Here is a 256,492-nt window from a genome sequence, read left to right on the forward strand (position 1 = left end):
AATTTTTGTGATCTTTGTTAACAATTAATGGTTAATGACGGTGGGGAGTTTTTATTGGCCATTAAAGAGTTTGTTTCCACTTTCTCCAATAGAATTCAAGCAAGAATTCTATAAATTGAAGCCTTTGTTTTCATTTTTTCTGTCAAATTATTTTTAGCTTAGTTTTGTTGTAGTTTTGTTATTTTAGGCGTAAACGGCATCAATGTTTGTCGCCGATTAAACATAATGATATTACGCTTGCATGTTTTTTTATCGCGGCGATTGAGATCATTATGTTAATTGGCGGAGGACTTTTTGAGGCCTTTTAGGATCATTATGATTAATCGGAAGGGATCCAACCCCTTCATTCTCTTTCACTCTTACCTCAAAATGGGGAGGAGGTGGTGGTTATGGCGGATTCATCCACCTTAGGTTTGTAGTTGGGGAGGTGTTATAACTTATAACCCTCCCCAAGTTTGATCATTATGATTAATCGGTTTTTTTTTATTATTTCTTTCAAATGTAATGTTATAATAGGAATGTAATGATTTTTTTTTGCTTAATTAGTAAAATGGTCCCTTAAAGATATTTTTGGTTTCACATTGGTCCCTTAAAGAAAAAAAGTCTAAATATGTCCCTTAAAGAAGAAGAAAAAAAATCTGAATAGGTCTCTTAAACACATATCCGTTAATCAGTTCGGTCCTATTCGAACCTTTTTTTTTTAGGGATCAAACTGATTAACGGAGATTCTTTAAGGAATCTATTCGGACCTTTTTTCTTTAAGTGACCTATTCAGACATTTTTTTCTTTAAGGGACCAATCTGAAACCAAAAATGTCTTTAAGGGACCATTTTACTAATTAAGATTTTTTTTTTTTTACAAAAGGAATGTAATGAATTGTAATGTAGTAATAATATTATGTTTTGGTGTTGTAATGAAAATTTCTTGCAAATCTCTGTCATTTCTGTTATATATAACTAGTAATAGACCCGTGCTATCGCACGGGTCGTAACGTTACGCTGCATTTTTTTTCAGATCGACTTTTCATAAGTCCACATATGTAAATTAACATTAATATAACTGAATTAGAAATGAAACACGTAAAATCAAACATCAAACATCAAAGTAACAGAATTACAATTTCTTGTCAATGTCTATTACAATTTGAAGGAAAACTTGAAACAAAAAATTAAACATTTAGGTAGGTTACATATGGATCTCACATATATGTGTCCAATTAGGTTGTAACCTTAAAAACTTTGCCAACATTTGGATACATGTTTGAATTCAATTCGAAGCCTATCACCGAATTGTATTCCATTGTCAAAGCAAAAAATTTTCCATCCTCCAACAATTTGGACATTTTCAGAAGGATTGGTTGGATACCTTAAATGTACCTTTGAACTGTTTGTTCCTGGTACTTCAAGAATTAGGGTTTGCAAATTTAAATCACGAACATATGTTGAGAATTCGTTGGGCAAAGTCTATAAAACAAAATTTGAAGAATTAAACCAATATAAATAATAGATAATAAATATCATAGACATTTAAAAAAACTAACTTCATATGTGAAAAATGAAATGAAAAGATAAAAACTTACAATTTGTGTTTTGCTGAAATGGTTAAGAGTGAATTCAAAGGTATGCACATCGGGAATTTCATGATCTGCAAATCCCAATGGAATAAAACTGACTGCGTAAGTGTTAGGTGCATTTTGAACACCAGCATCTGTGTTGTTATGTCTGGAATTTTCCAATCTATCATAATAATCTTCACCATATTTGTTAAGGAATTCAGCGTAATCCGGATCAATTTCTCCATAATTTTCACGGTTAAATTGTCTAAAAGAAAGAAAACAAATTAAATGTAATGTACTATGTCATAGGTGATTAATAATGATTGTATGATAATTATAAAGTAAATGCTGCTGAATTTTTTTCTGTCTTGACATTGTTAACTTAGATGTTCCTTTTGCTACTGTGTTAATTGCAAACTAAACACTTTTGTTGATAAGTATCAATCTAATAACAGATACACCTATTGTTTTTATTAAAGCATTTAATAATAGAAAGCATGAAAGTATAAATCACCTATTGTTTGCGACTATAGCTGATATGATTGAATAATGACGTAACTTTTTTAATATAATATAATCAATAAATATAATTGTTTATATATTTAAAACTTTAACTGAAAACCAAAAAACAACATTAGACAACAATACAAAGCATTGTTTAAATCAAAGATCTAAGTTAATAACATAATCAACTACAACACATTAGTCATGATAAGTTCATTTAACATAATACAATTACTGTTGTTGATCCATGACAACAACATTCAAGACTTGAGTGGGATCTGCTAAAGTGAAACGACATCTTGAGCCAGCTTGTATATTAGCAAGATTAAAATACAATTTTAGGTAACATAAGCAATTTAAACTTATAGCAAGAATATTAAAAAACAAACTATATTCTTACCAAGACGGTTCTCTGATTTGCATGATGTTGACTGATGTTCATCTCCCAAGACCTATCGGGTTCAACGCCTTCTTGTTGAATCATAATCATCTGGTATACAATATGGGAGACATATACTTATTCTATGATATTCATAATATGAAAATGTATGGTGTTCAAAAGTATTGTGAAATTTCCGTAAACAATATGCTCAGTGTTATAACCTACAAATACTCATAAAACACTCCAATTAAGTATTTTCTAAGCATGGTGATATAATCTAAAGAGTTATACACTTAATTCAGCAGTCATTATGCTTAAATAATGACATAAGTTTTTTTAAATATAACAATTAGACAAATGTTATAAAAAAATTATATTGTTACCAAGATATTTCTCCCATTTTACATGACCATCAGTAATGTGTATCTCCAAAAATCTTTCGGTCTAAACATCTTCTTCAAGAATAAAATTCATCTGGTACAAAATATGGGATAAATATACCAATTATATGATAGAATATTGGGTGTCAAGCTACAATGTTATAGTATATTGATGTTTATAGTACTTGATGTTAAGCTACATTATTTTTGGGTTTTTAGTCATCGAATAACTGAAGTACTGAAAACACGGTTATGGTAAGCTCCCGCGTTTTTGGGAGACGGATTGAGAAATTATCCTAAACATATTGTGCAAAACAAAATAAATTTGTAGAGTAATGTAGAAAGTACAATGAACTTATTAACAAAAAGGTAAAGTAGAAAAAAAAAACACCAGATAAAAAAAAATCCAAAATAAGATTCAAAAGTCAAAATCGTACAGCCTCTCGTGTGTATAATAAAGGTTACATAAAATCGTATAGCCCTGCCGAGCCCCCCGCGTGTTTTTTAGAGATATAAAATTTGGAATTTATTGATGCTAAAACTTAAATTATATTACTCTGTTGTATTATGAAGTTAGAATTTCTAAGTGAAAATTAATGTAATTAGATGAGATATCACTTGGAGTTAGAAAATAAAAAATCACCTAATAAAAAAAAACCCAAAATAAGATTCAAAAGTCAAAATCGTACAGCCTCTCGTGTGTATAATGAAAGCTACATAAAATCGTACAGCCCTGCCGAGCCACCCGCGTGTTTTTTAGAGATATAAAATTTGGAATTTATTGATGCTAAAACTTAAATTATAATACTCTGTTGTATTATGAAGTTAGAATTTCTAAGTGAAAATTAATGTAATTAGATGAGATATCACCTGGAGTTAGAAAATAAAAAATCACCTGATAAAAAAAAACCCAAAATAAGATTCAAAAGTCAAAATCACACAACCTCTCGTGTGTATAATAAAAGCTACATAAATTCGTATAGCCCTATCGAGCCCCCCGCGTATTTTTTAGAGATATAAAATTTGGAATTTATTGATGCTAAAACTTAAATTATATTACTCTGTTGTATTATGAGGTTAGAATTTCTAAGTGAAAAATTAATGTAATTAGATGAGATATCACCTGGAGTTAGAAAATAAAAAACCACCTGATAAAAAAAAAACCCAAAATAAGATTCAAAAGTCAAAATTATACAGTCTCTTGTGTGTATAATAAAATCTACATAAAATCGTATAGCCCTGCCGAACCCCCTGCATGTTTATTATAGATATAAAATTTGGAATTTATCGATGCTAAAACTTAAATTATATTACTCCGTTGTATTAAGAAGTTAGAATTTCTAAGTGAAAATTAATGTAATTAGATGAGATATCACATGAAGTTAGAAAATAAAAAACCACCTGATAAAAAAACCCCAAAATAAGATTCAAAAGTCAAAATTGTATAGCCTCTCGTGTGTCTAATAAAGTCTAGATAAAATCGTATAGCCCTGCCGAGCCCCCCGCGCGTTTTTTAGAGATATAAAATTTTGAATTTATTGATGCTAAAACTAAAATTATATTACTCTGTTGTACTATGAAGTTAGAATTTCTAAGTGAAAATTAATGTAATTAGATGATATTGAACCATTTTATCATTAAAATTGGAATTCTTAAGTCGCAATTAATCTAATTAGATAAGAATGAATGAATAATACATAGAAGTTAGAATTACTAAATAGAAGTGAGAAATATTACTCCATTTACTTGTAACATGAAATTCATGCTCTAATATTCTTGGAAAATATAAAACTAAAATAAATTTCATTGAAGACTAATTCATCAAAACAATACATTAGATAAAAACTTAAAATAAATTTCATTGAAGACCAATTCATCAAATTAATGTATTAGTAAAAAAAATCTATGCGTAAAGATTTCAAGCCTATTGAATAGGCATAATTATAAAAAAGGAAATTTCATTGACCTCCTTGAGTTAGGTTAAAATGTCACTCACCCCCTCTATTTTTTAACATTACACTAACCTACCCTATTTAATATTTCACTTACTCTTGAATATCTAATTGTTCCACAACTTCATATGTAGTTGCTCTTAAGATTTAAAAGAAGTATGTAGTACAAATAACTATATTCAATTGTAGATATTCTTGTGTGGTCATGAGACTAAAAAATTCTATTTGATCACACACAAGAAAAAGTGAATGTAGAAAAAATTATATTATATGTTGTATTTTGTGTGTGCGACCAAATAAAATTTTTTCGTCTCATGACCACCCAAAAATATCTCATTCAATCAAATGACAAAAAATATTTTTTAAAAATATTTCTTAGTTAAAAATTACTTTAGAGGCATATTTCTAATGACAAAATAATATTTTTTTACTTTCTTCTCCTCAATTAAGATGACATATTTCTTAGTGTAATTTACATACGTATTACAATGTGCAAGTACTTTGTTTTAAAGTATACTTTATATCATTGAAACATGTTTAGATTTACATAATCATTAACTACTTTAGTTATGCTACAAAACATATATAAAAAAATTAGAAGTAGATCACATCGTAACGTTACCCGTATTTTTTTTTTAAGTTACACTTTGTTAAGTCCACATTCCAAAAGTAATCAAATTATATATTCATTAGCAATATTAAGTAGTATGATTATTTCAAAAATGATTAACAATTAATAGTAATTTAACATTGAATACCAATTACAAAATAGACACAAATCATGGTTAATACAAAGAGTTTAGTACAAATAAGTTAATATATCGATACATATCAAGTTCAAATTTCAAACATACGTTTTGTTACATAACCTAAAGTACGTATCAAAACAAAGTAACATGCGCAAATTGTGGATAAAAAGTCATTGTCAACCACTCGATTAGAACTTATACCTCACTAAATTAGTTAATTAAAATTTTTCATCACCAACAATTCGTTCCCGTATAAATTAGTGTAGTATACTTTATAGAAAGTCATATATCGCACGAGTCGTAACGTTACGCCTCTATTTTTAGAAGTTATACTTTGCTAATTAAAATTAAAAAAAAAACTGAATTTATTTAATTAGTACTATGAATCAATAATATATTTTGTCTCATGCATGATATAATTAATATATTAATATAATAGTTATTTTGAAATTAAAAGTTTTGAGCAACAACTTGTACTTGGTGTATAATATTTTGTTAAAAATTTTCATCAGGAATAATTTGTTTTCCGTATATAATAGTTAATTTAATTTTTTTATGAACAACAACTTGTTCCTCGAATCATTTAAAATTTTCATGAGCAATAATTTGTTCCCCGTATATAATAGTTTAATTAAAAAAATTCATCAACAATAACATGTTGTTTGTATATGGAAGAGGAGGAGGACAAAAAAAGAGAGAACATAGTGTCAATTTGGGCTTAATATGGCCCAACCCATAAAATAAATAAAAACCTAACAACACCCAAACATATATCCAACTCAGTTTTTTCTAACCCTAGCCGCCGCTCAACATTTCTCTGTCTCTGCGTTTTTTCCTCTTCTCACCAAATTCTCCATTCTCCTTCATCAAACCCTAGCCGCCACCAAATGACTACTCCACAACGCCATCTTAAGCCTTTCTTCTTCCTTTACAGTCCTATTTTTACATGATTTTAAAACTTTACAACCATCAACTTCTCAGTTAGATCTTGGCCACCACAAATATTTTTTCAAAAAAACTATTACAATAGAAATATACTATCTTGTATCCAAAAACTATTACCTTCATCTGCTTCTCTGTAAATGGTAAGGAGATCTGCACGAATGCAACAACAAAGTTAGAGCAATTAAAAGAAAGAATCATATTTTGTTGAATCTCATTTGTTTGATATGTTTCTATTTGTAAATCAACAATAGGTAGGAGGTAAGTATATTTACATTTTTTGGATTTGGATCTAAATAATTTTGTAAAAGAATTCATTTATTTTCACTAAAAGTCACTTCTTTATCATGCTTCTGATATTCGTTTTTTTTCTCCTTTCTCAAAAATTCATTTTTATCTTCCACTGGATTAAACAATAGTTCTATTTTCTTTATTTTTTTAGATCCATGAATTTTTCCTTTTAGATTTTAAATCCTACAAAAGTTTTTGAAATAAGATCTATTTTCTTGTTAATGATTCATGTTCTTCTTCCTCTTATTTATTATTAATTGATCTTTTTTAAAAATATTTTTTTTTCTTTTTAGTAATTTTTTTAAATCCATTTGAGATAATTATAGAATAAATATTTTATCTATTATTCTTCTGCACATTCCTTAGTAAATAAAATTAATATTTTCATGAGTTTTTGCATAAATAATTAATTGTCTTATTTTAATGAGTTTTTGCATAAATAATTCATTGTCTTATTACTACCATACCTGACTAATCACATCAAATATACAATATTAAATTAAAACAGAGTAGTTACAGCAGCTGTATACTCTTATTTACCCACAAAATGAAAAGTTCATTACATCACCTATACTACATCAATGTGGCCAATATGTCTCTTTCTCCCTCTCTCTCTGTATCCTTATCTACTTCTTTTTTTTTTTTTATCAATCTAATAAAATTAGAAAAATGATGATTTTTCCATGTATATGTTTTCTATCTTTCAAGAATGTTTACTTAAAGAATGACACAAATCTTTCAAGAATGACTTTGGTGATTATGGATTTTATCTTTCAAGAATGAGACAAATTTTTTAGTCTACTTAAAGAATGTTTAAAATCAAATTGTTTTTAGTTTTATTGTGTAAAACATCACTTTTTTTTAGAATAATAAAAGTAGAGAATATTTTTATGAGTTGAGAGAATATAGAACAAAGATTTTAACAAAGAATGAAAAAGAATCAAGTTAAAAAAAATGGAAGATAACGAAACTGAGTTTGATTTTCATATCTTCTTACATGAGTTTCATCTACATACCTGAGTTCCAAGAATGAATGAAGAAAAATGAGTTTCATTTACATACCCGCTTTGTTGTTGTCATTAGACGAACTTATTTGACTGTAATGAAGTTCAAGGAAAAAAATCATAAAAATTTGTTTTTTCAATTTCTCAAATTTAATCAAGTATATCAAATTAAAATTTTTATTATTTACTTACCCCTGTCCTTCTTTGTAGTTTGTTGTAGAGATAAGGACATCAATATTGTTCCTGCGAAACCAAGTTTAATGGTTTGAAAGTTGAAGTTAAGATGAGAAGATAATGAAAAGTTACCAAAATGAATTTCTTCCTCTTATTTCTTTATATTTTATTTATCCGCGCTGCTGTTATTGTTAAAATTTCCTGAAAGAAAAAAAGCATCTGATTAGACAAAGAAGATGAAGATGAAATTTATTAAATAATGTATATTAGGAAAAAATGGAGAGCGGTAGTGCAGAAATAAGTCAGAGAAAGAAGAGGAAAATAAATGAAATGTGAAATGAAAAATGTGTTAAGATGATATAGAATTTTGAAAAAATGAAAGAGGGGGAAAAATTTTTGAATTTTGAATTTGGTTAACATTGGAATCTGATGAAAGTTTGATAGAGAGAGTGAAAGTGTTTTGAGGAAAAAGCTATTTTTGTCCTTTGTTTGAAAAAATGCATGATTTGACATAAAGTTGGTGATTGGTTTTCAATTGGTTTGGTTCAATTCAAACCATGGCTATTGATTTGGTTACTTTTTGTCTCACAACCCTCAAATATGGCTTAGTTAGTGAGCCATATGGCTTAGTTAGCCCTTCATCTGGTTCAATTAAATAATTTTTGGACTGCTTTTGCCCTTACAATGGACACTTGGCAATATATGAAGCAAGGGCAAAACTGATTTTTCCATAGTAATGAAATTTCTTATATTAGAATAGATGTTCTGTGTTTTTGTTATTTTTACTGACAAGTGTTCCTTTGTTTATATTTTACATGAGGTGATATAGAGTAGTAGCTATGTTGTAATTTCTTTGTGGACTTTTGTATAGAGTGGAACCACCAAAATAAAAATCGGTCAAGCTGTGATGATATTAGTGGCTATACTTTTGCGTAGCAGTAAGAACTATTTGTTCATATTTTATTTATTTGATTTTTATAACAACATACGATAAACTAGAACATCGACCCGTGCTGTGCACAGGTCTGATTAGCTGTAAGATATATAATGATTAAATAAGATATGATAATTTCAATAATGTAAGGTATATGAAAAAAGTTGAGTAACATTAAACGATAGTTGAACAATAATTTTGGATAAATATTCATACAAAGAAAATTATGTTATATTACGAAAGACTTCCTTGTAGACCACATTCGAAGTCTTAGTCGTATCTTCACCGTCGTCATCGATGATCAATGTTTTTAATCCTTTTCTAGAAGTAACTCTTGAAATTGCAACATACAACTGACCATGTGAAAACACTGACGACGGAAGATATATCCCAACATGCTTTAAAGATTGTCCCTGACTCTTATTAATAGGTCGCAAATGAAATCATTATAGGAAATTGTCTCCGTTGAAATTTAAAAGGAATTCTCACGTCAGATGGTGTCAGAGAAAATCTAGGTATGAAAACCTGATCACCAATATTACTTCCTGAAATAATTTTTTCTTCAAGAGCACGTTTTCTCAATCTCGTAATAATAAGTCTTGTTCCATTACAGAATCCTAATTTTTTATTCAAATTCCTTAATAGCATAACTCGAACTCCAACTTTAAGTCTCAACTTGTGATTTGGAAGTCCCGACGTAGAAATCGTGTTCAAAAATTCGGGAGTATGAACATCATCCACTGTTTGACCGTCTACATTTTGTGTGAGTGGAGTATCATAACTCAAATATGTTTTTTCTTCACCGGGAATTAAATCCAACATATAATCATTTATTGTGTCGACTATTGAATTTTTAGGAGATAGTATAACTCTATTTTGGAAATACGTTATATCGTTCATGTGTTTGTAAAATATGATGGAAGCAAGAGGATCACCTGAATTTGGAATCAATAAATCTGATGGAATGTCAAGTTCTAAATCATCGTCGTTGTCATCTCCAATTTCTCCATCGCCAACACCCAAAACCCATTCAGAAAACAATCTTCTTTGTTCAACGTCTACACTCGAAGCACCACCGAGAAACCTCATGTTTTTACTCAATGTTAAAACTTCACAAAAATTCCAAAGAACCGAAGAATTTAGCATGAACAGGCCTTGTACCTTTGGGTATTACTGGTAGAATTTGTCTAAAATCTCCGTCAAAAATAACAACTTTTCCACCGAAGGGAATGTGTTTATTTTTTTCATCAACAGACTTAAGAATATCTTTTAAAGTTCGATCAACAGCTTCGAAACAGTGTTTGTGCATCATTGGTGCTTCATCCCATATAATGAGCTTTGCTTTTTGTATTAATGGCGCCAAAGGGCTTTTAGGAACTATAGTACATGTTGAAAACTCGTCAACATTTAGATGAATAGAAAAGCTTGAATGTGCTGTTCTACCGCCAGGTATAAGCAATGCAGCGTTCCCACTTGAGGCAACTGTTAAAACTATCTCACCTTTTGAGCGTAATGCGGATGACATGGCCCTCAAGATAAATGTCTTCCCTGTACCGCCATAACCATAAAGAAAAAACACACCAGGTTTGTTTTCGTTAACTCTTGTCAGTATTGTGTCATATACTTTACGTTGCTCTGAGGTCATAGTTGACATCAATCTAACATGTTCCTCAGCTAATGATTGTTTGTTATAATTCAATTTGTCGTGTATTAAACTATTTTGTATATCAGGAACTAATGATGTGGCTGCTCTATGCATTGGAGGATAATCTTTTAAACTCTTCCCACAACTACGTAACATCATCTCAATATCTGCTAGTGCATATTGTATCAATTGATCATCGGTTAATATTAAATCTGCAATGTTAAAATCAAAATAATGAATGTGATTAATGACATGACTATGGTTGTGTTTGGTTGTATTGAAAAAAAATTGTTTTAACATAATTGAGTTTGATAATAACTTTCCAAATCACATGTGATAATAACTTTTCAAATCTCACATGATAATTATTCTCTAAATTTATGATCCGGTAGAAAAAAAATCATTGATCAGGAAAGACATAAAAATATTTCGTGATGAATAATATAGTCAACAATAATTTTTATATGATATACTTTTAAAACTGATGGTGCTTATCAATTATTGCGCATAATTTTAATCACAATTGGTATACTTGCCATAGTGGTTGGAAATATTGCTTTGCACTAAAGGGTTGCGGGTTCAAATCTTTGTCAAGACAAAATTGTATTATTTTTTAATAAAAATTGCAAGATAAAATGGAGGGAAAACATGCTAAACAAATTAGGGTTTAGAATTTGCTTGTGTATACAAGCTTATAATATAAAAGATTAGTGGGCTTTGAGGACAAGTGATTTTTATAACAACATATAGATAAACTCTTTAGAGGGAAACGAATTGTTCAACGAGCAGAATAGATAGAGTACCTGTGATGTGATAGATAAGTTGTTCTTGCTGAAGTCTGAGGGAAGAAGATAGAGAACTCCAAGAGCAAATTCAAGAGAGTAAAAAAAGAAAATATGAGATAGTGATAAGTGAAATGGTAAAAATGAGTAAAGAGAACAAGTTTGTATTTATAGAGTTGGTTCTGGAAAAAAGAGTCTGGGTAAAATTATGATTGTAGAGAAAAAAGAAGGGCGAAAGTACAATTATGTGACAAAACTAAACGATTGATGTGACAAGACTAGATGCATCAACAGGTGAAACTCCTGGTGGATTGTGGACTAATATGGGTCGACTTGATGAACAAACAAACATCTATGCTTGACAGGTTTGACGCTTGATGCACTGTTGACTGATATAGGTCAACCTGATGAAGAAACAAACGCATACGCCTTAACAAAGCTTGACATTTGATGGAATGTGGACTCACACAAGAGATCATACCATATTTACTCTATAAATTGTTGACAATACATGTCACCATGAACTCCATCTTCAACGCAACCCAATTCTTTTGTATTTTTTCATTCTTCACCATAGATGACTTCTCTATTGTAGAAATTCTCAAAATGACTTTCAAAATAAAATATTTTTAAATACTTTATTCTATGTGTCGAAAAAAAAAATACTTTATTCTAAATAGTTTTTCTACTGTAGTATAATATCAAACTTAAATATCAAGAAAAATTCAACGGACATTTTTTAAAATATTTTATTTTATATAAATTTTAACATTAATATAATGATAAAATTAAATATCCAATAAAAATCGATAGATCCATGCTCCAGTCTCAAAAGTAGTTTTATATAATCTTAAAAAATAATTATTTTAGTAAAAATAAAAAATTTATTAATCCCCCAATTTTTTCTTATCAAATCAAATTAATAATAATAACCCCGTAAATTTATTTATTTTTCATCATCATAAACAAAAAGATTGGAATTTTGGCGCAGAATCCAGAAACCCAGATCAAAACTGATCCGAAAACCCATCAAATCAATACTAACAAAACAAAACTCAGATTTTCTGTTTTCCACACAACACAATCATAGAAGCTCCACAATTAACGTTTATTATAACATTCCAAAGTTTTTCGTGTTCCTAATAGCTAACGTTGTATTGTATTGTTACAACCATGAAGCTGTCACTGTACCAGAATTGAATATCTTAATCCCAAAACCAAATAAAATGCGGAGGGTACTTGGGAAGATTACTGGGTTGTTCACCAATCGAACTGTTGCTGGAGTGGACAAAGTTGGGAACAAATATTTCACCAAAAATGAACAAATTGATGGCATCAGTAAGTGCTTTTTCATCTTTCCTGTTTCTTTTTTATTAATATATATATTGTGTTATATTTATTCAATTAATGGGTTGTATTTGTGGTTTAAGATTTTGGGTTTATGTATATGTATATGCTGCATAGTTTGAGACTGTTGAGAAAGGTAGGATTTTGTGTGGTTAATCGATAGTTGTGGTTTGATATCTATATTCTATATTCACTCTTAGGCATAGAATTTGGTGATACTTTGCAAAAGGGTTTGTGTTAGGACTCAGGTACATGAGGAGAGCTCAACCCAAAAAATTAGTATATTATATGGGAGAGCTTCATGGCTTATGCACCACATTGAGGGCATTTATCTACTCAATGTGGGACTTCTAACAATGTCACACCCTTTAAGACGAGACTTTCATTCTATTGGCACTGACTAGATAGTAGTCATTTCCTCTTTGGCGGCTTCACTCACCTATCAGTATATTTGGTGGAGTACCTTAATCCAGCCTATAGATAGCCTTTAAGTGGCCCAACTCTCATTGAAGGTATCATTTGTTAGGATTAAGTACATGAGGAGAGTCCAATCCAAAACACTAGGCCATTAGGTGGGAGAGCTTCATGGCTTAAGTACAACATTGAGCACTTTTATATACTCAATGTGGGACTCCTAATATTTTGGTAGCTAAACTTTTTTAGGGTAAGGGGACAGTGTCCTAGTCTGTCTTAGTGAACAAAGAGCATTTACATAGAAATTATACTCACCTCACTCTAAGGAGATAGTAGAGATTCAAACTTAAAAGATGCAGGTGTCATGCTCTACTTGGCCAACCCTGTTGAAATTAAACTCTTGAAAAGGGTGAGATTAACCTGAACTTAGAAAAATAAGAAGAAAAAAATTTGGCAGCTAATCTCTGTTGCTAGATTGGTTCACTCATGATATCATTTGGTGTAATAGTGGGAATTTAAAATTTCAAAACCGTAGTTCTTCTTACTTATTTTCCTGTTGTTGTTTATTTTATTTTTTTTGCACTGTAGCTCGCTTTACATAGAATCTATCTGATTATGCTTTTGGGTTTTGGTTTACTAGTGAAAGAGAAAAGATGGGTGGTGTTTAAGGGAGAGCATGATCCTACCTCCATTCCAGGTATATATTTTATGGCAGCTATCATTCAATTGTTAAAGTTATTGGCTTGTTGTCCATGTCGATTAATAAGTGTGATTCCGGGATGATCCAATTATGATATATGTTGAATTTATTCAGGAAAACGTCTATGATTATTTATCCTATTTCCTATTGTTGATGGATAGTTGATGTTTAATTGTTTTAGTTGAATGGATATGTTGGCTCAATGGGCAGCGTAAAAGGGCTCCAACTCCAGAGGTAAATTGAAATGCATCTATATTTATCCCTTTGCTAGTCTTATGAGGTTATCTAAAGTTGTTGACGTTTCTTTGTATCGCTATAGCATAGGTTATCTAAAGTTGTTGACGTTTCATGCCATAACCAGCATTTTTAAATAGCAGCTATAACGGCAGTGTATGGCTATAGCATAGGGGAATTTGAACAAATCGCTATGGTTCGGCAATACACCATTACAAAATGTTCTCAAATAGCAACTAAAGTGGTGCTATAGCACTATTGTGTCACGGAATTTGAACAAACTGCTATTTCCCGCAATCCGTGTCTGACAATACTGGTCATAGTCATAGCTAAACTAGATGACATGATATACAATTATTTTTTTATGAAAGTTTTGTGTGTATTAATTTGTGTCTCTCTTAATATTACTTAGAGGTATAAGAGGGCAGTGGTCAACTGAACTCATAAGGTATTCTCCCAGATTAAGGAAACAAGGAATGCAGTAGGTTATCGTAAATCGCAATCCTTTTGCAAATAAGACAGTGCAACACTCTTGAAACATTCTGTTCTAATATCCACATGTTCGGTGCAATTATGGTCATTGCTTATGAAATTGATTCTGTGATAATATATTTGGAGTAGATCAAGGACAAATTAGATAATGAGAAAGAAGCTTTAGAATTCAATGCTTTGGGGATGTTTGGAATTTCAAGCAATATTCTTTCAGAAGTCAAAACAATGAGATTAAAAGGGAGACTTGAAGTGTTGATTCACAGCAGAGTTAGTCACAAAAGAAAGTGTTAAGGTTTGATGATACAGTTAGAGGGAATGATATTACTTTAAATGTATATATAAGTTGGATCTTGGAGGTGTGGATGTGATTTTAGGGGTAATATGGTTGGTTGGAGCCATTAGGTAGGTGTTTAGTGAGTTGGAAGCAAAAACATGTGGCCTTTAATCATCGGAATCAATATTATGTGATGAACTTTGTCCTGTTTGCTGTGAATTTGGTATTCCTTATTTCCTTTAAAGGGATGATAACTAAAAAAGAGGCTGAGTTTTTCTTGAATTCTGCTATGCAAAATTTATTCATGAATTGATCACCTTTATTTTGTAACTGGGTAGCAAACTAAGAAACTAACCTTTAGAATGTTTTATGAATGTTTTCAGCTAAGTGAAATTATTGAAGTATTACTTTAAATTGTTTTTTTATTCATTTTCAGGAACAAATAGAATTGGAAGCAAGACGTGAACAAGTTAGACAGAATGTTGCTCGTATGTCTCACTTATACTTCAACTTATTTAATCAATATGTTTGAATAATTCACTCTGAGATAGTTGGCATTATAGATTCCTCACGCAAGTTTGTTGTTGGCATTACACAAGATAGTTCTTCTCATTATCATAGAAAATAATTCTTCTTGGCAAAGTTCTGTTCTACACAGCGATCTTAACACAAACTGTTTTTTTTTTTTCTTTCCACAAAGTTCTTAAGAAAGAAGAAGAGGAAAGGAAAGCCAACGAAGGAAATAGAGTCAGACGTGTTGTCAGCACTGGTCAGATGATTAAACTATGATTGTTATTGCAATATTTTTATTTACTTACGCTTCGGAATTATAACTACTTTATATTTTCTCACAGGAGTTGTTAGTGGTCCAGACTTAAACAGTTTTATGCGGCAGTTTCCAGTTGCTTCCGAAGGTAGGTCATCTTACTGTTGTTTTCTTTCTTTGACAGAAATATTGAGTTCTTTCTTTATTTTTTTTCCTTTTTTGAAAAGGAAAATTATTTGGACAAATTTGAATTAAACATATACTAGAGCTTAATTTTAATTTTGAATAAAGCTTTTGACACATTTTCTCCAATATAGGTAACGGGGTTGAAGAATCATCTGGCACAAAGGATGACTTGAGGTTGGTATTTTGAAATTGATAGTTTGATGCATAAACATCTTGTTTGAAATGCATCTTTGTATGTACACCCTCACCTCAAATGCACACGCGCACAAAAGCTCTTTGTGGCACTTTTGGCTAGCATTAACAACTTTTATTCCTTATGTTTTATTTTTTCCCCCTTAATTTAATTGATTTTCATTTTATTCTTCCCGACTTTTTGTTTAAATATTTTCATGAAGTTGTTAGGCAATCTTTTCTATATTCCTGTTACAATATTTTGGTTTAACTTTCCTAAGAAGTAGAATCTAATTACTAATAATAAATTAGATTTCTAGTATGAACTGTCAAGGATGCACAATATGAATCAATGATATATGTTTCTGACTGTGATCCTCAATGCTGTTGTCTTGAAATTCACATCTGTTTCTTCATTCTATTTTAGATGCTCGTTGAACTTTAATTGCTATAAGTGTCTTCTATTCTTCGCTGTGAAGTCGTGTTTTTCCTTAGGAGTAACAATTCAACATAAAGTAATCATTTGATCTTTCTGCAGGAATTTTCAAGATAACATAGATAAGAATGCAAAAGATGAGCTTGAGTAAGTCCAAGTGTTTATATAAACCCGTTTATTACATAATATAAAAAAAGTGATTATCGCATTCAATATTATATAGATTATTTTTTAGAGATTTTGAAGAAAAGCACAAGTTATTTTGTTTATTTACCATAACGAAAATTACTTTCGTAAAAAAAAGTATCTATTGAAAAAACAAAATAATACATGCATGTCAAAAATAATAAATGGGCTTTATCAGAGATATTTCCCTTAAACCTCATATTTCATATCATTACTTTATTAATTTTCATCTTTTGGTAAAATTTTGTTTCAGTTCTTCAGAACCAACTGGGTCAGGTGCAAGTTATAGACCTGGAACATGGCAACCTCCAACTTGAACTTTCATAAATCATCACAATTAAGGAAGGGTCTTGCTGACACAACATTTGTTGATTTTACCTCATGCCCTATTTCGAAAAGCCGTGCATGATGTTTTATTTATTGCCCTGGAATTTTGGTATAACTTATGTGTTTGTGTGCTAATTTCTCGGAATTGTAATTCATTGATTTGCAGTGCGTTTTGCCCTGCTGAGTAACCTAGTTCTTTCCAAATAATCTTTGTTTTGATGCATTGTGATGTCTCAAATCTAACATTAAGAAAGGCAGGATGTTAATGTAAATGTGTACTTTCGGGCGACCTTGCAAGTAAGGACTCTTGCCTGAGTCTGATCTGTAAACCTGTAATGCCACAGAATTCCAATCTAAGGTGCTGTCTTAGCTATTTGTCTATGAAAATATGGAAGGTAGTGTTAGATTGTTACCATAATCTTATCTTTATCAGTTGCTTCATCTCTGCATATTGAAATTAACTCTACCAATTGCACACTTGGTGCATGCAATTTACTCATCTCCTTGAGGTCAATAAACTTCTTGGCCATGTTATGGGAACCACGGAATGTCCTCCACCGAAAATTGGCTTTGGTGATGTTGTTGTCTCTCATTTGAAGCGCGACAAAACCATTGTCTTTCGAACACTTTTAGCATCATAGGGCTTTGAAGTTCAAATTATAATCGTCTCTCTTGATTTTTTAAGTCGGTTTTCCATATAAACTTTTACTAGGTAAACTTCTTTCGATGGATAATTTGCCTAATTTTCTTTCTATTGGTGGCTAAAACTCCTAGTTTCGTCTTCCTAATCTTTGCTTGGAGTAGTTTTTCTTTTCTACAACTTCTTGAATCAATATCAAAATATAAAGAAATACATGCCAAAGAAAACATTTTTTTTTTTTTGAAGACATGCCAAAGAAAACATGATGGTATAAAAGCTCTACCTAAAAATGTCATATGGTATTACTATTTATTTATTGGGGAGGGATCAAATTACACACTTTTTTTCAAAGTGTTCACGTAAAAAAAAAATTAGAAAAATTTTACATATCTGAATACTTTTTTCCAAAGTGTCTAGGTAACAAAATAAGTTTGGAAAAATTTTACATACCTACACACTTTTTTTCAAAGTGTTCAGGTAACAAAAAAAAATTAGAAAAATTTTACATACCTGAACACTTTTCTTTAAAGTGCGTAGGTAACAAAATAAATTTGGAAAAATTTTACATACCTACACACTTTTTTTCAAAGTGTTCAGGTAAAAAAAAAATTGAAAATTTTTATATACCTGAACACTTTTTTCCAAAGTGTTCCGGTAACAAAAAAAAATTTACATAGCAGAACACTTTTTTTCAAAGTGTTCCAGTAACCAAATTTTTTTCTTTAGGGTTTTAGTTTATATATGAGGGTAAATTCGTCAATTCAAAATTAATGTCGGGGTAGATTGACAATTGTTGGGGGTAGAAAAAAAACATTCCATTTAAACGGGTCAAGCCCAGCCCATCCAAGTATCCAACGCTGGAAATCGTTGCTCCAAAAAACGAGGATCCTTTGTGTCCAAATCGTTTCAGTTATTTCTTCTTCGTTCGTAATTTGCTGAAGCAACCGATTTTGATTAACACTGCTAAAACCCTAAACAATGTCTACGCTAGAAATCGAAGCTCGAGAGTGAGTATTTCAATTACTAAACCCTAAACCTATTACTGTTATCAATTAACCCTATTCAATTCATTTCTAGCATTATTATATTATTCCTTATTTGTTTCAATTTGGTTGTTTTCAGTGTGATTAAAACTGTGCTTCAGTTCTGCAAAGAAAATTCGTTGCATCAAACTTTTCAGACATTGCAGAATGAGTGTCAAGTTTCTTTGAATACTGTTGATAGCATTGAAACTTTTGTCGCTGATATTAATAGTGGACGATGGGATGCAATTTTGCCTCAAGTTTCTCAACTTAAGCTTCCTAGGAATAAATTGGAGGATTTGTATGAGCAGGTATCAGCAATTGAGTTATTGGGCTTGTTTGGATTGGTTTATTTGAGCTTATTTAGAAGCAGTTTGTTATAGTTTTTTTGAAAAAAAATTGTTTTTTTTTTTAATTTTAAATAATCACTTTTAAAAGTATTGCATATGTTTGTTACAACTTTTTTAAAAAATCACTTCAAATGAGAAGCTGAAAAGAGTAGCTTCTCGAAAAAAAATAATTTTTTTAGGGGGGAGAGAAAATAAGTGTGATAGGTGGAGGATTTGTATGAGCAGGTATCAGCATTTGAGTTATTGGGCCTGTTTGGAATTGGTTTTATTTGAGCTTATTTACTCCTATAATCACTTTTTAGTTAGAATGTTTTGGAAGAACTTTTGGAAACAGCTTATGGCATGTTAATAAGCTGTTTTTTCAGCATATGTTTGCAAGCTCTCCAAGATAGCTTATTAGTATGTTTGGTTTGGTGTTCATGGGTTCTTTCTCACGTTTCAAGACAAATCCAATTCCAATGTGAAAATATAGAAGTTAAGCTAAGCTACAAGTTGTAGCTTCAAGGTGGACATGCATTGAGTTGGTATCCAGTGCCAAAACGAACATATAGGATATGAAAACAGTTTATAGTTCATGCGAAAATAATTTAACTTTATTGAATCTTTTGTATCACGATAAAGGTTTATGCTATAAGCTGCAAATTAAGTTGTTTATTCAAACAAGGCCGTTATATATGTATTGCTGCCTAACTTGAGATTATCTATTGATAATGATATGGTTATGTTTGCAGATTGTATTAGAAATGATTGAACTTAGAGAACTTGATACTGCACGAGCTATTTTAAGGCAAACACAGGTGATGGGTGTCATGAAACAAGAGCAACCTGAAAGATATTTGCGTCTTGAGCATCTTCTAGTTAGAACGTATTTTGACCCAAATGAGGTAGGACACTTTCTATTTATTTATCTTTTTAAAATTTAAGTTTTCCAAATCAAACAACTCTTTGCTTATTTCAGTTCTTGCTATTTTGTTTTGGTACTCTGCTAAAATTGTGTCACCATTTAGCTGTAATTCCGTATATAAAATAATTGCTGCGTCTTTGTATGCATTTGTGTAAGTACCAATTCAATTTTCGAGATGTATGGCATTTTTTGTTGCTTTCTTGTTGTGGTTGTAATGCTTCAATTATAAATGATACTTTGCTAAAACCTTTTAACTCTCTATAGGAACAGGGTAATCGATGCATTAGAAATGACACATTTGGCATTTTGAATGTGTTTTTTTATACTTTGTTTAATTAATGAGGTACTTCATGAGATATAGGATAGCTCAGCTATTGTAAAACTAGTTTAGGCTTAATCTAGATGATTCAGAAGGTAGTTATCTTAGCTGTCAAAGAAACTGACATGTGTCAGTACATAATAGATGTAACCTGCTACTGCAGGTAAACACCCTGCTCCTATAAATGCAGGTGTTTCTTTCTCTTGTAACTAACTTGAATAGAAATGAAAACAGAATTTGAGATCAAACAGAATCTCTCTCTATGAATTTTATTCAAAGGATTGCATAACTTTTGCAGCAGGTTTCTTTTATTCTATTCAAAGGATTGTCATTTTCATAGATATTTGACTGAATGAAAAATCAAGAGTTTGTTTGGTTTTAGAATATGATTTCTATTGTTATTTCATAGACATTTATTACAATTTTCAAAACTGTGATTTGTTTTCACCTCATTTTTTGTTTGAGCATGACATCTGAGCAACATAAGGGTTTGATATAATATTCTTGAGTGCTCTTTGAAAAATGAGTATTACAGATTGAACAAGTTTTAAAGCTTTATTACTAGTCATGAACTAGGGGGTCAGTATTTGTTAAACTTCTTGTGATTGTTTCAACAGACAAGGGTTTGTGACATGTGTTTTATGTGATAGGCCTATCAAGAATCAACAAAAGAGAAGCGACGTGCGCAAATTGCCCAAGGTACTTAATTGTTGGACTTATATGATATGTTTTCTGATTCTCGTTTTTGAATAATAGGACTTCTCTCTGTTTGTGTTTTCAGCTATTGCAGCAGAAGTGACTGTAGTGCCACCTTCCCGATTAATGGCTTTAATTGGTCAGGCTTTGAAGTGGCAGCAGCATCAAGGTAATTACCTGGTAATACTATTTGTAGTTTATTTTTTATTATTCTATTGGCTTAAGTACCTGAGCAACGTGGACATTTGTTCATATTTGCAACTTATTGATGGCTAAGAATGAAGTCAGTTTTTAAAAATTTCAGTTATAGCGATGCATCTTTCACTTCACTAATGATAAGTAAGCAAGCAGAGAAGATATTTATTTTTATGTTTTAGGATGACTAAATTTACCATTAATGGAAATGATAAAATGCTTGGTTGCCACCTATGAAGCACGGATACATGGTTTTTAACCCCATATCCGTATTTGGTATGCATCCGATGCGAATACACTTTGACATGGGTACATATCAGAGTATGCCATTGATGTGCCATTGATACACTGTAAAATGCTTTGTCGATACACATGCCGTGATTTTTCACCTTGTTTTGCGATGTTTCTCCATTTTTTTGCTTTGAAAATTGAAATTCCCAATTAATTGCAATTTAGGTCACTGCTTCAGTGTTCAACTTAGCCTCTTTCTTTACATACCCACGGCGATTAGCATACTTTTACTTACCCACCCACAATTTTAGCTTCACCATAATTTCTTTATCAAGCCAGCTTTCACATGAAATCGCATATCGAAAATCATTGGGGTCCCTTTATTTAACCATTTACATTTATAGAATATTTGTTTCTTAACAATAATGTGTATTTTTTAATTTAAGAAATCGCATATTGCTGTATCATGTCTGTGCGTGCATCATAGGATTTTCACCGTGCTACCTAGAGGATAATTTATAACTTGACAGGGATGCTTTCCTTTGGGATCTTGCAGGTTTACTTCCTCCTGGAACACAGTTTGATTTGTTTCGTGGAACTGCTGCTATGAAACAAGATGTGGATGACATGTATCCGACAAATCTTTCTCACACTATAAAGGTATGCTTGTTGTATCCTTCAAGGCATTGTTTATGTTAAGTTTTAATCAGTAATGACATGTGAACAGTACTTTTACGAGAAAACCAAAAAAAAAGTGCAGAGCCAGATATAGTTATGCAGAGTCTTTTTTATTTGAAGAATGAACTTTCTGCCATCGAATTATTTATTGCTTTCATTATAGTGTTCTGATTTTAAACCAAGACATTGGTCAAGCTTTACTTACCACGGCCGAACTCCGGATTACTAGGGCCCCTTTCCTCTAGGAACCGGAGGGTTAACACCAAAAAATAAAAAAATTTCCTTTAAAGTTGAGTCGCTATTGATTTATGGTATTCTTCTCTGTGATTCTTTTGCTTCAATGGAACATGTTTTCTTCATTGATCTATTTCCCCTCTGCTTGCTTTATCGATTTTTGGTACATGTTGTGGTATCTTGTTTGCATTTCACATGAGAAAAAGGATATTTCTTTGAGTACATTTTGTTTGCTTCAGTCTTTGAAATTGTTTTAGCAGCATGTTGTCTATCATTAATGTGTATAACTAGGTTATTTGTAGTTTTACTGTTACGGTTGGCCATTGTTTCATTTTTCTTACTTGCTTGTTCTCTGTTATTTTGAAATTAGATTATTAGAAAACGGATGGTTGATGTTTGTCTCTTTTAGTTGGCTGTGCATATTTTCTTTAGGATTTTTGATTTACTTTTGGCGGGATCATCAAAGAGTGTGACAAAATTAAGAGAATGAAACATTATAGGACGTAGGGCGAATATTTGGTTCAATCAACGGATTATATATTTTAAACTTTGGAGGGCTGTGTTTTTTCCTTCCTTTACGGTGGCATAAGGATATTATTTTGGGACAAGGATCATTTGACATGATTATATAGACATTGAAAAGGCAATGGCTTGCAGTGATCATAGTTAGTAGATTATCTCTGGGACCATTCTTTGAGTTGCAACCTGGTTATTGACCTGGTATTTTTGTGTTCTAGATTGCATTGGTATGTGATAGTGATTGCAGAAAGTGATATACTATGGTCATATCATACTGGGTCATTAGTTATCAGTTGAACAATCAAGTTATTTTGCCTTCGTATATATGTTACTTTGTAGATATTTTCTTATTCTATCCCTTTATATTTCTCTGCTATTCTTTTCTATGAAATTTGTTATTCATCATTGGTTACCTTTTTAACATGAAAAATGGGTAGCCTGACCCTTTTCTCTTGTCTGCCTATGTGGTTCTAGTTTGGGGCAAAAAGTCATGCAGAATGTGCTCGCTTTTCACCAGATGGGCAATTTCTTGTATCGTGTTCAGTTGATGGGTTTGTTGAGGTATGCATAGTTGGATTTAAAACTTTTACCATCAGCTGTTTTTTTTTTTCCTCCTGATCTGTGGTCATATTTCTAGGTCTGGGATTACATAAGTGGAAAATTGAAGAAAGATCTCCAGTACCAGGCAGATGTGAGTTAATTTTTTTTTTTTGGTGATATATGTTAGTTAATTTTTATTTGAACTTTGTATCAATAATCAATGTCTTGTATGTGATGATGAACTTCCCGGGAAAATTATCTTAGCTTGTTGGTCTTCAAAACACTTAGTTTTTCCCAGCATCTTTACATTAATATGTGCATCCAAAGCCATCGAAAGGAAACTTAATGCTACCAGATCTCTGTTGCCAATTTGTGACCAGATTAAACTTGATCAGAAAATGTATTTTTTTCTGTAACATGAATATGATTTGTGGTTCACATGTTATTTATAAGAATATGAATCTATATGCTGATTACATCTTTTACTTGTGAGATAGTCTCTTATTTAATGACCTGATATCCATGTTCTCATGATCTCTCTTGTATTTTCTGGGCTAGTATTATGACCATATTATCTGCTTGATTTCTATTGTCTAAGAGATTTAAAAATATCAAAGTGAACATGGTTTCACTGGGAGAAAGCTAGTTGTTCATTAGTTTATCTTTTCCTTTATAAAAGGAAGTATCTTAAAATTTACCATTAGCCTTCTCAGTTTTTTCTGTAGACATTTTTTGATTGTAAGAACTTGCAGGAAGCATTCATGATGCATGATGATGCTGTGCTATGTGTAGACTTTAGCAGAGATTCAGAGATGATTGCGTCTGGGTCACAAGATGGAAAGATTAAAGTGAGTAGTATTATATAATTTTCTCTGTTGATTGAGCAGAAGTTCTTGTCAATGTTGCAGTTGTAAAATGTTTCTATTTTCACCTGAAATTGTTTGTGTAAAATTTTAAATGGTATAATTCACATTTCCCTTTAGGTTTGGCGTACTAGGACTGGTCAATGCTTGCGGCGTCTTGAGCGTGCTCATTCCCAAGGTGTCACAAGTCTTTCCTTCTCTCGCGATGGAAGCCAGTTATTAAGTACTTCATTTGACAGCACTGCAAGGTTCTGTTATGTTCATTTTACTTGGTTTATGTCGTTGCTTGAAATAACCATTTGATGGACCTCAATCCTTCACCCAAAACTTCAAATTTATACTGAAAGTGTTATGTAACATGTTAACATGCATTAATAAATGAATGAGTAGAAGGTAGTGTCATTAATTATAGTTGGTGGTAAGACAAACATCCAACTTGTGATGTTTTTATTAATTATTGATGGAAGTAGTTCACCACTGTTACTAACACTAGATAAGTGAACAAGCTTAACCTAAAATAATATCATATTATGAGTTGACTGTTAAAAGGTCTAGAATAAGTCTAAGTGTCTAACTAATTCTGAAATCTAACATTTTTTCTGAAATCTAACATTTATTTAGATCAACAAGTATTGAACTGTAGACCAAACAAATGGTGAATGCTCTAATATACCATATTATGAGTTGACTATTAAAAACTCTAGAGAGATTGCAAGTGAAATTATTTATTTCTGTGCAATGCTTTATGTACAACACAATTTCTTGTTTTAATTTTTTTTAATCAAACTTCTTGTTGTTTTAATTATAACACTTTAGAGTGGCTTTGAGTTTATGTTTTAACCTTACAAGTTTAATCAAATGTTTAGCAACTGCTGAGTGCAATGGTTCTTTATGTAATATAGAATTCATGGCCTCAAATCTGGAAAGATGTTGAAAGAGTTTCGTGGCCATACATCTTATGTGAATGATGCAACTTTCACCAACGATGGGAGTCGTGTTATTACTGCATCCAGTGATTGTACAGTCAAGGTCAGTTACTGTGAATGTATAAGGAATATAGGCAATTACAAGTATTTTACAGCATACATCTGCCAAGTGTTTTGTCTTATGTTTGTGAGGCATGTATTTTTTCCTCCTTACTGCAGGTCTGGGATTTGAAGACTACAGACTGCATACAAACATTTAAGCCGCCTCCTCCTTTAAGGGTATGACTTTAAAATAATTCCATTTTTTTTCCATTCAGTTTTGTGATATTATTTCTCCTAATTTTGTTTTGCCTAATTCCTGGTTCCTTTTGACTGATAGGGAGGGGATGCTTCTGTTAACTCGGTTTACATTTTCCCCAAGAATACTGAACATATTGTTGTTTGCAACAAAACCTCATCAATATACATCATGACACTTCAAGGACAGGTAAACTTCAAAGAGTTGATGACTTGGAGTCATTTTATTTATATGTAGTTCTACTGTGTCTCAATATTAGTGTTAATTGTTAAGGCTGTTTGCATTGTTTTCCTTAATGAATAATGAATGTTCTGATATCTGACAAGGATAAGTATAGCTAATTCTGTATATTCACACTTGTTATATATGGAGATTTACTTTGAGACAGCCACACGGGGTACACTATTTTTAGCGAATTTTGTGGCGAATTTCGACGTACCAGTTCGCTAAAGTACCGGGAACCGGTACTCCCATACCAATTCGCGGTTCCCTGTGTACTAGCATGCGACTCTGGTAATTATGACTAATTGTCAAGAACTTAGAGCAAAGCAAACAATGTTGTTTCACTCTAAGAGAGACTAAACTTTGTTTTTAGTGTTTCTTTATTATATGGCTACAGTATAGGGTGGCCCTACCATTAAAAACCAAAATGATAGCAGACATTGAGATTAGTGTCTTGTATCTACTATCTTAATTGTGGATCTAGTTTTTGACTTTCGTATGAAGATCAAAATTGGATACATATTTGGTTCTTTCTTTTTAGCAGTATGTTCTATTATTTGGATGGAAAGGACAATTCTTATAAAGTTTCATCAAATTGCACTAAGTATGTGTCTAAGGTATAATTGAAAGTATCATCACAATTTGAGCCTGCTTTTATCTTTGAATTGGTGTAGGTTGTAAAGAGTTTCTCATCTGGTAAAAGAGAGGGCGGAGACTTCGTTGCAGCCTGTGTTTCACCTAAGGGGGAATGGATTTATTGTGTTGGTGAAGACAGGTATCATAATTTTACAGCACTTTTACAGAGTTTCACAATTTTTCCAAATCCGCCTTTTTTTTCTTCAAAAAAAAAAAAACGACTCATTCAATCCTCCCAGATTATAATTTGAATTTGTCATATTCTTTGTTCATAATGGGATCTACAAATTAAATGCAGGAATATGTACTGCTTCAGCTATCAATCTGGCAAATTGGAGCATCTGATGAAGGTATGTTGATTTAGCGTGAGATCAGATCTATAAATTTCTCTCAATCTGGTTTTTGTTTATGAGATCACATCAATATAATCTAAACTAGTGAATTTTTTTTAGATTCTTGGATATACTGCCTATATCTTTGAATTGAATGTAGTGTTAAAGAGGATATTTGTGTAAAATTTGTAAAAAGTGAACTAGAAATGGAATCGACACACCTCCCAATGTGTCATTTTATTCAGCAAAATTTCAAACTCTTCTAGATAAACACTTTATTGAGTGTTCATTCAATTATCTATTTTATATAAGGAGTTTAATGAAACACTTGTTCATAAAATATTGAGAAAATTTTATTGACATAAGTGTTTCATTATGTAAAATGGTTTCTTAAAGACATTTTTGGTTTCACATTGGTCCCTTAAAGGAAAAAAGTTTGAATAGGTCCCTTAAAGAAAAAAATGTCTGAATAGGTCCCTTAAAGACCTCTCCGTTAATCAGTTTGGTCCTATTCGGACCTTTTTTTCTTTAAGGGACTTATTCGGACCTTTTTTTCTTTAAGGGACCAATCTGAAACCAAAAATGTCTTTAAGGGACCATTTTACTAATTAAGCCAAATTTATATTAGTGTATTCAAACACCAATGCTAGTGTTTTATGTCCTGAGATAAGGCTAAACAGACTCTGGTAGTAATGGTCTCAATTGATGTTATACATTCTGCATTTATCAATCTTTGAATGCTGTTAGTTAAATTGCCATGAAGTTCCATTTTATTTTGGATTCTATTTTCTTGTATTGACAAAGTTTAATTTTTGCAGGTCCATGAAAAGGAAATTATCGGTGTTACTCATCATCCCCATAGGAATCTTGTTGCAACTTATAGTGAAGACGGCACAATGAAGTTGTGGAAACCTTGATTTTTTTTTCTTCTGTATTTCTGTCATGATCATAAATGAACACCTATGTAATTTGAGTAATGTATATTCTGGAGCATAATCTAGTGCACTGCTAGGAAATTACTATTTCAGCATCAGGTCACCCACAATTCAACTGATGTTCAGAGAAACAACACCAAGATTGTTCTTCACTAGATCTTTATGTGTAACTACTCAATTTAAGAGTGATGAACAGAGATTCAATATGATTCTGACAAATAGAATTAGAGCAAAATTAAGTGGTTAAGTAATTAATCTAAAATAATTAACTATATTTTGGAGTAATCAACTATATACGACAATATACTCATCAAATTCAGTTCATTAGAGTTCTTAATTTGTATTTAATCTAGAAGCGTCAACAAATCCATCACTGCAACCTTGTGAATTTGAATGTCAAAAGCAAGAAATCTAGGGTGTGTTTGCTAACACAAATAAGCTAACTTATAGCTTATTATATAAGCTTATAAGTTTGTTTCAAAAAATTAGAGGTGTTTGGTAACGAGTTTTTTTTACTAGCTTATAGATTTTTTTTTTCCAGATGCTATTTTAAGTAGTGTTTGAGCATATAACTTATAGTTTTTTTTACAGTTTATTCCATTTTTACCCTTTATTTTAATAACTTCCCACTTTAAAAAAGAAACTACCCACCATTAATTATGTCATTTTATATTTATTAACCACTTTACAAGTTAATTTTACCAAACACTTTAATTTTAATTAACTAACTTTTAAGCTATCAGCTATAAGCTATCAGTTAGCTTATCAGCTATTAACTAACTTATAGCTTATTTTTACGAAACAGACCCCTAATGGTTTTGGAGGGTATTGATGAGCATCCCGGTTGCCATTGATGATTGCAACCAAACTTTACATGTCTTTACAAGTTCAAGCTCAATCTAGTGTATTAGTAGTAGATTGCAAAGTTGTTGTCTCCATTCCAACACACTCTCCTTGGAAGTGGCAAAACCATTATATCTTTACAACACTTTTGTCTTCATGTGAATTTGAAGGTCAAAGGATAATCACCTTGACTGATTCATTTGGACTAGATCTGCTACTATAGTAGATACACATAGTTTCATGTTGTACTTGATCATTGTCGTTGGTTTGAGATTGGACGGTTGACAACAACAACTATGTGACGCATCTATTGCATCAATTCTAATTTTGATTCATTCATAGTTGTTTGTCACATTTTGAAAGATAGAAACCTAATGTTTGGGATGGCATTGCTGAGCAGCATCGTTGTCGTCGTAGATTGCAGCGTTGCAACCTAACTTTGCTTGATGACCCTATATACATATCTTTACAAGTTTAGACTTTGATCTCGTGCAATAATAGTAGTAGACATGAACTTTTAGTCTCCATTCCAATACACTCTCCTCCTTAGAAGTGAGAAGACTAAATCTTTTTGTCACTTTTATCTTTATGTGAATTTGAAGGTCAACTTCATGTCTTTCCTATGTAATCAAATGGATGAAGGATGATGACCATATAAAAAACATTAGTTTGGAGATTGATTCATGGATCCCTTATATATTAGTGTCATAATTTGGGAATGTTAGAATCTACTAAATGAAATGCTAATATTGTCATTCATTGCTTAGGTAAAACAGTCATATCACACATTAGTTCTCTATCATTCCAAAGAGTTTTTGTTTTTAAATAAATAAATAAATTAAAATAAAATTTGACCAAATAATAAAATAAAATAAAAAATAAAGTTCATATGTTTATGTTTTTAACTTTTTATAAAAAAAAATAAAAAAATTCATATGTTTATTTATTTATTTATTTTTTTTAAGGAAGAAAAAATTCATATGTTTATGACATGGAGAATTTATATGATCAAATTGAATACAGTAATAAAAAAGAGAGAAAGCACTAAATACAGTGTCACAGTGTTCAAGACAATTCATTCATCTCCTCACCAATCCATAACATAACATGCCCTCAGCTCAGGATCCATTCTACGTTGTCAAATCCGAGATTCAAGAATCTGTATGTGTTTTTTTTTTTTTCAAATAACCTAGGGTTCACTTTCTATCTAATTCGATTACGTAATTTCAGTTTTTCTTCATAATACTTCATATATAATTCTTATAAATGCTGCGAATTTCAGCGAATAATTGTTATCATGTGTTTTTATATTCAATTTTATTTATTCCAATTTGATTTAATGGTCTTGTAAGTATTTTAGATTTTTCCCTAAATTCTTAGGTTATTAATCTGATTACGCTTTTTGGTGCATAAATTTTGGATTTTGAGCAGAACCCAATTGTGATCTGTGACTTTGAAGTGTGGACACTGCATGATTTGTTATACAAGTATAGTATTAGCATGAATGACTGAAAAGAAATACAATGTGAAAATTTAGGGTTTTGAATTAAAATTGAAGTGGGATGTGAAATTGAAGCATGAGATATTGCTAAAGAAAATGTTAAATGTTGAAATTGATAAAGATTTGTTTTTGGTGGAATGAGTTTGTTATTGTTGTAGGATATGTGTTTGATAATTGTCTGATTTTTTTGTTGTTGTTAATTTCAGATTGATACTCTGCAATCTACTTTTGAGCAATGGAAACGTACTTCTGATGCTGAAGAGCGAGGACGTGTTACAAAGGAGGTTATTGCTGGATGTGAAAGCATAGAGTGGCAGGTAGATTCATTGGATGCATATGCAGAATTGTTGGAAAAATAGCTTGTTTTTAAATCTATGTTGTTAATCTCAGATAGTGGCGCGTGTAATGGATAGCGGGATAACCGCTATTGTGAAAACTACAAATCCATAAAAATAAATCCCAACAGGGCTAAATACTATTGTTGGAATATAATTTTAAACTTATAATAATTTAATATGATCGATTATTAATAACTTTGTAAAAATTTGTTATAATTAATTCAGTATTTTCATTTAACTTCCCCTTTTTTTCTTCTTTTTCCCCTTTGTCTATTTAACACATCTAAGTCTAACTCACGGATAGGAAAATCATTGTCTATATTCTTACTCTACGTTCATTAGTACACATAAAACAGGGCTAATGTCTGCATTGATTCCTTTCTTTGTCCTACATGGTCTTTAATTCTGTGACTTAATCTATAAACAAATGCTGAAGTATTTTGTTTTGATAGAAAGGTGGATGAATTGGAAAAAGCAATTGCTGTTGCTTCTAGAGAACCTTCTTGGTATGGCATTGATGACGTGGAGATTGAAAATCGGAGGAGATGGACAAGCAGTGCTCGTACTCAGGTATCCAAATTGTATTCCCAATTTTAGTTAGTTGGGAAGTTGCAATCTATTTTTTTTTTCCAACTCATTGTATATTTATTTTTACTTTTGTACTTGTCTTGTGCGTAAAGATTAAAGATTGATTTCTTGGTTATTTAGGTTGGCACAGTGAAGAAAACAGTCGATGCTGGAAAGAGCTTAAGTACAACAAGCATTAATGGGATGCATCGAGAACTATTGAGGCTACCGGATTCCTATCAACCTTATACATCCAACCAGAATGCTGCCAATGATAATGATGATTTCATACAATCAGAATCAGATAGACAGATGCTTCTTATAAAGTAATTCTTTGCCCTTTCTCTCTCTCTAATTCATTTGGAACTGGATTTTACATTTGTCTTGTTTTCCAAGTTGGCATAACATTCCAAATTTAAAGTGACTTTTGCTCATCTTCATGTGATTAAACTCTAATCATGCCCACTTTCTATTTATGAGGTGGAGAACAATGTTTTGATTATTTGGTTGATCTCTCAAATGGATTAAATTATAGTTCAATCCTTCTGATTTTTCAAGAAGAAAATAAGATCTTGTTTTTTTTTTTTTTGACAAAAAATAAGATCTTTTCTATGTGCATACAAATTGAATTGATTACGTTGTGTCTGTATGTATGGGTCTCTGCATACAAATTTTCTACTGTTATAATTATATTAATATTAATTTTATAATTTTATCATGTTACAAAAAAAATCTCATTAGCATTATCGTTAATATTTGATTTATGTTTGGATCTATTCTCATTATTTATTAAGGCTCATAAATTACACTGCTCAATAGTAATAAAAATTGTCCGGGCATGCTTATGATTACTGGAAATACAATTAGTCTTTGGTTGCAATTTTCGCTTTGATTTATTCTATATCTATTTGGGATGATAGGCAACAGGACGAGGAGTTAGATGAACTTAGTTTAAGCGTGCAAAGAATCGGAGGCGTTGGACTCACGATACACGAAGAACTCCTTGCACAGGTAATGGTTTGAAGTTGAGAGCTTTTACATTCCACGATTCTTACTATTTTGCAAACTTGTGTTTTCTTTAATTTTCTTAGGCAAAAATATTGTTCCTATGCCTTTGCAACTGTCTGTCAGAATTTTGCATTCTAAAATTGTCAAAATTTTATTGCTTCAGGAAAAGATTATAGATGAACTGGGTAACGAGATGGACAGTACATCAAATCGTCTAGATTTTGTCCAAGTGAGTTTCTCCATCTAGTTTTTATTTTCTCATTGAAGTTGAAATGTTGTGATTCTTATTTGTAATAAATTTGAGAGATAAAATTTTCATATGTTGCTCTTTTGTTGTGCTTGTAGAAAAAAGTTGCAATGGTTATGAAGAAAGCTAGCGCGAAAGGCCAGATCATGATGATATTAGCCTTGTTGGCTCTATTCATTTTCCTATTTTTCTTAGTCTTCTTAACCTAGTCAGTGTTACTATGCTGTTTGTATATGGAAAAATATCTCATTTTTTTATGGGGAGATGCATAACTAATGGAAATACAGTCTTCAATGGAAGCCTTCTTGTTCATGGTTTCTGATAGACATTAGAAAATTCTTTTGTGATGTACTTCATGGTTTCTGATTAGACAGTAGAAGAGTGTAATGTACTTCAAGGTTTATAATAGGATTTTGGATTCTGGACAAGTTGGTTTGGATAAATGATGTCATGATGTTCCTCTTTTTAAACCATTTTATGGTGTTTGTGATGTTTATTTTTTTTGTTTGTCATTGCTTTTTAAATAAATATTGGCATATCCACTAACATAATAGATGAACAGTCTTCTAAAAGTAATGATCCCAAACACTATATTTGTTGAAAACACATTTTTTTTACTGAAAAAAGCAGAAATTTTAGTGGCACCTATCTGCAAATTACAAACTTGTTGTTGTCAAAATATAATTTGGTATGTATTCCATAAAATAGTGTGATATGACGGAATTGGTACCTATCAGGCTATTCCTTATTCATGAGAATGGTATGAATGAGATAAGGAGAGGGAAAACAATGAGTAATCAGTCAATTTAGTTCCTAAACTATCACTCTCTCACCAATTTAGTCCCTAAACTATTAAAACCAACTAAAAGGTCCCTAAACTATTTTTCATCCATCAATTAGGTCCCTAAACTATTTTCCATCCATCAATTTAGTCCTCCGTTATCTTTTCCGTTAACTGTTCTTTAAAACCCTAAAATCCAAAAGCTACTTTTACGCTTATATATCTCTTTTGATGGATAATGGATTTGTTGACTTATGTAATGAATTTGATGGATTATGGTTTAGTTGATTTATGTAATGAAGATTATGGTTTATGGTTTGAGAGAATGTAGCAAATAGGGAGTGAGTGATTGGTTAGGCTGTACTGAGGAACATTTTCTTTTTTTATCAGGCTACTGGCCTTACCTTGCTTTCCTAATTGTTATCGTTTAAGGAGCTTGCTTCATTTCGTTTGCCTTATTTTTTCTGTTTCGTGAAATTTCTTCTATAAGAATGTAACAGAGAATCGATCCTCTGGTTGTATTTTCCTCTTTTGGCTTATAGCTTGGGGCTAAAGAGGATTTGTCCTTGACTGGGCGCATTGCTTTTTTCATTTATCTATTGATCTAGCTCCTTTCAGTAATACAATTTCTTCTTCTAGATAAGAACTAGTAGTAGAATCATGAGACATAAATATTTCAAATGTTTGTGTCTGCTCTTATGTGTTACAGTTGCTTTTTCAGTGTTGTTTAGCAGTAATGAATTATGTTAAAAATGAATTTGATTTAACAGTATGGTTTAGAGACTATTTGTTTTAGCAGTAATTTGATTTAGCAGTATGATTTAGCAGTAATGAATTAGCAGTGTTGTTACTATTTTGTTGTTTTTTAAGATAGTTTAGGGACTAAATTGAAGTATTTTTTATAGTTTAGGGACTACTAACAGTCACTTAACGGAAAAGTTAACCGAGGGATTAAATTGAAGGATGTGAATATAGTTTAGGGACCTTTTAGTTGGTTTTAATAGTTTAGGGACTAAATTGAAGGATGTGAATATAGTTTAGGGACCTTTTAGTTGGTTTTAATAGTTTAGGGACTAAGTTGGTGAGAGAGTGATAGTTTAAGGACTAAATTGACTAATTACTCGAAAACAATCCTACCCTCATCAAAACACTAGTTATGATGTATAATAACATGCACCATTTTTCAATTTATAGTATTTTACTATTTTTTTTTTTGAATAATAACTTTTGTAACCATTTAAATATATAATTGTGTTTGTACCAAAAAAAATAATATAATTGTGTATTTTTTATAGGTGGAGTGTTTGTGGTTTGAATCCCGACTTTTGTATATATAATATAGTGTTTCTACTAATTGAGTTAAATTCACAACGACTATAATCATGTGTTTGCTATTATTTTGTATTGTGGATCTTTGTTCCAATGTTTTCAAAACTTTAAGATAAGTTTCGTTAAAGGACAAATAAATAATGTCGCTTTTCTCTACCTAAAAAATACTAATGTCGCTTTTGTTAGCAAGGACGTCAATGTTATATACGTTAACCCCAAATTTATGATTATATCACATTCTCTATTGAATCAATTATTTTAGATAAAATGAGTTGAGTTTGTTGTTGGAAAAAAAATTAACATCTCTTTTTTATTTGACAAATAAAATGAATATTTAAGAAAATTCTAACATAAATCACTTGTAAATCTACAAATGGTCCATCGTTGATTAATATTTAATGAATTACATTAAAAATACGGCGAGTGATATGGTGGACCATTTTCATAAATGGTCTGCCACAAATCAGTGCTTAAAATTAAAAAAAAAAATCAACAACCGTCGACAATATTTAAAAAAATTAAAAATCATTTTCTTATATATAATATAATGACATAGTTTTTTTTTTTTTTTTACGAAAATATAATGACATAGTTGTCATCTGTTTAATACAAGTTAAATATTTATTTTTCATTATTTTAATTAAATTAATATAAAAATAAATTATTATTTCAAGTTTTTTTTTTCCAAATAAAACAAAAGGGAGGGAATTTCCCTTTCAAAAACAAAAAAATCTTAATTTTTTAAAAATTTTATGATTGCTTAGTCTGATTTTTTTATTAGAATTAAGTTCCTGAAACTTCAACTTCAATTCTCTCGTTCTTCTTCTCCATCTTCAACTTACCACCCCCACACTCAAAACGACACCGTTTTCTTCAATGGTTAAGGGTTTGCACAGCCAAAACCTTCCCGCCGATGTAGCACAGGTCGTTGATCAGCTTGAGCGCCACTGCTTGGCTCCTGATGGATCTCTCATTTCCAAACCTCTCTATAACGATCTGCAACTTGTACTTCACTCTCTCTAAATTATGGTTTTCTATGTGTTTTGTTGAATTTGCTTACAAAATTGGAAAATGGGTGTTTCATTTTTTCATTCAAAATTCAAACTTTCTTTGACCCATTTTGTTAAATGTTTGAAAAATGGAATTAAATTTAGTTGGGTATTGAAATTTGATGTTTGACTTTGATTTGCAGGCTAGAGAGGAAATGTGTAGGGAAAGACTTCGTTACTTAGAAGCCATGGTATGTATATAAGTATATGTATACATTGTACACTGTCAGTTTAAACCAATTTTATACAATTTTACACTGACATTCGATGAAAATATTTTTTTGCCACAATATTTCACTTTTGTAAGTGTATTTTAGAAGTGATAATATAGAAACCAAAATTGAAAGACTTGCGTTGAATGCCAGTCTAAAATGTATGCACATTAAACTCTTATGGTATGTTTGGATAGAGGGTTTTTGAGGTTTAAGTCTATATCTTGGTATATATTTGAGTTTTCAAAAAAATTTGAAAGAATAACATGATAAACGATCATATAACATTTTAATCTTACTTAATTTAGTTTTGGAAACATTTTATTGCTTCCTTAATTTATAAAAAGAAAAATAAGCCCTCCCCTCCGAAATTCTTTATCCAAACATACCCTTAAGGATTATAATATGGTGTTAAATATTTTGTTTTTGGTATTGGTGGTATGAATTTGGTTAAGTGTAGTGTGTGTGTGTGTGTGATGTGATTCTTATTTTAGTGATTTATATTTTTGATGAGGTGGATTTGGTTGCAGGCTATATATTCCGAGGCTATTGCAATGGTAGAAGAGTATCATCAAGCCATTTCTGTGTCTAGCATTGGAGGAATTAGAGATACTGGAGGTCTTTATCCGCAGTTCGGTTTGAGGAACTCTCCTCAGGTTTTGAAATATTATTTCTTAAATGTTTATTTGATTTAGAAACCAACATGAGAGCGCTCCGAGAATGTTGTTTGTTTTGGTACTTGTTTGAGTCATCAATATGGAGAGAACATTATAGTCTTTACGAAATGCTATTTGTGGGAATGGTGTATTATATGGATCATCTATTTTCACTTAAATCATATGCTATTTGTGAGAACATTATACCTTAAATCATAGGTTACATGGAGGGAAGTGATATTTGTATTTTGGACAGCGTAATAATGAAGATATTGATTTTTGACAGCAGAACAGCATACATCACAGCTTACCTGTGTGAGAATGATGTTTGATTGTTCGTACTAAAATTTTTGAGTCATGTACATGGAGAGAGCTATTATACTCTTTACGAAATGTTCTTTGTGGGAATGACTTATGTTAGGCTAGTTAGTTTAATCAGTTAGAACTTAGATTGAATAGAAAGAGCACTTTTATTAAGAAGATAGGAAAAATAGGCGACAAAAACTCTCCTCCAAGAGCTTCCCCTTTACAGTTGAGCTACTTCTCTATTTGCCAAAAGTTACAATACTCGATGATTCTCTCTACCCATATATCTTCTATTTATGCACGATACTCTCAAACTCTAACTAACAAACTAACTAACAACTCTTAACTACTATACATGATACCTCTAACTAACTGACCAGATATTCCCATATATTCTATATCCTAACAGATTAGCTACCTGAGTACTCTATTGGGTCTTAAAAGTCAAAAGTTGGTGTGAACATGGAACCTTAGTTTCTCTAGACAATTGTGAATTAACTTGGTTTGTTTCAAATATGCTGACTAGGTTATATCCCACCCAACATTGAAAGGAATGGGTCTGTCCTGTTTACAGAAACTATTCATTGTTTTTATGAGAGGTTTTAACTAAATAAATTAAGGAAGGTTTCATGGAGGTTTGTCACTCGGTATTGCAAAATAACTGTGTCCTAGGTAGTTAGTTACCTTAGAGAGGACTGTGAATGTATTTCTTATAAATTACATATATCATTTTCTGTATATTTTGTCAGAATATTTTCTGTTATTTTATTTTACCTTTTCAATTCTTGATATTTTATGCTTTCATGTCTATGCATTGTGCATTGTGTGCTTAAATGCAATTTTTGGGCACTGGTTTTCATTGATTTGCATTAACATGTCTATTTATTGTCAGGTTTATCAAACATTAGAACATCAAATGGTTGTCGCTGAAGCGGCTCAACGATTGAGACTACCTCTTATTTCCAAAGATGGAGAAGTTCGTGATGAAGAAATTGAAAAGCTAAGTGTAGTGTCTCGAAGCTCCCTTGACAGTACTAACACCAGTGGCGTGATCAACTCAAGCATGAATTCTTCTAATTATACCACTCCAAGCAGCTCTATTAGTGGGGTTAATTATTCTCTTTCTTCTATGGATCCAACGGAACCTGGAGTTGGCGGTGTTCCGAATCGTTTTCTTGGAATTACACCTGCTTATCTGTGGCAAACCCAGCATCAACAAACACCATTATCTGTGGTATAATATGTTAATCAGTATATGAAAGTCAGCTTTTTTCATTTTATCTATGATAGATTTTATTTTTAAGTGATTAGTTTGGTTATGTTTTTCGTTATTGACATAAACAATATCTTTAGGATATGACAGAATATCGCATGTCTCTCTCGCGTGAAGTAGATGCTCGCTTGAAAATGAAATGCGATAAGTTATCAAATGCCTTTATATTGGATGACAATGGTAAGTGTGAATTGCATATTTATGATATAATATGGGGATGTAATGGTGAATTAGTGATTTATAATTTGGTTCAGCTAGCTGATAATATTTTGTTTCTTGTTTCAGATTCATCATCATCTGGAAGTCAAAGTTCAACTTCACGGCTTCCTGAAAGGTTTGGGCTTATTGATGTTTTCTAATTCTTGTGATATTTAGAAAATTCTTTTGTTTTGGACATACTGTTTAGGAAATTCTTATTCACTTGTACTTCGTAACATAAAGAATTCTCTTTTTTTCTTCTTTCTTCCATTGGATAGAGGATTCCCTTTGTTGTGAATTGAACAATTTAGCTCTCATGTTATACATAAAAAAACTCTTTTTTTTTTACGAGCCGTACCTTAATTTTTCCCCCTCTTAAACTGACATTTCTAGCACCCATACTCATACCCGGTACGGTACCTATACATATGCATCCCTGCTTCCTAGCCTAACACCCTGCAACTCAGCAAGTGTAGTCCATTCCCTCCCTCCAATCAATTCTGTTTCATGTAGGTTTCCCATGCTTTGAGCCCAATAACTGACTTATCCATGACCCAGGTTCTATCAGCATGCACTCTTGAGCTTCTAAGATGAGAATTGCAAATGTTTAAGGCTTTACATTTGCCATTGCTTCTGTCTTATGCTTCTTTTATAAAATAGCAGAGCACTAATAATGTGTAATGTGCATGTTTTGGTACTTGTATGTTTATGAATTTGTAAATATATCTGTATACTAAATTTTCTTCATATATATGTTATTTTACCAGGGTGAAGTTGTTGATTGAGGAGATTGAAAGAGAAGAAACAGCACTGAGGGATGACCTTTATTCTGCAGATAGAAAATTTGCTGAATATTATAATGTATGTGTCACTGATCCTGCGCGTGTGATAGAGAAATTGCATGTGAAGTTTGTCATACTTATGCATTATATTTCTTTTCTTGATCTCGTGTTTTGGAAAAAACCCTAGTCCGATATTGAATAAAGATAAGGCCTGAAATAAGTTTATAATGAGTGACACTCCTCACCTTGCAATCTGGTTTTGTAAGGATTTTTCCCCAATATAAAAATATAATATCTTGTTCATGGTGATATAATGTAGATAGTTAATGTCATTACTCTTAATCAGGTATTGGAGCAGATACTTGGGGTGCTCATTAAACTTGTCAAAGATTTGAAGTTGGATCATCAACATAAATATGTGAGTATTTGTTTTTCACTAACTTCCACTACTTCGATAGTTAAGGACACAACTTGAATTGACCTCCCAATGTATTTATAGGATGAGTTGCAGAAAACATGGCTTTGTAAAAGATGTGAGACCATGAGTGCAAAATTGAGGTTTGTTTGTTATCTGTTACCTTTGGGCCTGTTTAATTCCTTAAATGCATTTTCAAATACTTCCGTAATGCCTTCTCTAATGTTTATTTTATCAGTGGAAACAGGAAACTTCCTTATATTTATTTTCATCGATGAGAAATCCCAAAACGGATTAGATAATTTTGCTTTTATTTTTTCATACGTTGTGTTTGAAATTCAAAAATCGATGTGGTTCTACTTAATTATAACTATAACATCGGAAAATTGATTTTGGTTCCAATATTTATAAAATGTATCTTAGTTTGGATTTTATCCACACATTGGTAGGTAATAGATTTTGAGCAGATTTCATGTATAATGGAACATTAGCACAAGACTTGTCTGTGCGTTTGATTCGTAAAACAGCAAGAACTGGACAGAACAGTAGAGGACAGAACAAGATAATACAGGACAGGACAAAACTGTACCGAAGAGATATAAGACGATAATATTTTTATATTCGAAAATAAAATGGGTATTTTCATATTTTTTATAGTTGTACTGTGGACAAAAAGTTGTACTGTGGTTCAGAAAGTTGTCCTGTCCCTTGCTACCTAATTTGTCCAGTCCCATAACCAGTTTCAAATCAAACAGTGTACAACAAAAGTTGTCCAGTTCAGTCCCCTGTTTTTTAGCAGATCAAACACACGTTTAAGTTGTTAAACCAATAATTGAAACATTTTATAATTTTTACTTTTATTTGAAACGTAACATGGTTCAAGCTTTTTGTCAACTTTGGTCAAACTGCATACTTTAAAAGCAACATGGATTGTAGAATTTGTAGTATTATGGTTTTAGTATTTCTGTTTCATCCATGGATAACACTAAAACTTTGCTGGATTTATGTTTTGAAAGCATGATTATTGGTTTGTGTAACATTGGCCAAAATGTTTGTTCTATCACTAGTATGGATATTTTCTGGTTTACATCGTACACAGTTACATAACTTATGTATTTCCATTATATTATCAGCAATTTCACAATTCATTAGTTTTGCTAGGTTCTAGTATTATCTAATAATTTTGATATCTGCAATTTCATGTCAGGGTTCTAGAAAATGTTCTCCTCCTCGGAACGTACACAAAGGAGTCTATACCTGCCCTTCATAAGATTAGGTATGAACGATGAAACCTCGGTAACTGTATGCAGTTCCTGATTTAATTTTAATCAGTTGTTTCCTTTTAATTTTAGGAAGTATCTCGTTGAGGCCACTGAAGAGGCTTCTATTGCATATAACAAAGCGGTATGTTTCCATTTTCTTTTCTAGATGTTCGTCCTTGATAGATATGGATGATGGATTGATTCTTATATGTTTAATCTAATAATATTAATGCTGTTTTATTTATTTATCTATGGTATGATGGTTTTTTCTTCATAAAATTTGTGATATGACGGAGTTGAGAGTATTTAGATGGATATTGCAACAACAGAAGAGATTTGGAAATAAAAATGAGTGAATCGTCAATTTAGTCCTTGAAATTATAGAATACTGTCAATTTAATCACTAAATTTATTAATATTTCAAAATAGTCCCGAAATTTAAATTTTTTTCTAACATATTAGTCCTTTTGGATCAGTAAATGTACTCCCAGAAATTGTCTGACACTAACTAACTTGATTGAAAATTTTCATATTCAAGGATCATTTTGAAATTTCACTTCCAAAGACCAAATTGAGTATGGCTTAGGGAGTAGGGACTAATTTTTGCGAATATGGATTCGGTTATAGTTGTTACATTTATGTTGTCCTAAATTTATGGCTGATATCATAATGATCATATTTTCGTCCATTATAGTGATCATTCATCATGTATGTGTTGGTTATATATAATGATATTAACTCTTGTACCAGGTTACTCGTCTGCGTGAGTACCAAGGTGTCGATCCTCACTTTGACGACATTGCAAGACAGTACCATGACATTGTAAAGGTGACAATAGTTTAGCAAATGCGCACTTCATTCATAACAAAGTTTATCTCAAGTATTTTTGTTATAAAAAAATTTCTAACATTGATTAAATTGTGCAGAAATTGGAGAACATGCAATGGACAATCGACCAAGTTGAAATGGATTTGAAGCGTATGTCGGATAGTGCTACGACATAGAAGTTTTATGTTGTGTTCATTTTAACACAGTTTGGTTGTGTATATGTGAATGAATGGTGTGCAAGGAATGATCTCTCTCTCTCTCTTAACCCTGCATTTGTTTTGTTACTAATTATGATAGAAATTTGAAACTTCATTCTATATAGTGGTGTATTCGGAAGAGTTACTCAAGTATTATTTGATGATCATACAATATTAATATGATTTGTTGTTAAGTGTTCAATGTACTTGTGATTTTATGCTTATGTCAATTATGGTTTGAATACCCTATTAGGATTAAAAATTTTGGTGACAGAACCCGATTGGTGCATTGGTATTGGCTTGAGACTTGAGAGTATGCTCCTCTTGAGGTCTGAGGTTCAATTCTCTCTGGTGCCAATTTGAGTGGGCTAATTTAGCTTCTTAAAAAAATAAATTTTGGTGACATATCTTATGCTAATTATAATATGAAATTCTCTTTTAAAGACATCATAATATATTTTTTTTTATCATTAATTTCCAGTTTTCAATTAGTTATTACTACTATGAAATCCTTAAATTTTCACGATGAAAACCAGTGATTACAAGTGTAAGCTTTTAAGGTGAAGCTTTGAATTGAGATGCCAATTTTGGATCGGTGTAATTTACAACATAGTTTTTTATTTATTTGAAACTGAGTGAGAGAAATGAAAAACAGTGTGTTTCGTTGAATTTCGTTGAAGAGAATTTCGTCTTATATAGTTTTTTCATCTTATATAGTTAAAATATAGACTTGCATTTTTTTCCCCTTATGTTTATTATAGATTTTAATTTGGTGTCCTACGTTTAAAACATATTAATTTGGTCTCTTACATTTTTACAGTTTGCATTAGTTAATCTTTTCCTTAGTTTCATCACATTTGACAACCATTTTGCATATGTTGACAGACATGCGGACATTTGGACACACTGACACGTAGTGTTAGTGATAAAATTAACGAAAATGACTAAATTTAGATTTAATGAAAACACAAAGGATCAAATTGATACGATTTAAACATAACAGACCAAATTAAAATCTAAAATAAACGTAACACATCAAATATATAATTAAGCCTCATATTGAGTCGGTGTTCTGTTACCATAACTACATGTGGCTAAACAAGATCTTATATTTTGTGCTAACTACTACGTATAACGTATACTATTACTAACTATATGTGGCTAAAAATGATCTTGTACTGTACCATAAAAATAGTAAAATAAACATGATTTTATAAATGTATCTAGGAATTTGAAAATGAGTTTATATTTGAAGGACAAATTTTATTTTTAAAACGATGCTTGTATTTAAAGCAAATGTTTAATTACACTTTTGGTCTCTTATCTTTATTTTAGGTTTTAAGTTACTCCCTTATCTTTTAAAAGTTTCATGTTGGTCCCTTATTTTTTCTTCCGTTGTATTAGTTAGTCTTCCCGTCAAATTTTAGGTTTCAAGTTGATCTCTTATATATATTTTAGGTTTCAAGTTGGCCAACAAAATTGGACTCGTTGCTTTTCTATCAAGGTGTGCGAGGTGCAACACACTCTGCGCGAGGCGCATGCAACGTTGTTGGGAATCTTCCAATTTTCTTCAAAAATTTTCATATGATTAGTCTGAAATACTTGTTCTCTGAGTTATGCATCCAAATATTCAACTTCTTGATGCACTAAAACCATATTTAAATGACTCAATTTGACTCAAACTAATTTAAAACGACATTAATTAAAATGATCCTAAACACATGTGATGATGAATGGTTTAAACGCATGATTCCAACTCTCCAAGGTATGAAAAATTGGACCTACATTGAATTGGTTTGTGGTTGTATAGTTGTAGTTGAAACTCATTTTTCATGAGATCCAAAAATAGCCACCACTCATCATCACCACCAATAACATGTGTTATTGTACCATGTTATGTTTTCAGATAGACATAGTACGTGTGGTAGTAGTACTATGCTTTTTAAATTTGATGTTTTTGGAATCCTAGATTACTATTGAAGTACGGTTGAGGAGCTAGGAGAAAAACCGATTTATAGTAAAATAAAAATGAAGTAAGATAAAAAAATGTGGTCCTTGTAAATAACTTTTTTTTTTAATAATGTAAATAATTTTTTTTGTTGTATATTATATAGTCCCTATATAAAATTAAGTTGCTTTTTAGTACTTGTAAATATAAATTTATAAAGTTTTTTCAATTTTATTTTTGATCAAGTGACATTAGCCCATGTCTAGTTCTTGAGTTTTATCAATATTTTTTTTATCAGATAATTTAGTAGTTAGAATTTCATCATTTAAAAATGAATAAATGGAAATACCACCAATTTTTACGATAATTTATATTGTTTCTGCCGATTGCCTTATGTTCACATGAACATATTTATTGATATATGGTAGTAAACTTTTAATGATATGCTTAATTTGTGATATACTTCATGTTGTGTGCTTGATTGTATATTGTTGCAATATCTTTGCTAATACGGCGTGAATTGATTTTTCATCCATACAAACATCCACATGTAATAATGGATGATGTCATAGATGACATGGAGTTACTTGAATTCCAGTTATAATTAGATTTTGTCAACAATTAATAATTTTAAGGATAAGCTGTGTCTCAATGAGTGTGTTTAATTTGTTTCCATAAAAAGAAAAGAAAAAAAAAATGAGTGTGTGTTTGTTCGTAAGGCTCTCATTCTCTTTAAACACTGTACTCTCTCTAGATTTATTTATAAACAAAAGTTTAAAATTTCAAACATATTAAAATAATAGAAAATGCTAAGGTCTAGGTAGCACTAATTAAAAAAAAAAAAAAATTAAAAATAGAAAATTTATTTCAAAATTTCTGTAGTTAATATTTTTAAAATATAAATAAAGTTGTTTTCAATATAAAATATTCCATTTTTGTTTCCTTAACTAGTGCATGATCCTTAAAAAATAACACGATGAATTGATTCAATTAATAAAATTTTGGTCTTCTTAAGCACGTTGTTAGAAGTTCGGTTTCTAATTTATGCGTATAAAAAATTTTGATTGAAAAGGAAGAACTCAACTTGACTCGACATATAGAAAGGAGGAAGTAACATATTTTTCTTTTTGGTAGGAGAAGACGAAGCAGCATATTTTTTTTTTTTGGTACAAGAGGAAGTAACATTTTTAATTGTAAATAAACATGAACCACGTGATTTATAAAAATTAAAACAATATAAAAATTGGAACAACGTAATATTAATTAAACTATAAATAGCATCACACATCATTATACTCATCAGCTTCCTTGAGTAAAACCACAACACAAGTTACAAATCTCTAATATGGTAAGTGTGGGAATTCAAAAATTATAAATTTAAACAAATTTTCAAATATCTATAATTTTTATTTATTTATTTCAATGTTCTAACCATTTTTTTTTACATTTTCGATCAGGATGTAATCTATGTCAAACAAGCTTTGAAATTTAATCAAGTTTCTAAGAAACTTGTTACTTGTGAAGATCCAATGGAGAGTTTTTATTTAATTGATATTATCCAAAGGCTTGGAATTGAACACTACTTTGCTGAGGAGATCAAAGTTGCCCTTGAAAAGCAACATTTGATATTAAGCAGTAATTCCAATGATTTTGTTAGTAGCCATACACTCTATGAAGTTGCACTCACATTTCGCTTGTTGCGACAAGGTGGCTATCACGTCAATTCAGGTTAGTTTAACTCACAATGTCAATATTATTTTACCGCTGACAGTTTTGGTAAATAATTTTTAATTTAAAGATCAAATATATCAGTACATTTGAAATTTTAAATATATAGTAGAAATTCCCATAATTTGCAGATTTATTTGACAACTTGAAGTGTACCCAAAATACATTTAGAGTAAAATATGGTGAAGATGTGAAAGGTCTCATTAATTTGTACGAAGCATCCCAGCTAAGTATTGAAGGAGAAGATGATCTCAAATATTTAGGGTACCTTTGCCTTGAGCTTCTTCAAGAATGGCTCTTAAGACATCATGATCATGAGGAAGCTAGATATGTTGCAAATACTCTTCAATGCCCAATTCACTATGGCTTGTCAAGATTTATGGATAAAAGCATATTTGTCAATGATTTGAAGGCTAAGAATGAATGGAACTGTTTAGATGAACTTGCTAAAATCAATTCCAGCATAGTTAAGCTCATGAACCAGAATGAGATCATTGAAGTTTCTAAGTATGTTTTCTAACTAACCAAACACCAATTTTTTCTTGTACTTGCGAGTTGCGACACCTAATTAATCACATTAAAATTTATGGTTAATTCAATTAGGTGTTAAAGATTCCTCCACATTGGATGAGTGATAGTCTGAAGTTTAAAAATATGTTTATAGGTAAAGGAAATTTTTGTAGAGTTGGGTTAGATCCAACTCAAATTCTAATATCAGAGTTTATCCAAGATCCATAGGATCACATGCAAATAAGATTTCTTCTATATCGAACCCCATCCTATGGTTAAGTCAATTTTGTGGAGTTTAGTTGTGCCAACCCAAATTCTATGATAGTATATGTCCCCATCCTATGATTAAACTGGTTTTATGGAATTTAGTTGGACACAGAGATGTCAATGGGGCAAAGAATGAGCGAGGAGTACTTTACCACACAATTTTATACTATTTAAAACGATCCCCATTCCCTATCCATTCCCCACTTCGCAGAGTATTCTTCCTTCATTGTCATCCCTGCAGATCACCACAATTGTTACTTAGATCCATCAACATTAAAAATTATCAAATTCTTCGTCCTCAAACCTCCTTTGGGGGGACTTTTTCTTCCATCTCCACTGATTAGTATTTTAAGGGCACTAGTTAAGAAAATTTAAAAAGGTAAATTTTATATTGAAAAGAATATTTTCTATACTTCAAAAACATGAATTACACAAATTCTAAAAACATTATACTATATTAAGCTCCTTGATTAACGCCCGAGTGACACTAGTTAACCTTTTTCTAATATATTTATTTCCTAAATTGATAGATGGTGGAAAGACCTTGGACTAGTCAAGGATGTGAAGTTTGAAGGGTATCAACCTCTGAAATGGTACAAGTGGCCCATGGCATGTTTTACAGATCCAAGCTTTTCTAACCAAAGAGTTGAGCTCACAAAACCTATTTCTTTAGTTTATGTTATTGATGACATTTTTGATCTTCACGGAACATTGGATCAACTTACTCTATTTACACAAGCTGTTAACAGGTATTCATTTTTTTTTAAATAAATCTATACATTTTATTTGCTAATATATAGGTATACAAATAAGTACTACATTCGTTTACGTGGATTTAATTCAGTTGGTATAAGAATTGGTTGTGGTAAAATGTTGACGCATTCACGAAGTTGATATTCTGTAGTCGTTGAATTAAAATTGAATTGTCTAAATTTTAAATTGAGAATATTTTATTTAATTTTTTTTTAAATATTGAGATATAAATCATCCACTTTTGATCGAACAACCACGGATATCTTGAAAGCATGAATCTTATAGATATTTTACTGTCAAAAATCTAATTTTAGTAATATCGTACTTAACTCTAATACTTACTATGAAATGATCTTTCGATCCAGATGGGAAATGACTGGTACAACGAATCTTCCCAACTTTATGAAAATTACTTTGAGTGCACTCTACAAAGTTACCAATGATTTCTCTGAAATGATCTACAAAAAGCATGGATTCAACCCGATAGATACACTAAAAAAATCGGTAAACCAATTAACTGTCTTTTTATTTTCATCACAGTAAAATTTTTTGGTGAACACGGTTAAGAAGTCCTACATCGGTTGCGAAATGGCCCGAATAAGTGTTTATATACTAGAGGCAATCCTCACCTTACAAGTCGGTTTTGTAAGGATGAGTTAGGCCCAATTCTAAGATGGTATCAGAACCTCTCCACGATCCGTGGGGCCACCTGTTATCAGGTTTCCGCTATCGGGCCACCTACCGTTTATATCCACGCACCAAGCCCAATAGTGCTGGGCGTGAGAGGGTGTGTTAAGAAGTCTCACATCAGTTGCGAGATGGTCTGAATAAGTGTTTATATACTAGAGGCAATCCTCACATCAGTTGCGAGATGGTCTGAATAAGTGTTTATATACTAGAGGCAATCCTCACATCAATTGCGAGATGACCTGAATAAGTGTTTATATACTAGAGGCAATCTTCACCTTACAAGCCAGTTTTGTAAGCATGAGTTAGGCCAAATTCTAAGAAACACTTTGATATCCTTAAATTTTATTGGATACGCACCTATCATATACTTATTTAATATCATATCATATTCAAGTATATTCAACAAAACTTCATGATATCAAAGAATTTTTTCAAAATTATTTGTAGAAACCAATTAATTAGTACTATATATATATCTAAGAAATTTTGAATGAAACAGTGGGTGCGGTTATTAAATGCTTTCTTGAAAGAGGCTATTTGGTTGAATTGTGGTCACTTGGCAAGAGCAGATGAGTACTTGAATAATGGAATTGTGAGCACAGGAGTGCATGTTGTACTTATCCATGCATTCTTCCTCTTTGATCATGTTCAAGGTATTTCAAAGGAAACTATTGCTATCTTGGATGATGAATTTCCAAATATCATATATTCTGTGGCAAAAATTCTTCGTCTCTCTGATGATTTAGAAGGAACTAAGGTAAGATATATGTTTATGTTTTAAATATGTATTTACAACATTTGATGAATTATATACGAAACACATCTCGGCTTTCTCGATTTTTTGAATCATTAATGTATCTGATCTATAATATAGATTAAATACATTAATTATTCAATTAAATCTAAAAAGATGAAATGTCTTTTATAAAAAGAACCAGATGAAATATTTTTTATATTTTTGAAAAATAGATTATACAACTAACTATAGTGTTAAATGCATGTTCTAATCTAATGGTATGCAATATTTCATTGCATGAATACAGAGTGGAGATGAAAATGGTCTTGATGGATCATATCTTGATTGTTACATGAGTGAACACCAAGATATTTCATATGAAGATGCACAAAGTCATGTTGTTGAGATGATTTCAAATGAATGGAAATGTCTCAATCAAGAACTTCTAGTCTCATATCCATTTCCATCATCATTTACCAATTTCTGTCTTAATGTTGCTAGAATGGTTCCTTTTATGTATCATTACCGGAACAACCCAAGCCTCTCTACTCTACAAGAACATGTCAAGTCATTAGTTAATTGATTGCATTTGGTGTAAGAGAAATATCCAAACTATAAATTTGAAAGTTTGTAATGGTTAAATAAATTTAAATTGTATGTAATGTAATTTAGTGGTTTATTCTAATTTTGTAATGTTCTTGTGTTGCAAGTTCGAATTAGTGAAGGATGTGAGTTTCTTTAGAAATATTTCTAAATATTTTTTTTTGGTATATAACAGAGTAATTGAAGAAACTTGATTATGTAAAATATCACCGATCAATATGCTTAATGTGAGTATAAAATTCATGCCAAATTTTTTAAAGTATTTAATGGAAATTTATCAATTTACTCATTTATATATGGTTTATATAAAATAGCTGAGACTAATAAAACCTAAAACATAATATCTACACACTTTGATGTCTATCTTTTTAGGTTCTATTGCAAAAAGATTTTATAGAATGGACTTATTGAAGAAAGTATACTATTTATAGACCCCAATTGGACTAGTTCACCTTGACTACAAAGTATACTATTATATTATTATTAGCTAAATGAACAATGAAGCATACAACTTGTTAATTAGTAGTTGTTTATATAGCATCCGTTTAATTTAACATTTTTTGGTTATATTATACATTTAATCATTTAAGTTTATTTTAGGTTTCATTTTAGTCAACTTCTAATCTCATTCTTATAAAGACACTCATCAACTTCCATACTACCATAGAGACATTAACCCGACCTATAAAAACACCATTAGACACTAACTCGCGATCTCGAATAAAAAATTATTGGTCCATCATAATCCAAAAAGTAGTTCCGTGAGGCAGAAGTAAATTGGACAACGGTAGAGTGAGAAACTAGGTAAATAAAGACACTTCCTTCTTAAAGGAGGCTAACACACTTTATTTAGACAAGCAGAGTGAATTTCACAATGAATATAGCAACTTGCATCAATCACCTATTCATTTTTTATTAACCTTAAGTTTGTGACCTAGGGAGTTTTTATTAACACACAATCACAAGTATGATCAATGCACTTCGAAACCTCAGGAAGATCACATGGCACTTGAACTTCACAATCTTTGTCCCGATGGCAAGGAGTTCTACCTATAATGTCAAATAGTAAATAAAATAAATATTGTTACTATCGTTTATATTGTTAAAGAGAATTTTTTTATAATGGTGTGAAGAAATGACTTACTAATTTCCATTTCCATACCAATTTGGCAAGAAATATAGGTTACAAGAAGAAACATAGAAAGAAGTATTATTAAAGCATAAGTAAACTTTTGAATTTGAGCCATATCTTTCTTTCTTTGCATTTAGTAAATTGAATAATTGTTTGTTCACTTTATAAGTAAAATTTTTATGGTTTCATAACTATAATTAAATAGATTTTAGCACTTTGGAGTTGCAAGAAGGCTATCTTAATATTATATTTTTTCTTAAATGTCTCTACGATATATTAAAGTGTCATGTTAATCTAGCAAACGATTGAACGTTAACAAATTTCTCACATAAAAATCTTGGTGATGATCAATGTTTACTTTTTTTTTAATATAATTTAATTAAATTTTTTTATCTCTCTTTTATCCTTTCATGATATACATGAAAGGAACCCCAAATAATAAATAATTCTTATAAATTTTGAAAAGACTAAATTGGACAATTGGTCCCTTGACTTATTTATTGATTTCATATTGGTCATTTAATTAATTACTGTTACAAGTTGATCCCTTAAGACACACTTTGTGTTGAGGAGACTGTTTTGTTAATATATCTCATTTTAGCTTCTTCAAAAAAAAAAAATTAATCCTTAACTTTAATTATGTTTGTTTTATTGGTCATTTCCAATAGTTTTTCTAAAAAAAAAACGTTAATATCCAAAATCCACACTTCTATGAGTCAAAATCATGCCAAGTTATTTCTAAATATTTTTTTGGTATACGAGAGTAAACTTTATTATGTAAAATATCCCCGATTAATATGCTTACGTGAGTATAAAATTGATGCCAAAATTTTCAAAGTATTTAAAGGAAATTTATCATTTACTCATTTATATATGGTTTATACAAAATTGCAAAAACTAATAAAACCTAAAACTAATATCACCGTTAGCGCTTTTTAACAATAGATGGGACATGGTCATTTTATAGTAGCAAAGACAACATGATTTCACAGTTTTGGTATGTGTCTAAGAGATGAAAATGGTCATTTTATAACAGCGAAGGCAGCATGGTTTCACGGTTTAGCACAACCTCAAGAAGCGGAAGCAAGGGGGCACAAAGAGGCCATACTTTGGCTTGGTAACCGAGGTTTAGCGGAAGTGTCGATAGAACTTGATTGTAAGCAACTAGTTGACGACATTTCCAACAACATTTCTCCCCCCCTTCTCTCTACCACAACCCACCAACACTTCCGGCGCCCAGCCATAAATCCAAAGTTTCTCCTTCAAGATGTAGCATCAGTGGGTGGTGGTGCCTAGCCCCTCACGGTCGCACCACTGTCGTTCCACACCCTCCTCTTTCCGGTGACCGCCGATGTTTTCCTTCTTTTGCCGTTGTTTCTTTTGGATCTCGTCGTTTTAGGGACATGGTGGGTGGTGGTGTTTCCACTTTTTGGCCGGTTGCTACGGATTTGGGTTTTTGCAGATTCGTTTTAGGAAACTGGTGGGTGGTGGTTCGTTTGTGCTGTTTCTACAAGGTTGAACATGGTGGGTGGTGGTTGAATTTGCTGGTATCTGCAGATTCGTTTTTAATAAATAAGAACCTTCTAATAAAATAAAATAGATAAATATTTGATGTCAAAATAATATTTTAATATTTGGTGTCAATAGAATTTTAAAAATCATAGAAAAAAAATGAAATTTTGAATACATTATAAAAGTACTAACATTATGACGTATAAATAAAATTATACGCAATTAAAATTACAATATAAAGGAACCTCCTTCTTAAAGGAGGCTAAGGCTAACACTTTATTTAGAAAAGTAGAGTCACTTTCACAATGAAATAGAGCAACTTGCATCAATCACCTATTCATTTTTTATTAACCTTAAGTTTGTGACCTTAGAAATCAAGGACACAATAATACGATCCTATAGAATAGATCATGTTCAAGATCGTAGTTTGTGACCTAGGGTAACAAACACTCACAATTATGATTAATGCACTTCGATATAAGAGGAAGATCACATGGCAAGTGAACTTCACAATCATCGTCCCAATGGCAAGGAATGTCATTATCTACAATGTCAAATAAATAAAAAATATTGTTACCATTAGGATTTGATATAAAGGAAATATCGTTTATATGATATAGAGAAAAATTTGATAATGGTGTGAAGATATTACTTACTCAATTGCGATTCTATTTCTAGATTCATTTGGCCACCACTATAGGTTACAAGAAGAAACATACAAAGAAATATTATTAAAGCATAAATAAACTTTTGAATTTGAGCCATATTTTTCTTTCTTTGGATTTAGTAAATTGAAAAATTATTGTTTGTTCACTTTATAAGTAAAAATTTTATGGTTTCATAACTATAATTAAATAGATTTTAGCACTTTGGAGTTGCAAGAAGGCTATCTCAATATTTTATTTTTTTCTTAAATGTCTCTACGATATATTAAAGTGTCATGTAATCTAGCAAACAATTGAACCTTAATAAATTTCTCACATAAAAATATTGGTGATGATCAATGTTTACTATTTTTTTATATTATAATTTAATTATATATATTTTTTATCTCTCTTTGAGTCTTTCATGAGGTTTACTATTTTATTCTTTGGTTATAATTTAATTATATTTTTTATCTCTCTTTTATCCTTTCATATATGATATACATGAAAAAACCCCAAATAATAAATAATTCTGATAAATTTTGAGATGCTAAATTGGACAATTGGTCCCTTAACTTATTTATGTTGTAAATGTTGGACCTAATCACAATAATAAACCACATATTTATATAAGTAATCAAATAAAAAGTAACATAAAAATATATATCATAGAAACTTATCTTTATAATTGTAGCAATTGATGTCGGCAACCGCGAATGATTGCATTGTCCTTAAATATTTATTCGCCTCATAAGCGCAAATCCCCATGATTCAACAGGTTCTTCCCGAATATAAATTATATCAAAAGTAACAGAACTTGCAAAAAATGATTAAACACCGGTGATGTAATTCAGAAAGATAATTCAATTATAAGGAAAGAGGAAGAACTTTGTAAGAGTGTGGCTCTAATCCTTATTTTACTCACATCTCATTCTCCTTATTTTTCCTCTCACGTCCCATGTATATGCAAGGAATGACTCCAAATTAATCTTCTCCTTACTAACCATAAAGCCTAGTAATAATTAGGATTGATAGCCATGAGAAAGTAACGGCATATTTTGACCAATTAGTTAAAACATGTTTAACAATTAATTAATAATAATAATAATAACATTAATTCTTTTAAAACTATATTTGGGAGCCCCTAATATAGACCCCAAATTAAAAGGACCATTGGTGGACCTCAACAAATGACCTGTTCTAGCCCGTCACTGTTTTTTTGAGAAAAAAAACTTCCTTTTATCTTCTTTAATCTATAAATTTTCAAAAAAAATAAAATTACACTTTAATCTACAAACCCATCTTTCAATTCCTACAACCGTGATCTATCTTCCATTCCTCTCCACTGAAAAGGTTGCACCTTTTCACTTCCACTTGCCTCTCTTTTCCTGAAAACACCCTTTGTACTTTGGTTAGTTTTTGAAACAAAAGATTTCTCTTTGATATCCACAGCATCATTTTTGTCTTCCCAGTTCCACCATTGTTGCTCAATAATTTTGAGTTCAAGTTTCCATTGACTCTTTATTTTTTTCGGAAACAAAATAGCTTTAATAAAACCAACCAATATTGTAGAAAGAATTAAGATGAGATTTTTTTCATATGGTTGTTCAAGATCTGCTCTAATGGCTGTTAAAGTTATAATCTCAATACACTAGATTTACGACTAAAAACTTGATTTTGATCAATGAATTTACAATGGTCCATTTTGAAAATGGTATTTGGAGAAAAAACAAAATAAAATACTCAAATACTAAAAATCTAAAATAATCCTTATCAAAATAAAATGGCATAATACTGTTCATTGAGAGAGAGAGAGAGAAAAAAAAAACAAGAAATAGCAATAGAAAAGCATATGTAAAAGTGACTTAAAATAATTATTAAAAGAAATAACCAGCTATTATAGGTAACTTTGAAAGGTCCATGCTTGGACCCCTTTTTAAGAGGGTGCATATTATAGGGGGACCCATATAAAATTATTTTAAATAACTTTAAAATAAATTATAAGATCAAAATATCCAACAATTTATTGGTTTCATATCGATAATTTAACTAATTAACGTTATAAATTGATCTCTTAACTTTAATTATATTTGTCATATTGATCATTTGCACTAGTTTTTCTAAAAAATGTTAACTTTTCTTATGTGGCTACCGATGTGGCCGCGTTACACACTGAAATGAGTGGTACGTCGAAAAAGAAAACCCGTTAGTAGTCATTTTCTACATGAACACTTCTTTTTTTAACAGGATGATAATGTATTTATCCCCTGTATGAGAAAAATGTCTTAACTCATAATCATATTCATTAGAACACCTAACGATAGTACTCATAAATAAATCATTTATGCGTGCATATAACGAATAACAAAAAGCAAAGTTAACATTTTTGAAAAAAAAAACTAATGAAAAGGAAAAACAAAATTAAAGTTAAGGGACCAATATGAAACCAATAAATAAAATAAGAGATCAATTGTCCAATTTAGCCTTTTAAAAACAATTAGCTGTGGAAATAGTGTGCTGAACTATAGTGATTTGAAGAACTAGCTAGATATCTTCAACCGTCTGATGCACGAGTCTTATGAGCTGTAATATCTAATAGTAAAAATAAATTGCACAAAAAATATGATGATGAATAAATGTTGGTGGTATTCTAGAGGTGGTATATTATAAACTATATTGTTGCAGAATATAGAGTAAGAAAATATTGTTTTTGGGGCTGAATATTCATGTATTTTTCTTATATGCCATGTGTTGTTCTTCACAATTGCATCTATATCTTCACGACCTCCTGTTGGCTTCATTACAAAAGTATCTTTCAAGTTTCGGCTCAGAGTGCTATCAACGTGGGGGAGATGACTTATTGGGTCCAGGGTCACTAGGCGTGGGAGTTAAGGTGGAGACAAGATCTCCTCGTCTAGCCACTTGATCTCTTGGAAAGCCTTCCCGTTTCTTTGAATGGCCCATCAATCTCATCAGCAGTCGATTCTTGATTTTGGAAGCACGACCAAAATGGTTCTTCGCGTATCTCAGTGGACGGGGAGATCTCTACAGAAGAAGCAAGATTGTTGCCAAAATTGTGAAAAACATGGGCTTTCAAAATTGGAAGTCTTTTCAAGGCAATAATAGGTTCTCGACTCGTCAAACTCTCTATAATCTAGACATCAATGGGGATGTTGGTAACTCTACATGTGTGTTATGTGGTATCGGATCTAAATCGACTGAACATCTATTCGTTTCTTGTAGTCAAACTTCATGGATTTGGTATGGTATTTTAAGGTGGTTGGGTGTTGACTTGGTGTCTCATCATGGAATTCTTGAGCATTTGGAAAGTTGTTTTGGTAAGAAAAATAGATTAGGGTGGTTGTTACTCTGACATGCTATTGTGTGGATCTGGAACTCCTGAAATGGTGTAATCTTTTTGGAGGGAACCTTTTATGTCGAGTATCTGATGGATAGGTGAAAATTTCATCTTGAAAATAGTTTCTAGGTAAAAATCTTGACACCCCTTCTTCCTTCTATGAGTGGGGGATGCACCCCATTTTGTGCTGAAACCGGTTGTTTATCGCGGTGTGGAGCTGGGTTTGGTGTCTCGGGTTGGGTTGAGGTCCTCTCGATGTGTGCCTTGCCTCATTGGTTCATCCATTTTTTTCTCTTCGAGAGGAGTCTGACATTCTCGTGGGTGTTGCAGTGTTCTTTTGTTTTGACGTCGATTTTTTTGTTTCGTTTTGCTAGTGTAGTTTTGATGTGATAGTCTTTGTATGCCTTTTTTTTTTTTTTTCCTTTGCATTTTATTCAGGTGGTAGGTAGTTGTGTGTACTTCTACTTGCTTGTACTTTTTTTTGAATTAAATAACATCAAACTCGCTTTGTCAAAAAAAAAAAATAGCATCAAACTCGCATTTGACTTATACTTATGTGATGTGATCTTAAAATAACCTCACATTTGACTCACATTTTTCAAACCATAAGTACATCATTCTTCAACCATTTCACGAATGTTTTGCAACAGTGACTTCCTTACAGTTGCTTGTATTTTTCCATCCTTCAAAATTTAAAAAGAACACTGATATGTTATTATTTATATTTATATATGTTCGAATACGAAAATATGTTAAACTTACAAATTTAAAAAACTGTCTAAAACAAATATATGTTCTTCAACCTGAAAATTGATAATAGGTACTGAATGTGAGTAATGGATAATTGAAAAGGTCGCTAATATACGTGGGAAAAATTAACAGTCAAGTATAAAAAGGTCACATTTGTATCCCAGCGTATCAGAGACGTGTCGATGTCGATATGGTGTATCGCAACATGCTGTCGTTGTATTGAATTTTATTTTATTTTTTACTTAAAAATTAAATTTGGATACTCCTTTGATATGTATCAACAACGTATGAGAGCATATCGATGTATCGGTATGATTCAAAAGCTATTTTAACGTATCAGTGAACTCATAATTTTAGCGTATCAGTGCTTGAGAGCTGAGATCTCATAAGTAATATTGATGTATTAGCACTGAATATATATATATTATATATATATATATATATATATATATATATATATATATATATATATATATATATATATATATATATATGTTTAAGAGAATTGTGATGAATGGCTAAAATTTCTACGACACTTATAAAGAGAGAGAAAATAAAAGTGTATGAAAAACTAAAATTTTTAGTTTTACAACATGACCGACGTAAAAGAAAATAGAGAGGATTCAAATCCTTGATACCCAAGCTTCTGACTTCGAAATTACCACGTAATGGTGTTGGGAAAGGCAAATACTATAGCTTTGAAGTCAAGTCCTGTTGTGCTAAGTCACTGATCTTTGATCTAAAATATTAACGTCTTTTATTTTATTTTATTTTATTTTATTTTATTTTATTTTATTATTACACTATATTTTTTTTAATTACAAAGTTAATTACCATTATCATTTTATTAAAGATTCAAATTTTTTTTATAGAGAATATTAAAGATGCAAATTTTTTTTTCTGATAGAGAAAGATGCAAAATATTTAATTATTAGAAAATATAGGTGAATAATATTCTTCATTGGTTGTGATAAAAAAGAAAAGATGGTTATTAAAGCCTTGTTCTTGCATAGCGGTGACATTAAACCGAGCCGATTCGATCAAAGTTTGAAACTCGATTAGACAATTGATTCGCCAAATTTGATTTATATGAATCAAATTGAGTTGGACTTAAGCTGAAAATTATATTCATTAACTAAATAAATCGAATTTAAACTATATAAAATTCGATACGTTTGGTCATGAACGGATTCGATTAACGGTATCCAATAAAAATATAAATAATCGAGTCACTAAAGAGATATGTTTTCACTATCTTTTACGAGCGAACAAGTGTAACGTTACAATATTTTTATAATATTACAAGACACTATAAATGAAAAGTATTAGCAATATAATTTCTTTGGGTTTGTCAAAGAAATTTAAAGATCATAGAAACATAAATAAAATTGTGGGGGACATTATAAAGTTCCAACACCGTGACGTATAAACAAAATTGAGATTAATTGCTATACATCAACAACGTCGGTGTAACACTTTTGTACACGTACATTCAATTAAGTCACACTATAGTACCACTTTTATATATTAGTTCCTAAAATTTCTCAGCAAAAATGTACTTGGCGTGATTTAATTGAATGCATGTGTAAAAAAAAATACACTGTCTTATACACACTCACAATTATAATAAAGGCACCTTAGTTTTAAAGGATAGTGACATGCTTTGTTTACACAATCAGCCTGACTATAGCAAGGGAATGGAGCAACTGAAATGTCAAATTGCAACATCATTATAAAAGACAATATGATAATGGTGTGAAGAAATGGCATACAATAGGCTACAGAAAGAAATTTAGAGAGAAATTTGAGAATTTGAGCCATGTTCTTTTTTGCAAACGTTTAACAAATTGAAAATTGTTTGATAATTTTATAGGTAAAACTTCTATAGTTTCTTAATTATAGTTAAATAGATCTTAGCATTTTGGAGTTGCAAGAAGCAATTCTTAAAATTTTAAATTTTGTTAAATGTCTCTATGATATATCAAAGTGTCATGTTAATCTTGTAAGCTCTCTAAGTCACACAATTAAACCTTAGTAAAGTTGTCAGATAAGAATCTTAGTGATGATCAATGTTCACTATTTTTTTTATATGATTTAATTATATATTTTTATTCGCTTAGCCTTTCGTGATAGACAAAGAAAATATTTGTTACCGATTTTTATGTGTAAGTTGGTCTTTATGAATTTAACTTGGAGTTTCACATCGGAAAGTCATGAATCCAGTATGAGAGTTTATATAGAATTGGACAACCCGCACGGCCGCACCTTTGAACCATGATTTTGAGGTGGAGTTAGGTTTCATTCGTATCAATTGGTATCGGAGCAGGTACGATCCATGGGTGCCAGTTCCAAACCGGAAGAATGAACCCTAGAAAAAACGTAAAGAAGTAACCGTTCGAACGCCGGTTGTTCAGGGCGAATTTGTTACCGATTTTCATGTGCAAATTGGGCTTCATGAAAAAAAACCCCACATCGAAAGTCATAAATCCAGCATAAAAGTTTATATAGGATTCAACAATCTCTTAGGTTCAATTTGTATCGAAATTGCAAAAACAAGCTTAAACTAATCAGATGATTTTCCAATTTAAAATTCCAATCGGATGCTCTTTGTAAGTTACATCCAAAAGAAAAAAAATAAAAAAACTATTTTTCAAAGGAAACATTGTTTCCACTTCTAGATCCCTGGAATTTTTATGTATTGTTTGGCTCAATTAACCCTGTTTGTGTTAATGGTAAAAGTATATACAATATAATAGTCTAATATCTCTTATTTTCGATCTTTGTTAACTTTTACTAAGGCTCTGTTTGGTAAAAATAAGTTATAAGCTAGCTGATAGCTGATAAGCTAGCTTATAGCTGAAAAGCTAGCTTATAGCTGATAGCTGATGACTGGTAGCTTATAGCTGAAAAACTAGTAAAATAAAATTAAAGTGTTTGACAAATTTATCTGTTGTAAGTACAAAATGACATAAAAATACATGGTTAGTGGATAGTTTTTTTTTTGTAAGTGTTAGTGGGTAGTTATTATAATTTTAAAAAATAAATAAATAAAATTAATGAGGGTAAATATGGAATAAAATGAAAAAAGCTATAAGCTATAAACTCGTACGCTACTTGAAATAGCATATCAAAAAACGCTATAAGCTAGTTAGAGAAGCTCGTTACCAAACACTTCACATTTTTTTCAAACAAGCTTATAAGCTAGTTCAATAAGCTATAAACTAGCTTATTGAACTTACCAAACGGTGCCTAGCTCTAAATCTCTAATTCATCCCTACTTTTCTCTTAATTAGCGTGAGATTCAATTTTTCTCCTATTTTCGATATGTATTTTTAGGTTTTTTTTTCTTTCTTTCCAGTATTTTGTTAAGTGTTACTAACCCTGATCCAATCGTATTTCCCTTCTAAAGTGTAGACCCCAATTTTTCTCTTATTTTCATTTTTTGATTTAATGTCTTATTTTCAATCATTGTTAAGACCTACTCCCTCCGAGCACAAATATAAACAAAAATGCACTTTTTAGATTCATTGAATAACAGATATATTTAGTCTGTATTATAGTCCAGATACATCTATTATTCAATAAATCTAAAAAGTGTACTTATTCTTATATTTGTGTCCGGAGTGACTACTAACCATAATCCAACCTTATTTCCATTTGAAAGTGTGGGCCCAATTTTTTTTCTTGTAAAAGTTTTCCTCCCACCCCAACAATTATTCTTCTACCCCTACAAATCAATTTGTTTTCCAATTTTACCCTTTATTTTTTTTGTTAGAATAATTTTACTCTTTATTATTTGAGTTTAAAAGAAATTAATTTGACTTATAGTTACAGACAAACATGTAACTAAAAGGAAAAAAATATGTAAATAGATATCGTTTTCACCTTTACCGGAACATCTTTAGAATTTTCGGTATACTTATTTAAATACAAGAAATTTGTTTTTTTACTTTTTTTTATTCTTTAGTAAAAGACAAAAGAATAGTTCGATATAGGGTTATCACACGGCTCCATATTTTTCTACTTTTTTTTTAAATGGAATATATATATATATATATATACATATATAAGAAGGTGTGTGTTAGCAAGTTATAACTAAAAAGTAGTTAAATACACCTTAAGGTGCATGTTGCTAATGCGCACCTTCTAAAAAATAAGTGGGTGTACGTTAGCAACTCCTATAGGCATTTGCTATAATACACCTATTTAATTTTTAGAAGGTGTGTGTTAGCAAATGATAACTAAAAAGTAGTAACATACACCTTAAGGTGTATGTTGCTAATGCACACCTTCATAAAAAACAGTGTGTACATTAGCAAATCTCACACACACACACACACACACACACATATATATATATATATATATATATATATATATATATATATATATATATATATATATATAGAGTCAGGATCCGTTGACACCAACTAGTTTGACACCAAATGTTACACCTCTCAATAACGTTTTAACCGATATAAATTTTATAAAATCCACCGTTGGATTGAAAGTTTACATCATATAGATCATTTGTGTAAAATTTCAGACAAATCCAAAATCATTTGATATGCTATTGAGACACATAAAGATTAACGGCATTTAAAAAAATACAAAAACCGTTAATTTTGATATATCTCAATAACATATCAAATGATTTTGGATTTATTTGAAATTTTACACAAATGATCTATATGATGTAAACTTTCAATCCAACGGTGGATTTTATAAAATTTATATCGGTTAAAACGTTATTGAGAGGTGTAACATTTGGTGTCAAACTAGTTGGTGTCAACGGATCCTGACTCATATATATATATATATATATATATATATATATATATATATATATATATATATATATATATATATATATATATATAGGGGGCTGCTAATTTACTCCCACCTAAAAACATGTGTGGTGGCTATCGGTCTAGTTAAAGACAGTCCCTTAAATATTATTTTTTAAGTTTTTGACGATTTGTTTCACTTATTGGGGGTTTAGGTCGCCAAAAACTTACAGAACCGCCAATAAATTCCGTCGGTAAATTGATGTTTTCTTGTAGTGTAATAGTCATTATGTAAATGCAGTCTTGCAGGTTTTTTTTTTTATAAGTGGTTAGAGATTCCACCTTAAAGGTGAATAAAGTGAATGTCCGAGATTTGAGCTCCAGCTCCCGCATCACATATGCGATGTCCCAATTGAGCTAAGCTCATAGGGACGAGCAGTATTGTAGTTAATATATGAATATTAAGTGCATGAAAAATTATAATACAAAAAAGCCACTGTATATTAAAATAAAACCTGGTCCAAAACGAAATCAAGAGCTTTAAAGAAACTACAGGACATACAGTCAAGAAATAGAATGCAAAGCACTCTATTCTAGTTTTCCATTCTTTTCTAAGTTCTAAGAGTAGACTTGATGTTCATCATTCAAATTTCATTCAACACAATCAATAATAATATCACAAGTTTCGGTTACAACTTACAACAAATGAATTACCAGAAGGTCATTCTGTTAAGTGACAACAAGCAACACATCTCAAACTAAGTTTTGGGTAATCAAACAGAAGTCTGCATCATTTTCTTCCTCGTGGATCTCGACTAAGCCCGTGTTTCTTTGATGTAGGTTTCTAAAGACATGTTGGTATTTAATATTTCCAACGACTTCTCTATGTATTGGTTTGCAACCTAAACATGTGTTTGTTCCGACTAAAGTGTGGGCCCAATTTTTCAAAGTAATCTGGTTCATTAATTCTTTTCGGAACACTTTCTTTAAAATTTCCTTGATACTTATTTTTTTTGTTTACAATAAGCTGAGGATCGAACCCATGACCTATAACGTATTACCCAAACCCCTCACCACTGGACCAAACCTAGTGGCTTTACTTATTTAAATACAAGAAATTTGACTTATAGTGACAGGCGTATACTGTCACTAAATGTCTGATACAGGTTTCAAATGTTAGTTTACTATACAGGTTTGCAAATTACTCTACTCAAGTCAAGTCTGATACAAGTCAAGACGCAAGCCAAAATTGCAAGCAAGTCCATTCACACAGGAGCCTAACCCTTCTACTACGAGAAGCAAAACTAACGATTACAACAGAGCAGAAACAACTGAACTGAAAAACCCTAAGATACCCAAACTAAAGGCTAGTAAGCACATTACAACGCGAAGACAAAAAGTTCATAGAGCAGCTTGAAAATCCAATGAAGAAAATACCACACTCTGCCTCTACGCAACAGATAACAGCAATAACAGCACCCGTCCCATATAATTACTTCTTGGGATCTCGCGTCATGCCACTGATATGCTCGGACAAAACAGAAATCAACCTGTGACTGTCACGAGACAAACGGGCAATGACCTTATAAGAGTCTACCAAGACCCTACTATAACAAGACAACTGTGCATTTAACTCTACTCCACTGCCTATCTCAAGACCTGCAAATCAACCAGAAAAATAACAGCAGAAAAACACAAACTAACAAATGCCATCAAGAGAAAAATTCCTTCCACTTCCACCAAAATCAAAGCTATCACAAGGCTATCCTCGGTCAGCTCCAAGGCAGGCTAAAGGGTTCAAACATGTGTATCTTCTACTTCCCCCTCTTACTGCTAGAACTTAGAAGGATTAATGCTTTTTTTTTTTTGGTTACAAATATGACTATTTTTTTTGCCTGAGTATATATATTCATTATGAGTTTTTTTTTATTTATTTTTTGACAAGGAAGTTTTTTTTATTAAGGGGTCTACTTTTAAATTTCAAATTCCTGACACCACTTAGTTAATATTTGGTCAAAATTAAAGTGGAGGCTATAAAATCATAAAGGAGGAACAAAATCATTTATTTGAAATTAAGAGGTTAAAATCACATAATTGAAAAATTAAATAATTTAAGGCTTAATTAGTAAAATAGTCCCTTAAAGATATTTTTGGTTTTAAATTGGTCCCTTAAAAAAAAAAGTCCGAATAAATCCCTTAAAAAAAAAGGTATGAATAGGTCCCTTAAAGACATCTCCGTTAATCAGTTTGGTCCTTTTCGTCCATTTTTTCAATGACTTAACTGATTAACGGAGATGTATTTAAGGGACCAAACTGATTAACGGAGATGTCTTTAAGGGACCTATTCGAACATTTTTTTTTCTTTAAGGGACCTATTCTTCGGTCTTTTTTTCTTTAAGGGACCAATATGAAACCAAAAATGTCTTTAAGGGACCATTTTACTAATTAAACCTTTAAATTATAATTAAGGCTTTGGCTAATATGAACAAGTTGATCAAGTGGTGCATGGTGCACCACTTGTTAATAATCCTATGACAAATACAAATTTTACAAAATTCACTGTTGGATTGAAAGTTTATATCATAAAGATCATTCATATAAATTTTAAAAAAAATTGAAAATCATTTTATGTGTTATTGAGACCCATCAAAATTTAAAAAAGTTGTAAAAATTTAAATATATTTGTTTTGATTTCCCGTCTTGGTACAGTGTTTGGTTTTGCTCAGATTCCCAGGTTTGTTTCGATCCAAATTCAGGACAGATTCAATGACTTTAACGCCATCAACATTGTAGATCTGAATGCAATCGTAGGCTTGTCATGCACATTAGACCGTTTTATGCTAAACTCAGATGTTGTTCGTCTGTTCGTAGAATTATCCTTATTAGTTTTTAGCAAAATTGAATATGTAATGATTTCGATTGATGTATTTCCTATGAATTTGAATAAATGAACATTGTTATTTTTAAGTAAAAAAAAAAACTTTAAAGATTAGAGAAACATAAATAAATTACATGCTTTGAATAAGTACCAACAATTATGTTGTTGTATACAATAAATTACATGCTTTGAATTAACATAAAAGTATAAAACTATCTAACACACACACGTACAAAAGAAAGAATTGCACCCTGAAATTAAAGGTTTGTGACAATGGTGGGTTTTTTTTTTTTTTTTGACAGTGACAATGGTGGGTTCTTATTCACACGTCATATTCAGAATATAATTACTAAGCAATTGTCACCCCATTGCACTTGTCCAAAAATGTTATGTTATTTACTTAAGCATTAATTTTGTGAAATCACAAATAACAAAATTATTCATACTATTTTTCTCCCTAGTTTGCTATTTTCATGTCACGTCACGCTTTGGGTACCGAAAAAAACTATGAACAATTGAATTTAGAGAAAAAAATAAATAAGTCAGAAGAAAGATTATAATTTATTTTTTCATACAAGAATCTAAAAATTTGTAGTTCTCATAAAAAAAAAAAATGGTGCCTTATTATTGGTAATGGGATCGGTTTCTACTTCTAGCTTTTTTGTTGAAACAATGGGTTTCCAAATGGACCCTATAAGCAAAGGTTTGATCATTGATCAATTAGATGCTTACTGGCACACACTTACAAAGGGAAGAAATACAGTCCGGAATTAAAGGTATGTGACACGCCATTTTTCTACAATCAAGCTTTTCATTGCATGGGAATGGATAAACTACAATGTCAAATAAAAATTAAGGTTTCTTGCTAATAGTTGATTTAATATTGTGTATATGATAGTATAAAAGATAATTTGAAAATGGTGTGAAGAAATGACTTAGGATTAGGCTTTCTGCCACTGCCTGAACCGCCGCCATTGGTTACAACAAGAAACATACAAAGATATGTTATCAAAGAATAAACAAACTTGAAAATTTGAGCCATATTATTTGGCATTTGCAAGGCATAAATCGGAAATTGTTTGAACACTTCATACATAAAAAATTTATAGTTTCTTAACTATAATTAAATAGATCTTAGGACTTTCGAGTTGCAATAAGCCAATTATAAAATTATTATTTTTGTTAAATGTCTCTAAAGATATATCAAAGTGCTAGTAAGATTATTGAGTTGAACATACCTTAGAAAAAACTCGAATAAAATCTTGGTGACGACCAACGTTGACTATTTTTTTGTACACAATTTCATTATATCTTTTTTATTTATTTGTTAATTAGCCTTTCATGATAGGCCAGGGACGGAGCCACGTTGGTCACAATGGGGACACATGCCTACACTATTGTTTAGAAACAAATTTTTTTAGTAGTATACTACTACTATTTCATATTGCACATCCAAGAGAAATAATATATGTTGCTCCATTGTGTAAAAAAAAAAATAATATAAGTTGCTCCGTTAATCCACTTACATATTCAAAAATAATCAATTTAGTCATCGAATTTGATTTTTATTTATCAGTTTAATCCATAAAATTATTAATACACTTCAAGAAAAATTGAAGATATGGACAGGCCTTTTGAGGCACTATAGCAAGTGAAACGCCGCCACTCATGTCAATACTGACATTTATTGCGGCGTTCATTCAACCGCCGTTGGTGTGTGTAAATCTCGGTGGTTCTAGTGGTAAAGCAGTGTCCGTTTTATTGTGTACTGCGACGGCTAGATTAGTATGAGAAATGAAAATTTCACTCCTCCTCTCTCTTATTCTCTAGCACGAAAATTTCACAACCCAGTTTTAGGTATCGTTTGGCCTGACTTTTTTTCCTCTTATTTAGAGCTTATACAAACAACTTATGCAATTTTTATATATTATTATAAGTTTGTCAATGTAGTTTATGACAAAATATCTTATAAAATTACAATTTTCACTTGTGTGAACTTACAAAATAACATAAAACTTAATTTATATTGCATAAGCTAAAAAAATGCTAGGCCAAAAGTGTGTATCGTATGACCCCTTGTTTTTAAAAAAAAAAGAATGGTTTTCAAGCTTCAGTACTTCTCTACTCTGCTTGCTCGACCCCTTGTTTTCAATTTCAGGTGGTGGTTTTCAATTTCAGGTGATGAAACTTGTCCCTTAAAGAGAAAAAATGTCCGGATTGGTCACTTAAAGAAAAAAAAGTTCGGATTGGTCCCTTAAAGACATATATGTTTGTCATATTGATCCTTTTCGTTAAATTTTAACTTCAAATATAACAAATAATTTCAATGGTTAAAATTTTAAAAATTAATAAGGTTTTTGGTGGATCACTTACACTTAATGACATCCACAATTGAGTCAACTAAAACTAACGTTTTTTTGTAAAAACTTGATGGAAATGACCAATGTGAGAAACGGACGTGTCTTTAAGGGGACCAATCCGAATTTTTTTTTCTTTAAGAGACGAAACCTAAAATGTCTTCAAGGGACCAATAAACTAATTAACCCTTAAAATTTTTATTTCTAAAGCCAATACTTTTCCAATTCATACTACCCATGTTGTTATGGCTATTTCTCAAAATCAATGGTAAAACTTTGGCCACTGATTGTATAACGATGTGACCGTTAAAGCATTTGAATCTTGTAGATTATAGAAGATGTAAAAATCAAGATTGAAAATTAATTTTTGAAAATCAATTATAGAAGAACAAGTACTTGAGAATATTGTCAGATTGCCAATGATGCAAACTATATCACTAAAAACGAAATCCAATCGTAAATGAATGAATTAAATCGCTTACTCAAGAATAAGAAAATTTGAGATCTCCTTAGGTGGCGATGGCCTCCGATTTTCCATCTCTGCAAAACAGTGAAAAGACGCCCTTATTTTCCCCCCCTCTCTCTTATTTTCGATAAATGTGTGAGAACTTTTGTTGAGGTCTGCTGCAAATACTCGAACAAGAAAATGATGAAGACGAAAATGACGATGGTGCACATAAATTTCAATACGTGTGTGGATATATTAAGTTTTAGGTTCGATTCGCCCTCACCAGTTTATGCAAACTAGATGCAAATGGGTTCACCGGCGAATCCCCTTTAGGATACTTTGGAAACTTTGACATGAATTGCACATTCACATCAAGCATATCGATCAATAGTAGTTTACAGAACAAAGTTTTCTCAATGACTCTTGTGCACTAGAGAAATTAAGAAATAACTTAGAAATATTTTATATAGAAGTTAGACTATCTGATTCTGTTTTTCTGTCTCATGAGTATCTCTATTTATAGAGAAACTCATATCACTTGATGAATGGAAGCAATCCTTGAAAGATATCATGCAATGTTACATGAAACAATGCTATAATTCACTCTTGTTCTCAAAAGGTTCTAAGACTAAACCAAAAGACATTTTATTTCAAACAAACCATTATATCCTTTCAAGTATATTTTGGAAATTCTCTCACAAAATGTTATGGAGGTGTGCCCAAGGGAAACAGGGATGAACTGAAAAGATCACGTGTAGTTGTAAAATTTAATGAGCATTGTAAAGATTAATCCGAGGGCTGTAATTTAACCCTCTCACTCTCTCATTTTAAAATCACTCTCATTTGAAAGTTCCCCTATATATATATTAGTGGCCAGACCGTGCCCGTCTGTGTGGCCCAATTTTATGAAAATAAAATGTGTTAAAAAATGTAAATGATTTGATGAAAATAAAAAAGTATAGAAGTTACTTTTTGTTTGAGAGAAGAAATTATTAAAATAGAAGTTAAAAAAATGTGGAAGTTAAGAAGAAATTAAAAATAAAAAAAAAAACTGTTATGAGTATTATGGGAATTAGAAAAAAAGACTACACCAAAATTTGAGTATTCCCTTTATTATTAGTATATATATATATATATATATATAGGGGCGTCTCCAACTTTTTGGAGACCCCGTGCGATTATTAAAAATAGGCCCTAATAAAAGAAAAAATTCAAAAAAATTGTCAACGATTTAAATTAAAAATTTGAGTTTCATATATATATTTATATATATATATATATATATATATATATATATATATAGTAAAGGTAAATTGCATTGAAGTAAATTGAGTTTCATACACAAAATCGAGATTTACAGCCATGTACGAAGTTATCCTTATGTGTTTTGTGTATTAACGTGCAGACGTATTTATTTTCTCTCTTGAAAACGAACTCCCTAAAACAGCCTAAAATTCTTCTTTTTATAAAAGAATTTGTAAATTTGAGTAACTTTCTTCAATCTTAATTTGCATGTATGCCACATGTAGGACAATTGACTTTCAAAAATTGTTCCCTACAATTTTCATATGTTGTTTGAATTTGAATTTTGGTGGAAACACACCTACTTTGACGCACTTGTCTTGTGTCTTTCGAATCCTTTGATGCATTTTGAACTCGTGTTATTAAGTTATTTACAATTCGAATATATCCAGCTGATTTTCAAATTTACCTATTAAATTTTACATAAATATAATATTAATTATTTATTTTATTCTTAAGCATCTAATTAATATTGGTTATTGTAATTATTTAATCAATTTAGAAGTTTTAAAAATTTATTTCATCAGTTTTAAAAACAAGAGTTGACAAGTCAATGTTGTCATGCAATACCTCATTCTCTTACACTCATGTGATCTCCAAACTTTGTTTCGGCAAGAGATTAAGATTTCCAAGAGGTATCAATGTAGTCGATTTTTTTTTTTTTTTTTTTTTTTTTTTTTTAATGTCATTAGGCTTTGTTTTACATTAAAGCAATCATTCTCTTTGGACCAGAAAAAAAAGAAGAAGCGATCATTCTCTTACACTCACGGTTATGTTTCTCACTTATGCTCCTAAACCAATGTGCTAATTCCATATATTGAATTTCCATCATGTCCTAAATATTAGTAAATCTTGAAATGCCATATTTTTCCCTAACATAAAACCCTTCCTTGATAGCATACATGCTGTATTGCATTCTTCTTCAATGGCAAGAGTCAAAATTGATCAAAATAAAACTATGATAATTCTATTTCCTTTGCTGGTCTCATACTTGCTAAATTATTCCTTCTTTTAATTTCCTTTATTCAAATGGTAATCATAATGCCCCACACTTCGCTTCTAAGTTCACATTTCTCATACAACCAAAAAGAGTAAAACAACATCAACAAATGTACACAACCTGTTACGATATGTTATGATTATCTCATTATAATAATTTATATTGTAATTATGTTATAATCATTAGTCTTTATGATTCTCTTCATTACTCAGCTACATCCCCATTGATTCTTAGAGCCTACTCTGATGCTGATTGGGCCGGTGATCCTAGTGATCGTCGTTCCACCACTGATTTTTGTATTTTTCTTGAAGATTCTCTTATATCTTGGCGTAGCAAGAAACAAACTTTGACAGCCCGCTCTAGCACTGAAGCTGAATATCGTGCTCTTGCTGATACTACTTCTGAGATATTATGGCTTCGTTGGCTTCTTGTAGATTTAGAGACATTTCAACCTTCATCGACAGATCTTTATTGTGATAATCGAAGTGCCATTCAAATTGCTCACAATGATGTTTTCCATGAGCGAACAAAACATATTGAAATTGATTGTCACTTCATCCGCCAACATCTTCTCCGTGGTGAACTTCATCTTATATCTATCGGCACTCTAGATCAACCTGCTGATTTGTTCACAAAACCTCATTCTCCAGGTCGCTTCCGCACTTTATTGTCCAAACTCAAGTTGTTTACAGCTCCACCCACTTGAGTTTGAGGGGGGATGTTACGATATGTTATGATTCTCTCATTATAATAATTTACATTGTAATTATGTTATAATCATTAGTCTTTATGTATATTTATTTTCTTTGTTTCTTTGTCTCCAATCCTATAATATAAATAGGAGTTTTTACTTGTACTTGAAATATACAATGAATACACAACTATTATTCATATTTTCCTGTGTTTCTACACAACCCTTGTTCCTTTGATGCATTCATCATAGAAGTCTTGTGCAGCGAAATAAAGTGCCTAAGATAAGACTTATATTCTTGCGTCAAAAAAAAGGAAAAAAAAGATGAGACTTATATTCTGGTCATGGAATTCATACTAGTAGATTTATTATCTAATGAAAGATAAAAACTTTAGTACAAATAAAAAGAGAGAAAGTAATTTTTATAGCATTTCATGTGATGTGGTTAAGGTCTCATATTTTGTGGCATGGCATGATTTTGTGTTTACTCATTGGTTATGAAATATGGTGTTTTGATAGATATGGTGTGTAACAGATATTTGATGAAAGTTGTGACAATTTAAAATAATCTGAGTTCAATTTTTTATGAAAATAATTTTTAGTCATGCTTTATTTATCTCACGGTCGAACTTTGGTCCCCATTCTCGAAAACCAGGAAATTAATATAAAAAAAATGTACTTAACATGCATAGCATGACGTGTCAAATGAGGCAATTAAATATATTAAGGCCAATTTAGTCAATATATATATATATATTAAGGCCAATTGGTCTGATATAAAAATCATAGTCTAATTCAATCTCATGGTTGCATCATCATGTGTATTAAGTTCTAATTTTTATCGATTTTATTCGTACACGGCTTTTGCCTTTTAGGTGGATAGTGTTTTGTTATATTCTTCTTATTTTGTGTTTTTATCTATATAATATTATTTTGTGGTTTAGGAATATTAATCCTTGCACACCATAAAAAAGTATATGCTTTGAAGTAACATAAAACTGAAAAATATTTATAAGGTAATAATTTTTTGGACACAGTATTTTTTTTGGGTAAGTGACACGGTGTTTAATCACACATTCATTGAAATATATGTCAGTTAATTATTTAATAAAAAATATACATTATTTAATTCTTTTATCTTTCTACATTTTTTCACACACACAAGTTGTACCGCTTCCTTCAAAAGAAAAAATAAGTTGTGCCGCTAACCTTTTTTGGACAGCAAAATCAATCATTTTAAATACTACATCTAGAAAAAAAAAAACTTCGGAAAAAAAGTTATGAAATTTTTATACAAGAAAAAAAAAACGGAATGAGAAAAGAAAAATTCGTTAGACATAATCCTCTAAGTGGTCGGGCTTCTTAACGAGTCTTTTGGGCTTGAAAGCAATTGGGCCATTGGTGTGAGTCTCGTTACTAACAACTTCATTATCTCCACATATATTTTCTCTTTAGGCTTCTCATAGTTCTTTTTCCTTCCTGAATTTTACTTTTTTGCCCTTCAATAAAAACTTTAGTTGCTACGAACCAAATTTTTTTGTCTTTCGGTTTATGTTAATCGAATTTTTCCTGAATTTAAACTAGAAAAAATTTCGGTTTTTACGAACCGAAGTTTTTAACAATGACAAAATTAGAATATTCGGGGTATAAAACATCATCTCCCCACACACTCACAGTAAAAAGAAATACACTTCGCAATTAAAGGATAGGGACACGGCTTCTTCACACAATTAAAGTCACTTTTGCAAGGGAATGGAGAAACTACAATATTAAAAAATAAAAAATAAATAAAAAAAAGATGGTTATTAATAGGTAATCAAATATTAAGTATATGATTTTATATTAAAAAAAATGAAAATGGTTGAAGAAATGACTTACGAATTGGCGTTCTACCACCGTCAGGGCCACCGCCATCGGTTATAACAAGAAACATTGAAAAAAAAATTATCAAAACATAAATAAACATCAAGTTATGAGCCATATTTTTTCTCCTTTGTATGCAAAAAATTGAAAATTGTTTGATTACTTTATAAGTAAAAATCCTATAGTTTGTAACTATTAATTAAGCAGATCTTAGCACTTTGAAGTTGCAATAAGCCAATCATAAAATTGTAATTTATGTTAAATAATTGTAATTATGTTAAAGTCTCTTAAGATATACTCAAAGTGTCATGTTTATTGGTAAGCTCATTATGTTAAATATTTTGTATTTATAATATCATTATATTATTTTATTTCTCTTTTGGTCTTTCGTGACAGGCAACAGAAAAATCTCTTAAGATAAATAATTGTGATAAATTATGAAGAAAAAAATAATTGTATAATTATTACATCGAAGATAGTCATTGGCATATGATTTGAGTCCATAGTGTTGTGGTTGAACTTTAATGTAAGCAAGGTACACCAAATATTACTCCCCCCGTTTTAAATTACTTGTCGTTGTAGAAAAAAAAAATTAAGAAAGCATATTTCAGTAACTAATTTTTCTATTATACTTTTTTTTTTATTTACAATGAGTTAGGGATCGAACTCAGGACCTATAACGTACTATCCAAACCCTCACCACTTGACCAAACCTAGTGACTTTATTATACTCTTATTTTAGTTCACCAATAAATTTCTTTTTGTTTTTTTTTTTCAGACAGTTTCTCTTTCCAATAAATTTAATATATTATGTACAATAAAAAATTAATATGTTATGTACCAAAAAAAAAACTTTAGTTTTCCAAATATATATTAAGGGCTCGTTTGGTCCAGCTTTTTTTAGAGCTTATCCAAACAACTTATTCAATTTTTATATATTATTATAAGTTTGTCGAGGTAGTTTATGATAAAATAGCTTATAAAATTATAATTTTCACTTGTGTGAACTTATAAAATAGCATAAAACTTAATTTATAATGTATAAGCTCTAAAAAAAGCTGGGCCAAACGAGCCCTAAATCTTTTACGGTTTCAACAACAATTCCTAAATATTTGGAATTTATATTAGGGTATAATAGACAAAATATAACTTTAAATTATCAAAATGACAAGTAAATTAATTTTTTTTTCTAAAACGACAAGTAATTTGAAACGGAGAAAGTAGTATTTAATGATTTGGTTTTAAAAGCATTACTACAATTTTGGCTTATTATAGCACTAATCTATTAGTACTTTTACACAATGCTATTAAATATCCCACTCAAATACGTATAATAGCGCTTTAGTACCAGAAGTGCTATTGTAGGTAGCCATTTTTTTTGCTGCAGGCGCTATAATAAGCGTACTTAAGATCAAACTCACTTGGGGTTGGTTTAGTGATGTTGGCTTGAGTCCTTGGAGTATGTTTCTCTCAAGATCTTTGGTTCGATTCCCACTTATGCCAATTTCGATGGGATAAGTTCATACAGAGCAAGAAACTCTGGTTTTAAATGGGGCTCCCGCAAGTAAGCGGTGGGATTGGTTCCCTTGAATTAGTCGGTCCTAAAGCTGGATACAAAATTTTCAAAAAAAAAAAGAGAAAAAAGTGTACTTAAGATAGCACTTTTTGGTACCTTAGATAATACTTCTTTAGAAGTGCTATTATTAGGCTTTCTAGTGAAAGAAAAAAAAAAAACAGTGAAAATTTTGTTTTGGTGCTGGAACGAAAATTTCATTTTGCGTCCTCACTTTTTCACTTTTCACTCTAATTTTCTTTTTTGAAGTAACTTTTCACTCTAATTTTCACTTCTCACTCTAATTTTTCACCAGATCCAAACAACTGTCGAACTGCTCACTACCACCGCCGACCTAGATACCACCGACCCAGATACCATCTTCTCACTACCACCGTAGACGAACTCAGAACTCGACAAACCCATCGTTCCTCTTCTCATTTCATTGTTCCGACGAATTCGTTGTCTCCATCGTTCCTCTCTTCAGTTACTCTTCATCATTGTTCAATCTTCACACCATCTTTCCGACGAACCTTCCATTGTTAAACCCTAAATCCCAAATAGAAGGATTGTTACTGTTGTTGAAGGCTTGAAGGAGGTAAAAATTTTCCCTCTCTTTATTTATCTTCTTTTTAATTTTTCAGGGACTTCTTGAAAACATGAAAGATGCTTGCTTGGTTGGGCAATTGGCAGAGATATTGTTTAGGTTAATTAGTTTCTCTTGTTATAATTAGTGTCATGAACATCATCTAGAGGGTTAGGATGATTAGTTTGTTTTTGTCTTGGACACCAGATTGTCTTGCTTCTTTGTTTGTTTTGTGAAGGATGGGAGACTCATGTAATTTGATGGTACTTATTGGCCTTCTTTAAGCCTTTTTATATTGAAACTGAAACCTATGGTAGCGCTTTCGTAAAAAGCGTTACGAATAGGGGTATACTATAGCGCTTTAGTGTAAAAGTGCTATTAAAGATTGGTGATACAATAATGCTTTTTTTTTTTTTTTGAGAAAACAATAGCACTTTTAAAAATGCTATAATAATAGACACAAACTTTTAATAGCACTAGCTTCTATAGAAAAAAAAAGTACTAATGATTTTTTGTTTATAAATAGTAGACTTTTTCTGTTGTAGTCAAGATAATGATTTTTTTTTTATTATTTTTTTTTTGGTAGAATTTTTTTTTTTTTTATTGTGAGCTTATTACTTAATCTAATGACCTGGATTTTAGATACAATTTTAGCTAATCTCCGTAGAAAGGATATAGCTGAAAACTCATATATAAGTCTTTGTGGATCAATATTTTTTTTTGGGTAAATGATCATTTACCCCCCTGCAAAATAAGGAAATTTTCGTTTACCCCCCTACACAGATTTTTTTTTCTGTTTACCCCCTTGCAAAAAATAGATTCTCTCATTTCGCCCCCTGGGTGTACAGCAGGACAAGTGACTGTGCAAATTTGCTGACGTGGCTTGTACACATAGAAAAAAATCATTTATATTTATTTTTAAATTCCACGTCAGATAATATTTTTTTCAAAAAAAAAAATTTAAAAAAATTTTTCCTACAAAATTTAAAAAACGAATTTTGTTTTTTTTTTCTTTCAAAATTTTTTAAAAAATTTCCCAGAAATAACTTTTTTTTTCGTACAAAATTATTGAGTATTTTTTTCCTAAAATAAAATAAAAAACGAATTTTCTTATTTTACTCCCAAAATAAAGATTTATTTTCAAATCTTTTTGAATTAAAAAAAACAAAATCTTCGCCGTAATCGTTTGCTTTCACCGTCATGATTGTATTTGTCGTCGTCTTCTTCAATCGCCGAAATCATCTTCTACATCATTATATTGTCTTCTGCTTCTTTATAATTTTCTAGTTTTAGGGCAAATGGTTTTGATAGAAGAGGAAAACACCAATAAAACTTGTTTTTCTATTTTATATTTTTTTTGAAAATCTTTTTCTATTTTTTTTAATTCAAAGAGAATAACAAAAAATAAAGTTTTGTTTTTAAAAAATAAAGATTATGTTTTTTTTTAATTCAAAAAGTTTGAAATTAAATCTTTAAAATTTTTATTTCGGAAATAAACTTTATTTCGGAGTAAATATTTATTTTGGGAGAAAAATAAGAAAATTCATTTTTTTTTTTAATTTTGGGAGGAAATTTTTTTTTGTTGGAAAGTTTTTTAAAATCATTTGTATGAAAAAAAAATTAATTTTTTTTGTAGGAATTTTTTAAAAAAATTTTGGGGAAAAAAAACAGATTTTTTTTTATTTTGTTGGAAAAAAATTATTATTTTTTTAAAAAAAAATATTATCTGACGTGGAATTTAAAAAATAAATATAAATGATTTTTTCCACATGTACAAGCCACGTCAACAGGTTTGCATAGTCACTTGTCCTGCTGTACACCCAGGGGGCGAAATGAGGGAATCTATTTTTTGCAAGTGGGTAAACAGAAAAAAAATCTGTGGAGGGGGGTAAATGAAAATTTGCTTATTTTGCAGGGGGATAAATGATCATTTACTTTTTGTTACGATCAATATATTTATTACTATGATAGAAATGTGCACTTATAACATTTTCTATTACCATCGTATATTCATTTTTTAACACCTTCAAGTGAAGGGCATACGTCACACACATAACCTTATAAATGCAAATGGAATAAATTAATAAAAAGTTCAATCTACTAATCAAATATTGGATGAGAAGAAAGAAAGTCAATATAAAATAATACTTCTTTCGTCTCAAAATAATTGTTACAATTTGACCGTGTGCACTATTCATGTAAGCTACGTTGACCATATTTTTTAACTAATGTATAAAAATAAATATTAACATACGAGATCTTGTTAGATTCGTCTCGATTAGTACTATCAAAATATCAATTTTTTATAATTTTTAATAATTTACAACAAAAGATATTCATAATCAAAATTGTGCGTCGACAATTATGCAATGGTAGCGTAAAATAAAAGGTGCAATGGTAAAATGTGACAATTATATTGAGACGGAGAGAGTATAAAAGATAAAGAGAGAGTAAAAATACGAGAGATAGACACCAAGCTATCCATAGTTTTGTATTGACGATGTTGTTTTCACTGTCTTCTACAATCGAACAAATGTAAGAGTGTATGTAAGAGTGTACTTTTATTAATATAATTAATGCATCATATGTTAACTAAAACCCCTAAGATATCGATCAAAATAAATAACTTTATATTGAAAAGACCATATTTATATTTTTATGATGTTGATACAAAATTTAAAATAATTTTACTTTTTTTAATTTCTTAACTACTATCTTAGAGGCATCGGTTAACATTTTCTAATATAATAGGTTACTTTTGAGCTTGTCAAAGATATTGAATCGTAGAAACATAATTGAAATTGTGCGGCATATTATAAAAGTGTTAAAATTATGACGTACAAATAAAATAAAGGTCTTTTGTAAAAAAATTAAAAAATAAAATTAAGGTCATATTATATGTGTCTTTAAGGCACATAATAAACTATCCAAATTTTTTTTTAAAAAAAAAAAACTTCACATTAAATAATATAAAAAATTGGGAAAATTACACTCACCTCCCCCGAGATATATTAAAATGACAATGACAGCCCCTCTAATTTTAAAACTTACATTAACCTCCCTTAAGTTCATATCAAATACACAAACTTCTTCCCCTTATTAACTAGCATCGTTAACTTTCCGTTAATTTTTTTTTTTTCTAGTAGCAGCCCTAACATATCTAGTTACACCCAGAATGACCAAAATGGCCCTATTCTAAAATTAAATTTTCAATATCAAACCTAAGTTGAAAAACTGAAATTTCAAAGCAACCTTGATACGAAGAAGAAGCAACGACGGATACCAAACATTAACTATATACTCCTAGAAGTCTAGAAAGACTCTTAAGATACGAAACTATTGCTCGTGTTGAATTTTATTGGGCAAAACTGTGAACATAAAAAACAAATACGTATGATTCCTAGAAGTCTAGAACGCATCAAAAAATTGAAAACACATAATTTGGTTAGAAAATATAGAAAACCCAGTGTCAATGTTGATATCAGAAAACAATAAATATCCAATTCATTGGGTTCGATATAGAGAGAAGGTTAGGGTGTGTTTGGTAACACAAATAAGCTAGCTTATAGCTTATTATATGAGCTTATAAGCTTGTTTCAAAAAATTAGAGGTGTTTGGTAACAAACTTTTTGTACTAGCTTATAGCTTTTTTTCAGATACTATTTGAAGTAGCATTTGACTTTATAGCTTATAGCTTTTTACACTTTATTCCATTTTTACCCTTTAATTTAATAACTACCCACTCTAAAAAATAAACTAGTCACTATTAATTATGTAATTTTATATTTAATAATCACTTTAAAAACTAATTTTACCAAACACTTTAATTTCAATAAGTTAGCTTTTCAGCTATCAGCTAGCTTATAGCTTATTTTTACCAAACAGACCTTAGTGTTCTTTCATCTTCTTCGATCACAGAGAAACCCTAAAATAATAAATTAAATCAATACAACTAATGACGGTTGAACTTAAAAAAAAAGTTAACGTAGAATTAACGGTGTTAATAGATAAATGAGGTATTTGTGTATTTGATAAAAATTTAAGGGAGATTAGTGCAAGTTTTAAAACTAGAGGGGATGTTAGTGTTATTTTAATAGACTTCAGAGGAGGTTAGTGTAATTTTCCCTAAAATATCTTCTTCTTTTTTTTTGACGCCCTAAAATATCTAATATTAAAAAGATTCATTCCACAAATAAAAAAGAAAATAGACACATATAACATTTTTCATAAAATAAAATTATATGCACTCACAATTATTATAAAGGCACCTCCATCTTAAAGGAGTGTGACACCTTTGTTTACACTATCAATAATTTATTCACTTTTTAATAAAGAAGGAACGTTTCACACAATCACAATTAGAAGAAATGCACTTCCGAGTTAATGGCCTATGACATGCCTTTGTTTCACAATCTTCGTCCTGTCCGCAAGGCCATGGAATAACTACAATGTCAAATAAAAATAAAAGACCGTTAATTATTATAGGTGGTCAAATATTGTGGGAAGAAATAGTGTTAAATATTGTATATATAATATAAAAGAAAATTTAAAAATAGTGAGAAGAAATGACTTACGAGATGGCGTTCTTAATCCATCAAGTACAACAAGAAATATAGAAATAAAGATTATCAAAGTATAAATAAACTTGAGAAGTTTAGTCATAGTTTTTCTTTTTTGCATGCAACAAATTGAAAATCGTTTGATCATTTTATATGTAAAAACTCTATAGTTTGTTAACTATAATTAAATAGATCGCAGCACTTTCGAGTTGCAATAAGTCTATCATAATTTTATTGTCAAAAAAAAATGTCTATCATAATATTGTAATTTTTGTTAAATGTCTCTAAGATATATTAAAGTGTCATGTTTATTTGATAAGTTAATTGCTTCGAACACTTAAACCTTAGTAAAGGTCGCACATAAAAATCTTGGTGATGATCAATGGTGACTTTTTCTTGTATTATATTATTTCTATTTTAGCCTTTCACAATAGGCCGAAAAAAAATCACAAACGATTAATAAATGTGATAAATTATGAAGAAAAAAAATAATTGTAAAAAATAATGCATCAAAGAGGTGGTAACACATTAATTTATAAATTCAACTTTCCATTGGATTATACTTTTTTGCCAAAAATATGGGATAAAAATATGGTGAAGTCTATTTGTAAAACATCTCTCAATATTTTTTTTTGCTCATACATCTCTCAATATTGAAGGATAATTTGTTTAAAAACAATAACACGTAATTAAAAATTATGAAAGACAAGGCATAAGTAAAAAGGACAACGGAAAGTCCTTGACTTTACTTCCTCCGTTTTTTTTGGTGTCCATTTAAAATACTAATAACTAACATTGTTTATAAAAAATTGTATTTTTACACTTCATTTTCCTATTATATCCTAATTTTAATCCACCAATAAATTTTTATTTTTTTGCACACACTTTTTCTTTTCAATAAATTTAATATATTATGTAAAACAAAAATTACTAATATGTTATGTGCCAAAAAAGTTTAAAAAAAAAACTTTAGTTTTCCAAATATATAGCATTAATTAGTATTATTGAAAAAGATAAGAGTAATGATGTCATAATGTCAAAACAGCAAGAACTTGACAGAACAGTACAGGACAGAACAACATAATACAGGACAGAACAAAACTGTACCGGAGAGATATAGAGCGATAATATTTTTATATTTGAAAATAAAACGGGTATTTTTGTATTTTTTATAGTTGTACTGTGGACAAAAAGTTGTCTTGTGATTTATTGAGGGACAAAAAATCTTGTTTTTGTCTTGTCTCTTGCTACCTAATTTGTCCAGTCTCATAACTATCAAACAGGATACAACAAAAGTTGTCCAGTCCAGTCCCCTATTTTTTAGCAGATCAAACGCATACAATTGATAAATCCCCTTAAAATATCAAATGTACAGTTAGCTGCTGGGTACTAAAAAAGGACTGCTTATATGTGGGCAATTGATACTCCTTATTCAAAGGTGAAGGACCAGGACCTTGTATACTATCCTAACAAAAGATGGAACGAACAAATTATAAACCAAATATTTTTCCTTATGGAAGCCATTCAACCTTGACCAAGATGTGATGTCCTAATCTGGCAGGGGCCACTGTACAATGAGGCTTAAAAACCAATTTGGTACCCGCAATACTTCCAAGCCCCTGTGTTGACCACTTTGCCCTTAAAAACCATTTTGGTACCCGCAATAAGAAACAAGACTATTTTGGTACGTAACTACTGAATTGGTGAAAACGCTACAAAAAAAAAACGTGCTTAATAGCGGGGGTTTCTAACCTGTTTTGTGGGGGTTCTAAGTCATAGTTGCGGGGGTTTCAAGCAACTGTGGTATCTTGTGTTCTTACTGCGCTATTTTTGAGGAGGTTCCAAACCCCTGCAAAATATGCAAAATATGTAAAAAAAATCAAACATTCTCCAGCACTAGATTAGCGCTAGATGTGGAAACATAAAAGTCATGGAATGTTTGAACAAAATTAGCATTATCACATTCCATGGAAAAATCAAAATTAGCATTATCACATTACTATAGAATAGACTGAAAGTCATGGAAACATCATAACAAAATTAATTTTATGGCTAACAAAACTGAAGCATTTAAGGGTAAGTTAGCAATTGAATCCTTTTTCCAAATTACCTCTTCAGCTGAAATCATTATTTTTCATAGCATTGAGCCAAAATGAAGACACTCTTTTCTCTGCCTAAGTCACAAGCAAATCGCCTAAACAATTAAAGTGTAAGGTGTTGGCAGTTCCTAGTTAGTTACTACCTTTAACCTCAGCTGTTGCTTCAATTGTTACCCCTTCCACTCCAGTGAAACTTGCATATTTTTATCTCACAATAGACAGACCGATGCAGCAGATTCCTCACCTAGTATATTCATTCACTTTTTAAAGCTTTAGATCACGAAACAACAATCATTAACAAGCTGATGGCATAAGAAGCAAGCAACAGGAGGAAAATCGATGATGAAGCACCTTTACTTGGGACTCGAGTTTCATCGGATGGAAAGAATGTGACAGCTGCTGCAGACAAACTAGTGGAATCAATTTTGCAGGTCCACAGAACAAATACTCTGCAATAACACAAGCACAACAAGATGGTTGCACTGGAAATTATAAGATTTTTGACTCATCGTATGACAATTTTCTAGTACCTGTAGTTCCAACTAGTTTTTTGTAATTTACATTAACTTTTAGCGATAGACGATTTCAGTCAATAAAAGAAATGTGTCCGTAGATAAAAGTCAATAGAACTATGAAAATATTCAGAAAAATTGCATATATTAAGCAGGAGTCGGAATTCGAACCTCAGACACTCCACTTATTCACCTTTAAGGTGGATTTTCTAGTCATTAGGCTACTAAACAAAAAAAAAAACTATGAAATATATAAATTATTTGTTTCAACTTACCTACAGAAAGTGTTTGTCACTAAATTTTAGGCAAAAATGCCATAATATTGTTGGAGCTGATATGTTTCTGTCACTAAATTAAAGTCGATTTAAATTAAAAACTGATATGTTACCTCATTTGTTCAATTCTTTTGAAAACTACATTTGTTTGATGCATAATTGGCTCCCTAATGATATTTTGAATTTGCTAATTGCTATTCCTCCACTAGATGATGAACAAGGTGACGATGCATGCAAAAGCTTCTGGCCTCAAGGAAAGAATGGTAACTTTTCTATCGCATTAGCCTATGAGCTATTGACAGCAACTGAGCCTAATATTTTTTTGAAAACTTGGTATCCGGCCTTAGAACCAACTAATTCAAGGGGATCAATCCCACCGTCCACTTGCGGGAGCCCCATTTAAAGCCAGAGTTTTTTCTCTGTATGGACTTAGCCCACTTAAAATTGGCGTCAGGGAGAATCGAACCTGAGACCTTAAGAGGAGTATACTCCAAGGACCCAAGCCAACACCACTAAACCAACCATAAGTGGGTTAACCGATCCTAATATTAATACAGAAAGATAGTCATTGGCATATGATTTGGATGATAGAAGTTTCAGAGACAGAAAGGAGCTTTATATGGGTTTTGTTAAAGTCCAAAGAGAAAGTGGATGATGACATGGCTTGCAGCTCAAGTAACTAATTGAGTTGGTTACAACAAGCTTGTAACAACTTGTAACTAACTTGTTAGTGGTAGTTAGAACTGATTTTTTCTTTTAGGATTCTAGCTTAGCTCAACTCTTGTGTATATATAAGACCATTGTACTCAACAATAATCAATCTAATGAATCATTTCATCATTTTCAATATGAGTTTTCTTCCTTTTTTGATACTTCAACATGGTATCTAGAGCCTAACCGTTTCTTTAACCGTTTTTTCAAAGCTTCCGCAGTCATCAATGGTGACACGCAATGCTTCTTCTTCCTCTGGCCCCATGGATCCATCTCTCGATGCCTCCAGTCCTTACTTTGTTCATTCTTCTGATGGACCGAACTCTGTTTCGGTTAAACCACTTCTCACAGGTTCAAACTACCATTCATGGGCTCGTTCAATGCGCAGAGCACTCGGCGGCAAGATGAAGTTTGAGTTCGTCGATGGAACGTTTCCAGTTGTCACTGATAAGTTTGATCCGTCGTATCGCGCATGGAATCGTTGCAATATGCTGGTACATTCATGGATCTTGAATTCGGTTTCAGATTCAATCGCTCAATCCCTTGTGTTCATGGAAAATGCTATAGATGTATGGAACGATCTTAAAGAACGCTTCTCACAAGGAGATTTGGTAAGAGTTTCTGAGCTTATGCAAGAAATTTATCGTCTGCAACAAGATTCAAAATCTGTAACTGATTTCTACTCTGAATTGAAGATCCTTTGGGAGGAATTAGAAATTTACATGCATGTTCCACAGTGTACATGCCGTTCTCAGTGTTCTTGCGAAGCTATGCGCAAAGCAAGACAAAATCATCACACTCTCTATGCTATCCGCTTCTTAACTGGCCTCAATGCTAATTTTGACATGGTTAGATCACAGATTTTACTCTTGGATCCTTTACCACCTATGAATCGTGTTTTCTCTATGGTTTTGCAATTTGAAAGGCAAGGTAATTTTGCTGCTATTGATGAATCCAAGGTCTTAATCAATTATTCTGATTCAAAACGTCCTCCAAACAAGAATTCTAAGGCAAGTTCTTCTGCTCCAATCAAGAAGCATTGTACTTTCTGTGATAAACCTAATCACACTGTGGCTGATTGCTTCAAGAAGCATGGTTATCCACCTCATATGCAAAGAAACCATGGTGCTTACAATGCCTCCACTGAGGGAGGTGAAGCATCTAACACAGTTGAGGCTCCACCAGCTCAGCCAGCATCTTCCCTATCCATCACTCAAGATCAATTTGATCAACTAATGCAGATACTTCAGTCTTCCAACATTAATCCATCTTCTGGTTCTACATCTTCACATCAGGTCAATTCTTCCCAATCATTTGGTCCTTCATCAAATGGTAGGCAAGGTAGTGTTTCTTTTTCTTCTTTTTGTTGTCACATTACTCAAGGTTCTTGGATTTTAGATTCAGGAGCTAGTGATCATATCTGTGGCTCTCTACATTGGTTTGATTCATACAATCAAATCAATCCTATTAGTATTAGGTTACCTACAGGTCACACATCCATTGCACGTTTTTCTGGAACCATTAAATTTTCAAATCATTTAGTTCTACATAATGTTTTGTTTGTTCCCAATTTTACTTTAAATTTGATTTCTGTTTCAAAGATGTGCAAAGCATTAGGCTGCACTATCTCATTTAATGGTTCACTATGTTTGATTCAGGAAAAGGAATCATTGAAGACGATTGGTTCAGCTAAACAGGTTGAAGATTTGTACTACTTACATCTTGCAAATGAAAGTGTGCAAGCTTCAAGTTTCTCTGCTACTTCCCTACCAAGCAGTGCTCTTTGGCATTTTAGATTAGGACACCTATCTAGTTCTAGATTGTCATCTATGCACTTAGATTTCCCTTTCATTGATGTTGATAATAAGGCAACTTGTGATGTATGCCATTTAGCAAAACAAAAGAAATTGTCATTTCCTTCAAGTTTTAATAAAGCTTCTCAATGTTTTGAATTGATTCACTTTGATATTTGGGGTCCTATAAATGTTCCTTCTATTCATGGTCATTCTTACTTTTTAACTGCTGTAGATGATCATAGTAGATACACTTGGTTGATTTTGATGAAACACAAAAGTGAAGCACAATCACATGTGCAAAATCTCATCAAAATGATTGAAACTCAATTTAATGGAAAAACCAAATGTATTAGAACAGATAATGGACCAGAATTCCTTATGAAAGAATTTTTTGAAAAAACTGGAATTGTGCATCAAACTAGCTGTGTTGAAACACCTCAGCAGAATGCTAGGGTTGAACGCAAACACCAACATATTTTGAATGTGGCAAGAGCTCTACTTTTGCAGTCACATTTACCAAAACAATTTTGGAACTATGCAGTACTTCATGCTGTGTTTCTTATAAATAGAATTTCAAGTCCTCTTTTGGACAATCATTCTCCTTATTTCATTATCCATAAGCAATTGCCTGATTTGTTAAATCTTAAAATTTTTGGTTCTTTGGCTTATGCCTCAACACTTGAAAATCATAGAACTAAACTTTCTTGCAGAGCAAGAAAATGTGCTTTTTTAGGATATAAACCTGGCATGAAAGGAGTTGTCCTTATTGACATCAGCAATAGGGAAATATTAGTGTCTAGACATGTCACACATCATGAACACATTTTCCCTTACAAACCTCAACATAATTCCATTTCATGGCTTTATTATCCCTCTAAACTGCCCTCATCTTCTACTGACATTGACCCTTCACCACCTGTCACCATTGATCCTTCTCCACCTCTCTCTCCAGATATATCTTCAAGTGATACTGACAATACCCCCCAACATACTCAAATATCTCCCCCATCTGCACTTCATCATCCTTCAACTGTTTCACCTAGACCTCAGAGGCTTAAGCATGCACCTGGTTATTTGCAAGACTATGTATGCAACTCTTCTACTGTTTCTCATGAACCAATCTCTTCAGGTACTTCTTATCCTATATCACACTTTCACTCATTTAAAAATCTCTCACCTTCACATAAAGCTTTTTCTGTGTCTCTTTCCCTTACTACTGAGCCAAAGACCTATGATGAAGCTTGTAAGTCACAAGATTGGATTAATGCCATGAAAACTGAATTGGATGCATTGGAAAGAAATCAAACTTGGTCTTTAGTTGATTTACCTCCTCACATCAAACCAATTGGGTGCAAATGGGTCTACAAGATCAAGCACAAGGCAGATGGTAGTATTGAACGATACAAAGCAAGACTTGTGGCAAAAGGTTACAATCAAATTGAAGGCATTGATTACTTTGACACTTTTTCTCCTGTTGCTAAACTAACCACAGTCAGGGTTTTAATTGCTTTGGCTTCTGTTAATCATTGGCATCTCCATCAGCTTGATGTAAACAATGCCTTTCTCCATGGAGAATTGCAGGAAGATGTCTATATGCAGGTTCCAGAGGGGGTAACTTGTGACAGAAGCAATCAAGTCTGCAAGCTGAATAAAAGCCTATATGGTTTGAAACAAGCAAGCAGAAAGTGGTATGAAAAATTGTCCAATCTACTGGTAATTGAAGGCTACACTCAATCCAATTCTGATCATTCTTTGTTTACCAAAAAGATGCATAATGAGTTTATAGCTATATTAGTGTATGTGGATGATATCATTGTGGCTGGAACATCACTAACAGAAATAAATAGAATCAAACTCATTTTGGACAACAATTTCAAGATCAAGGATTTAGGCTTGCTCAAATATTTTCTAGGGTTGGAAGTAGCTCATTCAACTCAAGGTATAACTATTTCTCAAAGGAAATATTGTCTGGACTTGTTAGAAGACACAGGTTTATTGGCCTCAAAACCTGTTAGCACTCCACTTGATCCTTCTGTCAAACTCCACAAAGATAATGGGGAACCTCATATTGACATTACAGAGTACAGAAGATTAATTGGGAGATTGTTGTACTTGAACACTACAAGACCAGATATTACACTTGCTACTCAACAACTGAGCCAGTTTCTTAATGCACCCACTAAGACTCACTATAATGCTGCATGCAGAGTGCTGAGATACCTAAAATCCAACCCTGGCTTTGGTATTCTATTCCCTAGAGATTCAGAACTTCAAATACTAGGATATGCAGATGCTGATTGGGCAGGGTGTGTGGACACTAGACAATCAACTACTGGTTATTGTTTCTTTTTAGGATCATCATTAATATCATGGAAAGCTAAGAAACAACAAACTGTTGCAAGATCATCATCTGAAGCTGAATATCGAGCTTTATCATCAGCTACATGTGAACTTCAATGGCTCCTCTATTTGCTCAATGATCTCAACATCACTTGTACTAGACCACCTGTACTTTACTGTGACAGCCAGAGTGCTATCCACATTGCTTCAAACCCAGTATTCCATGAAAGAACAAAGCACCTCGAGATTGATTGCCACTTAATCAGAGAAAAACTACAAAAGGGAATTCTGAAGCTTCTCCCAATATCTACAAATGAACAAGTTGCAGACTTCTTGACCAAACCATTGTCCTTGCCTAAGTTTGGTTATTTCATATCTAAGTTGAATATGATAAACATCTATCATAGTTCAACTTATGGGAGGGTGTTAAAGTCCAAAGAGAAAGTGGATGATGACATGGCTTGCAGCTCAAGTAACTAATTGAGTTGGTTACAACAAGCTTGTAACAACTTGTAACTAACTTGTTAGTGGTAGTTAGAACTGATTTTTTCTTTTAGGATTCTAGCTTAGCTCAACTCTTGTGTATATATAAGACCATTGTACTCAACAATAATCAATCTAATGAATCATTTCATCATTTTCAATATGAGTTTTCTTCCTTTTTTGATACTTCAACAGGTTTTGAAACATGGTGATAGCATAAAACAACAAACAATAATATCATAAAACGGCAAATTGCATAAGCCTACAAGTATTTGGAATATTCATGCATCCGTATGGGTAGCGTTGATCAGCAGCGGACCTAGGGGTGGACTCAGATGGGCCACGGCCCACCCCCACCCCCAAAAATTAATTTTTTATATGTAGGGTATTAATTTAAATGTATTATTAATAATTTTAAGTCACTTAGTGTGTGTATATATATATATATTAATGTAAATATTAATTTAGAGTATAATATTGATGATTATAAGTAACTCGGTACACATATTAGTTCAAGTATTAGTGTAAATGTTAATTCATAATTAATTGAATTTATAATATTAGATAAAATTAGCAATTGAACTAACATATATAAATATGAAATGACATAAAAAAAAATTATTGTTATGAATATTATTGGTGGATGTTCATATATGTTCTAGGCCCATGTAATATTGGCCCACTATATTTACCTATATATATAGATACTATATATCATTGTATTGTAACCCTAATCCTAGTGGTGAATAACATACACTATTCATTCTCTCTTTTCTCTCTTCTCCATCTATACTATTGCTCATATTTAAATTAGTTTATAACACATTTATATTAGTTTATAACACAAGCTTACCAACTGAGGTACGCAACTGTTATTCTATTTTTACATATCACAAGTAATTTTTAGTTTTGATTATTATATGGTTATGAATCGTTTGAACCTTGTATACTTATAAAGATCAAATAATAATGATTAAAATTAAATAAATAAATAAATAAACATAATTTCTTTATGTATTTAATTGATTCGATGTTGTTTACGCTTCGTGATATCCGACATTTTTTTGTGAAGCATAACACTTTGATCATTCATATTACATAAAATGTTGATCAATTATTTATTTATTTACAATATATATTTTGAATGTTCGATATTATTTGAGTTTCGTGACCGACACTCGTATGGTGAAACATCGACAATTCGATCATCCAAAAGAACATAATAAGCATGTTTATTTAATTTTGGCTATAATTTAGAACCCTTATTTTTAATTCTTCTGCTCCAGAACCCTAAAGGTAGACAATTCCTTTCACTAATCTATTTGATGAAAGTAGATAAGCTGTAGTTTATGTCTATAATCACAGCCGTACATATTATTATGGCTATTGTTCAATCACCTAACCCTATTTTAATTTATTTTTTTATTGAATCAATATTTAAATAACTAGAACTCTGACCCATGCGGTGCATGGGTCTAATTAGCTGTAATATATAACAATAAAAAATAAAATACAAAAATTCTAAGAGCATTTTCAATAAGAGTAGTATAGGGAATTTCATTGACTAATTATTCTATATTTGTTTATGTGCTTATTTTATATATTTTTTAAATAATTTTTGAACCACATCATTTTGATTACTTATTAAAAAAAAATTGCTGATAACTGAAGGTTAAAATATTGATGATAATTAAAGGTTAAATAAAATTAAAGACACAATCAAGAACATAAACTTAAGTAGACATCCATAAATAAATAAAAATTGTGATTAATTCCGTCATTCAAATTTATTGAAAACAGGGTTAACATATTAGGATTCCTAAATTCTTTCATAATTGAATCGCATGTTTTAGCGGTTGAAAGATTTTATAGTAAGGGATGCAGGTTTGATTCCCATAGTAGACAAATCTGTATTTTTTGAATATAAAGTTGCAATAAAAAGAAAGAGAAAATGAGAGGGAAAAATTTTTGGTTTAGGGTTAGCTTATGTTAGCAAGCTTATAATATAAGAGATAAGAGATTATCAGTTTTTAATTGTTTAAATTGTGCAACGAAAATTGATGTTGCTTAATTGTCGTATAAAATCTTTCCTATGAAAGTTGATGGAGCTTAACACTTTGTGGACATAATTTAAATCACAATTGGTCTGCTGACTGCTAGTACATATTGTATCAATTGATCATCGGTTAATGAATGTGATTAGTGACATGACTATGGTTGTGTTTGGTTGTATTGCAAAAAAATTGATTTAGCAGAATTGAGTTTGATAATAACTTTCCAAATTACACGTGATAATAACTTTCCAAATCTCACATGATAATTATTCTCTAAATTTATGATCCGGTAGAAAAAAAAAATCATTGATCAGGAAAGACATAAAAATATTTCGTGATAAGTAATATAGTCAACAATAATTTTGATATGATATACTTTTAAAATTGATGGTGCTTATCAATTATTGCACATAATTTTAATCACAATTGGTATACTTGCTATAGTGGTTGGAAATATTGCCTTGTACTGAAGGGTTGCGGGTTCGAATCTTATTCAAGACAAAATTATATTATTTTTTAATAAAAATTGAAAGATAAAATGGAGGGAAAACAAATTAGGGTTTAGAGTTTGCTTATGTATACAAGCTTATAATATAAAAGATTAATCGATATATCATTCTGGTATATTATTTGGGTTTGTAAGAAATTGTGCCTTGAATTTGTTGAGACTTGAGAGAGAGAGTTGTACTTACGAATGATATATATAGTCTCTATCAATTGGTATGAATAATATGATCGTTGTTCAAAAAATGAATATTCAACAATTTTAAGTTCTCGAAGAACTAATAAATTTAATATTATGAATTCTCGAAGAATTCAACAAACTTAGTTCCTGAAGAACTAATAAATTTAATCTATGAATTTGGTAAACTTAGTTCCAGAATAACTAAGAAATTTAATATTTTATGAATTCCCGAAGAACTTAAGAATATAATTTATGAATTTTTGGAACAATTCACTAATCTAATTCCTGAAGAACTTAAAAAACTCAATTTTTTATTGAATTCCAAAAGAATTCAATAATCTAGTTCCTGAAGAACTTGCGAAGTATCACCATATTTCGAAAGAATTTCAATAATCATGCATCCCTGATGGATTGCACATAGAACTGATATTATATTGTTTAGATTAATTCTATTTATTATGAATTCCGAAAGAATTTAATATACATGTATTTTTAGAGTTTTGAATATTTTGAATAAATTAAGTGTAATGAAAAAGTTATAAACGAGAAGTTTATTCTACACTTATATATTAGTGCAATTGAAACATAAATTATTGTAAACCAGAAGTTTACACATCGTATAAAATTTATTGTTGGCAATACCGGTTGGGTATCCCGGATGTATTATGATGCGAAAAAAATAAAAAATCTATAGGTATGTATTGAAGGGCCTGAAGTTCCTTCATTCCAATAATTTTTATGTGTTACTAGCTCACAAAAGAAATTGATAATTTGAGAATATGGATCATTTAGACACTTTGTGACTTGAATTGATGCATCAACTAAATTGGTCACATGCATATTTACTCACAACCAGAAGTTTGTGAGATTATTTTCTCAAATAGTTTTGCTAAGATCTCATTTTCTAAATTCTTAGAAAATATTTGATAAGTATTGTATGTCAATTGAAATTGATATTGAACAGAATATGGTCATACAAGAAAAAAATGGACTTGAAGATCTATTCTTTAGACGTCTAAAGTTAATTACATGACTGATACTTATGAGATCATAACTTCTAATTTATATTTTGGGAACATTCAAACATGTATATTGAAATACTAATTCGCATCAAGCCAACAAGTTATTATAAGTTCTCCCCTAATTTACAATTTGAACTTTGTTTATAAATATGATTCCCATGTAAGCATTTTTGGATGTGTTGTGTTTGTGCAATTGTTCCAATAGAATGCATTTAAACGGTTCTTAAAGAATATTGAGAAAATGTATTTGATATGAATCTCCATCTATTATAAATCATCTTGAGCCAAAAATTTGAGAATTATTTACAGCCCTGTAGGCTGATTTTCAAGTGATGAATTAATTTTCCCAATATTAGGGGGGAGAATAAGCAGCTGAAAAATATGAACCAGAAGTTCAAATAAATCACTTGAAATAAATTAATGTTATTATCTCACATTGATCCTCATAGTTTGAATCAAATGTTCAAAAGATAAATCATTTGCAAAATTTATGAAATCACCTATTAGCTGCTAATGCTCCAATCAAAATGGATGTCCCTGTTGGACAATCTTATATTGCAAATCAGTATTAACCACCCTGAAGTGTGGTAGATCAGTCGAATCCAATGATAAAAATCTTCAAATAAGAATAGGAGCTAAAAAGAAAGATGATCCAAGTGAGAATATGAAAACTTCAAAAGAGTATTTGACATAATTGAGTTTTAAGTTATAGAAGAACTTCTTAGGTACTTAAAATTTATGATAATAAAGAGATCTTGACGAATTATGTCATGAATGAAAATTAATGTATGAATGGAATATGATGGAATCGAAAGGAAGTCAACGTTGATGATATTTTTATATATAATATAGCGCTATATGTGAAAAGAGTTAATGAGGATCATGAACTAAATTCTATTAAGAATTATAGACAATGATGGTCTAAATGAAAATACACAATTGTTACCTAAAGCCACTTTGCAAAGTGAAAGATCTTTGGACCCACATTCCATCACAATTTTTTGAACACAATATTTAATCACACATACATTGAAATATTTGTCACTTAATACATTAAAAAATATACATTATTTAATTCTTTTATCTTTATGCATTTTTTCACATACATGAGAGTGACCAAATACAAGGTCTAAATAATTAAGCATTGGACTCAAATGGTTAACAAGATTCCCTTAAAACAAATCCTTCAGGAAAACTCGAGTTTAATTTTTGATCAAATTTTACTTAATTCATGGCCGAACTTTATATTACTATGACCCTTTCTTCTTTAAATCAAAGAATTAATACAAAAAAAAAAATCTAAATGGTTGTGACTACAAAAGTCTTTTCTCCATAAAACTACTACTTGATCCCTCCGTTCAATTTTATAAGATATATTTTGACTAAATGCATTATTCATATATCTTGTTTTGACCGTAATTTTCTAAAAGTATATAAATGTAAATATTATCATATAAAATATTGTTTGATTTGTCTCGATGAATATTTTCAAAATATCAAATTTCTAAAATTTTTAATAATAGACAATTAAAGATATTCATAATCAAAATTATGTATTGACACATGTACCGTGGTCAATGTATCCTTATATTTTTTTTGATGGAGAGAGTATTTAATTAAGGATGGTAAACTTCATTGTCTCTCCACACACCTATGAAGCACGGACTCCGACACGGACACCGCGACATGACACGGACACGGACACCATGACACCGCTAATATAAAAAATATAGGACACCGACACCGCTACATATTTATAAAACATATAAATTGATAATCAAAATATATACATGTAAATCTAATTTGAGCAAGTTATATTTTAAAAAAAAAATTAAAACAAGATATGATAGTATTTTACCTTTATTTATCCATCTACGATCGAAAAAACTAAAAATATCGTAATCAAAATGTAATGTCTTCAATCCCACATTGATCAATATTGTTGTTTCTACACATCTTTAACTCTTGTAGATATGTCTAATATGTGCCTAAAGAGAGTATAAGCAAAGAAAAAATAATTATTTTTTGGGACACTTGTCCGACACGTGTCATCCGAGTGTCTTACAGGTGTCGGACACCGATCAAAGGAGTGTCAAACTAAAGAAAAAATTGAATTTTTTCCGACACCGATATGAGCTATCCGACACGTGTCGGACGAGTGTCATACGAGTGTCGGACACCGACACGTGTCGGACACCGCGATACGCCTAATCATAGAGGTGTTGGTGCTTCCTAGCCACACACCCACAGTTAAAAGAAATACACTTCGGAATTAAAGGACGATAACACGCCTTGTTGAAACAATCACTGTTAATTCGGCAAGGGAATGGAGCAACTACAATGTAAAAAAAAAAATTGGTTACTAATAGATGAGCAAATATTATAAGTACTCGATCGATTTTTATTATAAGAAATTTTTGAATTTTTAAATTCATCCAATAATTAATGTAATTAGTTTATATTATAGATCAAATACATTAGACATTCAATAAATTTAAAGTAGTATTAGCTTTTTCTTATAAAAAGGACGGACAAAATATATGATATAAAAGAAAATTTAAAAATGATTGAAGAAATGACTTACACATTGGTTTTCTAGGGCCGCCGCCATCGGTTATAACAAGAAACATGAAAAGAAAAATTATCAAAACATAAATAAACTTCGAAATATGAGCCATGTTTTTTTTCTCCTTTGCATGCAATGAATTGGAAATTGTTTGATTAGTACTTTATAAGTAAAAATCCTAAAATTTGTTAACTATAATTAAGTAGATCTTAGCACTTTCGTTTGCGATAAGCCAATCATAAAATTTTAATTTTTTTGTTAAATGTCTCAAAGATATATCAAAGCGTCATGTTTATTGGTAAGCTCATTTAGACGGACACTTACTTTTTCCTGTCACTGTTATAAGCAAAAAATCACTTTTTAGATTTAGTGAAAATTTAATGTTCTGGCTTATATTATGAACTAAATACATAGTTTTTCAGTGAATCTAAAATATAATATTTTGCTTATAATAGTGATCGAAGTTACTACGAGTTAGTAAAACCTCACATAAATATCTTGGTGATGATCAATGGTGACATATGTTGTATTATAATATTATAATATTTTTCTATTTGTCTTTTAGTCTTTTATGATATACAACAGAAAAATTCCAAACGATAAATAATTGTGATAAATCATGTAGAAAAAGAAATAGTTTTAGAATTAATGCATTGAAGAGATGACAACACAATAACATATCATATGAGAATGATAAAATTATATGAGAATAAATTGTAGTCATTAAATTTAAATGAAATAGTAGAATTAAAAAAACATCATTAAGGAAGTCATGTGATTGTCATGTGACATTATTATTTCAAATCAAGGAGATTAAAATTTATTTATTTATTTGAGTTTCAATTGTTTATGCAATTTGAACAATAAACTAAAACATGTTGGATTTCTTCATCTAATCTTTTCTATATTTCTTTTCATTTCTCATGAGATTAACTTTATGTGAGATTGATTCCAATTCTAGGCAGAAAAAATCAGTGGGTTGAAGAAGATGAACAACAGATGAATGAATTTATGAGATAAAGTTTTATTTTTTCCAATTACAGGCAGAATAAATTTGTATCAACCAGTGTTCCCTTGCTTCTTCACCTTAGTCAAGCATGATTTTTTATTTCAGTTTTCCTCCATTGAAATAACCTTAAACTATGATGAAAGAATTAATTTTTAATTTAATTTATTTGTTAAACAAAGAAAGGTGTGATTCTCCTTGGAAGATTAGAAATAGATGGAACAATTGCATGCACAACATTACCAACATGAACTTCATGATATCCCATATATATAGGGAAGGTAACAATTGCGCTGATGCTCTTGCAAAAATTGGTCTAACTCTACTGCACCTTTCGTTCTGGAATGAATTACCCCAAGCTATATTGAAAAGTTACTCTTCTGATAGACTTGGTAGACCTAAGTATAGATTTTCTAATATGTAAGGAGATTTTGGTTTAGTCCCCCTCCTTTTTTTGTATCTTTCTCATTTTTATCTATCTATATATTTTGAGGTAGTAGCACTTTGCTACTCCTCTTTTGGTTTAAAAAAAAGAAAAAGAAAGGTGTGATTTCTATCCAAGAGAAGAGAGGGAGAAGGGTGTAGATATTAGAGAGAGATACAGTGAATCTGTTGAAGGCATATCGATGAAAATTATTTGTACATCTTCCCATGAAATTTATTTCAAGAAAAATACAAAAACATATACTTCAAATTATTATATTTTATTTTTTTCTTAATAAGTGTGATTTTTATTTTTTCTTTTATAATTTGGGACGTAGGGAGTATGTTTTAATCCTTGTTTTTTCTTTTGAATCTAATGGCTATTATTCAGATTTTTTTCCCAAAATATACCCCTCTCCCTCTCTTATTTCCCGTAATACCCCCCTCTCAATTTTTTTTCCCGTAATGCACCTCTGACAGAAGACCAACTGGGTAGCACCATTTGAAATGGCGCCATGGCCATGTGATAGCGCCATTCAGAATGGCTACATTGACTGCTTTTCTGCTTTTTCTGTGTCCCCTGTACCAGACTGCTTTTCCCAAGATCATGCCATTTGAAATGGCGCTATCACACTAGCATCAAGCCATTCCAAATGGCGCTATGCCCTTGCTGTTTTTTCCAAACGCGCGTGTGGCTTGCTGCATTAGGAGGAGATTTGAAATTTTTTTGAATGCATGGGAGAGAAAGAAAAGAGTTTTGTTTGAAATTTTTTTAATTTTTTTTTTATTTGATTTTATTTATTTGATGAACAAATATTCGATGAATAAATAAATTGTTTTTTTTTATTTGATGGAAAAAAATTTATTACAAGACGATTATATAAATAAATAATTAATTACAAACAAAACACTAAAATTCCTAATGTCTACGATGTCTACGATGGCCTCGTCCATATAATTCCTCTTCCGCATTTGTATCGTCCCTGTTAAGAAAGTTCTCGATTTGATTAAGACTTAACGAGGAACCTTCACCAGCAGCCCACGTTGAATTTAACATATCGTCCGGTACAGCAGAACCCCAATGTAGGGGGATATGTTGGGTTTGTTGGGTTTGTTGGGTTTGTTGGGGTTCACCGGGGTGGTAAGCATTTTCATTGAACCGTTGAGTTCCCGGTGATTGAAATGATTGGTCGTCGAAAAAATTTCGGGTGTATGGCAATGGGGTAAAAAAATTGGATTGAGTAGTTGGATATTGGTCGGTAAATGGTTGTTGGGTAAATGGTTGGGATGTATGTTGTTGTTGAGGGGAAAAAGATGGTGGGTCTGGGATATCGGTATGTTGGGTAAATGTATTCTGCTGCACATCAGGACGTGGGCGTGGATCAAATAAATAATGTTCGGAAGAGAGATATGGCATGTTGAACCTTGTATAATCATTCAAGAACTCCGTTGAGTGCATAGGTACACCATCCACCTGATCTCCAACGAGGACACAATTATGACGATGATTCCAGTGTTGGATTTCAACCATAAATTTGGCTGCCCAATCATGAACTGATGATCTCATTGTTGTTTTGTGGTAACTCGTCATGACTTGGGGAACGCCCTGAAATCTCGCATGTTGAAATCCAAATTGAAGACGGACCCTGTCGGTCTGATGAAACTCTACAATCTCAAAGTTTATGAGAAATGTGGTTGCTGACCAACATGCAACGTCCTCTGGATATAAGCACTGGCTGACGTCATAAGGAGTCCAATTAAACTGATATTTTTAAAAACAAATTAGAGATTTGTTAGTGTATGAATTTAATTAGTTTAAAAAAAACAAATAAATATTAAGAGAATATATATTACCTCGTTGGCCGTTAAACGGTCGAGCACGTTTGTTGCGCCTTGTACGTCGTGGTCCGGACCGCCAGAGTACCTTGTTCCGGATGCAACGTACCTAAAATAATATTTTCACGATACGATTAATATTTATTATTAAATTCTAATAGATTGATTCAAAAATAAATAAATTAGCATATACTTACTTTAGAGCCAATGGCCTATCGGACGCTGGATTTCTAGTTCTCTCGTGGTGAAATTCCCTTATTCGGCAACGTGCCCATGCCTGTAAAAGTAAGGCACATCCGGACATGGTTTTGGTTGGTTGGTTTTGATCTGCGAGATCACACATGCCCCTATACAACGTTGCCAAAGCTGCTGAACCCCAACTATATCCTCTTATTGTTTGTGTATCTTCCAACAATTGGAGGTACATAGTATGCACACGGTCGCCAGAGGTGTTGGGCAATAAAAATTTTCCCAAAAAATAAAGAATATATGCCCTTAGGTGCATCAAGAGAATTTCGTCGGTGGGGTTTTCGGGCATTTCGTTAAGATATTCTTCCAGCCATGATAGCTTAACAGAATATCCTGATCGGCCGTTAGATGGAGGAACGACTCCCAATAGTCGTGGGAAATCTGTCTCCCATATGTTACTGGAAGTTCCGGTAACAGCTTGTCCACAAATTTGTAGATCAAACAACATTGACACGTCTTGGAGAGTTATTGTGGCCTCTCCACACGGTAACAGAAATGTATGTCTTTCCGGTCTCCATCTTTTTGCCAAAGCTGTGACTACGGCCCAGTCCAACCTACATTTTTGAAGGAGGACGACGTTACCAAAACCACATTCTGCTAACAGTGGTTCTAACAAAGGGTTTGGAACACGCAGTCTACAAGGAAATTCGCAGCCTACCAATCACAGCATTGGTCAAGGCAACATACTCCAAGACTGCGGCACTTTTTGGAACACGCGGAATGGATGCAATGGCTGTGTTAGCTTCTGGTCAGGTGTATTCTGTGCCATGTCAGAAAAGGATTACAGATGCAATGACTAAGGCCCAATCACATGTAGTCACTCGTCATGATAGGCAACGTTTCGCAGTGGAGGAAACTGAGGATCCCCACGAAGGCCGACCAAAGGATACATTTAAAGTACACTTGGAAGAAAAATGGTGTGACTGTGGAAAATTTCAAGCATTACATTTACCTTGTTCACATGTTATTGCTGCTTGTTTTCACGCTCATTTGGACTATCAAGTGTACATTGATGATGTGTTCAAAGTTGCCAATGTATGCCGCGTTTATGAGCATACATTCGAAGTGGTTCAAGGACAAATGTATTGGCCGACATACCAAGGCCCGAAACTTTTTCCCCGTCCCGACATGAAAAGGGTCAAGAAAGGTCGTCCAAAAAAGTCCCGCATTAGAACCGAAATGGACGAATTCGGCAAAAAAGAGCGCCTATGTGGTTTATGTAGAATGCCGGATCATAACAGAAATAATTGTCCTTATGTTGCGGGACCCTCGTCGTAACTTTTCCTTTTAATTTTATGTAATTTTTTTCCATGTTTGTTTATATAATGAATGAATGAATCCATGTTAAGTAATTTCTAATTTTTTTCTATGTTTATAATTGTCCACATTCATACAAAATAATTAAAATCACATTCATACGAAATAATTAGAATAAAATAAAGACTTACATCATTTTTAAGAAACTAAAATTCACGTACATAAACCATAAAATGAAGACTTGCGTCATTCTTAATTAACCATAGTACATAAACCATAAAATTAAAAAATAAACCACGTACAACAACAACTTAACCACTTTTCTTTAAGGTCGCGTACAAACGATGTGGTTCATTTTCGTTTTCAACAAAGGAAAACATCAATTGCACTTCCAAATCACCTTTTAATTTGTACCAATATTTTGTTGTTGTAGCTTCGATGGAGTCACTTGTGATGTCCGTGCATGAATTTAAATAAGCCATATGCTGGATTTGTATATGTTCATTGTTTTTTAACAAGAACATTTCTTCAATCTTATTCTTTAAAGCTGCAAGCGAACTCAATTTGCTAATCGGTAACTTAAAATGTTCTTGGCGGCCTTCAAATTTAACAGAAAAATTATGGCAATCATTGGACGAAGATGCCATTATTTATAAAATAAAGAGAGTGAATAAGATAATAAAATGAATAAGATGAAGTTAGTTGAGTGAAAAATGAATGTGTGAGATGTGGTATTTATAGAATGAGATAGTAGAAAAAATTTAAAAAATTTCAAACACAACTTTCTCTCCCTCCTAATGCAGCAAGCCACGCGCGCGTCTGGAAAAAACAACAAGGACCTGCATAGCGCCATTCTGAATGGCTTGATGCATGTGTCATAGCGCCATTTCAAATGGCTTGATCTTGGGAAAAGCAGTCTGCTACAGGGGACACAGAAAAAACAGAAAAGCAGTCAATGTTGCCATTCAGAATGGCGCTATCACATGGCCATGGCGCCATTTCAAATGGTGCTACTCAGTTGGTCTTCTGTCAGAGGTGCATTACGGGAAAAAAAATTGTGAGGGGGGTATTACGGGAAATAAGAGAGGGAGAGGGGTATATTTTGGGAAAAAAATCTATTATTCATTCTCATATTCTCATGTATCTTTGTCATTCTCATACGATACATCTTGTGACAACAATTTAAAGGTCAAATATATCTTCTGTTTTTTTAAGTTTGACGTTTATATCATATAAGTCATTTCCGTGTTTTTTGTTTCAACGTTTGCAATGTTATCTTTTTTCATCGAATTTTGTTTTTTTTAATGGTAAAGAGCTCAAAGTATTACATTCATGATAATGTTATTGATACAATTTGGTACATTAGTAAAAATATGGGGAACTAGGAAAAGATGTAACCAACCCAGTTTGTTCCGTAAATATTTATTTTGGAATGTGCTTGGAATACACAGTTGAGAGACGGTCTAGGGTAATATTTTTATTAGATTAAACATAATTTGAAATTTGGGGTTCATTAAAAAATTTCTTTTAGAAATTTTGAACGAACATGTCCGAAATCGTTTGATGCAGTTACGATGCATCCATACACATGATTAAAAATCACATTGTAATTGCGGTGTGTTGCAGTTATATATAGAAACTATCGCATCAGTAATATTACAGCCGCTAGCAGGCAAGTCAGAAACTACAAATTAGCCTGATCCAATGACCCACCTCATGGAATCATATTTACCTCATCATATTTTTCACATAATCCCAATTCACTATGTCATAAGTATTGCTTATAAAAAAAAAAACTATGTCATAAGTCTTGCTAATATCTTTTTTCGGTGTCATAATGTGAAGAATGGAATGATTTTCAACAAACTTGGGTTGTTTTTGAAAAATACAATTTGGTAACAAGATTTTCATTCTATTCGCCAACATTTTTTAAGTTATTTTATCAAAAAAATTACATAAAGTAATTGGATGAAAATCCTTCGTAGACATAGGATTATCCTTTTTTTAAAATGAGAACGATTTTTAATTAGGATCAATTAAGATGATATAATCATAAATTCAGTTGGTAGAGACATTGCATTATATATGTAGGGGTGGAGTTCGAACCTCGATCATCCCATTTATCCACCTTAAGAGTAAAATTTCTAACGACTAGACTATTTTAAAAAAAATAATATAACCACGGATAGCATAATATGGTAAGACACATATGAAACCCAACTTTCACGAACAGTTTTGGTAGTCGATCTTTTATTCATTTTTAGCACTTTCAAAGTGAAGGACGTACGTCACAAAAATATTAATATTTATAAAATTTAAATCACTCAGCAATCTTATGCTAAATGCAAAAGAGAATAAATAAATAGTCAAATGCAACACTATTTGTCAAAAAAAAAAAATGCAACACTACTTTTATATAATATACTATAATATAATATAGGGTAAATAGTGTTATACCCCCCTGCAAAATAGGTGAGTTTTGCGTTACCCCCTGCAATTTTTTTTTTTGAGATTACCCCCCTGCAATGTCAAGATTCCTTGCGTTACCCCCCTGGCTCAACAAGTGGACATATGACATGGACGAATCTTGACGTGGCATGACACGTGGAAATTAATTTATTTTTTATTTATTTTTAATTGCCAACTCAGTAATTATTTATTTTTTAATTTAAAAAAAATAAAAAAAAAACTTTTTTTTTTAAAGAAACTTTTTTTTTATTTTCCGTAAAAAAAAAGTAGTTTTTTTTTATTTTTCCGTCAAAAAAAAAAACCCAACTTTCTATCTTCTTTCTTTCTATTTTCCGTAAAAAAAATGTTGTTTTTTTTATTATTATTAGTTGTTATTATTATTATTATTGTATTTGCTATTATATATATATATAAAATGTATTATATTTTTTTTATATAATAACAACTTTTAGTAAAAAAAAAAAAAAATAACAAAACTTTCTTTTAAGTATGTTCGTAAAAATATAACAACTTTTAAGTTATTTTTTTTTCATTTTTTTAAGTAAAAAATAAATAATTACTGAGTTGGCATTTATTATATAAAAAAAAATATAATACATTATATATATATATATATATAATAGCAAATACAATAATAATAATAATAATAACTAATAATAAAAAAAAAACAACTTTTTTTTTACGGAAAATAGAAAGAAAGAAGATAGAAAGTTGGGTTTCATTTTTTTTTACAGAAAAATTAAAAAAAAAACTACTTTTTTTTACGGAAAATAAAAAAAAAGTTTCTTTAAAAAAAAAGTTTTTTTTTTCATTTTTTTTAATTAAAAAATAAATAATTACTGAGTTGCCAATTAAAAATAAATAAATAATTAATTAATTTCCACGTGTCATGCCACGTCAAGATTCGTCCATGTCATATTTCCACTTGTTGAGCCAGGGGGGTAACGCAAGGAATCTTGACATTGCAGGGGGGTAATCTCAAAAAAAAAAATTGCAGGGGGGTAACGCAAAACTCACCTATTTTGTAGGGGGGTATAACACTATTTACCCTATAATATAACACTTTTGAGCTCGTCAAAGAAATTGAAATATCATTGATACATAATTGAAATTGTGGGGGACATTTAAAAAGTACTAACATTATTTTTTTATTTTTTTTTAATTTATCATTTTTTTAATACCCTCTATCACTAAAACGTTCCATGCATAAACATTTGTAATAAATGCAATACGGAATTAAAGGTTTATGACATGCCATTGTTTCACAATCATCGTCCTGTTCACAAGACCATGGCTGCTTAACTACAATATCAAATAAAAATAAGGACTGTTAGTTGTCAAATATTGTGTATATCGAGTGCAGATCCTCTACGGTGATATATTTATGGATGTGCTTTGTTATAGATCTCGGTCATTCAATTTTTTTTTCAGTCATATGAATGGTGTGATATAAAAATAAAATAGATGGCTGAGATGTCACCGTAAAAAAACTTGTTTTTTTTTTTACAGACCGTAGAAAAACTTTATATGAGTTGTATATCATATAAAAGAAAAATTGAAAACAATGTGAAAAAATTACTTACCAGCTGGCCTTAAGACGCCATTGGTTACGACAAGAAACATGGAAATACAGATTATCAAAGTATAAATAAACTTGAGAAGTTTAATCATATTATTTTTTCCTTTGCATGCCATCGATTGAAAATTGTTTAATTATTGTATAACTAAAAACTCTATAACTTATTAACTATATATAATTAAATAGATCCCAGCACTTTCGTGTTGAATTAAGTCTATCATAATATTGTAATTTTTGTTAAATGTCTCTAAGATATATCAAAGTGTCATGTTTATTTGATAAGTTCATTGGTTCGAACACTTAAACCTTAGTAAGAATCTCACATATTAAAAATCTTGGTGGCGATCAATGGTAACTATTTCTTTTATTATAATTTTCTATTTTAGCCTTTCACAATTTATAAGAAAATAATCCAAAATGATTAATAATTGTGATGAATTATAGAGAAAAAAAATTAATATTGTAAAAATAATGCATTTAAGAGGTGACAATACGTTAGTTTATAAAGAGTCGTGTTAACTTGTACTCTCCAAGCATTAGTTAAGGAACTAAAAACAAATAACACTTTTATTGAAAAGAACATCTATTTTTAAAAATATTGACTACATATGTTTCAAGATAATTATACCATATTGGTTTCTTCTAAACTATATCCCTTCATAATTTGGGGTATTTACTTATCAACCAATGAAAACAAGTCACATGCATGTGAAATAAAAGTTGGTTACTAGTTAGTTGTGGGTACCATATTTAAATCTACTCATGTGGCTTGTTCTCATTGCACTACAAGAAAACAAGGGTTTATTGAGGGACAAAAGCCCTCAATAATGCACAAAATTCGCCACAATTGCATGCATTATTGGTGGCTAAGGACCCTCTGGAAAATGCTCGCCAGTAATGTTTATTGGCGATCCAGGACCGTCAATAATGTTATTGACAGCCTGCAGCCGCCAATAATGCACATGGAAGAATTGGAAGGCAACGAAAAGACAACGACATTTGTGGCGGCCTGCAGCCGCCAATAACGAGGGTGAATTCCTAGCGGCATGCAACCGCCAATAATGTGCGGCGAATTTAAAAAAAAAATAAATTTAATTATTTAAAAATCAAATTAATTTTTAAATAATTAAATTATTTTTTTAATTTAGAGTTTTAAATATTTAATTTTAAAAAAAAATATACTGCATAATAAATAATTAAAAAATATTAAATATAATGTTATTTTGACAAAAAATATTAAATTTAATTAAAAACACAATATAAATACTTAACATAAGCATAATTAAACATAACAATAATATTGTCATTACAACCAAGCATAATTAAACATACCATCACAAAAAAAATAAAAATTAAACATAATAAATTGTCATTGGGTTACAACTAATTAAATCAAAAGATAATTAAAATTACATCATGATTATCATCGATTCAATATTCGTCACTTGGTCGGTCAGGCTGAGTTTGTGGTTGTTTTCCCTTGCCGCTGTATGTTGGCTCGCGCGGCCTCCCTTGGTCTCGGTCTCGGCCTCTACCTACCTCAATTATTCTTACTAGGGGGAGTGGGTTCGGTCGCACCAAAGGCGCCAAAGGTCGCGCCACAGTAGAAGGTGAACCAAAAGTACAAATATGCAGTTGTCCTACTAACTGGTAACAGGATTTCTGAAACATATTTCGCTTTAGAAGGTGAACCGTCATGTAGAGATAAACTAATGTGCCTCGGATGGGTGAACCGCAACCATTTCATGCAAGTAACATTAAAATCGGACAGTCCAATACCTCCAACCATTCAAATGTGGGTGCGACACCATTTGAAATCTGCTGACAATTGGCAGAGTAGATATGTTCATTGTATGGAAAAATACACCAAACTAAAGCTTACTCACGATGGACCGGTGGTTCGAGATAAAATTAAAGTGCTATACCCCTTGACGACGACAGTGTTGCAAACGATTTTGGCCGCCCCTACCTAGTGTCTTAAGATTTTGGGTAAAAGTATGGTGTCAAACCCACTTGTTAAGTTGTTCTTAATTTCAATGTGAATGATCCCCAATTGTCATTGTAATCCAACAGAAAATGGATTTCGTTTTTATAATCTTAATATAATCATCCCCTTTATCTAGAAACTTGTAATATTGCTCTTGTTCAATAATCTACGAAACACATAAAAGTTTGGCTTTTGACGAAATAAATAATAAATTTGACGTAAAACATAACATAGTATAGTATAATATAATGAAAATTAAATTAATATTTTAGAATTACAATTAACAATTATATTTAGAGCATATGAAATAATAATAATAATAATAATAATAATAATAATAAAAGATAAAATTAAACTAATAAGAAGTATTAAAAAAATTAAAAATTAACAAATAATAAGTTAAGTAATATATCAATCTAATAAATAAAAAATTAAATTATATGTATGCAGTTTGGTTCGGTTTCGATCGTTTTTGAAAAATTAATTCAAAATCCAATCTAACAATTTTTACAAAAGGAGATCTAAGTGACATCTTTGTTTACACTATCAATAGAGAACGCACGTTTCACGCAGTCACAATTAGAAGAAATGCACTATCAATAGAGAACGCACGTTTCACGCAGTCAAATAAAAATAAAAGACCGTTAATTACTATAGGTAGTCAAATATTGTGTATATGGAGTATAATTATTATTTTTTTTGGGAAAAACAGTATATGGAGTATAATATAAAAGAAAATTTAAATATAGTGTGAAGAAATGACTTACGAGATGGCGTTCTGAAGCCATCGAGTACAACAAGAAATATAGACATAAAGATTATCAAAGTATAAATAAACTTGAGAAGTAGTTTTGTCATATTTTTTCTCATTTGCATGCAATAAACTGAAAATCGTATGATTATTTTATAAGTAAAAACTCTATAGTTTGTTAACTATAATTAAATAGATCCTAGCACTTTCGAGTTGCAACAAGTCTATCACATGAAATTCTTGGTGATGATCATGTGGTAACTTTTTCTTGTATTATAATTTCATTATATTTTTATTATTTCTATTTTAGCCTTTCAAAATAGGCAAGAAAAAAAATCCCAAACCATTAATAAATGTGATAAATTATGAAGAAAAAAAATTAATTGTAAAAATAATGCAACGAACAGGTAGCAACAAATTAATTTATAAATTCAAATTTCCATTGGATAATATTTTTTTTCCAAAATTATGGGATAAAATTTTGGTGACGCATACTCCATCTTTTTGATAATTTAGATGTATTTATCCAACAATCGACGAGAGCAAACCAGTTAAATAGATTTATATGTGGTGTACACTTTTTAGCTGTATATATATACAATGAAATCAGTTAAATAATGAAATCAATGATAACAAAAATTCTAATGGACTCTCTCTCCAGGTAATTCTAACAAATTAGTTATGGTAAAAATCATGTGTCATCTTTCTTGAGTAAACTGTCAAATATCCCCTGAAATTTTGAAATTCGTTAAATATTCCTGAAATTTAGAAATAGACAAATATCCTCCTAAAATTATAAAATGTCAATCAAATTGCCTCCTGATCCGTTAACTCCGTCTATTTTGATGACATGGCTATGAACTGAGTATGTGGCACTACCAGTCAGAGTCCACGTCACTCGGATTGATTGCCACGTCATAGGGAGGTATTTGACCAAAATTTGCAACAAATATACAATTTATAACGGTCAAATACCCCCTAAAATTTATAACTTATTGTCAAATACCCCCTGAAATTTACTATTATTGTGCAAAACCCACCCTGTAATTTGAAAAATAAAGCAAAATATAGCAATCTCACCTGTAATGCAATCATAACACAAACTATACTTATTCTACAACATACTAATATAATCATTCTTCAATTGTCATAACAACGGGACAATCCGATAGTAATTCCCAAATTGCACAAGTCTTCAAATTACATCCAAAGTACATGTGTTACTACTTCAAATGACATACAAAGTAAGTCAATCTCAAATTTCATCCAAAAGACATAAGTTACTACAAGTCTTAAATTTACATCCATAATAAGCCAAGTTCAAATTACATCCAAAAGACATAAGTTACTGGCTTTTTCTAATATGAAATAGCAAGGGATGTCTTTCATGGTGCACAACAATATTTTAACAGTTAGATTTACAGACACACCAAATCTTATTGTAGGTCATCAACACTTGATTTTTTCCCTTTTCTTTCTCCATCGTCTCAAGCCTCAACCCACAGGCCACAGGAGAAGTCTCCATCTTCCATAATCATTGTGCGATGCTTCACCAACTCTTATTCTACTTGCATATGTCCTTTTCATTTCTCATTAATTTCATTTATCAAAATCTCAATGCTTTTACTTAATTAATTAACTTCATTTTTTTTTTTTGGCCATAAGTGTTGAAACTTAAATGAGTGTTCATAGACATAGGGAGAGAAAACGATGAAAATAGTTCTCCGAATTCCGGCGATTTTGGAACTGATTTTTAACATGGTGGTTGCCGCTAAAAGTTCTCCGATCATAAAATATATTTAGGGGTTTCGTTGCGGATATCAAGGGGTAGAAAACTGCCAGTCTGGTTTCTCCATATGTGGCCAACGGTGGCCGGAAAATAAGAGACAGCAGCGGTTGGGTTTTTTTAAATCTGTGTAATCTGAAATTTATTTGAGTGGTTTCGTAGAGGAGGAAGAGATAAATTTAAGTATTGCTGATTTCATGGCTAAATAAGTAATGAGACTGATGAGAAGCCCAAAGGTGGATGCCGACGGTCATGGTGGAATGAATTCTGTAATGCGAGAGGATAGAGAACTGTTTTTCGGTGGAAACAAATAATTAATTAATATATTTAATACATACAGCACATGATAATATCATGTGAACTATTTTGATCCAACGGAGGAAATAGGTCTTCCATGGTGCAAGATATGAGTGACTTATGCACCGTAGACGCTGCCTAAGTTACTACAGGTCTTCAAACTACATCCATAATAAGTCAAGTTCAAATTATCAAAATATAAGTTATCATGTTGGAACATGATGAAGAAATATGGAGGGAACTTGGTATTGAAATAAACACATATGTAAGAACCATTATAGTGTGAATTGAAAAAAGACTCTTTGAGTCCCACATTGGAAAAATCACACTACTTGGTAGTGTTTATATACCACAAGGTGGCAACCCAAGGGTGTGCCCGTCCGGCCGGCTCGTTTCGGGCTTGGGTGATATATTAATTTTTTAATACTAAGAAAAAGAAATTTTTTGAATTTAAATTTCTGTACGCGACTCAGCCAATAATTTGTTTCTTTGCCAATTTTGAAAATTCGTTTTCCTATTTTTTATAAACTCAATAAACCGTTTTACAACATATCAAAATATATCTTAAATACTTTCAAAATAAAGTAGCTCTTTTAATAGCCAAATTCTTCAAATTATGTTTGCTTACTACTTAGGATAAGAAGGGTAGACAACTGGTCCTCTGAGTCCATAAGTCTTTTCCTATAAAGAGTAATATAATAAAGCAAATTAGATTAATCTCTATAAAGTAAACCAGACATTCAAATATGTAATTGCAAAAAATCATATTATTCTTTTAGTATTAATACCTTCTGTCTATGTCCAGATGTTTCAGCTATGTTTGGTACCTCTTGAGACAATTCTTGAACAGGCCCAGATTGTGATAGTGGTATTTCATCTTGAGGTTGTCCCTCTTGCACCTCGGGTGGATGAGGTTGAGCTTCTCCCTCTTGAGGTTGAGGTTATAAAACGTCAGTCAAATTGCAGAGCCGGCCCAACATATTATGTGGCCTAAAGCGAATATTAAAATGAGGCCTTTAGTTTTTTTTTTTTTAAAATAATAATTTTACAAAGGCACAGATTATCTATAATTATTTAAATAATAATAATAATAACAATAATAATAATAATAATATAACTAAATTATGAACTAAAAAAAAGCCATTGCACTTTATTTTATGTCTATTTTATTGCATAAGTTTAACTCTAATTTAATGTTTGTTTTTTAGTTCAAAATATCTATTGATTTTTTTAATTTAAGATTCAATATTCATATTGTATAATATTAAATTTAAGTTAAAAAAACAACTTTATTTTTAAGAGCACGTTTTTTTTTTAAAAAAATTACATCAGGCCACAATTAGTTCAAAATTAAACAAACTATACTAATAGAGTATAATAGTAAAGCATTATTTTTCATAATAAAGAAAAGTTATGGGCCTTTTCTGTCAAATAAAAAAGGTGATGGCCTTCCAAAACAGTTAGAAAGGAGAAAATAAAAAAAAATTCAACAAAAAATGCTGCTTGCATGATTTGAGCATGAGACCTCCTTTCAAAACTGCAAACGCGCGCCAACCGAGCTACATTTCTTCTATGATATTTTCGGACATGAGGCCTATATATAATAAAACAAAAATTATTTGGAGGCCTAATAGACTTTAAAAAATTCGGTTTTTTGAGAGGCCTAAAGCCCTAACTTGGGCTGCTTGTAGCTTGGGCCGGCCCTGTCAAATTGCCCCCGTGACGTGACAACTTAATATTGTACAAATCACCATGCTACGTCATCCTTTATTAGCCACATCATCACACTTAACGGAAAAACTAACAGAGTGGGCAATTTGATTGACGTTTTATAATTTCAAGTGGATATTTGCCTATTTCCAAATTTCGGGAGGTATTTGACGAATTTTAAAATTTCAGGGGGTATTTGACAATTTACTCCATCTTTCTTGGAACCAAACCAAGCTTGTTTAAGAACAATAACAAGACAAGACATAAGTGAAAAAAAAAAACCGAAGGTAATAATGTGTAACAGTTAATAATGAGTGATCTCATAAGTATAGCTCAAATGATAGCTATCAGACACATTATTTGAGTGTCCGAGATTCCAATTTCGTATTCTGCATTTCTCTACATTTAAATGTGTGAGAGTCTAATTACTAGACTACTTATAAAAAAAACAATGAGTGAATGAGCATGTTAGAGTACATGAGAAGGTGAAACATTTATGGCATGAATGGTGAATCCATTGGTAACATGATTATGCACGATAATTCCAAAAAAAAAAAAAAAACTGTTTATGCACGATGTCATTTTTTTTTCCTTAAAAAAAAACCCCTTATTAACAAATCTATCCAAAATATTGTAAAGAAAAAATAAAATAAATTTACTACCTTTGTCCTTAATTATAAGATTTTGTTTGACCAAAATGTACTATTCATTTATCTTATTTTGACCGTATTTTTTTAATAATATATAAAGGTAAATATTAGCATATAAAATCTTGCTCAATTTGTTTTGATGAGTATTTTCAAAATATTAAATTTTTATAATTTTTACTAATAGATAATTAAAAATATTAGTGATCAAAATTATGCATTGGCGTATCTACAGTGGTCAAACATAGTCTTATAATTAGGGATGAAGATACTATTAAAAATAAAATTACTTCTCCATTCAATCAAAAGTAATTCAGTTTAACTATAAGCACTAGTCACATAACCATATTTTTTTAATAATAAATAATTACAAATATTAGCAGAGTATACAAGATGTTATTAGATTTATTTCGAGGAATATTTTTAAGATATCAATTTTTTATAATTTTTATTATTATACAATGAAAAATATTAATGACCAAAGTATATATTTTTTATTTTCATCATCGGTATCTGGTCTACTAGACCGTCTAATCTAGTTCGGATGTCAGTTCCGATATTAAATAGTTTTAGTCCCCTCCCAATCGTAATTACGGAAGATCGAACCGTGATTCTTCCTACTAAGTTTAGTGCCAATCAAATTATTGACCAACTAACAATCGATAATAACCAAAATACACTTGTATTAAAACAATCAATTGGAATATGAACTTTTCTCTCCCGACCCCCTTCATTTCTTTTTTACCCCTGCATTTCCATTTTTGTCCTTGGGGTATTGCCGTTTATACGAATCGAAGCAAATAATGAAGGTTTTAAGTTTTTGCTGACATATTAGACCATTTTGGTTCGTACGAACCGAACGTTAATGTTTTCGGTAAACACCAACCGAACGTCATCTTGTACGGTACCTGTGAACCGAAATGTCCTAGATTTCGGTAAGTTATTATCGAAATTTTCATTGGCTCACTAAAATTATGCCATTTCGGCAGAAGTTTATCGAAATCTTTGTTTCGGTACCTGCAAACCGAAATCATTGGTTGCGGTTCGTAAAAACCGAAATTTTTTGACAAAATTTTTTCAAACCATAAGGAATAAAATGAGATTTTTGAGAGGTATAAAAGAAATGTGGTCGGGAGAGAAATTTTTTTGGAATATTGGATCAATCAGTGTAGGATAAAGGAGAGAGTATTAATTTTTTTTTCCTTAAATTCTTTTTTTAAAGTTGGACTTGGGTTCAATCTGGTCTGCGTGCAGCCTACGCATGCGTGTGCACTTTGTTCTCATCCATCAATAATCCATAATAATCCGAATAGAATAAGATGCTTTATATCTTTTCACCCAAACATAATTTTTAATATCTTTGGCCTTAAAAATAAGATTTAATTATATACACCGACGGTGTAAAATAATTTTACACTTTCAACCAATATTAATCATATTTTCCGCCATATCATCTCACTTTACTCCAGTTTATTGATATGACATGCAAAATAGTGATTGTTTATTGAACGATTGTGTAAAATTGGTTTACACCTTCATTACATATCAATTAAACTCTAATTTTTTTTTCTGAGTTCGATCCTAAATTCATTGTAAAACAATTTTTTTTTTTTTTTTTACGGAAAGCCTTAAAAATATATCACACCTCCATGATCAAAAAAATATATATCACATTGATTCAAAAAAAATATATATATATCACACCTTCGTTTTTTATAAGCATATATCACACCTTCGTTAATCACTTTCCACGTGTACTCAAAACCTAATCTCAGCCGTTCAAAAAACTGGTGGCCCATACACTTACACCGCCTCAACCTCACGCACTATATAATCCCCCTAACCCCTACCATTGCAATTCATAATTTCATATTCAAATTTTCGAACTCTCTCGAAGCACTTTTCTCTCACAGGTTCGCTTTCTTTTCCTTCTCTTCTTTACTTTTCTTTCCTTTCTTTTTTCCTTTTTTTTTTTCCCTCTTTTTCTTTCTATTATTGTGATTTTTTTCTCTTTATAGTATCTTAGAAATTAGGCTTATGATGAAATCGCTTTGAATTTTTATTCATTCATCGATCATGTATTACTCTGTTTATGTTGAAGTCATCATGAAATTTTGTGTTGTTGGTTTAATTATACGTTAGGAACTTTTTTATTGTTTTATTTGGAATTAATTTTTTAGGGTTTGTTAGAATTTTATAGATTTGTTGAAACTAGTCAAAATTACTTCCAATTTTTATTTCGAGATTATATGTTACTCTGTTCATGTTGAAATCATGATGAAACTTTTTGTTCTTGTTTTAATTGTGATCTGAGCTTTTCAATAACTTGATTGGAATTTAAATTTTTAGGGTTTGCCACTCTGTTCATGATGAAATTATCATGCAATTTGTTGTCTTTGTTTTAATTATGTTAATTAGGATCGTTTCAATGATTTGATTTGGAAATTTAAGTCTTTATTTTTTCTTATTATGTTCTATGAAATTTTGGGATTTCGGTTTTAATTTGGTAATATTTTACAGTTCATGTTTTGTAGGTTGTGAACTTGCTTAGGTATCTTTATAGGAAAAAGAGTGATTTTGAACTTTATAGGAATAATACTGATTTTGTGTTTAAGCTTTGATGCATGATTCAATACACATATGGAGAAAAATCTTTTGCTGGATTGTTTATTTCTTTGATCTAAATATGGTGATTGTTTTCTTTGCAGTTAACTTTCTTCTTTCGGCGTTCTAAAGTTTACAAAAAGCAAAGTACATGGTTGAGTTGGAAATTCAGATCCCAACGACATTTGATCCATTCGCTGAGGCCAAAGATTCGGATTCAACTGGAACAGCAGGGTATGTTCATATACGCATTCAACAAAGGAATGGAAAAAAGAGCTTAACAACTGTTCAAGGGCTGAAGAAAGAGTTCAGCTACGAGAAAGTTCTGAAAGATCTTAAGAAAGAGTTCTGTTGCAACGGTAATGTTGTGCAGGATAAAGAACTTGGCAAAATTATCCAACTTCAAGGTGATCAACGCAAGAAGGTTTCTCAGTTTTTGGTTAAGGCTGGTCTTGTGATGAAGGATCAGATTAAGATTCATGGTTTTTGAAGGATTTGGTTTCTTATAGCTTATGGTGTTTGAAGCTGCTGTTAGGTTTATCTGCTGAGATTGGAGTGTCTTTTCTTTTGCTTTTAGTTTGATTTGTGTTATTGAAATAAAAGTCTGTTTGGTTTTTCTTTTTCTTTTATGTTTTTATGATTTTAGTCCATAATGGATGTTGTGGTTGAACTTGAATGTATGCAAGGCACTTCAAATATAATAATACTTGATCATTTGGTTTTAAGAGTTAATCTTTTGTTATTTTCATCTTTTATTCTGAGCTGATTACTTAATCTAGGATCCTACTGCTGAATTATTAAATGTGCAATAATTCTTTATATCATGCTGAATATCAGTATAAAAGTTATGACTGAAAATTGATCAAGATAAGTTAGCGGTACTGATTTTTCCTGAATTTAGCTTGCTGATTCACTTCATTTCTGCTTGGATTCATAACTTTAAAGTTGAATAAATAGAGTGTCTGGGATTGAAACTCCGGCTTGTCAATAATATTTGCCACTACGCATGCAAACTATTTTTATTTAAGAAGTCCATGCCACGGGACTGAGGCTAGACCGGCAAGCATAGATCGAATAGACGATGCCTGGGACTGAGGCTAGACCGGCAAGCATAGATCGAATAGACGATGCCTGGGACTGAGGCTAGACCGGCAAGCATAGATCGAATAGACGATGCCTTGGACCGATGGGAAGAAGATATATAGAAAAGTCTTCCATGATGCTATGGTTTTCCTTTGAGGAGGCAAAGAGACTAGGGGCAAGAAGAAATAACGAAAGAAAGTGAAGTAAGCATCTAACTCTCGTACTCAGGAAAGTCAGTAAAGGATAAGGGATTAGTGGGCGGATGGTGTAGTTCCCCCTTTTCGTTGTTCTCGGTACTAGGGCCGATCCCATCCAGTGAATCATTGCTTTCGACTTAGAAGTCGTATCAGCTTTCCCGAGCAGATAAGCCGGTTGTAGCTAGAGCAATTGAAGGTAATTTCAGCGATGTTTGTATTGAACATTTTTTTTTGAACAAGCATTTGTATTGAACATTATTCTTCTCATTTACAGAAAGTTGAACATACAAATGGAACTGCATATTGGTTTTGAATCATATTCACCTTCTCCAACCTTGGAGCAAAATAATTACCATTCAAGCATATATCACATAGCAACGCCTTTCACGAAGATAACAAACATGTCATTGAATCATGTGACTCATATTCAAGAAACATCTAGACATGTTATCATTTATCAAATAAATTTTAATAAAGTAACAAGAAGATTTGAAGCAAGATAGGTGTGTTGCTTGTAGGCGTGTGGGAAAACAAAGACAATTTTTTAAAAAATTGTAATTTAAAATAGGGTAAATAGGGTTTTACCCCCTGCAAAATAGGTCAGTTTTGCGTTACCCCCCTGCAAAAATTTTTTTCGTGATTACCCCTCTGTAAAATGAAGATTCGATCATTTACCCCCCTCAGTCGATAACATGGATGCTGACTGGACAAAAATGATGACGTGGCACGTACAAGTGGAATTAATTTATTTTATATTTATTTTTTTATTGTCAATTCATTAATGAATGTATAATTATTATTTTTTTAATTAAAAAAAACTGAAAAAAAAGAAGAAAAAAACGATAGTAATTGGGGTTGAAGGTTCATCTTTTTCAATAGTTGTGATTATAGAAGATAAATAATTTAGGGTTGTTAATAAGATGTGAAATTTGAGAGAAATTTGGGTAAGAAGATTTTGTTGATTGTGTGGGATTTGATTTGTGATTACACCGAGAAGAAGAACAAGAATGTTTATAAATAAATTCCATTAACAATTTTTTTAATTTCTTTTTCTTTTTGAAAAATTAATAATTATATTAAGTTATTTATCTACGTGGCACAAAAACTTTAATAAAAAATGAATGAAAAGCCACACATGCATCCCACGTCATCAATTTTGTCCAGTCAACATCCATGTTGTCGACTGAGGGGGGTAAATGATGGAATCTTCATTTTACAGGGGGTAATCACAAAAAAAAATTTTGCAGGGGGTAACGCAAAACTGACCTATTTTGCAGGGGGTAAAACCCTATTTACCCTTTAAAATATTTATTCTAAAATTATTATTCTCTGTCACCAATTCAGTTAGTAACGTACAGGTAAGTTTTTCTTCCGCTAAGAATATTGATTTATTGATTAACTCAATTGAGTTCTATTTTAAATATTATTTTTATGTTTAAGTAGCAATAATCTTTTAAAAAAGATAGTCGCATTTTGTTAAAAGAATTAAGTTCATTGAGTATGATGCTTCAAATAGGTCCTATTACAAACACTATATGTCTTAACTTTTGTTTCAACCTCAACTCTGCTACACCGTACGTTTTCATGCGATATTGTCTACTTTGAATCTTACGAGAATCCTTACGATTTTATATTTCAAATGCACCTGACTTTTAAACTACTAATCTCTTTGCATCATACAATTAATAAACAAAAGATGAGGATTTCAAGTGCAAAAACATGTCTAACTTTATTGAAGTATCGAATTTGCTATGTGACTTTATAATTGATGTCCAAGACAAATTTGAAGAGGACTCAAAAATAAAACGTCTATGGTGAAACAAAAAAATAACCAAGAGAGTTGATCACTAACAGTGATGTGGAAACACAATAACTCAAAAATAATTCCAAAATCAAAAACTTTACATGCCTATGAAAGATATGATATTTTAGAAGTACTTTTCAGAAGCATTTTAGAATAGCTTAACTTGTTGGTTTCCACTCCTCATCATTGCACAGAATTCTTCATAGTTGATTCTACCATCCTTTAGAAACACAAAACTGAGGATTAAACTATGGAACTAGAATAGAAACTTGTAGCAACACAAAAGGAATTAGGCTTACGTGATCTGTGTCCACTTCAGATATAATTGTATCGACTTCGGATATAATTTCTTTGATTGTGGCATCATCTCCCATACCATATTCTTTCATGGCAGTTTCCAGTTCATCTCTTGTAATAAACCTACAATGGGATCAATTAGGCTCTTTCTCAATGTGCAAGTGCATGTTTGGATCAACAGTGAATCTTGCAGAATTACCATGTGTTACCGTGAATTTTGTAATGCTTCAACAAGATCACGGTACCAACATGATTTTTCAAATTCACTGTCGAACCAAACACGTACTTAGTTCGCACAAATGACAATGGTGACAAACTTGAAAATAGAACCAAGAAGGGTCAACCGAAGAAAAAGTAAGGTCTAAAGCGAGATTGTATAGCGAATGTGAGTTGACTATGGTAAAGTGAAGCTCAACATATTTTCAGGATCTTGACCTTCGATCGGAACTATAACCAACTAGTCGAAATGTTATATGGATTCTTATCAAGTACACCAAAAAGTCCAACATTACTAGAGAGTCGAGGTTAAAGGTAGTTTATAAAACTCCTCTCTTCAACTCACTGAGGCACCTTCTAATTACGGACAATACCTCGAAAAAGTGGCACAGCCTGTTGCGGGCTTGAGGTCGGAACATTGATATAATAAAAAGAAAAATGAGGAAAAAATTAGGACGGAGAAGAATACAAGGACATACCCACTGCTGTCTTTATCGAAATATTGGAAGGCCTTGTAAAGATGGTCATCTCTTTCTAACTTGTGTCTATGCATTGTAGCAGTCATGAATTCAATGCAATCAATTGTGCCATTTCCATCTACATCAGCCTACATTTCATGTCAGGGAATTTATGTTAGAAAAAGCTTCGGAAAGAAAAAGAAAACATATAGTGGATAAAACTTAAGAATAGCTTACAGCTTCCATAAGTTGTTTAACTTCAGCCTCTGATAGCTTTGAGCCAAGTCTTTGCAATCCTGCTTTTAGTTCTTCATAGGTAATTGTACCACTGTTGTCTGTGTCCATATTTGTAAACATCGCCTTCAAACCTCGGATCTCTTCTTCAGACATATTCTCAGCAATGACCTGGAACAATATTATAAATCCATTGAGTTATTCTCAGCTTATGATATTTTTTATGTCAATGCTGTAAGCTGTAACCATTCATTAACATCAACAGAATCATTAAGTTATGATTTGAAATCAGCCTTTCTTAATGATTTGCAATGGATCCATAGCTTGTTTGTGTTGACTTATTTGACATAAGTTGTTTACAGCTTATTTCCATAAGCTCTCCAGGATAGCTTATGAAAACAATTTAACGTTTATATGACAACAGTTTGACTTTATTTTATCTGTTGTTATAAAAATAGCTTATACATAAGACCTTATATGATAAGTGTGTATGCTATAACGCTTAATTAAGTTGTTTATCCAAACAGGAAGCCTGATTGGATTGGCTTATTTGACATAAGCTGTAACTATAATGAGATTTAAATTGCACAAGTTTTCCATGATTTCTTATGAAACCAGCTTATTGTAAAACAATTTAACATTATTTTATCTTTTGGTTTAGAAATAGCTTATACTTAAGCAATTATATGATAAATGCTTAATTATATTGTTTATCCAAACAAAGTCTAAGATGTACCTAGTATACTATCTAAAGAAAACACACATCAAAGATCACTATGGTCTCTTAATGAAGATTGTGGATGGAGATACCTTCAATGCAAGTTTCTTAAGTTTATTCATAGCTCTAAATTGCTTCATTCTAGAAAGAACAGCGCTGTCTATTGGCTTATCAGAAGCATTTCCACCTTTAATCCATGGATGCTCTAAACACACATGCAACATATGAATCAGTTAGTGAAGAAAATAAAATCTACCAACCAAAAATATTCATATAAGAATGTTAAACCAATGTTCTGTCCGCAATATTTGTAATGAGAAAAGGTAGTGATTACATATCTTATTCTATAAGTTACATTACATCCAACTATCCAAGAAGAGAAAGCATAATAGGAGTTACACACCTAGAACCTGTGCGGAAGTAATGCGTTTCTTCGGATCCTGTATAAGCATTTTACGAACAAGATCCTTGGCGCTGTCCGATATTTTAGGCCATGGATCACTGTCAAAATCAATATGACCTTCCAATATGGCATCAAATATTCCCTTTTCAGTCTCTACAGAACACATGCAATAAAAAAATTACACAAGCTGGAAAAACATGTTTTATGTTGTTTAGTATGTAGTTGATCGTTATTCTATCGTATGAAAATCAAAGCCATAGTTTACCAGCCCAAAATGGAGGGACACCACTAAGTAAGATATATAATATTACTCCTGCACTCCATATATCGATTTCTTTTCCGCATCTGCGACGAAGAACTTCTGGGGCAACATAATAAGCACTTCCAACTATATCACGGTACACCTTTCCTACAAAGCATTAATTTGAGATGTTTAGGTACATAATCTTGCTTTAAATCAGATAATCAAAAGATGACTAGTTTCCAAACATACTACAGCTCATATATTGCATTGCAAATATGTGTGCGCGCTCGCCCGCTCGCTTAAATTATTTCAAAGATAATGATAGACATAAAGTTTCTTAATAAGCAGTAATTTTACTTCCTAACATTTACAGAACTTCTCAAATGAATGAATAAACAAAGCTTTCCATTTTTACATTTCCACACTACTGATGAAAATTATGTTTGATATTCCCTCATAAATGCAATATGGCCCATCACATTATAGGGTGTAAATTTCCACATTCACATTTCCAGCAAATATTGATATAGTTAGTTAATTTGTCAGTCCAAATTGAATAGCAAAGATGTCATAATATAAAGAACAATGATATGAAGCTACTGTTAAATTAACTGGCAGAAGTTAATTCCAACCTAAATCCAAGACAGTTTCTGACAAAACAAAGCTGGCAATAACAAGTATGGTCCACAAAGCTACTACTATCTGTTAGCATAAACAGCTTAATTAAGTGCTTATTGCATACACGCTTATCATAACAAACTCAAATTGTTTTCATATAAGCTATAAGCTATTTTCATAAACTAGCCTATAAAGCTTATGAAAATAAGCTAAAAACAAATTATCAACACTTCATAAGCTATTTGCATGAGCTCTCTAAAACACTCTCTAAAGTGTTTAAGCCGGTAGAAAAGCTAAGTCAATCCAAACAAACAGAACCTTATTAGGTAATCATGAACTCAATAACATCAAAATTTGCTAGAGGAATTAAAACAATAAAAATAATCTTGTTCAATCAGTAGTACCAGAGTTCAAATCCAGGCCAAAATACTTTTTTGACCAGACTTTACTTGCCTCCCGGTCAAACTTGCAAGTTCAAATCCTCACCAAAATACTTTTTTTTACCAGATTTTACTTAACTCTCAGTCAAACTTAGGATTAACATAGTCCATTTCTCCTCGAAACCGAAGGGTTAAAACAAAAAAACACAAAACAACAAATGAATTGACAAGTGAATAGATCAAAAAACAAAACTTTACCTTCTTCAATAAAAACAGACAAACCAAAATCAGTTGCTTTAAGAAGTGCATTTTCATCTTTACTAGACAACAAGAAATTCTCTGGCTTGAGATCCCTATGCATAACACCCATAAAATGACAAATATGAACAACATTAACAATCTGTCTACATATAGAAGCAGCTGCTTTTTCACTATAATGTCCTTTAGCAATAATCCTATCAAAAAGTTCACCACCAGCACAAAGTTCCATAACAACATGAACTGAATTTCTATCTTCATAAGCTCCTTTAAATTCAACTATATTTGGTTGACCACTTAAATGTTGCATAATCTGAATTTCTCTTTTTATATCTTCTCTATCAGATTTACTCACAAGTTTCCTCTTTGAAATTGATTTACAAGCATAAAGCAATTTTGTTGAATTTTCAGTACATAGATATGTTACTCCAAATTGACCTCTACCCAATTCTTTACCAAGTGTGTAGAATTGTTTCACATCTTCAAAACTTTTTCCTAGGATTGTGTTTGTGTCTTGTTTTATAACAGGTTTTGGACTTGGAGCTGAATTTGATGAAGGTTTCAATGGTATTTGAGGTTGATAAGATGAAGTACTAGGTGGTGGTGTTCTTGATTGGTTGACTTGTTGATCATGGTTGTTCCTAAGACCAGAAGATTCAGCATATCTATAACCATTGTGATGTTCTGGTTCTGAATCTTTGTCTTTACTTAGAAAACAACCCATTTTTCAGATTCTTAAATTTAACTAAGAAACACAAAAAAGATGAGTTTTTTTTATCAATGTTTGAGATTGACTTAATCAAAAACATGAACTTTTCATCATAAATCTACAAAAAAATGATTACCCAGATGAGGATTTTGAAGAAATATGTGCAGAGAATGTGAAAATAAAAAGAGAGAAAGACAAAGTTTGATACTTTGATGAAGAAATGTAAAAGCAAATAATATTATTATATAGAAAGAGGTTTAAAAGAGTTATAATTATGGAAAAAAATTCAAAAATTTAAAAGAATGTTGAAGATTGAAGTTTTGTTTCCTTATTTTTTAAGAAACTTTTTGGTAATATTCCAATATATCTTGAAAATATTAAATGTTTATTTTGACATAAAATTTTTATTAAAATAAATGTTATTTAGGATTTTTAAAGTGACTTTAATGTTATTTTCGAAACGTTTTTTTTTTTCATTTGAAGAAGTTTTAGATTTTTCCGATTCTCATTTTTTTAATTTAGAAAATATGTAATAAATAGATGAATTCTTTTAAAAGTGGTTATTAATTTTTTCAATTTTTTTATTTATATTGTTTAAAAAAACCAAAATACTAAAGGACTCTAAAAACCTATTTTGCCACAAGCTCAGATGCTCTCATTTTCTTTGCTGGTGTTTGGTGGTCTTTGAGACACATCAATCTGGTGTGTCTGAACAATGAGATTTGGTCCTTAAGTTAGCTTTCCTTTAACATTCGAGTTATGGTCAAAACTTTTAAAAGGTGTTTCTCCCCCACTTCTAACGACGAGTTAGCTTATAGATATCAAGTGGAACAATAACAATTATTGTTGTGTCATTTTTAATGTGGACGGATTCTCTCAGTTCTCTCGTTTGATCTAGATTTTACGGCATTATTAGAAACACATTCGGCCGCTTATAAAAAAAAACACATTCGGACACTATCTTGCAGGCTTTTTAGGCTTCATTTAGGCTCATCTGACTTTTTGTTCGTTGAACTGTATGCTATTTAGAAGGGCCTCTTGCTGGCCAAAAACATGGATATTGATGAACTTATTTGCTACTTTGATTCTTTACATTGTGTCAACCTCATCAAAGGTCCATAGTTAAGTATCATATTCATGATGTGTTGATCTAAGACAAAAAAGAGTTGTTCTCTCAAACCAATACAGTATTTCTTTTTATCACATACTTAGAGAGATGAATAAATGTGCAGATTTCTTCACCAATCTTGGAACCTCCTCAGATGTCAACCTCTATAACTCACTCTTCTCATCCAGAAGGTATTCATGATCCTCTATCATATTACCCAAATCTCTCACCACTAGACCAAACCTAATGACTTATTTATAACAAAAATTATACTCCATCATATAATTATAGCAAAAATTAATAACGAAAATTTTAGAAAGTTGAACACTCTTTTATTTATTTATAATTTTTTAAATCTATATAAAATACTATAATGCGCTTATTTAATTATTTTACATTTTTTTTAATAATTAAGCACTTAACTTTGAGTCGGAAAAAACAAGAGAGAAGAAAACAAAAAAGAAGTTAATGTGGAACAGGTCAACAATGAATCCGTGTATCTTATTTATGAATTTTAAGTTGAACGTCATTATTGGTTTCACAAGAAAAGGAACAAGAGAGACAGTGAAGAGAAGCTTCCTTCACAAAGGCAGGGACAGCTTTCTCATCATATCTATCATAAGGGACTCCATGTATTTTAAATTAAGGATGTGAGTCTTTCACGAGTTTAGTTCAATTAGTAAGAGACATTGCATATTATATGTAAGAATCGAAGTTTGAACTCTGGACATTTTATTTATTCATTTCAAGAGTGAAATTTTTAGTAACTAGATTATCTGACAAAAAAAAATAATTAAGGATTGGAGTTCGATTTTTTGTTTGGGTGTGCGTTAAATTTTTAGAGAGAGTTAATTTGCTGTTTATTTAAGTTCTACAAATTTGAAAGATTAATCCATACAAATGCGTGCATGAGAATATTTGATTTACATAAAAAAATTAAAATGTGTTCTAAAAACATACATGTTTTTAAGAGTTTAATATAAAGAATACAGAGATTATATATATAGAAAATACATAATATTTATTTTGAAAATTGTATATTTAATATTTTAAAATTTAAAACTTTTATTTTATTGATTTATGTTCCTTAACATTTAATTTTTTTAATAAGTATTTTTAACATGTAACCTTGAAACAAAAGTGAACATAACTAATAGTTCTATAATAATAAAAATATGAGGAGTGCTAGCAACACACTCTTTAACAAACACACTCTAACACTCTCTCTTCTATTGGTTAAAATTTATATGGGTCCCATAAAAGTTATATGGGTCCACATTTTTTTATGGGACCCATGTGAATTTCAACCAATAAAAGAGAGTGTGTTGGAGTGTGTTTGTTAAAGAGTGTGTTGCTAGCATTATTCTAAAAATATTGTTATGACACACTTTTTAACACATATTTTAATACTTTTTTTTATTATTGGCTGAAAGTCATATATATCCCATATAAAAATGTGAGTCCCACCAATAATGAATTGGTCCAAGTGATAAGGGTCTTGATACGCTTAAGCATGTGATTAGGGATTCGATTTTCAATTAATGTGTATATGGAGAAAATTCAATTGAGAGGGGAGAATCCCCTTTGTTTGAAAAAAAACAAGTGAGTCCCATATAAATTTTGTGGGATCATATAAACTTTATCATTAAAAAAAAGTGTTAAAATATGTATTAAAGAATGTGTTGCTCCTTCCGTCCAAAAGTAAATGACCTAGTTTTGACTTAGTGTATTATTCATATGATGTATTTGACTGTATTTTACTACTAATTAATATATATATATATATATATATTTATATATATATATACAAATATTAGCATATGAGATATAGTTTGATTTGTCTTGGTGAGTATTTTCAAAATATATAATTTTAATAATAAATAATTAAATATATTAATAATTCAAATTGTGCATCGACAAATATAAACGTGGTCAAAAATATCATTTATTTTGGGACCGAGAGTAATTCACGTGACTAAAATGAATGAAGTTTTTTTTAGAGGAAAAATGAATGAAGTTGAATGGAAGAAAAGAGTGTATCAAAGATGTATGCGACACGTCATTCTGCTGTTTGACTCATGGAGTTATATTCATAAAATATATTAATAATAATACATTGAAATGTTCAGAAATTATTAAAAAAAGAATGTCATCTTTTTCCAAAGTCGGATCGATCTTATTCTTAGTTGCCACTCACTCACCAATCTGGAAAGGAGATTGGCATTTTGCTACTTTTTTAATGTTCACATTTGTTTTTATATGGAAATTTTCTATCAACTTGAATTTGTTAATCTTACAAAGTCCAGAGTCAGAAGTCAATGTGGTAATAATTACTAAATTTATAGTATTTTTTTCAGGGTAGACAACTCTAAATAATAAATATCAATCATATGATTAATCAATATCACATATGGATTGGAGTTTTCTTTGTGATGTTTTATCTAGTAATGAGATTTAGCCGATGAATATATATACTAGTCCGTCCCATAATATAAGTAAAAAAAAAATTTTCACACTTATTAAGAAAAGTAAAATATGATAATTTTAAGGTTGACTTTTTGTGTGTTTGTTGAAATAAGTTTCATGGGAAGATGTAAAAACAGTTTTTATTTGTTATTGATTATGGGGAAAAGAAGAGAGAGAGTAAATTAAGTAAAAGTTTATCTTGGAAATGATAAAAGTTAGTTTTTTTTGCTTATAATTTGGGACATGAAAAAGTGATTTTTTTTGCTTATAATATGGGACGGATGGAGTATATAGGTTCAATTAATTATTCAGTGCTTATGAATTTTGATAGAATCGGTCCTATTACACCGGAATATAGTTTCGTCAGGGAGGTCCTTTATCTCTATACTTATTTATTTTGGTGGCAGAAGGGCTGACTTCCTTATACATGAGGCCGCCGGTAGAAGTGACATCCATGGGTCACACCTCATTTTTGCAAATGACTATTTCTTGTTTTGCAGGGCTGATGTCATTGAAGTGAATCAACTCCTAAGGATTTTACATACTTAATTATGAACAAGCCTCTAGACAAGAAATAAATTTATATAAGTTTGAAGTGTTTATAATTAAGTCGCAATATGTCTCATGCGGCTAAAGAAGACTTGTCTAGTATTCTTGGAGTTCGGCATGTTCTAGGTACGAGTACTTATCTTGATTTACCATCTATGGTAGGTAGGAGCAAAAAAGCCACTTTTACTTATATCAAAGACCGTATATGAAAGTGGATAAATTCTTGGCGAGGGCGAGCATTGTCAAAGGCTAGTAAAGAGATTATGATCAAGTCGGTACTTCAGGTTATTCATTTATATGTCATGAATGTTTATTCTTCCCTCATCTTTTATTAGAAATATTGAATATATGTTAAATGCATTTTGGTGGGGCAGAGGTAGTAATACGTGAGAGGCATAAACTGGCTAACTTGCGAGAAACTTGCATGCCCCAAGGCCAAGGGAGGCTTAGGCTTCCATAATTTTGAAGCCTTTAACATGGTTATGGTGGCGAAACAAGTATGAAACATTGTTCAAAATCCGGACTCATTGATTGCCAAAGTAATTAAAGCAAAGTATTTTCCACAATCTTCTTTATTTGAAGTCTCTTTGGGTTATAACCCAAGCTTTGCTTGGCGTAGTATTTGGAAAGATCGTCAAATTTTGTTGCTTGGATGTAGGTGGAGTATAAGTGGTGTTGATAAAATCAATATCGTGAAAGATATGTGGTTGCATGGTAGTGATGAGCGTTGAGTTCATTCTCCACAACAGGAAGGTGTGTACATTTATATGTTAATGACTTGTTATTAGATAATTATAAGGCTTAAGATGTTGCTAAAATCCGGACCCTATTTCCATGTCAAACATCAAATTTAATTATTAACATACCTTTCATCACGTCAGTTCATGAAAATAGATTCATCTAGGATGAAGAAAAAAATGATTGTTATTCCGTTAAATTTAGATACAATTTAGCTATACGTCGTAAAATAAATTCTATATTGAGGGTAATTGGAATGATCAAGAACCCCCAAAAAACTCACATGTACTAAATGTGTAGAATCTCCAAATCCAATTATTTAACATTTTCCTTTTCCTTATCATCCCCACGTAAGAATTGGCATGTTGGTTTAAGGAAGAACACCAAGTGGTTGCATTTATAGCCACTTGTTGTGATTGACAAATAAAGAAAGTGCGTTTGCAAGCGTTATGTTTAGTGCTTTTTCATTACGCGCTTGATCGGTAATTTATTGGAACTAAATATATATTTAACTCATTAAAATATTATTGGAGTAATCAGTTAATTTAGTCCCTAAATTATCACTCTCTCACCAACTTAGTCCCTAAACTATATTCACATCCTTCAATTTAGTCCCTAAACTATTTTCCATCCATCAATTTAGTCATCCGTTATATTTTCCTTTAACTGTTCTTTAAAACCCTAAAATCCAAAAGCTACTTTTACGCTTATATTCTCTTCTCGATCAACTCTCTCAAATCATCTCAATCTGAAAATCCTAGCGCCACCTATACGCTCCAATTCCGGTTGTCGTCGTTGTTTTAAGGTACGTTTTTCATGCCACCTCCAGGATTAAGCCGAGGATCACGCAATGAAGGACCTTCTACTTAGTGCTTTTGTTTGATTGTTGCTTATAATATTTGGTTTTTTGTAATGATGCATGCTAGTTTTCTAGTAATGAAATTATGGTTTATGATTAATATTGTTCTTTAGTTAACTATGGATTGTGATTTAGTTAGTTCTTTTGATGAATAATGGATTTGTTGACTTATGTAATGAATTTGATGGATTATGGTTTAGTTAATTTATGTAATGAAGATTATGGTTTATGGTTTAAATTATGGTTAAGTATGTTTTTTGGTTTTTGTTGATTTAGCAGTAATGTTTCATTTGGTTTAGCAGTAATGAATTTGTGTTGTTACTAGGTAGTGAACGAATTTGTGTTGTTAGTTGTTACTAGGTAGTGAACGAGACAAAGGATGATTTAGCAGTAATGAATTATGTTAAAAATGAATTTGATTTAGCAGTAATGATTTAGCAGTGTTGTTACTATTTTGTTGTTTTTAAAGATAGTTTAGGGACTAAATTGAAGTATTTTTTATAGTTTATGGACTACTAACAGTCTCTTAACGGAAAAGTTAACCGAGGAACTAAATTGAAGGATGTGAATATAGTTTAGGGACCTTTTAGTTGGTTTTAATAGTTTAGGGACTAAATTGAAGGATGTGAATATAGTTTAAGGACTTTTTAGTTGGTTTTAATAGTTTAGGGACCAAGTTGGTGAGAGAGTGATAGTTTAGGGACTAAATTGACTAATTACTCAATATTATTGCAACAAAATTAAATTACCTCATAAAGAATATATATACCTTTCAAGTTAACATCAGGTTTTCGAGTCACTATTTCAATTTTATACATTGTCTTTGTGGAGATGTCAATTTTTGTGTGTGCTGCTTTTAGAAGAACCTTTTTTTTTGGTATGATGGGTATTTTTAAAATCAATTAACAAAAAGGTAAACTTATAAATAAACTTAATTAATTACAATCAGACAATAACTAGCGTCGCAAGACACCAACGCGGCACCGTCCTTTTGTCCATAATCCACGAATTTAATCATATTTATTTTCAAAATCACAATGAATATTCTTGTTACAAATCTGACTAAAAAACTGCTGCATGCACTTCCCTTGACCATTATGATGTTGCTCAAAAAAAATCTTTTTCTTTTTTCTCTTATTCTAGCTCATTATGTCCTTTTTTTTTGGGACCTGAATAATGTGAACCAATCCCATTTGTCAACCAATAATGTTTGAAAAATACAGTATATATTAACTTTTCCATATTTTTTTTTAATAATTTTGAAAAACAAATTAGTTTGGGTATATGGGCCAAGTTTACTCCATGTGATTTAGGGAGCCTTTTGGACCTAAAGTCTTATATGAGTGGGAAAATGTGAAAATGATTTAACAATGATATCTGAGTTTAGGTTATATTAACGTTTTTTTTTTTTTTTTATATATTGAAAGTCTTTCTAATATTAATTGATGGTAAAAACGATATTCACATAAATGAAAGACCTTACAGTTAAGAGAAAGATTGAACAAAATATAAATAAGTATATTTCTTTTTAGTTAGATTTTTTTGGTAAACTTTTTAGTTAGATTTTATATAATGTGTACTATTTTTTTTTTTTTTTGCGTTGGTTGTTCAAAGTAGACCAAAATATTGTAATTCTTGGAACTCCTATCATGACCTAATAATATAATAAGCGAACTTGTATTCAATCAGCTTTGTAATATATATCAACAATTAACTTTGCAATATAGTTTTTCATCTATACTTGTCTAAATGCATGTAAAGTGATGTGTGCTGTTACATCTATTATTATATTAGTATATCTCATGAGTGCTGCTGTTAAGCTCTTAAAAAATTGCAATTAAATCAATCAATTGAATTCATAAGGTATGCATAATTAATTCACATTATTCAGTAACCTTAACAATTCAACTATTTTATAATTTGAGGGATAGTCTTACATCATCACACACCAAAATTCAGCGAAATTAATGTATCGTAGCTAACTCTGATTGTTGTCCTGTTTGAAACTGTGTGTGATGTCATACAATATTCATCTAGTCAAAGAGCTTAGGTCAAATGTTATTCATCAGTTTATAAAATTTTGGGTTAGATTCTACGAATTACTATTAGAGATGTGTTATATAAACACAAAAAAGTTGGACAAAAATATAACACATTTTTTCTCCACTCATAACACGGATACCGAGGAGTGCAACAAATATTAAAAAAAAGCAAAAAGTGTAGTTTTGTTGTATTTTTGTTAAAAATTTATGTTTAAATAACATTTTTCTTACTATTATTAGTGTATTTTTCTGGCATTTCTCGAGTTAGATGTATATAAAATATTGTTTGTGTTATGCTTAACATTTATCAAAAATCTATATATCCGAGAAATAATTGTTGGAAAATTTAGAAGTCGGAAATACAAAACAGAAAAAATATATAACACAGATTGGAGGTTTGTTGTGTCGTGAAAAATCACTGTCTTGAAAGCAAAATTCGGCTAGACCTTTATGTAATCTAGTTTGTGACTGCTCCCCAAGGTTAACACAACAGCCTATGAACACGTGCACTCGTGGCCTTAGGCTATGGAAATCACAGAACAATTGCCCAGAATTTTAGAAGTAGAAAATAAGAAAAGAATTGAAAATCAAGAGGAGATGTTTTGTTCTTTTTTTGCATGACTATGTCGGTCCTCTTTTAATAGCAAAACAATGAAAAAACATCTTTTTCTTTTCCTGTCAATAGGTCATTTTTATTAGCTACACATTTAACAATTTGACGGTTATAAAATTGCTAATAAAGTGGAGGTTATGCTATTTGATTTACAGCTAATCAAGAGCATTAAAAGGAAATATTTGTTAAAAGGAATAACAATCAAAACTGATTAAAATCAGTTAAGAAATTGGGGAATAAAGAAAAAAAATATTTTCTACCGATGTCATGGGACATCACAATGCAACAATTGTGGCTTCAGTTTGCCATTGTCCAACAATCATAAAGGAAAACTTACTCATATTATAACTCACAATTTATTAAATAAATTGTTACTATCAGCATAAAATATAAAATAAATAAATTTTTGTTGTTGAAGTTGAAATATAGATCTATTCTAAAGTAGATTAGAACCATGATGGCCCCGTGGTGATGTTTGCAACAAGAGGATTCTGGCGCGGTAAAAGTTGCTCTAGCTAGAGTGTGAGAGAGGTTGTTCTCCAGTGAGAGGAAAGATACCTGCAAAAATATTAGCACTCAAACGTTTAAGTTAGTGGTTGAATGAGGTGGGAACATGGGTATAGTATGAATATTTGAATGGTACCCGCGGAAGATAGCTGGATGACAATCCGACAATCATGAGTGAAGGGTACACGCAATTTACAATTTAAAATTGTGACCTTTAAATTTTTTGGTTGGTTCGACACTTGAGAATAATAATCAAAATGATTCATGAAGTATGTATTAAAATTTAGTACTTGATGTCAGAACTGATTCTCGAACCTAATTAGACGGTTAAGTAGGTCGAATATTGGTGGTGAAAATAAAAAAACAAAATTAGTATAAAAGGAATGTACTCTATAAAATACATAGAGATTTAACATAGTTCTTAGTCCTGACAATCTTGTGAGATTATCCAATAGGGTGCTTGAGATATCCTCTCAAAGTCTAAACATTACAATCTTTAGGTCACTTGACCTTTTACAAGTTTTGCACGGTCTCTTCAGACTTCACACACACACAAACACTTAATCCTTCTTTACAAGCAATTCTTACAATCAACATATAATGATTTGGTTTGTGATTGATATCTTAGATTCTGATATAAAGCTTACAGATTGTGAGTCTTATGAGTGAGAGGGGTAGCTCAACCGGTTAAGCTAGTTGAGTTAATTAAGGGTTAAGGAGTTGAGGACTTGAGGTTCAGGGTTTATGTCCTTTAAATGATGACATATATAGAAAGTCAAGTGTGACCGCTGCAAGGACTTGGGAAGCAAGCTAAGAAATTGTGGCTTATTGAAAAAGCTATTTTTATCTTTGAGTTCTTCATTCTCTTGGAAACTTATAATTTTAACTTCAATCTGATCATCATTTTCAAGTCCATTCTGATGAAACTTTAACTTTGTGACAGTCATTCTCATCTTCATTCTAAAAGTGTATGAGGTGTATTATGAACTTGAGATAACCTCTAATCTTATTTTGAAACTTGAGATTTTTTTTCAGTCTTTAGGCATTCCTTATCTTTAATTCTATTATATATATATATCTTCAAATCAATTTGAGGATTTTCCTAAAACCAGTCAACATGGATATTGAAACTGAATTTTGTTATGAAACTAAAACAAGCGAATTAAATTTAAACAACTATACAATAAAATGCATATATAATGTAATAATGTCTTAACAATCATTCAATTTTCTGGAATGAAAAAATAAATTAGTAGATATATATATTATATATATAACAATACAAAGCAACACATTTCTTTATTGAGGAAGTGCCAAAACAGGAACATATATTAAGAAGCAATGTCACTGATATAAAAGTCCACTAATTGGAGAAAATTGAATATCCATTCACTGATCATGGCCATCACCTGCAGTTCACACACAAATTATTATCAATATAAATCACAATCATGGAAATGGTTAGACAGTTCAATACTCCGTATAAGGATCATAATTTTAAATGCAATTGTGGCCGCAGTATTGTTGATGCAGTAGTCTTCGCAACTGCATCGCACCACAATTGCAGTATGATCTTTAATCACATGTAGAACCGTGCATTAGGAACTGCATCAGATGAAGTTGGATTGTGTACGAAAGCAAAAACGTATAACATACCTTTTTTTTCTCTCGAAGTTGGATAGTGTATGCTTTATAGCTCCTGATCCTCCAGAAATTTCTACAAAGGGCACTTGCTTGAAGATCCAATGCTCTTTTCCTTCATCTGGAGAAATGCTCTCCATAAATTCCACACACATACTCAAAATACAGAGAAAATCGAGCTTTTGTAAGTGTTGAATGCCAATTGGTAATGTCTTGAGTTGAGGGATTGAGGATAGTTGGAACTTTTGTAGAGAACACAACGCACCTTCGTCAATATGGATGTAACTCAAGTTATCAAAATTATGAAGATATAGTTCCTTCAAATTCTTAAACCATCCATCTTGAAAATGTAAGCTTTTGAATTTGTCTTCATAATCACAGTTGGAGACATATAGGTACAACAAGTTTGGCATACTTTTGAGTAATTTCATTACATCACCTGTTAGCTTGGAATATTTAAGTACCATAGTCAGCTTAACAAGATTTTGAAGTTTTGGAATCCACTCAGACAACTTCTCTAACTTCCCCTCAAGTCTGAGATTTCGAAGCATAAGTAGGGGTGAATTCAAATTCATATTGATGACTGTGTCAACTCTGATTGTGCGAATATATAGTTTCTCCATTTGTTGCATCTCATTGATCGAGGAAGATATAGCACTCATATATTTACCCCTAACACCGAGCAAGACCAATTCCCTTAGCTGTTTTAGCTTTCCTAGCTCTTGGATTAGCTCTACTACTCTACTATCGTTTTCATTTTCACCTTCATTTAAATAAACTTCACGTAGAGTTTGTAGGCATGTCATACCTGCAATACCATCCTTCAATTGAATCAAAGACATACTCGAGCCTAGAAAATGACGTAACTTTCTGAGCTTGCAAATCTCCTTCGGCATAGCATAGAACATTGTACCTGTCAAATCCAAGGTCTCTAGGCTCTCGAGCATGCAAATGGATTTTGGTAGTGTATAACGTCTAGCTTCTGGATGTGTGTCCCGAAACCTAAAATACTTCAAGTGGCTCAAACTTCCCAAATCTTTAGGAACTTCAAGCAATCCAGCATACTCCAAAGCAAGCACCTTCAACCTCTTGTATTTTGTAGGGATTCTCCTTGCAAAGGATTCAGGTAATGTTTTAGGACTGAAAACAAGTAGTGATCGAACATGTGAGTTTTCAATACTTTCCATTATATTATCAGCACCACTTTCTATTGATAGACGTCGAACCATTCCAATTAAAGATGATTGTTCGTTCTTACCAATATACTTGCAAAAGCATAAATCCTCACATTTTTCAAGGATCATTGCATGCACCATATCATGAACACGACAACTTTTTACTCTTTCATTTCTGACTGAAACTACTTGCACCAAACTTCTACGGATCAATTCTGTTAAATATCCTTCTGCAACCTCTTCCAAAGTCTTTCCCCTTTCCTTTTTCAAGAACCCTTCAGCCACCCATCGCCAAATCAATATCTTCGAAGGAACTACACAATCTTCAGGATATAATCCAAAATACAACAAACATGACTTGAGATTGTAAGGCAAATCATGGTAACTAAGACCTAAAATTCTTTTTATCTTGGAATCTTCCTTTAACTCTGAATTTAGATTTTCACTAAACTTGTACCATGTAAATGTATTTCTATCTTTGCAAGATAGAAGACCCCCGGTGACTACAATTGCTAGTGGTAATCCATTGCATTTTTCAACAATTTTAGAAGATATTTCAATAAGATTTTCCGGACAACATCCATTCAAGTCGCGGAATGCCTTCTTATTGAACAACTCCAAAGATTGTTCTTTAGTTAAACCTTTTAGTTCATGCACTTCAACAAAAGAAGATTTCTTACAAGCATTCACAACATTCATCTTTCTTGTTGTGATTAAAATCTTACTACCATTTTTGTTATCAATCATAGCAAATTCAATATCATCCCAAAAATTTAAATTCCATACATCATCAAACACTACAACATACCTTTTTTCCTGCAAGTAGTTTCTTACTTCATCAACTAACGACTCTCGATTCATTTGATGAATACTCTGAGGAGGATTGACTCCTTGTTGTTTGTAAATCTCGCGCAACAAGTCCCTCAGCAATCCTTCTATATCGTATGATTGAGACACGGTAATCCATACATGACAGTGAAAGTGTTTAACAATCTTGTTGTTGTCAAAAACTTTCTTGGCTAGAGTGGTTTTTCCCTGTCCTCCCATTCCAACAACGGAAACAACAGTGAGCTCCGGTCTTCCCTCTAACAACAAATCAATCAATATGTCTCTCGGCATTTCAAAGCCTACGACATCAGCTTCATCCATGTAAAATGGAGCCCTTCGAAGATTCTGCAATAACGCAGCGTTTGAGTTGGCTGCAGAACTGCTTGATCCATGTTCTGAAAAAGATTGAATATGGAACTGGAAGCCATAATCTTTTTCAGAACTTGCATCTTTCATTTCACTAATTTGGGATTTGATGTTCTGAATCTTGTAGGCTATTTCGAGACGAAGAATCATAGTTTTGACTAAGTTAGCACCAGCAGTACATCCTGTAGGTTGTTCCTCGCAGATCATATATTCATCAATGATATCTTCTATGTGAAAGGATGCTTCTTTTAGCTGCTTGATTCTTTCTTTGATTTGGTGACTTGTTTTGTCATCTTCAGCATCATCAACCATTTTATCTGCTTTGTTGATGAATTCTTCAATGCTTTCAAGTTCATCTTTCATTTCTTCAATTTCTTTTGGTACACCTCTAATCATATCCACTGCTTCCCTTAATATTGGAAGCAAATGCTCACGGGCTAGTGGAAGTAAGTTATCACGAGCACAGGAAAGTATAGTGTCACACATTTTGTTGTATCTTTGATAATTGATGAGGAAAAAGTTAGTTCTTCAAGATGTATATAGCATGAACTAACACATTGACTGACTTTCAGTTTCATCTCGCTCATTGTTTAATACTTATTGACTACCTTGATCATGTGTGATTTAATTAGTGGTAATTAGCTGTACTAATAATGAGTTCGACACTCGTACACATCTTATTTAGAGATATACCGATGCTACTGATGAAGATAATTCTGATTAGTTTCACAAATAGTGTTTAATATAGAAATATTAATAAATAGGCTTAATTAGTAAAATGGTCCCTTAAAAACATTTTTTGTTTCAGATTGGTCCTTAAAGAAAAAAAAGTCTAAATAGGTCCCTTAAAGAAAAAAAGGTCCGAATAGGTCTCTTAAAGACATATTCGTTAATCAGTTTGGTCCTATTCGAACCTTTCTTTAGGGACCAATTTGATTAACGGCGATGTCTTTAAAGGACCTATTCAGACTTTTTTTTTCTTTAAGGGACCTATTCAGACTTTTTTTTTCTTTAAGGGATCAATCTGAAACCAAACATGTCTTTAAGAGACCATTTTACTAATTAAACCTAATAAATATTATTTGTAAATCTATTAAAATTGTCTATCATTATAAGAATTCACATTTAAACAATGTTTGTCAATGATGTAGAACGATCAACACCTATAGTCATGACTCCGAGTCACACCCATACACCATAAGTTAAGCGTTTTTTTTTTTCTTCACTTACTACCAGGGGATCAATGACGTCATTTCTAGAAAAGCAATATTGTGCAGTTGGTCTCTAATTTGCGCTTTGAGACTAAACATCGACTATTTGTAAACGATCCTAAAAAAAAATCAATATTAAAATCAAAATGAATGTAAAAAAAGACATTTTGTAAGTAAATTGATATTATATTAAACGAACCTGAATTACTTTTTACTCAGTCAACACAAGAATAATTATTCGTCTTTTTCAATATGTTCATCGTGATCAAACACTAACCTCTTCTAATGACTATTCACCTCATCAAATCGAAACAGTAGCTTGTTACGAAATCCCTTTGCACATCGAAAAACATTTTCTGAAAGTTATTTTAGGGGTAAAAACGTCAATTTGGGGGGGTCAGTTAGACATATGGTGGGGGGTGGAGAAAGAGAAAAATTCCATAAATTTCACTTATCAACAAAAATTCAGAAACGTACCAACGTAAATAAAATAAACTAAAGTACAAAACAAACGTTGTCACTCCCAGACAGGATTTTACTGTGTGACTGACCAAAGCTAGTGAGAGACAGAAACAAAGATGGCGTCTTGGTGTGCTGCAAGGACCTTCCACATTCCACCCATCAACTCCGCCGTTCTCCACCGCCGAGCATCATGGGCCGCCGGGATCGGTGGAGCTTCAGCTGCCGGCACTGCTATGTGGCGTTCCTCTAAGCGCTCTATGCCTTTCTTATGCATGAGCCTTTCCACTGATACCCGTAAGTTCCAATCATTTCTTTACCCTATTTTTCACAATTTGGGGAACAAATTTTACTTTTTTTCTTACATTAGTTAATAAATAATTTGGTATTTGAATATATTACTTGTACTAATTTAGTCTTGGAAATTCTCGTTTGTACAAATTAGCTTTTGAAGTTCTCAATTCTCTAGCAATTTCATCATTGGGGATAAATTTTTAATTTTTACAAAAAAATTGGGGAAGAAATTGACACAAGCAACAATTTATCTTTATATTACTTGTTGTGAAAATGTTGCTAATCTATGTGCTAATTACAAATCAATAGTCATGCAGCACAATTTGCCAATGCTCTTTTGTTTCAATTTATTATAGGATCATTTATTGTGGGTGATGCTTAACTGCATTGAATTGTGTAAGCCTAAACACTGACACTAACATGGACACGGGGCACAAAACCTAAACACGGGTAATAATTTGAAAAAATAGAAGTGATTGTATGTAATCATAAGTGTCGGTGTTTTGGTGGGATGAGTAGTTCAACTGATTGAGTTAAGGGTTAAGGAGTTTGAGGTCTAGGGTTCAAATTTTGACAAGGAGAAAAACTAACATAATATTTGTTGGTTTTAGGGATCAACAAGGAAGCTGTTCAGACTGAAAAGGCCCCGGCGGCATTGGGGCCGTATTCTCAAGCAATCAAAGCCAACAACCTTTTATTTGTCTCGGGTGTACTTGGTCTTGTTCCTGAGGTTTGATAATTCAGTGTTCCAATCTTTCAGCATTTATATATTTGTGTGCAATTGTGCATTTATGCTGACTGCATGATGTAGCTTTAACAATCGGTGTTTTGCACTCTAATGCAGACAGGGAAGTTCGTCTCTGATGATGTTGAAGATCAGACTGAGCAGGTAAAAGAATACAAATATGAACTTATATCCTTTCACTCTGTAATATGTGGGAATTTTCTTAGTATTTGCACTGTCACATTTCACTTTGACTTGTGGCATATGAGGTTTGATTTTCCAAATTACGCATTTGAGATGTTGTTTCATTAGATGACTTGCCTCCTAAAAACTATTTAGTGTTCAAATATGCTACCTTTTGGTCATTCCAAGAAATCAGATTTCTTTTAATTTTTAAGAAAACTTAGGTGTTACTTACAGCTGCTAATTTCAGTAATTTCCCTTAAAATGATTGTTGCAATCATCAATATTTTTTTTCATTTGTTCATTATGAAGAGAAGAACTTATGTATGACTAAGAGAAGAAGAATATAGATAAGTAGTGTTGTCCAATATCAACCATTGTGGCACCATGGTGGATTGTGGTTGCGGATGTTTTTACAATTGTCATAGTCAGTTTGGGAACAACGCCATGTTGTTTTATGGTGTATATAGCAGCTTAAAATGGGGATATTTTGACTTTCCACCATGATCTGTCATCCACCATCGATAACACTGCAGACAAATTTGGAGGATAAGAAGTTCTCATTTGAATTAAAAGAAAATAAGAAGCAACATTAACACTTGTTTTTATACTAATAATCTAGGTCAAGTATTTGTAAAATACAGCTAGCACAAGCTCAACCCATTAAGATCACTTACATAATAAGACAATACAAATCAAGACACTCCTAATATTCTAACAATGTTGATGCTTTATATATCACATAAATGATCTTAATGCATCATGACTTTCATAAAACACATGTTGGTAACCTTTTTAGTACGGACACTTCAAGTTGTAGGCATGTCTTGTTCGTGTGTGTGTCAGCATTTCATAGCTAGTAACGCTTTTTAGTACGGACACTTCAAGTTGCAGGCATGTCTTGTCCGTGTGTGTGTCAGCATTTCATAGCTAGTAACCCTGTCTTGATGTTGTATTGTTGTAAAGGTGCACTTGTCGATTTTGCGCCTGACATTTTAAACAATTACATACATATTGCAGGTTCTCAAAAACATGGGGGAGATCCTAAAATCTGGGGGTGCCAGCTATGCATCAGTTGTTAAGACAACAATTTTGTATGAATTATTTATTATTTCCATAGTTTGGCTTTGTATTTGAGTGCTGACAAGATGACTAGGTTAACAACATTCATTTCTTCCAGGTTGGCTGACTTGAAGGACTTCAAGAAAGTTAACGAGATCTATGCTAAATGTGAGTTATATTTGAGCTTATATTTTGGTCCACCAACTATTACCTATTATTTTTGCTTATATCTAAGTCTAGAGTATTAATTGTTACTCGTGTGCCCTTTATTATCGACTCTTTTGATAACAATAATTGGCCATCTGTATAAAATTGCAGAATATGGAAAATCCATGCAGACAAAGTACTAAATGTGTTACTTACCAATGAATTTCACTTATACTATATATTATATTGTGCTGTAAAAGTTAATCCTGCTAAATTTGTAGGCATATATTACCTGCTAATTTCTTGTACTATAGTTAACTAGCATTCAATAGTCATTTACCTGTTGTGGTTTGAATGTTTGCAGACTTTCCTTCACCGGCCCCAGCTCGCGCGACATATCAAGTAGCTGCTTTGCCATTGGATGCCAAGATTGAAATTGAGTGCATAGCAGCACTGTGAGCTCCAATCTCCAGTAAAATCAAGTCAATAATACAGGAGGGACATTATCCATTACTTTGGTCTTTTCTAGTTGGATCATGATTCTCTGACTTAAGATATTGTGCACATTAAAAATGAGAGAAATTGGAAGAGTAGTTTTATTTTGTGACACGAACCATAGTTGGATGTTAACTCTCATTATTTCAAATAATAAAGTGATTTGTCCCAAAGGTCTGCTGTAAATGCTGCTCTCATTGGTGTATTGCATTTTCTGCATTCATTTTTTTTTTATCAAGTTCTATTTTAAAATTCATACATCAACCTTGAATTTTGTTATACTAAAATTGGGATTCATTTATAAATTCCTCTAATCCATCCACTGGACAAATAAATTGGGATTCATCTATTTTAAAAAAAAAAGTCATCTTGAGATTAGCTCAGTTGGTAGGTATGTTGCACTCTATGTGTAGGAGCCGGGGTTCGACCCTCGGACTCTCTACTTATTCACCTTTAAGCTGAAATTTCTAGTCACTAGACAACTTGACAAAAAAAAAAAGATCTTACTAATTTCTTCATAAAATACTCTCTATTTCTAATTGTAAGAATAAATACCAAAAATCATCAAAAGTAGTAGTTATTTTATTGCTGTAATTTTTTGAATATTTTTTCAAATATACCCTATGAGAAATTGTGAGATATAAAATACACTCACATTTTTAAATAAAATATGGGAAGAGAAATTCTTTAGTAATTAAAGTGTTATTTATTAGTGACCATTTTACAAACTGTTTTGAAAAAGATTTAAACTCTATAAGACTAAATTTTACTACTGAACTAACACTTAAAGTATAAAACACGCTCACTTATACTAAAGTAAAATAATACATCATAAAAATAATAACTTTCTCTTATAATTGGACCTAAGAAATATCTTCCAATTAGGATAAGATGTAGTATGAATTTAACAAATTCATCTGATAATATAATGATTATAATTGTAAAATTTTTATTTGTATATTCACAATGCTTTGTCTCACAGTATATCAACTACTTTTTAAATGAAATATTTTTTATGAATGTATAGGTAATATTTTTGGGATTGGATATCCCACAATTACTGCATTAACACAGTAACTGTTGTAAGCTGTATGATCAAAAGTGAATGGATGAGATCAAAAGTTGTATTTAAAATATTAAATAAACAATGCATAAATATGAACCGTCTGATCATACATCGACAATCAAGATTTCATACTGCGTGTAACTACAGCGAACCCAGGTCCAATATTTTCTTGTCTCTTCAATTCCATAAACATGTTTTGTGACTTGTGCTTATCTCTAGTGTGTCTTTCTTAGAAGAAAATTCATAATTAACTACAATTTTTTATGTCAGCTGTCCTCAAAAAGATATTTATAGTGCGTATTGGATCAAGATCAACTGCTTTTTAATGAAGCTTTTGGAAATAACTTGTGATCTTATCATGATAAAAGTTTGTGCTATACGCTGCAAAAAACTGTTTATCTAAACTAAGCCACTAAATATTCTCCAAGAAAAACTGTGTTTAGTACACAATTTATAATTTGGAGCAAATATATCTAATAATAACCTGTAAATAATAAATCAATTCTATATTTTGTGATAATTTAGTGCATAAAAAGGACAATTCGCACTTCGTGGAATTACATTTTCCACCCAATAATAAAAGCAAATCTTTCATTATTTTTAATCAAAATTTTACTTTATAGACATTTAAAAGTTCAATAACAGGAATTAGTTGTGGTCAACTTCATGTGCCAAAAATGGGGGACTGCCCAATACAACATTTGAATACAAGGAAAATAGCTCAAATAATACAAGAAATCTTCATAAGTTAGCTAGTCTCTATAGTGAATGTGTAATCATGTTCTCTCTTCCTATTTATAATAACAATCTCACCTCCTATTCTCTGTTCTGCTGTTGCATGGCCAGCTATTTGCCCCTCATCGTGCTCCGATGAAGATGTGTGCCATTAGTACCCACGATCCTTTCATGTCTCGTCGAGGGTAATGTAATTCAAAATTGCCAATTTGATCTTTTCGGTTCTGCCGATGAGTGTTGATCGTGCCTCTGCCGTAGTTGGATCATTCGGCTTCTCAAAAATGGATTCGGGCTGATTGGACCTAGCTGGATACCACTAATCAATTCACTTCCAACATACCAAAAAATGGGTTTATATATATATATATATATATATATATATATATATATACACACACATTCAGTTTCTTAGTAAACTTCTTTCCCATTGGATTAAGGCAGATATCTCTACATCTAGAGGGGACAAACAAGCTGGCGACCCTATTTTCTTTCCACCAAGCACATTCGCGACAATCACCAACAGATTTTGGCAAGCATGATATTCCTCGATACCAGTGAGATCAAGTGAATGATCCTTTCTTGGCTGGTAAAACGACCTAAACAACATATAGGTCAAAAAAGATCAGACTTTTAAGTACAGATAAATACCAAAAATCCAATAAGACTTCGATTGTGGTAGCAGAAAAATAAACATTCTCTAGTTCATCCTTCAAGTATTTTGAATTTTTAAGTACAACATTCAACTTTATGTATAAAATAAAATTAAAATGCACCAAAGGTACTGCTAATTTTATGTTGGTTAACTTGTTATGAAACCGTTGTTGCTATCAAATGCTGATAATCAAAATTAAAATTCAATGGTTGAAATTATGAGTAGAATTTTCACATTATAATGTTAAAGAATACAGTTTGAAAAAGGAAAACCCGGATAAATTTTAACCTGACCTAGTGTTCCCCCCATAGTATTAGAAAAATCAGATGTTACGCTACCGAAGTATAGTAAAACTCAACTGAACAATTATGTTTTCCTACTTAACATTATGACTGCAGACCACAAAAAGACATGAGAAAGGTTTGAGATATTTACCATCTCCAAGCCGGATTAGCTTCGGGAGGGCATCGTACTATTGACGAATTTGATGATATGTTGTCGCCTTGTGATAAATCAGTTCTTCCCACTACAGAATTAAGTGAAAACCATAAATATATGGACACAATACAAATATCTAACAGAATCATCAACTCTGACGTATCACCATAATTGCACTCAGGAAACCATATTAAATGTATAGACTATAAAGTAGGATTACCTGGTAAATTAGAGGCACCAAAAGTCAGGAGACAGAGAGCAGATACAACTGATGGTAGCAGTTCCTGATTTATACCAGGAAGTAGTTGGAGATAGAAAATTGTAGAAGCAAGCAACTCCTTACAACCAATATTAATATCATGTCTTTGGCCTGAGGTATTTTCTACATGCACCAGTAAAGAATGCAGGGATTCTAGTTTATGTGTTTCAGCAAACTCTGAATATATACCATTGGATTTCTGATGAAGGTTCCCAATGATTACTGATGCTGTTAACCAACGCAAAAATTTCGACACTAACGAGTCATCGTGAGATTCTTCCCCTAATTCTTTTTTAACAATAATGCGAGACTCATTGGACCTCAGCTTTTGTGAAGAATCTGAGCCTAAAGCAGTTGCAATTGCCCAGGTAATAAAATTTTGAAGCCTTTCCTGATCCTGTATACATACAAGAGTGGTTATTCATAGGCAAGAACCACCAGAAACCACGTGTCAATACTGTAAACATTACCCACTTGGTATTAAACAAATATGTAGGGGAAAAACAGCAACAAAGAAATAACATGCAAAATTGCACAAGCAACTGTATCTTTTTAATGTGTTATGAGTATCGCCAATGCAATGGTAGGATCCAACCATTCTATTTTTAAAATCGATAACTTAAAGTGATTTTGTCAAAATATAGACATCTTGGTCTAATTGCAAGTAAAGCTGTAGGCTGATAAATATGATTTCTCCAAGGAAACGTTTAATTTCTGGTATGAGAAAAACCACCATAAACAAGCCAAATATAAAAACAATTACAATGCTGGAAGCAATTATAAATGACCATAATAGTTTCAAAATTAACTCTTTCAGAATTCAGAAATAGTATGATATAATAAATTTATTATATAAAGTGCAAGGTGCCTATTGAGCATTTTCTAATAAATGTATACACTAAGGAAACCAATATCATTTCTACAGAGTTAAAATCTAATAAAATATCGAATACAACCCAAAATTCATTGCTTGTAGTTGTATGCCTTTGAAAAACCACTTATAAAATAAAAGTAAATTTTGTACCAGAAATGAATAAATGAAGGAGATAAATGAAAGTGCGTACCATTAAGAAAAGGGAAGTAGCAGGTGCACCCATAAGTATCGCTTCAAGAGCAAAATCCGGATTAATGCCTTTTGTAGCCTGATTAGACACACTGCCAGCCTGGTACATCTGATATAAACCCTCAATTGATAAGGTGAAATGTGGCTGACTTACTTTTCTTTTCTGAGAGAATTTCAACACCGACACTATCATTTGTAGAAAAGGATTAACTAATCCTGCAGTTTCATCTGTCATTGTTACATCATTGAGTACGAAACTGAATAGACTAGATGAAAGCTCTATGAGCTGCTCAAGGCCATGATTTTGCACCCACTTGGACATGCTTCCAGATGAAATAACATTACTGACAACCTAAATAATAAAAGTTATGGGCATTCAGATCAAAAGAAGAACACTGGAAAATAAAAGTGCATAAAAATCAAAAATAGGTCACGTGTTTGTTTGTAGCATTTGACAGAAATAAAAGCTATGACGAACAATTTTAGGTGATAACTTTTGTGGCATCAAAGCTACTTCATTGCCTAGAGAACAAAGCTACTGCTTAAAGTAAGAGTTATATGATAAGACCACCATGGAAATAAAGATGAAATTCCAGGACCAGTCTTAGGTGTCGAATTCAGTTCAACGAGGCACAAGAGCAAAATACAGGTATTACTGTTTTATGATATGAACTTCCACTTTAGAAAAACTTGGATTCAAGGAATCAAACTGCAAGTCATGCCCTTATCAGCACCAAGCTCAATGAATAAACCAACAACAAAGCCTTTTTTTACTAGGTGGAAGTGTATTGTAGAACATCACTACACCACTAAAAAATAACAGGTTTTCAAGTCAGAGTAAGCAAACCTCCAACAATTTGAAAACCAAAAATCAGGAAAACATTTACTGACGAAACCAGAAAAACAAATGATGCAAGTCAGGAAGTTGGAATGAGCACCTTCTCCCATCCAATAGGAACTGTAAACTTAACTGACTGAAAAGTTAAGCACTTACCTTCAATACATCCAATACATGCTTCAAGAAAAATCTATTTTCATCTCCATTAAGCCCAACCCTTCTGGTAACTGAAATGAGAGACGATAACCATGAAAATAAAGAACAGCGCTTCACTAGATGACGGGCAATCTTTTGCACTTTAATAGATTTCTTTATCACCTGCACAGCAAATAAGAAAATATTATATTGGTCGAAGATACTCAAAGGAGAAAAGCCAAAGTAAGAATCTGAGGTACCATGCACATTTCATCATACTGGCTGGATAACATCAATTTACATTTATGGGAATCAACCAACAAGTTCATATCACCCTTTTAACTACTCTTTCGAGTAGGAAGTCACAGTCGGACACATCATTGATCAAGTTTATAACAAATTGACACCATGGATGGAAGTATTTCTTAAAGGAGAAGGATGTTATCCTTGACACTATGAAACACACTGCTAAAAGATACTGAAAATCATATTCCTCATACTTTGAACTAATTGGTAAGTTTCATAGTATTTAGTCAGGTTCAATAACAGCACAAACATATTATGCGGTTTTAGCATGCAGCCAACCTCTTTGAAATAAACAAACATTTAAAACAATAACTTTGGAGTACCCAAATTCCCTAAACGAATACATTTAAGTCCCTAAGCAATCTCATTATTACCCATCACACATAGGTATGTGATAGGGACTTGGGTATTATGGAATGCCCAAAGTGCCACAACGGGTAGTATGGGATGCTCGGTGGAGTATTTAAGTGGCTTGGTTCTTCCCCCTTGATAGCTAGCTTTTAAGGGAGGGTTTCCCATGTTCTTAGATACTTATCAATGTCCTCATTTTTAGCCAGAAAATTTTGGTAAAATAGCACTGGCTGACTCAAAGTTAAACTTTTTTTGGCAGGGTTGAATGGACTGCGGGAAGGGAAACGGGACATTATTTAGGCTTTAGAGAGAAGCAAAAAAATTAGAGAAAAACAAGAATAAGATATCCTCCTCAGAAAGATGAAAAGTAGTAACATAACATAATAAGGATGTCTATTCCCTTCAGTGTGCAACACAGGCTGTTACTTAGGGTTGATGATTGGAGAAGGTTGTCAAACACATCAAAATATTTTCTTATATCCTTCTTTTGTTGTGTAACGGCTATGGAATGAAGTCAAAACTTCATTTATAAGATTAAAAAAATTATTGTGTAAAATGTTAATTTATTCATAATAATTTTTTGTTTTTATTTGTAAATCATAAAATTTATATTTGATTCACCCATTTTAAAAAAATGGAACTCTGATTAATGATTCAATGATTCAATTCAATCTAAAATTTGACACGAGGAGTGCTAGGATCACTCTCTAACAATCACTTTCTTATTGGATGAAATCAATGTAGGTCTCACACTATAGAAATGGGTCCCACAAAAAGTGGTGGGACCTATATTGAATTTCACCCAATAAGTGAGTGAATGTTAGAGAGTGTTGGAAAGAGAGTGTTCTTAGCACTTTTCATTTGACAAATAAGCTATAACATGAAGTCATAAAGTTGGGCTTTGGGCAGAAACACATTTCTGGTCATTTTCAGGAATGCCAAGCAGAAAGGAAAAACAATTTAGGTTATATAATGCAATATAAAGACGGGGGAAATTTAGAAGTATGTGGTTACCTCAATGATCAGGTCCTTTGATACAGCATCAGAGAGAGGAGAGACATAAAAGCTCATTAGAGTCTCAAGAATAGAGTTCCTTATATATATCAAGGCATCATCATCTGAGTTCAGCCCTGCATATACTAGCCGAAGTATCCAAGACCTCTCAGCTTTGAAATTGACAGATGAACTCCAAATAAAGTTATCAAACAGAGGTATAACCTATACATGGAAGCAAACGGTACTTAAAAATTAATTATTCCTCGCATAGCATAAGTTTTATGTCTATTAAAAGGGGGAAAAATTTCATGAAAGAAAATTCCAAGACCACAGATATATACCTTCATATTGAATTTAGAAGACTGTATCAAGAATGTACTTATAGCTGCATAATGATCATGCGATGAATCTAACAAAACACAAGATGCCTCTGCAGCAAACAGAGCAATAACCGATGGGATTCTTTGCCATGGCTCTTCTATACTGTTTTGAACAGTATTCATTAGAAGCCGAAGTCCCATTACATCCTTCCTCTTTTGGCATTTCTGTAAAACATTTTGATTTTTGATCAATCACAATATGTCAACAACAAACAAGTGCGAAAACAAATGCATAAAAGGATGAATCTGATATAATGATTAAATTTGATAGAAGCCAATCCAAAGCCTTTGTATGCTCTACCATAACCCTAATAATGCCTCGTCATGGAGCACTGAAGCCCTAGATATAAACCCTTAGAAAAATCCCAATCCACAATAATACAACAAAATCAATAGTGGCCTTAGATTTGTACGAGTTTGGGTTTCTAGGAGTCTATGAGCTCTTGTTGAACTTTTCCCACAAGCTTACTTTTGGAAGAATAAATTTTGTAAAACAGACAAGATAAGGGGATGCTTGGTTTGAGAAAACATTTTTGGTCTTCATTGATAGTTATAAAATGTAACCTTGTTTTCACCATGTCTCCTGTTTTAAAAAAACAAATTATGTAGGACGGTGAAAATAGCATTATTTTGTTTTCAACATTTTATACAATTTTTTTAGAAAAATAAATAAATTGGAAACAAGGTGATCTTTTGTAATTAGTGGTGAAATCAGAAAGTGAAAATAGAAACGCGTCCTAAGATAGCTTCTTAATAGGAGCCAGCAAACCACAACCAATTTATTTTTTTACGAATAAGATTTTTTATACTAAAACAACAAGAGCAAAAACCCAAAGAAAATACTAACATTATGTCCAACCAATTAACCAAGTACAGAAATACTCCAAAAGACCCAAAAAACTTTACTTGCAACAAATATTTGGCATCCATGTTCTTTCCAAAACATTTGAAATGTACCATTAGAAACTGCCCCAGGGAGACAGACAACACCCCTTACCCCCAACTCAAATCAGATTATTCGCTAAGTAGCTTTTCACACAGAAGGGACAAAAAGTATCAATCAAATGCAGAGAAAGAAATTACTAATTCAATAGTAAAACAATTGAAAAAAGTAAATGCGACACTCCCCTAACTAAATTCTATATGTTGATAAGGAAACAATAAGCATAAACTGATAAACACATTACCAACCTCTAATGCATTCTTAAATTTATCAAGTGTGCCATAAGCTAATCTTCGTATCCCATGATCTGGAGAAGACATGCTAACAAATGCAATTGCAAGCAACCCTGATCCAGCAAATTCTACAGGCTCTATATATGCTTTAGACAGGCCATGAATTGAGAATTGCAAGATAAAAATGGGATCATAACGTTCTCTGACTTCAACATGAGCAAAATGTATCTGTGTAGCATATTAAGTAGTTAGTTAAAGTTATGGAACAAAACGAGAATATGCTCAAAACTACAAGCAGGACACACTGCTTCTTCAGGTAGAAAACTTAAAACATATGCTACAACCTTTTTCCTGATATTGTCAGTTTCAATCTTGTTTAGAGATGGCACTTCATCAGAAATACTTCTGTCATAAGGAAAATAGAGCACTGTTGACACACATATGTCCGGGTTAATTGGAAAATTGTCCCTTTGCTGACTTCTGGTCCATTCCTCAATTGCTTCTGAATTTAACTCTACATTCTGAGGGCATGATCCAGTCATAGACTCAATTTGTTTTGTCACATTGTATATTGCCAAATCAATCTCACTGAGGGTTGCACCATAAGAATGATGCAGTAGTGCATGCAGTTCTTTTAAATTTATGCCAATCTCATTTTGAGAATCTAAACCAGTGTGACGAGCCTTTGTCCATAAGAGTATCCAAAGGAATTTAACAATTTCCAATGGTCCTTGAGAGAACTTGGTTGTTGAGTCCTTTTGCTTCTCATTATTTATAGACTGGTCAAGAGAAGGAGTGGCAATACATTTCAGAATGCTGGATACAGGTTTCAAAAAGGAACCAGCTGGTCTGCGCACTGAATGGAGAGTGGGAGCAAACTGAGAGTGGGCAAGTAATAACTGAAGATATAAATCATATGATAGTGTACCATCATTGAGCCGAGTTACTATAACCTGGAGGGTTTTCATTGTCACAGGATCACTGAACCTATAGAGAAGAGCAGATCTAATTAATTGCTCAAGGAAGGGAATGGATTGTGATTGAATAAGATCATTTTGCATCTCTATGGCCAACTCAAGAATGTTTGTTAACACAAAAACCTCCAAGTGATTATATAGCAATGAAATTTTGGTGCTTTTCCCAGTTCCAGTTTGATCAGATGCTAAAGAAAATTTCTGAACAATAAGTTGCCAAATGTCCACCAAAACGTTTATGAAATGTATTCTAGATGCTTCCAATTTGCTTCGCATTTCCACAGCAACCTCCTTCAAATCCCCGCCCGCTTTTTCATGAAACAGTAGCATTTTACAAAGTGATATCTTTGCAACAATATGACTGATTAAGTTGAAAGACTGGCAAAGAGAATAACTATCAATAAATTGACTATCACAATCCATCAGCTCATCACGTGAGGCGAATTTGGGGCAAATGGACTTGAATAGCTTTAAACGCTTCTTAAGTTTTATTGAATCTCCATTAAGAGTAAAGTGATACTGCAACATATGAATTGATTTTCCAAGGAGACTACAATCAATAAGACAGAGAAGTTCTTGAACAGATTGTGGGATAGATTCTCCATACTCTTCCTCAAATATGTCTTTCGACAAAAAACTCTTCCACTGACTAAATCCTTTTAAAAGGATTTTTGAATAGAAGTAAGGTATCTGTTTAAAATCTTCATGATTCAGATCCCCAAATCTCTTCAAAATTAACCTCAAATATGATAAAGAGGATGGTAAAAGCAGTATAAACTGATCTTCAGAAAGACTAAGATCAATGGCTCCTGTAACCCCAACATCATGATTTAAACTTCTATTCACTATACCCAAAAATAAATGCCCAAATACTGATGAATGCAGAGAGCTCAGTTCAGTGAGGATATGTAAAAATTTAACTTTCTCTGCATTCATTTTGTACAGGCAAAGAGAAACCATTTTCACAGGCGTAATCATTATAATTTTCGGCACAACCAACAGCAAAGGATGAAAAGTTTCTTGTTGCATATTTTTCTGCTTATAAAAAGCATTGACAGCTTCATGCAAGCACCTATCTGCACAATCTATTTCATAATTTTCAGAGAAGCCAACTACCTTACTGTAGATCTGCTCAAAAATATCAGCTTTCACATTGTTTTCACCCATTTCCCAAAACAAATCATATGGTACCCTGTTTCCACTTGACTGCTGAAAATAAAAAGACAAAGCACTGAAAGCATCAGCAGCTAAGGCACATCCAACGGATAAAAAGGATATCTTAGTTGGCAAATCATCCATATCAACTCTTTTGAACATCCAATCTACTAATTCAAGGAGCTGAAAAGGGGATAGAAACCGATGCAAAGTGTGTAAGGCATACAGTTCTGGAAGGAGAGGCGTCATATCTTTAGTACCAATGCACAACTTAAATCTTTCTTTGACATCCAGAAACAGCTTCTGTTGAAGGCCTTTAAAGATTTTCACAAAGTTATTAGCAACATCTCGAGCTTTCGATCCATAAAGGTGCACACCTAATAACGACCACATGTTGTCTAGCATCGTTGTCAATATGTTTAAAATTGGATTGCCAAATTTTTTAAGCCCCTCACTGGATAGTACTTTTAGGATATCAAAGCCGGTTCCTGTAATTCCATTTGAAATTTTCTGGCTATTTCCCAAAGAAAAGGAAAATGACATCAGAACAGAAGGATGACAACAAGTAGTTTTAATTGCTTCTTGAATGCAATGGCTTGATGAAGAGAAAGCAAAATCTTTTATAGACAGGTCAGAAACACTTTCTGGAACCAATAATTGAGCTAATAAATTCTGTACAAGAATAACACAGATATTCAAAAGTTGTTCTATTTCAGCTAATGGGATAACTTTATGACTTAACTGAATCTGATGAGTCCAGAACAGAACAAGCTGCAGATTTGGAAGGAGTGAGAGGTCATTTTTGGATTCACGTACTTTATGTAGAAGAAGCTCTTGCATCTTAGAAAGGTTTGATGAGTAAAGACCGCCCATACACATCATTGCAGGAAATAGCACATGGAAAGGTGTCTGTTTTAGAACAATACTAAATGCAGCAGAATCAGATTTCTCAGTAGGAGCAGCATTTTGACTATCACTACACAGATCCAATATGGCCATATCCAAGCCAGCATTAAACGCCACAGACCACATCTTAGAAGCATGGACAAGAACACTATAATCAAGAAAACATATGGATGATAAGAGAGAGAAAGGAACACCAAGTAAATCATGTGAAATGACCACGCCTGATGGCAGATTCATGGATATTTTTTCAGTATTTTCACATACAATGGAGGATATGAAAGCTACAGTTGTTTCAGCCATCTGATGACCATCCCTGCCACCTAATAATCCATTTACATCACCAAGCGCACTTCCTAAAGAACCATCTGGAAGGACAGATTCTTTTTTCCCAGATAAAAGGCAACTATTTTGTTGGTGGGAAATGCCCTCTACAAAGTCCAACAAATTCTTCAAAGGCTTCCACTCAGGAAAGACATCATCATATTCATAACTGTCGCCAAGTCTCTCAGTCAAGTCTGCATTAACTACAGAAGATAACAATTCAGCATTGACCTATAAAAAACAGAGATGTAATATTAGACGAGCACAAACTGCAAGACTAAATCAAATAATGTCCAGTTATGTACATACCTGTGTTTGCAAGAGGTACTTCACTGTGTTGCAAGTGTATAATAATACCATTGATTTTTTTGGCGACGAGCAGGTTCCTGATTTAGACCGGATCACCTTTAAACACTTCTCCAGTAAACATATGATAAAAGGACTAACATCAGGTGACAAATCTGTAATGAAATTGAAAGACACAAATTCAGCATAGCAATAATAATGAGCCAAGAAAATTTCCACCATTTTGGCAACACAAAATGTTACCATTGCCCAAGAAATGCAAAAATACAGAACAATTACTGAGTACTATACACTGATCGGATGAATTAACCAGGCCAGATAAAAAATGCAATAGAACCGATGTAGTGATTTTAGGGCTAATTACCTTTATCACCTTCCAAAGAATGTACATAAGTCTTAAGGATGTTCCAATATTTGACCAAGTTATTCCCAAGTGTAGAAACAGCATCACATAAGAATGTTATGACAAACGAAGTCAAATTCTGCAAAACATCCACCTCCAAGATATTTACTGGGGATTGCTCCCTTTGATAACCTGGTAAATACAAAAACCATGCATGTATCTCATTAAGGTTCCCGTCAAAAGCACCGGTACTGAACATAGCTGCCATAGCCAACCTGTATGCCAGATTCCTTGTCTTGTTGATTGGTGAAAACATAAACAATTTAATGAATGGCTGTAGATATTTGTACAACATGGTTGGAGTTCTTATAGGAATTTCATTCTCTGGACACCATTGAATGTATTCCACAAGCAAAGACAACAGTGAGACTTGCAGATGACTTGTTAACTCTAATGGATTTTTAAGAAGACCTTTGAAAGAATCAAACGAATGATCCAAAGTGAAAGCCAAAGTCCGCTGCACAAGAAAAATAAAATAAATATAAGACATCTTCATACATATGTTCATTACTTGGTAAAAGAAAAGAAACTTCTATTAAGTAATAAATAAATAAATAAATAACTGTGACACCGGACTTCTTTCCTTCACTAGTTAAAAAGACATTCTTAGCTTGGGTGTAAGTGCAAGTGCAACAACTGCATAACACAGAACATTGCAGGTTTCATTTTAAATTTCATCTGAGAGTGCACATTTAATTGATAAAAGGATGCACTCAGTGCTTATTAGAATTTACTCTTTAAAGGCATACAAAGGCAATGAGGTATTTCCTTATTGACATCTTGTAGTAAACAAAATTTCAACTCGTGTCTAGGCTTAAATAGCAGGTTAACAGCATTATGCTGATTTTGTCTGAAATAAATAACAACAATGCCAAATGCCACAAAGGTGTAAAAAATTGCTTTGAGGGCCAATCAGAGAGCAAATTAAAACAAATAAAGCACCAAGGTTATACAGTGGAAAAACCACTAGAATATAACCTTGGTGCTTTATTTGTTTTAATTTAACTATATGGCACGCTAACTACTCATGGACTGTAGAAATGGTTTATAAGGTTTGCAGAGAAATATCACATAAACAAGTTAAATCACCAGCAGCTAAAACAGATACGTAGATAAAGTCATACAGGTAAACTAAGGGCTACTACAAAATCAACAAACTCATTAGTAAATCAATCAGCACCTGTAGTTTTATGTTACCAATATGAGTATTCAAATTGATGGACCCAAAAAATAGCGAAAAAGGAGGCGAATGCCTAAACTACCACATATGAAAAGGATCCAAAAGTGAAATGCCACATGATCACCAATACATTGGTAAATAATAAAATTTATGTCAAGAATCATGACAGCCTAAAAGCTCTAAATGATAGGTGACTTAAACGATAGGTGAAAGACAAAAACTATTATCTCTAAACCATTCAATGAGATAGATCACAAGCAACTAAGAAACCAAGTCCTGGAGGTATATTTTTATAATGTTATTTAAATAGACAACACTCTTCTCAAATCCACAGCTAAACACGAAAATCAAACCCCATCAAAACCTCATAATATAAGGTTTCTTAAAAAATATACTTTACCGTACACACAGCAGCTAAAATACTAAACAAACGGAAAATCATCTAAAGGAACTGAGGCAAATCGAAACAATAAATTAATTCATGTGAACATCCTTTCTTTTGTTACTTGTTTGATCACAAGACATATTCCCAATTGCATTGCAGACCAACAGTATTAGCGCTCCCAAAGGCTTGAATAAACAAACATAAAATAAAACTGAACATACATTAAAATATCTGAGAGCATCAAGCAGTTTAGACAGCAAGTATGATTCTGCATCTTTCGGGGTGCTAATATCAATAGAATGAACGTCCGAACCCCATATTTCCCCGATGCTATTCTTGAGATCCTCTGCATCATCTAGTGCATCTTCTTTGAGTGCATCGTCAACTGTTCCACTGTTACCAGTCAAATCAATATCTGGAGCAGAACTTATCCCACCAACAATTATATCTATGTCACTCTCAGAAGTATCCTTTTTTAACTTCTTTCTACTATTCCCATCATGTTCAAGATGAGATGCATTTCTCTTCAAACTTGAGTTATTGGATTCATAACAGGTGTCTAAAGAGGAGAGTAAATTTAATAAAACTTGCAGATCAGGAAGAAAAGGTTGAACATAATTCTGAATTTCTTGCTTGACAGACACCATGTGTTGCATCAAAGGATTTCCTGAACTACAATTATGGTTCAAACCACCAAAAAGAGAGTCCAGAAGTTTCAATAACTCCAGAAGAAGCCTTAGAGTACCGTGTTTCACAAAAGTGTCAGCATGAGGCAAGCCCTTATTAAACATTGACCTGCTGAATGGACGAGGAAACAAGCACTTCACAATGTCAAGTAAATCCATGTTATCAATCGAGGGAGGACCATTTGATCGGGAATTATCAAATTCTTTGGAAATGCCACTGCTGACTGAAGAAACTAAATCAGCTGCCACAGATATCGCAGAAATCCTGCAAACACATAATTCACAATCGAACAATGCATCAGGAAACCATCACTAATAGATAAAAAATCTCATAGCTAGTCCCACTGATAGTATATGAACCCTAGTTTTCTCCGAAGGTGCTTCTCAGAGGTCTAGAGTTTGATCTCTGCTACTGATAGTATATAAACCCTAGTTTGTCAATGCAATAATAAACTAAATTAACACCTAGTTATTTAGTGGGTTTACACTATATATATGTTTCTAACATTAATCATACATATGCATATATAATATAAAAAAATAATAATGGATACAAGGAGAAATAAAAATGCATAGAATCAATACTAACCATGAAGATGATTTATAGTTTTCAACATTGTAAGGAAACTCTTTCAAATACAACAAACCAAAAGTAGGTTTGGCATTGACAATAGCCAAAAGCAAATCCTTATGATACTGAACCTCAGTAGGCCACATCTTCTTCAACAAATCCATCATCCTCTTCTGATTACCCTTCAACGGATGCGGACGCCTCTTCAAATCAGGCATCAACCCATTACTCGGATCAGTACAAACCAAAACAAGAACATCAAAAGCAATCTTAGCCGCATCACCACCACCTTCCCTTCCACAAATACCAACCAACTGCTCCAATGTCGCACTCCCAAACAAAACACTCCTCAACCCCGGTGGCACCAACGACTCCTCAACAAGTACACAATCCCTCAAAGTAGACAAAACAAAAACAACAGTCTCATCATCATCATTCTCCAATCCACGTAACACACCGGAATACATCTCCCTCTGCTGCAAAATCCACCTCAACAATCCCGGTTTCCCAACCTCCAAAAATGACATTGCAAATCCAACAAACGACTTCCTCAATAAAACATCCTTCTTACCTTCACTTTTCCTCTTCGTCATCTTCCCTAACCCCACAAACCCCGCAAGTTTAAAATCAAAACTTTTCGCAACCTCCGAAGCTATACTCGGTCCACGCCTAACAATCGAAGCCAAAAGCAACAACACAACTTTCTGTCTCTTCAAATCCTTACAATTCAACTCCTTATATAAATCATTCAAATAATCCGAAACAATCAACCGCGCAAATTTATCCAAATCCCTAGCAACACTCACACTCTCAGCATCATCATTGAAACCTTTTTTCAGTTTACCATTACAATGACTAAGTAATGCAGAGATTAACTGTAAAATGTAATGCAAACCTTGTTTACCTTGTCTTAATTTCCAAGCTTCCAATAACTCCGAGCATTTCGGAGAACCGGTAATGTATTCACGAAGAAGTTTTGCTCCATTGTCGCTTTTTAAGAGCTTTATGAACTCTTTTGTAGCGTCTGAACATAGCTTTATCTCTGCTGAAGTGATTCTGTGAAGTAATTCTTTTAGTTTTGCTTCGTAACTGACATTTGCTTGGAAGTTTAGAATCGAACCGCCGTATCCGGCGGCGGAATTTTCTTCCATGGTTGAAATGGCGTTGTTTAGAGGGATTCGAAAGTGTGGGAGAAAGTGAGACACGTTAACCTCCTCGCCGCGACTCAGAACTCGTGAGAATCGCTGCTCAAACTCAGTGAAGGGTGAAATACCAACCTCGAAGTGTCTCTTCCGGCAGTGATTTTACAGAAATGGCGGCTGAGAAGAGGAGAGGGGAGGGTTGGGTTTAAGGTTTTATTTTATATTAAATTAATTAATTAATTGATTTTAGTTTTATTTTTCTTTTACTGCATTTTGTTTTTTTAAGTCAGCTGGTGCTTACAATTTTTTTATTTGTACGAGGCGAAGATCATCTTGACATCAGGGGACATAGCAGACTTCGTCCCCATCCTATGCTTATTATTTTTTTATTATATTAAAAAAAAAATATATATATATATATATATATACAAAACTAGGGGACATAAACCTAACCCAGGAAGTCTACACAAAAGCGTAGGACAATGAAACATGAACATACAAACTTATAGTCCTAAATGACAAAATAGAAGTCCTAAAAATTCGAGGCGAATGAGCCGTCCGTCAACACGGAAGCAGTTCACGTAATCGCGACTCCCTGCGGCTAGCAGCAAACGATGGTGGCATTTTCAAGCTAAATAGTCAGAAATCAAGGAAATATGATACGGATATTGAGAAAGAAATAGAGGCAATATGAGACCTCTCTATCAATCTTCTTGACGAATCACTTATTGTTGAATGCAACTCATACCCAAACAAAAGCCAAATCGAGGGATGGTGGTCGATCATCCAGAGTGAGCACCATAGTACAAGAGACACCAAAACTGGCGACCCATTGGCACGATGAACAATTGTTTCCGTCAACACGAAGTATCTACACACCAAACCCTTTCGAATAATATTGGGCTGACTAAGTCTTGATGAATCTCGCATTTGGAAGCTTTCAACAAAATTGATTCCTCCAACGGACAATTTTGATATTTCATTATGCATATGCTGTAAAGTATGTTGTGTAGTCCACAACCCATCAATTTTCTTGTCAATAGTACCCATATCTGTGAGATCGATCGACCCTCAATTTTAATTTTATTTAAAAGGTGAATAAGCAGATGTATATTCTAACATCTTTTAATTTTAATTTTATACTAGCGGCTAGATAAGGCGCGTTTTGCGCCTGTCTAGGTTTATTATGCAAACTTATGTAAAAAAAAAGACATGTCTTCTGTTATGGTGAGTTTGTTAATGGTATTGTTGGTATTATGAAAAATCTACACCAAATTTTTTTGTATCCACTTTATATATAAGTATAGATAAAATGTCAATAAGTAGATGCATATAAAATGCCGACATCCTTATCAACTGAGCTAAGCTCACATCACGGGGACGCCTAAAATATTTCTATTAACTGAGTTATGTTTATTTAGACAATTTGTTTGATTTTAATTAAATGGATAAAATTATGAGTTAAATATGTACAAGATATTATCAAACTAGTTATATTATCAAACTAATTAAAAAAAGCACGTTTGTTAAGAATATTAAAACATATCATTTAAAAAAGATATATAATAATTTGCAATATGTTATTTGGTGTTTATTAATTATTATTTTATTTTATTTTTATAACGTAGAGGACCTAAGCTCGAAAAATGAAAAAACTCTACTACAAAAAAAAAAAATCTAATGAGGGATAGCTACTCCCGAAACATCAGCTATCATAATACTATTAAGTTGAGTCGGACATGACTCATAAAATTCTAACATATTCAAGATCACATTTCATACTAGCTAACTAAAGCATTCGCATATTGATTTGTTTCGCAATATGAATGCAAATCTCCACCTCTCACTCTAGCTCTAACAAGTTTTGAATTTTTTCGAACAAAAGTCTCTCCCATGATACTATTCATCAAACCGGTATGAATCACTTGAGTCACTACAATAGAATCAACATGAAGCTCAATTTTATTGAATCGCATCCTTTGAGCATAGGATAAGCCTTCAAGAATTCCCCACAACTATATCACATGATTAAGCATGATACATGCTTATTGAAGTGGATGAAATCGTCATAAGAAGGAGACTTTAAATTGTGACTCCTTTTTATTTGTTTAAAAGTTAAATCTAAACTTAAAATCATTTCTCAAGTTGACTGAATATTGGAAAGATCAGAATGGTTGAAATTCATAAAGTTATGAAGGGTTAGTCAAGTAAATAAATGAAAGTGATTATTACGTTTGTGATGTGTATAAATACGGGTAAGTAAAGAGATAATAAGGGATAAAGAGAATCTCACACAAAAATTATACTGATTCATCTAATGTGCGCTACTTTAGTCCTCACCCTTGGTGACATTTTCAATGAAGTGAAGTTCACTCAACCCCACCTTTACACAAACTAATAAAGAGAGATGAGAATGTTTACAATGAAGTGAGAATGCTTGGGTTGCTTATCTCTTGGATAAGTGTTTTACAACTGCTATATACACATTCTAAGTGTTCTTGACTACTTTACCTTTTGTGTTCAGCAAAATGAAGAAAGATAGTCTCTTAAAACTACTTGAGCTTTACGGTAGTTTGTAAATGTAAAATTTGGAGAATTTGAAGTTCGAATTTCAGGTCTTCTAATTAATAATATCTCTTAATAGCTACCGATTAAATTATCTTTCCAGAACATTGCACATATTTCTTACTTTGAAAAATATGTACATTTGTAGATTTGTCATATTAACAATAGTGCAATTGAATTTAAAATTGACATTAAAAGTATTCTAAATATTTAGCATACATAAAAAGATAAATTGAGTCATACAAAGCACAATATAATTTGACATTCATAAGTACTAGCATTTGATAATTAGAAAGAAATATCTAAATCCAAATAAAATTTAAGTCCAACATGATAAACATCGATGGAGTACAGACAAAATTCTGAAGATATAAAGTTGAATCAACATTTATTTTAATGATGAACCTGCACAACAACATCAATTTTAAAAATCGTTAAAATCGATTTATTACAAGAATAATTATCCGCAAAAATGAACAGGTATAAGTACAGGTATGAACCGAATTGTTGGTGAACATGAAATAAGTCAAGTTTGAGATTAATTTTTTTGAATCAAACTCAAGCCGATCGAGTTCGAATTGAGACAATTGTAATCGAATCGATCGGAGATGAGTTCGACTCAATTCATTTCTAACTCTACCAATAATTTTAACAAGAACTTACAATGAAATTTATTTATATATAACATGGTCATGAGGTGATTCTGAATTATAACTCAAGTCAGAGCTATTGAAAAAGAAAATGTACTCTTCGCTAAAGGAAGCTAGCAACAATGGAAAATGGGGTGTGGGGTGATTTTCCTTCAAGACACATGTAGCTAAATTTTTAGAGAAAATAACTCCTTGAAGAAAGCAAATTGAAGGGTTTGAGGTATGGTTGACCGTTTTAGGACTCTAGTCGAACATAGAGAAACTCAAAAACCCATAGGAAAATCACCTCGAAAATAACTTTTATTTTATTCATTATTTTATTCTCTATGTTAACTATCATAAGATTCTACCCAAAAAAGATAAATTTCAAAATTTTAGTGATTGTTTAAAATAGCCATAATTATTTAAGTTCATAATTTATTTTCCTCAATAGTAAATCATATGATAAAACTTAACATGAAAAACAAGGCAACATATTGAAGAATTCCATACTAACCTTTGTCTATTATATTGTAGTGATACACTTGGATACTTAATTTCCTCTCGGAAGTCCATAGGTTTCATACATTTGCACAGCTCTAATAGATCGGCAAATAAGATTTGGTACATAAGTATTTATGAATATATAACTGCAAACAATAATTTTGTAGACATTATTTTTTGAGAAAAAAAAAAACTATACATTACTTTGAATTTGAGAAATATGCATGAAAATTTTCAACGTGTGACATGTAATTTTAAAGAAAGTAGAAGAAAGAATTAAGATAATAAATGAAGATCTTACAACATCCACCCATCCACTTCTCCTTGTTTTAGGTTGCTCGATCCATCTTAATTTGTATTCAGGACTAAGACCTCTCTTTCTTCCCTATAAGATAAAGAAAATGTAGATATATATAAGATACATAATCTATATGAGAACATGAAATTAATTGTGCCAATATATATGATCCATGTGAGAATAGATTATTAATTTTCTTCTTCCATCGGTATCCGGTCTACTTGACTGTCTGTCATCAAGTGGTTTCAGCTCTCTTTCGTTCGTATGGATAAATTTTAAGGGACACGATTATTATTGAAAAATGCAGTTTTCATTGGTAAAATCGGTATAATATTCAAGAGAAAATATGATAGATTAAAATGCATATTAGGCACATGCATGTGTGCGTTTGGTGCATATAATTTTTTGTTTTAATAATTCCTGAGACCATAAATAAATACTATTCAAGCCAACAGTGGAATGATTTGGATTAAGAATTCACAAGTAAATCAACAATTAATAATCTATTTAATTAATTGGTCTACATACATGCATAAAAAAATTGCAAAATTATAAAGATAAGTATATTTAAAGAAAATGTTAAATAGTGTCTTCAAGACCAATAAATATATGATAAAGTGGGCTAACAAATAGTACTAAGAATGATCCAATAAAAAAAGAAAGCATACAAAATTATAAGAATTAAAGTTGATGAGACTAAAAATTAAGTTATTAGAATGAGTTACCTTTTCTCCTGCAAAAGATTTATGAGTAGATGAGCCAGAGCACTTAGTCATCTTTGTCTTCTACAAAGGCGCTCTAGTTGATGGTTAAAGAAAAGGATAATTATTAACGTATGCAAATACAAAGTTAATACACAAGGTGAGCTGCCTTAAAAAGTTCTAGAGCACTCTAGAAAATAACTATTATAATGCACTGTTTTTGAGCTATAATTAATCTATCATTTTATTTCCTACGTGTCTCATTTTATAGTTCATCCCTTCTTGACCTAATGGACTTTTTTTGGATGTCCAAGCCCAATAAATAAAACTTATGAGACCCACGTCTAACACGTCCGTATGAAACACGTGGAGACGAAGCACGTGTAGCTCACGTCACTCATCTGTGCAGCACACGTGAAACTGGAGCATGCATTGCTCACGTCATTATGGTTGTACATGACATGTGGCAAGCCATGAAACACTTCTTAAAGGACCACAAGGCGAGTTTGCATAGTTGTACCAAAGACTCGCTAAGGAGCCCAACATGACCTGAATGATATCCGAGGTAGGCATGTTAAAGAGGGAGCTCAATGTGACCTAGATGATCCAACTGAGCTAGCATATTGAAGGTGGGGCTCAGCGTGACCTGGAAGTTCCAGCTGAGCTAGGCGTACTAAAAGTGGGGATTAGTGTGATCTGGATGATATTCCAGCTAAGCTAGTCATGTTGAAGGTGGAGTAAAGTGTAATATATCTCCATGGTATGATAGTTATCCATTAACAATAACAAAATAGATTATTCCAATAACAAATAATGAAGGAAACTGAGGATGAATAGATTATATTTAATTCTTTTCCAGCATTTCCAATGGCATGTTGGAAATATATAGATGTTGAGGATGAATATGTCATTTAAAAATTTATTTTTATAATTTCCAATGGCATATTAATTCAAAATGAGAATGCTCCTTTAGAATATGTAAAAAGTTTATTTGGTCAAATCAATTTGTCTTATACTAAAATATAACGATAAAAATATTTATTATAAACTCCTTTTAGTCCTTAATATAAAAAACTTTAACTTTTTAGATACATTAAAACATTGATGTATCTAGACTATGATATGGTCAAGATACATGAATGTTTCAATGTATCTAAAAGGTGAAATTTTTCCCATATTAAGGACCAGATGGAATACATATTATATAATTATATATTGACTATTTTAGGAATTTTCCTAACATTTTTTAAAAATTATTTACAACATACTTTTTTATTTTGTTATTATGGTTTTTTCACATATTTTTATATTAATTTAATTATAAATAATACAAATATGTATAAAAATAAATATAATCAAAATTATCTCTTATATATATATATATATATATATATATATATATATATATATATTTTTTTTTTTCCTCCACAGTATCCGACCCACTAGACCGTCTAATATTGTTTGGGGATCAACTCTGTCATCAAGTGGTTTCAGACCCCTTCTTATCGTAATTGCGAGGGATCGAACCGTGATTCTCCCTAATAAGTCTAGTGCCAACCACAATTGAACTAACCAATGATTGGTTCTTATTTTTTAGATTTTGTTAGGTCATTAGAAACCATAATCCCACCACCCATTAAAAACTCTAGTTCCGCCCAAAAAATAGTTAAAGCAACCGATCCCTTTTAACCCCATATTCACATTAAAATAAATTGCTCCATTGGGAAACAACAAACAAAACTATTTACTATTCTTCTCTAAAGACGTGCACGTCTTTTCAAAACTTATTAGGTCATGTCTTCTTAATTTCAATTCCAATGTGTTCCTCTTTATCTTCCTCACTATCGCATTTTACAACACATTCATGTGATCTCTTTCTCTCCCCTCTCTCTCTCTCTCTATCTCTCTCCCGAATAACCCTTTTTCTTTCAACTTTTTTCATGTTCCAATGCATCTTCTCATATGCAACTCTTCATATTTCAAATTGGGCCTTATTTTGTTATTGTGATTTTTTTTCACATAAATATATTATAATAAATGATACAAAAATGTATAAAAATAAATATATTGAAAATTATATCTTATTTTCAAGTTTTGTTAGGTCATTAGATACCCTAATTCCACTGCCCATTAAAAATCATAATTTGGTCCAAAAAAGATAGTTAAATCATGTGGGACCCTTTTAAACTTTCATTACACGTTAACATTTAAAGTAGCATTGGGAAACAACAAACAATAATTTTTTACCATTCTTATCTAGAAACATACACATCTTTCCAAAATCTGTGAGGTCATGTCTTCTTAATTTCAACGCATTTCTCTCTTTATCTTCCTCACTATTGCCTTCTACAACACTTCATATGATCTCTCTCTCTCTCTCTCTCTCTCTAGAACCCTTCCTCTTTCAACTTTTTACCGTTCCAATGCATCTTCAATTGGGTCTTATTTTGTCATCATGATTTTTTCCACATATTTTTATATTAATTTATAAATAATAAATTAATAAATAATATAAATATCTATATAAAAATAAATACAATGAAAATTATCTCTTATTTTCAAGTTTTGTTAGGTCATTAGATATCACATTACACATTAAAAAAAAGTTTGCATTGGGAAACCACAAACAAAAACTCTTTACCATTCTTATTTAGAAACTTGCACGTCTTTCCAAAATATGTGAGGTCATATCTTCTCAATTTCAATGCGTACCTCTCTTTATCTTTCAGACTATTGCCTTCTACAACACTTCACGTGATCTCTCTCTCTCCCCTCCGCTCTCCAAGAACCCTTATTTTTTCAACATTTTTCCTATTCCAATGCATTTTCTCATAATCAACTCTTCATATTTTCACATTTCATTACCATTATTTCTTCTATAAAAACGTGCAAGTCTTTCCAAAACCTGTGAAGTATTCTTCTCCAATTCCAACGTGTGCCTCTCTTTATCTTCGCCACTATTGCCTTCTACAACATTCCGTATGATCTCTCTCTCTCTCTCTCTCTCCAACATCCCTTCTTCTTTCAACTTTTTTATGTTCTAATGCATCTTCTCATAAGAAACTCTTCATGATTTCTTCATTTCTCCCATCAACTCATCGATAATAATTATTGCAATATATTCAAAATCTACGCATCCAAGGTACACAGGAGAAGCGACTAATCATTCTTCAGAGGCAGAGCACTGATGTTTTTTAAGGTTTACATCTTCCCTATGCTTTTCCTCTATTTTTTTATCAGTTTTTTTTATAAGCACCTTAGTTTTTCTTTGATTTATCATAGTTTCATGTACCCTTTTTTGGAAGGGTTGTTGATTGTAGAGCCAATCATGTCTTTAATGGAGGACAACCGTTGATTTCATGTTTGTTGTTTTTTTTGAAAAAGCATTTCATGTTTGTTGTTATTTTTTAGGTGAGTCTTCATTGATATTTTTATCTTATTGTTGCCTTTAATCTTGATATTTTGCGGTTTAATCTTTTCAGAGTTTTCCTTATTATAAATTAAAGCGAGTTTTCTCTTTGTTGAAAATTATTGATATTTTTATCTTATTATTGTTAGTGCTACAAATATAAATCAAATCAAGATCTACTACTTTTAATACAATTAATAAATCCTAATCGTAGCGATTGATGAATATTATATAATTTTAATTTAGAAAAATAATTCTTAAAGAAAAAATTGATCAACAAAGAAGAAAAGGTTTTCCCAAACCCTGCAAAAAATGTAAAAAGAATAAATGGCAATTGTCGTGCAATGAGGTTTTATATAGTTTAATATAACTTACATTATCACGTGGACACGATTAATAATATTAAAAAACATCATTGGTACGAACAAGATAGATTAAAATGAATATTAGGTATGTGTGTGCTTTAGGGTATTTTGTTTTTGTTTTAAATCTTGGTATGAATAATACTGGAATCAAAATTTTATTAACCAACAAGAATTGCGGACCAAACTCGGTACTTTTTGGGTAAATCAAAATAAAGAAATTGATGAGACCGTTGATTTCAAAACTAATCGCATTCCTTTACTAAGGATTAAGAAGATCATGAAAGAACATGAGGAAGTGAATAAGATAGCAGCTGAAGCACCTATATTATGTTCATAGGTGCTTCAACTGCTATCTTATTCACTCCCTCGTATGCTTTCATTATCTTCTTTATCCTTAATAAAGGAATGCGATGAGTTTTGAAACCAACAATATCCTCAATTTCTTCGTTTTGATTCGCCCAAAAATTATCGAGTTTTGTCTGCAATTCTTGTTGGTGAATAAAGTTTTGATACAAGTATTGATCGTACAAAGATTTAAAACAAAATACACTGAAGTAAACAAAACAATAATTTAAAAACAGTGCATGTCAAGTCTCACTTTAGAATTAAAAAACTAGATGATGATATTTAGAAATGATGGGAAAATAAATTCAACTCAAAACAAGAGTTACATGTATAAACAGATAACGCCTAGAAAAAAGAAAAAATTAGATTAACTGCAAGCATTTTTTTTAAAGTCATTTGAAATGATAAAAGCAGAATATGCAAAACCTATATATTTATAGTGCAACTCACCCGAGATATTGGAATTATCGGTGAAGTAAATCTCTATCTAAATTTTCTACTAAATGTCAATGAATCATCAACAATAGTCATTGATTCTATTTCCTTATCGCCTCTCCGATAACCCAATCTAAATCGGACAACCTTAGTTGAATACGTGTGCAAGACATTATCATGTCCAAGTTTTGTAAATGATTCATTGACTTACACATGATAATGGCTTGCACATGTATTCAACTAAGGTTGTCCGATTTAGATTGGGTAATCAGAGACGCGACAAGGAAATAGAATAAATGACTGTGGTCGATCATTCATTGATTTTTAGATAGGAAATTTAGATGGAGATATACTTCACCGATATTTCCAATGTCTCAGGTGAGCTACACTATAAACATATAGGTTTTGTATATATATTTTCCTTTCATCATATCAAATGACTTAAAAAATGCTTACGATTAATCTAATTTTTTTCTTTCTTTCTAAGCATTATCCATTTATACTTTTTTTTGAAGACATCCATTTATACTTGTAATTTTTGTTTTAGGTTGAATTTATTTTCCCATCATTCTAAATATCATCATCTAGTTTTTTCTTCCTAAAGTGAGACTTGACATGCACAATTTGTTGTTGGATAATGGTAATTGGTTTGATAGAGCATAAAGAGCCTCTAAGAATCCCACCAAAAGTATATATCCATGATGGTATTGTTATGTCAACCAAATATTTGAAATTCAAGATCGATCTTTCTTCCTCTTTTGGTTGAACAACTTTAACCTAAAATTTACATGAAGATGAATGAAGATCTAACATAGTATAAAAATTGATATATCATATTCCTCTTCTATCAGATTCCAGATTATATATATTTTTTAAAATTTGTATTCATTAAAATCAAGTGAGATTAAAATCACAAAATAAGGGTACATAGATATTGATCCAAGTCTTTATAGCTAACAATAATAAGTTGGATCGAGTGAGATTAAAATCACAAAAGAAGGGTACATAGATATTGATCCAAGTCTTTATACATGCAAGATCTATTCAAAATAGAACTTTTAATCATCTTTGCACTTGAGATCTTCAGAAAATTGAAAAAGGATAAAAATAACATGGACAAAATTTGACATGCCTAATAAGAATGATGCCACTATTTTTAAGGCTATAAAAAAAAAAGAAAACTATAAACAAAATATAGATCCACAACCCTTCATTCATGATTTCAGAAAAGATTTGAGTGTGTGACTCGAAATTCTTAGTAATTGTTGTCCGATCAAAAAATAATTTCAAGAAGAAAAAAAGATAGCATACAAAATTGCAAGAAAGTTGACTAGACTAAAAGTTATCAAAATGTGTTACCTTTTCTCTTGCAGGAGATTTCTGAGTAGATGAGCCAAAGTTCTTAGTCATTATGATTTTATGCTGAGGCACGTTCCGGTTGGTGTAGGGAAACAGACAATGAAATATATAAAGAAGTGGAGGATGCATATATTATTTGAAAATTTATTTTTATCGTTTCCAATATGGCAATATTGATTAAAAAAGATAAAGACCCTTTAAAATATGCAAAAAGTTATTTGGTCAATGCAAATACCATACTCAACGTAATTAAAATATGGAAAATGTTAACATGTGCATCCAGGGCACATGTTAAGAATACAAATGTAGTAATATTCTCTTGTAACTTGTGCATTATACTTTTTAAACATTAAATTTTTTTATGTTATTAAATGCATATTTCTATTTTTAGATACATTAACATGTGCTCTTGATGCACATGTTAACATGACCCTTAAAATATTTCTTCAAAAAACATAATTAAAATATTTACTATATATATTAAGAATTTTTCTATCATTTTTAGAATAATATGTTTGACCAAAAAAAAAGAAAAATATGTTTGACCAAAGGAGGAAGAAGAATATGTTTGATCAAAAAAGAAAAATATATTTAGAATAATATGTTTGACCCAAAAAAAAAGGAATTTTTTTTCTGTCATTTTTTAAACGTTTCATGGTGATGTGGAGAGGAGAGGAGGAAGAAGGATGGGTTGAGTGGTGATATATTTTTGGTCAAAATATGCATATGAGACTAGTAAATGTTATGGGAGGATAAACTTGACGGACCAAAATTCCTCATTTTAAATTTGGAGGGCCAAAATTTCACAATTATAAAATTTGGGGGGCTAAAAATACAATTAAGCCTAGCAATATATATAATAAAATGCTTATCGACAAAGCCGACCCTAACTTTTTGGAGTCCATTCTTCAATATTAAAAATGGAGTACTATTAATAAAAGATGATTTTTTTTTTTAAAAAAATCATCATCTATTTAAAATGTAAATAACATAAAAAATAATTATCATTGTAAATTGTTTCAATTCTTAGGTTTACGAAATTTTTTGCCGGTTTTAATTTAATTTGAAATGACTATAACTAAGCGGAAAAAAAAATGACAATATTAGGAGTAGAACCTAAATTTACCCCAAATTTTTTATAAATATGAATAATATATAACTGTTTTTTATTATGGTTTTCTTGACATATTTTTTATATTAAGTTATAAATTATATATTATTAATTGAGAAAAATATGTATAACAATAAATATAATAATTGTTCATTGTAAAACCTCAACAGAATAAGCTATTGAGTTCAATATGTTTTAGTTTCTACAAAATCACTTCCTTTTAAGTTTAGTCTCTAACAAATTTTAATAGTATTTTAGACCTCTATAATATTACAGTTTGTAAGAGTAATCTCTATTTTGGATTTCTTGCAAAAAAAAAAGAAGATTTTTAGTCCCTATAAAATGCAAATAGGGATTAAAGTGTATAAATTTTCTTGAGGGACTTAAAGTTAAAAGTTCATACTTTTGTATGAATTAAAAATATATTTAACCCTAAATTATTTATACACATTAAATACTTTTTACTGATGTTATATATGATTATGTTGGTAATTTTTAAAGATTCATGACGAAATACAAGAAAATGGAGTTTGAATAGTGTTCACTGTTTCTCACAAGTTTTAAATTCTTTTTGTTTACTAAATTAAAATTAAATTCTTCTTAAAATTATTTATCTTCTTTTATACACAAGCATAGAGAATTGTAGTTAAATCACAAAAAACATAATCAAAGTAAAAAAAGAAGGAACATAGAAGCATAGAGAATTGTAGTTATACCAATTCACTATATATTGCTGAGTAGCTCTCGCTCCATATAATGAGTTACACTCTTTCTCCTTTTTTGTTGTGTTGAGAGATGATTCAAGTTTTTCTTAATTACTTAACTCTATTGTAGAAAGATGAATGTAGATCTAACATAATAAATATTGATCTATATATATCATATTCCTCTTGTATCAAATTCCAGATTTTAGTGTTTTTTTTACGCAAGTTTTTTTAAATCATTAAAACATGTTGATTTAATCCAAACCTGACAATTATAAGTTAGATTGAGTGAGATTAAAACTGTTAGAAGTCCCACATTGGCTAAAGATATGGCAAAGATAACATTTATAAATGTAGTGCAAACCTCAACTCTTAAGCTAGCTTTTGTGGTTGAGTATAGGCCTTTCAAATTCTAATATGGTATCAGAGTCTATCATAGATCTATTTGTTGTTTGTTGTGGAGACCTCCCATATTTGGGCCACCCGTTGTTGTTGATCCCACGTTCCAGCTTGTTCAGTTCTGGACGTGAGGGGGTATGCTAGAAGTCCCACATTGGCTAGAGATATGGCAAAGATAACATTTACAAATGTAGTGCAAACCTCAACTCTTAAGCTAGCTTTTGTGGTTGAGTATAGGCCTTTCAAATTCTAATAAAAACCACAAAATAAGGGTACATAATAGATTATGTAAAAAAAGGTACATAATAGATATTGATCCAAGTCTTTATATATACATGCAATATCAATTAAAATTATACGATGGATAAAATTTGACATACCTAATAGTTATGAATAATGTCACTGTTTCTAAGGCTACAACAACAACAAATAAACTAAAAAAAATAAAAAATCCAGATCCACTTCATTCTTGATTTCACGAAAGATCTGAGTGTGAGTCCAAATTCTTAGTAATTTTGGTCCAATAAAAAAAAAATCGAGAAGAAAGAAAAGACTACATACAAAAGTATAAAAATGGAAAAGTTACCTTGGAGAGACCAAGCAGGGACGGATCCAGAAACTTACTCTACGGGGGGTCGAAAATAAGAACAATTATTTTGACTTTTAAACATATTTTTTTTAGTTATTTTGATTCTCAAACCCTCAAATTTATCTTTGTTTGTTAGTTTGGTCCTCAAATATGCTTTGTATTAGTCAATTTATCCAAAACATTACTAATAATAAACAGATTTGAAAATATTTTTATTATTTCAATACACTGTATTGACAACATCTCATATATTTAAAGAAGAAATCACAATTTTCTCTCCCCATATATATACTATTTTTTTATGCTTGTATTTTTATCATATTATAATATTATTTTATGTATGTATAATACTAAACTAAAGTGTTGTAAATAGATAGTTGAGTTGAGACTTGATAATATATATATATATATGAGGGGGAGGGGGGGTCTTGGCCACTGCCTGCCCCCCTTTGAATCCGTCCCTGAGCCCAAGCCCTTTGTCATCGTTCTGGTTGGCGATTCTATTTTCCTTGGGGATCAGGTTATGTGATGTTTTTCTTTTGGGAGTGGTTTATACTCTTGTTCTATTTTCTTTCGTTTTGGGGTAGTTTTTCTTGTACTCCGTCCCTACTATATATCATTTTAGGAATATTTCTATCATTTTAAGAAAATATTTACAATATACTTTTTATTTCGTTATTACAATTTTTCACATATTTTTATATTAATTTGTAAATAATAAATTAATAAATAATACGAATATGTATAAAATAAATATAATGATAATGATATCTTATTTCCAAGTTTTGTTAATTAGTTGATTAGAAACCCTAATCCCGCCGCCCATTAAAAACCCTAATTTCACTCAAAATAATAGTAAAAGCATGTGGGCTCCTTTTAACCTCTTGTTACACATTAAAATAAAAGATTGGATATCAATCATTAGTTGTTTCAGTGATGATTGACGCTGAACTTGGTAGGGAGGACTGCGGTTGAATTCCTTGCAATTGCGATTGGGAGGGGAGTGTAATCACTTGATGTCATAACTGATCCCCGAACCAGATTTAACTGGTGGTGAAAAACCAAAAACATAAAATAAAAGGTTGCATTGGAAAACAACAACCATAAAGTCTTTACCATTTTTCTCTAAAAACGTGCACGCCTTTACAAAATCTGTGAGGTCATGTCTTCTCAATTCCAACGCGTTAACGTCTTCTCTTCTTTTCCAAAAAAAAAAGTCCTCTCTTTATCTTCCTCTCGTTACACATTAAATTAAAAGGTTACATTGGGAAACAACAAACATAAAGTCTTTACCATTTTTCTCTAAAAACATGCACGCCTTTCCAAAATCTGTGAAGTCATGTATTCTCAATTTCAACGCGTTCACATCCCCCTCTTATTTCCAGGTTTTGTTAGGTCATTAGATACCCTAATCCCACCGCCCATTAAAAACCCTAGTTGTGTCTAAAATAATACTCCCTCCAGTCCTATATATATATATATATATATATATTAGAAAAACATCCTTTTTAGATTCATTAAAAAATTGATGTATTTAGACTATATATAGTCTAAATACATCAATTTTTTAATGAATCTAAAACACAACTTTTTTTTATATACGTTAAAATGAAATATTGAATTGGGAAACATAAAACAAAATCTTTTTTCCATTCTTTTCTAATTGTGTCCCAAATAATACTCCATCTAGTCCTATATATAACAAAAAAATTTGCTTTTTAGATTCATTAAAGAATTGATGTATGTGGATCATAATATAGTCTAAATACATTAATTTTTTAATGAATATAAAACACAATTTTTTTTCTTATATAGTAGTTAAATCACGTGGGCCCTATTTTCCATTTTTTTCTAAAAATTTGTACGTCTTTCCAAAACATGTGAGGCATGCCTTTCCAATTTCAACGTATCCCCCTCTTTATATATCTTCCTCACTATCACCTTCTACAACACAACACTTCATATCTCTCTCTCTCTCCAATAATCCTTCCTGTTACAATTTTTTTTATTCCAATGCATCTTCCCATAAGCAACTCTTTAGATCCATTTGAATCCATGTTTTTTTCTCTTTCCATTTTCTTTCTCTCAACCAAACACATCCTTAGATTTATATCCAATTTTTAATTTGCTCTCTAATGTCTGATTGTGTGGTTTTAAGTTCCCACATCAACTCATTGATAGTAATTGCAATCTCTTTAAAATGTACGTACACATCCAAGGTGTAGAAGAAAAGCGAATCCTCATTCTTCAAAGGCATAATCTTGATCTTTTTTAAGGTATACATCTATCATATGCATTTCCTATATATTTTTTAACACCTTTGTTTTTCTATTAATATTACTCGTTTTCCTTTGAGTTCTCTCTGTTTCATATGCCCTTTTTGGAAGGATTGTGGATTGAAGAACCAATCGTGTCATTAATGGAGGACAACAATTGATTGCATGTTTGTTGTTATTCTTTAGGTGAGTCTTTATTGATATTTTTATTTTATTGTTGTCTTCAATCTTGATATTTTGTGGTTTAATCTTTTCAATCTTCCTTGTTATTCTTATCGTTGTTAGTGCTACAAAAGAAATAAAATTAAGATCTACTACTTTTTTTTTGGGTCTAGATCTACTACTTTTAATACAATTAATAATTGCCTAATCGTAGCGATTGATGAATATTATATATAGATATTTAATTTAGAAAAATAATTCTTAAAGAAAATATTGATCAACAAAGAAGAAAAGGTTTTCCCAAAAATTGCAAAAAATTGTAAAAAGAAAAAATGGCTTGTCAATTTATAAGGGCTTTTCTGTACATATAAAGAACCAAGTAGTTCTCTTAACTTCATAACTGGAAAATTGCAATCGGGAGGGGACGTACTAGAACCACTTGATGACATAACTGATATCCGAACTAGAATAGGTGGTCTAGTAGACCGGATACTGGTGGTAAAAAAAACTATAGAAGCAATTTAGTGATCAAAAAAGAATTTAAATTTTATAAACTGAATATAATTTAGATTATCATGTGAACACAATTAATATTATTGCTACAAACAAGATAGATTAAAATGCATATTAGGTATGTGTATGCTTCAATGCATTTTCTTTTTGTTTTAAATCTTGGTACGAACAATACTTGAATCAAAACTTTATTTACTAACAAGAATTAAACTCGATACCTTTTGGGCGAATAAAATAAAGAAATTGAAGAGATCGTTGATTTCAATACTATAATCACATTCCTTTACTAAGGATTAAGAAGATCATGAAAGCAAACCGGGGAGTGAATATAAAATAACAGCTGAAGCACCTATTATGTTCATGATGGGAGGTGTTTTAGCTGCTATATTATTCACTCCCTCCTCTGCTTTCATTATCTTCTTAATCCTTAGTAAACAAATGCGATTAGTTTTGAAATCAATCGATCTCCTCAATTTATTTGTTTTGATTCATCCAAAAAGTGCTGAGTTTTGTCTGCAATTCTTGTTGGTGAATAAATTTTTCATGCCAGTATTGTTCGTATACAAAGATTTTTAAAACAAATCATTGAAACACACATAAAAAGAATTAAAAAACAGTGCATCCAACTGATCTCACTTTAGGATTAAAAAACTAGATGATGATATTTAGAATGATGGGAAAATAAATTCAACCCAAAACAAGAATTACATGTATAAATGAATAATGCATAGAAAAAAAGAAAAATTAGATTATCGCAAGCATTTTTTAAGTCATTTGAAATGATAAAAGGAGAATATGCAAAACCTATAATGTTTATAGTGCAACTCACGTGAGATATTGGAATTATCGGTGAAAGTATCTCTCCATCTGAGCATCCTCTTAAATGTCAATGAATGATCTATCATAGTCATTGATTCTATTTTCTTGTCGCGTCTCCGATAACCCAATCTAAGTCGGACAACCTTAGTTGAATACATGTGCAGTCCATTATCATGTGCAAGTAATAATGGCTTGCACATGTATTTAACTAAGGTTGTCCGACTTATATTGGATTATCGGAGACGCGACAAGAAAATAAAATCAATGACTTTGATAGATCATTCATTTGACTTTTAGTAGGAAATTCAGATGGAGATATACTTCACCGATATTTCCAATGTCTCACGTGAGTTGCACTATAAACATATAGGTTCCGTATATCTCCTTTTTTTCATTTCAAATGAGTTAAAAGAATACTTGCAATTAATCTAATTTTTTTTCTTTCTTTCTAGGCGTTATCCATTTATACTTGTAATTTTTGTTTTGGTTTGAATTTATTTTCCCATCATTCTAAATATGATCATCTAATTTTTTAATCCTAAAGTGAGACTTGACATGCACAGTTCTTTTTAGATAATGGTAATTGGCTTTGATAGAGCGTAGAGAGCCTCTAAGTATCCGCCAAAAGTATCCATGATGGGTATTGTATTTGTGTCAACAAATATTAGATATTCAACAACCCTTCATTCATGATTTCATTAGTAATTGTGATACAATCAAAAAATTATTTCAAGAAGAAAAAAAAAACATACAAAATTCTAAGAAAGCTAAGGAGACTAAAAATTAAGTTATTAGAATGAATTACTACCGTTTTTTCTGCAAGAGAATTTTTAGTTGATGAGCCCAAATTTTTAGTCATTATAGTTTTATGCAGAGGCGCTCCAGTTGGTGCGGTAATAAAGGGGAAACAAACAATGAAATATATAAAAGAAATTGAGGATGAATTTTAAAATTTTATTTTCATCATTTTTTATATGAGTTTAATTGTTATGCATTGTCGGTGTAAAAATTCTTTACACATACATCCAAAGATACGTTGCCACATCATTTAATGAATGTGACACATCATGTGTTTTTAAATACCATACATGATGTGTCAGTATATTATTTGATACATGTGTAAAATAACTTTACACTGACGATGCATGTAAATTAAATTCTTTCAATATGACATATTTATTAGAATTTAATTTATATGCACCGTCAATGTAATGTTATTTTACACATACATCCAATAATATACCGACACATCATGTATGGTATTTAAAAACACATGATGTGTCACATTCATTGAATGATGTAGCAACGCATCATTGAATTGATGTGTAAAGAATCTTTACACTGACAGTGCACAACAATTAAACTCGATTGATTAATAATGATAAAGACCCTTTAGAATATGTAAAGAGCTTAATTGGTCAATGCAATTTGTCTTTTCTCTTGCAGGAGATTTCTGAATAAAATGTAAATAACATAAAAAATAATTATCATTGTAAATGGTTTCAATTCTTAGGTTTACGAAAATTTTTGCCGGTTTTAATTTAATTTGAAATGACTATAACTAAGTGGAAAAAAATATGGCAATATTGGGAGTAGAACCTAAATTTACCCCAAAACTTTTATAAATATTAATAATATATAACTATTTTTTATTATGGTTTTCTTGACATATTTTTTAAATTAAGTTATAAATTATATTTTATTAAATGAGAAAAATATGTATAATAATAAGTGATTATTGTATCCTGGAGGGTATTAGCTAGAAAGAAGTGATTGTTGTATCCTGGAGGGTATTAGTTATGAGACCAACTGCATCGGGTAACTTGTGGTGACGAAATACTCTTAACTCCAGTACATTTGCACGCCTTAGTCAAATCGATAAGTTCTTTTTATTCTCAATTTTGTTGTATATTCTGTATTATGTATTTGTGATAATATTTCTTTATAGGAGAATCTAATTTTTCCAACAGTTCCAACAATCTTGATGCTTGTAATGTAAGGTAGTTTTTCTTGTAAGTTAGATTACAATACTGTCTTGCATGCGGAATTGAACAAGCTCATGATCATGGATTGAAAGTCACTCTCAAATTGCCAAACAAGCCTCTGTTGTTCCTTGGGATTTGATAAATAGATGGAACAAATGTTTTACATTGAAATTATCCAAATTTTTTTTCTTCTAGCATGTGCAAGTCACTTTCGTCTTATCTTATCTTATATATTTTTTTTGGAAACACTTTTGGTGTGTGTTCCCATCTTATCTCAAGCCTTTTTATTTTATGTAGGATTTACTTTTAGAACTAGAGATTCATATTAATTTCAACCGATTTGAGAGATTGTTGAAAACAAAGTGTTTTTAGCACTCTTTACAAATAAAATATATAATTGGAAAAAAATAAATTAAATTGAGAGTCCATATATAGTTACTTAGACATACTTGAAATAGGAAGTTGAGAGATTATTAAAGGTAATATTTTTCAAAAGATCTTTAAGTAGATTGAAATTTGTGTTGCATAATTTTAATATATTTTCTTGAGAAAATTTAAACGGCCGAACATGATTGTAATCAACTGATATAGTTATTGATGTCATTACAATGCAGTCGTACACATATATAATTTAAGATCACACGATAATTGTAGTACGACGTCGCTACTGATCAGACAACCACATTAACAATATTGCATCCGTTATTGCATATACCGACCACATTTTGAAACCATGATGGAATCCTGCAACAAAGAAATCTTGAAAACTTGAGAAAGCGATGAAATTTTATTACATACCTCTTCATTCCATTTCATTTCATGACATTGATTCCACTGATCCAAATATAGTCTTAAGGAGATGGTCGATCCGCTCTTCTCCTGCCGCGAATATGTGGGAACCGCTCTTCTCCTGGGATGTACATGGAAGGAACAGGTTTCCGAGGAGTTATAAACTTTCCAAGTTTGGGTGGACCAACCGGTAAATGTGGATCTATTTCTTGTGGTTGCTTGTATTTGAAAAATCCACTGGGTAATGGAGGCTCATGTATTTCATGATTGGGATTAATATTATTCTCTGAAATTGAAAGAGTGATAACTGCCAGAAATAAAACTAGCATGGATAATAAGCAAGACATTGTTTGTGATCAACAAATAATTTAATTTGTGTACACCAGCTTATGTGTCATTATATATAGTGACAAACCACATACTAGTGTGCTAATAATTTCCAGTATAACACGCTTTAACAATTTTGACTACTTCTCTGACAAAAGAAAAAGACAATTTTGTTTGACTACTTCGTCAAAAAAAGAAAGAAAACAAAGATGGACATAAACCTTTGACGTGTGTATATGGGATAAACGAAGCCTATGTTTAGTATCAAGAAAAAATAAAACAAAAAAAAAAATTCCACCATAATTATCAATCGAAAGAGTGACACATAAACTAATTGTTAGATCTATGGTATGATAATCCTGGATATCTTCGAAGAATCGTGTTCGTTCACTTTCCGAACAAAGTATTTCGACCTTATTCTTGTCTGGGTTCACGAAATCTTTGCGGGGATAATTCTCGAAGAGCAATCTGTTTCTGACAATGGAGAACAGATCAGAATGTAGAGAGGAAGTATTTTTCGTCCTTTAAAACCGATGCCAAATGACTCCTTATATAGGAGACCAATAACAGAAAACGAACAGGCACATCTTTTCGAAAAAAACGATCATGTCTGTTGGGAAAGGGTACGACTATTCAAAACGGTCATGTCTGTTGGGAAATGGTACGACTATTCAGCGGGACCCCAGCCAGGGGCGCTGCCCCTTGGACCCCGGCAGTGCGCTGCCCCGCACCCCGCCAGGGGCTACGCCCCTTGGATTCTCGTTTCAATTATTCGTATTCAATTACACGTTTGGCTTGACGAGCGTGCACTCCGCACTACCCTGACTCGTTTCAAACTTAACGCATAATTGCATTGGCCTATAGTAAATCACATTACTACCAAAATACATTGTTGATACTAAAATCACCAACACCAATTAACTCCGTTTGTGTGATACACAAGGTCGGTTTTTAACTTTTAATTAAATTCTTTTCATTCCGACTATCTATTTAAAGAATACAAGACTTTTATCACTTGAACCGATTTATGATTAGTAATTTATAAACTCTCCGAATTAGAAAATTATCTTATAAATAAAAACATTATTTCACGGTGGATGTATTATGCTAATTTTCTATATCTTTTCTGAAATAGTACTATCTCCATTTCTAAATATAGGACACCATTTTTGACAGAATTAACGGAATTAAGAAAGTCGGTAATACTTTGATTTATTAAAAAAGAATATCGTACATTTGTAGATTTGTCATATATAATGCAATCAAACTTAAAATTGACATTAAACATGTAGCATGCATAAAAAGATAAATTGAGTCATACAAAGCACAATATAATTTGACATTCATAAGTATCAGCATCTAAATCCAAATAAAATTTAAGCCCAACAATATGATAAACACAGATGAAGTACAGACAGAATTCTGAAGATTTAAAGTTGAATCAACATTTATTTTGATGATGGACCTGCACAACAAACATCAATTTTAAAAATCGTTAAAATCGCTTTATTACATTGACGTACTATATGGCAAAATTTGGAAAATAAACTTATGATGCACTGGTCTTATAAATATCTAATTAAAAATATTCTTCAATATGTACCAAAAAAAAAAATACTTCAATGAACTAAATATCTTAATTTTCTTTCAACAATATAAACAACTAATTCAAATAACTTACATTGATCAGAATGGATAAGAATGTCAATTGGACTCATGCACAATAGATATCCGCAAAAATTACCCACATTAAATATGATAAAACTTGCCGTATCAGTACATATACATACATGGATAATTTACCCGCAAAAATGAGCGGATATGAGTGAGAGTACGAGTACCTAATACCCACCATGCCCATATTCGCATAGTATATATTTATATCTTTTATTTATATTACTCCCACCGGTACTTTTTATAAGGAACACTTTGGGAAAAAAAATTGGTCTTTTTTATAAGAAACTTTGACTAATTTTCAAATATTTTAAATGTTCAATTTCACTTATGCCCATATTTATTATGAGAGTGAATTTAAAAATCAGTAAGTTAGTTGAATAAAGAGTAATTAAATAAGGGTATACATGAAATAAATTTAAATTTATAAGAGTATTAAATGAAAATAACAATGTTAAATGTGTTTTCTTGGTCTGTGTGATTTTTTAAAAGTGTTCTTTATAAAAAGGACCGGAGGGATCAGTATTAAATAAAAATACAATTTTAATAATTATTTATTTAATTATTTATTTATTTATAACATAGATCAACTACAATGTGAATATGCCAACAAAACATTTACGGGCAGGGGCGACTCCGAGTTTTAGGAGGCTCCGTGCAAAATATAAAAGTGGTCCCTTAATAAAAAAATATATAAAAAAAAATATAAAAGAATTTTCAATTTAAATTGCATATAATATATAAAAAAAATCATTCTTATTCTTGTAAACATATAAATTATCAATATTAAACCAATTGAATTCAATCAAATGGGACAAGAAATACAAAATAATTATCTTTGTATATAACGTCAAAAAGGAACCTCCTAATCGATCTAAGGTTAAAATTTATGCAAAGATTAAAATGGACTAGAAATATATTTACGAGTATAGATAACTAATCTATTGATACTCATGATATTTTATGAACATTAACAATATATAACTATTATTTTCAGGGCCTAAAAATTAATCTATTAATATACATCTGATATTTTATAGATATAAATAATATATAAGTAATATTATAGGACCTCAAAATTTTGAGTTGAAGCCTCAAAATAATTTTGAGGCCCGATGCGGTCGCACATCTTGCACATGTGTGCAAGCCACCACTGTTGACGGGAAAAAATTCATGGACTAAAAAGTGTGAAAAAATCTTAATGGACTAAAATAAAAATTCCGAAAAACTATAGTTCACCAAAAATATATTTAACTCTATATGATATTAGGTCCAAAAGGGTTAAGAGGTATCCTAGCTGTGAGAGATCTCTCCTGAATTTGGAGAAGCCACACCAAGCTTAAAACAGGAAGATAATGAAGAAAATAAAAATCAAAAACACCTAACCTTAAATACTGTATATCATTGACAGAGGTGACAAAAATTTTACCCCAAAAAAAATACATTTCAAAATTTTAGTGATTTTTTTAAAATATTGATATTTATTTAAGTTCATAATTTATTTTCCTCAATAGTAAATCATATGATAAAACTTAACATGAAAAACAAAGCAACATATTGAAGAATTTCATACTAACCTTTTGTCTATTATATTGTAGTGATACACTTGGATACTTAATTTCCTCTCGGAAGAGTACCATACTTTTCATACATTTGCACGGCTCTAATAGATCGGCAAGTAAGATTTGGTACATATTTATGAATATATAACTGCAAACAATAATTTTGTAGACATTATTTTTAGAGAAAAAAAAAACTATACATTACTTTGAATTTCAAAAATATGCATGAAAGTTTTCAACGTGTGACATGTAATTTTAAATAAAGTACCAACAAGTGAAAAAAGAAAGTAGAAGAAAGAATTAAGATAATAAATGAAGATCTTACAACATCCACCCATCCACTTCTCCTTGTTTTATGTTGCTCGATCCATCTTAATTTGTATTCAGCACTAAGACCTCTCTTTCTTCCCTATAAGATAAAGAAAATGTATAGATATTGATCTTAACTGTAGATCAGAACAGGTAGAAGGCCAGCTGGAAGTTCGTTGAGCAGGTGGTAGGCAGCAGGTCCGAGCAGATGGTCCACGGAGGGGGGGGTTGTACCTGCAGGTGCTCCGATGCCTAAGTCAGTAAGGGTAGAGAGCAAAAGAGATACTAGAGAGAAGTTAGAGAGAGAGAGTAATTGCAATAATGAATAGTGTCTCCCTTGCTCTCCCAAGAGGGAGAGTATTTATAGCCCCCAGCTCTGGGCCAAAGGTCCTCTTAGTGGGCTGGACTAGCCAAGGCCCATTAAGAGGGACTGCCAAGATATTACCCTTAGATAGTGGGTAGAGTAGTAATTTTACCCTATCTTGGTGGAGAGGTTGTGCCATGCTGACATGGAGGTGGTTGGGCAAGCCATGTGGACTTTGTGAGGGTCTAGGTGGACTAGCATTAGTCTAGTCCAGAACAGGAGCCCCCCAAGTCGTTGCTCCTAGGCATAGGAGCGATGACTTTAGATGTGTGCCCAAGTGCAGAAGGAAATCTCCTTGCAACCTCTCTTGAACAAAAGTGGACGAGGAAGTTGCTCGTCAAAGCCTTGCTCGTAGCAAGCATCTGCAATGTTTTGCTCGAAGTGGTTTTTCGAGGATATTTAGTATTCTGCTCGTATCTACTGCGAGGAGATAACTACGAGAGGGATTTGTTGCTCGTATTTATGACGAGGAGATAATTTATAAGAAGGAATTGTTGCTCGTTGCTATGACGAAGAAGTTAGCAACGAGGAGGTTTTCTGTAAAGCGCAGCCTTTTGCTTGAGGACTTGCTCGAGTGAAATTCGAGCATCCTTTTTCGTTGGGGATGTGAAAGGGTGCATTTACTACTTTGATTTTTACGAGGGAGTGTAAGGACCATTGGATCAAAGCGTCTCTTCACTTTCCTGGCTTGGTCTATATAATAGAGGAGAGTGAATTTCATTTTTACTTTTCACTCTCTCTCTTCAATTGTGAATCTCTCTGAAGTTTCAACTTACTAGTCAAATCGCTCTTCAGATTTTCTTCATATTCAAGGTAATTCTTCTAAATTTCGTTATTTAGATCTATTTTTTGTTGTTCCTGCCCAGCTTTGGGCGTTTTTACATGAAGAATGTATGAATTTATGAACATTAGGATGAATGTGCCGGGCACCTTCTGAACTTGGTACCGGGGAGCTTTCCTCCCCTTTGAAACTCTAGGTTAGATAACTAGTGACGGGGAGCCTATCTCCCCGTTTCAAACTTTAGATAGTTTATTTGAGTGACGGGGAGCCTATCTCCCCGTTTCAAACTTTAGATAGTTTGAATATGCCGGAGGGCTTGTCTCCCCTTTTTTAACTTAGAACATTTTTTGATGAAAATTTGTTGCTTAAATTTCATGCCGGGGAGCTTACCTCCCCGTCTTTAATTTAAGAATTCTCATGAAATTTGTTGTTTAAATTTCATGCTGGGGAGCTTACCTCCCCGTCTTTAACTTAGAAGTTTTGAGGAAATTTCGTTATACAGCCTTAGTGCCGGGGAGCCTACCTCCCCGTTTTTGCCTGGCTTACCCTCCTCGGTTTGATTTTGATTGCCATTTGAAAAGGGCTTTGGTCGGGGACAGCGTCCTCGTCCTATCTTGCGCCCTTTCACTTGAATTGCGGTGAAAGGGTGGATTTGGTCATCGAATTCACTTTGTTTTTACTGCATTTCAGGTTTTAAAATGTCAGAATCCGAGGAGGTTGTGGAAGCGCAGGGTGCAGAGAAGTATATGTTGGTCGACTGTATAACCGATCCTGCACTGGATTGGGTTGCTCCAGAACCCCGGGGAATAGCTTCGGCGCTTACTCCCAAGGATCCTAGATTATATACCACTGTCGAGCAGCGGAGGGCAAACGAGCCCCAACAGTGGTCGACTCGTCTACCCAGGGAGGATGAACGGGTGTGTTCGTCTTTTGACGGGCATGATTTTGCTATGTACGAGTTCGTTTTTAAGGAGATGGGGCTTAGACTGCCGTTCAGCCCTTTTGCGGCCAGTGTACTCAAAGCCTTGCAGGTGGCTCCGTCGCAGCTGCACCCTAACTCCTGGTCATTTATAATGGGGTTCGAGCGTCTCTGCGTGTACAAAGGTGTTCGTCCCAGCCTTCCCCTCTTCTTTAGGATCTTTAAAATTCAGCGCAAGCCGACGAAGGAAGTAGGACGAGCACCTCGTCAAAATTGGGTTTCGTTGAAGCATCACGAGGATGTTAAACTCTTTAAGATGTTTGTGGATTCCGTTAAGGATTTTAAGGAGAGGTACTATGTCGTCCGGCCAGAGTCTCCATCTGCCCGGGAGAGTTTAATGGAGCTGGCGGAAGATAGGGACGAGCAAGGTGTTGCTCGTAAGGATGCCAGCGGGCAAGTTATAGTTCGGGCAGTTCTTAAGTTCCCGTTAAGCTGGTCGTACGCCCACTTCCAGAAGGAGCCTAAGGAATATACAACCGGGGACGCAGATTTGTCTCCCGAGGACATGGCTGCCTTCGAGAGTTTGAAGGCCTTTGTGGCCGGTTTTACTCCCGGGGTCTGGACGATTCGTAAGGGAGTTACAATAAGAGATGAACACGGGGAGGCTAAGGCCTCTCCTCGTTTTATTAATACTAGGACCCTCCTCAAGTGCAAAAATGCCGGGGAGGTTAAACTGTGCTTGGGTATTGCTTCCTTTCTTTTTAACTTAGAAAAATTTATGTTAGTGTTGTGTGTATTCCTCGTCCTTTACTAACGTGCTCGTCATTTATTTGCAGACGAAATGGAAACTATTGCCGAGCGCATGTTGAAGGCCAAGCAGGATGAGAAGGCGAGCAGGTCTGGCCGAGGAAAAAAGAAGATTGTTGCCAGAGCTTCCCAGGAAGTGAGGCCGGGGACCCCTTCCGTGCAGGTTATTGGGACCTCGGTTGGTGGTTCGGGCACCCCTACCTCAGCTCCCCGGCCTCCTCCAGCGAAGAGGACAAGAGAAGAAGATCCCCTGGTTGAGGAGACGGGCATGGGAGGATGCAGCAAGTTTCCAGTTCCCCGGTGCTATACGGTGGAAAATTTTTTTGAAAAATATCCTCCTGAAGTCTTTGATGCCGAGCGGTCAGCAATTCTTGATCAGGAACCAGAGGTCCGTAGGCAGCAGTATGCTCGTGACATGGCTGCTATGGTGCGAATGGTCTCGAGCTCCCTTGTCCTTGGTGACGAGCGGGAATCTTTACTCGAGCAGCTGAACAATGCCCAGGCCAGGCACGATCGGGCCAAAAGTCGGATCAACCAGCTCAAAATTGATGTGGATGACCTTAAGGAGAAGCAAAAACGCTGGGGTGACCAGCTGGATGAGCACCGTAAAAGGAGAGAGGAGTTGGAAGCTGCTCGGGCTGAGATTGAAAGGCTCACTGCTGCTATGGCGCCGGGCGAGAACGAGCACAAGGCTGCCGAGGGGTTGACCACCCGAGCAGACTTGGTCAAGGTGATTGCTCAGCTGTCCCATGACTTTGTAGAGGGCACTGAGTACGTCTTTGAAAATGCCGTGCAGCAAATCAAGTGCCTTAATCCTGACGTGGAGTTGGTGACCCGGGGAATGCATGTGAACGGGCAGGTCAAGGATGGCCAGATTGTTATCCCGGCTGGCCTGGCCGACTCTGATGAAGAGGAGGAAGATGCTGAGGTGGTGTTCGAGGAGGGTCATGAAGACGAACAGGGTGAGGGGCACGAGCAGGAAGATAGATGCGAGGAGTAGATGTCCCCATCCTTCTTATTGTAATTTATTTTGTCTCTTTGAATTTCTGGGGCCTTTGAGCCATGATTTGTAACTTTGGAACAAGTGGGCTTTTGTCCCCGTTTGATTTTTATGACAATTCCGGGCAGGTGCCCGTTTTATTTATCTATGCTTGTTTATAACTGCTCGTCTATACCTGCTCGCATGTATGTTTACATTTTCTGCTCGCGTGTATGTTTCCTCATTTTTTAACTTAGAAAATTTTACGAAATTTTGTTGTTTTAAAATTTCAACCGGGGAGGTCTGGTCCCTACTTTTAACTTAGCCAAATTTTATGCTAATTTCTTGCTCAAAATCTGAGCCGGGGAGCTTGTCCCCATTTTAAACTTAACGAAATTTTGCTGTTAAAACTTTCGTGCCGGGGAGTTTACCTCCCCGTTATTGAGGTGCTCGTCTGTGCATGCTGGTATGCTTATTCGAGCAAGTTGGTGTGCTAAGTTTTGCCTGTTTATTTTTATGCCTGTTTTGTATGCTTATCATATTTTTGCATGTAAAAATGCTGCGCTCGTTGTTACTTTGCCGGGGAGGTTTCCCCTGCTTGATACTGAGCATGTTTTATTGAGGGTAGTCTCCTCTGTTTTGACTTAAACAGTTTAGGGAACTGTATAAGCACTTAGAGTTGTTTCTAAGTTACGCGAATACGAGCACGCTAGTGTACCTTTCTTCGCAACCTGAACCTCCTATCGCGAGCTGGGTGCTAGGTCGTGGCGCTGGGACGATGGGCTCGTTTCGAGAGTTATCCTCGTCTAGCAGGAGTTCTATTTCCCTTATGGTGAATTAGTTCCCCTGCTATGGTTTTAGATGTGCACGTGTGCCATGGTGCCCTCCGTTGTTTAAGGTGCTCGATTCGTTGTGTTCTGAAGTGCGAGCAGCCTTTTTTGGTGTGGCAATAACTTAGCTGTAATATTGTTTCAATTTCTGAGCATTCCAAGGTCGAGGAAGTTTCTTTCCTCGAAGGTCCTCGAGATAGTATGCACCATTTTCTGTTTTGTCAATGACGCGGTATGGTCCTTCCCAATTAGGTGCAAGTTTGCCATCCTGGGAGTCTGCATTGCGTCTTAGGACGAGGCTGCCCACTTCGAATTCTCTTTTGATGACTTTGGTGTCATGCCGGGCAGCTATTTTCTGCTTCAGGGTGGCCTCCTTTAAGGAAGCTCCTGTTCGAATTTCTTCGACGAGGTCAAGCTCCTCTCGAAGTGCTTCGTCATTCTGTTCCTCGTCTAGAGGTTGCTCAGTCCGACGAGATAGTTCCCCAATCTCTACGGGGATAACTGCCTCCGTTCCATATACCATTCGGAAGGGGGTCTCTCCAGTTGTGGAGTGTGGGGTTGTTCGATAGGCCCAGAGTACATTGTCAAGCTCTTCGACCCATTTCTTTTTGTTTTGGTCAAGTCTTCTTCGTAACCCTCTTAGGATTACTCTGTTGGCTGCTTCAGCTTGCCCGTTGGTTTGGGGGTGCTCAACCGATGTGAAGTGCTGCTTGGTGCCCAGGGCAACAAGGAATGCTTGAAAATCTTTGTCTGTAAACTGTGTTCCGTTGTCTGTGACTACCACCTGTGGTATTCCGAATCTAGCTAGCACATTTCTTTTGAAGAAGCGCAGGATTCTGAGTGATGTGATGTCGGAGAGGGGTTCGGCTTCCACCCACTTTGTGAAGTAGTCCACTGCTACTATTAGGTAGCGATTTTGATAAAGTCCTTTGGTAAAAGGACCAAGTAAGTCCATGCCCCACCAGGCGAAGGGCCAGGGGGAAGACAAAGATTTTAGTTCTCGAGGGGGAGCTAAGTGCATATCCCCATGCCTTTGGCATTTGTCACATTTTTTTACGTGGTCTTTGGCGTCCTGTTGCATAGTAGGCCAATAGTACCCTGCTCGTAGAGCTTTCCTGGCAAGTGACCTTCCTCCCAGATGTTGGGCGTTAATGCCCTCATGGACTTCGCGCAGGATGTAATCTGCTGTGTCCTCGTCCACACATTTTAGGAGAGGAATGGAAAATCCTCTCCTGTATAACTTTCAATCAAGGATGACATAGGTGCAGGCTCTTCGTCTGACTATAGCTGCTTGTTTCTGGTCGTCAGGGAGAGTTCCGTGCTCGAGGAAGTTGTATACTGGAGTCATCCAACAGTCTTTGTCGCCAATGACGTTTATGTCCACAACCTTGCTTGGTTTTTCTATGCTTGGACGAGGGAGTATCTCTTGGATGACAGATTTGTTTCCGCCCTTCCTTTTTGTGCTTGCCAGCTTGGACAGGATATCTGCCCTTTTGTTATGCTCGCGGGGAACATGTAATATTTCAACAGAGTTGAACTTGGTGATCTTTTCCTTTACTAGCACTAGGTATTCAGAGAGGTTATCATTCTTGGTCTGATACTCTCCTAGCACCTGTGAGGCGACCAGTTGCGAATCTGTGTAGATTTTTATCTCCTTGGCCTGCAGGTCCTCGGCCAAACGTAGTCCAGCGAGGAATGCTTCATATTCTGCTTGGTTGTTTGAAGTTGGGAAGGATAGTGCTAGGGACACCTCGATTAGTAAGCCATTCTCATTTTCAAGAATGATACCTGCACCTGCTCCTGTGGCGCTTGATGCTCCATCCACAAAGATTGTCCATTTATCTGCTCCGTCCACTGTAGGGGAGGAGCTCGTCATCTCTGCGACGAAGTCAGCTAGGACTTGGGCTTTTAGAGCTTTTCTGCTTTCGTAACGAATGTCGAATTCTGAGAGTTCGAGGGACCATTTGAGCATCCTGCCCGCCATATCTGGTCGGCCAAGCAAAGATTTGATTGGTTGGTCTGTTCGGACCACAATTGTATGAGCCAAGAAATAATGTCTTAGTCTCCTCGCAGCATAAACTAGTGCAAGGGCTATTTTTTCAATTTGTTGGTATCTTAGTTCAGGACCTTGCAAGGCTTTGCTCGTAAAGTATACTGGTTTCTGCCCTTCGTTTGTCTCACGAATAAGAGCTGCACTTACAGCCTCTGAGGCGACGGAAAGGTACAGGTATAAAACCTCCTCGTCATTTGGTCGTGAGAGGACAGGTGGCTCTGATAAGGCCTTTTTCAAATGTTGGAGAGCTTGCTCGCACTCGTCTGTCCATTCGAAGACTGCTTCTTTCTTTAGTAATTTGAAAAAGGGAAGTGCATGTTGTGCTGATTTGGATACAAATCTGGAAAGCGATGTCAGCATTCCATTAAGAGTTTGTATGGACTTCTTATCGCTCGGAGTGGGGAGCTCGGCAAAAGCTCTGCACTTGTCAGGGTTGGCTTCAATTCCTCGCTCGGTTAGGTAAAACCCCAGGAATTTTCCTGCTCGGACCCCGAAGGTGCACTTCTCTGGATTGAATCTCATGTTGTATTTCCTGGCCTGCTCGAACACCTTTCGAAGGTGCACGACATGGTCGAGTTCCTCGGGGGATTTTACGATCATGTCGTCCATGTATACCTCGAGCATGTCTCCTATTTGTCCTCGGAAGACTTTGTTCATCATTCGCTGGTATGTGGCTCCTGCATTTTTGAGACCGAAGGGCATTACGTTGTAGTAATAGTTGCCCGACTCAGTCATGAAAGCTGTTTTTTCTCTATCTGCCACTGCCATTGGAATTTGGTTATAACCTGAATAAGCATCCATAAAAGACAATAATTTAAAGCCAGAAGAATTATCAACAAGTCTATCAATGCAAGGTAAGGGATAAGAGTCTTTAGGGCAAGCCCTGTTAAGATCGGTATAGTCGCAACACATCCTCCACTTTCCATTAGATTTTTTGACGAGTACAACGTTGGACAGCCAGGTTGTATACCTGGCCTCCGAAATGAAATTTGCCTCTAAGAGGTCTTTTACACATTTTTCTGCAGCCTCCGATTTCTCAGAAGACTGCCTACGCCTACGTTGTACAATGGGAAGTGCAGTAGGATCAATAGTCAGCTGGTGACATGCTACGTTGGGGTCCAAGCCGGGCATCTCGGAAGCGTGCCAGGCGAACAGATCAGCATTTTCCTTCAAGCAGGCTTCAAGTTGCTTCCTAGCAAGTTCGGGGAGCCCAGTCCCAATCTTCACTGCCCTGCTCGGGTCTTCTCCGAAGGGCATCAGCTCGAACTCCCTGTCTGGAACTGGACGACGGTGCTCTTGGCTTGCCTCGTTGTCTTCCTTCTTCTCTTTGCGGAGCTTCTTCTCATCCTTGTTTTCCTGTTTGGAAAAGCGGCTGTCGAGGTCGATGGAGCTGATTTCTGGCAAGGGCAGGGAAGTTGTTGCCTTGGACTTCTTGGACTCGGGGAGCTGCCCGATATATTCATTTCCTTTGGAGGACGCATTGAAGACTCTCCTTGCAGCTTCAATGTCTCCATGCAGTGTCGCAACTTGGCCTTTATGAGTATAATACTTCATCTTGAGGTGGGCAGTTGAAGGGACAGCCATTAAGTCAGCAATAGCTGTCCGGCCCAGGATGCACTGGTAGAGAGAAGGGCAGTCTACTACCAGGAATTTCACTTTGATGGTTTTTGAAGTTTCTTCAGAGCCAACGGTGACTAGCAGGTCTACATAGCCCCATGGCTTAGTTGTTGCTCCATTAAATCCGGAGAGATCGGATCCAAAGTAAGGAGTGAGGTAGGTTTCATCTAGTTGCAGAGTCTTGAAAAGTTGGGAATACATGATATCACAGGAGCTTCCTTGGTCGACCAGTACCCTGCGGACGTCCATATTTGCCATGTCCACTCTGATGAGCAGGGGTATCTGGGAGTTTGCAGTTCCACCGGGCAGCTCTTCCATATAGAAGGCTAAGGGTTTTGATTGCCCTTTCGGTTTATCCAAAGTTGCATTCAGGTTGGAGGAGCCATCTATCAATTCTTCAAATTTTCTCTTGATGGATCCCACAGTTTGTTTGTCAAAACCTCCACCAGAGATAACCATAGCTTGGGCAAGTGCGTCCCATTTGTTCAGTGTGGGAGCAACATAGGTGTTGTCCAAGTAGTCAGGGACAAAGAAGTCTTCAGGTCTGGAGATGGCAAGGGCAACTGGCTTGTGCCCGGATCTTTCTGGTGCAGCTTCTTCAGTGTTGCTGGTCTCAGCAGCTTCTGCCCGGGGAGCGTTGCCCCTCTTCACGTATTGTTTGATTTGCCCATTTCTAATCAATATTTCAATAGCGTCCTTCAATTGGATGCAGTCGTCAGTCAGATGGCCGTAGCCTTTGTGGTACTTGCAGTATTTGCTCTTGTCTTGGCCAGACTTTGTGGGTTGTTGTCTTGGAAATTTAATTCCTGCTTTAGTGAACTCAGCTGAGTTGCACTCTTTCCAAATTTCTTCCCGAGTTTTACTAAGGGGAGTATAGTTGCTGAAAGTGCTGGGAGGTCCGCGGGGCTCTCTAGGCCTTTCGCCTCTTCGTCTTCCTCCTCCTCGGCTGGACTGTTCAGCATTTGAATGAGGAGCAGGCTGGTTGTTTCCTGCTCGCCCATAACGGGCAGCATCTGCAGCTTGTTGTTCCTCATATTGGATGTAGGCTTGAGATTTAAGGAGGAGGTCGCTAAAGGTGCGCGGTTTTTCAATTCCCACGGCTCTTGCAAAGTCACTGTTTGGCCTAAGGCCCCTTTGTAGCAGGTACTTCTTCATGTCATCAGTTGTTTCTACCTGGACGGCTTCTTTGTTGAACCTCTCTATGAAACTGCGGAGAGATTCATTATCAGCTTGGAAGATGGCGTTCAGGACTGCCTCAGTCTTTGGTTGCTTGCGGGAAGCAGTGAAGTGCCTGCAGAATTGGTCGGTCAGATCCATCCATGAGATAACGGAGCGAGGAGCTAGGCTGTGGTACCAGGCCATAGCTCCCTTTCTTAGTGTAGTTGGGAAGATTCTGCATCTAATTGCTCCGCTGACCCTTAAGAAGTTCAGGGTAGCATTGACTGATGCGATGTGTTCATCTGGGTCGGTAAGTCCATCATAAGCTGGGAGAGGAGGTGGTCGCTCACATCCCTTTGGAACGGGTGCTTGAAGGATGTCGTAAGATAAAGGGCAGCGGGGATCCTCCTCGTCGCTCTCTTGTGAGTTTAGGGGAGGTGAGCCCTCACGATTAGGAGTAGGGCTCCTGGAGAATTGGTCAGTGTGATGGCTGCGGCTTACTGGCTGCCCTTGTTTGGTCATCAAGCTGAGTCCCTAGGGAGAATGATGACGAGGAGGTGTTCGGTCCACAATTTTTCCTTTTTTCACATTTGGAGACGATATACCCTCGCGGGGAGGGGAGACATGGTCTCTTTTCTTGCCAGGTTGCTCGATCCTCTCAAGGGCAGGTCGTCGTTGTTTGACAGTTTCCTGACGAGGAGGGGATTGAGAAGTGGGAGTTCTCCTCGGGGGAGAGTTGTTCCTTGAGAATCGCTGATTCCTTTCCAAGCGATCGAGTCTCAGATTCTGCTCGTCCATTCGGCGATTCTGGCCTTGGAGAACTTCGGTGGTTTGTTTCAGGGCAGCTATGAGTGCTGCTAGTTCAGCATTGGTAACTGAAGCAGCGGACAAGTCGGTCTCTGCTGATTTTCCCTGCTCGGATTGGGGACGCTTCCCTGCCTGCTTCTCAGTCAAGACGACCAAGTCGCCATCCTCAGAAGTCCAGGAAGTTTCCTGCCCGTCTCTAGGGTCTGACTCGGGGAGGGCCTGGAGGTCAGTGATGAGAGCAGGAGACAGGCGGGGAGAAGGTGGAGGAGCAGCGTCCTCAACGTCATTGTTGAAATGAGATGAACTGGCCATGACGAAGAAGTGATTGATTGGTTTTGTTCTTTAGTTTTCTTGTTCGAAATAAAGAAGGGGAGAACTCAGTCCCCACAGACGGCGCCACTGATCTTAACTGTAGATCAGAACAGGTAGAAGGCCAGCTGGAAGTCCGTTGAGCAGGTGGTAGGCAGCAGGTCCGAGCAGATGGTCCACGGAGGGGGGGGTTGTACCTGCAGGTGCTCCGATGCCTAAGTCAGTAAGGGTAGAGAGCAAAAGAGATACTAGAGAGAAGTTAGAGAGAGAGAGTAATTGCAATAATGAATAGTGTCTCCCTTGCTCTCCCAATAGGGAGAGTATTTATAGCCCCCAGCTCTGGGCCAAAGGTCCTCTTAGTGGGCTGGACTAGCCAAGGCCCATTAAGAGGGACTGCCAAGATATTACCCTTAGATAGTGGGTAGAGTAGTAATTTTACCCTATCTTGGTGGAGAGGTTGTGCCATGCTGACATGGAGGTGGTTGGGCAAGCCATGTGGACTTTGTGAGGGTCTAGGTGGACTAGCATTAGTCTAGTCCAGAACAGATATATAAGATATGAGAACATGAAATTAATTGTGCCAATATATATGATCCATATGAGAATAGATTATTAATTGTCTACTTGACTGTCTGTTATCAAGTGATTTCAACTCTCTTCCATTCGTATGGATTATTAAATTTTAATGGACACGATTATTATTGAAAAAAACAGCTTTCATTGGTAAAATCTAGGTATAATATTCAAGAGAAAATATGATAGATTAAAATACATATTAGGCACACGTGTGCTTTTGGTGCATATAATTTTTTGTTTTAATAATTCCTGGGACCATAAATACTATTCAAGCAGCCAACAGTTGAATGTTTTGGATTAAGAATTCACAAGTAAATCAATAATTAATAATCTATTTAATTAATTGGTCTACATACATGCATAAAAAATTGCAAAATTATAAGAAAATGTTAAATAGTGTTTTTTTTTTTATGTTAAAAAAAAGTATATTTAAAAGAAAACATTAAATAGTGTCTTCGAGACCAATAAATATATGATAAAGTGGGCTAACAAATAGTACTAAGAATGATCCAATAAGATACGTCCTATAAGTCCTAGCTCAACTGACAAAAATATCAAAATTGTTAGGCTGAATATCATGATCCGGGTTCGAACTCGAGATATCACAATTATATGTGAATTTAATTTCAGTAAATAATTAATTATCACTTCATCTCAGACAAAAAAAAAATCTATAACATACGAATTAATACATATAATTTGTATCATCTTTCCACTTGATATCCTTCAAAAAATTAAAAAGAATAAAAATAACATGGACAAAAGTTGACATGCTTGATAGACTGATAATAAAGTGATGTTAGCTTATTTCTCTCTGGAGATTTTGAAGTAAGTGTTTGACTCTTTGTTATTTTTTTTGTACAATGACTCTTTGTTCTTTATTTCAGGCAACATGTGAAATTAGTACTACTTATTAAATAAAATACCAACAACAGAAACTAGAAAGTACTACGATTAATTTTTTATGAGGTTGATTATATTATAAAGTTGGCTAACCAACAATTATTATAACCAATATTCTACAAAAAAAAAAAAACCAGTAACATACTTATTTTTTTGAACAACCAGTAACATACTTATCAATAAATCTATTTAAAATAATTAACCAAGTATATAGAGCTTGAATTTCAGTGTCGATTTTAATAAATGACTTTGTGATTTGTGGAAACTTTTTGGGATATATTTTTTGTTTGTGGTATAATATGCATTTTTTGTATATTACCGTCAGGTTTCCAGAAAAAAAAAAAAAAGACTCTGGTAATCCTATAGTTCGTCCGTAAAGTAAAAAAAATTTGGTTAAAAATTATTCACCATGAATCGAACACGATTCGTCCTAAAGTGAATTCATCATTATACCATTTGAGCTCAATGTCGTTTAATATGTCATCTAAGTAACAATATTGAGATAGATATAACCTCTGGTATATATGTTGGATCTTTGTTCCTCTTTCAATAGAAAAAACTTTAATCTAAAATTTACAAGAAAATGAATGAAGATCTAACATTGTAGAAATTGATCTATATATCATATTCCTTTTCCATCAGATTCAAGATTATAGTTTTAATAAATCTTTAAAACTTGTTGATTTAATCCAAACCTAACAATTATAAGTTAGATTGACTGAGATTAAAACCACAAAGTAAGGGGTATATAGATATTGATCCAAGTTTTTATACATGCAAGATCTATTAAAAATATAACTTTCTATCATCTTTCCACTTGAGATCTTTAGAAAATTGAAATGGATCAAAATATAAAATTTGACATGCTTAATTGCTAAGAATGATGTCACTGTTTCTAAGGCTACATCAAAAATAAAACTAAAAACAAAATCCAGATCCAGATCCACAACCCTTCATTTTTATTTCAGGAAAGATCTGAGTGTGTGAGTCCAAATTTTTAGTAATTGTGGTCCGATCAAAAAATAATTTCAAGAAAAAAAAAAGAAAGCATTCAAAATTATAAGAATTAAAGTTGATGAGACTGAAAATTAAGTTATTAGAATGAGTTACCTTTTCTCCTGCAAAAGATTTCTGAGTAGATGAGCCAGAGCACTTAGTCATCTTTGTCTTCTACAAAGGCGCTCTAGTTGATGGTTAAAGAAAATGATAACTGTTAACGTATGCAAACACAAAGTTAATATACAAGGTGAGCTGCCTTAAAAAGTTCTAGAGCACTCTAGAAAATCACTGTTATAATGCACTGTTTTTGAGCTATAACTAATCTATCATTTTATTTCCTAAGTGTCTCATTTTATAGTTCATCCCTTCTTGACCTAATGGGCTTTTTTTGGATGTCCAAGCCCAATAAATAAAACTTATGAGAACCACGTCTAACACGCCCGTACGAAACACGTGGAGACGAAGCACGCGCAGCTCACGTCACTCATCCGTGCAGCACACATGAAACTGGAGCATGCGTTTCTCACGTCATCATGGTTGTACATGACACGTGGCAAGCCATGAAACACTTCTTCAAGGACCACAAGGCGAGCTTACATAGTTGTACCAAAGACTCGTTGAGGAGCCCAACATGACTTGGATGATAGCCGAGGTAGGCATGTTAAAGGGGGAGCTCAGTGTGACCTAGATTATACAACTGAGATAGCATATTGAAGGTGGGGCTCAGCGTGACCTGAAGATCCAGCTGAGCTAGGCGTACTAAAGGTGGGGATTAGTATGGCCTGGATGATATTCCAGCTAAGCTAGTCATGTTGAAAGTGGAGTAAAGTGTAATTTAGCTCCATGGTATGATAGTTATCCATACAAGTCCAATAACAAACAACAAAATATATAGAAGAAATTGAGGATGAACAGATTATTTAATTTTTTTCCAGCATTTCCAATGACATGTTGGAAATATAGAGATGTTGAGCATGAATATGTCACTTAAAAATTTATTTTTATCATTTCCAATGGCATATTAATTCAAAATGAGAATGCTCCTTTAGAATATGTAAAAAGTTTATTTGGTCAAATCAATTTGTCTTATATTAAAATATAACGATAAAAATATTTACTATATACTCTCTTTAGTCCTTAATATAAGAAAACTTTCACTTTTTAGATACATTAAAACATTGATGTATCTAGACTATGATATGGTCTAGATACATCAATGTTTCAATGTATTTAAAAGGTGAAATTTTTCTCATATTAAGGACCAGAGGGAATACATATTATATAAATATATATTGACTATTTTAGGAATTTTCCTAACATTTTTTAAAAATATTTACAACATACTTTTTTATTTTGTAATTATGGTTTTTTCACATATTTTTATATTAATTTATAAATAATACAAATATGTATAAAAATAAATATAATCAAAATTATCTCTTATTTATAGATTTTTTTCTTCTACGGTATCCGACCCACAAGACCGTCTAATATGGTTTGGGGGTCAACTCTGTCATCAAGTGGTTCCAGCCCCCTCCTGATCCTCGTTGCGGGGGATCGAATCGTGATTCTCCCTAATAAGTCTAGTGCCAACCAAAATTGAACCAACCAATGATTGGTTCTTATTTTTTAGATTTTGTTCGGTCATTAGAAACCATAATTCCGCCACCCTTTAAAAACTCTAATTCCGCACAAAAAATAGTTAAAGCAGCGGATCCCTTTTAACCCCATATTCACATTAAAATAAATGGTTACATTGGGAAACAACAAACAAAACTATTTATTATTCTTCTCTAAAGACGTGCACGTCTTTCCAAAATTTGTGAGGTCATGGCTTCTTAATTTCAATTCCAACGTGTTACTCTCTATTATCTTCCTCACTATCACATTTTACAACACTTCATATGATCTCCTTCTCTACCCTCCCTCTATCTCTCTCCCCAATAACCCTTTTTCTTTCAACTTTTTTCATGTTCCAATGCATCTTCTAATAAGCTTCATATTCCCAGTTGGGCCTTATTTTGTTGTTATGATTTTTTTCACATAAATAAATAAATTAATAAATGATACAAAAATGTATAAAAATAAATATATTGAAAATTATCTCTTATTTTCAAGTTTTGTTAGGTCATTAGATACCCTAATTCTGCTACCCATTAAAAATCATAATTCTGTCCAAAAATCATGTGGGACCCTTTTAAACTCTCATTACACGTTAACATTTAAAGTAGCATTGGGAAACAACAAACAATAATTTTTTACCATTCTTATCAAGAAAAATACACATCTTTCCAAAATCTGTGAGGTTATGTCTTCTCAATTCCAATGCATTCCTCTCTTTATCTTCCTCACTATTTCCTTCTACAACACTTCATGTGATATCTCTCTCTCTCTCTCTCTCTCTCTCTCTCTCACTCTCTCTCTCTCTCCCTCCCTCCCTCCAAGAACCCTTCTTCTTTCAACTTTTTACTGTTCCAATGCATCTTCAATTGGGTCTTATTTGGTCATTATGATTTTTTCACATATTTTTATATTAATTTATAAATAATAAATCAATAAATAATACAAATATTTATATAAAAATAAATACAATGAAAATCATCTCTTATTTTCAAGTTTTGTTAGGTCATTAGATACCTCATTACATGTTAAAATAAAGTTTAGATTGGGAAACCACAGACAAAAACTCTTTACCATTCTTATTTAGAAACGTGTACGTCTCCAAAATCTGTGAGGTCATGTCTTCTCAATTCCAATGTGTTCCTCTCTTTATCTTCCAGACTGTTGCCTTCTACAACACTTCACATGATCTCTCTCTCTCTCCCCCCGCTCTCCAAGAACCCTTATTTTTTCAACATTTTTCCAATTCCAATGCATTTTCTCATAATCAACTCTTCATATTTTCACATATCTTTACAATTCTTTCTTCTATAAAAACGTGCAGGTCTTCCCAATACCTGTGAAGTATTATTCTCCAATTCCAACGTGTGCCTCTCTTTATCTTCCCCACTATTTCCTTCTACAACATTCCATATGATCTCTCTCTCTCCAACAACCCTTCTTCTTTCAACTTTTTTATGTTCTAATGCATCTTCTCATAAGCAACTCTTCATGATTTCTTCATTTCTCCCATCAACTCATCGATAGTAATTGCAATATCTTCAAAATCTACGCATCCAAGGTACAGGGGAGAAGCAACTCATCATTCTTCAGAGGCGGAGCATTGATATTTTTTAAGGTTTACATCTTCCCTATGCTTTTCCTCTCTATTTTTTTTTATTTTATTTTTTATAAGCACCTTTGTTTTTCTTTGATTTATCATAGTTTCATGTGCCCTTTTATGGAAGGGTTGTTGATTGTAGAGCCAATCGTGTCTTTAATGGAGGACAACCGTTGATTGCATGTTTGTTGTTATTTTTTAGGTGAGTCTTCATTGATATTTTTATCTTATTGTTGCCTTTAATCTTGACATTTTGCGGTTTAATCTTTTCAGAGTTTTCCTTATTATAAATCAAAGTGGGTTTTCTCTTTGTCGAAAATTATTGATATTTTTATCATATTGTTATTAGTGCTACTAAAATAAACCAAATCAAGATCTACTACTTTTAATACAATTAATAATTGCCTAATCGTAGCGATTGATGAATATTATATAATTTTAATTTAGAAAAATAATTCTTAAAGAAAAAATTGATCAACAAAGAAGAAAAGGTTTTCCCAAACACTGCAAAAAAATGTAAAAAGAATAAATGGCAATTGTAGTGCGATGAGGTTTTATATAGTTGAATATAACTTAAATTATCACGTGGACACGATTAATAATATTAAAAACACATCATTGGTACGAATAAGATAGATTAAAATGCATTTTAGGTATGTGTGTGCTTTAGGGTGTTTTGTTTTTGTTTTAAATCGTGGTACGAATAATACTGGAATCAAAATTTTATTAACCAACAAGAAAGGGAATCAAAATAAAGAAATTGATGAGACCGTTGATTTCAAAACTAATCGCATTCCTTTACTAAGGATCAAGAAGATTATGAAAGCAGATGAGGAAGTGAATAAGATAGCAGCTGAAGCACCTATATTATGTTTATAGGTGCTTCAACTGCTATCTTATTCACTCCGTCATCTGCTTTCATTATCTTCTTTATCCTTAATAAAGGAATGCGATGAGTTTTGAAACCAACGGTATCCTCAATTTCTTTGTTTTGATTCGCCCAAAAAGTACCGAGTTTTGTCTGCAATTCTTTTTGGTGAATAAAGTTTTGATACAAGTATTGATCGTACAAAGATTTAAAACAAAATACACTGAAGCAAACAAAACAATAATTTAAAAACAGTGCATGTCAAGTCTCACTTTAGAATTAAAAAACTAGATGATGATATTCAGAAATGATGGGAAAATAAATTCAACCCAAAACAAGAATTACATGTATAAACGGGATAATGCCTAGAAAAAAGAAACAAATTAGATTAATCGCAAGCATTTTTTTTAAAGTAATTTTGAAATGATAAAAGCAGAATATGCAAAACCTATATATTTATAGTGCAACTCACCCGAGATATTGGAATTATCAGTGAAGTAAATCTCTATCTAAATTTTCTACTAAATGTCAATGAATCATCAACAATTGTCATTGATTATATTTCCTTATCGCCTCTCCGATAACCTAATCTAAATCGGACAACCTTAGTTGAACACATTTGCAAGACATTATCATGTACAAGTTTTGTAAATGATTCATTGACTTGCACATGATAATGGCTTGCACATGTATTCAACTAAGGTTGTCCGATTTAGATTGGGTTATCAGAGACGCGACAAGGAAATAAAATAAATGACCGTGGTCGATCATTCATTGATTTTTAGTAGGAAATTTAGATGGAGATATTCACCGATATTTCCAATATCTCAGGTGAGCTACACTATAGACATATAGGTTTTGTATATATATTTTCCTTTCATCATATCAAATGACTTAAAAAATGCTTACGATTTATCTAATTTTTTTCTTTCTTTCTAAGCGTTATTCATTTATACTTTTTTTTAAGACATCCATTTATTTTCCCATCATTGTAAATATCATCATCTAGTTTTTTCTTCCTAAAGTTAGACTTGACATGCACAATTTGTTTTTGGATAATGGTAATTGGTTTGATAGAGCATAAAGAGCCTCTAAGAATCCCACCAAAAGTATATATCCATGATGGTATTGTATTTATGTCAACCAAATATTTGAAAGTCAACACTACTGAAATTCAAGATCGATCTTTCTTCCTCTTTTGAGTGAAAAACTTTAACCTAAAATTTACATGAAGATGAATGAAGATCTAACATAGTATAAAAATTGATATATCATATTCCTCTTCTATCAGATTCCAGATTATATATATTTTTTAATCATCTTTGCACTTGAGATCTTCAGAAAATTGAAAAAGGATAAAAATAACATGGACAAAATTTGACATGCCTAATAAGAATGATGTCACTATTTTTAAGGCTATAAAAAAAAGAAAACTATAAACAAAATACAGATCCACAACCCTTCATTCATGATTTCAGAAAAGATTTGAGTGTGTGACTCCAAATTCTTAGTAATTGTTGTCCGATCAAAAAATAATTTCAAGAAGAAAAAAAAATAGCATACAAAATTGCAAGAAAGTTGACGAGACTAAAAATTAAGTTATCAAAATGTGTTACCTTTTCTCTTGCATAAGATTTCTGAGTAGATGAGCCAAAGTTCTTAGTCATTATGATTTTATGCTGAGGCACGTTCCGGTTGGTGTAGGGAAACAGACAATGAAATATATAAAGAAGTTGAGGATGCATATATTATTTAAAAATTTATTTTTTATCATTTCCAATATGGTATATTGATTAAAAAAGATAAAGACCCTTTAAAATATGCAAAAAGTTATTTGGTCAATGCAGATACCATACTCAACATAATTAAAACATTTCTTCAAAAAACATAATTAAAATATTTACTATATATATTAAGAATTTTTCTATCATTTTTAGAATAATATGTTTGACCAAAAAAAAAAGAAAATTATGTTTGACCAAAGGAGGAAGAAGAATATGTTTGACCAAAAAAAAAAAAAGAAAAATATGTTTGACCAAAGCAGGAAGAAGAATATGTTTGATCAAAAAAGAAAAATATATTTAGAATAATATGTTTGACCCAAAAAAAAAGGAAATTTTTTTTTTTCTGTCATTTTTTTTAAAAATGTGAATGATGAAGCAATGAAGGTTTCATGGTGATGTGGAGAGGAAAGGAGGAAGAAGAAGGATGGGTTGAGTGGTGATATATTTTTGGTCAAAATATGCATATGAGACTAGTAAATGTTATGGGGGGATAAACTTGACGGACCAAAATTCCTCATTTTAAATTTGGAGGGCCAAAATTGCACAATTATAAAATTTAGGGGGCTAAAAGTACAATTAAGCCTAGCAATATATATAATAAAATGCTCATCGACAAAGCCGACCCTAACTTTTTGGAGTCCATTCTTCAATATTAAAAATGGAGTACTATTAATAAAAGATGATTTTTTTTTTTAAAAAAAAAATCATCATCTATTTAAAATGTGAAATTCTGGTATCGCTAGAATGATGTTACCACAGATGTCCTAACAACTGCTTTATGAATAACGTTGTACTTATTGTTGGCACATCTGACATAACATGTAAAAATGGCAGGAAGTAAATAAATTGCACAGATAATTGTTAACCCAGTTCAGCCAACCTGCCTACTCTGGGGATACCAATCCAGGAAGGAAATTCACTAATAGCTCTAGTCACTAAGACCTCCAGCAAACCCTCGGATCTACGTCTTACACTAAGACCTCCAGCAAACCCTTGGTTTACGTCTTATTATAACCTCGACACTACTCACTTCCACTCAACCAACACAACCTGTGTTGTTCATACAATGTTGGGAATAATGTGGTGACAATCACCTAGACAATATTTCACTCTTGCTTAAAAGCTTCAAGTGAATCACACACAGTTAACTCCGTACTTCAAAGCTTAGGAGTAACCTTAAAAACAAACACAACAAACTCAGTTCTTAACTCGTGTTATAGAATCCACAACAATTAACAAATACAGACACTTTGACTCAATAAAAGACTCAAATGTATATTTCTAATATATTTCAATGAGATGCTTAGTCTTGGTCTTGGTCTTCATATAATTAGTGAGCTAGCACGCTCCACTCTCTTCAAGATAGATAGGACGCTCCTTCAGAGTAATAAAGATGATCTGATCCATTTTCAATCATCATCAAAGGTAGATCAAAACTTTCCAAAAGTGTTTGAATGACTTAAGGAGATAAGTATAGTCATACAGTTGTTCCATTAAGTCTGACTTATCTCAAAAACATCTGATCAGATCAAATCTTCAAAAACGCGCTCCTATGTGGATTTCCATATATAGCAGATGCTCATATTAAATGCGCGAGATTTTCTTAGCAAATAACATGTTGTAACGAATGTTGTAACATGTCTTCCAACATCTTATTAGAATATTTGTTTTAGCAAAATTAGGCCAATTCAAATATCCAACAAAATGTAAATAACATAAAAAATAATTATCATTGTAAATTGTTTCAATTCTTAGGTTTACGAAATTTTTTGCCGGTTTTAATTTAATTTTGAAATGACTATAACTAAGCGGAAGAAAATATGACAATATTAGGAGTAGAACCTAAATTTACCCCAAAATTTTTATAAATATTAATAATATATAACTATTTTTTATTATGGTTTTTTGACATATTTTTTATATTAAGTTATAAATTATATATTATTAAATTAGAAAAATATGTATAACAATAAATATAATAATTGTTCATCGTAAAACCTCAACAGAATAAGCTATTGAGTTCAATATGTTTTAGTTTCTACAAAATCACCTCCTTTTAAGTTTAGTCTCCAACAAATTTTAACAGTATTTTAGTCCTCTATAATATTACAGTTTGTAAGAGTAATCTCTATTTTGGATTTCTTGGAAAAAAAAGAAGATTTTTAGTCCCTATAAAATGCAAATAGGGATTAAAGTGTATAAATTTTCTTGAGGGACTTAAAGTTAAAAGTTCATACTTTTGTATGAATTAAAAATATATTTAACCCTAAATTATTTATACACATTAAATACTTTTTACTGATGTTATATATGATTATGTTGGTAATTTTTAAAGATTCATGATGAAATACAAGAAAATGGAGTTTGAATTGTGTTCACTGTTTCTCACAAGTTTTAAATTCTTTTTGTTTACTAAATTAAAATTATATATCTTCTTTTATACACAAGCATAGAGAATTGTAGTTAAATCACAAAAAACATAATCAAAGTAAAAAAAGAAGGAACATAGAAAGATACGACACGATAATTTTTATACCAATTCACTATATATTGCTGAGTAGCTCTCGCTCCCTATTCTTTGAACTTCTTTAATCATAAAAAAAAAAAAAATTAATAAAAAAACGTATTTTTATTTAAATAAATAATAATAAAAAATTAATATATAATAAAAAATATAAATTGAGATAGATTAACATCTGCTATATACTATGTTGGATCTTTGTTCTTCTTCTGGTAGAAAAAATTTTAATTCTAAAATTTATAGGAAGATGAATGTAGATCTAACATAATAAATATTGATCTATATATCATATTCCTCTTGTATCAAATTCCAGATTTTAGTTTTTTTTTTACGCAAGTTTTTTTAAATCATTAAAACATGTTGATTTAATCCAAACCTAACAATTATAAGTTAGATTGAGTGAGATTAAAACCACAAAATAAGGGTACATAATAGATTATGTAAAAAAAAGGTACATAATAGATATTGATCCAAGTCTTTATACATGCAATATCAATTAAAAATATAACATTCTATCATCTTTCCGCTTGAGATCTTTAGAAAATTGAAAAGGATAAAAATAACATGGATAAAATTTGACATACCTAATAGTTATGAATAATGTCACTGTTACTAAGGCTACAACAACAACAAATAAACTAAAAAAAAAAAAATCCAGATCCACTTCATTCTTGATTTCAGGAAAGATCTGAGTGTGAGTCCAAATTCTTAGTAATTTTGGTCCAATAAAAAAAAATCAAGAAGAAAATGGAAAAGTATGAAAATGGAAAAGTATGAAAATAAAGAAATTGATGAGACCGTTGATTTCAAAACTAATCGCATTCCTTTACTAAGGATCAAGAAGATTATGAAAGCAGATGAGGAAGTGAATAAGATAGCAGCTGAAGCACCTATATTATGTTTATAGGTGCTTCAGCTGCTCTCTTATTCACTTCCTCATCTGCTTTCATTATCTTCTTTATCCTTAATAAAGGAATGCGATGAGTTTTGAAACCAATGGTATCCTCAATTTCTTCGTTTTGATTCGCCCAAAAAGTACCGAGTTTTGTCTGCAATTCTTTTTGGTGAATAAAGTTTTGATACAAGTATTGATCGTACAAAAATTTAAAACAAAATACACTGAAGGAAAGAAAACAATAATTTAAAAACACTGCATGTCAAGTCTCACTTAGAATTAAAAAACGAGATGATGATATTCAAAAATGATGGGAAAATAAATTCAACCCAAAACAAGAATTACACGTATAAACAGATAATGCCTAGAAAAAAGAAAAAAAAAATTAGATTAATCGCAAGCATTTTTTTTAAAGTCATTTGAAATGATAAAAGCAGAATATGCAAAACCTATATATTTATAATGCAACTCACCCGAGATATTGGAATTATTGGTGAAGTAAATCTCTATCTAAATTTTCTACTAAATGTCAATGAATCATCAACAATAGTCATTGATTCTATTTCCTTATCGCCTCTCCGATAACCCAATATAAATCGGACAACCTTAGTTGAATACATGTGCAAGACATTATCATGTACAAGTTTTGTAAATGATTCATTGACTTGCACATGATAATGACTTGCACATGTATTCAACTAAAGTTGTCCTATTTAGATTAGGTTATCAGAGACGCGACAAGAAAATAGAATAAATGACTGTGGTCGATCATTCATTAATTTTTAGTAGGAAATTTAGATGAAGATATACTTCACCGCTATTTCCAATGTCTCACGTGAGTTGCACTATAAACATATAGGTTCCGTATATCTCCTTTTATCATTTCAAATGACTTAAAAAAATACTTGCAATTAATCTTTTTTTTTTCTTTCTTTCTAGGCGTTATCCATTTATACTTGTAATTTTTGTTTTGGATTGAATTTATTTTCCCATCATTCTAATTAAATTTCATCATCTAATTTTTTAATCCTAAAGTGAGACTTGACATGCACAGTTCTTTTTGGATAATGGTAAGTGGCTTTGATAGAGCGTAGAGAGCCTCTAAGTATCCGCCAAAAGTATCCATGATGGGTATTGTATTTATGTCAACAAATATTAGATATTCAACAACCCTTAATTCATGATTTCATTAGTAATTGTGATCCAATCAAAAAATTATTTCAAGAAGAAAAAAAAAACATACAAAATTCTAAGAAAGCTGAGGAGACTAAAAATTAAGTTATTAGAATGAATTACTAACTTTTTTTTCTGCAGAGGCGCTCCAGTTGGTGCGGTAAGAAAGGGGAAACAAACAATGAAATATATAAAAGAAATTGAGGATGAATTTTAAAATTTTATTTTCATCATTTTCAATATGGCATATTGATTAATAATGATAAAGACCCTTTAGAATATGTAAAAAGCTTAATTGGTCAATGCAATTTGTCTTTCTATTAAAAATATGATCTAATTTATATACGATACTGAACATAATTTAAATATTTATCACATATATATATATATATATATATATATATATATATATATATATATATATATATATATATATATATATATATATTAAGAATTTCTATCATTTTTAGAATAATATGTTTGACAAAAAAAAATATTTGACCAAAGGTGGAAGAAGAATATGTTTGACCAAAAAATAAAAATATATTTAGAATAATATATTTGACCAAAAAAAGTTTTTTTTTGTTAATTGTAACAAAAATATATTTAGAAATTTTTGTAAATAATGTGAATGATGAAGCAGTGAAGGTTTGATATGGAGACGGTGATGTGGTGGAGAGGTAAGGAGAAAGAAGAAGATGAGTGGTGATATAATTTTTTTTTCGTTTTCATTTTTTAATATTGAAATTTTCACGGTGCACAATACATGGACTTTCCACATCAATAAGATTAGCCACATCAACATTATTTGGTTAAAATATAATAGAGGGTTAAAATCGCACAATTATAAAATTTGGGGGGCTAAAATAAAGTGCAATTAAGCCTAACAATAATTTTGCGTAAAAAAAAAAATGAAATGCTCATCAACAAAGCCGACTCCGACTTTTTGGAGGCCCTTTCTTTTTCAATATTAAAAATGGAGTACCATTAAATAGAGAAGTGGTTTTTTTGGATGTTCTATATGATTGATATGGTTTTGTTGACCATGATCTTCCTATTGATGAAATTGAATTTTTGGAGAGAATGCTGGAAAGTGGAATGAATGTGAATGATGGTGATCGTACCTGGTGATCAGAATAGATGGATGGCCGGTCCGTTGAGCAAGCTTCCACACCGAAGGGGGGGTTTGTACCTGCAGGTGCTCCGATGCCTAAGTCAGCAAAGTGAACAGAGAGATACAAAAGAAGAGAGAGAAAGTATAGTGAGAATGAATCAGAATACCTGGCTCTCCTGTATAGGAGAGCTTATATAGTGCCCCCAGCGCTGGGCCAAAGGTTGGTCTATTGGACCGGGATAACCGGCCCAATAGACTCAACTGCCAAGATAGTCCCCGTATCGTAGGGGAAGGCCGTTATTTGCCTCTATCTTGGTTGGAGCCGTTCCGCTATTCGCGGGTAAGGGATAGGCTCCGTGACAGCTGTGGCTGGATAAGGGAGCACGTGCTAAACGTGCTGCTTAGCTGTTAAGCTACGGTGAACGGATCAACATGCGCGGGTATATGAGCACGTGCTAAACGTGCTGCTTACCCATTATGTCGAGCAGGGCACGTCATTGGCTGACGTGTCGGGGAAGTCTCCCCTTAGTGGGCTGTGCCCCAAATGTCGGGCATAAGTGATTGGGCCAGCTCTTGGCCCAGTCCAGAACAGGAGCCCCCCAAGTCGTTGCTCCTAGGCGTAGGAGTAATGACTTAAAATTCAGGCCCGCATGTCGAGGAGATGTTTTCCTCGGCAATCCTAGGAGGAGTTTATAATACATTGATTATGCTTGTTGCTTGTTTGCGCGAGGAGCGCAACTGTATGTTGCTCGTAAATTCCTCCTTGGCACGACGAGGAGAGTTATCAAAAAGGGGGAAGCTTCCCTTTGCTCGTGACGCGTGCCAGGATGTTCGTGGAGGAAATTACGGGGAAGGGATTTTGCCTTTGAAAGTCATTTGCTTTTACGTTCCTCGACGGTTTGTCGAGGAAGTGTTGTGTTAATTGCATCTTGTTGATGCTGCCTGTTTTTACGGGCACGTTTGCTTATGAAGTTTGCCTTAACTGCCCGTGATTTTCGCCTGCTCGCGGAGTCGAGGAGACATTTGCGCTGGGGATAACGATAAGTCCCTCGGGAATCGTATCGTCTGTTTGATGGGAAATGAAAAGACAGACGTTTCGTCTGCTGCTGCCATGTGTCACCTTTATTAAAAAGTGCAATTATGACTTGGGGAAATGTGATCGTTGCTTCGTTTTACGAGGAGGCTTGTGGATCGTTGGATCGATTCGTCCTTTGGTTTTCTCATGAGATTCAATCAGGGCCGCTTAATGGCTTTTGATCGTGACCGTTGGATTTTATCAACGGTGGAGGATGGAAAGGGCGTATCTTTTTGTGATGCAGGTGCAGGGTTTGGAGAGTCTATAAATAGGGGGAAGAAAGGTCATTTGCAACTTTTCCCTTCTTCACCTCTTTGTTTCCTCTGCACTTGTTGCTGCTTGCTTTTTGCTTTTCGAAGGTTCAGAGTTTACCAAAGCTTCTACTTTTTTGTGCTTCAAGTCTTTCTTCAAACAGGTAATGTGTTCTACTCTGTTTTGATTTCCAAATTTATGCCTTTTGATTTGCGTTTTTGCTTTGAGTGCATTCAGATTTAGAGCCAATCTTTGGGTTATTTTGGGTTTATGTTCTGTTTTGGGTTTTTTGTGACCCATTTTTCACTATGTTTGGTGGTTCTAAACCTTTTAGTTTAGTGTGATTTAGTGTTTAGTTGTGTGGTAGGATTACTGTTAAACGATGATTTTGTATCATGATTTAGGCTTTCCCCTTTTCCGTTTCTTCGTTGTGATGAAGTTTTTCTGGAAAAATGATGAGTATTGATGAACCGCGATGGGTTTTCTGGGAAACAGGGGTAGATAGTGATGAATTTCTGGAAAATGGTGATGAACACCATGAAGATGATGAACAATATTCATAGATTTCATAGATTTCTGGAATTCTATGTTTTTTGTCGGGGAGGGGAATGTTGTTTCCTTTCCCCGTTTATTGTAGCAAAAAGCTAGGTTAGTTGACCCTTATGTCGGGGAGCTTCTCCCCGTTTTTGCCTTCGCGAATATTTAAGTGTCTTTGCGAATTGTATGAATATCGGGGACCTTCTCCCCGTTATGTCGTTGAGAATATCTATTTGAAGAAAACTCTTTGTCGGGGAGCCTCTCCCCGTTTTTAGGGGACCTTCTCCCCGTTATTTCGCTGGGAAATTTGGTAGATAGATGAGTTTGTAAAAAACTCTTTGTCGGGGAGCCTCTCCCCGTTTTTAGGCTTTGTTAAATAGTTCTCCCCGCTTCCTCTGTTTTGCTTTAGTTTGCCATTTTGATAAGGGCTTATGGTCGGGGACAGCGTCCTCGCCCTATCCTACGCCCTTTCACTTGATCTGCGGTGAAAGGGTGGATTTGATTATTGTCGAATTCACTGTCTTTTCGCTGCTTTTCAGGTTTTCAAAATGTCAGATACAGAGGAAATGACGGGGAGCCAAGCAACGTCAAAACATAAGCTGGTCGATACCATAACGGATCCAGTGCTGGCCTGGGTTGCGCCCGAGCCTCGGGGCATTGCTTCAACGATCACTGCCCAGGATCCCCGGCTTTTTACTATCGTCGAGGAGGCTGGTGCGGTCAACTGGGAGGTTCACGCACCCGCGGAAGGGGAGCGGATTTGTTCGTCGTACACTGGATGTAGCTTCACTATGTACGAGATGGCGTTTAAGGAGTTGGGATTTCGGCTGCCCTTCAACGATCTTGAAGCCGGGATTTTTGGCCGGCTAAAAGTGGCTCCTTCCCAGCTTCATCCGAACTCGTTGGCGTTCATCCGGGCGTATGAGATCCTTTGTCGGTATCTGGAGGTGGAAGCTACTGTTGCCTTATTTTTCTACATCTTCCAAATCCAACGGCAGAAAGTCGGGGACCGGCAGGGTTGGATTTCCTTGAAGCACCAGTCGAGCAAAATTTTTAAGATGTTTGTCGAGTCTGCTCGGGGTTTCAAGGAGAGGTATTATGTGGTGAAGCCAACGACAGAGTTTGCTATGGACTCTCTGCACGTAGAGAGGCCTGTATTTCTCGAGGATGGGACTCCTCGGTTGGACGAGGAAGGGGAACAAGTGATGGAGTGGGTTCTCCGATTCCCATTGTCGTGGTCGTCGGAGCACTTCGATTTGCGGACCGACGAGTATCTGACTGCTGCCGAGGATCTTACCTCGGCCGAAATGGCAGGCTTTGAGAAGCTTAAGGCCTATGTGGACGGCTTTAAGCCGTGTAAGGTCGTGACTAGTTTGGGGGAGGTTGCTTTGGATAAGCACGGTAGACCGAGGATCGAACCTCGTTTCGTTAATACCAGATTATTATTGTCGTGCAAGACTGTTGCAGCTGAGAACACTTTGCTGGGTATCTACTTTGATTCCTGCCCGTTTTTTACTTTTTTATTGTTCAGCACTTTTGATGTTTTGAATTTCTCCCCGTATTTCTGACCACGTTTCTAACTTTGCAGGTAGAATGGCTGATCTTGCCTCCGAGCTGATGAGGATAGCTGCTGAGCAAAAGGGGGAGAAATCAAAGAAAAAGGCGAGGAGGGCCAAGCCAACCATTTTGATGGGCGATCAGGGTGCTTCGGGGAGCGTCTCCCAATCTTCCCCGGTAGGCAGTTCAGCTGGGACCCCGGGTGGTCGTTCGAAGAGGCAGCGGGAGGAGCAGATGACGCCTATCGTCGACTTGTCAGAGGGGGACGGTGGCTTCGTTCTCCCCGCATGTTTGAGCGACCAGAAATACTTCGATAAGAATCCCCTCCAGGTGCCCGCTTCAGAGAAGGCTTTTATACTGGCCGCTTCTGCATCTGCCCGACAGAAGCAGCTTAATGAGGATGTTGCTGCTGTCATCCGTCTGGCGGAGACAGCCTTGGTGCTCAATGAAGGGGGACCAACTCTCGAGGCTGAGAAGCTGGCCGCTAAAAACAGGAAGCTGGAGGCTGAGATTGCTCTGTTGGAAAATGATCTGCTCGACCTTAGGAGCAAGCAGGAAAATTATTTCAAGAATATGGAGGAGGCCCGACTTACCGCTGAGCAGCTGGAGAAGACGAATAAGGTGCTCGAGGACCTGAAAGTCAGCAGTGCCGAGCAGAGGGGTAAGCTGATGGAAGAAGTGGCTATGTTGCAAGCCAAGTGTGCCCCTCTTGAGGATGAGAAGGAGGAAACTCTCAAGTTTGTAACTCGAGGAGACTTGGTGAAGGAAATCAAAAGGCAAGGGGGCTTGATGTTGGCGAGTATGGTGCACGGGTGGAAGAATGCGATCGCCCAACTCAGGGTTGTGAATGCCGAGCATGGCTTGATTACTGATGGCATTCACAAGCTCAAACGGGTTGAGAACGGGCAGATTGTTATTCCTGAAGAGTATAAGCAAATGGAGCTCGAGGAGGAAAAGTTGGATGAAGAGGCGGTTGATGATGAGGACGAGGAGGATGAGGAAGTCGAAGAGGAAGTTGTCGGGGAGGAGAGGGCACCGGAGGGCAACCCAGAGGGTCATGATGAAAGCTCCTGATCCTCCCCGGTGTTTTATTTGGGCCTGCGCGCCAATGACTTGTACTTTATTCGTCTTTTTTGCTTCATGACAATTTATTTTTGGGGGCCTGCGTGCCCGACTATGTAATATTTGACAAATGGGTTTTTAATGCCCGGTAATTTATAACATTGATGCTCGTTCTTTAATCCTGCTCGTCAATTTTATTCTCCTCGTGTGTATGTTTATGTTATTGCTCTTTGTTTTTGCTAAGTTATGCCTGTTTGTAATATGCATGTCTTTATGCTTGCTCGTTTTTAACTTAACAAATTTTTGGTTTTGGTGTTTGTGTATTTGCTCGACATTGTTAAATGCCTGCGCGACAAAACCTTTTTCTTTATTTGCAAGTTTTTTGTTGCGAGCGCGTTTCGTCGAGGAGGTCGTCCTCGGATTTAACTTAGAAAGTTTAGGGAACTAACTAAGCGCCTAGAGTTGTTTTCTGAGGCTAATACGGAGACCGACACGTTGTTGTGCCCGTCCCCGCGGCTTGAACTTCCCATCGCGAGCTGGGCGTTAAGCCTTGGCACGAAAGACGAGGAGCTTGTCTTAAAGGTCATCCTTGTCGGGGAGATGCTATGCCCTTCCTGAGCCAAAGTATCTCCTTTTCAATAATTGGATCGAGCACGTGTGCCCGCGTGCTCTCCGTTGTCTTTCTGTCGGGCTCGTTGCTTGAGGGTCCGAGCAGCCTCTTTTGAGAGTATGTATTTTAGTTCGGCAATAACTTAGCTGTAATATTGTTTTAGTTTTTGGGCGTTCCAAGGTCGAGGAAGTTTCTTTCCTCGAAGATCCTCGAGATAATACGCGCCATTTTCTGTTTTGTCAATGACGCGATATGGTCCTTCCCAGTTGGCCGCCAATTTACCATCCTGGGAGTCCTTAGCGTTTCGTCTTAAGACGAGGCTGCCCACTTCGAATTCTCTTTTGATGACTTTGACGTCATGTCGGGCAGCTATTTTTTGTTTAAGGGTGGCTTCCCGAAGGGATGCCCCCGTGCGGATCTCTTCGACGAGATCAAGCTCTTCACGGAGAGCTTCGTCGTTCATTTCTTCTTCGAGCGGTTGCTCGGTTCGGCGAGACGGCTCGCCCACCTCCACGGGGATGACTGCTTCTGTTCCATATACCATTCTAAATGGAGTCTCCCCGGTTGTGGAGTGTGGTGTTGTTCGATAGGCCCAAAGGACGCTTTCGAGCTCCTCGACCCATTTCTTTTTGTTCTGGTCCAATCTTCGTCTTAGGCCGCGCAGGATTACTCTGTTGGCGGCCTCGGCTTGCCCGTTAGTTTGGGGATGTTCCACGGAAGTGAAATGTTGCTTGGTCCCCAGGGCAGCGAGGAAGTCTTGGAATCCTTTGTCCGTGAATTGTGTCCCGTTGTCTGTGAAGATGGCTTGTGGTATCCCAAACCGGCAGAGTACGTCGCGTTTGAAGAAACGGAGTATCCTGAATGACGTTATGTCGGAGAGAGGTTCAGCCTCTACCCATTTGGTGAAGTAGTCCACGGCGACTATTAGAAATTTATTTTGGTGAAGTCCCTTTGTGAAGGGGCCAAGTATGTCCATGCCCCACCAAGCGAAGGGCCATGGTGACGACAAAGATTTGAGTTCGTGGGGAGGAGCCAGGTGCATGTCCCCATGTCGTTGACATTTGTCGCATTTCTTCACATGGTCCTTTGCGTCTTGCTGCATGGTGGGCCAGTAGTATCCTGCTCGGAGGGCTTTTCTGGCCAGCGATCTTCCTCCCAGGTGCTGGGCGTTGATCCCCTCGTGTACCTCGCGCAGGATGTAGTCGACTGTTTCCTCGTCGACACATTTAAGGAGTGGGATTGAGAATCCTCTTCTATATAACTTTCCGTCGAGGACGACATAAGCGCATGCTCGACGTCTAATTATTGCTGCCTCTTTCTGATCGTCAGGGAGGGTTCCATTCGCGAGGAAATTGTATACGGGGGTCATCCAGCAGTTTTGGTCGCCAATGACATTTATGTCGAGGACGTTGCTCGCCTTCTCGATGCTTGGTCGGGGGAGTACTTCCTGAATGACGGATTTGTTTCCGCCTTTCTTTTTTGTGCTCGCCAGTTTGGACAGGATGTCTGCCCGTTTGTTGTGCTCGCGTGGAACGTGTTGCACTTCCACGGACTGGAACTTGGTGATTCTTTCCTTCACTAATGCTAAATACTCGGAGAGGTTATCATTTTTGGCTTGATATTCTCCTAATACTTGTGAGGCAACAAGTTGTGAATCTGTGAAGATTTTAATTTCTTTTGCCTCCATGTCCTCGGCCAACCGTAGCCCTGCTAGGAAGGCTTCGTATTCTGCTTGGTTATTTGATGTCGGGAAGGATAGTGCTAGGGATACTTCAATGATGATCCCATTTTCGTTTTCCAGGATAATTCCTGCTCCTGCTCCCGTGGAGCTTGACGCTCCGTCGACGAATATTGTCCATTTGTCTGCCTCGCTTGTCGAGGAGGCTGGACTCGTCATTTCGGCCACAAAGTCTGCTAGGACTTGTGATTTTAGTGCTTTCCTGCTTTCGTAACGAATGTCGAATTCGGAAAGCTCGAGGGACCATTTGAGCATCCTGCCCGCCATGTCTGGTCGACCAAGCAATGATTTGATGGGTTGGTCGGTTCGTACTATGATTGTGTGCGCTAGGAAGTAGTGACGTAGTCTTCTTGCTGCGTTGATCAAGGCGAGGGCCACCTTTTCGATTTGTGTATATCTGAGTTCGGGCCCCTGTAGAGCCTTGCTCGTGAAGTACACTGGTTTTTGTCCTTCCGTTGTTTCGCGGACAAGGGCTGCGCTGACGGCCTCAGATGCGACGGAGAGGTAGATGTATAGCACTTCCTCGACATCCGGGCGCGAGAGGACTGGGGGTTCGGACAGGGCCTTTTTAAGATGTTGGAGGGCCTGCTCGCACTCGTCCGTCCATTCGAACACAGCTTCTTTCCTTAGTAATTTGAAAAGTGGTAATGCGTGTTGAGCAGATTTTGCTACGAAGCGAGACAATGAGGTCAGCATTCCGTTCAGGGTTTGTATGGATTTTTTGTTGCTCGGAGTTGGGAGCTCCGTAAAGGCACGACACTTGTCGGGGTTGGCTTCGATTCCTCGTTCTGTTAGGTAGAATCCGAGGAACTTTCCTGCTCGTACCCCGAAGGTGCATTTTTCTGGGTTGAATCGCATGTTGTGTTTTCTGGCCTGCTCGAAGACCTTACGTAGGTGGGCGGTATGGTCGATTTCCTCGTGGGATTTTACGATCATGTCGTCCATGTAGACTTCGAGCATGTCGCCTATTTCACCCCGGAACACTTTGTTCATCATCCGCTGGTATGTAGCACCAGCGTTTTTTAGACCGAAGGGCATTACGTTGTAGTAATAGTTGCCCGACTCGGTCATGAAAGCTGTTTTTCCCCTGTCGGCCACAGCCATTGGGATTTGGTTGTATCCTGAATATGCATCCATAAAAGACAATAATTTAAAGCCAGAAGAATTATCGACTAATTTATCAATGCAAGGTAAAGGATAGGAATCTTTAGGGCAAGCCCTATTGAGATCGGTATAGTCAACACACATGCGCCATTTTCCATTAGATTTTTTAACTAGTACAACGTTTGACAACCAGGTAGTGTATCTGGCTTCAGAAATAAAATTTGCCTCTAGGAGGTCTTTTACAGCTTTTTCAGCAGCCTCCGCTTTTTCGGGAGACTGCCTACGCCTACGTTGCACTACAGCACTAGCAAGTGGGTCGACAGTAAGTTGATGACAAGCGATGTTTGGATCCAGCCCGGGCATGTCGGCAGCGTGCCATGCGAACAAGTCAGCATTTTCTCTAAGGCAGGCTTTCAGCTGCTTCCTCGCCAACTCGGGGAGCCCCGTACCAATCTTGACTCCTTTTTCTGGATCTTCGCCAAACTGGACTATCTCGAAGTCTCCATCTGGAATGGGGCGATAATGCTCTTTGCTCGCCTCGTCGTCCTCCTTCTCCTCCTTCTTCAGCTTTTTCTCCTCCTTATGCTCTTTCTTGGAGGTGCGGCTGTCAAGATCAACAGAGCTCACACTTGGACCGGGCAGACTTGGTGGTGCTTCCGGGGATGGCTTTGGTGGTGTTTCCGAGGAAGGCTTTGGCTTCTTTGCTTCAGGAGCTTTGCCAATGAAGTTGTTGCCCTTGGATGCTGCGTCAAAGCATCTTCTTGCAGCTTCAATGTCCCCGTGTAGAGTAGCAACCTGCCCCTTATGAGTGTAATATTTCATCTTCAGGTGGGCGGTGGAGGGGACAGCCATCAGGTCTGCTATGGCCGTCCTGCCGATGATGCACTGGTAGAGGCAGGGGCAGTCTACGACCAAGAATTTCACCCTGATCGACTTAGCAGTCTCTTCGGAGCCAAAGGTGACGATCAGGTCGACATAACCCCAAGGCCTAGTAGTTGCTCCATTGAATCCTGTGAGGTCTGAGCCCATGTATGGGGTGAGGTGTGTCTCGTCCAGCTGTAAGGTTCTGAACAAACTGGCGTACATGATGTCGCAAGAGCTCCCCGGATCGATGAGGACCCGACGAACGTCCATGTTGGCCATGTCTGCCCGGACGAGGAGGGGAATTTGGAAATTGGCTGTCCCACCGGGCAGCTCTTCTCGATAGAAGGCTAAAGGCATTGATCGCCCCTTCGCCTTGTCCAGCGTTGCGTTCATATTCGAGGACGTGTTGATGAGATCCTCGAATTTTCTTTTTATTGATCCGACGGTGTGCTTGTCCATGTGACCGCCGGATATGACGAGTGAGTCTGTGAAGTAGTCCCCCGTGCTAAGCGTAGGACCAGTATAGGTGTCCTCAAAATCGCTGGGGATAGCCAAATCTTCTGGCCGGGATACGCTCATAGCTATTTGCTTGGCGTTTTTCTGCCCGGCTGGCTGTGGAGGGACCTCCTCGACCGCGCGAGTCTCCGCGGTTTCGGGTCGAGGATCATTGTTTCTTTTCACGAACTGTCTTAGTTGTCCGTTTCTGATCATGATTTCAATAGCATCCTTCAGTTGGATGCAGTCGTCGGTCCTGTGACCATAACTCTTGTGGTATCTGCAGTACCTATTTTTGTCTTGGCCGGGTTTTAGGGGGGTTGGCTTTGGTTGTTTCACATTTGCTCTGTCGAACTCAGAGATGTGAACCTCAGCGAATATCTCTCCCCGTGATTTGACGAGTTGGGTGTAGGTGGCGAATGTACTTGGAGGACCACGAGGCTCTCGTCTTTCACCCCTCCTTCTGTCTCTGCCCCTCTCGCCACCCCGATCGCCGCCTCTATCGTGTCCCCTGTCGCCACCCCTGTCATCGTTCCTATGGGAGGGCTCGCGGGCAGGGTGGCTGCTTCCAGGTCGGGCAAGGCGGGCGACATCAGCTGCCTGGACTTCCTCGTAATCAATGTACTTTTGAGCTTTTAGGAGGAGGTCGTCCCAGGTGGGTGGTTTTTCTATGCCCACAGCTTTGGCAAAATCGCTGCCCGGGCGAAGGCCCCTCTGCAGCAAGTATTTTTTCATATCGTCGGTTGTTTCGACTTGCACAGCCTCTTTATTGAACCTCTCGACGAAATTGCGGAGAGTTTCATCCTCGGCTTGGTATATGGCCTCCAAGGCGTGCACAGTCTTTGGATGCTTGCGGGAAGCAGTGAAGTGTCTGGAAAACTGTTCAGTCAGATCCCTCCATGAATGGATGGATTGAGGGGGCAGGCTTTGGTACCATGCCATTGCTCCCTTCCTCAGCGTGGTTGGGAACAGTCTGCACCTAATGGCACCGCTAATGTTCCTGAAATCCAGGTTAGCGTTCACATTGGCTATGTGATCGTCGGGGTCGGTCAAGCCATCGTACGCGGGGAGCGTAGGAGGTCTCTCGAAGCCCTTTGGAACACGCTTCCTCAGAATGTCTGCGGACAGGGGGCATCGGGGATCACCCTCGTCACTCCCATTGGGAGAATGGTCCTCGGAAGACCGGGGAGAATTATCGCCGGGCATGGGCGTTTGACTGCGAGATTTGCGAGGACGATAGCTGCCCGACGCGCCATGCTTGGCCATGTTCGTCAACCCTTGAGGTGAATGGCGGCGCGGGGCTTCGTGCTTCCCTTTCTTGCCCGGGGAGAGCCTACCCTCGCGATGTGGAGGAGTACGATCCCTCTTCCGAGGAGTAACTTCGACCCTCTCTAAGTCGGGGCGTCGATGTTTGACGGCCGCCGGACGGGGAGGGGAAGGAGTAGCCTGGTGTCTCCGCGGGGGAGAGTTGGTCTTTCTGCGACGCCGGCTCTTCTCCAGCGCGGCGATTCTTTCGCTCTGCTCGTCCAGTCGACGATTTTGAGCCTGCATGGCCTCCGTTGTTTGTTTGAGGGCAGCGATCAAGGCTGCGACTTCAGAGTTGGCCAAGACGGCGGGCTGTTCGGCGTTGTTTGCCGGAGTTTCTTGTTTCAATTGCGGGCGTTTGCCCATCTGACGATCGGTTAGGATCTCGACGTCTTCTTCATCGGAAGAGAGTGAGGTTTCCCGTCCGTCGCGGGAGTCGGTTTCTGGACCGTGAGACGCGGTGGTATTGTCACGCACCGGGGATAGCACGGTGTTATGCTGCGGCGGCGGAGAGGATGGAACGTTGAGCACGTTATCGTCGCCGGCGTCGGTGTTGAGTGGCTGCGAAGAACTGGCCATGATGAAGTTTTTTGAGAGGTTTGGTTTTTTATCTTTGTTTCTTTGGAGAAAGGTTAAAGAATGGGGAAGAACTCAGTTCCCACAGACGGCGCCACTGATCGTACCTGGTGATCAGAATAGATGGATGGCCGGTCCGTTGAGCAAGCTTCCACACCGAAGGGGGGGTTTGTACCTGCAGGTGCTCCGATGCCTAAGTCAGCAAAGTGAACAGAGAGATACAAAAGAAGAGAGAGAAAGTATAGTGAGAATGAATCAGAATACCTGGCTCTCCTGTATAGGAGAGCTTATATAGTGCCCCCAGCGCTGGGCCAAAGGTTGGTCTATTGGGCCGGGATAACCGGCCCAATAGACTCAACTGCCAAGATAGTCCCCGTATCGTAGGGGAAGGCCGTTATTTGCCTCTATCTTGGTTGGAGCCGTTCCGCTATTCGCGGGTAAGGGATAGGCTCCGTGACAGCTGTGGCTGGATAAGGGAGCACGTGCTAAACGTGCTGCTTAGCTGTTAAGCTACGGTGAACGGATCAACATGCGCGGGTATATGAGCACGTGCTAAACGTGCTGCTTACCCATTATGTCGAGCAGGGCACGTCATTGGCTGACGTGTCGGGGAAGTCTCCCCTTAGTGGGCTGTGCCCCAAATGTCGGGCATAAGTGATTGGGCCAGCTCTTGGCCCAGTCCAGAACAGATGGTATTGTTATTTTTTGAGGGATTGTGAAGGTAAAGTGTAATATAAAACCTTATGAAAGGACAATTAAAGTGGTTTTATCAATATGTTGGAATTGAGGCTTTGGTTCGTGAAGGTTGCAAACATGTTTTTAGTGATGTCCAAAAGCAATATGAAACCTTCAATTCAATATTCAGGTTGCACCAATTTGCCATCAATATTTAGGTTGCCACCGCATATAGTTTTTCCTGTTTCAAATTAAAAAGATATTTTTAGTCACTCAAAATTGATCCAGAATTGCTTCTCTCCTTGCTTCTTGATAAAAAATCGCAACTCAATCTCACATAAGAGTCGCTTCTCAATCCAAAATCAAAACTCGATCTCACACCAAAATCACTTCTTCAACACAATTGTTTGTGTCCTTTCCATCACAACCTCCTTGTTTCGTTGTGAACATTCCCACAATTAAGACACTGAATTTCTCAGGCGAACTGTGTAAACCCAAATTTTTAACAATGAAATAACTTAAAAAAAGGACTTCATTTCCTTAAAAAGTATGACTAAATTATTTTTATATAAAATAACTGTTGGGGATTATGAATTGAATTTTGTATGAACTAAAGAGAGAATAGAGTAAGGAAAAAAGTAAAATTTTATTGATCATGAACAAATGAGTATTTATAATGTATTTATAGGATTACTTGAATCTCAAGCAACCATGGTTAACCATAACTAACTTCGGTTAACCCTTAGTAACTAACTAACTAATTGGAATAACAAACTAACAAAGTAAATCTTAATCAAACAAACTAAACAAACTTATAATTTGAATTACTAACTCAACAAGAACAACTATCTAAGAATACAAGTAATAAAAATATCATAGACTCTATGATTCCTTCCCAAGTGTCACAATTAGAGTGTCAGTCGAGATTATTTCAGATCTGAGATTTCTGTTTATCTAAATCATTTTCGGCGAGATCTGGTTGCCGTTGCCTCTGCGTGCAAACATAATCGAGTTCCATGGATTTGCTGGGTACTAGCTTAATCGATATTAGAATCAAAAGGTTTGCTCGGTAGTTAATGGGTGTTGTTATCAAGTTGTTGTAAGTTCAAGCAAAAATAATATTGGTAATTGGGGTGGCAACTGTGGCTTCTTTTGACATATAGCAATATAGCAAAGCAGAGACCCAGCCAGCATAAGGGGAAGACGGAAGAGAGATAACAAGTTGCAGTTTTGGAGGAGTGTAAATGTGGAAGAAGAAGAGTTACAATTACAATTTACAACGCAAATAATAATAGAATAAAAAATAATAATTAAAATTGATCTCAACTTGCAGAACCGGTAAAGAGGTGGCAAGGGTGACGTGGCATTGATATATTGGAGTGTGTTTAGAGGAGTGTGTTAGAGGGTGTGTCTCTAACACTCCTCATTTATAAATATTAACAACATATAACTATTATAGGGTCTCAAAATTTTAAATTGAGGTTTCTAATATTTTGAGTCCCGTTGCCATATGGCACACTCCATACTTGTGTGGGGGCTGAGCCTGGTTCCAATGCATCTTCTCATAAGCAACTATTTCCAATTGTCTTAATTTTGTTATTATCATTTTTTCAAATATATTTATATTAATCTTTTTTGAAGAAGCTAAATTAGCCCACCCAAATTTGCGCCAGAGACAATCGAACCTCAGACCTCAAGAGGAGCACACTCATAGGTCCCAAGCCAATACCAATGCACCAATCCAAATGGATTTATTTTTATATATTAATTTATAAATAATAAATTAATAAATTAATAAATTATACGAATATGTAGACAAATAAATATAATGAAAATTATCTCTTATTTTCAGGTTTTGTCAGGTCATTAGATATCCTAATCCCACCGCCCATTAAAAACCCCAATTGTGTCCAAAATAATACTCTCTCTAGTCCTATATATAAGAACAAAAAATCTTTTTAGATTCATTAAAGAATTGATGTATGCAGACTATATACATCAATTCTTTAATGAATGTAAAACACAACTTTTTGATATATAGGACCGGAGGGGGTAGTTAAATCTTGTGGCCCTCTTTAACCCCTCATTACACGTTAAAATGAAAGGTTGCATTGGGAATCAACAAACAAAAATTCTTTTCTAATTGTGTCAGGAATAGTCCTATACTCCTTGCGTGACATTTTATAATAAAAAATGCACTTTTTAGGTTCATTGTAAATTTATTGTATCTGGTCCATAACATAGACCAGATACAGTAAATATACAATGAACTTAAAAAGTAATTTTTGCTTATAAAGTGTCACAGAAGGAGTATATAAGAAAAAATTGTTTTTTAGATTCATTAAAGAATTGATGTATGTGGACTATAATATAGTCTACATACATCAATTCTTTAATGAATCTAAAACACAACTTTTTTCTTATATATAGGACCGGAGGGGGTAGTTAAATCACGTGGGCCCCTTTTAACCCATAATTACACGTTAAAATGAAAGATTGCATCGGGAAACAGCAAACAAAAACTCTTTTCCATTCTTTTCGAATTGTGTGCCAAATAATACTCCCTCTAGTACTATACTCCCTCCGTCCCAAAATATAAGCAAAAAGTGGTCAACCAAAGTGGATGTATTTGGTTAAAAATTTAGTCCAAATACATCCATTTTGGTTGACCACTTTTTGTTTATATCTTGGGACGGAGGGAGTATATAAGAAGAAAAAAAAATCTTTTTTAGATTAATTGATGTCTTACCTAAAAAAAAAAGAATTGATGTATGTGGACTATAATATAGTATAAATACATCAATTCTTTAATGAATTTAAAACGCAACTTTTTTCTTATATATAGGACCAAATGGGGTAGTTAAATCATGTGGGCCTCTTTTAACCCCTCATTACACGTTAAAAATGAAAGGATGCATTGAGAAACCTCAAACAAAAACTCTTTTTCATTCTTTTTTAAAATTGCACGCCTTTCCAAAACATGTGAGGCATGCCTTTCCGATTTCAACGTATGCCCCTCTTTATATATCTTCTTCACTCTTGTCTTCTACAACACTCCATATGATCTCTCTCTCTCTCTCCAACAATCGTTATTCATTCAAAACATGTGAGGCATGCCTTTCCAATTTCAATGTATCCCTCTCTTTATATATCTTGCTCACTATCGCATTCTACAACACTCCATCTCTCTCTCTCTAAGAGTCCTTCTTCTTTCAATTTTTTTTTATTCCAATGCATCTTCAAATAAGTAACTATTTAGATTCCCAATTGAGTCTCAATTACTTCAACTCTAATAGGTTTTCTCAGATCTAAGTTTTAATTTACTCTCCAATGTTTGATTGTGTGGTTTTCATTTCCCACATCAAGTCATTGATAGTAATTGCAATCTCTTTGGAAGGGTTGTTGATTGTAGTGTCAATCGTGTCTTTAAGGAAGGACAACAGTTGATTGCATGTTTGTTGTTATTCTTTAGGTGAGTCTTTATTCGTAATTTTATCTTATTGTTGCCTTTAATCTTTATTTTGTGGTTTAATCTTCAGAATTTTCCTAATAAAGTGGGTTTTTTCTTTGTTAAAAATTATTGATATTGATGTTTTTATCTTATTGTAGCTAGTGCAACAAAAAATAAATCAAATCAAGATCTACTACTTTTAATTGGTGCTATGGCGGTGGTGGGCACACTCATCAAGTTAGTGCTATGCCTTATACAATGTAAATCTTACATTCAGATTTATGTTTCTTATATATATATTTGCTCCAATTGAGTTACCTTTTATTTAACTTGAGTATTCGTCTCAATTACATTATGGAATCATTCTAGTTTGATATATACATATTCTAGCTAGCAACACCTTTTAGGAAATTTTAGTTTGATATATACATATTCTAGCAACATCTTTTAGGAAATTTTATATTTTGTTTGTAGCCACTTCCTAAAACATTTTCAGACAATTTAAAAAGTTGCCCGAAAATGTGACCATTTAAGGTCCTAGTGGAGTTGTGTGGAATGTAGGGTAACAACTAGAGATAATATCTTGTACTTCACGAACAGTTGGCAATAATTCACGAAACATCACTCTTTGAAAGAGAATGATTTTCTTGTCTTTAAGTATAATGATGAATTACATTTTGAGGTTTAATTTTTTGATGGAGAAAGTTTCGGCGAAAAAGCAGCTTCTTATTTTGTTGAAAAATGGGGACATGCTCAAACTGAACAAGGGGGTAGCAAGGAAAAAGAGACAAAAAAAAAAAAAACTATGTTGAAGAATTTAACAAAGTTTTTTGTATCGTTTGCCTTGCTACCCCATTGTTCAGTTTGGGCATCTCCCCATTTTCCAACAAAATATGCAGCTGCTTTCTCACAAAAACTTCTCCATCACATATTAAAACCTCAACGTGTGATTCACCATTGTACTTATTAAAGGGAAGGAAATCATTTTCTTTCAAAGAGTGGTCTTTCATGAATTATTGCCATCCGTTCACGAAAGTACAAAATATCATCTCTAATTGTCAGCCCTACATTCCACACAACTCCACTAGGACCTTTAAGGGTCACATTTTCTAGCAACTTTTTTAAATTGTTAGAAAATGTTTTAGGAAGTGCCTACAAAACAAATATAAAATTTACTGAATATGATGTTGCTAGAATATGTATTCGTAAGAGCTAACCATAAGTATTTTCGAGAGAGAGAGACCGCCATCAATCATCTTGATTTAAAAAGTATAAATTTCCATTTGAGATAAAAAAAAAATCAATTTTTTTTTCAAAAAAAAAATCATTTTTTTTATTTTACTTGTGTTTGTTTCAAATTTTTAAAAAAATCAATTTAATAAAAAAATCATTTTTTCTTCAAAATGAAAAGCTATTTTCAATAGCTTTCTTCAATTTTTTTTTTTGAAAACCATTTTCTAAAAAATATATTTATGTGATTGTAAACAAACGGAAAATAGCTTTAAATTTTTCTTCAAAATCTCTACAAAAAAAATCTCTAAATTTTTTTAAAAAAAAATCATTTTTTTTAAAGCTTAAACAAATAGGCCCTTAATTTACTCTCTAATGTCTGATTGTGTGGTTTTAAGTTCCCACATCAACTAATTGATAGTAATTTCAATCTCTTCAAAATTTACTTACACATCCAAGGTGGAGAGGAAAAGCGACTCTTAATTCTTCAAAAGTAGAGCATTGTTCTTTTTTAAGGAATACATCTACCAATGCATTTCCTCTATGTTTTTTAACACCTTTAATTTGTTTTTCTATTACCATTACCGGTTTTCCTTTATTTCTCACTGTTTTATATACCCTTTTTGGAAGGGTTGTTGATTTGTAGAGTCAATCGTGTCTTTAATGGAGTATAACAGTTGATTGCATGTTTGTTGTTATTCTTTAGGTGAGTCTTCATTGGTATTTTAATATTTATTTTGTGGTTTAATCCCTTTAGAGTTTTCCTTATTATAAATTAAAGTGGATTTTCTCTTTGTTGAAAATTATTGATATTTTTATCTTATTCTTGCTAGTGCTACAAAAATAAATCAAATCAAGATCCACTACTTTTAATATAATTAATAATTGCCTAATCGTAGCGATCGATGAATATTATATATTTTTAATTTAGAAAATAATTCTAAAAGAAAAAATTGATTAACAAAAGAAGAAAAGGTTTTCCCAAACACTGCCAAAACTTGTAAAAAGAAAAAATGGTAATTATAGTGCGATGAGGTTTTGTATATTGAGTGTGTGAGTCTAAATTCTTAGTTTTGTAGTGATTCATGTTGTATAATGTGTTTGTAGTATTGGGCCTTGATTAGCTTAAGCCCAATATAGTTTGTGTTAGGCCCAATTGTAATGACTTGCTATATAAGCAAGGTTTGTGTGATCAATAAAATTGACTTGGCCATTTGTTCTTAACAAGTGGTATCATGAGCCTTTAATCCATCACCTGTATTCCGTTTCTTGCAAGAAACAAGTTAGTTACGGTGGTTGCAACCACTCTAACCGTCCTAACCGTTCCAAAAGATTGTTCTCCGTTCATCTTCTTCATCTCACCACACCAAAGAAACCCACATTCTTCATCTTTCTCATTCCTCCCACTGCAATTTTCTTCGCAATGGCAGAAAATTCAGACTTCTTGAAGCCTTCAATTCCAAAATTTGATGGCTACTACGATCATTGGGCAATGTTGATGGAGAATTTGCTCCGATCTAAAGAATATTGGAGCTTGATCGAGAATGGTGTGACAGTGGCACCGGCGAATGCAACGGTGGAACAACAGCGCATTGCAAATGAGAGTAAGCTTACTGACTTGAAAGTCAAGAACTATTTGTTTCAGTCCATTGATCGATCCATCTTAGAAACGATTCTTAATCGTGACACTGCACGAGATATTTGGAATGCTATGAGAATTAGGTATCAAGGTTCAACCAAAGTGAAGCGTGCACAGCTTCAAGCATTGCGCAAAGATTTTGAGGTTCTTGAAATGGGGGAGAGTGAATCAGTAGAAGAATACTTTTCAAGAACCATGGTTATCACCAACAAGATGACTTCTTGTGGTGAAAGAGTAGAACAAAGTACTGTGGTTGAGAAAATTCTTAGATCAATGACTGCAAAATTCAATCATGTAGTCTGTTCTATTGAATTATCTTCTGATGTTACCACACTCTCCATTGATGAGCTGCAGAGTAGCTTGATAGTTCATGAACAACGTATGAAAGGCCAACTGATCAAGCAAGAAGAGCAAGCTCTCAAGGTCACTAATGGTGGCAGAGGGAGAGGTAGGGGAAGAAATTCAAATTCTGCTAGAGGTCGTGGTAGGGGAAGGCAAAGCAAAGAGAATGTGGAATGCTTTCACTGTCATAAATTGGGACACTATCAGAGTAATTGTCCCAATTGGAGTGAAAATGCCAATTATGCAGAATTGGATGAGTTTAAAGAAGAAATGCTCCTCATGGCCAAAACCAATGATGATGAGTTTGGTGAAAATTGGTTCTTGGATTCTGGGTGCAGCAATCATATGTCAGGTAACAAAGATTGGTTCTATGATTTTGATGAGAATTATAGAGATTCAGTGAAATTGGGTGATGACTCAAGGATGAATGTGATGGGAAAAGGAAATGTGAAACTCAGTATCAATGGAAGAGTTCATGTTTTCACCAATGTGTATTTCATACCTGGGTTAAAGACAAACCTTCTCAGCATTGGCCAAATTCAGCAGAAGAAGGCTACAATTGTGTTCAAAAACAATTGCTGCAAAGTTTATCATGAAGAAGAGGGATTACTTTTTGCTACATACATGTCAACAAATAGAATGTATATTGTCAAAGCAGAAGTAATTGCTCCAAGATGTCTGCAAGCTTCAAAACTTGTCAACTCTTTGCTTTGGCATAGCAGATATGGCCACTTAAGCATCAAAGGATTGAATGTTCTTGTTAAAAAGGATATGGTGAGAGGTCTACCAGCATTGAAAGAGCTAGATGAGAATTGTGCAGATTGCTTGGAAGGCAAGCAACACCGAGATGCCATTCCCAAGCAAGCAAATTGGAGAGCCAGCTCTAAGCTTGAACTTGTTCATTCTGATATCTGTGGACCTATCAATCCAAAATCCAACAGTGGCAACAGGTATTTCATAACTTTCACTGATGATCTAACTAGAAAAACTTGGATATATCTGCTTAAAGAGAAGTCTAGTTCACTAGAAACTTTCAAACAGTTTAAGGCTATGGTTGAGAAAGAGTCCAGTTGTTCTATTCAATGCCTAAGAACAGATAGGGGTGGTGAATATACCTCAAATGCTTTTAATGATTTTTGTAGTAATCATGGAATCAAGAGGCAATTGACTGCAGCATACACACCTCAGCAGAATGGTGTTTCAGAAAGGAAGAACAGGACTCTAATGAATATGGTGAGGAGTATGTTGGCTGGAAAGGGTGTACCAAAACCATTTTGGCCAGAAGCCTTGAAGTGGGCTACTTATGTGATGAATAGAAGTCCCACTCTATCTGTCAAAGACATCACACCAGAAGAGGCTTGGAGTGGAGTCAAACCTTCTGTGCATCACTTCAGAGTTTTTGGATGCATAGCCTTTGTTCATGTACCTGACAGTCAAAGAACCAAGCTAGATAGCAAAAGTGTGAAATGTGTTCTTCTGGGACTAAGTGAAGAGTCAAAAGCTTATAAGCTTTATGACCCTGAAAAGAAGAAAATAATCATCAGCAAAGATGTGGTATTTGAAGAAAATAAAGGTTGGAATTGGAATAAGATCTCAGACAAAAAGCAAAACCAGTCAAGCAATGATGTTCTCAGTGATGAAGAGTATAGTACATCAGCTCCAGCAAATGACTATGAGGCTCCAGCAAATGACAATGAGGTTCAAGCTGAAGTTGATATGAATACTTCAAGTGATGATAGTGATGGCATTGACTTCCAATCTGAGGTGAATTTGCCTCCAAGAGTTAGGAGACCACCTCAGAGCTTGAATGATTTTGTCACAGGAGAGGAGCTTGACCAGCTGCATAATCTTGCAGTCTATGTAGCTACTGAAGATCCAACATCATTCAGTGAGGCTGTTAAGTCTAAAGTTTGGATAGAAGCTATGAATCAAGAAATGCAGTCCATAGAGAAGAATCAAACTTGGGAGCTTACTAGTTTACCTGATGGAGCCAATGTAATTGGTGTGAAATGGATTTACAAAACTAAACACAATGAAAAGGGAGAAATTGATAAACATAAGGCAAGACTGGTGGCAAAAGGGTACAATCAGAAGCATGGTATTGACTATGATGAGGTATTTGCTCCTGTGGCAAGATGGGACACAATTAGATCAATACTAGCTATAGCTGCAAGAGAAGGTTGGAAAGTGTTCCAGTTGGATGTAAAAAGTGCCTTTTTACATGGTGAATTAAGTGAAGATATCTATGTTGAACAGCCACCAGGTTATCAGAGGGAAAAGAACAAGGTGTACAAACTTAAGAAAGCTCTGTATGGCCTAAAGCAAGCACCAAGGGCCTGGTACAGTAGAATTGAAGCCTACTTCAACTCTGAGGAATTTGAGAAATGTCCTTCAGAGCATACATTGTTCATAAAGCACAAGCCAAATGGTAAGATTCTGATAGTCAGTCTATATGTTGATGATCTCATATACACTGGAAATGATTTGCTTCTGATGAATGAGTTCAAAACATCAATGCAAAAGGAATTTTCAATGACTGATTTGGGCAAGATGAAGTTTTTTCTTGGAGTAGAAGTAATCCAGTCTGAGGAAGGTATATACATCAGTCAACAGAAATATGCAGCTGAGGTCTTAGGGAGGTTTGGTATGGAAAATTGCAACAGTGTATGCAGCCCTATAGTGCCTGGTTGTAAGCTTGACAAAGATGAAGATGGTGATGCTACAGATGCAAGAGAGTATAAGCAGATAGTTGGGAGCCTAATGTACCTGTTGGCTACAAGGCCTGACTTGGCTTATTCAGTGTGTCTGGTAGCTAGATATATGGAAAGGCCTACAAACATACACCTTACAGCAGTCAAAAGAATATTGAGGTACTTAAAGGGTACACTTACAAATGGAATCATGTATAAATGTGACACTGAGAAGGGTTTTGAGCTAGTTGGCTGGTCAGATTCAGATTATGCTGGTGATGTGAATGACAGGAAGAGCACCACAGGGTTTGTATTCATGCTTGGATCAGGAGCCATATCTTGGTCTTCTAAGAAGCAACCTATTGTCACTTTGTCCACCACAGAGGCAGAATATGTTGCAGCTGCTGCATGTGCTTGCCAAGCTGTTTGGTTGAGAAGTATACTAAGCTACTTGCTTAAGAATCAGAAGATTTGCACTCAGATTTATTGTGATAACAGCTCCTCCATCAAGCTGTCTAAAAATCCCATTATGCACGGTCGTTGTAAGCACATAGATGTGAGGTTTCACTTCTTGAGAGATCTTACAAAGGAAGGAACAATTGAACTCAAACATTGCAAATCACAAGACCAGTTGGCTGACATCATGACCAAACCTTTGAAGTTGGATGCTTTTTTGAAATTGAGAAGTGGGTTAGGAATGGAGATGAAGTGAATGCTGCAGAATTGCTTGATCTGCTTCAGTTTTGCTCTTGCTGCAGAATTACTTGGATTGCTGCAGTTTTTCCACTGTTTTTGCTTTGCTTACTTTTCAGTTTTTGTGTGAATGTTGTTTAGCTTGCTTGTCAAGTATCCTTTAATTGAACTCTTAGGATTGTTCAATTAGGGGAGAGTTTGTTGTATAATGTGTTTGTAGTATTGGGCCTTGATTAGCTTAAGCCCAATATAGTTTGTGTTAGGCCCAATTGTAATGACTTGCTATATAAGCAAGGTTTGTGTGATCAATAAAATTGACTTGGCCATTTGTTCTTAACAATTCATTGACTGCAATCAATTTTGTCGATATTATAGTAACATTCAAGACATTATTTCAAATGGGAAATATAAATAGAGTTCATTAGGAATTAAAAATATGAAATTGTTCAATATGTGACATTTATTTATAATTAATTAAACAAAGTACCAACATATTGTTTGTAGTTAGGACTTAGAGCATCCACAATGGAGAAATCCAATTTTGGGTACCTAAGTGGATTTCGTGTGTACACATCACTCATTTATAATTTTTTAATAATAGTACATAATAAGCACTCAATCTCTCAAACTCAACACCTCTTAAAAAATTCTAAACAGGTCCCACAAATAACTCTACATCTCATCAATAACTCTCCATCTTTATAAATGAGTCCCACAAATTCTATTAGGTACTATGAGAGAGAGAGTGTTTATTTGAGAAGTGGTACATATTTGATACTAAAATGTGTTGTGCTTCAATGGTAGTACTATGAGTACCTAATAGGTACTACACCATTAGAGATGGTCTTAGGAACATTGATTAGCTAGCAGGATCTAGGTTCGAACATAAAATTTTCCATTTTTTTGGTATTGAAAAACATATATTTAACCACTAAGTTACTTAACAAAAATATCAAAAACATAACCAACAAAGAAAGTAGAAGATCCATCTAAAAATCCATATAGATTTGGGATATTATTTTTGGATGTTGGTCTTCCTCTCTTTCTCCCCCGTAACTTGAAGAGAATATATGATATATATAAATTTTATAATCTAGTTGAGAATTTATATATTAATGGTATGCATATATATATATATATATATATATATATATATATATATATATATATATATATATATATATATATATATATATATATATATATATATATATATATATATATATATATATATATATATATATATATATATATTAAAATGAATATAACTTACATTATCATGTGGACACATTAATATTAAAAACACATCATTGATACGAATAAGATAGATTAAAATGTATATTAGGTATGTATGCGCTTCACGGTATTTTGTTTTTGTTTTAAATCTTGGTTCGGATTATAATACTGGAATCAAAACTTTATTCACCAACAAGAATTGCGAACTAAATTCAATACTTTTTAGGCGAATCAAAATAAAGAAATTAGGAGACCGTTGATTTCAAAACTAATCGCATTCCTTTACTGAGGATTAATAAAATCATGAAAACAGATTAGAGAGTGAAAAAGATAGCAGCTGAAACACCTATTATGTTCATGACGACAAAGAATCATGAACGTAATAGGTGTTTCAGTTGCTACCTTATTCACTCCCTTGTATGCTTTCATTATCTTCTTGATCCTCAATAAAGGAATGTGAATAGTTTTGAAATCAACGGTGATCTCCTCAATTTCTTTGTTTTGATTCGCCCAAAAAGTGACAAGTTTTATCGGCAATTGTTGTTGGTGAATAAAGTTTTGATTCTATTATATTGTTCGTACACATATTTAAAACAAAATGCATTGAACCACACAAAAAATAATTAAAAAACAGTGCATGTCAATTCTTAGGATATGATTAAAAGACAAGATGATGATATAGAATGATGGGTAAATAAATTCAACCTAAAACAAGAATAACATGTATAAATGGGTTACACCTAGAAAGAAATAAAAAATAAAGATTATCGCAAGCATCTTTTAAGTTATTTGAAATGATAAAAGGAGAATATGCAAAACCTATATCTTTACTGTGCAACTAACCTAAGACCTTAGAATTTTCGGTGAAGTATATCTCCATCTAAATTTCCTACTAAAAGTCAATGAATCATCTACAATAGTCATTGATTCTATTTTCTTGTCGCATCTCCGATAACCCAATTTAATCGGATATCCTTAGTTGAATACATGTGCAAGCTATTATTATGTGCAAGTTTTGTAAATGATTCATTGACTTGCACATGATAATGACTTGCACATGTATTCAACTAAAGTTATCCGATTTAGATTGGATTATCGGAGACGCGACGAGAAAATAGAATCAATAACTGTGGTAGATCATTCATTGACTTTTAGTAGGAAATTCAGATGTACTTCACCGATAATTCTAATGACGTCTTAGGTTAGTTGCACTATAAAGATATAGGTTTTGCATATTCTCCTTTTATCGTTTCAAATGACTTAAAAAATGCTCGTGATAATCTTTTTTTTTTCTTTCTAGGAGTTATCCATTTATTCTTGTTTTGGGTTGAATTTATTTACCCATCATTCTAAATATCATCATCTAGTTTTTTAATCCCAAAGTGAGACTTGACATGCTAAGTTCTTTTTGGATAATGGTAATTGGCTTTGATAGAGCATAGAGAGCCTCTCACTACTAGAAATTCTCCAATTTCCTGCGGAAAATAATCTGCAACTATTCCTAAGGATTTTTCTAAGGATTTCGCACTTAGGATTTTTCTGCAGAAAATATCATCATCTAGATTTTTCTACGGATTCCGCAGTTATTTTCAAGGATTTTCCTGTGAAATTTTACAATCAGACCACTTTCCTGCGGATCTTGTTATTTCAAGAAATTTCGCAGGTATTCCCAAGACTTTTCCTGCGGATTTTGGCACCCTAGATTCCTGCGGATTTTACTACTTCAGAAAATTATGCGGGTAACTTTTAATTTATTTTTATTTTAAAATTATGATTAAGGTTTTTTTTTAAAAAAATTATGATTAAGATAAAAAAATATTAAAACTATTAAAATATAAAAAATAAAATTCGTCATTCATCACTTAACCCTCGTATTCTCCAGAACTCTAAAATCAATTTCTTTTCACCATCAACTCATTCCTTTCCACAACAAACCCTAAATAATCACAATCGTGAAACTCATTCATCTGAAAATCACAATCGATCACGATCTCACCGCCAAACCTATCCATCTCCGGAGAAACTCATACATCAAAAAACTCGATCTTTATTTTATGAGGCATTTTGTTTGAAGATCTAAAGAGTAACATTTTCAAGTTTAGCCTATGTTAAAAGATGTAAATTTCTTACATGCTTTTAGTTAGTATTCGACGAACTTAATTATGTAAGGCATAATTATTATTCATGATTGAGTTTTTGTATTCAGACGTACACTAATTTTTTATTATAGAATTGTGTCTTGGTTTATCAAAATAGTTCTAATTTAATTAACTTTTTAATTTGGATCTCAAAAAACTAGTCTAGGTGAATATCCCTATCCTTTGAATAAGAAAAATGATATTGAGGTACTAATAATTTGGATATTTTGCTGCGCATTTACCGTGGGATTTTACCTGCGGATATAGTTGAGGAAGTTATAGGTGTTTCCTGCGGATTAGATGAGGTTTTTCATGCGGATTTATATGAGGGTTTTCTTGCGGATTTTATCTGCAGTTTTACCTTATGATACAATTACCTACAAAGGTATTGGCTGGTAACCAGAATCTGCAGGAAATTCCGTAGGTAAAATCATATTACTGTATTAAAAAATCATATCATATAATTTAAAGTTTAATCTAATTTAATATGGAATAAAAAAATTAACAGATTTTGCATATCCATATACTATGATTGTATGAAAATGATTTTTTTTTTAATTCAGCCAAATTTATTAGGAGAATTCATTAGTACACATATATTAATATAGCACAATATAAGTCGTATTCATATCTGTAAGCAAAATTCGAAAAACACATTAGCGGAGAACAAAAACCAAAGGACTACCCACGAAAATCAAAATACATTATTTACCTTTTCCATACAAATCTCATCATTCAAATTTGACTTTGTTGCCATGGATCAAAGCTTGAAAGACAATATAAGCTTTGTTGTGAGAAATTTTTTTGGTCTACAGTTGTCTGTGAAAAATCAACTGCTAAAATATAAATAACCATATAACTTATTATACATGAATTTGTATGCATAGGTAAATGATACCAAAGACAAAACATAGGCGCCATCTATATTGAATTATTTTTTTTAAAAAAAAAGTGGAGAATTCTAAGTCAAAGCGCTATCTTTACTGAATTATTTAATAAAAAAATGGAGAATTCTAAGTCAAATTCTGAATTATCTAAAAAATTTCTCCACTTTTTTTTTTATTTTAAATAATTCAATAGAGATGCCACTTCTGTTTAGCCTTTTGTATCATTTACTTATGCCTTCGAACTCATGTATAATAAGCTATAAGATTATTTAAATTTCACCAGTTCGTTTTCCACAAAATGACTATAGACCTAAAAAATTTCTCACAACAAAGTTTATATTGTCTTGCAAGCATAGCTTTGATCCATGATAACAAAGTTAAATTCGAATGATAAGACTTGTGTGGAAAAGGTAAATAATGTATTTTGTTTTTCGTGGGTAGTCCTTTGGTTTTTGTTCTCCACTAGTGTGTGTTTTTGAATAATATGTTTGACCAAAAAAAAGGAAAAATATGTTTCACAAAAGAAGAATATGTTTGACCAAAAATGAAAAATATATTTAGAATAATATGTTTGACAAAAAAAAATTGTGCCATTTTTTTAAATAGTGTGAATGATGAAGCAGTGAAGGTTTCATATGTAGATGGTGATCCTGATAGGAAAGGAGGAAGAAGAAGGATGGTTTGAGTGGTGATATAATTTTTTGATCAATTTTTTATTTTTTTTTAACCAAAGAGATGCTAGCAAAGAGCTAGACACCCCAAAATATATTAAAAAGGGCAACAAAAAGAAATGGAGGGGACAAGAACCAAAACTCCATTAAGAGGTGCAAATACGAAATTGGTCTTTTATAACATTGTAGTTTTTAAGAGTAATCTCTATTTTGGGTTTCTTACAAAATAAAAAAAAAAAAAGAGTTTTAGTCCCTATAAAATGCAAATACGGATTAAAAGTGAATAAATTTTCTTGAGCGACTAAACTTAAAAGTTCATAATTTTGTATGGATTAAAAATATATTTAACCCTATATATTATTTATACACATTAAATACTTTTTACTGATATTTTGATTATGTTGGTAATTTTTTAAGGTTCGTGATGATGAAATACAAGAAAATGGAGTTTGAATTGTGTTCACTGTTTCTCACAAGTTTTAAATTCTTTTTGTTTCTCATAAAACCATTTATCTTCTTTTAAACACAAGCATAGAGAATTGTAATTAAATCCCAAAAAACATAATCAGAGTAAAGAGAGAAGGAACATAGAAAGATACAACACCATAATTTTTATACTAATTCACTATATTAATGAGAAGCTAGTCCGGTCCACTCTTTCTTCTTTTTTATACTATAATGTTGGATCATTGTTCCTCTTGTATCAAATTCCAGATTATAGTTTTTTTAAATCATTAAAACTTGTTGATTTAATCCAAACTTAAAAATTATAAGTTAGATTGAGTGAGATTAAAACCACCAAATAAGAGTACATAATAGATATTGATCCAAGTCTTTATACATGCAAGATCTATTAAAAGTATAACTTTTTATCATCTTTCCGCTTGAGATCTTTAGAAAATTGAAAAGGATGAAAATAACATGGATAAAATTTGATATGCCTAATAGTTAAGAATGATGCCACCGTTTCTAAGGCTAAAAAAAAACTAAGAAAAAAAAAATCCAGATCCCGGAACCCTTCATTCTTTTTGCCTCGTATCCATTGTGTTGATTCTTTCGTGTTTGGTGATTCTATTTTATTGTACTCACTATTGTCTTCTACAACGCTTCTTGTGATATCTCTCTTTAGTCATTAGATACCCTAATCCAGCCGCCCATTAAAAACCCTAATTGTGTCCAAAATAATACTCCCTATAATATAGTCTAAATACATCAATTCTTTAATGAATATAAAACAAGAATATATATATATATATATATATATATATATATATATATATATATATATATATATATATATATATATATATGAGTCAGGATCCGTTGACACCAACTAGTTTGACACCAAATATTACACCTCTCAATAACGTTTTAACCGATATAAATTTTATAAAATCCACCGTTGGATTGAAAGTTTACATCATATAGATCATTTGTGTAAAATTTCAAATAAATCCAAAATCATTTGATATGTTATTGAGATACATCAAAATTAACGGTTTTTGTATTTTTTTAAATGCCGTTAATCTTTATGTGTCTCAATAGCATATCAAATGATTTTGGATTTGTCTGAAATTTTACACAAATGATCTATATGTGTGTGTGTGGGATTTGCTAATGCACACCCACTGTTTTTTATGAAGGTGTGCATTAGCAACATACATCTTAAGGTGTATTTAACTACTTTTTAGTTATCATTTGCTAACACACACCTTCTAAAAATTAAGTAGGTGTATTATAGCAAATGCCTATAGGAGTTGCTAACATACACCCACTTATTTTTTAGAAGGTGTGCATTAGCAACATGCACCTTAAGGTGTATTTAACTACTTTTTAGTTATAACTTGCTAACACACACCTTCTTAAAAATAAGCGGGTATACGTTAGCAAAACCCTATATATATATATATATATATATATATATATATATATATATATATATATATATATGACCGGAGGGGGTAGTTAAATCATGTGTGGGTCCCTTTTAATCCCTTATTACACGTTAAAATGAAAAGTTGCATTGGGAAACAACAAACAAAAACTCTTTTCTAATTGTGTCCAAAATAATACTCCCTCCAGTCCAATATATAAGAAAAAAAATATTTTTTAAATTCATTAAAGAATTGATGTATGTATGTATGTGGACTATAATATAGTCTAAATACATGAATTCTTTAATGAATCTAAAACACAACTTTTTTCTCATATATATGATCGGAGTGGGAAGTTAAATCATGTGAGCCACTTTTAACCCCACATTACACATTAAAATGAAAGGTTGCATTGGGAAACAACAAACAAAAACTCTTTTCCATTCTTTTCTAACTGTGTCCCAAATAATACTCTTTCTAGTTCTATATATAAGAAAAAATTGTTTTTTAGATTCATTAAAAAAATGACGGATGTATGTGTATGTGAACTATATGTGAACTATATAATTCACATACATCCGTCAATTCTTTAATGAATCTAAAACGCAACTTTTTTTTCTTTTATATAAGACCGGAGTGGGTAGCTAAATCATGTGGGCCCCTTTTAACCCCTCATTACAATTTAAAATGAAATGTTGCATTGGAAAACAGCAAACAAAAACTATTTTCGATTCTTTTCTAATTATGTCCCAAATAATAATCCCTCTAATCCTATATATATAAGAAAAAAATTGCTTTTGACATTCATTAAAGAATTGATATATGTGGACTATAATATAGTCTAAATACAGCAATTCTTTAATGAATCTAAAACGCAATTTTTTCTTATATATAAGACAGAAAGGGCTAGTTAAATTATGTGGGCCCTTTTTAACGCCTTATTACATGTTAAAATGAAAGGTTGCATTGGGAACCAACATACAAAAACTCTTTTCCATTCTATTTTAATTGTGTCCCAACTAATACTCTTTGTAGTCCTATATATTACTCCATCCTTAATTATAAGCAAAAATTTGCTTTCTAGATTCATTGAATAATTAATGTATCTGGTCTATATTATAGACCAAATTCATCGGTTATTGAATGAATCTGAAAAGTTCACTTTTGCTTGTAATTAAGGATGAATGGAGTATAAGAAGAAAAACAATTATTTTTTAGATTCATTAAAGAATTGATGTATGTGCACTATAATATAGTCCAAATTCATCGGTTATTGAATGAATCTGAAAAATTCACTTTTGCTTATAATTAAGGATGGAGGAAATATAAGAAGAAAAAAAATTGTTTTTTAGATTCATTAAAGAATTGATGTATGTGCACTATGATATAGTTTAAATACATCAATTTTTTAATGAATTTAAAACACAACTTTTTTTCTTAAATATAGGACTGGAAGGGTAGTTAAATCATGTGAGCTCCTTTTAACCCTCATTATACGTTAAAATGATGCATTGGGAAACCGCAAACAAAAACTATTTTCCATTATTTTCTTAAAACGTGCACGCTTTTGCAAAACATGTGAGACATGACCCTCTTTATATATCTTTCTCACTATAGCCTTCAACAACACTCCATATATCTCTCTCCAATAACCCTTCTTCTTTCAACTTGTTTTTTTTATTCCAATGCATCTTGTCATCAGCAACTCTTAGATTCCCAATTGAGTCTTTAGATCTATTAGATTTTCTCATATCCAAGTTTTAATTTACTGTCTAATGTTTGATTGTATGGTTTTCATTTCTCACATCAACCCATTGATAGTAATTGCAATTTATTCAAAATTTACGTACATATCCCAAGGTGCAAAAGAAAAGGACTCCTAATTCTTCAAAGGCAGAGACATTGATCTTTTTTAAGGTATACATCTACCATAGGCATTTCCTCTATGTTTCTTTTAACAGATTTGTTTTTCTACTACAATTACTCTTTTTTCTTTGATTTCTCACTGTTTCATATGCCCTTTTTGGAAGGGTTGTTGATTGTAGAGTCAATCGTGTCTTTAATGGAGGACAACAGTTTATTGCATGGTTGTTGTTATTCTTTAGGTGAGTCTTCTTTGTTATTTTTATCTTATTGTTATCTTTAATCTTGATATTTTGTGGTTTAATTTTTTCAGGGTTTTCCTTATTATAAATTAAAAATAGTTGTGATTTCAGAGTTATAAGGATGAGTTGGTGGTTACGATGGATGAGAGGGAGTGAAGTGATATGGAAACTGTGAAAATATTGTTAAAAAATGTGTTTTATTTGCAAAAGAAAGGAACTTTGAATTTATTTTTACAATAGGTCTTTAAATTAATAGGTAAATGAGTATTTTTAAAAGATATATATTTTTTATCATTTAAAAAATTATAGTAAATAAATATTATTTACCAAAACTATCAAGAAACTAAAATTTGATTTTTTAAACTTTTTTATTACTCATGATAGTGAATATTGAATATTTTAATAAAAAAATGTAAGAAATTAATATAAAGGTCTCATGTTAATTTCATTCCATCTATTTTCATAGATCCAAACATAACCTAAAAATCACATGTTCAAATCCCTTTTATGCTTGTTAAAATTGATTTATTTAAAAAACACTGCAGGCAATTGGTATTAAGGTGATGGTGGTCGGGCACACTCATCAAGTTAGTGCTATGCCTATACAATGTAAATCTTAGATTCTAATTTATGTTTCTTTTATATATATATATATATATATATATATATATATATATGCACGACTAATTGAGTTCTGCCTTTTATTTAACTTAATTACAATATGGAATCATTCTAGTTTGATATATACGTATTCTAGCAACATCTTTTAAGAAATTTTATATTTTATTTGTAGCCACGTACTTCCTAAAACATTTTCAGACAATTTAAAAAAGTTGCCCGAAAATGTGACCCTTTAAGGTCCTAGTGGAGTTCTGTAGAACAACTAGAGATGCCTTGTACTTCACAAACGGTTGACAAGAATTCACGAAAGATCACTTTTTGAAAGAGAGTGATTTCTTTGTCTTTAAGTACAATGGTGAATCACTCTTTGAGGTTTAAATCTTTCATAGAGAAAGTTTCCGCGAGAAAGCAGCTTCTTATTTTGTTGAAAAATGGGGACATGCATGCTCAAACTGAACAAGGGGGTAGCAAGACAAACGAAACAAAAAACTTTATTGAAGAATTTTTTTTGTTTCGTTTGCCTTGCTACCCCCATGTTCAGTTTGAGGTTGTCCCCATTTTTAAACAAAATAAGAAGCATCTTTCTCACAATAACTTTCTCCATCAAAGATTTAAACCTCAAACAGTGATTCTCCATTGTACTTAAAGACAAGGAAATCACTCTCTTTCAAAGAGTGATCTTTCGTGAATTCTTGCCAACCGTCCGTGAAAGTACAATGTATCATCTCTAGTTGTCAGCTGCATGTTCCACACAACTCCACTTGGACCTTTCGGGGTCACATTTTCTAGTGATTTTTTTAAATTGTCTGAAAATATTTTAGGAAGTGCCTGGAAAACAAATATAAAATTTCCTGAAATATGATTTTGCTAGAATATGTATTCCTAAGAGGTAAACATAATTATTTGCTCGAAAAACAACAATTAATCATCTCAAGTACTATTAGTGAATCAACATTGTGCAAATAGTTGTGAAATATTTGTGAAACCAACAATGATAAACAAGGTTTAAAAAAATATTTGGCCAAGATTCTTTCCCAACTATGTTGCATTTGGTATCAAATACAAGAAGGCATTCGAAGTCCCCTCCACCTAAATTTTTTGGGAAGATGAATGCTAATCATGTATATTAATATATCGCATTCAGAATGATTCTATAATGTAATTAAAACGAATGCTAATCATTTATATTTAGTAAAACAAGATACTAATGAAATAATATTTTTGCCCATTTTCCTTTTTTTGACAACTCACTAAATTAGGGATATAATTGTAGTCTTTTTATACTAAATTCTAATAAAATAATATTATTATAATTATTATTCTCTATTATACATTGCTTTTATATTTTCTTTCTACTATTTATATGAGACCTATGTTTCAAAACTTGTAATTAAGAATAAATTTATGTTTGTAATTTTGTAATTTTCTTATATATGTCAACGAAATATTTTACTGTATTGGCCGAGTTTTCTCACAACTTTATTCACCAACAAGAATTGCAGATAAAACTCGGCACTTTCTGGGCGAATCAAAACAAAGAAATTGGGGAGACCGTTGATTTCAAAACTAATCGCATTTCTTTACCGAGGATTAAGAATCATGAAATCATACGAGGGAGTGAATAAGATATCAGCTGAAGCACCTATTATGTTCACTCCCTGGTTTGCTTTCATGATCTTCTTAATCCTCAGTAAAGGAATGTGATTCGTTTTGAAATCGATGGTCTCCTCAATTTCTTTGTTTTGTATCGCCCAGAAAGTGCCGAGTTTTATCTACAATTCTTGTTGGTTAATAAAGTTGTAATAAACCCCGACCAATCTAGTAAAATATTTCGATGACGTATATAAGAAAATTGTAAAATTATAAACATAAATTTATTATTAATAACAAGTTTTGAAATAAACAAATATTATAAAGTAGGCTAACAAATAACAATGATCATAACCGATATTCTACACGCACAAAAAAGATCATATCAATTATAAAAAAAAAAAAAAAAATTATAATTGATATGATTCTTTTTTATAATTAATCATATCCAATAAAATACTTATTAATAAATTTAAGATATATAATAAGTATATATATATTTTTTTTTTGAAGACATATAATAAGTATATATAACTTGAACTTCAATGTTGATTTTAATGCATTTGATGTTAATTATGATGTAGGTTGCTATATTACTTTTACTATGTAGTGTTAAATATAGATCTAGGAACAATTGAGATCGATTAACCTCTACTAAAATTTACAGGAAGATGAATGAATATCTAACATAGTAGAAACCGATCTATCAGATTCTTCTTTTATCAAATTCCATGTTGATTATATAGTTTTGTAAAATCATTCAAAACTTGTAGACTTAATCCAAAGCCTGACAATTATAAGTTTGAATGAGAGTAAAGCAAAATGATATGTTGGGAATTGCCTTGAAAACGTGGAAAAAACACTAATCTGCTGTTTTTCGCCCCGGGCGAAAAACCTGTGCCCCGGGCGAAATTTGAAGCAGGAAAAAGGGAGCTCTCTGTCTTCTTTTCGCCCCAGGCGAAAACACTGGTGCCTCAGGCGAAAATTTTCGCCCCAGGCGAAAAAACTGGTGCCTCGGGCGAAAATCGCTGCAGGGGTATTTAAAGGGTCACGTTTTCTGTTTTTTAACAGCAAGTTTTGAGGGTTTCTTTCACCAAAACGGCGGCTAGGGTTAAGAGGGTTACTCTTGGTTCATCTCTAGGTTTTGGGTGTTGATTCTTTCATCTTGTAATCACTTATCATTGAAATCTCTTGGTCACGGGAAGAGATTTGGGAAAAGGGTAGAATTAGGGTTGAAGTCTAATTCTTGCAACTATTTTGTATTGAATCTCGTTGTAATCAAGCTTTTCATTGATAGTGGAACGGAGGGTGGCTCTCTCCCCCAGAGTAGGTCGGTTTTGACTGAACTGGGTAAACAATTGCTTCGTGTTCTTTACAGTTTTATTGCTTATCTTTTGTTCGTGATTATTATTGCTATTTCCACATTTTGATTGCTTATTCGATTTGCTCCACACATCAAGATTATTGGTGTGATTCAATCCGAATTCACAACAATTGGCGCCCACCGTGGGGCAAAGGATCAAACGAATTAAGTATCATGGGTTCTAAGTGGGAGATTGAGAAGTTCACCGGTAAAAATGACTTCGATTTGTGGAAGGTGAAGGTACGGGCAATATTAACACAACAAAAGTGTGTTGAAGCATTGTTGGGCATATCGAATATGCCAAATACTCTCTCGAACGCAGAAAAGAGCGAGATGAATGATAAGGCTTTGAGTGTCATTATCTTGTGCCTCGCGGATAATGTGTTGAGGGAAGTAGCTAAAGAAAAAACTGCGGCGGCTATGTGGACGAAGCTGGATGCGTTGTATATGACGAAGTCTTTGGCACATAAGCAGTGTTTGAAAGAACGGTTGTTTTTCTTTCGAATGGTGGAGAACAAGCCTGTGGTGGAGCAACTTTCAAAGTTCAACAAGATCATTGACGACTTGGCGAACATTGACGTGAATTTGGAAGACGATGACAAGGCCTTTCATTTGTTGTGTGCTTTACCCAAATCACTTGAAAATCTCAAGGATGCGTTGCTTTATGGCAAAGAAGGTACTATCACATTGGATGAAGTTCAATCGGCTTTGAGGACCAAGGAGTTGACAAAGTTGAGAGACTTGAGGGTTGATGATAGTGCGGAAGGGTTAAATGTGATGAGGGATAGAAGTGAGAACGACGGTAGAGGAAAGGGGAAGAAATATGGGTCAAAGTCTAGGCCAAAAGGTGATAATGGTGGCAGGTTCAGATGCTTCTATTGTCAGGATCCGGGTCACTTCAAGAAGGACTGTCCTCAGAGAAGGGGCAGCGGTAGTTCGTCAGCTCATGTTGCCGTTGATGAGGAGGAAGGCTATGAGAGTGCGGGAGCACTCATAGTCACCAGTTGACTCTCATAGCTTGCTGATCAGTCTGGAGAGGCGGTGGTAATAATACTCAACATCAGCCTGGAGAGGCGGTGGTAATAATACTCAACATCGGCCTGAAGATGCGGTGGTAATAATACTCAACATCGGCCTGGAGAGGCGGTGGAATAATACTCAACATCAGCCTGGAGAGGCGGTGGTAAGAATACTCAGTTACAAGGTGGAAGACATAGTGGATATACCGGTTTAAGGCTTTGGTGGAGGAATCTCGGTTTGAGGTGGAGGTATACCAAAGTTATGGCTATGGAGACCTTGTGTGGAAACAACGGTGATCAAGCTTGGTAACTTGCTAGACTGCTAGAGGTAGTTGGACACAAGGAGAGTTTGAGGTTGCAGCTTGTGAAACCACCTAAAAATTCCAAGGTTGGTTGGAGGTAAGCATATCTTCAAGAGTACGGAAAGCTACAATCCGGGGTTTGAAGAGGGTATGGTTTAGCTTGTGTATTGTCCTAAAAATCCAAGGGCAATTGGAGGCAAACATTTTTCGGGAGTACGGAGAGGTAGACTCCGGGGGCCGAAGAGGGTATGGTGTAAACAAGTGGAGAGAGCAGCACGGTGGTTGATGGGAAGTTGGCATCACCATTGTTTTAAAGGCAAGGTGGAGATTGTTGGGAATTGCCTTGAAAACGTGGAAAAAACACTAATCTGCTGTTTTTCGCCCCGGGCGAAAAACCTGTGCCCCGGGCGAAATTTGAAGCAGGAAAAAGGGAGCTCTCTGTCTTCTTTTCGCCCCAGGCGAAAACACTGGTGCCTCAGGCGAAAATTTTCGCCCCAGGCGAAAAAACTGGTGCCTCGGGCGAAAATCGCTGCAGGGGTATTTAAAGGGTCACGTTTTCTGTTTTTTAACAGCAAGTTTTGAGGGTTTCTTTCACCAAAACGGCGGCTAGGGTTAAGAGGGTTACTCTTGGTTCATCTCTAGGTTTTGGGTGTTGATTCTTTCATCTTGTAATCACTTATCATTGAAATCTCTTGGTCACGGGAAGAGATTTGGGAAAAGGGTAGAATTAGGGTTGAAGTCTAATTCTTGCAACTATTTTGTATTGAATCTCGTTGTAATCAAGCTTTTCATTGATAGTGGAACGGAGGGTGGCTCTCTCCCCCAGAGTAGGTCGGTTTTGACTGAACTGGGTAAACAATTGCTTCGTGTTCTTTACAGTTTTATTGCTTATCTTTTGTTCGTGATTATTATTGCTATTTCCACATTTTGATTGCTTATTCGATTTGCTCCACACATCAAGATTATTGGTGTGATTCAATCCGAATTCACAACATGATAAATTATGGATACATACATATATATATATATTTGTAAATGTATGTGTTCTCCTTAGGTTTTAAATGATTTTAAAAATAGGGTCTAAGTATGTTGAAATGAAGTAGGCAAAAGTTAGCTAAAATATTTTGTAAAAAGTGTTTTGCAATCTAACTCAATTTCTTTAAAAATCTAGTTGTTGAACCGGTGCATGCAAACAATATGAACCGGTGCATGATTTGCAAAAATCACGAACCGGTGCATACCGGGAATGAACCAATGCATATGAAATCTGGGAATTTTAAAGAGTAATTTTGTACCGACACATAATACATTATGATAATATTATAAATTGAGTCGATGCATAGGAAATGAAATTTCAACAAAATCTTTTAAGAGAGAGTGAAGAGAATGGAAACAAAGTGGAAAAAAGAATGATGCAATCCTAACCGGTGATACTCTTAACAAAGATATGGACATGGACTGAAATGGCTAGATGCATTCAATGTGTTTTTATTTTATTTTTAATTTTGTTGTTTGTTGAGACTATGGTGACAACATATTATATTTCTAGCCATTGAAATGAGTGTTTACTTAAATTTCTAGAGATTGCCCTCCATGGCTTTCCTATTTTGTTTGAAAAAAAAGAAAGTGTTTACTTAAATTGTTGAAAGATAAAGTAATGAGAGAGGACACAAATATAAGTATATGAGATGTTGTTTACTTAAATTGTTGTACATCGGTAAGTTATCTATTATTAAAATTTTAAGCATATGAGATGTTGTTTGATTTGTTTCGATGAGTATTTTAAAAATATATAATTTTTAATAATAGATAACTTAAAATATTAATTATTAAAGTTGTACATTGGTAAACGTAAATGCAGTCAACTAGCGCATTTATTTTGTAATGGATGAAGTACTAAATATTGTATATATTTCACGATTTTGGTTAATAATGAGAATAGAAAATAAATCATGTCTTGTTTTTTTTTTTAAGGTACACTTAGGTTCTGTTTGGAAAAATCAATAAGCTAACAAAGTTTTGTTTTGTAACAATTTTTAAAAAAGAGCTTAAAGCTTATCTTACGAGCTTATAACTTATTTTTCAAACGCTATTTCAAGTAACTTATGAGCTTATAGCTTATATCTTATCATTTTTCTTCCAATTTTACCCTAATCATCTTACTCGAAAAAAATTAAATATTAATTAAACATATTTTTTATGTCATTGCATACTTATAAGCTAGTTCAAACGCTAATTTTATTGAACACTACAAATTTAATCAGTTTTCTTATTCGCTATAAGCTAAAAGCTAACTTATGAGCACTATTTTTTATAAACAGAGCCTAAGTGTACCTTGCATTTCTTATAATATAGTTTTTGTTTATAAAAAAAATGGCATCCACAAATTTTAAACAAGAGCTTGGTGTTAGTTGTAATTTAAGGAGACTTTAGGAAATCTAATGTAAATTTCGTTTTATTATCAACTTTTCTTTTTTACCTTCCAAATAATGAGTTTTTTTTTTTTGTCTGCTTTTATAAAAAAAAAAAAAAAATTGTTTCTATGATGAGTTTTTGGAGTTTGTTTCTATGTTGAGTTGTACAGTGACTATGCACCTCATCATCGGTGACCGTTGACCAAGTTTTTAATTTTTTATATGGTCCACGTTGGAATGCCACCATTAACAAAACCAAAATTATATAACTCCAAATTTGTGACATGGCCTAATATTACTTTACTTTTATTTTAGAAATTAAAATTCGAAATAGTCAAAGCAAATCCAAAAAAGCACCCATGCCATTCAAATTAAAATATTAAAAATTCATTGATGATATGTTGTTTAGCCACTCTGTCCACCAAAGGTGATGAAGCAGAGCATTGCAAGGAATAAATATTACTTTTTTTCTGTCATATTAATCTTTATAATTAAGAACATATGCAATTGTAATCAGTGAAGAGATCTTGGTACTAAACAAAAAATTAACAATTTAAATTTCTTCACTATCACATTTACTTTCAAAATATATATCACAAAATATGAAAATCTGACTAGTGAAATCTGTAACTGTGTGAAATCCATTTCTTTTTTATGTACAAAGAAAAAGAGAATCTAATTACCTTTAATTTCCCTACAAAGTACAATACAAATCCTCAAACCTCTCCCATTTAAACAAGATTGACCCAATAGGCCAATACTCATTTTCTTCAACTTAATACACCTAAACTAATCTAAATGAACCTTAATCCATTTCAGGGATGCTTTGAAGTGCAGGTCTCCAAGATCTTTGAAGTGATTTATAGCCATTACTATGATTCATCAATTGGGCTAAAACTTGTTCCACCCTTAACTCCCTCATGTCCACTTTGCTCAACAACTCTTCTAACTGTTTCTTGGTAATCTTGATCTTCACTTCGGTAGTCGTTTTGGCATCGGCATAGTTGCTTTTGGCTGCGTAATTGCCTTTGGACGACGAAAAATCCCAATCTTCATCGTCGGTCGCATAGTTGGTTGATGATTGTTGCTTCAAGCAATTTCCCATTTTTTATTTGCTATTTTTTTTGTATTTCTTTTGCCTCTTTAAAATTTGAGTGTTATTTTGCCTATGCAAAGATGAGAGAGAGGGAGAGAAAGAGAGAGAGATTTCTTTTGAAGATGGGAGAGAGTTGGGTGATATATAGGAGAGAAAAAATGAAGATGCATGGAATGGAGTAAAAGATGAGGAATGAGTCATACTTAATTTATTTATTTTTCTTAGGTGGAAAGTAGTAGGAAAGTGGGACCCATGTTAGAAGTGGTTGTTCTTGATTTTGTCTAGTCTAATGATAATGATAATCAAATAATTTTAGTCCAAATACTTTAGATAAATACTCCTACTAATAAACTCACCACGGAAATGTTAGTAAGAGTGTAGTATGCATAAATTAATTGATCTTTAATTATTTCACTACACCTACCCTAGTTTACACAAATTGACCATAGGTTGCATCACAAATTGATTGAATAAGTTTACTCCTAATTTGTACACATCATGTGTAATAAATTTTTATACTATGAGACACAAATTTTAAATATTTTATTTCTTATATATGAACAGAATTCAACTCAACATATATTTCAAAGTTTACAACACTTAAACATTATAAACACCATGCCATTTGATTAATAAAATGCTAAGATTTGCTAAGAAGCCTTCGGTTAGTTACATTAAGTTTTTATCTTCTTGATGATGAATAAAATCTTGGATTAAAATAGATAAGAGCCTTGGGTATCGAAAACAAGATATCGAACACAACCACTAAACAACAAGACCAAATGACGAAAGCGTTACGAGAAGTGGGTATATGTGTTTGGATCTGAATTCTGTGCAATCGAAAATTGGTACAGTCAAGCGCAGTCAATAAGTTTTAGGCCGTCTGATCTTGATCGATTGGTCCAAATATCATCTAAAAAGTTTATATTAAACAAAAATAAAAAATTGTCTTAAAATCACGGTTCAGAAGTACTGATTGCATCCAATCCGACGACATGTAATCCAATTTCATATACAATGTATGGAACACATTTTGTTGTCGGTACTCACATTGTCAAGAGTTAATTTATGGTTAGAATTTATTAAAGCAAGCAACAGCCGATTTAGTAGTGGGAGAGTGTCAAAGGGTATTGGTGTGAAAAGGGTGTAATTAGGAATCTCAAGATATGAAAGTGTGAACACAAATTAGTGAATGGGATCTTTTGAGTGAAGATGCTATTTGGCCATTACTCATTCACAATCACGTGCACATGCCTCACCACTTTTCCTTGTTTTTCAATTGTGTCTGCTACAACATTATTGTATGTTACTCCCTCCGGTCCTTTTTATAAGAAACACTTTGGAATTTTTATTTGATCTTTTTTATAAGAAACACTTTGACACAATTCCATTTGTACCCTTATTAAATACAATCAAATAATTCATTATAATGCTAGTGCATTAATTAGAGAGACATATTTCCCATGCTAGGTCAAAGGTTAGTTTTGGAATATAACATAAAATGTTAGAATCATTAATGAGAAAATTTACCTTCCTTAGTCAGTGTGATTTTGTCAAAGTGTTTCTTATAATAAGGACCGGAGGGAGTATTTTTTATTTTTTAAATTAAAGTATTCACTGCATATAATAGGAGAGATTAATTGTTCGAAATTATTCTGTAATAAATATTTTTTTATATCCAAGAGCACTTAAATAATATGGCGTAGGTCTCTTCCAGTTTAATAAAAGTTTTGGGTTCATCTTTAACTTGGGCATGCAGCTACTAGGGCTATTAAAATTTAAATTTTTAGAGAAAGTTTATGACTCGTTTGAATACCACAAAACTTAAGAAATTAGTCTTTACGATTGCGCATGATGATACTTGGTTTCCGCTTAAAAAATATATATTATATTGTAGTTAATAAATTTTTGTTGAATAAAGAATTTATATGAATATCATCATAACTACGGTATGCAATCTCCTTTTCACTTATTTATCATGAACCATGTGTTCTCGTGTCGTACTTCTTCAAAATTAGTATTTGACTAATTTATATTCAACGATCCTCAAATTTGTCTGCACAACGTAGAAAATGATAAAAATAAATGGAGATAGGGGAGCACTTTTAGTAAATGCATCAATATTCCAAGCATCTTATTTACATTTCATTATAATTGTTCACTTCAAAAGACTCGTATCTCCCTATTAACAAGTTAAATTGAAATAAATTAAGAAAAATTCGAGCAACAATTTTTTTTTTGGCTTAAATGCAGTTTTACCCCCCCTATTTTGAAAAATGCGGAATTTTACCCCCCCTATTTTAAAATGCGGAATTTTACCCCCCCCTATTTTATAATTTGTTGGATTTTGCCCCCCCCACCAAAATTTTGCACAAAATCTGCTTCTGAGCCTCAAGTTCAAAGCTACGCACATAACTCAATTTGGATCAATAATTCACCAAACTGGTACCGAAACGACCGCAATCGAGTTAGTTTTTCACAGAATCAAACTCCACTAAATTTGGAGTTACAGAGAGAGATTAATTACTGTTTTAGTGAAGGTCTGTTCAAATTAATTATCGTATGAAACTACTACTGGTATTCTCGTCATTCCTCTCACCCTGTAGCTCATTTTTTAATACTATTTACATGTATGGAAATCTAACTAAATTACCCTTGTTGGCATTTCAATTTCGTCGAATTTGGAGTTACGATGTGTTCGGTAGACGATGTTGAATTTGAAGATCACAAGTAGATTTCTGCAGAATTAATAATTGGACAGACCTTCCCTAAAACGGTAATTAATCTCTCTCTATAACTCCAAATTTAGTGGGGTTTGATTCTGTGGAAAGATAACTCGATTACGGTCATTTCGGTAGCCATTTGGTGAATTATGGATCCAAATTGAGTTGTATGCGAAGCTTTGAAGTTGTGACTCGAAAGCAAATTTTTTGCAGCATTTTGGGGGACATACCTTCACTAAAACGGTAATTAATCTCTCTTTGTAACTCCAAATTCAGTGGGGTTTGATTATGTGGAAAGATAACTCGATTACGGTCATTTCGGTATCCTTTTGGTAAATTATTGATCAAAATTGAGTTGTGTACGAAGCTTTAAAGTTGTGACTCGAAAGCAGAATTTTAGGGGGGGCAAAATCCAACAAATTATAAAACAGGGGGGGTAAAAGTCCGCGTTTTAAAACAGGGGGGGGTAAAATTCCGATCTAATCAAAACAGGGGGGGCAAAACTGCATTTAAGCCTTTTTTTTTTCATTTATGAAATGACATATCAATTCGAGCAACATTTTTTTTATTAAAAAATATTTAGGTTGAGAGAATAGTGCATCAGTTGAAGACAAAGAAGACTTTATGACTCAAAGATCATTTACAAAAGTATTTACACTTTATTAGCAAAAGAAGGGAACATATAATACTAACCGAATCTAAGAGTAAGATCTTACAATTTTTAATAAATATTATTAAAATATTATATTTGTTCTATATGTTTTATTATTAAAAATAGTAATAATCCACTTTTAAACTATTTGAGATGTCTATATCAGATTGACCAATAAGACAAATGTAAATTTTTTATATTTTGCTTCTTTCTTGGTGATATTGATCTCCACGTCCGTTATTTTGGAGTGTAACTATAGCAAAAATATGTGCTCCCTAATCATAATCACCTAATTATATATATGGACCATGCTATATTCTTATTTTCAAAGCTTATAAACTAGGGTAGGACTCCACAAAACTATTTGGAAATAAATGATTGTGTGGTGCTCATTGTCATTGGTCTTTGAATGATTGGGTACCCACTAATAATATAATGAAGATGGTAACTACTAACTAGTGGCTTTCCTTCACCTAGATCAAGTTGTATTGGAGCCATATATAGATAGAAGAAGACCACATGATGTAATGGTTAGTGTGAGCCTGTATTGCATGTATATAGACACTATGAGTATGGGTCTTATAAGTGTAGCTCAAATGGTAGTTACTGGGGACATTATTGGAGTGGTCGGGGTTCGAACCTCAGATTCCACATTTCTCCACATTTAAATGTGTGATACTCTAGCCACTAGGCTACTTGACAAAAAAAAAATAGTATTAATGGTCGGAGGGGGTATATTAAGTAGTAATAATAATAGCGGTTGAAAGTAGTTGTCGATAAACTATTGTTGATTAATGTTTGATGATGGTCATATAGCGGTAGTTAGAGTAGTATTCAAATTTTCAATACAATACCAAATTGGCACCTGTGAGAATCGAATCTGAGATCTCAAGGAGAAGCACTCTTCCAAGTCCCAAGCCAATACCATCAGACCAACCCAAGTGGGTTCAAATTTTCAATAGTGCATGGATTGTTTACCTATTAGATAAATTGGCGGTCGGTGATGGTCAGAGTGGTAGTCATGGTGCTCAGATTCATGATCAAAGGTGGATGAAGTGATAAGAGGTGGTTGGTATGGTAGTCGAAGGTGGTCAAAGTGGTAGTTGGCGATGGCACTATCTATTTGAAGGTTTTGGTTAACATGGAAGACTTCACCAAGTCTTCCATGATGCATGATGACAGTCAATTATATGATATTTTTAGTGGTAATTTAGGGTAGTTTTAATAGCAATTGAAGCCCAAAAGCAAGCAAATACCTGGAAAAGTGAAGTTACTTGGCCCAGAAGCAAGAAAAGTGGAAAAAACATCACAAAAGGGCAAAAACATAATAAACAGCGCAATCATCGTACCTACCGCGTACCTCAACTATAACACTATTTATGAGATAGAGGGAGCATTTCAATTTACAACTACCATAAACTTTTCTATATGCGTTTGAAAGTGGTGGGTGTGAGTCCAAGTTGGCTCCTTCACCCCAAGCAGTAGCCATATTCAACATGCATTCTTAATTTGCTCTCTTGTCATAGCAGTTCCTAGTTGCCACTACAAAGTTAATTAAACTATTATCCAACAAAATTAGAAAAAAGTAGTATATAGTATGCACAAGTATATATAAAGTTCATAAATTTTCCTAGATCTAGTCACAAAAAAGATTGTGAATGTGTTCACCAATTACCAGCAATATAATTTTGGGACAACAATTCCTGTTAAAAATAACTGATTATGTTAGTTTTTTGGATCAAATATAAGACCTTCTACTTAAAACTTTTTCAATGTCTCTTTATAACTGTTTTGAAGAAAAGGGGAAAAAAAAATAGGTTTGGATGAAATAATCTGAAATTTTAAATTTAAAACTCTAAGCAATTGAAACGATTATATTTGAATTACATTCATTTCAAAATATGTGTTTGGATAGAGTAATATGAAATTTCACTTCGAACATTTTTGGACCACTTTTATAAAATTGAAAAAAATTGGGTCAAATTTAAAATTTGAAAATTAGTGTCCAATTTGCAATTAATTTTGAAAACAATTAGGGATGAATTTGCATTTTAAATTTTTTGAAACATATGGGAGGAAATTTAAAATTCCCAACATTTAGGTGTTTTTTGAAATTTTTTAAATTTAGTTTGGACAAATTACTTCATAAATTTTTATCATTTTTAAAATTCTCCAAGTTAATCCAAACAAGGAAATTTAGATTGAAAATTTTGAATTCCTCAAAAAAATTACTATATACTTTAAAACATCCTCCCATCCAAACATGTACACTCTTAAGTATTAAATGAGGGATTATAATGAGGCACTGCAACACAAGAAAACTACGTTATAGCATTCACGAAAAGTGAACGCTAAAAGGCAAAAAGCTAGACTCTAAAAGCATTTTAGTGTCACATTAGCGTCCAAAAATTTGACAACAGTAAAAACTTTGATATATAGTGTCAAAGTTGATGCTAAGCACCGAAGATATATTTGTATTGAAAAATAGATGCTAGATAGACACAAATTTGTTTATGAAAAATAAATTATAAAAAGGCAATGTAGCTAGTTTTATATATTTTAAATGTTAAACTGACTCTTTTAGCATTACAAATGTATGACGCAAAAAATTTTGAAGCTAAATTGTTGTTTTTTTGTAGTGAATATAATTTTTGGAGAATCTAAATTTTTCTATATAAATTTTAATGTTTCGATGAAAATAATGGAGAATTATCAAAATAAATAGATTTTATTGAGTATTTCTCAAAGCTTAATATAGTGAATTTTAAATACAAAAAAAAAAAACTAATATAATTTGAAATTTCTTCGTTACTCTATATTGAGAATCGTAAATGAGTCTTTATAATAATTTTAAAATTTGCAAGTCGGTCCCTAAATGTACGTTAAATTGGTTTCTATAATTTTCCATAATTGTAAATTGGTCCAAAAAATTATTTTTTTTTGCAAACTAGTCCCTATTTTATGTTTTAAATAAGTTCATACTCATAAGTTTAACAAAAATAAGTTTTTCATAAATCTATCCAAACAAAAGTTTATAAACGAATAGAAATTCAGTTGAGAGTTCTATCTAAAGTTCTAATTTCCTTGAAATTTACAATTACATCCCCACAGGCTCTTATCTCAACAACCCAGTCTACATGGAAAGAATATTATGTGGCCTCAACAACTTATTATTATTATTTTCTTTTATGTCAAAAAAAAAAAAACTTATTATTATACTTCGTCAGAAAAACAACTTTTTAATACGTGCAGTGCAGCCATTCATTATTTATATTTACTATGAAAAATGTTGGGCGCATGTTTATCTGCATATATATGGCTCTTATTCATCATATTGTTTAGGTCTATATTTAAATTGTTTAATTTTGACCATAATCTCACCAACTGAGCGCTCAATATGACTGGACAGTTACCTATAGCCTATAGGATAGCTTTTCTTGACTTAATTACCGTAGTTTATTTTGATTTGATGTTGAATGTTGATAAGTTAATTTCTTTTCTTTTCTTTTTTATAGATAGAGAAAATGCGACAAGTTATTAGAAACTCGGATATATAATGTGGAGTGATCGGAGTTCGAACATTAATTATAACATTCGACATTGATCGTACCTGAATCAGAGATGATCTAGTCGGTAATGCTCCTCTTCCATTCGGGTGAGTGACAGGGGGATTGTGTACTTATAGGTGCTCCGATGCTCAAGTCAGTAAGAGTATAAAACAAAGTTTCCAGAAAATATTAGAATGTACTTGACTCTTCTGCATTATAGAAGTATATATAATCCTCAATGTTGGGCCAGGATAGTTGCCTAGTCTCTCATGATCTGTGCTAAGTATAGTAGATAGGATAACTTTTCTTGACTCAATTCCAGTCGTATTTAAATGAATAATTAATACGGTAGTTTGATTGATGTTGATAAGTTAATTGTTTTAATTATAAGAGTAATTGACTGCCAAAAATGCTATATACCGTTTCAAAAGGTGCGGGGTTTGAAGTTGAATAATTCTTCATGCATGTTATTATCACTATTGAATTGAATTGAATTAGCTCAGTCTTTTCCGGTAACAATTGAATTAGTTTACTTGAGCCAAATTGAATAAGTAAACTAACATATAGGTATTTTCAGGGCTGTCCCAAACATTTGGAGGCCGGGGCAAATTGGATAATAAGATCCTTTAATAAATTTATGTAAAATTAATTATTTTTTATTTAAATAATACAATTATTATATAAGAATAATTTTTATTTTAAATGTAATTAAACAACATCAATAATATTAAAAAGTAGTCATATTTTAATATCTAAGTAGAAATACTGACCAATTCTTTGAATGGATCTGAAAAAAATATTTAGGCCCTCAAAATTTTGAAGCCTTGAACTGTAGGTCTGCTCGCATTTTGTCCTGTCGTTGGGCTAGCCGATAATGGATATTTAAGTTGGGATTCATTTTATTAAGCATGAAGAAATTTATTTATATTTGATGCATAAAAAATATGTACAACCAAGAGAGATCTTCCAAACCATTGCAACAGAAGAAGTACCTTCCTTTGAATAATCATATGTTCTTTAAAGATAATCTTGAAAGAAAAAAAAGAAGAAAAAAAAAACCATTTTTTTTATGAGAAAGAATTCATGATGAAAATATGAAGTTAAAAAATATTTTACAATAGATTTATATTATCCATCTTAAACAGTAATATGACTCAAACATAGAACCTCCAAATAGAAATGCTTGTATTTTATATTTGCTGCACGAATTTTTTTAATGCATGAGCATGAGATATTCATCAAACATGCAATTTGACTAATTCAATGGAATAATATATATAATTATGTCGGAGTCTACAAATCTCAATTCAACTACAAAAAGTCAAAATTACTAGATCAGACATTGTGATCGGAGTTCAAATTCCGACTCTCCACTTCGTGTGTGTGGATTTTCAATAATTCTTCATTTCTATGTACATGGACGGATCTACTTGAAGGCCAAGTGTGGCCATGGCCACACCAAAATTTTGAATTTTTTTTATACATACATTCATACATTAGGTCTATATGTGTATAGAGTTAAATATATTTTGTCTCCGTATAAGCTTAACTAAGTTGGTTGAGACAATATAAATTATTCACAAGTTGGTGTTTGAACCCTGAACACTCCACTTATTCACGTTTAAGGTGAAATTTCTAACCTAGTGCCTACTAGACAAAAAAATAAAGTTAAATATGTTTTTGGTCTCTATAAAATAGTGACATTTTAATAGTCTTGACTTAATTTTTACTAAATTTTTAATCCTTAAAAAATTATCATGCACTCAATTTTGATCTCTACTGTTACGAAAACTTGTATTTTTGAATTATTATTTCGTAGCTATTTTTTTAAAAAGGTTCATTTAGAAAAGAAAAAAAAAGAACACAAAATATTTGATTTCTAGGTCATAATTTACATTACTTTTATCATGAATTGTTGTCATTTTAAAAAGTCATATTTAAATACATATCATATAAAAGATGATAAATAAAAGAGAAGTACAATTATTTAGTGGTGAGCCGAATAATATTATGTGCGAAATTCTAAAATGACCAAAAATTTTAGACGGATAAAATATATCTTTCATACTTGAATTTAACATTATAATTTAAAACTTTTAAAGCTAATAAATTTTGGCCACACCAAAATAAAAATTCTAGATCGTCCCTGTCTATGTAAAAAAATATATATAATTATGTTAGAAATATGCTATATACTACTGATCTAGAACAAATTTCTTCGGATTTCAAAGATGATTTAGCTAGTTGGAAGTTAATAATTCTAGTCATGCAAGTCCATGTAAAATTCAAGCAATTCAATGTTCTAGAGGTATTCAATGCTTACAATGCATATATATGTGTCCAAGGAATAATAATATTGCAAGCTTGAGGAGTTGAATATAAGATATTATAAGCATTGCCACGAAATCATTCCTGCAACGTTAGGTCATCAAATATTTTGTACAATCACTTTACAATTGTTTTAAGGGAGTTAGTTGTTGTATTACAAATGATCTCATTCGTCACCTTCTATAATTAAGAATGGTTATTTATTTATTTTTATCTTTTTAAGTAAACTAAGAGCATAATAATATCATATAATACTGACAGTTGTTCTGCAAGTTCACAAAATCGCTATCAAGTAATAAAGTGATAAATTTATCGTTCTCCACAAGGATTGTGCCAAAATTACTAGTTTCGCATATGAATTTAGATAGTTTGCATTCGCTTTGGTTTTTGGAGGTAGTTGTGCTGATAAAATAAATTGCAGAAAAATAAATAACTGAATAAATAAATAACAAGTAAATAAAAGTGTGTGTGTCCACGCGATTAAGTGTGGTCGGATCTCTCCCTTACTCCTGCTTGGTGGTTATTCCCCTGTTTCCCTCTATCAAGAATTAGACTATTAAAAATAGGTTCAGAAGCACTCGTTTCCTATTTATATTACAAACTGTTCAGAGCCTAGTTAGTGGTTACTCTTACTCTGCTTAAATATTCTTGCCGCCGGTTCCACGTTTTTGTTACAAACGTTGGTATCATTACCTTTAAGGCTCCATGTATCACAAGCTGTCACGTGCGCCTCTAACTAGTCCTAACTCTGCCTCAGGTAGAAATTATCGTTCATTCTAATCCTATACTAGGACCTCATATACTGAATTTAATTGTCTTATCTTGGCCATAGCACACCGTCCTTCGTTCGGGATTACTAGCTTCGTTTCCTATGCGATATCCACTAGGTCCTTAGATTTTATTCTAATGTGCTCAGTATTAAAATAAATATAAAACCAGACGATAAAAGAGTTTGAAAGTATAAATAATTGAATTTATACCCAAATTATACAAAACCAAGCATTCGTAAGGGAGTTCATCAACTCGACCTAACCTAGGAAAATAAATTACAAAAACAGAAAGAAAAGAACCTTATTGGCCTTGGAGTTCCTTGGCCTCTTTGCCTCCTCCTTAGAGTTCTCCTAACTCTAGAGTGAATATTCAATGTCTCTGAATATTTCTAAATGAATAATAGTGGAGGAGAAAGATTCTATTTATAGTTTTTCAGCTGAGTTTTAGGCTTTTCTGCGCGTCCATCGCACCTATCGTGGCCACGATGGATCATATCATGGTACGATGAAAGATTTCCTCAAGATTTTCTGCGTGCTTTTGCCGTCATCATCGTGCCACGATGACAAGTCATCGTGGTACGATGGGAAAGATTTGTTGCAGATTTTCTTCAATTTAAACCATCTTATCATCGCGCCACGCCGGATCTCATCGTGAGTACGATGGTGCGTGCTGTTTATTACGTTTTTGCCATTTTTTGCTGTTTTTTCCACTTTTCTTGCTTCTAGGCCAAGTACGTAACTTCACTTTTCCAGGTATTTGCTTGCTTTTGGGTTTCAATTGCTATTAAAACTACCTAAATCACTATTAAAAACATCAAATACAAAGCAAGTCTTAGGAAAAATTATCTTTAAGAAGAAACAAAATACAAGACATATTAGTTCCAACTACAAAACTACTTTAGACAACACCAAGTGCATCAATTCAGAATATACATTGTAAAAAAAACGAACACCAAATTCATAATTCGTATAGGACAATCAAAATCTCAGAGACAGTTTGAACAACACCTAAACTACCGTGTATATTTTACTTTCTATCTGCTTCGTTACTTTGATTTTATTTTTTCTCTAACGAATATTTCTTTAATGAGATATTCATCAAAAATAGAATTGACTGATTCAATGGAGTAACATAATAATTTATGTTGGAAATATGTCATGCATAATTCTACTCTAGAACATCTTGCTTCAGCTTTCAAAGATGATTTATACTGGTTGAAATCTTAATAATTCTAGTCATACACTCCATGTAAAATTCAGGTAATTCAATATTGTTCTAGAGTTATTCAATACATGTGTAATTGTTGTTTTAATTTATTAAGTAAAATTTATTAATTCAATAATTTAGGTTGTATCATTATTTATTACATATATATGTGTGATCGTCACATTCGTTACCTTTCTATATAAATGGTTGAAGGTAGTGAATCTGCAAAAGCTAGATAGAAAATACAAAGCAAGTTTAGAAGAAATATCTCAGAAAAAACAAAATATAAAGCAAACGTAGAAGAAAAATTTCATTAGAAAAAACAAAATACACGAAATATTAGTTCCAACTACAAAACTACTTATGACAACAACTAATTTACTTTGTATTTCACTTTCTATTTCCTTAGTTTGTTATAAGAGTTTAACTTTATAATTTTAAAGGATAAAATTAATATCTATCAAAAACATCGTAAAATGATCATTTTATCTTCCAAATAAAAAATTAAAAGATAAAAGTTGATTTTTGTTATGAATCATGGAATCGAAGGGATAAAGATCATAGATGTCGGCAAGATAGAGTGCATAAGAGTATTCATGAGGAAGATACTCATAGAAATTCATATTGAATGAATATAGATTGATAAAAGAATGAGTAAAATGTACAATAGAGTGATTTATTTATAGAGCTACTTGGAGTAACTAACTCTCTAACTAACTTTATAATCTTCTAACCAACTTGGTAACATATCAACTAACTCTAGTTGATTAACTAAGGATCTATATTCTTAACAGCCTCCCTCAAACTCAACATTGGAAAATTTACCAATTTGAGTTTGAATTACAATTATTCTCAAAGTTTGTGTGAAAATTGCAATCTAAAATTGCATTGTTGCAAACATCATGATGAACCAACCAGGTCAAGCAACTTCAAGTCCAAAAAGCTACTCCTTTAGCAAAATCCACATAAGGCTTTTGTAAGAATCTCTTTCATTACCATCAATGCTGACAGATGCTAGGCAACTCAAAAGGAGCAGTCCTATAACTCCAATAACCTGATACAACCATATTCAAAGAATATTCAAACCAGTCCTTTGGCCATGCTCTAACACTAGCTCAAAACTTTGTATGGTGTATTATGTATCAAATACCAACAATCAATCATCAGTATGTAGGAGAAATGGATCGACTAGAATGAATATCAGAAGACCAAATAGTATTGTGCCTTAAGCAGATAGGCATCAAACATGGCAACAAACCACTAATATGAAACTGAGAAATTGGATAAAGCTAAGATCCACAGCCAAATCAAACCAGCAACAATTACAGCATACTTTCAACATTCCATAGTGTAATTTTCTATGCAACCAAATCCCAAAACAATTTCTCCAACAAATATGTATTCACCACTGACTAAATGGAATGAAACCCAAGTTGATCAGCAAGAATGGACAGGTAACTTGAAGCACAAACTAACATATACCAAGAGGATTTGATGTACCTGAAGCCATAAGCAACTAACCATCAAACAAGCTTGAACAGTGTTGCAGAACAAAAACTTCTATATTGTAATAGCCTCCCTCAAACTCATAGTAAGAGAATTCTTGGTATGAGTTTGGATTTTGGAATACAAAGCCCAAACATAAAATGACAAGAACATCAGCAGTATAAGCTTCTAGGAAATCAACACAAAATCCATTGAATTGAGCCTCTATGAGATCAATATTCATTTAGTAAAATTCAGTAGGGGAAGCACTAATTAACTTGTTGCTGATCTATGATGCATTTATCCAAAACTTGAAACAACACAGTAGCATTGTTTGACAACCTATGGCACCATAATTGTTGAGTAAAGCACCACAAAAAATTGATTCAAAAGAGAATAATGCTTCTGGATTCTCGAAGCTATAATTCTCCGTCATCTTCTTCCCATGCTCTATCAATCTCAGTTGAATCTTGATCTTAATTCCAAGAACAACAATCTAACCATGAATCAACTCAAATAGCAATAATATTGTGTCAGCTCTATCTAAAATTCCCTTATACTGCAAAATCAATGGCGAACAGAAATCATGGTGATTGCCGCCGGGATCGAAGACGAAAACACAAACAATGAAATATATCGAAATGAACTTTGATAGAAAAGATAGCGTAACAGAACTGTAAATCATTGCCATAGTTCCACCAGGATCAAAAACAGTGATGCATAAACCACGATGGGGAAAAAAGAAAGTGATGCTCTTCGACGAAGGCAGTAGCAAATCAGAAAGTAGTTCACCTTTCTTGCCGTTCGGATCGTGATCTTGCAAGAATCGGACGTTTCCGTCGTGTTGACGCTCGACCTTGATCGGAGAAGAGAACGCTTGTACACCGGATTGATTCTGCAATTTCTGGCTGACTGCAGAAAGTACCAACTCAGTTTCGAAATCCTTCGAATGCTTGTCTTCTTCCGAAACGGTGATCAAGAGATCGACATCGCAGCAAGAATCACCAAGAAAACAACGTATCTCCCCAATCTTGATGGAGCATCCATCAAAATCTGGTGTCATTGAAGGAATAGAAACCGGAATAATTGGAGTTGCGAAGCTGCCAAAAAGAATTGAATTTTGTGAAGTTGAAGACTCCAAATTTTGAGTAGAAGTGTTGAGAATTTCAACATTGACGGATTCATCTTCTTCACAACTTTCAGAATCGTAAGCGGAAGCGCAATCTTCGTCTTCATCCCTCGGGTATCGCTCTGATACCATGTTATGAATCATGGAATCTAAGGGATAAAGATCATAGATGTCGGCAAGATAGAGTGCATAAGAGTATTCATGAGGAAGATACTCATAGAAATTCATATTGAATGAATATAGATTGATAAAAGAATGAGTAAAATGTACAATAGAGTGATTTATTTATAGAGCTACTTGGAGTAACTAACTCTCTAACTAACTTTATAATCTTCTAACCAACTTGGTAACCTATCAACTAATTCTAGTTGATTAACTAAGAATCTATATTCTTAACAATTTTAAAATGTATAATTTGATTTGAATGCGCTTTGTGTATTTTAATCCTTTTATTTCTTACCAATTAAAATTGTATCTTTCACTTTTAATAGTGACGAAGTTGGATGGAATTTCATCCGTCACCCCTTGATATTGTATGTCTATGCATATGTGGCAAGTATTAAGTGTATGATAAAAATTATGCGTGTGGAAGACATTTGACATATTAAGACACAAGCTTTTGAATTCATAATATTCATCTTCTTTATATTTAGTGTATATGCGAGTTTCGTTGTTTGATTTTTTCAAAATAAAAATATATATGTTGACGTTTTCTCGAAAATGTCCTCGAAAATGCAGCATTTCCTATAAAATTTGGCTCGTTTCCTAGAAAAATTGTCCTAGAAAATGCACACCTTTCTTGTAGTGAACCTTATGATCAATTTTTAAGATAAAATTTTAAAAGATTAAAACAAGTTTTGGTTTTACACCAATGTAAACGGATCAATCCTCATTTACAGATCAATATCGTCACATTTTCAAATTTGTATCAAAACATTTCTCCATGTGATTGTTTTCATTCTTAGTCAATGTGTCTATTTTGAATTTCCTTGACTGTCAACTTTCATTAATTATAGCTCATACTAAAAAACAGAGGAAGAAGAACAAGAAAATCTATGTTGATGGCTGTTGTGTATTTTCATTTTCTACCGGTTGAAGCCCATCCCATGTTGGCTCCGGCCGCTTTTTACAATTGGTTAAATAGGACGGACTAATTTAAGAGATCGAGTTTAAAACTTCAACTCAATCTATTTAAAATAGTGGATTTTTTTTCTTGACACAATTTAAAATAGTGAATTAAACCGACTAGTATGATGAATTCGGTCCGTTTTGTCACTCATATCTCCACACTACAGTTTTGAAATGAAGAAACGAGATGTCTACAATCTCATCATCATGACATATAAAGAATATATTTATGAAACATAGGCCAAATACATTGTAATCTTGTAAAATTAGATGTTTGCGATAATTTTGTCCTTTAAAAAAACTAATAAATTGCTCATTTAAGCATGTTTGCATTAGTACCATTTCTTCATCAATCTAACATCGTTAAAAAGTGTTTATGTGGTCATTTAATACTGACTTGGCAGATCTAAATTCACTACTCTCAAAACTAGGGTTAATAAGTGTATTACCCAGTCTTGATTTGAAACAAAAACGATTGATTATTTAATTTATAATTAATTATAATGTTGTCGACATTGTTCTTCTACACAATTTTGAAAAGACATCAACTCTCCGGGATTTACGGAATCGCTTTTATGTCACTTAAGATGTTTTTTTTTTTTACAGTTTATTTATTTGTTCAGCAGAGGTCACAGAATTGCATTTTATTGTTGAGTACTAGAAGAAGGGATTAAATTCAATGGGCTAAGAGAGGACACATACCATAAATAAACCACCTCAAATGGAAAAAAAAATAAAAAATCAATACAAATATCCCCAAATACCCCATCATCAATCATTTTTTTTTCTCTTAATGAAGTCAAAAAAGCAAGATTGACCCAATAGGCCAATACTCATCTTCATCAACTTAATATACCTAAACTAATCTAAATGAACCTTAATTAATCCATTTCAGGGATGCTTTGAAGTGCTGGTCTCCAAGATCTCTGAAGTGATTTATAGCCATTACTATGATTCATCAATTGGGCTAAAACTTGTTCCACCCTTAACTCTCTCATGTCCACTTTGCTCAACAACTCTTCTAACTGCTTCTTGGTAATCTTGATCTTCACTTCGGTGATCGTTTTGACATTGGCATAATTGCTTTTGGTCTCAAAGTCGCCTTTGGATGACGAGAAATCCCAATCTTCATCGTCGTCGGTCGTATAGTTGGTTGATGATTGTTTCTTCAAGCAGTTTCCCATTTTTTATTTTGCTTTTTTTGTTTTTGTATTTTTTTTTCTCTTTTAAATTTGAGTGCTGTTTTGCTTGTGCAAAGATGAGAGAAGGTGAGAGAGATTTCTTTTGAAGATGGGAGAGAGTTGGGTGATATATAGGAGAGAAAAAAAATGAAGATAT

General features: G+C 33.0%; 13 protein-coding genes, 8 long non-coding RNA genes and 1 pseudogene across 24 annotated transcripts in view; 9 read left to right on the forward strand and 13 right to left on the reverse strand.

Moving 5' to 3' along the window:
* Positions 1 to 6,141: 6,141 nt before the first annotated feature.
* On the reverse strand, positions 6,142 to 9,713 carry LOC123918847 (annotated as a pseudogene).
* Positions 9,714 to 12,183: 2,470 nt separating this feature from the next.
* On the forward strand, positions 12,184 to 17,239 carry LOC123918846. 2 transcript variants are annotated; one of them, XM_045971007.1, is made up of 10 exons: positions 12,279 to 12,322; positions 12,354 to 12,632; positions 13,696 to 13,752; positions 13,937 to 13,989; positions 15,192 to 15,243; positions 15,456 to 15,524; positions 15,610 to 15,669; positions 15,839 to 15,881; positions 16,417 to 16,461; positions 16,754 to 17,239. In XM_045971007.1, exons 2-10 carry the CDS (start codon positions 12,521 to 12,523, stop codon positions 16,815 to 16,817), a joined length of 555 nt encoding a protein of 184 aa, XP_045826963.1. In that variant the 5' UTR covers positions 12,279 to 12,322; positions 12,354 to 12,520; the 3' UTR covers positions 16,818 to 17,239. The 2 variants fall into 2 exon arrangements, with proteins under 2 accessions (XP_045826962.1, XP_045826963.1); XM_045971006.1 differs by having other exon boundaries at positions 12,184 to 12,632.
* A 1,049-nt stretch (positions 17,240 to 18,288) lies between these two features.
* Positions 18,289 to 27,602, forward strand: LOC123918842 (suppressor of mec-8 and unc-52 protein homolog 1). The gene is made up of 16 exons (XM_045971000.1): positions 18,289 to 18,474; positions 18,590 to 18,800; positions 19,571 to 19,723; positions 20,713 to 20,761; positions 20,844 to 20,927; positions 21,741 to 21,844; positions 23,090 to 23,176; positions 23,253 to 23,306; positions 23,908 to 24,003; positions 24,139 to 24,266; positions 24,921 to 25,047; positions 25,164 to 25,223; positions 25,324 to 25,431; positions 26,139 to 26,239; positions 26,399 to 26,450; positions 27,251 to 27,602. Exons 1-16 carry the CDS (start codon positions 18,446 to 18,448, stop codon positions 27,347 to 27,349), a joined length of 1,542 nt encoding a protein of 513 aa, XP_045826956.1. The 5' UTR covers positions 18,289 to 18,445; the 3' UTR covers positions 27,350 to 27,602.
* A 1,596-nt stretch (positions 27,603 to 29,198) lies between these two features.
* LOC123918845 (syntaxin-61-like) lies at positions 29,199 to 32,344 on the forward strand. The gene is made up of 7 exons (XM_045971005.1): positions 29,199 to 29,371; positions 29,918 to 30,028; positions 30,506 to 30,619; positions 30,758 to 30,942; positions 31,537 to 31,627; positions 31,788 to 31,853; positions 31,970 to 32,344. Exons 1-7 carry the CDS (start codon positions 29,318 to 29,320, stop codon positions 32,078 to 32,080), a joined length of 732 nt encoding a protein of 243 aa, XP_045826961.1. The 5' UTR covers positions 29,199 to 29,317; the 3' UTR covers positions 32,081 to 32,344.
* A 2,404-nt stretch (positions 32,345 to 34,748) lies between these two features.
* LOC123918844 (AUGMIN subunit 4-like) lies at positions 34,749 to 41,386 on the forward strand. 2 transcript variants are annotated; one of them, XM_045971003.1, is made up of 14 exons: positions 34,761 to 34,986; positions 35,174 to 35,221; positions 35,773 to 35,898; positions 37,097 to 37,438; positions 37,558 to 37,657; positions 37,763 to 37,811; positions 38,443 to 38,536; positions 38,804 to 38,875; positions 38,957 to 39,015; positions 40,080 to 40,148; positions 40,225 to 40,276; positions 40,885 to 40,962; positions 41,061 to 41,147; positions 41,317 to 41,386. In XM_045971003.1, the coding sequence occupies exons 1-13, from the start codon at positions 34,858 to 34,860 to the stop codon at positions 41,136 to 41,138; spliced, it is 1,296 nt and encodes a 431-aa protein (XP_045826959.1). In that variant the 5' UTR covers positions 34,761 to 34,857; the 3' UTR covers positions 41,139 to 41,147; positions 41,317 to 41,386. The 2 variants fall into 2 exon arrangements, with proteins under 2 accessions (XP_045826960.1, XP_045826959.1); XM_045971004.1 differs by lacking the exon at positions 41,317 to 41,386 and having other exon boundaries at positions 34,749 to 34,986; positions 41,061 to 41,283.
* A 2,974-nt stretch (positions 41,387 to 44,360) lies between these two features.
* Positions 44,361 to 48,476, forward strand: LOC123918843 ((3S,6E)-nerolidol synthase 1-like). The gene is made up of 7 exons (XM_045971001.1): positions 44,361 to 44,455; positions 44,565 to 44,835; positions 44,967 to 45,342; positions 46,143 to 46,361; positions 46,731 to 46,869; positions 47,555 to 47,812; positions 48,099 to 48,476. The coding sequence occupies exons 1-7, from the start codon at positions 44,453 to 44,455 to the stop codon at positions 48,372 to 48,374; spliced, it is 1,542 nt and encodes a 513-aa protein (XP_045826957.1). The 5' UTR covers positions 44,361 to 44,452; the 3' UTR covers positions 48,375 to 48,476.
* A 723-nt stretch (positions 48,477 to 49,199) lies between these two features.
* LOC123918848 lies at positions 49,200 to 49,718 on the reverse strand. The gene is made up of 2 exons (XR_006812936.1): positions 49,539 to 49,718; positions 49,200 to 49,444 (listed from the first exon to the last, which is right to left on the reverse strand). It is a non-coding gene; the product is annotated as an uncharacterized LOC123918848 (long non-coding RNA).
* Positions 49,719 to 77,507: 27,789 nt separating this feature from the next.
* Positions 77,508 to 78,104, reverse strand: LOC123917133. Its single transcript, XR_006812378.1, has 2 exons — positions 77,829 to 78,104; positions 77,508 to 77,697 (listed from the first exon to the last, which is right to left on the reverse strand). It is a non-coding gene; the product is annotated as an uncharacterized LOC123917133 (long non-coding RNA).
* A 22,544-nt stretch (positions 78,105 to 100,648) lies between these two features.
* LOC123917134 lies at positions 100,649 to 101,362 on the reverse strand. Its single transcript, XR_006812379.1, has 2 exons — positions 101,180 to 101,362; positions 100,649 to 100,898 (listed from the first exon to the last, which is right to left on the reverse strand). It is a non-coding gene; the product is annotated as an uncharacterized LOC123917134 (long non-coding RNA).
* Positions 101,363 to 110,148: 8,786 nt separating this feature from the next.
* LOC123917135 (protein translation factor SUI1 homolog 2-like) lies at positions 110,149 to 111,682 on the forward strand. The gene is made up of 2 exons (XM_045968770.1): positions 110,149 to 110,266; positions 111,062 to 111,682. The coding sequence occupies exon 2, from the start codon at positions 111,109 to 111,111 to the stop codon at positions 111,445 to 111,447; it is 339 nt and encodes a 112-aa protein (XP_045824726.1). The 5' UTR covers positions 110,149 to 110,266; positions 111,062 to 111,108; the 3' UTR covers positions 111,448 to 111,682.
* A 2,258-nt stretch (positions 111,683 to 113,940) lies between these two features.
* LOC123917136 (calcium-dependent protein kinase 2-like) lies at positions 113,941 to 118,913 on the reverse strand. The gene is made up of 8 exons (XM_045968771.1): positions 117,868 to 118,913; positions 116,633 to 116,776; positions 116,368 to 116,520; positions 116,057 to 116,169; positions 115,250 to 115,417; positions 115,034 to 115,161; positions 114,341 to 114,461; positions 113,941 to 114,261 (listed from the first exon to the last, which is right to left on the reverse strand). Exons 1-8 carry the CDS (start codon positions 118,589 to 118,591, stop codon positions 114,190 to 114,192), a joined length of 1,623 nt encoding a protein of 540 aa, XP_045824727.1. The 5' UTR covers positions 118,592 to 118,913; the 3' UTR covers positions 113,941 to 114,189.
* A 9,800-nt stretch (positions 118,914 to 128,713) lies between these two features.
* Positions 128,714 to 132,074, reverse strand: LOC123917137 (disease resistance protein RPM1-like). 2 transcript variants are annotated; one of them, XR_006812380.1, is made up of 3 exons: positions 129,365 to 132,074; positions 129,115 to 129,255; positions 128,715 to 128,867 (listed from the first exon to the last, which is right to left on the reverse strand). XR_006812380.1 is itself a non-coding variant. In XM_045968772.1 (2 exons), the coding sequence occupies exons 1-2, from the start codon at positions 131,952 to 131,954 to the stop codon at positions 128,864 to 128,866; spliced, it is 2,844 nt and encodes a 947-aa protein (XP_045824728.1). In that variant the 5' UTR covers positions 131,955 to 132,073; the 3' UTR covers positions 128,714 to 128,863. The 2 variants fall into 2 exon arrangements, 1 of the variants encoding a protein (XP_045824728.1); XM_045968772.1 differs by having other exon boundaries at positions 128,714 to 128,867; positions 129,115 to 132,073.
* A 1,063-nt stretch (positions 132,075 to 133,137) lies between these two features.
* LOC123917138 (reactive Intermediate Deaminase A, chloroplastic-like) lies at positions 133,138 to 136,229 on the forward strand. The gene is made up of 6 exons (XM_045968773.1): positions 133,138 to 133,435; positions 134,044 to 134,162; positions 134,277 to 134,321; positions 135,360 to 135,433; positions 135,520 to 135,569; positions 135,913 to 136,229. The coding sequence occupies exons 1-6, from the start codon at positions 133,258 to 133,260 to the stop codon at positions 136,005 to 136,007; spliced, it is 561 nt and encodes a 186-aa protein (XP_045824729.1). The 5' UTR covers positions 133,138 to 133,257; the 3' UTR covers positions 136,008 to 136,229.
* A 1,477-nt stretch (positions 136,230 to 137,706) lies between these two features.
* On the reverse strand, positions 137,707 to 152,689 carry LOC123917139. Its single transcript, XM_045968774.1, has 14 exons — positions 151,344 to 152,689; positions 150,290 to 151,019; positions 148,465 to 148,960; positions 148,104 to 148,255; positions 144,783 to 148,025; positions 144,454 to 144,666; positions 143,224 to 143,427; positions 142,901 to 143,104; positions 141,251 to 141,412; positions 140,258 to 140,608; positions 139,155 to 139,590; positions 138,932 to 139,022; positions 138,241 to 138,440; positions 137,707 to 138,208 (listed from the first exon to the last, which is right to left on the reverse strand). The coding sequence occupies exons 1-13, from the start codon at positions 152,474 to 152,476 to the stop codon at positions 138,245 to 138,247; spliced, it is 7,611 nt and encodes a 2,536-aa protein (XP_045824730.1). The 5' UTR covers positions 152,477 to 152,689; the 3' UTR covers positions 137,707 to 138,208; positions 138,241 to 138,244.
* A 2,511-nt stretch (positions 152,690 to 155,200) lies between these two features.
* Positions 155,201 to 156,261, reverse strand: LOC123917141. Its single transcript, XR_006812382.1, has 2 exons — positions 156,179 to 156,261; positions 155,201 to 155,437 (listed from the first exon to the last, which is right to left on the reverse strand). It is a non-coding gene; the product is annotated as an uncharacterized LOC123917141 (long non-coding RNA).
* Positions 156,262 to 156,299: 38 nt separating this feature from the next.
* On the reverse strand, positions 156,300 to 157,324 carry LOC123917143. The gene is made up of 3 exons (XR_006812383.1): positions 157,189 to 157,324; positions 156,467 to 156,550; positions 156,300 to 156,311 (listed from the first exon to the last, which is right to left on the reverse strand). It is a non-coding gene; the product is annotated as an uncharacterized LOC123917143 (long non-coding RNA).
* A 16,693-nt stretch (positions 157,325 to 174,017) lies between these two features.
* Positions 174,018 to 189,702, reverse strand: LOC123917140. Its single transcript, XR_006812381.1, has 4 exons — positions 189,510 to 189,702; positions 176,313 to 176,396; positions 176,003 to 176,135; positions 174,018 to 174,216 (listed from the first exon to the last, which is right to left on the reverse strand). It is a non-coding gene; the product is annotated as an uncharacterized LOC123917140 (long non-coding RNA).
* An 18,136-nt stretch (positions 189,703 to 207,838) lies between these two features.
* Positions 207,839 to 211,533, reverse strand: LOC123915239. The gene is made up of 3 exons (XM_045966380.1): positions 210,250 to 211,533; positions 209,536 to 209,964; positions 207,839 to 208,006 (listed from the first exon to the last, which is right to left on the reverse strand). Exons 1-3 carry the CDS (start codon positions 211,531 to 211,533, stop codon positions 207,839 to 207,841), a joined length of 1,881 nt encoding a protein of 626 aa, XP_045822336.1.
* A 4,222-nt stretch (positions 211,534 to 215,755) lies between these two features.
* LOC123917144 lies at positions 215,756 to 218,092 on the forward strand. Its single transcript, XR_006812384.1, has 3 exons — positions 215,756 to 216,295; positions 216,433 to 216,534; positions 217,964 to 218,092. It is a non-coding gene; the product is annotated as an uncharacterized LOC123917144 (long non-coding RNA).
* A 13,226-nt stretch (positions 218,093 to 231,318) lies between these two features.
* Positions 231,319 to 232,434, forward strand: LOC123917145. The gene is made up of 3 exons (XR_006812385.1): positions 231,319 to 231,591; positions 231,705 to 231,779; positions 232,325 to 232,434. It is a non-coding gene; the product is annotated as an uncharacterized LOC123917145 (long non-coding RNA).
* A 7,381-nt stretch (positions 232,435 to 239,815) lies between these two features.
* Positions 239,816 to 240,338, reverse strand: LOC123917146. Its single transcript, XM_045968775.1, has one exon. It carries the CDS (start codon positions 240,191 to 240,193, stop codon positions 239,894 to 239,896), a length of 300 nt encoding a protein of 99 aa, XP_045824731.1. The 5' UTR covers positions 240,194 to 240,338; the 3' UTR covers positions 239,816 to 239,893.
* Positions 240,339 to 255,954: 15,616 nt separating this feature from the next.
* The window catches only part of LOC123917147, a 555-nt gene continuing 17 nt past the window's right edge, over positions 255,955 to 256,492 (reverse strand). The window contains exon 1 of the mRNA XM_045968777.1: positions 255,955 to 256,492. This exon is cut by the window's right edge and continues 17 nt beyond it. Coding sequence (XP_045824733.1) covers positions 256,036 to 256,338 — 303 coding nt within the window. The 5' untranslated portion in view covers positions 256,339 to 256,492 and the 3' untranslated portion in view covers positions 255,955 to 256,035.

Source organism: Trifolium pratense, linkage group LG3, assembly GCF_020283565.1.
Source record: "Trifolium pratense cultivar HEN17-A07 linkage group LG3, ARS_RC_1.1, whole genome shotgun sequence".
In the NCBI taxonomy this organism is placed as follows: Eukaryota; Viridiplantae; Streptophyta; class Magnoliopsida; order Fabales; family Fabaceae; genus Trifolium; species Trifolium pratense.

What these genes read in the sequence shown, in the direction of transcription:
- LOC123918842 (XM_045971000.1), top strand. Translation starts at nt 18,446, where the DNA reads ATGTCTACGCTAGAAATCGAAGCTCGAGA. An exon ending in CTAGAAATCGAAGCTCGAGA is followed by an intron (nt 18,475 to 18,589) that starts GTGAGTATTTCA and finishes GGTTGTTTTCAG; the next exon opens with TGTGATTAAAACTGTGCTTC. An exon ending in TCATGACACTTCAAGGACAG is followed by an intron (nt 25,432 to 26,138) that starts GTAAACTTCAAA and finishes GAATTGGTGTAG; the next exon opens with GTTGTAAAGAGTTTCTCATC.
- LOC123918845 (XM_045971005.1), top strand. Translation starts at nt 29,318, where the DNA reads ATGCCCTCAGCTCAGGATCCATTCTACGTTGTCAAATCCGAGATTCAA. An exon ending in ACGAAGAACTCCTTGCACAG is followed by an intron (nt 31,628 to 31,787) that starts GTAATGGTTTGA and finishes TTATTGCTTCAG; the next exon opens with GAAAAGATTATAGATGAACT. An exon ending in ATCGTCTAGATTTTGTCCAA is followed by an intron (nt 31,854 to 31,969) that starts GTGAGTTTCTCC and finishes TTGTGCTTGTAG; the next exon opens with AAAAAAGTTGCAATGGTTAT.
- LOC123917146 (XM_045968775.1), bottom strand. Translation starts at nt 240,193, where the DNA reads ATGGGAAATTGCTTGAAGCAACAATCATCAACCAACTATGCGACCGAC.
- LOC123917137 (XM_045968772.1), bottom strand. Translation starts at nt 131,954, where the DNA reads ATGTGTGACACTATACTTTCCTGTGCTCGTGATAACTTACTTCCACTA.
- LOC123918846 (XM_045971006.1), top strand. Translation starts at nt 12,521, where the DNA reads ATGCGGAGGGTACTTGGGAAGATTACTGGGTTGTTCACCAATCGAACT. An exon ending in AAAGGGCTCCAACTCCAGAG is followed by an intron (nt 13,990 to 15,191) that starts GTAAATTGAAAT and finishes ATTCATTTTCAG; the next exon opens with GAACAAATAGAATTGGAAGC. An exon ending in AATGCAAAAGATGAGCTTGA is followed by an intron (nt 16,462 to 16,753) that starts GTAAGTCCAAGT and finishes ATTTTGTTTCAG; the next exon opens with TTCTTCAGAACCAACTGGGT.
- LOC123917135 (XM_045968770.1), top strand. Translation starts at nt 111,109, where the DNA reads ATGGTTGAGTTGGAAATTCAGATCCCAACGACATTTGATCCATTCGCT.
- LOC123917136 (XM_045968771.1), bottom strand. Translation starts at nt 118,591, where the DNA reads ATGGGTTGTTTTCTAAGTAAAGACAAAGATTCAGAACCAGAACATCAC. An exon ending in TTAAGAAACTTGCATTGAAG is followed by an intron (nt 115,418 to 116,056) that starts GTATCTCCATCC and finishes ATATTGTTCCAG; the next exon opens with GTCATTGCTGAGAATATGTC. An exon ending in TTAAACAACTTATGGAAGCT is followed by an intron (nt 115,162 to 115,249) that starts GTAAGCTATTCT and finishes CATGAAATGTAG; the next exon opens with GCTGATGTAGATGGAAATGG.
- LOC123915239 (XM_045966380.1), bottom strand. Translation starts at nt 211,533, where the DNA reads ATGGCCAAGCATGGCGCGTCGGGCAGCTATCGTCCTCGCAAATCTCGC. An exon ending in ACTACTTCACAGACTCACTC is followed by an intron (nt 209,965 to 210,249) that starts GTCATATCCGGC and finishes AGAACCTTACAG; the next exon opens with CTGGACGAGACACACCTCAC. An exon ending in CAAGTCTGCCCGGTCCAAGT is followed by an intron (nt 208,007 to 209,535) that starts GTGAGCTCTGTT and finishes TTACGAAAGCAG; the next exon opens with GAAAGCACTAAAATCACAAG.
- LOC123918844 (XM_045971004.1), top strand. Translation starts at nt 34,858, where the DNA reads ATGGTTAAGGGTTTGCACAGCCAAAACCTTCCCGCCGATGTAGCACAG. An exon ending in ACCATGAGTGCAAAATTGAG is followed by an intron (nt 39,016 to 40,079) that starts GTTTGTTTGTTA and finishes ATTTCATGTCAG; the next exon opens with GGTTCTAGAAAATGTTCTCC. An exon ending in CCTGCCCTTCATAAGATTAG is followed by an intron (nt 40,149 to 40,224) that starts GTATGAACGATG and finishes TTTTAATTTTAG; the next exon opens with GAAGTATCTCGTTGAGGCCA.
- LOC123917139 (XM_045968774.1), bottom strand. Translation starts at nt 152,476, where the DNA reads ATGGAAGAAAATTCCGCCGCCGGATACGGCGGTTCGATTCTAAACTTC. An exon ending in CTGACAATATCAGGAAAAAG is followed by an intron (nt 144,667 to 144,782) that starts GTTGTAGCATAT and finishes TATGCTACACAG; the next exon opens with ATACATTTTGCTCATGTTGA. An exon ending in TGGTGCCTCTAATTTACCAG is followed by an intron (nt 139,023 to 139,154) that starts GTAATCCTACTT and finishes TTAATTCTGTAG; the next exon opens with TGGGAAGAACTGATTTATCA.
- LOC123917138 (XM_045968773.1), top strand. Translation starts at nt 133,258, where the DNA reads ATGGCGTCTTGGTGTGCTGCAAGGACCTTCCACATTCCACCCATCAAC. An exon ending in TTGAAGATCAGACTGAGCAG is followed by an intron (nt 134,322 to 135,359) that starts GTAAAAGAATAC and finishes TACATATTGCAG; the next exon opens with GTTCTCAAAAACATGGGGGA. An exon ending in TAACGAGATCTATGCTAAAT is followed by an intron (nt 135,570 to 135,912) that starts GTGAGTTATATT and finishes GAATGTTTGCAG; the next exon opens with ACTTTCCTTCACCGGCCCCA.
- LOC123918843 (XM_045971001.1), top strand. An exon ending in TGGCTATCACGTCAATTCAG is followed by an intron (nt 44,836 to 44,966) that starts GTTAGTTTAACT and finishes CATAATTTGCAG; the next exon opens with ATTTATTTGACAACTTGAAG. An exon ending in GAGATCATTGAAGTTTCTAA is followed by an intron (nt 45,343 to 46,142) that starts GTATGTTTTCTA and finishes CTAAATTGATAG; the next exon opens with ATGGTGGAAAGACCTTGGAC.